Source organism: Hyla sarda, chromosome 1 (genome assembly GCF_029499605.1).
Source record: "Hyla sarda isolate aHylSar1 chromosome 1, aHylSar1.hap1, whole genome shotgun sequence".
In the NCBI taxonomy this organism is placed as follows: domain Eukaryota; kingdom Metazoa; phylum Chordata; class Amphibia; order Anura; family Hylidae; genus Hyla; species Hyla sarda.
The window spans coordinates 136564415-136810084 of record NC_079189.1 but is presented as its reverse complement, the minus strand read 5'-3'; the positions used below and the strand labels follow the sequence as shown (position 1 = coordinate 136810084).

The 245670-nt window shown below is 42.0% G+C and overlaps 1 protein-coding gene across 3 annotated transcripts; it reads left to right on the top strand.

The window, feature by feature from the left end:
- The first annotated feature begins 16751 nt into the window (after positions 1–16751).
- GLRB (glycine receptor beta) lies at positions 16752–130614 on the top strand. 3 transcript variants are annotated; one of them, XM_056561969.1, is made up of 10 exons: positions 16752–16771; positions 55335–55475; positions 66861–66967; positions 77080–77147; positions 100523–100752; positions 103533–103615; positions 105469–105609; positions 120805–120957; positions 128584–128876; positions 129703–130614. In XM_056561969.1, the coding sequence occupies exons 2-10, from the start codon at positions 55354–55356 to the stop codon at positions 129997–129999; spliced, it is 1494 nt and encodes a 497-aa protein (XP_056417944.1). In that variant the 5' UTR covers positions 16752–16771; positions 55335–55353; the 3' UTR covers positions 130000–130614. The 3 variants fall into 3 exon arrangements, with proteins under 3 accessions (XP_056417944.1, XP_056417926.1, XP_056417935.1); XM_056561951.1 differs by lacking the exon at positions 16752–16771 and adding an exon at positions 16816–17178; XM_056561960.1 differs by lacking the exon at positions 16752–16771 and adding an exon at positions 16818–16941.
- Positions 130615–245670: the final 115056 nt, after the last annotated feature.

The following is a 245670-nucleotide window of genomic DNA, read 5'->3' as shown; positions in this document are numbered from 1 at the left end:
TTTCTCTCGAGTAAGGAAATACCTCGTCGGGTTCACCAGAGGGCTCAGAAGTGAAGGAGCGACAATGGGATTTTGGAGAGTGAATTTTGCTGAAATGGTTTTTGGGGGCATGTCACATTTAGAAAGCCCCTATGGTGGCAGAACAGCAGAAAACCCCACATGGCATACCATTTTGGAAACTACATCCCTCAAGGCACATAAGAAGGGGTCCAGTTAGCCTTAATACCCCACAGGTGTTTGACGACTTTTCGTTAAAATCGGATGTTTAAATGAAAAAAATATATATTTTCACTAAAGTGCATTTTTTCCCCAAATATACCATTTTTACAAAGGGTAATGGGAGAAAATGCCCCCCCCCCCCAAATTTGTAACCCCATCTCCTCTGAGTATGAAAATACCCCATGTTAGGACGTAAAATGCTCTGCGGGCAGAGGAGTCACATTTGGCTTTTTGAAAGCAAATTTTGCTGAAATGGTTTTTGGGGGGCATGTCACATTTATGAAGCCCCTGTGGTGCCAGAACAGCAAAATATACCCACATGGCATACTATTTTGGAAACTACACCCCTTAAGGAATGTAACAAGGGATACAGTGAGCCTTAACTACCCACAGGTGTTTGACGACTTTTTGATAAAGTTGGATGTGTAAATGAAAACATTTTTTTTTTTTACTAAAATGCAGTTTTTTCCCTAAATTTTATATTTTTACAAGGGGTAATAGAAGAAAATAACCCCCAAAATTTGTAACCCTATTTCTTCTGAGTATGGAAATACCCCATGTGTGGACGTCAAGTGCTCTGATGGCGAACTACAATGCTCAGAAGAGGAGGACCGGCATTGAGCTTTTAGAAAGAGAATTTGTTTGGAATGTTAGTCAGGGGCCATGTGCATTTAGAATGCCCCCCGTGGTGCCAGAACAATGGACCCCCCCACGTGTGACCCCATTTTGGAAACTACACCCCTCACAGAATTTAATAAGGGGTGCAGTGAGTATTTACACCCCACTTGGGTTTGACAGATCTTTGGAACAGTGGGCTGTGCAAATGAAAAATTACATTTTTCATTTTCATGGACCACTGTTCCAAAAATCTGTCAGACACCTGTGGGGCGTAAATGCTCACTGTACCCCTTATTACATTACATGAGGGGTGTAGTTTCCAAAATGGGGTCACATGTGGGGGGGTGGTCCATTGTTCTGGCACTATGGGGGCTTTGTAAACATACGTGGCCTTCAATTCCGGACAAATTTTCTCTTCAAAATCCCAATGTGCTATTTCTCTTCTGCATACCTGGTAAGACCACTATATGCAGGGTTAAATTTGTTTGCTTATTTCCAATAGATTCCCCTTTGGGAATCCAAAAGAACCCTAATTTCCCATATACTACTTATTGTAAGTAAAAAAAATCATAAGCTTTATTAGTTGCTACACACGTTTATATTAAAATCAAACAGCGCTGTTTGCTCCAATTTTTCTTTAAATATTGGATTCTCAATGCAGACTTCTCTGCTATTTTTGCTTCTTGTTTATGAATGAACTGTCCTGTATGCCTGCAGGTCATACAGGGTTAATGCATAGGAGCAGAAGCGCTGTCATGGTTAAAATATCCACTCTGCCCCCCTCACTTTCTCTTCTGAGCACTGTAGTTCGCCCGCAGAGCACTTTACATCCACATATGGGGTATGGTCTTACTCAGAAGAAATGGGGTTACAAATTTTGGGGGACTTTTTGCTATTTTCCCTTGTGAAAATGAAAAATTTAGGGTAACACCAGCATTTTTAGTGAAATTTTTTTTTTTCATTTTCCCATCCAACTTCGTGAAACACCTGTGGGGTGTTAAGGCTCACTATACCCCTTTTCACGTTCCGTGAGGGGTATAGTTTCCAAAATGGGGTCACATGTGGGTATTTCTTTTTTTGCGTTTATGTCAGAACCGCTGTAAAATCAGCCACCCCTGTGCAAATCACCAATTTAGGCCTCAAATGTACATAGTGCACTCTCACTCCTGAGCCTTGTTGTGCACCCGCAGAGCATTTTATGCCCACATATGGGGTATTTCCGTACTCAGGAGAAATTGCGTCACAAATTTTGAGGGTCTTTTACCGCTTGGGAAAATAAAAAGTATGGGGCAACACCAGCATGTTAGAGTAATTTTTTTTTATTTTTTTACACTAACAGGCTGGTGTAGCCCCCAACTTTTCCTTTTCATAATGGGTAAAAGGAGAAAAAGCCCCCAAAATTTGTAGTGCAATTTCTTCTGAGTATGGAAATACCCCATATGTGGCCCTAAACCGTTTCCTTGAAATACGATAGGGCTCCGAAGTGAGAGAGTGCCATGCACATTTGAGGACTAAATTAGGGATTGCATTGGGGTGGACATAGGGGTATTCTAAGCCAGTGATTCCCAAACAGGGTGCCTCCAGCTGTTGCTAAACTCCCAGCATGCCTGGACAGTCAGTGGCTGCCCAGAAATGCTGGGAGTTGTTGTTTTGCAACAGCTGGAGGCGCCGTTTTGGAAACACTGCTATACAATATGTTTTTCATTTTTATTTGGGGGGGCAGTGTAAAGGGGTGTTTATGTAGGGTTTTACCCTTTATTATGTGTTAGTGTAGTGTAGTGTTGTGTTTTTAGGGTACATTCGCACTGGCGGGTTAGGGTGAGTTTCCCGCTAGGAGTTTGCGCTGCAGCGAAAAACTTGAAGCAGGAAGCTTACTGTAAACCTGCCCGTGTGAATGTACCCTGTACATTCACATGGGGGGGGGGGGGGGGGCAAACCTCCAGCTGTTTCAAACCTACAACTCCCAGCATGCACTGACAGACCGTGCATGCTGGGAGTTGTATTTTTGCAACAGCTGGAGGCACACTGGTTGGAAATCCTTCAGTTAGGTTCTGTTACCTAACTCAGTATTTTCCAACCAGTGTGCCTCGAGCTGTTGCAAAACTACAACTCCCAGCACATACTGATCATCGAAGGGCATGCTGGGAGATGTAGTTATGCAACAGCTGGAGGTACGCAACTACAACTCCCAGCATGCTGAGACAGCTGTTTGGGCATGCTGGGATTTGCAGTTTTGCAACATCTGGAGGGCTACAGTTTAGAAACCACTGTACAGTGATCTCTAAACTGTGACCCTCCAGATGTTGCAAAACTACAAATCCCAGCATGCCCAGACAGCAAACAGCTGTTTGGGCATGCTAGGAGTTGTAGTTTTGCAAGATCTGGAGGGCCAGTTTAGAGACCACTGTATAGTGGTCTCTAACTGTAGCCCTCCAGCTGTTGCAAAACTATATATTCCAGCATGCCCAAACAGCTGTCTGGGCATGCTGGGAGTTGTAGTTTTGCAACATCTGGAGGGCTACAGTGTAGAGACTAGGGATCGTCCGATTATTGGTATCGACCGATTATTATCGGCCGATAATCACGATTTTGGGCATTATCGGTATTGGCAATTATCTTGCCGATAAGCCGATAATGCCCCGTCCCCCGGACCACCCCCAACCACACCGCGATCGCCCCCCACAATCCCCCCCGCCGCACCGCGACCGCCCCCTCGACCCACCGCACCGCACCCCCCACCGTAGTGCTGGGCAGTATACCGGTATGGATTTTTGCCCATACCGCTATACCGGTCGGGCCCCTCCCCCACCCTCCGAGTCAATAAAAAAAAATTAAACTTACCCGTAATGGGGGTGGTCCGGGCCATCCATCCTTCCTGTAGTGTCCGGCGTCATTCCGGGTGGAGGGTGAACCGGTCCGGGCTGTCCTTCTGACGTCACGGCGTAGCGGCGTCTATGCAGCGTACTAGGCCGGAGCCTGCCCGGAGTGGAGAAGAGGACCCCGGAGAAGAAGTACAGCCCGGACCGGTTCACCCTCCACCCGGAATGCTGCCGCACACTACAGGAAGGAAGGCTGGCCCGGACCACCCTGACAGGTAGGGGGAGAGAAGCGGGTGGTGGTGGCGGCGGCCTATGGCACCGCAAAAGCCACTGCAGTGCATTGATTTAAAGCTCCCGCTTTAAATCAATGATCTGCAGCGGTGTCGCAGGGGGATGAATAGCCGATAACTTATACCGGAATATCGGTGTAAGTTATCGGCTATCCGCCCTAACCTCCACCGATTATCGGTATCGGCCCTAAAAAAACGATATCGGTCGATCCCTAGTAGAGACCACTGTATAGTATAGGCTATTAAGGCCGGCCCCCAGCTACAAGAATCAGCTGGGGGCCGGCCGGTATGATGTGGGCTCGATTCGGAAGCCCGCGCCATACAACGGTTGCTGTCTCAGGACAAGCCGGCTTGTCCTTAGACGGCAACCGGTTAATATCTTCACCATCCCTGGGGGCACATATGTCCCCCGGGGATGGTGACGATAATGGGGGAGATTTATCAAAACCTGTCCAGGGGAAAGTTGCTGAGTTGCCCATAGCAACCAATCAGATCACTTCTTTCATTTTTCAAAAATGAAAGAAGCGATCTGATTGGTTGCTATTGGCAACTCAGCAACTTTTCCTCTGGACAGATTTTGATAAGTCTCCCCCAATGATTTTAGAATACATAACACATTGCATTATACAGTATACGCTAAAATATGCTGATTAGTTCCCTTTAAGATGTAAGAAAATTTGAGTTCCAGTGTTTATGGTTTGACATTGTGGTGCTATACTGTTTATGCAACTCCCAATAAATCTATAGGAGTTACATAACTGTGGAAAACAGCCAGAACAAGAGGAACCTCCTTTTACAAATAGATCAAACTAAGATCAAAAACTGCAGTGGCAGGTCTCCAAAAACTGCCAGAAAAAACCTAAATGAAAACCTAGCTTTATAGTGCTGGTCGTGAGTACTTGTATATTGTCCCTGCAATAGGACACACATCTGACCCTTATGGAATATCCTGTGGATACAAAGCTTCAGAGATTTGCTGCACTACAAGTTTCAAACATTTCAATATCACAAAGACACAAAAAAGATAAATAAAATGTGTTGTGTACTTGGACGCCTCCACTACAACACTGCAGCTTCAACTCCAACTGCAGAAAATCTAAAACAACTGTCCTGTTGGGGTTAAGAGCATTGCAGATCTTAGCTCGCCCTAAACACTATCCCCATTTACTAGGACAATCTACCCTAAACGATGGCCCCCAACTGGGTGATGATCCCTACACTGAAATAAGTGCACAGGGCATCAGGAAGGGTCAGACAGGCAAGGTCAGCAACACAGGGGTAAAAAAAAAAAAAATACAGAATAGGCAGACAAAGCAGAGCAAGGAATTCAGAACCAAAAGGGCAGCCCAGTACACAAACAACATCAGGACACGCAGGGGTCAAACCTGTAGAGAGATACAAAATCAGCAGGCAAAAGGCAAGTCACAAGCAGAAGTCAGGTATTCAAAAAGCTGGTAATTACTCACCGGTAATTCTGTTTTCACGAGCCATGACAGCATCACGTGAGAGAGGGACTCCGCCCCTAGGGACAGGAAATCTTGGAGAATAAAAGGAAGTCTCCTCCTCTCCGTTTTCAGTGAGTTACAGAGACCTAGAAGAGCCATCCTACTTAGTTAGTAATAACAGTCATGACAAAAAACAATAATAGCTGAACAAGAGAATATATAAATATATTTTATATGCTACACCCAAGTGATATAAAGACCACTGAAATAAACTATTTAGAAAGAAAAATAGGTGGGAATGCAGTGGTGCTGTCATGGCTTGTGAAAACAGAATTACCGGTGAGTAATTACCGGCTTTTCCCATCGCCATGACAGCACTACCTGAGAGAATACCAGAGACCAATAGGGTGGGATAACAGTTTGGAGCACCTTATAACCAAAGGATAAATCAGAACAGCTCCCCACATCCAAACGATAGTGGCGAAAAAAAGTGTGAGGAGCCGACCAAGTGGCCGCCTTACAGATTTGGTCTATCGAGGGCCCCTGTCCTCTTGGCCCAAGAGGATGCAACTGCACTGGTAGAGCGAGCCTTGAGACCAACAGGAGGAGAAAGGCCAGAAGAGACTTAAGAAAAACAAATAGCTTGCCTAATCCATCTAGCTATGGTGTTTCTTCTAAGGCTTCTTTCACACTTTGAAGTTTACCCGTTATTAAACGTCTGTTTTCTGTGTAGAAAACGGACGTTTAATAACGGATGAAATAACGGGTGCTAACGGCTCAATAAATATTCATCCGTTAAGACCCCCTTATCCCTCATCTATGGCCAAACACCTCTGCCTACAGACTCCCATAGCCAGGACTACTACTACTACCATCATGGAACAGACTTTTTTCCATGATGGGAGTAGTAATTCCCTGGCTGCGGGAGTCTGCAGACAGCTGGGGAGGCTACATTAGTGTTTGTACTTCTACCCCCATCATGGAACAGAGTCTGTTCCATGATGGGGGGGTTGTAGTACAGGGGCTGAGGGATTGATCGCACCGGGATTCATTTATGAGACCTGATGCGATCTGAAGTTATTAAGCAGGGGAGCGTGCGGCAAGCTCCACGACCCTGCGATGTATCAGTGTGTTTTAATTTTTATTTTTGAATCCCCCGCGGGGATCCCTGAATTGCCGGTACTGAGGAGCCAATCAGAGCTCTCAGAGGGAGATTTAAAAATGAACATTATGTCTAGAAGGGCCATATGTATATTAAAAGTGCTGTGGGGGCAAGATATATAGCGCTGCAGGGGGTAGACATATAGCCTATATATCTAGCCCCCAGCAGCGCATTAGATATGACCCCCGCCGTTGCATTAATAAATATTTACCCCCCGCCGACGCATTAAATATATGCCCCTTACAGCACATGTATAATGTAGCCTCGCAGCGCTTCTATATACCTATGCATGTCACCGCAAAAAAAACACTAAAATGTAACTTTTATTAGATAATTATCATAAAATATATCAAAAAACCACCACAGTGTCAATTAGATTAGACTAAAAATATTTGGTACTCAATAGTAGGATCTATGGATGGTGATCCTATAAACGTTTATATGATTCACAGATATGCCGCACACTTGCTCCTCAATATAGGAGACTTACTGATGGAGAGATCCAGATACTTTTTCTAAAGGATAGGCGGGGTGCAGGTATGTGAGGGGGATAGGGAGGAAGGACCTAGGGTGGTGTAAGGCCGAGTGGTATGGTGGCCACTACCTATGTAATACTAGGGCTGGAACCCTGTGCTACCCTTATACCTAGGCGGGTTGGTCTGTCCTAAAAAGGACGGACCCGCACTGGAACCTACTCCTACCCTCCTAGCGTAACCCTATAATGATAGACAGAAAGGAGACTGGCTGTCTCACTAATGATAACTGTCTAACTAGGTGCGGGTAGGAATGGGATAAAGAAGGCCTGTTGCCAAAGACTGCTAAAGATGCAATTCGATAGCACTATTGGCAGTGCTTGATCTGAATAATTACCAAATATAATGGATGATGAATGTTTCATGCACTAATAGCGAGCTATATGATAATATGGTATGACTAGTATAGATAGATATAATTGCCTGCTGATGGACAATAGTGCCATGACAGTACACCAAAAAATGTATGTACTAAGTTGGTCACAAATGGTTGTACAATAACAGTGCAAAATTAATCTCAACACATTGTCAAGCAACTATATATGCAGTATAAATTAATCTTAGCACATAATCAAGCAACCGTAAATATAGTGGTCAATGGATCATGGAGACCGTAACAACGGAAAGTCTGGCAGTATGTGGCAACATGAAAGTCAACAGATGAAACTTATCTGGATCCTAGAGCAATATAGGTGAGTCATAACGTCTCAACGCATTTCCTGCCCCAATCATCAGGAGACGGTAAGGGGCCTGAATGGTATCATATTGATGTATCTGATGGTCGGTCCCGGAAGCTGATGTACACCTGATGTGGGCCGCCATGCTAACTCTCATGGCGTGTTCCTATTTATATAATAGGTGCAACATTTCCACCAATAACAGGGTGTTTACCTTCAACAGTTGGTCCAATTAGCGGCATCGTTCCTTGACGTCTAGCGTATTGGCCAGAAGTCCCAGCTAGCGCTATGTCATATCCGGTGACTGATAACTCAGAGCCGGAGCGTGTAACGGTTACCAAGATACCGGTCACGTGACTGTATGCGTGTGCGTTGCTATGGCTACATATATTCCGGAAGGTAAACTAGAATAGCCAGTCACATGACTGATTGCATCATTCAGTCATGTGACAGTCCTCGTCATCTAAGTAGATTGATGGGGAACGCACAATGACATAGTTGTATGTGAGATACAGCCCGGTCCCATGATCCGGGCTGGATCCCATAATGAATGACAAGGCGCTCCATTGCGCAGCCGCACCTAGAAGCCAGCTGCTCAGAACTACTCAGCCGAGTGGCCGGGATGACTACCCACTGTCACCAATATATACGAGGTGGAAATAAATGTAGATGTATAGTTAGTAAAATTGTTATTAATTGAATGGTAAGTATTCCGGTTGTCTGCCTACACTGGACAAAACGAGACATATAAATATTAAAACAGAAATACAAATAATGAGAAGACTGAAGAGATTATGTGGTACTGATCTAACCTCTATCAGCCATTTATGGTTTGCAGCCCCAATTAGGCTGATAAATGATAAAAATAGGAATAAGCACTCCAGTGCTAATACCAGGTATGCTGGAAAAATAGGACTCGTTGACCACCTGTACACTGGGGTCTATTTTAAATAAAATGCCCCAGCTGGTGGTTGGCCAAACTGGTCATGGACTCATAAAGATTAGATAAAACTAATAAATGATAAGGTCTCATTGAGACCCCGTGAAGCCACAGATTTGAATCTGTGGATCCATCGGGTCTCTTTTTGGATCAGTAATTGGTCAAAGTTGCCCCCTCGCTTGGATGGACGGACCACTTCGACTACAGAAAACTTCAGGCACCTGGCATCGCCTTGATGGCATTTGTGGACATGTCTCGCTATAGGTGTAACTCTAGCGTGTTTAACATCATTAACATGCTTGCATATACGTCTGCGAAACTCTCTTATGGTTTTGCCTATATAATCCATCGGACAGCTGCACTGACATAGATATACCACTCCTTTATATTTACAATTGCCAAAATCCCTAATCATATAGCTGGCCCCCGTCACTGAACACATCACTGTCTTTGTTTTTTGTATAAATGGACAGGCCTTGCAACTGCCGCATTTAAAGTTACCACAAATGCGGTGTTGGAGCCATGATGATTCAGTGGCTGGTCTGGTGTAATGGCTATGGACCAATCGGTCCTGGAGACTCCGTCCCCTCCGATAGGTGACTAATGGGCGTGATGACACTACCCTATCTAAATAGGGATCGGCTTGTAGGATAGACCATTGTTTTGATAGAATATTATACATCTCTTTGGAGTGGTTATCGTAGTTGGCGATGATGCGTGTGATTCCATCACCTGTCGAGCGTGGTCGAGGTGTTAGGCGGTCATTTCGAGGTTGATCTCTTGCTTGATGGAAAGCGGACTTAAGAATTTCATTGGGATAACCTCGTTGTAGGAATCTCTTTTGAAGTTTACTAGCCTCATTGTGAAACTCGATATTAGTAGAACAGTTTTGTTGTACTCTCAGGTACTGTCCTTTCGGGATTCCTTTCCTAAGGGCTAGTGGATGAAAACTCGACCAGTGGAGCAGACTGTTTGTGGCAGTTGTTTTGCGATAGAGAGTGGTAGAGATATTCCCAGCTTGATCCTTCTGTATCAGAACATCAAGGAATGGAAGGGAGTCACGGCCTATCTCATAGGTAAATCTAAGGCCTAATTGATTTTCATTCAGATACCCCATGAAATCAAGAAAATTGTACTTGCCTCCATTCCATAACAGCAGAATATCATCGATATATCTTGCCCACATTACGATATTGGGGGTCCAGATATTATCATCCGGCGGGAAGACCATGGTGTCCTCCCACCAGCCCAGGAGGAGATTTGCGTATGTGGGGGCACAAGGGCTCCCCATCGCGGTCCCCCTGAGCTGGTGGTAGGTCTCCCCGTCGAAGGTGAACACGTTGTGGGTCAAGATAAATTCGACTAGCTTTACAACAAAATCATTACGGGCTCGAAAGAAAATACCTCTAGATGAGAAATAGTATTCTATTGCACTGAGGCCTTGTTCATGTATGATGGAACTATATAAGGCCTCAACGTCAATGCTAATGAGAAGAACTGAGCTGTCTACTGGTACCCCTTCCAAACGTTTCAAAAGGTCCATTGTGTCCCTAACATATGATGGCAATGAGACAACAAAGCTACGCAAGATCTTATCTACGTATGTTCCTGCTGCCCCCGTTAGAGAACCATTACCTGAGACTATAGGTCTCCCTTTCAGTTTTTTTAGGCCTTTATGAATTTTTGGCAGGCAATAAAACGTAGCTAGCCGAGGTTATTTGGGGTACAAGTAGTTAAACTCCTTGGAATCAATGAGTTTATTTTCTTTGGCCCCATTTAGGAGGGTTCTGAGCTCTTCTTGATGACCCATAGTGGGGTCAGAAGGGAGAACTACATAGTTTTCCCTCATGGATAAAATGCCCAAGCACATTTTTTTATAGTTAGTTAGTTATATACCTATGCCACTGCAGCGATTCTATATACCTATGCCGCTGCAGCACTATATGTGAAAAGCATTCTAGCAGCAGCATCGGCCGCCCGATGCTGCTGATAGAAATACTTTTCATACATAGCGCTGCAACGGCATATGTAAATAGAAGCGCTGTGGGGGGGGGGGGGGGGGCAGATAACACTATATGTCTGCCCCCCCCAGTGCTTCTATATACATATACCCCAGCAGCGCTATTAATGAAAAGTATTTCTATTAACAGCGCATAGTGCCGGCAGATGGCTCCTGACACTATGCACTCCTTATAGAAATACTTTTCATTAATAGCACTGCAGGGGTATATGTATATAGAAGCGCTGGGGTGCAGACATACAGCGTTATCTGCCCCCCACAGCGCTTCTATATACATATACCCATGCAGCGCTATTAATGAAAAGTATTTCTATTAGCAGCGCATAGTGCCGGTGGACGGCTGCTGACACTATGCGTAGCTAATAGAAATACTTTTCATTAATAGCGCTGCAGGGGTATATGTATATAGAAGCACTGGGGGGGAGGGGGGCAGATAACGCTATTTGTCTGCCCCCCCAGCGCTTCTATATACATATACCCCTGCAGCTCTATTAATAAAAAGCATTTCTTTAAGGAGTGCATAGTGTCAGGAGAAGTGCTGGGGGGTGCAGACATATAGCGTTATCTGCCCCCCACAGGTCTTCTATATACATATGCCGGCACTGCGCTTTGTATGAAAAGGATCTCTATCAGCAGCAAAGGGCGGCCGATGCTGCTGCTAGAATGCTTTTCACATATAGCGCTGCAGTGGCAAAGGTATATAGAAGCGCTGCGAGGCTACATTATACATGCATTGTGGAGGTATGTATTTAATGCGCTGGTGGGGGGTATATATTTAATGCGCCAGTGGGGGTCATATCTAATGCGCTGCTGGGGGGCTAGATATATAGGCTATATGTCTGCCCCCCCTGCAGCGCTATATATCTTGCCCATCACAGCACTTTTAATATAGATATGGCCCCCTCTGCTACTCACAATGTTCATTTTTAAATCTCCCGCTGAGAGCCCTGAATGGCTCCTCAGTACCGGCCATTCAGGGCTCCCCGCGGGGGATTCAAAAATGAAAGTTAAAACACACTGATACATCGCAGGGTTGAGGAGCTTGCCGCCCGCTCCCCTGCTTAATAACTTCAGATCGCATCGGGTTACAGAAGTGAAACCCAGTGCGATCAATCCCTTAGCCAGTGTACTACAACCCCCATCATGGAACAGACTCTGTTCCATGATGGGGTAGTAGTACAAACACTAATGTAGCCTCCCCAGCTGTCTGCAGACTCCCGCAGCTGGGGATTTACTACTCCCATCATGGAAACAAGTCTGTTCCATGATAGGAGTAGTAGTAGTCCCTCAGCACTGCAGGAGTCTGCTGATGTCACCTCTTCTGAGCATGTTCAGTAAAACTAAGGACGTTATTATAAAGGGCATTTACGGGTGCATTTCCTAACGTATGTCAGCCATAGACTTCAATGTTATAAATAGCGGACGTTAATTTACACGTTTCTTGTGACGGGCAAAAAATTTGTGCATGTCACGTTATTTCTTCAGTCACAAATAACATCCATTATTCATGATGGGCTATAACGGGTCATAACGTGTAATATTAAAACAACATAGACTTGAATGGGGTTGTTTAACGCACGTTTAAAATGGCTTTTCAAATGGGCGTTTATAACGGGTGAACTTCTATAGTGTGAAAAGGAGCCTAACACTGTTACCCTTATATTAGCCAGAGAATTGGACAAAAAGTCAATTTGATTTCCTAAAATCTTTAGTTCTTTCCAAATAAGAAAGAACACACCTTATACATTCAACATATGAAGAGATTCTTCCCTGTTATTTGCCAGATTGCTACAGAAAGAGGGTAAAACTATCTCTTAAGACAAATGAAAACTATATACTTTTGGCAAAAACGCTGGGTCAGCCCATAGAACTATTCTGTCATCTAGGATGTGAGTATATGGTTCAAGACATGAAAAATTTGCGCTCTCTCCTACTCTACGAGCCGAGGTAATGGCTACCAGGAAAGCAGTCTTCAAAGTCAGGTTTCTGATAGAAATAGAAGAAACTGGCTCAAAGGGTTCACTACATAACATGAAAGTTAAATCCCAAGGAGGAGTTTTAAGAATTTTTGGAATCTGGAGTCTTTTGGTTGCCTTAAAGAATCTTATAATCCTATAGACTGAGTGAACAAAGAGCCTAGGGCTGATACTTGTACTTTGAGAGTAGCTAACTTTATTCCTTTTTCTAAACCTTTTTGAAGAAAATCCAGGATTGATGCAATATTGGGTTTATCAAAGTCCACAGAAGATGGATTTACAAAATTTAAGTAAGCCTTCCAGATCTTAAAGTAGATTGCCGAGGTCTCATGCTTCCTACTTGATTGTAACGTTGAGATAACCGAGTCAGACAAACCTTTGTTTTTGAGAACTAACCTTTCAAATTCCATGCAGTTAGGTGTAGACTGTGATTATCTGGATGGAATATAAGACCCTGAAATAAAAGATCACGTTGTTCCGGTAAGACCCAGGGGTCTGTCAGTGACATCTCCTGAAGGCAGGAAAACCATGCCCTGCGGGGCCAGAATGGGGCTATGAGAATAACTCTCGCCCTGTCTTCTCAAATCTTTTTCAGTATGCTCTGTATTAATGCTAGTGGAAGGAATGCATAGCTCCCCTTTCGGGAGATCTTGGAAATAGACACGTCAATTTTTGGTGGGTGATCCCAAGTTTTAGGTTCAGTGTCAGCAAATAGATATTTTCTCTTTAAAGCTTTAGGTATACAAGTATTTTTATCAGGGTTCTCCCACTCCTTAAAAATAACTTTAGAGATAATTTTATGTATAGGAAATACCCTGTATTTTTTACAGTCAAGACCCTCAAACATAATATCTTGAATTTACCTTGGTTCCCTGGGCTCCTCCATATTCAGAGTGGAACATACAGCTTTTACTAACGGATTAGTGTCCTCAAAGGAAAATAATGCTTTTCCTGAGGAGTCTTCTTCTGACTCCTCTCCTGAGTCCGACACATCTGGCACAATAATACCCTCTTCTTCAGAGTCAGACTGAGTTAAAGGGGTATTCCAGGAAAAAACTTATACATATATAAATCAACTGGCTCCAGAAAGTTAAACAGATTTGTAAATTACTTCTATTAAAAAAATCTTAATCCTTTCAGTACTTATGAGCTTCTGAAGTTAAGGTTGTTCTTTTCTGTCTAAGTCCTCTCTGATGACACGTGTCTCGGGAAATGCCCAGTTTAGAAGCAAATCCCCATAGCAAACCTCTTCTAAACTGGGCGTTTCCCGAGAAAGGTGTCATCAGAGAGCACTTAGACAGAAAAGAACAACCTTAACTTCAGAAGCTCATAAGTACTGAAAGGATTAAGATTTTTTAATAGAAGTAATTTACAAATCTGTTTAACTTTCTGGAGCCAGTTGATATATATAAAAACGTTTTTTCCTGGAATACCCCTTTAAGGCCACTGGAGTAGTAATAACATTTGAAGCAGTGGGAAGAGGAGCAGTATCAATGGCTATAGGATTTTAAGTCGCTGTTAAATTCAGAATGGATGACTGGATCTCCTTTCTAATAAGATTCTGCATTTGTGCCAGAACTAAGGCTGGAACCTCTGAATTAATCAGCTTATTAATACAAGACTGACCTGAAGCTTTTTCATATTCAGGAGGCAATTTTTCTTTACGCATGTTACATTCACGATGATTTTTTTGTCTTTTTGGAAGCTTTCCTAGGTGCACCATCACCCTGCTGCAAATAACCAAAAAGACCATAATTTAAAAAAAAAAAAGAGATCTAAAACATAGATAAAATACACTCATTCAGGAACCGCCAGTACCGTCGATGGCGTCTTTGCAGATGAGTCAGATGGAGTACGCTTTGGGTTGTCACCGCTGGTACTCCACCACTTCAATGCTGGACAGGTATGGAATGACTGGCCAGCTCACAACAGGAGGAAGAATGGCAGAAAAAAGCTTCTTTGTAAATCTGCCGCCTCCTGAGCGTCAGAGGCACGGCGTGTGACGTCACATCCACTCTCCTTTGACCTCCGACATCCTCCCGCATCATCACTTACTCTGTAGTGACGATGCTAATCTCCGCCCACTACGCAGGCCACAGCCATCCCGCAGCTATCTGCGCGACCGCACTCAGACACCGGGATCCTCCGCCAGAAGCTCCCCACACACAGTCGACAGTCCGGCCGCAACCCGCCCACATTCCAGCTGCGGCAGATCATAATACTTAGTAAGTCAGCGCAGGCTGCCAACAGAGGGGAGAAAGGGAAGTGGTGGGAGATTTAAACTTGAGGAAAATTGTGAGCCTTTGCTGAGATACCCAACCAGGGCTCATAAAGGGATCCCATAGCCACTACCCTGAGGGGCCCAGCATAATGATGATGGGAAAATACAAGGGTCAGGAACAGTGGTTTAGGAGGATAATCCGCAACTCAGCTAGTGTGCTACCCGTTTAAATATCTCCCCACCTGGAGGTGTCAGCACTGACCCTGCATCTGATTGGCCCACCGATTCCCACCTGCCTGATAGGCCAGCAGAGTCACACATTGACAAACAGCCCTGCAACGCACAGGGTCATCATCAGAATGGTGAAGAACGCTTCTTGCCACACCAAATGAGTATAGGAAATTGTGCTGTTATTCCAACAATCAAAAATACACAACATTTTGGCAGTGCCACATTGCACTTGAAACAGAAACACTTGATAAATCTGTCGGGAAAACTTAAAATATGATTAGAAAAAAAAAGCAATTAAAAAACAGTTTAATAAATCTGGGCCAATCAGTGCTATTGCACAAACATTGACCCCTTAACGACCCAGCCTGACCAGACCCAATTAGATCGCTTCTTTCAACTCCTTAAGGACCAGGCCCATTTTGGCCTTAAAGGGGTACTCCCCTGCCCTGCTTCGGAAGCTCCGCTCCCCAGCGTCCGGAAGTTTATTGTTCCGAACGCTGCGTGCGGGCTTCCGTTTTCAGGGCTGCCCCTCGTGACGTCACGCCCGCCCCCTCAACGAAAGTCTATGGGAAGGGGGCGCGATGGCCATTCTGGTGCTCGCGGTCATGACAGAGCATAAATGTACGTCATGGTACATTGAGTACCACGGCTAAGTACCATTGTTGTTAAGGGGTTAAAAATGCCTCTGAAAAGGAAAGAATCTGGTTGATTTTGATAAACCTCCATGTACCATGTAATGACTTTTTTGGTTTTGTCATATAATGTATGGCAGAACTGACTACATTACTTGTGTGGTGAACGCAGTGCACTGACGTGTTCTCTTTATTCTGTGGTTCAGTACAATTATACAGATATAGCGTTTGTTTTATAATACCACTGTTACATCTGGGGAAGAGAACAATGCAGTCCTGCCACCTGCTTCAACCACTGTCCCCATCTACTTGTATGATCCGCCCCAAATGACAGGCCTCAACTGGGCGACGGTCCCTACGCTGGTCCGAGCAGTGGGCAGGGGCATGTCTGTGTGAACATGCCTTATTGCTTTAGCAAGGAACACTACAGTAGTCAAGGATAGTGTTTCTCAACCTGTGTGCCTCCAGTGATTGCAAGACTACGACTCCCACCATGCCCAGATAGTCAAAGGCTCCAGCTCTTGCAAACCTACAACTCCCAGCAAGCCCAAACAGGCAAATGCTCTCGCTGTTTCAAAACTACAACTTCCAGCATGCCCAGACAGCCAAAGGCAAGTTGGTTTGGAAACACTAGACATGGGCATGGTTGAGGTAAAAAAATAAAAAAGGCCAGTGTGAACAGAGCCCGAGGTAAAAAAAAAAAAAAAAAAAAAAACGCCAGTGTGAACAGAGCATGAGGTAAACAGCCTTAGGTTAAAAAATAAATTCTAAAAAATTAAAAAAAAAGAAGCCAGTGTGAACAGAGCCTGAGGGAAAAAAAATTTATAATAATAATAATAATAAATAAATAAAAAACGCCAGTGTGAACAGAGCCTGACCCAGCAACTCCACATGAAGACCTGGGCTAATGTCATGTAGTGTACACCCGGTGCAGAGAATGGATGCTGCTGTAGTGGAGGAGCATCCTGAGCCCCCACCATATAACAAGGTCTGTGTGTAGTCTCCTCTCCCACCCCCCTCACCGGCAGAGCAGCTGTCCTCCCCAGCCCCTCATGCACACAGTGCAGCACGGCGGCGGGCGGGATGTGAGGCGCGGGCTCCCGGTGGCGGCTGATGATTAATTGCGGCGCTGTGGGGCCTGTACTGCGCATGCTGCAGGTACACAGCTCCTCCATCTTATGCTCCGTACACACAGCAGGCACGGCTCTGCCTCCATACAGCAGCACGGTCATTTCCGCCTGACAGCGGGAAGCACAGCCCTATAGAGCAGACACTATCATCTGGTGACGAGCCCTCCATCACCATGCACATCTAGGGGGACCCTAACGTTCTGCACCGTAGAAAATGGATTCGGCAGCTGCTAGCGTATGAGGAGATCCAGTGTGTGACCGCGGGGTAAGTGATCCCTGCCTGCTATGTGATCTCGGTGACGCCTCTCCGGGAGATCGCTCTGCGGTGTCTATCCCTGGCTAATTAGCCTGCCCGTGCAAATAGCTGCAAGACGCAGGGCACGGGGAGGAAGCCCGCAGGCGGCTGTCATGGGCGCACACTACTCGATAAAGTTTTTCGGGTTTGAAAATGTGCCGCAAGGAGTGCTGGGAGTTGTAGTCCCTTGGATTGCTGAGGCTGCTTGTTTTTTTTTCCAGGCTGATGTCATATACTGATGCTCAGGGTCAGCCACTGATTCCTAGGCTGGGGGTGATAGAATACTGTATGTAATGACAGTAAACCGCGTCATGTATATACAGTCCTGTCAATACATGGATCATATTCTGTAGTATCATGTTCACACAAGGCAATAGGGTGTTGTGTCTAGATGGACCACCTACTGTACTATCATCAGTGCAGATGGACCAGATAATGTATTATCATGTCTATAGGTGATCTACATACCGTACAGTCATGGCTGCAGATGGACCAGATAGTGTATTATTATGTCTATAATACTACCATATACTATATCTGTAGATTAAACATACTGCACCATGTAATGCCACATACAGACCCTATACTGTATTCTCATGTTATGGAAGCAATATGTCTAGAGCAGTGGTCTTCAACCTGTGGACCTCCAGATGTTTCAAAACTACAACTCCCAGCATGCCCGGACAGCCATCGGCTGTCCGGGCATGCTGGGAGTTGTAGTTTTGAAACATCTGGAGGTCCGCGGGTTGAAGACCACTGGTCTAGAGGAACCATGTACTATATCACTATGGCCACAGATGGACCACAAATGCCACATACTGACCTAGACTGTATTATTATGTTCACCCTGGACATCTTAGTGTATAATGTCTGTAGATGCAATATATACTGTACCAAGGCCACATACTGACCCTATTACAGGGCTTGACAAATATCTAGGAGCCAGGATGGACGCATCGTTATGTGACGTCATAGGACCACTCATTACTGTCCCCTGATCATCTCCTGTGTCCCAGTCATTAGTGTCACCTCATCTCTCCCTGTGTCAGTCATGTGTCCCTTCATGCCCCCTGTGTCACGCTCATTAGTGTCCCTTCATCTCCCCGTGTCCTCATCTCCCCCTGTGTCACAGTCATTAGTGTCCCCTTATCTCCCCGTGTGTTAGTCATTAATGTCCCCTCATCTCCCCCTGTGTCAGTTATTAGTGTCCCTTCATCTCCCCGTGTCCCCTCATCTCCCCCTGGGTCACAGTCATTAGTGTCCCCTTATCTCCCTGTGTCACAGTCAATAGTGTGCCCTGATCCCCTCTTGTGTCAGTCATTCGTGTCCCCCATCTTCCCCTGTTAGTCGTTATTGTCCCCTCATCTCCCCGTGTCACAGTCAATAGTGTCCCCTCATCCCCCTCCTGTGTCACAGTCATTACTGTCCCTTCATCTCCCCCTTTTCTGTCCTCTCATCTCTCCCCTGTGTCACAGTCGTTACTGTCCCCTCATCTCCCCCTTGCGTGTCACAGTCATAAGTGTCCTCTTGAAGAGAAAAAAAAAAGTTTTATTACTTACCCCAACACTGTTCCCTCGCTTATCCTACTTTTCTGAGTATGGCGCGTCACCACTGAGGCTTCTGATGTCTGCCGCTCCTGTAACATCGGAGGGACGACCACAGACAGAGGGAACAGAGCCCGAGGTAAGTATAACTGTTAGTTTTTTAAAGGATAGACACTCCTTATTCGAAAGGTGTGACAAACCAAGCCCTGCCTGTGATGTATTATCATGTTCACACTTTAGTGTATTATGTCTGTAGATTGAATATATACTGTACCATTAATGCCACATATTGACCCTTTAATGTGTTATCATGTTCATACTTGGACGTCTTAGTGTATTATGACTGTAGAGGGAATTTTTACTGTAGCATGGCCACAGCTGGACACTATAAGGTATTATGATTACCACACATGGATCCTATACTGTATTAGTTTGTCTGCAGACCCTATACTGTCTCATCATGCCCACAGATGGACCCTATACTGTCTCATCATGCCCACAGATGGACCCCATACTGTCTCATCATGCCCACAGATGGACCCTATACTGTCTCATCATGCCCACAGATGGACCCTATACTGTCTCATCATGCCCACAGATGGACCCTATACTGTCTCATCATGCCCACAGATGGACCCTATACTGTCTCATCATGCCCACAGATGGACCCCATACTGTCTCATCATGCCCACAGATGGACCCTATACTGTCTCATCATGCCCACAGATGGACCCTATACTGTCTCATCATGCCCACAGATGGACCCTATACTGTCTCATCATGCCCACAGATGGACCCTATACTGTCTCATCATGCCCACAGATGGACCCTATACTGTCTCATCATGCCCACAGATGGACCCTATATTGTCTCATCATGCCCACAGATGGACCCCATACTGTCTCATCATGCCCACAGATGGACCCCATACTGTCTCATCATGCCCACAGATGGACCCTATACTGTCTCATCATGCCCACAGATGGACCCTATATTGTCTCATCATGCCCACAGATGGACCCCATACTGTCTCATCATGCCCACAGATGGACCCTATACTGTCTCGCCATGCCCACAGATAGACCCTATACTGTCTCATCATGCCCACATATGGACCCTATATTGTCTCATCATGCCCACATATGGACCCTATATTGTCTCATCATGCCCACATATGGACCCTATATTGTCTCATCATGCCCACAGATGGACCTTATACTGTCTCATCATGCCCACAGATGGACCCTATACTGTCTCATCATGCCCACAGATGGACCCTATACTGTCTCATCATGCCCACAGATGGACCCCATACTGTCTCATCATGCCCACAGATGGACCCTATACTGTCTCGCCATGTCCACAGATGGACCCTATACTGTCTCGCCATGTCCACAGATGGACCCTATACTGTCTCGCCATGTCCACAGATGGACCCTATACTGTCTCGCCATGTCCACAGATGGACCCTATATTGTCTCACCATGTCCACAGATGGACCCTATACTGTCTCGCCATGTCCACAGATGGACCCTTTACTGTCTCACCATGTCCACAGATGGACCCTATATTGTCTCACCATGTCCACAGATGGACCCTATACTGTCTCATGCCTATAGATGGAGCCTATACTGTCCCCTTATGCCTGTAGATGGACCCTTTCCAGAGAGAGCTGTATTTCATTACACGTGACCTTAAGTGAGGTTTCTTTACAATTTATTGCTGCAGAAACGTTGTAAATAATTCAGAATGACGGAAAATCAATGGGATTTATGGAAATTTAGTGGGGAATGAAAGGTCCTTTTAATGGCTGGGATACTATACATAGTAAGTTTTCCTAGGCTTATTTATTAAGAAACTGCATAATCAGTAATTCCACCTAGATACATTTCCGTTATTAGAATTAGGGTGATTTCCATAGTAAAACAATTTAATCCTAGTCTGCATCTGTTGCAAAATAGGCCAAATACAGTCACAGGGGTTCCAACATTTATGGCACCCCTTAATTTTTTTTAGAAAATTAAGTATTTCTCCAGGAAAAGGATTACAGTAACACATGTTTTGCTATACACATGTTTATTCCCTTTTGTGTGTATTGGAACTAAACCAAAAAAGGAAGGAAATTGGACATAATGTCACACCAAACTCCAAAAATGGGCTGGACAAAATAATTGGCACCCTTAACTTAATATTTGGTTGCACACCCTTTGGAAAAAAAATAACTGAGACCAGTCGCTTCCTATAACCATCAATAAGCTTCTTACACCTCTCAGCCGGAATGTTTGACCAGACAGTAAACACCTCTTTGCAATGCTAGAGAAGTTTTCTTGGAGTAAGGAATACACTCGTAGCTGTAAAATTAAATCACTATATACCATTTTTCCTCACCATCCAGCATTGCAGGTAGTGCCTTGAAAGAGTTTTCCTCCTACTCAAGAGTTTTTTCTTGAGAGTAGTGAGTGTCTGCTGCTATCAGTAACCAGACATTCACTGTTCATGGCGGGCAGCTGCGATGCCGCTGCTGCCCGTCAATTAACCCTTTTAGACACTGTGATCAATGCCAATCACAGCATCTAAAGTGAAAGTAAATATCTGCGGTAGCTCAGAGGAGCTAACCAACATGTTCACTGGGTTTCAGTAAGCTAAGGTGGTGGAGGAGGGTACCCTTACCTGCCTCCTACCGCCAATCGCTGACTCCCTGATGTATCGGTGGATTGCCAATCACACTGTGTAAGGCTGGGTTCACACCACGTTTTTGTAATACAGTTCCCATATCAGGTTTTTGGATGAAAATATACGAAAGTATACAGGTTTTCACCCGGACCAATAAAAAACGTGGTAGGCTGCGGATTTGGGTGCGGGAAAATAACAGACAAAACCGTACTAGATGTAAAGCGGACACAACCGGATGCATCTTTTGGCATACGGTTTTCAATGGAGAGTCAATGCATACGGTTTTCAATACGGTTCCATACGGTTTTAAAATTAAAAACGTATACGGGAACTGTATTGCAAAAATGTGGTGTGAACCCACCCTAATGCTATGCCTTAGTCAATTACATATCAAAGACTTAAAAAGTGTCAAATAAAAAAAAAGGTATACCACCACCTCCCCCCCCCCAATAAAAAAATAAAATGACCCCTATTTTCCCATTTTACAATAAAAAATAAAAAATGACATATTTACTTGCACAAATATCTAAACTACTAAAATATAATGTTTCTAATCCTGCATGGTAAATGGGAAAAAAAAAATACCAAACACCAAAAATGCTGAATTAATAAAAAGTTATTTAAAAAGTCCAATAAAAATAAAGAGGGGGGGGGGGGTGTTTGGTAAAGTAGAGAAGGAATGGGGGAAGTGGAGTGTTAGACCTCATCCATAATGCTCGTCTCCATATGTTCCATATGTTGTATGGGTTCTCTTTTTTGAGTATTTTTTATTTTTTTTTCTGGCTATAGGAGGGGGGGGGGGTTATAGGAGTATTTGTTATTGATAGTATTTTATATTTTGTAACATGCAGATTTTGTTTAATAAAAAAAAACTATAAAAAAAAAATAAACATCAAAATAGAAATAATACCGATTAAAAAAAAATACAGATCACGGCGCCAAAAGGAGCCCTTATACATCCCTGTATACGGGGAAAAAAGATAATAAATTATATACCGTAATTAATAACGGACGTTATTTTGTGACCGGCGAAGGAGCGGAAGAAATATTGCATGCACTATTTCGCCAGTCACAAAATAACGACCATTATTAATAACTGGTTAAAACGGCTATTAGAAAACTCCCATAGACTATAATGGGATTTTCTAACGGTCGTTTAACAGCTGATTTTCAAGATTCTTATGACTGACGTTCATTATGGATGAATTTTTATAGTGTGAAAGGGGCCTAAGACCATGCTTCAAATAAACATGTTTTTTATTTTGTTTGATAAAATGACATATATAGTGCACAAATTCCCCATACAGGGCCCTTGCGGGAGGAATAGATTAATTTGCATAGAACACACAAAGTAATGTAAAATCAATATAGTATTAATAAAATATTAATTAAAATCTCAGCCGTAAGGAGTAGTAGATTGTGCTGCTTGTTTAGCCTCTGATAGTCCGGAAAATATTCAGTCTATATAATATAATGGTGATATGATATTGGTTCAATGTCCATATATAATATTGAAAGGGTACTCTTGAAATATAGTTTTGTTAAGCGTTCCTGATGCTGACTCCTACGCTGTAGTGCTTGTGCCCGTGGCTGGCTGGTTTGTGTGCGCTGGCAAGTGCTGAGTGCGGCTGGTCCAGGCTGCGCTGGACCCAATTGATGTCGCACAGTGGTAAGTCCTTGTGGCGGCAGCGGCGTCTGACGTCAGCCGGGAGAAGGTATCAGCGGTAGATGGATCGCAGGAGCGGCAGTGACAGCGGGAGGTCGAGATAGCACGGCAAGTGGATCTCTAAGTAGATGGATCTCAGGAACGGCAAGTTGGTAGATGGATAGTAAGTGATTGGAGGTATCAGGCTAAATTCATATCAGGGTGCTCAGGCAATTAGCACTCGACCCCCTTCTTCAGTTGCTATGTCAGCAAATGGAGAATCCATCATAAATATAGCAGCACGGTCTTGATTCACAGATGTTATTAATATCATCATTAAAGGGGTACTCCCGTGGAAAACTTTTTTTTTAAATCAACTGGTGCCAGAAAGTTAAACAGATTTGTATATCACTTCTATTAAAAAATCTTAATCCTTCCAGTTCTTTTTAGGGGCTGTATAAAATGGACAGCAGAGGTCAGCAGAGAGCACTGTAGTCATGACATCAGAGGAAATGCAGTTCTTTTTTGGGCTTCTCTTTAGTTTACAGCCCCTAAAAAGTACTGGAAGGATTCAGATTTTTTAATAGAAGTGATATACAAACCTGTTTAACTTTCTGGCACCAGTTGATTTAAAAAAAAAAAAAGTACCCCTTTAAGAGAAGGCTATGGATTGTAGGGATGGGTTAGAGAGGGCAAACATTGTTAGTAATCAGCATTCATTCACAGTGGTCGGTGGAAACCGCATATACACAGCGAATATGACATATACATTGAAGCATATATGTAATTCTGAATTTCATCAGGAACGGGTAACAAGTTTAAACTATATTTCAAGAGTACCATTTCAATATTATATATGGACATTGAACCAATATCATATCACCATTATAATATATAGACTGAATACTTTCCGGACTATCAGAAGGTTAAACAAGCAGCACAATCCACTACTCCCTGTGTCATTTTATCAAACAAAATAAAAAACATGTTTATTTGAAGCACGGTCTTAGAGATATATGAATCTAAAAGTATATTTAGTTCTCTACTTTCCTTGAGCTTTGGGCTATTTTTTCATACAATTCCAGAATTATTTAATCCACCTTGGGTATAGGTGTTTGCCCGGTTTACCTCGGATTGTTGTCATTTACAAATCTGTTTAACTTTCTGGCGCCAGTTGATTAAACAAAAAAAAAATGTTTTCCCCTGGAGTACCCCTTTTAGGGGTTAACCGAAGTGGCAGAGTTGTTTTTGGTTTGTACTTGCCTTATGATGTGTTTCCAAGTGAGCTGATTGCTACATTTTGCTTCTTCAAAGTTTGGAGCAACGCTAAAGGGTTTATCCTAGGAGATATATTTGGAGGGAATTTATGACCATCTGGCTTCAGGCTTAAAAAAAGCTGCACATTTTTGTTCAAACCTGTGGTCAACACACACACCTTGTACAAAGGATCAATGGAGCAGTAGCCCAGAGCAACCAATCAAATAGCTTCTTTCATTTTTAAATAGAAACTGGAATCTGGTTACTATGGACAACTTCTCCTCTTTTCTTCTGCATAATGTTAGATAAGTCTTCCCTAAGTTTCTTCTCTTCAGGTGCTCCGCATTGATACCTGCACACTTTATGCACTTCCATAAGCATGTATATGTAACAAGAGGACTAGCACTGTGTTAGGGTACATTCACACTGCGGAACTCATTTGGAATTCTGAGAAATTTTGCACAGTGAACAGTACCATCAGTGTGAATGGGTCTTCCGCGAGACCCGTTCACACTGCGGAAATACAGCGCAATGATAGAACATGTTCATTCTTTGCACGGAATTCCACTAGTACTGCATAGCCGTCAATGGTGTTGGCGCAGTGCCCTGCGGTCCTATTGCTGAAGTGTTTTCGGCGGCCGCCAACTGACGGAATTCCGTGAGCGGAGATTCGGCAGTGTGAACATACCCTAATAGCAGTTCTTCTCTATTTAGAGAAAGAATGGCCGGGATGTGGAAATCCTATCGCCCTACATCCGGGACATGCAGTTCCAGGAGCCGGGCAGGTGAATTTTTCAGGCCTTTAGCCCTGCTTCGGGCAAGTAGGGCCGGACCTGAAATTCCCCAACGAGTATAGCGGCGCTCAGGGTGTATTACGAAGTACAATTGGTGCCGCAAAAACAAGCCCTCATATGGGTCTGTAGATGGGAAAAATAAGAGTTATGACTATTAAAGGGCGAGGAGGGACTACTTTCTATGCGCTGCAGTGGAGGCTACTTTCTAGTCATATGATCACACTGGTGCCGCCCACAGAAAGGGTAAAGTCTAGAGCTGGGAATGCCTGCAAAAAATGGGAAATGTATTTTTTCTGGAAAAACTGAAACAAAGTTGAATATTTTGTTAGCAAGTATACTTCACTCCACTTAGAGGGCAGAGAATCGTATTTGTATTGCATTGATAATTCCAGGTCCTGTCTCTTTTAATGTGCACTATATGGACAAAAGTAATAGGAAACCTACCGTACATAATGTACCTACAGGAGTTTTAGTACATCCCATTCTAAATCCCTAGGCAATGATATGGAGTTGGCGCACCCTTTATCAGTTATAAAGGCTTTCCCTTTTCTCAGGAGAATTTCTACAAGATTTTGGACTGTGGTTAGCACTGAGATCTTAGGTTCATATCCCACCAAGGACAACATATGCAAAGAGTTAGTATGTTCTCCCTGTTGCAGCATTTCAAACAAATCCTGAGACCTGTAACCTGTAAAGGATTCTATTTATTTGGATTCTGTCCCTGTTCATTAGTAGTGTTATTTTTCTTCCAACTTCTGCAGACGTCACTTATCAAGTGAATTGAGATCCTTGGGCCGGGAAGCAGCTGACATACAATGCATTCACATCCCCAGTAATTGCTTTTTCTCACATTTTCTTCAAAGGATAGGGGATAAGATGTCTGAATGTGGGGGTCCTGCTGCTGGGACCCCCGCGTTCTCCATGCAGCACCCGGCATTCTGAACCCTTTGGATAGGGGATAAGAGTACACCTTTAACCCGATAACGACCATGGACGTCTATACTCATCCAATGGCCATTAACTGGGTATGACGCGGGCTCCCGACCCGAGCCCGCGTCATACGGCCAGCCCCCAGCTGATTCCTGTAGCAGGGGGCCGGTGTTAATAGCCGACATGCGGTGATCGCCGTGGCCGGCTATTAACCCTTTAGATCGCCGCTGTTTAAGTTGACAACGGCATCTATAGGTTCCTGTATCCTGTCCCTGGTGGTCCAGCGGGGGGGGGGGGGGGGGGGGGGGGGGGTGATCCACTACCGAGGTAGCCTGAGGGCTTACCTCTCCTGCTGCGGCGGCTCCGATGCTCTGAATGATACAGCCTGACAGGGCCAGGCTTTATCAATCGAGCGCAGAGCACACAGATCAATATGGTTATCAATATGATTAAAACTTCAGATCACGGCACAAAAAATGAGCCCTCATACCGCCCCGTACACGGAAAAATAAGTTATAGGGGTCAGAAGATGACAATTTTAAATGTATTAATTTTCCTGCATGTAGTTATGATTTTTTCCAGAAGTCCGACAAAATCAAACCTATATAAGTAGGGTATCATTTTTATCGTATGGACCTACAGAACAAAGATGGTGTCATTTTTACTGAAAAATGTACTGTGTAGAAACGGAAGCCCCCAAAATTTACAAAATGGTGTTTTTTCTTCAATTTTGTCGCACAATGTTTTTTTTTTTTTTTTTGCCTGTTTCGCATTAGATTTTTGGGTAAAATTACTGATGTCATTACAAATTAAAATTGGTGGCACAAAAAAATAAGCCATGATATGTAATTTTAGGTGCAAAATAAAAGGGGTTATGATTTTTAAAAGGTAAGGTGGAAAAAATAAAAGTGCAAAAACAGAAAAATGCTTGGTCCTTAAGGGGTTAAGCTAAAATAAAAATGTTTCCCCCATTATTGTACTCGGTACCCCATAATGACAATGTGAAAACAAATTGATCGAAATCTTTTTTTTTTTTTTTTTAAAGGTAAAACTAAAGCTTTCTGTGAACAGAAGTATTGAGACCCTTTGCTATGACACTGAAGTTAGCTCTGGGGACCTCCCTTTTCTCTTGATCATCTCTGAGAGGTTTCTACTTTAGTCACTTGTGGTAAATTAGGTTTATTGTACATAATTTGGAAAGACACAGCCCTGTCTATATAAATTATCACAACTGACAATGCATATCAGCAAAAAACAAGTCATGAGGAGGAAAGAACTGCCTGTTGAGGTGTATTTTATTATTTCTTGTTCAACTTCTTTATAGGAAGTAAAATACTGGGCCTTAGCATAGGACAATGTTGTCCGGGTTGCACATTGAATGTCAATCTGCCTGCTGTATTTCGCATACAGCTCAATTATGTCAGGATCATGTCCACTGCTCATACCAGTTTGGAACATGTGGCGCCTTATGTCCACTTGCCCAGCAGCATAATATTCTTGGAAGCTACATTTACATTTGGCAAAACAGTATTAACATTACAAGCTCTGATGTCTGCTAAATTTGTATTGTGGAATTCTGGGTATAACAGTTGCCATGGACTTACTAAGACTGAAGGACTTCTAGACTGTCTGCTTCTTAAAGGGGTACTCCCCTGGAAAACATTTTTTTTTTTTTTTTTTATCAACTGGTGCCAGAAAGTTAAACAGACTTGTAAATTACTTCTATTAAACAATTGCAATCCTTCTAGTACTTATCAGCTGCTATATGCTTCAAGTTCTTTTCTTTTTTAATTTCCTTTCTGTCTGACCACAGTGCTCTCTGCTGACACTCCTGTCCATTTTAGGAACTGTCCTGAGCAGGATAGGTTTTCTATGTGAATTTTCTCCTGCTCTAGACAGTTCCTGAAATGGACAGAGGTGTCAGCAGAGAGCACTGTGGTCAGACTGAAAAGAAATTCTAAAATAAAAGAACTTCCTGTGGATCATACAGCAGCTGATAAGAACTGGAAGGATTACGATTTTTAAATAGAAGTAATTTACAAATCTGTTTAATTTTCTGGCACCAGTTGATTTAAAAAAATAATGTTTTACAGTGGAGTACCCCTTTTAATGCTTGTAAATTTTTCCCAGTTTGGAGTCTTGGCTAAAGGTAAATATATGACTCAAGTCTTCCTTAATATGATGTGCAAAATGGAATTAGATTGAGGCTGTTTACAAAAATTTCATGTCGTGAAAGAGATTTTTTTTTTTTTTTTTTTTTAGAGCTTTAAACAGCTTTGTATCTTACCTTTTTTATTCTTGCTCAAATAGTGCAATCTCCCAGCAGGAGAAAGTGGGCGTTTCCCAGCAGGCATGACATCACTGAAGCCTGCTGGGGGACCACGTCTGCCCTCACATCGTTTAAGAGCTGTGATAAATAGAAGACCTCAAGCTCTGTGCATCTTTCAGTGAGGCTCTTTACAGCTTTCAGTGAGGCTCTTTTCAGCTGTCAATCAAGCTCAGTGCAGAGAAACACTTCTTGAGTTTGGTCTCCTGCCCAGCTGGCAGGAGACCAACTCACTGTATTAATTGCAGAAGGGAACAGAACAGAGCCAGCTAGTGGACATTTTTTCATTACATTTTAAACATATTTATGTTGATCATTTTAACTGCTCTTTAAAGGTTTATGTTAATTCTGGTATTTAAAAAAAAAATACTAATAAAAATATAACAAAATAAAAACAATACTCCTATGTTTGCATGTAAAGTTGCTTTAAGGGGTACTCCGCCCCTAGACATCTTATCCCCTATCCAAAGGATAGGGGACAACATGTCTGATCGCGGGGGTCCCACCGCTGGGGACCCTCGGGATCTCGGCTGCAGCACCCCTCTGTCATCACTGTACAGAGCAAACACGCTCTGTGCGTAATGACGGGGCTGGAGCATCGTGACGTCACAGCTCCACCCCCTCAATACAAGTCTATGGGAGGGGGCGTGGCGGCCGTCACACCCCCTCCCATAGACTTGCATTAAGGGAGTGGGCCGTGAAGTCACGATGCTCCGGCCCCTGTATTGCCTGTCATTACGCACAGAGCGGGTTTGCTCTGTGCAGTAATGACATTGCGGTGCTGCAGGCGAGATCCCGGGGGTCCCCAGGAGATGGACCCCCACGATCAGACATCTTATCCCCTATCCTTTGAATAGGGGATAAGATGTCTAGGGGCAGAGTACCCCTTTAACTTATTTCAAAACAGAGCAGGAAAAGATGTTTGAAAGGTGGACATATGTTAATATCATGGTCTATTGGTTGTTATAAAGGGCACACACAAGGTTGTCTCTATGTATTGTCACATTGGTTTGTATTCATAAACCACAGATGACTTCATGAGCTTGTGTCTAGAACAACTTGACTGGGGGTACCAGACTAGGTTTCCATAAGTTGTTCTTTATTACAACAAACCCTCAAACTGTTTCACAAAATACAAGGGGCTGGTATCTGTTGGTGTATGGGTCATATTTACCATATGATACTATAATGCAGTGGCTCATGACCCTTTGCACTGTCGCTCTTCATGGGAGTCCTGGATTAAGATTACATTATTGCAGACATATCATAACCACCAAATTTCACACTGAAATTATTGAGTTTAATATGGCTCCCAACCATCACCAAGGTCGGTTGTGGCTCACAAGACCCTCACTATAATGAGAAGGAAAAGTAGTTATGGAGGACAGTTTTCTCCAATCAGTTCTGTGATGTCCTTATTACACAGGCTAATATTAGAAGTGCCTCCTCATACATAAAATCACTTTCCCACTCCCTTGACATATTTATGATATTGCCTGCATGGTATATTGAATTTCATGCCTCTGGTCTCCTCTTTATTACCATTGGGATGTACAGATCCAGAGCTGAGCTGAGTAACATCTGGTTGGTATCAGGTGGATATATATATATATATATATATATATATATATATATATATATATAAAGCCGTCACGCCCCCTCCCATAGACATGAATGGAGGGCGCGTGGCGTGACATCACGTCCCTAGTCCCGGAAACTGAAGACGCAGCCCCGCATAGAATGCGGGTGCTGCTGGGAGATCGCGGGGGGTCCCAGCAGCGGGCCCCCCCACGATCGGGGATAAGATATTTTTGCCCAGAATACCCCTTTTAAGTCTATGCACATATGAAGACTAGAATTAATTTCAGAGGTCTTCAAGTGCGGTAATGTGAATTCAAATAAAGAAAAAAAACAAACATGGTCACACATCTACAATTTGCACAGTGAGCTAAAGCTTCTTAGAAAAATGTATCAAACTAACAGGTTGTTATTGTACTTAAAGGGGTTATCCAGAGGTTACTTTTTTTTATATATATATCAACTGGCTCCAGAAAGTTAAACAGATTTGTAAATTACTTCTATTAAAAAATCTTAATTCTTTCAGTACTTATGAGCTTCTGAAGTTAAGGTTGTTCTTTTCTGGGAACCGCCCAGTTTAGAAGAGGTTTGCTATGGGGATTTGTTCTAAACTGGGCAGTTCCCGAGACACGTGTCATCAGAGAGCACTTAGACAGAAAAGAACAACCTTTACTTTAGAAGCTCATAAGTACTGAAAGGATTAAGATTTTTTAATGATCATGAAATGCAAAACCGCTAGCCAGCGGCGCTGTGTCTGTGGGGAGGCACGGCCCAGGGTCTGGTTGTGCACCACTGGGGCTTCTCTGTCAGTGTGTAGTTCCCCCTATGGGCACTGTTGTTGTGGTGGTGGTCGCCGCTCAGCGCAATGCCATTTTATGCTAGGGATGTTAGGGACCCACTACCTCCAGGTAGTGAGCCTGCACTTCATTATCCTGAAGTACACTAATGACCTGTTATTTTAATACATTTTACTGAGCAGCCTTTAGATCACTGTGCATGTTGTAGATGTGCAACCATGTCTTTTTTTTTTCTCTCTATTTGAATTCATAGTGTAATAATGTGTTGTCACTTGCTGTGTTGTCACACATCTAGTCTTCAGTTGTGTGCAGGGAAAGTATTCAGAACAAATCTCCCTGTATATACAGTTTGGATGGTGCTTTTCAGTCTGTGTATACAGTATAAAAGACTTACTGCAGTGAGGTCAATATCTGTGTGCCAAGATGCTCGTACACGGTCAGGATAGTTCAGTTTTATCTGTGGTGCTCGCTCATTGCATCAAGGAAATTATTTATGGCTATTGTTATTAGGAGCAGAAAACCAAGCTCTTCTCTTATAATGTGTAGTTATATTTACTGCACCCTTGAAGAAATGTGAAAGATCCACTGAACTTGCTGAATTGTCAAAATTTTAAATGGGCATTCTCATTAAAACAAATTTTTGCTATTGCACTCCTTATGGTAAATAAAAAATCATTCTAATGTACTTTTTTTTTTTTTTTTTTTTTTTAAACAAAGTTTTGTGTTTTAAAAAGCTGCCACTAGGTGTCTCCCTACTTGTCCAGAGCACATTTCCCCCATCTCTTGCACAGACTCTGGACTCCTGCTGGCCTGGCAGAAGTCCAAAATCAGGAAATGCAGTCGGGAGTGCTGGAGGGGGGGGGGGGAGTTGCAGCCTTAGCCAATCATTGCTCATCTCTGACTGAACTGCTCTGGGCTGTGTGTAGCAAAGTGAGGGAGGAATTTCTCCCCTGTATGGCTTCAGATGATGTCACATCTGCTGGGGAACACCCCTTCCCAGTCTGTCAATCTGAGATTGAGCAGAAAATACAAAGCAATATCAAGGCAGTGAACTAAAAATAAAAGCAGCGAGTGGTTTATCATGATGGGGGCGTGAACTGTGAGGATTATAAAATTTCATGACTGGTACTCTTTAACCCCTTAAGGACTCAGCCCATTTTGGCCTTAAGGACTCAGACAATTAAATTTTTACGTTTTTATTTTTTCCTCCTCGCCTTCTAAAAATCATAACTCTTTTATATTTTCATCCACAGACTAGTATGAGGGCTTGTTTTTTGCGTGACCAGTTGTCCTTTGTAATGACATCACTCATTATATCATAAAATGTATGGCGCAACCAAAAAACACTATTTTTGTGGGGAAATTAAAACGGAAAACGCAATTTTGCTAATTTTGGAAGGTTTTGTTTTCACGCCGTACAATTTCTGGTAAAAATGACATGTGTTCTTTATTCTGAGGGTCAATATGATTAAAATGATACCCATTATTATATACTTTTATATTATTGTTGCGCTTAAAAAAAATCACAAACTTTTTAACCAAATTAGTACGTTTATAATCCCTTTATTTTGATGACCTATAACTTTTTTATTTTTACGTATAAGCGGCGGTATGGGGGCTCATTTTTTGCGCCATGATCTGTACTTTTTTTTTTGATACCACATTTGCATATAAAAAACTTTTAATACATTTTTTATATATTTTTTTTTAATAAAATGTATTAAAAAAGTAGGAATTTTGGACTTTTTTAAATTTTTTTTCGTTCACGCCGTTCACCGTACGGGATCATTAACATTTTATTTTAATAGTTCGGACATTTACGCACGCGGCGATACCAAATATGTCTATAAAAAATGTTTTTTTACGCTTTTTGGGGGTAAAATAGGAAAAAACGGACGTTTTACTTTTTTATTGGGGGAGGGGATTTTTCACTTTTTTTTTACTTTTACATTTTTTTACTTTTTTTTTTACACTTGAATAGTCCCCATAGGGGACTATTCATAGCAATACCATGATTGCTAATACTGATCTGTTCTATGTATAGGACATAGAACAGATCAGTATTATCGGTCATCTCCTGCTCTGGTCTGCTCGATCACAGACCAGAGCAGGAGACGCCGGGAGCCGCACGGAGGAAGGAGAGGGGACCTCCGTGCGGCGTTATGAATGATCGGATCCCCGCAGCAGCGCTGCGGGCGATCCGATCGTTCATTTTAATCGCGAACTGCCGCAGATGCCGGGATCTGTATTGATCCCGGCACCTGAGGGGTTAATGGCGGACGCCCGCGAGATCGCGGGCGTCGGCCATTGCCGGCAGGTCCCTGGCTGCGATCAGCAGCCGGGATCAGCCGCGCATGACACGGGCATCGCTTCGATGCCCGCGGTTATGCTTAGGACGTAAATGTACGTCCTGGTGCGTTAAGTACCACCTCACCAGGACGTACATTTACGTCCTGCGTCCTTAAGGGGTTAAAGTTCCCTTTGCAATTCCTAATTGTGACATGATCACTATATGGGTGCCAGTTTTTATACTATCAAAGCAGTAGGACTGTTGTAAGTTGATAGACATCACAGTTCACAAGTAAGTGTAGACGTGTAAATAGTTAATCAATAAGAGAGTTTTATCAATTAACAAAATGGATGCAAAGTGAACAAACTGAAGAAAAATGTAGATCAAATCTATATTTGATGAGACCACCCTATTCTTCAAAGGGCATCAATTCTTCTAGGTACACGTGTACACCGTTTCTGAAGGACTTTGGCAGGAAGGCTGTTGCAACCATCTTGTTGGACTAGCCACAGATTTTCTGCAGATGTAGACTTACTAAACCCGGTCTCTCCATGTTATACCAGACATATTCAATGATGAGGAGACCAGGGCACCATACCATCACTTCCAGAGCTCCTTGTTATTCTTTATGCTGAAGATAGTGACATTTGGGGAGATTTATCAAAACTTGTGAAGAGGAAAAGCTGACCAATTGCCCATAGCAACCAATCAGATTGCTTCTTTCATTTTTGAAAAGGCCTCTGAAAAATAAAAGATGTGATTGGTTGCTATGGGAAACTCATCAACTTTTCTTCTGCACAAGTTTTGATAAATCTCCCCCATTGGTCCAAATTTATCAAACTGAGAGATTTCCCCACAGCAACCAATCACAGCTCAGGTTTCACTTTACCACAGTTTAACTGAGCTGTGATTGGTTGCTGTGGGAAAAATGCCCTGATAAATCTGGTGCATTGGCTGTGTGCTTTGGGTTATTGTCCTGCCTCCGTGATGGGAGACATCTTACTTTGCGGCATATTTTTGTCACACCTGCCTAAATATTTTGTGCAGTACTTTATCATTTGCCTGTATATTCCTTTCATATGTATTAGACTGTCTAAAATATTTTTGTCCCTAAAGGGGTCTGTCTAATGACATTTATCTAATCCAGGGCTTCACAAATTGTATGAATCTAGGAGCCAGCTAAAGGGAGGAGTCAGGGGGCCACATGTCATGTAACATCATACAATGGGACCTTCCCTGAATTTTCAGACAAACTATAAACCCTAATATCTCAGAAAGGGAAGGGTGTATCAAGAAACTGTAAAAAGGTGTGTGATCAGAACCCCCTAAGCCACAGGTCCACTTTAATGGTATTTAAAGGGGTACTCCACCCCTAGACATCTTATCCCCTATCCAAAGGATAGGGGATAAGATGTCTGATCGCGGGGGTCCCGCCGCTGGGGACCCCTGCATTATAGCATGCAGCACCCACCCGTATCTGCTTCCGGCAATGCTGGAGGTTCTGGCTCCAGACCACGGGAACAGAAGATTGTGACATCACGACTCCACCCCCGTGTGACGTCACGTTCCGCCCTCTCAATGCAAGTCTATGGGAGGGGGCGTGACGGCTGTCACTTGATATTTTAACTGTGTGATAGAATGACCCTTTTCCTTAAAGTAGTAGTTTCTCCAACATATAGCAGACCGCATGGACATTTTATTAGAAAGATGACATTGCGAGACTGACATGTGTAGAAACCCGCAATTGGATATCTCTTTCCACTGTGTGGGTGCTTAAAGGAATCACCTCTGATGACATTGCTGCATTGAGCACACACCACATTTTTTAATACTCAGGAATGTTTGGTGGCTCTTTTGTTTAGTACCCACATCTGCCCTAACAAGACTATTTTCAAATTCTGCGATCGTTTGTTGCAGATGCGTGGATGATTTTTAAATTCTTCTATAGCTGGGTAAGATCTTTCTAAAATTCTCCAGTGTTCTCTCACTATCTGGTATATTTTTCTGGTGAGGGGATGAAATGGGATTACCTTTTTATCCTTCTCTCTTATTTGTCTCTCTTGACTAACCCGATCAGGGGATAAGATTTTCTGGGGGTAACCTCTTTCCCTGAACTTCTCGTCCAGCTCCTTTAGTCTCACATCTCTGTTATCAGGGTCCGTTACAATTCTTTGGATCCACTGTCTTTATGAGTTAGGAATTGCCCATTTTGTGGATGGAGGGTGGGCACTGGTATAGTGTAAGAGACTGTGTTTTTATCAGTTGGCTTTCTAAACAAGTCTGTACAGAGGTCCTCCTTAATGTCTTTTTCAATCATAGTATCCAGGAAACTCGCCCTTGTCTGGTCTGCTGTTATGGTGAATTTCAACTCTTCCTGGAGTTCATATACTCAAAAAAAAGTATTGTAAGGACGAAGGTGGCCCCTCTCATATGCACAATATGTCGTCTATAAACCTCCGACAAATTTTGTCATGTTGCTGAAAGAGGTTATGATGGAAAATATACTGCTCCTCATGTAAGTATTAGCATACGGGGGGGGGCTCGTTCGCCCCCATTGACGAACCTCGGCACAGCAGGTAATAGGTGTCCTCGAATAGGAAATAATTCTCATGCAACATAACGATAAAATTGACACCTGTCCATGTCAGGAACTGTCCAGAGCAGGAGAGGTTTTCTATGGGGATTTGCTTCTACTCTGGATAGTTCCTAAAATGAACAGAGGTGTCAGCAGAGAGCACTGTGGTCAGGCAGAAAGGAAATTCAAAAAGAAAAGAACTTCCTGTGGAGCATACAACAGCTTATAAGTACTGGAAGGATTAAGATTTTTTTAATAGAAGTAATTTACAAATGTGTTTTAACTTTCTGGCACTAGTTGTTTTAAAAAATATGTTTTCCAGTGGAGTACCCCTTTTTAAGTTATTTGGTAGGGATGCACCGAAAGGAAAATTTTGAGCCGAAACCGAAAATTAAGGCTGTGCTTGGCCAAAAAAAAAAAACATTGCCTTGCCCACTTTTTTTTATATAGTTTTTGTAAACTTATATTATCAGAATTTTTTTAGTTAAATTCATTTGTCAATTTACATAATCTGAAATTAAAAACTCCAGTCTAATAATAATAAAATAAACATCATGCCCTGTACGCTAAACCATCCCCAGCCTCCGTAAAAACTATGGCAATGGGGGAAAATGCAGCAAGGAATATGTACTAGCCCTGTTTTAGATGTGCCGATCCAGGGGGAGATGTTGTGATCATGCCGGTACTTGGCGCCAACTGCGCTTCTTCTGCTGAAACTACCTAAAAGCCATGCCCCTACTTTAACCCTTTAAGGACACAATTTATTTTTTTTTGCGTTTTTTTGTTTTTTCCTTTTCGCCTTCTAAGAGCCGTAACTTTTTTAAAAAATTTTCCTTCTACAGACCCATATGAGGGCTTGTTTTTGCGTGACCAACTGTTCTTTGTAATGACACCTTTTCATTTTAACATTAAATTTATGGCAGAACAAAATAAAGTATTATTTGTAAGGGAAAATTGAAGAGAAAACCACAATTTTGTAACTGTTAGGGGTTTTGTTTTTACGCATTGCACTTTATGGTAAAAATTATACATTTTCTTTATTCTGTAGCTCAGTGATTAAAATTATACCAAATTTATATAGTTTTTCTAATATTGCTCTACTTCTAATAGAACTCAAACTTTATTGAACAAAATGAGTATATTTAAAATTGTCCTCTTCTGACCCCTATAACTTTTTTCTTATTCCGTATACAGGGATGTTTGTGCCATGATCTGTAGTTTTTATCGGTACCATTCTTGTTTTGACAGTTTCTTTTGATTTATTTTTTGATAAATTTTTCTGATATGATGTGATTAAAAATCAATATTTTTGTACTTTGGTGTTTTTTTTTTTTTTATGTTTATGGTGTTCACCGTACGGGATAATTAACATGTTTTTATAGATCGAATTTTTCCGATACAAAATATATTGATCAACTTCCTTTTTTTTTTTTTTTTTTATAGGAAAAGAGGGTAATTTTATTTATTTTTTTTTTATTGGGAAGGTTTTATTCACTTTTATTTTAACTTTTTTTATGCCGCATTTGATCAGATCAGCCACCGGAACTGCTGCAGAAGCCATGATCAATATTGATCACTGCATCTGAGGGATTGATAGCGGACATCAGTGTGATCGCTGATGTCTGCCATTACCGGCGGGTCCCTGGCTGCTGATAGCAGAATAACAGAGCTATTGTTCATTGATTTCAATATGATCATGTGTAGAACAAAAAAACTATCAAAATGTTTAAATAGTCCTTCAACAGACAGTTCCAAATAAAGAGACCCTCAGCACTGCTGCCTTAGGCTGCTTTCACACTATAAAAATACTTGCGTTATAACTGTCCGTTATAGAAACCCTGGAAATTGTCCGTTAGAAAATCCCATTATAGTCTATGGGATTTTTCCAATAGCCGTTTTAACCCGTTTTAACCATTATTAACCCCTTAAGGACTCAGCGTTTTTCCATTTTTGCATTTTCATTTTTCCTCATCACCTTCTAAAAATCATAACACTTTCAGTTTTGCAGTGACATTTTACCCAAAAATCCACGGCGAAACGGAAAAAAAATTAATTGTGCGACAAAATTGAAGAAAAAATTTCATTTTGTAAATTTTGGGGGCTTCGGTTTCTATGCAGTGCATTTTTCGGTAAAAATGACACCTTATCTTTATTCTGTAGGTCAATATGGTTAAAATGATACCCTACTTATATAGGTTTGATTTTGTCGTACTTCTGAAAAAAAATCATAACTACATGCAGGAAAATGTATACGTTAAAAATTCTCATCTTCTGACCCCTATAACCTTTTTATTCCGCGTACGGGACGGTATGAGGCCTTTTTTGCGCTATGTTCTGAAATTTTTATCGGTACCATTTTTGTATTGATAGGACTTTTTGATCGCTTTTTATTCATTTTTTCAGAAAGTGACCAAAAATACCCTATTTTGGACTTTGGAATTTTGTGGCGCATACGCCATTGACCTTGCGGTTTAATTAATTATATATTTTTATAGTTCGGACATTTCCGCACGCGGCAATACCATATATGTTTATTTTTATTTACAGAGTTTTTGTTTTAATGGGAAAAGGGGGGTGATTCAAACTTTTATTAGGGAAGGTTCAATGAGCTTTATTAACTTTTTTTTTTGCAGTGTTATAGCTCCCATAGGGGCTATAACACTGCTCACACTGATCTTTTACACTGATCCCTGCAAAGCCATAGCTTTGCATGGATCAGCGTTATGTGGGGTTGATTGCTCAAGCCTGTAGCTCAGGCTTGGAGCAATCAAACGCCGATCGGATGCGACAGAGCAAAGTAAGGGGACCTCCACTTGTGTCCTAGCTGATCGGGAAGTTGTGATTTTATCGCGATAGTCCCGATTACCCCGACTGAGCTGCCGGGAAGCTTTTACTTTAATTTTAGATGCGGCAATCAGGGTCCCGGCAATCATTAGCAGCTGGGACTGACCCAGCATGATGCAGGGTCACGGCGTGACCCCGTTTTAAATACCGGGACCGGGCGCAGGTCGTACAGGTACGCCCTGCATCCTTAAGAGGTTAATAACGGCCATTATTTTGTGATGGGCGATAGTAACGGGAGAAATAGTGCATGCACTATTTATTCCGTTCATTCGCCTGTCACAAAACAACGGCCGTTATTAATAACTGGTGATAACGGGTTAAAACGGCTATTGGAAAAAATCCCATAGACTATAATGGGATTTTCTAACGGACGTTTAATGGCTGATTTCCAGGGTTTTTATAATGGACGTTTATATTGGAGGTAATTTTATAGTGTGAAAGCAGCCTTATATGCTGCTCTCTTTGTATCAAACTGTCTGTCCATTTCAACCAAGTCCTCTTGTCCGCCTGCACCCATTTGCCTGATATTTGATTGTTTTCACACGTTAGGAAAAATCGGTATTGTATTTTATTTTACATGGGGATTTTCAGAAGTAATCGAGGGGGGAAGGAGTTTGGAACAGGCGTTTTTATTTTTATTTTTTTATTTTTTTACCGATTTCTGATGTAACTAGCACAAACATTCATATTTCTAGAAAAAGCCTAGTCATTGTAATACAAAGTTATGTCACTGGTAGCTAATGATTGTTCACCAAGATTACATGGAATATGTTTGCACTGGGAGACGGGTAAAGGTTACTGGAGCGCTATAACCCTGTCTTTCAGCTTATTAACTGTCCCGGACTTAAACTCTCATTGGTCAGATACCTATAGTCTAGTCTTGGCACTAGGCCACCACTGTTACTCTGTTGGTTAATTTTTGTATGGGGTACTTTAAATATTGAGTGCCAGATGTGACATTGTTTCCCATAAGTGAGTACACCCTTAGACATTAATAGCTATGTGTTAAATTATTTTGAGGGGACACAACATTAAACACTGTTATACAGGCTGTGCACTCACTACTTTACATTTCCTTAGTGTGTTCACATGAAAAGATATAATAAAATATTTACAGAAATGTGAGGGGTGTAGTCACTTATGTCAGATAATGTATATGGAGGGGAAAGTGTAAGGTTTGTTATAGAAACTGATGACACTTGTTAGGAGACAAACCTGATGAGGTCTGACTGCTTGTACTTGGCGACATAACCTTTTCTACCTGATAAGGTGTGACTGCTTGTACTTGGCGACATAACCTTTTCTACCTGATAAGGTGTGACTGCTTGTACTTGGTGATATAACCTTTTCTACCTGATGAGGTGTGACTGCTTGTACTTGGCGACATAACCTTTTCTACCTGATAAGGTGTGACTGCTTGTACTTGGTGATATAACCTTTTCTACCCGATAAGGTGTGACTGCTTGTACTTGGCGACATAACCTTTTCTACCTGATAAGGTGTGACTGCTTGTACTTGGCGACATAACCTTTTCTACCCGATAAGGTGTGACTGCTTGTACTTGGCGACATAACCTTTTCTACCTGATAAGGTGTGACTGCTGTACTTGGCGACATAACCTTTTCTACCTGATGAGGTGTGACTGCTTGTACTTGGCGACATAACCTTTTCTACCTGATAAGGTGTGACTGCTGTACTTGGCGACATAACCTTTTCTACCTGATAAGGTGTGACTGCTTGTACTTGGCGACATAACCTTTTCTACCTGATAAGGTGTGACTGCTGTACTTGGCGACATAACCTTTTCTACCTGATGAGGTGTGACTGCTTGTACTTGGCGACATAACCTTTTCTACCTGATAAGGTGTGACTGCTTGTACTTGGTGATATAACCTTTTCTACCTGATGAGGTCTGACTGCTTGTACTTGGCGACATAACCTTTTCTACCTGATAAGGTGTGACTGCTTGTACTTGGCGACATAACCTTTTCTACCTGATAAGGTGTGACTGCTTGTACTTGGTGATATAACCTTTTCTACCTGATGAGGTGTGACTGCTTGTACTTGGCGACATAACCTTTTCTACCTGATAAGGTGTGACTGCTTGTACTTGGTGATATAACCTTTTCTACCTGATGAGGTGTGACTGCTTGTACTTGGCGACATAACCTTTTCTACCTGATAAGGTGTGACTGCTTGTACTTGGCGACATAACCTTTTCTACCTGATAAGGTGTGACTGCTTGTACTTGGCGACATAACCTTTTCTACCTGATAAGGTGTGACTGCTTGTACTTGGCGACATAACCTTTTCTACCTGATAAGGTGTGACTGCTTGTACTTGGCGACATAACCTTTTCTACCTGATGAGGTGTGACTGCTTGAACTTGGCGACATAACCTTTTCTGACGCTAGTGTAGACTCAGCTGTATAGTACTTGGCATAGCAGCGTGTAGTGCTGTCCTGATTTAATATGCTGTTTATATTCAATACAAGGAGCTAATTAATCATATTTCTGCAGATTTGCTGTACGGGTATGATGTTTTATTTTAGTTTTTTCTTATTATTATATTTTTTTTTACATTTTCTGGCAGTCAGTCCTTACAAACTCCTAAAGTGTACCTGTCATTTTAAGAAACTTGTGACATGTCATGGGGACATGTCAAAAGTCTTTATCAGTCAGGGTTTAAGTGTTCACTATAACTACTGGGGAGAGAAGCGTGTGGCATTATAGACTTAGTAAATTCAGCTACCTGCAGTATATAACCCTACTCTGTGGGGGGAGATGTATCAAAACCTGTGCAGAGGAAGTGTTGCATAGCAACCAGAGTGCTTCTATTACTTTTAAAGAGGCCTATGAAATAGTAATAGTCAGTGGTTCTTCTCTGAAAAGGGCTACCCAAATATGAGGCTGGGTTTACAATTTAAAGGAGAACTCCAGAATATAAAAATTGTCCCCCATACTGCCGGCAGTAAAAAAAATAAAGATGTGCATACCTTCCTTCGCTCCCCCGGGGCCTCCAGTAACTGGCTCCAGTCTCTGCCACGATCCTCTTCCTGGTTGCCGGTGGTCGGCGAGTCATACTGCGCTCAGCCAATCACTGGCTGCAGTGAAGTCCCGACTCGGCCGGCTATAGGCTAAGCGGCAGTGTGAGAATGCTTCAAGACACTAAATTCTTCACTACACCGGCACCTGCTGCCTGGGCCAAAAATGTCACACTGCCGCTCAGCCTATCGCCGGCCAAGTCTATGACTCGCCGACCACCGGCAACCAGGAAGAGGATCTCGGCGGAGACCAGAGACGGTTACCGGAGGCCCAGGGGGAGCGAAGGAAGGTATGTACATCTTTATTTTTTTACTCCTGGCAGTATGAGGGACAATTTTAATATTCTGGAGTTCTCCTTCAAAGGGGTACCCTGGTGGATTATTATTTTTTTTTTTATCAACTGGTACCAGAAAGTTAAACGGACGTGTAACTTATTTCTAATTAAAAATCATAATCCTTCCAGTACTTATCAACTGCTGTATACTCCAGAGGAAATTATTTTCTTTTTAACCCCTAAAGGACTCAGCCCATTTTGGCCTTAAGGACTCAGACAATTACATTTTTACGTTTTCATTTTTTCCTCCTCGCCTTCTAAAAATCATAACTCTTTTATATTTTCATCCACAGACTAGTATGAGGGCTTGTTTTTTGCGCGACCAATTGTCCTTTGTAATGACATCACTCATATCATAAAATGTATGGCGCAACCAAAAAAACACTATTTTTGTGGGGAAATTAAAACGAAAAACGCAATTTTGCTAATTTTGGAAGGTTTCGTTTTCACGCCGTACAATTTATGGTAAAAATTACATGTGTTCTTTATTCTGAGGGTCAATACGATTAAAATGATACCCATTATTACATTTATATTATTGTTGCGCTTAAAAAAAATCACAAACTTTTTAACCAAATTAGTACGTTTATAATCCCTTTATTTTGATGACCTCTAACTTTTTTATTTTTCCGTATAAGCGGCGGTATGGGGGCTCATTTTTTGCGCCATGATCTGTACTTTTTTTTGATACCACATTTGCATATAAAAAAACTTTAAATTAATTTTTTATAATTTTTTTTTATAAAATGTATTAAAAAAGTAGGAATTTTTGACTTTTTTTTTTTTTTTTCGTTCACGCCGTTCACCGTACGGGATCATTAACATTTTATTTTAATAGTTCGGACATTTACGCACGCGGCGATACCAAATATGTGTATAAAAAAAAATGTTTACGCTTTTTGGGGGTAAAATAGGAAAAAAACTGACGTTTTACTTTTTTATTGGGGGAGGGGATTTTTCACTTTTTTTTTACTTTTACATTTAAAACAAAAATGTTTTTACACTTGAATAGTCCCCATAGGGGACTATTCATAGCAATACCTTGATTGCTAATACTGATCTGTTCTATGTATAGGACATAGAACAGATCAGTGTTTTCGGTCATCTTCTGCTCTGGTCTGCTCGATCACAGACCAGAGCAGGAGACGCCGGGAGCCGGACGGAGGAAGGAGAGGGGACCTCAGTGCGGCGTTATGAATGATCGGATCCCCGGAGCAGCGCTGCGGGCGATCCGATCATTCATTCAAATCGCGCACTGCCGCAGATGCCGGGATCTGTATTGATCCCGGCACCTGAGGGGTTAATGGTGGACGCCCGCGAGATCGCGGGCGTCGGCCATTCCCGGCGGGTCCCTGGCTGCGATCAGCAGCTGGGATCAGCCGCGCATGACACGGGCATCGCTCCGATGCCCGCGGTTATGCACAGGACGTAAATGTACGTCCTGGTGTGTTAAGTACCACCTCACCAGGACGTACATTTACGTCCTGCGTCCTTAAGGGGTTAAATTACTTTTCTGTCTGACCACAGTGCTCTATGCGAACACCTCTTTCCATGTCAGGGAATGTCCAGAGCAGGAACAAATCGCCATAGAAAACCTATCCTGCTCTGGACAGTTCCTGACATGGACAGAGGTATCAGCAGAAAGCACTGTGGTCAGACTGAAAAGAAATTCAAAAAGAAAAGAACTTGCTCTAGAGCATACAGCAGCTGAAAAGTTCTGGAAGGATTAAGATTTTAAAATAGAAGTAATTTACAAATCTGTTTAACTTTCTGGCACCAGTTAAAAAAAAAAAATATATATATATAGTTTTCCTCTGGTGTACCTTTTTTTTAAGGCACTATTTTAAGGCACTATGCCTCATAACTGAAATTCACAAGAGAGCCAGATTCATTTTACAGTGCATTGGAGTATATTGGTTTAAATTTTTAGTATGTTTCACCTGTAAAAACCAGGTAAAAACGGAGCACAATCTACTTGCCACTCATGAAAATCCACTTGTTTATTTGTTATTTTTTGCACTTTAGTTTTTTCCTCCCTAACTTTATGCTCCGAAACAAAAAAAAATTGTAGTGAAATTGGGGGGGAAAAAAGCAATTTTCAAATTTGGGGTTTTTCTTTTTTATGCCATTCACCTTGTGGTCACACTTACATTTATTTTAAAACTTTAGCTAGGACTGATTACAGCAATACCAAATTTGTTTAGTTTCAGTCATGTTTTATGCATTTAAAAAATTGTAAACTTTAAAAACCTTTTTTTTTTCTTCTGACCTCTATAACAAATGTTTATTTTTTCTGTTTACTGGGCTGTATGAGGGCAAATTTTTTTTGCTCCGTAATCTGCTGTTTGTACTGGTACCACCGGTACCATTTTGGTATTGATCAGGATCTGATGTTTTAAAAAAAAAAAACGCAATTCTGTGGTTTGGTATTTTTTTATTTTTTTATGTCAACACCGTTGACCATACGGGATAATGTTATATTTTTATAATTCTGACAATTACACACGTGCCAATACCAAATACATTTTTCTTATTATGTTTGCATTTTATGGAAAATGAAAAAAAAAAAAAGTGGGGGGGGGGGGGGTGTATGTGAACTTTTAATATGGGCGGGGTTAATGTGTGTTTTGTTAACTTTTATGAAACCTCCTTTTTTTTTTTTTTTTTTTTTTTTTTACACTCTATTAGGAAGGAATCATTAGATTCCTCATACAGATCAATGAAGTTCCATAGAATTTGATCTGTGTGATCTGTGCTCCTTTGGTTGAGCCTGCTCCAGGCAGGTTCAATCAAATGCAAATCTATGACAGCCATGGGATGAGAGGTAAGTGGAGGGCTACCTCTACAGAGAATCGATCAACGCCGCTGTCAGCTTTGACAGCGGCGATCTAAAAGGTTAATAGCTGTCCGCAGTGATCGCCGCATGCCGGCTATTAGTGGCAGCCCCCAGCTACAACAATTAGCTGTGGGCCACCAGGTATGGAACGGCTTGAGTCAGGAGCCCAATCCATACAACGTGAGCGCTGCTGTAATAATATCAGAGTGGGAAGTCGGCCAGCAGAAGGGCTAGATGCATAAAAGATTCACCTACCTGGCGCCCAGAACTGCATGTCCCGGGCATCGGGTGATAGGATTTCCACACCCCTGATAACATAACCATGGCACTTCTTGGAATTCATCTTTTTTTTGGCTGATATAGGGCAGCATAGGCTGTTAAAGGATAATTTCAAGGTTCTTGTGAATGACTTGCTCTTACCTATTTTAGCTGATGGCACGCATGGGGGTTTCAGCCATTTTGGATGTAAATCCATCTCTTAAATGTTTCTGTAATGCTGCCTACATTGCCCTTGAATCCTATAATGATGCCTACATTTCAAATGTAGAGAGATTGGGTGTGGAGTTTGATCACTGAACCTGGTCATCTAATCAGGCTGCTGGTGTGGAGTCAGGTGAATTCATTGGACTGCTATCATAAGTGGGTTGAGTTCAGTTCACACTAGGGATGTCCCCGATACTGGTATCGATATCGGGACCTATACTGGACATTTGTCCCCAAAACCTGCATTCTCTGCTCCCGAGCTATGTAGTGCGCTCAGCAGCTGAGCGCACATCATAGCCGGGACCCACATTAACCCTTTAGACGCCACGATCAAAGTTGATCACGGTGTCTAAAAGTCCTGAGAGTCCTGCCGGTTAGGTCAGGGATGCTGATCTGAAACACCAAATCGTGGTGTCCTGATCTGCTGAGAGGATGGCCAGAGGTTCCTTACCCTGCTCCATGAGTTCGATCCTCACTCCTTTACTGCTGCCAGCCATGGCAGGCATTAGTAAAGGAGCACCGATAATAATGATCACTGCTATGCCATGGCATAGCATTGATCAGTGTATGCAATCTACAGAAAAATGATAAATAATAATAAATGTGAATTAACCTCTTCCCAATAAAAAAAATGTAATCACCCCCCCTTTTCAAAAAGTTTAAATAAAATAAAAAATATTTTTTTTTTATTTTAAAAAAATCCCTTTCTCTTATATAAAAAAAACTTTTTCCCATTGAGAAAAAAAAAAACAGTATGGGTAATTGGTATCGGCGAGTACTTTGAAAAAAAGTATCAGTACTCATACTTGGTCTTAAAAAAAAAATGGTATCAGGACATCCCTAGTTCACACCATGTGCAGTTTTAATGCGATTATTTTTTAGGAAAATATTGCCATGGGGTGTAAGTGATTTTGACTTTTAGTCACAACTGGGGTGTTTTTTTTTTTTTTTTTAAGATTTTAAGTCTTTAGGTTGTGTTTACATATTGTATTTTTACTGCATTTTGTCTGTTTCTACTGCATTTTTCCCCAAAAAATATTCAAAATCGCACTTTATTTTACCCTGAATTGCACAATTGCAATAAAGTAGCACCTTTTAAAGAGTGATTTTGGGAAATCACTGCAAAAACAGAAAAAGTAGAAGAAAATACAATATGTTAACATATCAGAAGTGGTGTGTATTTCTATGTATCCTAATCCCATAACAGATAGAGCTGAAATGGATCTGTGAGCTAGTGGGAGCCATCAAATTAGGTGATGACTTTATCCTGTAGTTCACATAGAGTCAGCTGACCCAGAGCTGACTTCCTGTTGACACATTAAAAATGCTGATTTTCTATGGAGATACTGGTGATCACATGACCAAATGGAGTAATTTAATTCTTAGATGCAGATGTTCTGGAATGCAATGATGATGTACAACTAGTGATAGTGAGTGTGTATGAGTATGATTTGGAAAACCAACACAAAAAAACTGTGTGTTTTTTAACATTCTCTACTTTTGTGGCATACAAGTGCGCAGGAAGAATGCCACAATACTAAATGTTATACTAAAATATTTGTTCATTTACGGTCTTTTCACATATACAAGATTTGAAGCAGTGTTCAGTGTTTAGTTTGCATTAAAATCTACAGCATAAAATGTGCAGCTTCATATCCTGCAAGTCAGATACTATAACTGTGATTGCACCCAATGGTCTATTCACACGTACAGTATTCTACGCAGATTTGATGCGCAGGATTTTCTGCTGCAGACACAGGGATGTGGGAATCCTATCGCCCGACGCCCGGGACAAGTAGTTTTGGGCGCCGGGCAGGTGAATTTTTCATAGATTTAGCCCTGTATCGGGCTAGCAGGGCCGGACTGACTTCGAAAATCTCACCTCACACCGGTGCTCGGGGTGTATGGAGGGGGCGGCGGCCCCCAGCTGATTTCAGTAGCCGGGGGCTGCTGCTCAAAGAACCCACCCCGTGCCCCAGTCTGTCCTCCTTCACACACACAAATCCTCCCCGTGCAGTGCAGTCTGTCGTCCTCACACACAGCAGTCATTATGGAGGTGAAGGGGCTCTGCACGGACGGATGTCTGTGTATGTATGATGTGTGTATGTAATGTATGATGGGGAAGCAGCGGCGGGTGTATGTATGATGTATGTATGTATGTAATGTATAATATTAGGGGGCAGTGGCCGGTGTATGTATATGTATGCTGTATGTAATGTATAATATAGAGGCAGTGGCCGGTGTATGTATATGTATGATGTATGCTGTGTGTGTGTGTTATGTATAAAATAGGGGCAGTGGCCGGTGTATGTATGTATGTATGTATGTATGATGTGTCTATGTATGTATATACTGTATAATATAGGGGGCAGTGGCCGGTTTATGTATGTTTTGTACAAGGGCGGACTGACAAGTGCTGCTGCCAGTTGTGCTATCTAATTTTTTATTTTTTAGTGGCTTCTGGTCACCCGCACTAAATTGCACCCCCAGAATCCCGCCCCCTTTATACTCACCCGCCAACCAAGAGCCCCACGGATGCACGCAAACACGCCCGAACCAAAACTACCACTTCCAGCATGTTGCACCATAACCTGAACTGTAGAACTATAAAGTGTAACATGCTGGGAGTTGTAGTTTTGGTTCGGGTCAGCTGCAGAGCCATAGGCTGTATCAGGCCATGCTGGGTGTTGTAGTTACTAACTGTAATTCCCAGTATTCCTTAACACAGACTATGGCTCTACAGCTGACACAAACCAAAACTACAACTCCCAGCATGTTACACAATAACCTTAACTGTACTATACAGTGCAACACCCACAGAACCATAGGCTGTATCAGGGCATGCTGGGTGTTGTAGTTATCTACTAACTAAATGCAACCTAGAGCATTTTCTGACACATAAATTAGAGTAAATAAAATGCACCACATAAACTGGAGAAGCACAACACCCCACCCCCTGCCCCGTAACACAGCGGCGTTGACTGTTATCCAATCAAAAGACTCCGTGTATAAGTCCCTATAAGGACTGAAAAATAGTGATTAAAATATTTTAAAAAGTGCGTATATATGAGAATAAGCCCCTTTCCTAATAAAACTTCTGATAATAAATGGTTCCGATAAAAACTACAGATCCCGACACATAAGATTGCCCTCATACATCCTTCTATATCGAAAAATTGGCGTTATAGGGGTCAGATGGGGGGCTTGCCTCGGGTGTAAAAGGAGCTAGCTACAGCTCTCCCGCCGCTCATATCCTGGCATGCTGCGATCGCCGTGGCCGCTATTAAACCATTAGATCACCGCTGTCTAAATTGACAGCAGTGTCTAAAGGGATCTTATATCCATCCCTGGTGGTCTAGTGGGGTGAATCGTACTATTTTGGTTGAAATTATTATATCTACCAGGACAAGTGGATTTTCTTGAAGGACAAGTAGATTGTGTTCCGCTTTAGTCCCTTGGACAAGTAGTTTTTTTTTTTTTCAAATTTCCACACCCCTGCAGACATCAATGTAAACTGACTGAATACAGCTTGAAATCCTGCACATAAAATCTGTGCATCAAATCTGCGCAGATCCACAGACCCATATGAGGGCTTGTTTTTTGCGTCACCAATTGTACTTTGTAATTACATCACTTATTTTACCATAAAATGTATGGCGCAACCAAACAAATATTATTTATGTGGGAAAATTGAAAAGAAAACCGCAATTTAGCAAATTTTGGAAGGTTTTGCTTTCACGCTGTACACTTTCCGGTAAAAATTACATGTTTTCTTTATTCTGTGGGTCAATATGATTATAATGATGCCCATGACTATATGCTTTTCTATAATTGAACCGCTTAAAAAAAATCTCAAACCATTTTAACAAAATTAGTATGTTTGAAATTGCCCTATTTGACTACCTATAACTTTCTCATTTTTCCGTATATGGGGTGATATGAGGGCTCATTTTTTGCACCATGATCTGTAGTTTTTATCAGTATCACTTTTGCTTAGGTTTTACTTTTTGTGATTTTTTTTATACATTTTTTTGGGAATAAAAGGTGACAAAAAAAGCAGCAATTTTGGACTTTTTTTTACGTTTACGCCGTTCACCGTACGGGATGATTAACAATATATTTTAATAGTTCAGACTTTTACGCACGCGGCGATACCAAATATGTGTATTAATTATTTTTTTTACTCTTTTTTGGGGGGGTAAAATGGGAAAAATGGACGTTTTACTTTTTTTTTTTATTGGGGGAGGGGATTTTTCACATTTTTTTAAACTTTTTTATTTTACACTTTTTATGTACCCATAGGGGACTATTCATTGCAATCAGTTGATTGCTAATACTGTGCAGTGCTATGTATAGGACACAGCACTGCTCAGTATTATCGGTGATCTTCTGCTCTGGTCTGCTCGATCTCAGACCAGAGCAGAAGACCCCGGGAGACGGCCGGAGCAAGGTGAGGGGACCTCCGGCCGCCATGCAGGATGATCTGATCCCTGCGGCAGCGCCGCGGGCGATCCAATCATCTGTTCAAAGTACCTCACTGCCGCAGATGCCGTGATCTGTATTGATCACGGCATTGGAGGGGTTAATGGCGGACATCCGCGGGATTGCGGATGTCCGCCATTACCAGCGAGTCCCTGGCTGCTGATAGCAGCCGGGACCTGCCGGGCATGACGCGAGCACTGCTCCAGTGCTCGCGATCATGTCGGCGCGTAAATGTACGTCATGGTGCGTTAAGTACCACGTCACCATGACGTACATTTACGTCCATTGTCATTAAGGGGTTTACCCCCCCCCCCCCAGACTACTACTATATTACTGTTAAAAACAAATTCAATGCAGCCATACCTTTTAGCTGAGCTTTTCCATACTTTATCAGCCCGAAAATCCTATTTTTATCCCTGTCAACATCAGTCGGATAGGCGTGGCTGGGGTTCATAATTCCCTGCCGCCATGCTTCATTCCATACTGAAAAAGCCAGTCAAAGTACTGCCCCCCCTGTCTGCTTGGACACATACTAGTCCTGCTGTGTTCATGCATCATCATTTACATCATGGACACATTTCCTTGATTGACATCTGTGAGCACAGGGCTCAGAGCTGGAGGAAAAATCCTCCCCCTGACAGCTTGTGTCCCGCTACTGTCAGTGAGGACAAGCTGGGAGTTGTAGTTTTGCTAATGCTAGGGGAGATGTGAACAGACAGCATACGGAGGGAGGGAGGGGGCGGAGACCTGCACAGTGAGGCCACTCCCCCTCCTTTTGAGAGGAATTCAGACTAGTGAGCTAAATTTAAAGTGTAATAAAAAAAGTGAATAAATAAAGGTGCTAGACACACAAAAATTAGATGTACATGGTCAGGATTAGGTACTGAGTGATATATTAAAAACAATGTTTTTTGTTGGATCTGACGGGTACGCTTTAAACAACTACTATAGCCTGTGATTTTCTGGTTACCTAGACATGTTCTGTTTTAAGCATACACTTTCTTTATTATCCAGTAGTAGGTTAGAAAGGGGTCCCCCATGAGTAATCCATGTCCATTGCATTTATCTCTTGTAAGCAATGCTTCATGCTGTATTTTTTTATTTTTATATATGTGGTGTCCCATATGTGGTGTCCCGGTACCACATCCTATACGGTACCTGTTAATAGGTCCCCATAGCCAGAGTCCCTAGGACGTCAGGGTCCTTTTGTATAGTCCATCCCTAGTCACCTCTCACCCCTATAGTCATTGCTCTAGTCATATGCTCTTTATTTGTGGAAGTATAACTGTATAAAATGTATATAAATAGTTAATTACCTGTGAGAAGCGTAGCAGGACCTTCGGGTCACGTGATCAGGTAAACTCTATGGTATTTCTGCTTGAGGACCTTTGGAGGTCCTTGTGACGTAATGCACTCATTTCCTTTGACGGTGAGTGACAGATGGCTGGACCATTCAAAACGGCCCCGCCCCTGCCCATATAAGGCCGCGGCAGCCATTAATCTCTCTCTTGGTTCCTGGCTGTTGACGAGAAAGGATCTGCGCTGCTGTCATCAGTGAGTCTAGGCCTTAGCCTTGCGGCGGCGGCTGTTTTATTCCAAATTGTGTATCAATCCCTAAACACTCTGCAAGACCACCGGACCTTATCTATCCCCTAAATCCGAACGGATCTTCACAATATACCCTGAATTCTGAGACTATTGTCTAAAGTCAAGGTCCGCAACATCTGTCAGTCATTGAAGTATATAGAGACTGTTTAATTGAGACTGTTACTACTCTGTGGATGTACCGCAAGCCGTTAAGTAAAGTTTATGCAAGCTCAAATTCAACTACCTTGTGGACCTTCAGTCTTTATTCTTATGCACCTATCGTTACTGGGAAGGGCGACGATAGGCCGGAGAATCATCTCAGCATTCTAGCCCTCAGCCTGGCGTCACGAACTATAGGGTTAACATTAACCCCTGATATACCAAAGCAAATCCCTGACTGTACTACCCCTACCCCCTGAGGCCTACCACATATATACTAGCTGAGTCCCCGGCGTTGCCCGGTTTTTCCTTCCTAATCCTTGTTGGGGAGGAAAATAAACAAAGGAGAAAGCTTTTGACTTCATATCCCGTCCTTATATATTGTTGTCATATCCTGACCTCCTATCCTGACCTCCTGTCCCGTCCTCCTGTCCCGTCCTCCTGTCCCATCTATCTATCCCCACCTCCTATCTCGACCTCCTATCCCATCTTCCTATCCTGTTCTCATATCTCGACCTCCTATCTCAACCTCCTACCTCGACCTCCCATCCCGACCTCCCATCCCGTCCTGTAATATGTGTACCAGGTATTATTGAAATATCTCCAGCCGTACGGAAGTTATGTGGGAACATACATTTTCCATTGATTTCCATTGACCTCCTATCTCGACCTCCTATCTCGACATCCTATCTCGACCTCCCATCCCGACCTGTAATATGTGTACCAGGTATTATTGAAATATCTCCAGCCGTACGGAAGTTATGTGTGAACATACATTTTCCATTGATTTGCATGGGACTTTAAACAAAAACCCCGACCCTCACAAATGGGGGTAGTTAAAGGAGAACTCCAGACCATAAAAATTGTCCCCCATAGTGCCGTCAGTAAAAAAAATTATTATGTACATACCTTCCTCTGCTCCCCCGGGGACTCCGGTAACCGTCTCCGATCTCCGCCACAATCCACTTCCTGGTTGCCGGTGGTCGGATGAATCAGCCAATCACCAGCCGCAGCGCAGTCCGACTCGGGCGGTGATAGGCTGAGCGGCAGTGTGAAAACGCTTCAGGACACAAAATTCTTCACTACACCGCCACCTGCGGCCGGGGCCGAAAACGTCACACTGCCGCTCAGCCTATCGCCACCGAGTGCGGCTGGTGATTGGCTGATTCATCCAACCACCGGCAACCAGGAAGTGGATTGCGGTTACAGGAGGCCCCGGGGGAGCGGAGGAAGGTATGTACATAATTTTTTTTTTTTACTGCCGGCACTATGGGGGAAATTTTTATGGTCTGGAGTTCTCCTTTAAGGGTGAAATTAACTATCCTATATTTTAAGTGGACATATAAGTAACATGTGACCAAGTATTATGGAAATATCTCCAGCCGTTTGGAAGTTATGCAGTAACATATATTTCCCATAGACTTGTATGGGACTTTAAGCATAAATCCCGCCCCTGGCAAATGGGGGTGGGTAAAGGTTCAATCACCTATCCTATGTTTGTTGTTGGCATATAAGTAGGGATGTCCCGATACCATTTTTTAAGACTGAGTAAGGATACTTTAATTCTAGTACTCGCCGATACCAAGTATGAGTACTTTTATTTTAAAGGGAATCTGACACCAGGGTGACCCGGTTTCTGGCACTGCTTACCGTGCTGATATGTGGGTTCCTTGTTGTGTACAATGGAGGCGGCTGCTGTAGTATGAGCCAAGATTTCTCTCTTCTCCATTCGGCAGAACTGGGAATTTGCATTGGCGGCGAGCAGCGGTAGAAACCAGGTCACCTGCTGTAAGATTGCCTTTAATAGTAGGTAGTAGCCCCTAGTAGGTAGTATAGATAAATGCAGACATTAGTAGCAGCCCCCCTGTAGACCGCAGCCACGCCCCCTTGTAAACAGCAGCCCCCCCTTGTAGACAGTGCCCCCTTGTAAACAGCAGCAGACCCCCCCCCTTGTAGACAGTGCCCCCTTGTAAACAGCAGCAGCCCCCCCTTGTAGACAGTGCCTCCTTGTAAACAGCAGCAGCCCCCTTGTAGACAGTGCCCCCTTGTAAACAGCAGCTGACCCCCCCCCCCCCTTGTAGACGGTGCCCCCTTGTAAACAGCAGCCCCCCCTTGTAGACAGTGCCCCCGTGTAAACAGCACCAGCCCCCCATTGTAGACAGTGCCCCTTGTAATCAGCAGCAGCCCCCCCTTGTAGACAGTGCCCCCTTGTAAACAGCAGCAGCCCCCCTTGTAGACAGTGCCCCCTTGTAAACAGCAGCAGCCCCCCCCCTTGTAGACAGTGCCCCCTTGTAAACAGCAGCACCCCCCCCCCTTTTTAGACAGTGCCCCCTGGTAAACTGCAGCAGCCCCCCCCCCCTTGTAGACAGTGTCCCCTTGTAAACAGCAGCAGCCCCCCCTTGTAGGCACAGTGCCCCCTTGTAAACAGCAGCAGCCCCCCCTTGTAGGCACAGTGCCCCCTTGTAAACAGCAGCAGCCCCCCCTTGTAGACAGTGCCCCCTTGTAAACAGAGCAGGAGCCCCCCCTTATAGACACAGTGCCCCCTTGTAAACAGCAGCCCCCCCTTGTAGACAGTGCCCCCTTGTAAACAGCAGCAGCCCACCCTTGTAGACAGTGCCCCCTTGTAAACAGCAGCAGCCCCCCCCCCTGTAGACAGTGTCCCTTTGTAAACAACAGCTCACCTGCAGTTGCCGCCCCGCATCCCTGTTCTGCCGTCCGTATCATAGCCTCCTATGGAGGAGCATGTGACATATATGTCACTCCTTCCTCTGTAGCATTATGCTGGGCGCAGGGGAGGAGGTGGAGTGACGTGAGTGTCACATGTTCCTCCATAGAAGCCATGATGCGGATGTCAGAATGGGGATGCGGATGGCAGAACGGGGCAGCAGCCGCCGTGCAGCAGGTATCGGCCTTGGTATCTGGGACATAAAATGAGTCCCCGATACCATGAAAATGCCGGGTATCGGCCCTGATACCGATACTAGTATCAGTATCGGGACATCCCTACATATAAGTAACATGTGTGCCAAGTTTCATGTTAATATCTTTAGCCGTTTGGACGTGATGCTGGAACATACACACATACATACATACACACATTGAGTTTTATATATATAGATATACTAGCTGAGTACCCGGCGTTGCCCGGTTTTTCCTTCCTCATCCTTGTTGGGGAGGAAAATCAACAGAGGAGGAAGCTTTTGACTTCATATCCCATCCCCATATATTCTTGTCATATCCCGTCCTCATACCCCGACCTCCTGTCCCGACCTCCTGTCCCGACCTCCTGTCCCGACCTCCTATCTCCACCTCATATCCTGACCTCCTAACTCGACCTCCTATCCCAGCCGCCTATCCCGAGCGCCTATCTCGACCTCATATCCCGTCCTCATATCACAACCTCCTAACTCAACCTCCTATCCCAACCTCATATCCCGACCCGTAATATGTGCACCAGGTATTGAAATATCTCCAGCCGTACGGAAGTTATGTGAGAACATACATTTCCCATCGATTTTCATGGGACTTTAAACAAATTCCCCGGCCCCCACAAATGGGGGTGGCTAAGGGTCAAATTAACTATCCTATATTTTAAGTGGACATATAAGTAACATGTGACCAAGTATGATCGAATTATCTCCAGCCGTTTGAAAGTTATGCAGTAACATATATTTCCCATAGAGTTGTATGGGACTTTAAACAAACCCCGCCCCTGGCAAATGGGGGTGAGTAAGGGTTAAATCACCTATCCTATGTTTGTTGTTGACATATAAGTAACATGTGTGCCAAGTATCATGTTAATATCTTTAGCCGTTTGGACGTTTATGTGGAACATACACACATACGTACATGCACACATACATACATACATATATACATACATACACACACACACAAATTGAGTTATATATAGAGAATATAAAATAACATACTATTTTATTTTACAGGTGAAGTTAATGTATCGAGATGAAGTTCATACTGGGGATTTTGGCTTTTCTCATATTTTCCTTATGGCTGGATGAAGTGCATTCTAAAGAGAAGTCTTCAAAGAAAGGAAAGGGGAAAAAGAAGCAGTATCTCTGCCCATCGTATGTCACATTTATTCTGTATTAATAATAAACACGTGTCTTTGATTACTGTCGCTAAAGTTTGAATGTGTTCGGCTGTATTCACACAGCAGAATTTCCGTATGGATTTCCGCATTGAAATCTGCATGGAAATACTGCATGTGTTTAAAGCCTAGTTAGTTCAATGGTATTCCGCATTCCCATGCACACGTCATGTCATGTTTTATATTTTTTGTAAAAATTTGGCTGTGGAAGCCCATTGAAGTGAAATGAAGTCAAATGAATAAAGACACTTTTTTTTCCATGCACTGTAGATTCATGCATAGATTCCGCATATTATTAAAAGATGCTGTATTCTGGCAAAATTATTGTGGCCGCGGAATTCACAAATCTATGCTGAATTTCTGCCATGTGAACATACCCTTATACATACTACAAAAAAGATTAATATTTTGTCAAAAGCTTTCATTTAGCAAACTTGCCTCTTTCTCCTTATGTTCCTGCTCCTTTCATCCCCTTGTTGACAGCTCATTGCCTAGGCTACAGACCACCACTCCACTCTAGAGGAGGTGTGTTATGGTCGAGCTGGTGTGTCTATATACACTGTTTCCATTACAGTATGTTTAATCATGCTTTATGTAAAAACTTAATCAACTACAGTATATACTCGAGTATAAGCCGAGTTTTTCAGCACGATGACAGGTGGTGATGATGAAAGGGGGTGTGGGATGATGAAGGGGTGTGTGTGGGATGATGACAGGGGGATGATGACAGGCGGTGATGATGACAGGCGGTGATGATGAGGGTGTTAATGACGGGGGTCTGGATGATGATAGGGGGGAGGATGTATTTCCCACCCTAGGCTTATAGTCGAGTCAATAGCTTTTCCTGGGTTTTAGGGGTGAAATTAGGGGCCTCTGCTTATATTCAGGTCGGCTTATACTCTAGTATATACGCGTATGCTATTATTTAAGTAAAAATAAATTTCCCCTTTTTTTTTTTTTACCCAAGTTTATAAAACATATGCGTTAAATAGAAACGAAAATGCAGTGTGAACCTAATATTGTTAATGCAAGTGTATTGTTTACGAATGCCAGTAAACATGTGTCCTCTTCAATCTGCAATTTCCCCATGGATGACATGAGTTGATACAATAATGTGTAACACTCAAGGAACCATAACTGGATTCATGATGATCCTTTTTAACCCGGCTTGCAATGTCAACAAGATTAGCATTTTTCCATACTTATGTGCAACAGTAGAGAGAGAGAGGTTATTATACACCATACTGACAAGATGAGATTCCATTGTGTAGAAGCTGCATGACTCAAGACTTGATTTAAAGCACAAAGGTGGCCATATACAGTATAACCAATGTGCAGGGGTCATCCTGGCTCTCCCCTAATGACAGATGTTGGGGAATAGCAGTGTCAGGCACTTTTTATTTTCACATTTCTAACCATTTGTTTCCACAATGAGTCTGGCACTATATATTTTCCCTTGTTTTGGCCAAATAGCTGTCTGCCATCAACTGTTAAAGGTTTATGGTCACCTCTTAGAGTTGGATTCCAGCTTTAGACAGCTGGATTGCTACTGGGAGGGTAAGAAGGAGAGTAAAGCTTCAGAAGCTCTTTCAAATGGCCAGGACCTAAGAATCTTCTTTTTTTATTTTTTATTTAAATTAAGATATTTCATTTAGAAGTTGTGTAAACCTGATGGTTTCAAACATGGCTCCTTTTCCAATTTTTTAACTACACTGCTCAAAAAAAATAAAGGGAACACTTAAACAACCCAATGTAACTCCAAGTCAATCACACTTCTGTGAAATCACACTGTCCACTCAGGAAGCAACACTGATTGACAATCAATTTCACATGCTGTTGTGCAAATGGAACAGACAACAGGTGGAAATTATAGGCAATTAGCAAGACACCCCCAATTAAGAAGTGGTTCGGCAGGTGGTGACATCAGACCACTTCTCAGTTCCTATGCTTCCTGGCTGATGTTTTGGTCACTTTTGAATGCTGGTGGTTCACTCTAGTGGTTGCATGAGACTGAGTCTACAACCCACAGAAGTGGCTCAGGTAGTGCAGCTCATCCAGGATGGCACATCATTGCGAGCTGTGGCAAGAAGGTTTGCTGTGTCTGTCAGCGTAGTATCCATAGCATGGAAGCGCTACCAGGAGACAGGCCAGTACATCAGGAGACGTGGAGGAAGCCGTAGGAGGGCAACAACCCAGCAGCAGGGCCGCCTTTGTGCAAAGAGGAGCAGGAGGAGCACTGCCAGAGCCCTGCAAAATGACCTCCAGCAGGCCACAGATGTGCATGTGTCCACTCAAACGGTCAGAAACAGACTCAATGAGGGTGGTATGAGGGCCGACATCCACAGGTGAGGGTTGTGCTTACAGCCAAACACCGTGCAGGACGTCAGGCATTTGCCAGAGAACACCAAGATTGGCAAATTCACCACTGGAGCCCTGTGCTCTTCACAGATTAAAGCAAATTCACACTGAGCACATGTGACAGACGTGGCAGAGTCTGGAAATGCCGTGGAGAACGTTCTGCTGCCTGCAACATCCTCCAGCATGACCGGTTTGGTGGTGGGTCAGTAATGGTGTGGGGTGGCATTTCTTTGGGGTGCCACACAGCCCTCCATGTGCTTGCCAGAGGTAGCCTGACTGCCATTAGGTACCGACATGAGATCCTCAGACCCCTTGTTGAGACCATATGCTGGTGCGGTTGGCCCTGGGTTCCTACTAATGCAAGAGAATGCTAGACCTCATGTGGCTGGAGTGTGTCCGCAGTTTCTGCAAGAGGAAGGTATTGATGCTATGGACTGGCCCGCCCGTTCCCCAGACCTGAATCAGATTGAGCACATATATTCCATTGATCATTTTTGTGTGATTTTGTTTTCAGCACATTTAAATATGTAAAGACAAAAGTATTTCATACGATTTAGTTCATTCATTCAGATCTAGGGTCCTGCAGGAACGCATAGGAACAGAGTTCCTGCACTTTTTCCACAGCAGGAACCCTGTTCCCATTAGCAGGAGTCCTGCAGGACCAGCCCTTAAGTGGAAATCTTGAGTGAGTTCCCACACTTTTTTTTTCCCCAGGACATGACCCCTGTCTAGGATGTGTTATCTTAGTGTTCATTTATTTTTTTGAGCAGTGTATATCATATTAACTGTGATGTCACTCACTCAGCTGGGTTGTGATATTACAGTCCACCTAGCGTTGGGCTTAGAAGTACAGCCCTGTACACGGAACACCACTGGTAACATTTCAGTACAGGGTGTAGGTCAAGGCAGGGTGTACCCATGCTGCTGTCTGAAGTTGTCTTTGGGGAAAGCTCTGTACATGGACCCGGTGATGTTCTGATACAGGGCGAGGTTCAAGACAGTGGGGATCACCACCTTCCTGCAGTTGTCTCCAGAATTAGACACTGAACCCTGTACCAATAACTCCACCAGTTACAGTTTTCTGATGCAGGGCATGAATCAAGATAGTGGGGAAGACAGGACACAGGCAGCCTCCTCACTGTGAAGAGTAGGGATCGACCGATTATTGGCCAATATTCACGATTTTGGACGTTATCGGTATCGGCAATTACCTGGACTCAGGACCGGCAGGGGGAGAGAAGCGGGCGGCGGCGGTCTCTGGCCAGAGGATAGGCAGGGGGGGGGGGTGCAGTGGCGGTGGTGGTTGGACTCAGGAGGACCCCAGGACAGGCAGGGGGAGAGAAGCGGGTGGCAGCGGCAGTCTCTGGCCCCCGCAAATGCCGCTGCAGTTCATTGATTTAAAGCGTCCGCTTTACATCATTGATCTGCAGCGGCCTCTCCGGGGGTGGGGTGGGGTGGAGAAATAGCCGATAACATACTGGAATATCGGTATAAATTCGGCTATCGGCCTGAAAGTTTTCGCATTATCGGTATCTGCCCTAAAAAATCAATATCAGTTGATCCCTAGTCAAGAGTAATAGCCAAAACTGCTATCATATATCTGGCCCCATAGCTCTGATTGTTGTTGTAGGCATTACAGCCCAGTGAATGCTTGTTTTTTTATTTTATTTTTTTTTAAGTAGGAGATAAGGCCTCTAATGTATGCCTCATTGTCCAGTACCTACAGGAACAGGGACTTCTGTCTTTTGACAGACGTCTCTGCTCCTGAAGGTAATTTTTGTGGTATCCTATTCCGATATTGTAACACACCTTGGGAAAGATGTAGTGTGCTGCCAATTAAATTGGCAGTGGCTACATCTTTAGTCTACATGCTCGACTAGAGAAATAGTACTATGCAGGGACTATAATATAGAATAACAGCAGATACAGGTTATCATCCCAAAAGGGGATGAAAACCAACTACACTCTGCACACAGCTAGCAGGGAGCTCCACATGAAGCAGTATAAGCACACCGCAAGACATAAACTCATAGAGGCAGATTTATCTAAAAGGCAAGCATTTTACATGCAGATCTTCTGCTTTTAGTTTATTTTGAGGTGTAGGCCTTCTAATAAATTAGTTGCTTCTGGAAATGCTCTTGCGCCTGACGGAAAATATTCACTAGATATTTGCTGGTATAGATTTTGGTTACAATTCACACCTTCAAGTGGGTGAAAAGGGCTAGCTGATCTCACTTCTGGTCCATTCATGGGGCCATACACTTTTAAGGCAGTGATTGCGCCACAAAATAGCGCACTTCAACCTGTGAAAAACCTTAGTTGTCACTTCCCGCAGATTATTGCACCTTTGCTCTGCTTTACAAATACACATGTATTGTGCTAACTCTTCCGTGCTGCACAGCAACACTTTGTGCTGATGCTGTGCCAAGAGCAGAATAAATGGACACAAATGAAAGACGTGTAATTAAAATGTTTTTTTTTTTTTTTAAATGTCTTTTGCAGTACAGCACTATTTTTCCCTACTGTTCTGCTAAACAAAGCCTCAGAGTGCGTATTGATTCTTGAGGAATGGCCCTTTCTTACTGCACAGCTCAGGCTTGTCCTGCAACAATGCAGCTCTGTGGTTTTCCTGTGTTTGAGCCAACTCTATAGAACCAGTCATGTTTGCTTTGTACAAGAAACCTGCTGTGCATGAAGAAATGACCTGCAGGTGACTATATCTCCATGGATCAGTGATCTGGCAATGTTTCTGAAGCGTGCAAATCTAATTAGAGCGCAGGAAACTAATTGGCTGCCAACTCAGCCTCCTTAATATGACAGTGTATTTCCAGCTCTTGTTATGGATTATAGAAAGATGAAGACACAACATGCACTACAAGCTCGCTGGTTCTTTTTGACATTTCTTTTCTGGGCAAATAATAGAATATGTAATACAGTCCTAACCTATAAGGAAAAGGATTTAGGGAGTCATCATTTTAGTACACTTTTAACCTCTAGGGGTACTCCACCCCTAGACATCTCATCCCCTATCCATTACTTATCATGGTAAGGCTAGGTTCACACCATGTTTTTGTCTACATTTCATGGTTTCCATTAAAGCCAAGTCAATTTAGCAAAAATGGGATCAACCACAGTATTGTGTACACTACAAACAAATCAATTATGATCAGTTTTGTTTATAATGAATGTCAATGACAAATGGATTATGCTGTACGGCATCAGTTTTTAGCATCTGTTGACCATAGATGGTTGAGTACTATAGATGGCATGTAGGGGGGAGAAGGGGATTACTGATGCACTAGGTTTGCAAGGTGCTATGTGAGCTGACCTGAAAGTAACAACACCACAGCAAGGAGGGGGTTATACCAGTGCCGAATTAGTAATGATCAGGACAAGCCTGCAGACTGAAGGGAGGGGTAGAGTACATTACGTAGGCAGCACACTGTGCATACAGCTGTCCAGAACTTTATTTGTAATCAGAGAGAGATGACCGGGGAGCCTTGATTAACCCTTTATACACATTATGGACCGCCTGGAGAAGGCAGACAGGCTCACAGATTGCAGGGGCAGTAAAAAAGTTAAACCAAATTATGTAAAGATAAATGTAGGTATAGATCCCTTTAAATATGTTATTAATTTCTGTACCTATCATAAGTACATTTGTATTGTACAAAAGATGATTGCAATGTTATATTATGCTAAAATAAAGCAATTTTCCCTAAACAAAAGAAAAAACCTAATTAGCACCATAAGCATGTAATTTTTTTTTTTTTTTATCTCCTTTATAATTCTGTCAGACTTATTGGGAAACATTGCTACATGTGAACCCAGCTTCATCATTTACTTAGCCGCCATCTTATTTGGAAGCTGTGCCAGTTATTTCTTGGCTGCTGAGCCACATGACATGTGTGTGACCTGCAATATTTCTAGTTTACTGGACGGGTCAAGAATAATTTTTTTTATTAGATTTCACATCAAGGCAAAATACATTAATATATGACTTTTGTTTGCTTTCAGTTTGGCGCCATTGTTCTTCTGTAATGACTAAGACTTTGTTTATCTCCACCACACAGTCAGTGTTTTCTCATAATTTACTTTTAACATATTTCTATAGCCACTTGTTTTTGTCTTTTGCCAGATGCAGTCACTTTTTATTAAGTTTTTAAGTTTTATAGCCTGAGTTTTTTTTTATTAATTTTTTTTTATTGCAGCTCATATTTTGGAACATACCCGAAAGCAACCAGCAATGTAACTGTCTAAATCCCAGAATTACTGGATATGATTATACTTTCAAGTTTTTCATTAAATGCAAATACTAATTGACGTGATAAGGTGAACCTTATAAAACTATTATTGTCCTCAAAATGTGTTGACAAGAGGCCAGTAATTCCCTTTTTTTTCTTTTTTTTTTATGTCACAATCTGGGTATACAATTACTCATAGACCACCAGGGGGGATTCAACAAAACCCTAATTTCCCATATACCAAAAAAAGCAAAACAACTTTATTGAATTATCACACAAAAAGAGCTAAAGGAGATGTCCAGCGCAGGCTTTTTCTATTCCGTCCTGCAAAAAAAGACAAAACAAACTTTCACTTACCTCCATATGTTGCCCCAGAGCTCCACAACAGCTGATCGGTCGGCCGGGCTGTTTGCTTCCTACTTCCTTTAGCCCGGTAGGTCACACAGCACTTCAGCCTATCACCGGCCGCAGCGATGTCCCGCCTTGGCCGGTGATAGGCTGAAGCGCCGTGTGACATACCGAGCTAAAGGAAGTAGGAAGTAAACAGCCCGGCCGACTGATCCGTTGTTGTGGAGGTCCGGGGCAACATATGGAGGTAAGTGAAAGTTTTTGTTTTGTCTTTTTTTTTTTTTTTTTTTGCAGCCCGGGCAGGACGGAATAGAAAAAGTCTGCGCTGGACATCACCTTTAAAAAACTGTGCATATATTCCTCCTGATATCATTTTCAATTATATGGCATCTATATGGTCTCCATATCTTGTGTTGTAGTCTAACTCCGTATGTATATGCAGTGTACAGCCGGATAATGGAGTGTGCACTATGTTAAAATCTTTTTACATCTCAGCCCCCCCCCCCATCAACATGTTTCCCTACAACTGTAGCTTTGCCAAGAGGAAAGCAGGGCACTGAGTGTGAAAACACCAAAACAGGGTGTTTTTAAAACCTCCTATCGTGACATCAGCAAAAGGGAGGTACTTAATTCTAATTGGCCCGAATGAAATCCGACCATACACATTGTCGAACATTGAGATTGATATACATGTCCTCAAATCAGGGTGATATGTATTGTCCAATATGCTACCCTTGATTAGGATACAATCCTTGTTTAGACATGCTTTTGATGTTCTGCGCGATGACCGCTGTGCAGTACGTCACGGAACTCCAGCCAATTGTATCAGGTAAGTTCTGCGCAGATGTCACGGTGCAGTTACCGTATATACTCGAGTATAAGCCGACCCGAGTATAAGCCGAGACCCCTAATTTCAACCCAAAATCCCAGGAAAAGTTATTGACTCGAGTATAAGCCTAGGGTGGGAAATACCTCATCCCCCCCCTGTCATCATCCAGACCCGTCATTAACATCCTCATCATCATCCCCTTGTCATCATCCCACACATCCCCCCTTCATCATCCCCTTATCATCCCACACATCCCCCCTTCATCATCCCCTTATCATCCCACACATCCCCCCTTCATCATCCCCTTATCATCCCACACATCCCCCCTTCATCATCCCCTTGTCATCATCCCACACATCCCCCCTTCATCATCCCCTTATCATCCCGCACATCCCCCCTTCATCATCCCCTTATCATCCCACACATCCCCCCTTCATCATCCCCTTATCATCCCACACCCCCCCCCCTTCATCATCCCCACACCCCCCCCTTCATCATCCTCTTCTCATCATTCGCCCTCAGTGGTCTTCAACCTGCGGACCTCCAGAGGTTTCAAAACTACAACTCCCAGCAAGCCCGGGCAGCCATCGGCTGTCCGGGCTTGCTGGGAGTTGTAGTTTTGAAACCTCCGGAGGTCCGCAGGTTGAAGACCACTGCGGCCTTCAACATCATCCAGCCCCCCTCTCACCCCCTTTAGTTCTGAGTACTCACCTCCGCTCGGCGCTGGTCCGGTCCTGCAGGGCTGTCCGGAGAGGAGGTGGTCCGGTGGGGAGGTGGTCCGGGCTGCTATCTTCACCGGGGGCGCCTCTTCTCCGCGCTTCCGGCCCGGAATAGAGCCGTTGCCTTGACAATGACGCAGAATTACGTTGGCAATGAACGCACCTCTGCGTCGTTGTCACGGCAACGTGACTATTCTGAGGCCGGGCCCGAAGCGCTTAGAAGAGGCCTCCCCGGTGAAGATAGCAGCCCGGAACCAGTATCCCACCGGACCACCTCCTCACCGGACAGTCCTGCAGGACCGGACCAGCGCCGAGCGGAGGTGAGTACTCAGAACTAAAGGGGGTGAGAGGGGGCTGGATGATGTTGAAGGCCGCAGTGGTCTTCAACCTGCGGACCTCCGGAGGTTTCAAAACTACAACTCCCAGCAAGCCCGGACAGCCGATGGCTGCCCGGGCTTGCTGGGAGTTGTAGCTTTGAAACCTCTGGAGGTCCGCAGGTTGAAGACCACTGCGGGTGGGGGAGTTCACTCGAGTATAAGCCGAGGGGGGTGTTTTCAGCACGAAAAATCGTGCTGAAAAACTCGGCCTATACTCGAGTATATACGGTACTTGCTTTCCAAATGCTTCAGAAACAGTCTTATCTGCTTCCCGATCGAAGTGCCGGAGCAGAAGTAATCGCTCAGAACATCAAAAGCATGTCTAACCAATGATTGTATTCTAATTTAGAGAGTAGTGGACAATACATATCACCCTGATTTGAGTACGTGTATGTCAATCTCAATGTTAGACGATGTGTATGGTCGGATGTCATCTGGGCCAATAAGAATTGAGTACCTCCCTTTGCTGATGTCACGATAGTAGGTTTTAACATAGTGCATACTCCATTATCCGGCTGTACAATGCAGGTACATACGGAGTTAGACTACAACACAAGATATGGAGACCGTATAGATCCACTATAATTGCAAATTACATCAGGAGGAATATATGCACTAATTTTTAACTCTTTGTGTGTGATAATTCAGTAAAGTTATTTAGCTTTTTTGGTAAATGGAAAATTAGGGTTTTGTTGGATCACCCCTGTGGTCTATGAGTGATTGTTGGAAATTACCCTCCATATATTAGTCTACAATTGGTGTATTACAATCTGGGTATAAACACTTTATTTTACACCTTTCCCTACACCCACCTTCAATACATATTCCATGCACGAATATACAGTGTAGTATGAAGCCAATAAACATCCTTACCAAACCAGTCAATGCTCACTTTTTCCACACATTAGGACACATCACTCCCTAATCAACTTGAGTATGTACCAGTTAATAGACACTTATCCCCTATCCACAGGGGTGGCCGACCTCTGGAACCCCCGCGATCTCCCGTATGGGGTCCGGCACTGCCGCGGCTAATGCTCTTGTCGTCGACCTCACTAAGAGGTGGGGGGTCCAATTTCTGAGACCTCTTACAATCCCAAAATATTCACTCTTAGGCTGGGTTTACACTACGGAATTTACGTTCAGATTTCCGCTCAGGAACTTGGATCGGAAATTCTGCTGCATGAAGGTTAACATGCAGGTGAATGGGTTTTCTGAAAGAAAATGCAGATCATATTCTGCCTGAACATTGAACCTGCTCAATGTTCTGGCAGCATCCACTGTGCAGACATTGCCTTTATGGGAATGTCTGTACATGCTTAGTGCCGACTGATTCAGTTGAAGCTCCCTTCTCTCGGAATCTCGGGCTGAATTTTGTCCGTCCGGAGATTACACAGTGGGAATCCGGCCTTAGGCCAGGTTCACTCTACGGAATTTACGACCGGAATTCCGCTTAGGAATTTCGGTTGGAAATTCTGTTGCATGAAGGTTAATATGCAGGTGAGTGGGTTTTCCGTGAACCCCTTCACTGTGGAATTTTCTGGTCGGAATTCCAGACAGAAAATTACAATCAAATAATTCCACCAGAACATTTAACCTGCTCAATGTTCTGGTAGAATCCGCTGAGCAGACATTGCCATCTATAGGGATTGCAATGCCCATGCGGTCCTAGCGCCAACTGATTCAGTCGGCGTTGCCCACATTTGGAATCTCCTGCTGGATTTCGTCCAGAGGTTATGCAGTGTTAACCCCGCCTTAGGGTGAAGATTGCTGGGTGCTAAACTTGGTAACATATAGAAGTCGAATACACAGTGATCGAGGAAGTGGCAGACTATGCATGCTGCCGCTATATTCTCTTGGGAGACATATGACCTCCGTTCTTGCGATCAATTAGGGTTCCAGTGGCCAGACCCCACCCATCAGCTAGTTATCCCCATACTGTGAATCTGTATTGTTCTATTGTGGCTTAAAAGGAATCTAAGAAAAGGATTTAAAGCAGAAGATTATTAGGGAGAGTTACGAAAAAGGTTATGTTAGGCACATTGATCGGGAAGTGTCCCAGTGGTCAGACCCACACCAGTTGGAGGGTATTTTGCAGATCAGTGGTACAATTTGATTATGGGAAAACTGTAAGTGTGAACTTTGCCTGTGACGACTGATAAGGACCAAGCTCTCGCAAGTTTCAGAGACCTCTGAGAATGATTTTTATGCATTGCTGAGAACCATCTGATGCATCCTGTGTTTACCACTATGTGTTCTGGAACCCATTAATTGTCTGAATACATCAATCTCACTCTGCTTTTCAATATATAATCTATAAAATGGTAACTTCCTTTGAAAGTTGTGTTTAATTGACAGCCAAATGTCCTGCCAAAGACTACTGTTGCTTTGTGCTTACAATGGTAGTGATTTATTGTGTATTTTATATAATATGTAAATATATAACCTTCATGTAGGCTAATGTGTTTTAATTTTTTCCTCCTACAGTCAGCAATCTGCAGAAGATCTTGCAAGAGTTCCTGTAAACTCCACTAGCAACATATTAAACAGACTGCTGGTTAGCTATGATCCAAGAATAAGACCAAACTTTAAAGGTTTGTTGTATTATATAATATGAAGTTTTTTGATTTGAGGTTTATATTTGTTAAGAATTTACAATGTTGGTCCTTTTGGTTTCAGAGAATAATGTCCGTGATGCTGGGTACAAAGGCACGCAACTAAACTAATAAAGGGCATTATTTAGTCTTGAGAGGAGATATGATTATCTTATTTAAGTATATAAATGTCTGGTCCATAAAAATGGTGGGGGGGGGGGGGCGTTTCAGGTTAAACCTCCTCAAAAGACAGAGAAAGAGAAAAAAAGTTTTAGGCTACATTCAAACTATGGAACTCCCGAGCATACCGTTTATACTCGAGTATAAGCCGTCCCGAATATAAGCCGAGGCCCCTAATTTCACCCCAAAACCCCAGGAAGACCTATTGACTCGAGTATAAGCCTAGGGTGGGAAATACATCATCCCCCACCCCCATCATCATTCCCTCCCCCCTGTCATCCCGACTCCCACTGTCATCACCCAGACCCCCCTCATCCCCCCATCATACAGATCCCCCTTGCCCCCCCCTATCATTATCCAGACCCCCCTCTCTTGTTCTCTACTCACCTCGCCAATTGCAGCTCTGTTGGTCCTTCCCTAGCAGCCGTCCAACGTCGCTGCATGGACCGTCCATCTTCCAGTGGGGAGGGTGAACCGGTTCGGGCCATCCATCTTGACTGAGAGGCCCTCTTCTCCGCTGCGGGCTGGCCCCAGACTAGTGACGCTGCATTGACGACGACGCGTAGGGACGCCCCTGACGTCATGGACGTCTGCTACGCACAGATGTCCGTGCACTATGGCGTCAATGCAGCGTCACTAGTCCAGGGCCGGCCCGGAGCTGAGAAGAGGGCCTCCTGGTCAAGATGGACGGCCCGGCTCACCCTCCCCACTGGAAGTCGGACGGTCCCTGCAGCGTAGATGGGCGACGATGGACGGCCTGGCCCATCCCCTCGCCACCCCCACCGGTATGCCTGCGATTTTTATTTTTCCCATCACTTGAGTATAAGCCGAGGGGGACGTTTTCGGCACGAAAAATGGTGCTGAAAAACTTGGCTTATACTCGAGTATATACGGTAATTCCACTCAGAAATTCTGGTGCAGCAGAATCCTGTTGCTGTCAATGGGATTCCGCTGCACAGAACACACTTTGGAATTTCGGCCGCAGAGCTTTTGCCAACGAAATTCCATTGTCTAAAGAATGATTTTGCTCATTCTATTGGCCGAATACCACACAGAATACATTGTGGTCTATGGGGACCAGCAATGTGCCTGTGGCCCTTATGCCAACTAATTTTGGTGCAGGCCACCCTCAGAATCTCCGGATGAAAACCTCAGTCTCGCCCACCTTTAGTCTCCAGGCGTGACAAACCTCCTTTACCATAAGAACTGTGAATTTATGGAACAGTCTACCTGAGGAACTGGTCACAGCAAAAACAGTGCAAGGCTTCAAAACAGACTTAGATACATTCTTAGAGCAATATAACATCGAGGCATATGTAGAAATATAGAATTACATTCCCTTCTCTTCATCTACCTGTATCTCTTCCCTTCACCTGCTTGGTTGAACTTTATGGACCTGTGTCTGTTTTCAACCATACTTACTATTTAACTATGATAATATCTGTATAGTGTTGTAGAATAAGTTGATGCTATATAAGAGATAGGTGTTAAAAGAAAAAAATACCATTGAGCAATATTTTATGTCATTATAATCTATGATTATATTTGACCATTAATCGCTTGGTCTATTAGGTGGTCAGCCAGTTTCCAAAGTTCACATATACATAGCAATTGTCATTTTTGTATTTTTACATCTGTGTAGCCAAGAGGGGGCCCAGCACACATGATCTTCTGCATCCTTTCCTCTGCAACTATCAGGAGTCCCTGGCTTTCAGACTCGCAACAGTTGCAGAGAGAAAGTGGAAGATCATGGTGATGGGCCCCCTCTTTAGTAAACAGGCTGCTGGGGGCACGTAGGATGCCACTGGACAGCTAAATGTGCTATCCCTTCTTTCAGGCCACAGGTAAGAAACAGGGAGAGGGGAATAGACCTTTTAAAGAAAGAACAAATAAAATTATATTAACCTCATTGAAATGGTTATTCATGAGTAGAAAAACAGATACAGTGACCCCCCGACCTACGATGGCCCCGACATACGATCATTTCAAGATACGATGGCCTCTCAGAGGCCATCGCATGTTGAAGGTAGCATCAACTTACGATGTTTTTTTATGTTGGGGCCATTGCATAAACGGCTATCCGGCAGCGCAGACTGCTTCAGCTGCCGCCGGATAGCCGTTTACGGTGCCCCGTGTGGTCCGCTGACGATCACTTACCTGTCCTCGGGGCTCTGGCGCGTCCTCTTCGGGATCCCCCGCATCGTCAGCGCTCTCCATCGTCGTCATCACGTCGCTGCGCACGCCGTCCCGTCATCCAATAGGAGCGGCGTGCGTAGCGACGTGATGGCGGCGACGGAGAGCGAGGGGGCCCGGCGACAGCGGTGGAAGGCGACATCCCGGGCAGCGGTGACGGTCCGGGGCGGCGGGGACAGGTGAGTAACTTCCTCTACCAGTGGTCTTCAACCTGCGGACCTCCCGATGTTGCAAAACTACAACTCCAAGCAGGTCCGCAGCTTGTAGACCACTGTCCTATACTTTACAGTGCACGGATCGCTCAACATACGATGGTTTCAACAAACGATGGTCCATTTGGAACGGATTACCATCGTATGTTGAGGGACCACTGTAATTTGTTCCACAAACAACACCACACCTATCGCCAGTTTGTGTGTGGTATTACAACTTGGCTTTATTCACTTCAATAGAACTGATCTGCATTACCACACACAACCATGTACAAAATTCTGCAGCAGATTAAATAAGCATTGGAGTTTTTCCACACAGAGGGCAGTTCTTTAAAGGGACTTTTGTCATTGGGACCCCAACAGATGCTTTCTGAAATGTAGATGTAAAAGCTGAATGTTAGTTCCATTTTGGAATTATGCACTATGGAATTTACCAATAGTTATTGTCAGATACTTGTGATTATACTATGTTATAAACTTTGGCTTTATTAGTGGATTGTTAGGGACAATTTGGAAATATAAAGCACAGTGTTTTGTGTTCTCTAAGTATCCCAAAATGGATTATTCCATAAAAAAACAGAGACCCCCCCACCAGTCACTAAAGCAGGGTTCCTGAGTACACCTATTCCTCCTCTCTCCAGTGAGAAGGAATTTGAATGGAGCATATACCGGTACTCCATATACTCCAACCATCAGTATATTATTTATTTTTTTATGTATAGTTGCATATAAGACAATTAACACAATTATAAAACATATCAAAGCAAGTGACCAAAAGATACCAGTGATATTTAAAGGGGTACTCCAGTGGAATTTTTTTATTTTTATTTAAATCAACTGGTGCCAGTACTTATTAGCAGCTGTATACTATAGAGGAAATTATTTTCTTTTTGGATTTCTTTTCTGTCACGACTACAGTGCTCTCTGCTGATACCTCTGTCCATGTCCGAAACTGTCCAGAGCAGGAGGAAATCCCCATAGCAAATGTATGCTGCTCTGGACAGTTCCTGACATGGACAGAGGTGTCAGCAGAGAGCACTGTGGTTCAGACAGAAAAGAAATCCCAAAAGAAAAGAATTTCCTGTGTAGTATATAGCCGTTAATAAGTAATGGAAGGATTAAGAATTTTTTAATAGAAGTAATTTATAAATCTGTTTAACTTTCTGGCACCAGTTGATATAAAAAAAAAAAAGTTTTCCACTGGAGTATCCCTTTAATGCAGCTTCTTAATACATTGGAAACATTTAGGTGGCAGATGCTCTGTAGTAAATGGTTACTGACCCAAAAAAGACAATCTGTGATGCCTGTACTTTCCAATATAGAGAAATATTGCTGCAGGTGGGCAGTTGTACTGTAATTGGACATATGTACCCTTGTGTCTAGTTAATAATTTACACGTTAAAACATTATTGCAGCATTTCAATACAAAACATTTTATTCCCTGATATATTTTTTAACGTAAGCTTCATATTTATATATTTATTTATTAAGTCTAAAGAAATTTGCTAAATATTTATATTGAAATTTGTTTTCAAAACACTTGACAATGATGTAGAAAATGTCAAAGCCAAGGCTGGGTTCACACTACGTTTTTAAACTACGGTTCCCGCATACGTTTTCTATGTTTTCTACGTTTTTAAAAGTGCATACTGTTCCGTCCGTTTTTATTAAAAAAAACATACTTTTTTGAAAATTCTGTCCATTTTTAATGGGAGCGGTCTTGGGTGGGGACTTTAGGATGCAAACGCGCATGTGCAAAGAAAAAACACATACGGTTTTGCCGTATGGAACCGTATATATGTGCATTTCCCATTGACTTCCATGTTAAAAAAAGGTATGCGGTTGCAATACGGTTTTAAAACTGGAGTCAAAACCGTGGTCAAACACTGTTTGGAGTACTGTTTAAAAAACGTATTGCAAGCAAACCGTACGCAACTGTATGCATCAGGGTGCATACGGTTTGCAATGCTTTGCCTATGTATACCGTTTTCAATACCGTTCCATATGTTTTCACTAATGAAAACGTATGCGGGAACCGTAGTTGAAAACCGTAGTGTGAACCCAGCCTAATGGCATTTACCAAAGCACCCAGTAAAGCCCATTGGCACAAACTGTACATATGTTTACCTCAGTTTTCAAATACATACAGAGGATTTTCTGACCGTTTAATAAAACTACCTCTATGGAAAATCACAACTTCATGAATGATAACTGGATTATACGTGCGGCCCTTCAATTTCATTGACCGCACTGTTTACACGGGGCAGTTTGTGGCTAAAAACAATAATTTTAATGCTCGCACAAAAGTTCTGATCAGCAGACAAACTAGTTCATCTGTTGGTCATCTGCTGATCGCTGGCCCTTTGACAAAGGTGATTTATCAAGAATGAGTATTCCTATGACGCAGGAGCATTAAAAACTATAAGGAATCAACACACAATGTTTATTAGAATATTGCTTACGTTTTTTTAATGCATTTTATTTGCTACACAATTGAGAATTATTAAAATAGTTAATCATCTCATAGTGATTGCTTATTGTATGTTTTATAAATAAAACTATTGAGTTTTTAGGACATAGGAACATCATAGTGGTAGAGCAAGAATGAAGGGCTAGTGCAAAGCGCAGTGGAAGAGGACTCCTTGCCGCCATGCTTTATATGATTGGTGAATTCTGTAACTTCACTGAATCCCTGGATCTTTTAGGGTCCATGCACACTCCAGGCAGAGATCCCACAGGTGGCTGGCATCGCCAGTGCCCATAGCCGACACTGCATCCTGTTCTGCATTCCACCGAAAGAATGAACATGTGCCCTATTTTGTGCTTCACACACCAATAATACCTCCGTTGTGCCCCCATACAGTAATAATACTGACTTTGTATACCCCACAAAGTGATATTTCCCTTTTGTACTCCCATAGGGTGATACTGCTCCATTCGATCCCCCGCAGGGATGGCTGCCCCCTTTTGCCCACACAAGATAATAATGTCATTCTTTTGGCTCCAGTTTGTCCCCTTTCGTAATTCCATCCCTTTTGCCCCCTAAAAGATTTTAGTGCCCCCTCTATGGGCTACAAAGTAATAATACCTTGTACACTTGTATTTCTTGACAGTAGTCTTTAAAGAACCATTCCGATGATTATTATTTTTTTGCTTATAAAGTGCAGCATAGGCTATTTCCCATGAATTCTCTGGCTTTGGCTGTAGCATTTGATCATTGTACCTGATCATCTTATCAGGCTGCTAGTAGGGATCGACCACCGATATTGATTTTTTTTAGGGCTGATAAAAATAAAAAATATATACATATATGTTTTCCACCGGACTACCCCTTTTTAAGTCCCTGCTTTGTTTTTTCTTCCTGCTGCGTCTCATGATCCCACATATCCCACCTGAGATGCAGAAGCTGAGGGGGATGAGCCAAATGAAGATTTACGATTCCGAATTGTGACGCATTGAAAAGCTCAATAATCGAATGACTTCCATGAAGCACACAGGCCTTTATAGGACAAGCTTCTTTATTTAATGCAATGTGGGAAATCGAGCCAGTCCTTTGTTAATAGTATTAGGATTACTGTAGATGGTTTTTCTCCAGTGTTGGCAGCATATATGAGCCTGGTCAGCAATCGCCCCACGTAAATACACCTGTGAGGGCGATGAAGGACCCAGGCATGAGGTAAATTATACAGAACAGCAGTATATTTGCTCTGTAAGTGTACTTGATGTTAGTGCGTGGACTGCAATCCACTGACAGTAATGTTCTAGTACAAATCGAGGTTGCTGTGGCAACCAGTTTGAGCACTACAGTAAAAAAATATATTTCTCTGAATCATACCATTTTCTGCATTGGCTTATTTGTCTCTATATACAGTAACTACAACCCTTTTCTGTACTGGATTTTTTGTCTCTACATACAGTACCTACAAAGATTTCTGTTTCTTGTGCTATATTCTGGATGTCACGGTTTTATGTACTGATGCAAGTTTAACAGCAAAATAAGAAAGTTCATGTATCTAAACCAGTAGTCTCAAAATGTGGCCCTCCAGATGTTGCAAAACTTCAACTCCCAGCATGCTGGGAGTTGAAGTTTTGCAACATCTGAAGGGCCACAGTTTGAGACTTCTGATCTAAACTAATGGTTTTCTCTGTAAACTCATGTTATTCCATGTAAAATGCACAAAGGGGTTTAGTAGCTATAAATACTGTATATAACCTTTTATATTTTCTCATTTTCATCCTTCCTGGTGCCAGAAAGTCAAACAGATTAGTAAATTACTTCTATTAAGAAATCTTAATCCTTTCAGTACTTATCAGCTGCTGTTATGATCCACAGGAAGTTCTTTTCTTTTAGAATTTCTTCCTTTCTGCCTGACCACAGTGCTCTCTGCTGACACCTCTGTCCATTTTAGAAACTGTCCAGAGTAGGAGCAAATCCCCATAGAAAACCTATCCTGCTCTGGACAGTTCCTAAAATGGACAGAGGTGTCAGCAGAGAGCACTGTGGTCAGACAGACAGAAAGGAAATTCAAAAAGAAAAGAACTTCATGTTTAACCCCCTTAACGACCACGGACGTAAATGTACATCCTGGTTTGGCGGGACTTCCCGCACCAGGACATACATTTACGTCCTGTGTATGACCGCAAGCATCGGAACGGTGCTTGCGTCATACACAGCAGGTTCCAGCTGTTAGTTCCGCGATCGTGCGGATGTCCGCCATTAACCCCTCAGATGCCGTGATCAGTACAGATTGCGGCAGTGCGGTACTTTGAATGGATGATCGGATAGCCCGCAGCGATGCCGTGGTGATCAGATCATCCAGCATGGCAGCCGGAGGTTCCCTCATCTGGCTCCTGCCGTTTCCCGGGGTCTTCTGCTCTGGTCTGAGATCGAGCAGACCAGAGCAGAAGATCACCGATAATACTGAGCAGTGCTGTGTCCTATGCATAGCACTGCACAGTATTAACAATCAAAGGATTGCTATAGATAGTCCCCTATGGGGACATAAAAAGTGTAAAATAAAAGTTGAAAAATTTAAAAAGAAAAAGTGAAGAAAAAGAGAAAAATCCCTTCCCCCAATAAAAATGAAAATTGTCCGTTTTTCCCATTTTACCCCCAAAAAGCATATTTTTTTTTTTTTATAAACATATTTGGTATTGCCGGGTGTCCATGCTATCAAAATATAATGTTACTTATCCTGTACGGTGAATAATGTAAACCTAAAAAAAATTTTAAGTCCAAAAATGCTGCTTTTTTGTCACATTTTATAAAAAAAAAAATTATAAAAAATGATCTAAAAGTTTTATATATGCAAATGTGGTATCGATAAAAAGTACAGATGACGGCGCAAAAAATAAGCCCTCATACCGCCCTATATATGGAAAAATGAAAAAGTTGCAGGTGGTCAAAATCGGGTGATTTTAGATTACTGATTTTGTACAAAAAGTTTTAGATTTTTTTTTTTTTAAGCGATACAAAAATATAAAAGTATCTAACCATGGGTGTCATTTTAATCGTATTGACCCATAGAATAAAGAACACATGTCATTTTTACCGTAAAGTGTATAGTGTGAAAACAAAACCCTCCAAAATGCGCAAAATTGTAGTTGTCATTTAAATTTCCTCCCTAAAAATTTTTTTGGGGGGTTTCGCCGTACATTTTATGGTAACATGAGAGATTTCATTGCAAAGTACAATTGGTCACGCAAAAAACAAGCCCTTATATGGGTCTGTAGATGAAAATATAAAAGAGTTATGGATTTTAGAAGGCGAGGAGGAAAAAACAAAAACGCAAAAAATTAAATTGGCCTGGTCCTTAGGGTGAAAATGGGCTTGTCCTTAAGGGGTTACATTTCTGGCACCATGTTTTCCAGTGGAGTACCCCTTGAAGGTAAACTGCTATTGGTTTTATGCTGCCTGGATCAAGGGCAGCATGAAACAGACAGACTCCTTTATTACAAAAGTCTGTTATAATTTCTGGAACACTGCAACGTTGTAGAGAAATGACCAGGAACGGGGCTCCAGAAAATCGATCTATCAATTAAGCCTGATAGGTAGAAGCGGACTGAGACCACCCCACTGACTAGAAGTCCTATTCCTGGGTGTTTTTTAAAACGTTGCTTTCCAGAGGGAATCATAATAAGCACGTCTGTCCCTTTTTCATGCTAACCGTGGTATGGGCAGCATGAAACAAATAACAGATTCCCTTTAAAATAGCTCAGACAGGTCTTCTATACTAGTATACCTAATGACAGTATGCTGTAGGATAGACTGGCAGATGCTCTGGAATATATAGATTTTTATTATTTAAATGGTCACTAAATAGAGGTGGGAGAAATGCGCACTAAAGAAGTTCTTTCCTGGCTCTAAACCATATGACCAAGAAGATAACTTGAAGGAAAACTGTCAGCCAGTTCACCCACACTAAACCAAATACACTGGGTTATAGTGTGGGTAAACAGGAGTCCATACAGAGGTCACTTACTTTTTTTTGCCCACTAAAAGCAGAGTTATGCCCCTGTAAAGTTCCTTTCTTCCAGTTCCGTTCCAGTGACGTGGAGACACATGTCCCCTGAGCACAGTGCTCTGTCTGCAGAGCGCATGCGCATGAAGATTTTACCCAGCTGCTGGATGCTGTGAATGGACTAGTACCTCTTTCTGAAGCCTTGCTACTTCCGACTTCCGGGTTGTAACGAGGGACTGGCGCATGCGCAATGGCACTGCGCTGAGTGAGAACAGTATGCAGAGCTCTTGCGTCATCAGGACATGTGAGCTGGGTAAAATCTTGATGCACATGCGCTCTGCAGACAGAGCGCTGCACTCAGGGGACATATGACCCCACGTCACTAGAACGCAGAGTTGAAGATAATGAATATGCAAACAACGGGGGCGGGCTTAGAAACTTCAGTGCGGGAGGTAGAGGCAGACAGCCAATGGGGGCCCCGTCTTGAAAGCGTGATTCATAGAAGTAATAAAGGAACTTTACAGGGACATAACTCGGCGGCCAGGGGTTGAAAAAAGTAAGTGACCCCTGTATGGAGTTCACCCACACTATAACCCAGTGTATTGGGTTTAGTGTGTGTGAACTGGCTGAACGTTTTCCTTTAATGCAATACTATGGCACTGTCTCAGTCCCATAGGCAAATAGCAGGGAGAGAAGTGCCAATCAAACCTTTTGATATTTATTTCCCATAACAGTGCCCTTTTATTATAACTATAGAAACTTATTCAACTTGCCCCTACCTTGGCATCCTGTCTTGGCTGCACCCCCGGATTGTGTAACCGTCCTTGCATAAAGAAAAGCTGCTAGTTGCATTCTGCAATATCTTGTGAAACCTTTTCATGTGGTGTTCCTTTTTTTTCACTTATTTCCATTCTGTTGCCGACTGCATAGAAGTGGATTGTGGACTGCATAAGAGAGGAGTGTGGAATCATATATGGAAAGGACATATTTGGGTTATATAATGTTATTTTATTTTTCACCCTTGTTTTTTTCTGTGTGTTTCCCTAAAGCTTTTCTCTACTTGTAGGTATTCCAGTCGATGTTGTAGTCAACATATTTATTAACAGCTTTGGGTCAATCCAAGAAACAACTATGGTAAGTATATGTTTTTAAATAATATTGCACATCACTAATATGTACGGTAATGATTTCTGTTTCTTCCACTGTAACAATAGAACCTATCATCCACAAACATCCAGAATATAGACAACAATTCCAAACTTTTGTTTTGATGTGTAAACTGGGATATATAATATATATATAATTTTTTATTTTTTTTAAAGCTATCCCGGAGAAAGAGAATATACAAACCCACGTGTGGGCTATATCCTAGACAGTTAAAGTGGGATACCTATGATAGAATAGTACTGGTAGAGAGAGTCATGCCCACTCGAAAATGAAAAAACTGCAAATAAAGGGTATATTTAACTGCAGGGTGATAGCTGGGAAAATAACTGATAAAATCCATAGCTATAGGACACAAAAAGATCAGGGAATTTCTTCAGTTTCTCATGTAAGCTTTAATTGGAAAAAACACAGTAAGTTAAACTCAAGCATCAAAGTTTTAGGCACGTTAGATACCTAGCTTTTGGGATTTACCCAAATCTGGGCACAGGTCTATTGTAGGAGGGTTGATTTTAAAGTGTACCTGTCGGGAACAAAAACTTTTCATATAATGTAGATAATACCATTATATGTATATTTGTAATATGCATTGGTTAAAACATTTGTACATTTTTGTCCCTACAGCTATTGCCTGTATGACTCTGTGAGGAGTCCAAATACAGGAAGTGTGGCTGGGCTCTGTACACTGAGGACAAGCAGGGCTCTGTGCACTGAGGACAAGCAGGGCTCTGTGCACTGAGGACAAGCAGGGCTCTGTGCACTGAGGACAAGCAGGGCTCTGTGCACTGAGGACAAGCAGGGCTCTGGGCACTGAGGACAAGCAGGGCTCTGGGCACTGAGGACAAGCAGGGCTCTGGGCACTGAGGACAAGCAGGGCTCTGGGCACTGAGGACAAGCAGGGCTCTGGGCACTGAGGACAAGCAGGGCTCTGGGCACTGAGGACAAGCAGGGCTCTGGGCACTGAGGACAAGCAGGGCTCTGGGCACTGAGGACAAGCAGGGCTCTGGGCACTGAGGACAAGCAGGGCTCTGGGCACTGAGGACAAGCAGGGCTCTGGGCACTGAGGACAAGCAGGGCTCTGGGCACTGAGGACAAGCAGGGCTCTGGGCACTGAGGACAAGCAGGGCTCTGGGCACTGAGGACAAGCAGGGCTCTGGGCACTGAGGACAAGCAGGGCTCTGGGCACTGAGGACAAGCAGGGCTCTGGGCACTGAGGCTCTTTGACATACTCCTAGCGCACCCAGCAGGATGACTGACAAGCCAGGAGCCTGCACAGAGCTTCCTGTATTTGGACTCCTCATAGAGATACACAGGCAATAGCTGCAGGTACAGCATTTTTTCACCCAAAAATATATAAAGTTTTTAATGTATATTACAAATATATATATAATAGTATTATGTACAATATATTAAAAGTTTTTTGTTAACAACAGGTACACTTTAAATTATTAGGAGGAACAAAAGCTTGCCTTGAAGTTATGGTTGGGAAAACATCTAATTTTAGAAAACCATAGCACTTAGAAAAAATTGCAAAGATGTGTGTCAATGCAATAATATTTTGGGCTCTTTTAAATGGGGCAGATTTATCTATTAACCCCTTCCAGCAAATGGATGTAAATATATACGTCCATTTTTCCTGTGACTTAATTAATGCAAATGGACCTATATAAACGTCCATTCCCGATCCCAGCGCAGCGAGCGTGCGGGCAGTGACCGGTGGCTGAGCGGAGCTCCGATCCTGACAGTTAACCCCTTCAGTGCTGCGGTCAATGTGACCGCAGCTCTGATCGCCGGTGACAGAGGGAGGGAGCTCCCCCTGTTCACCAACGGCGATGTTGCGATTACGGGTCGCCATTGGTTGCTATGACAGCAGGAGGTCAGATGATGACCTCCTGTCTGCCTGCTATGGAAGCCTGTGAGATCCAGGCTGGATTGCACAGGCTATACTGTGTGCAGCTGATCAGGTCATACTGTGCTGCAGTACAAATGTATTGCAACATAGTATAGCCTGTAAAAAGTGAAAAAAAATAATAAAAGTTCTTCAATAAAAGTATGATGGAATTAAAAAAGTGTCCCTTTCCCAATAAAAGCCATGTATTATCATAAAAAAAAGAACTACATAACTCATATACATACTAGATATTGCCACGCCCGTAATGATGTGTACAACAAAGCTGTAATGTAAATTATCCCGCATGGTGAACGCCATAAAAAAACAACAAAAAAGCACATAATTTGCCAATTTTAATACAAATAGCAGAATAAAAAAGATAGCATGTATCGCAAAAATGATACCAATAAAAGTACAGCTTGTCCCACGAAAACAATAGCCCTCAATCAATGGCATCGGAAAAAAAATTAAAAGTTACGGCTGTCGGAACCTAACACAAAAAAGCGAAAAAAATAATTTTGCTCATAAAAAGGAAAAAGAACATTAAAAGCTATATAAAATGGGTATCACTATAATCGTACCAACCCACATAATAAATATAACATCACTTTTACTGCACAGTGAACACTATAAAAGAAATAATAATAAAAAAAAAATAAAAAAAAATGCTTGATGTGTCGACAAAATGCAACACTTATATAAAGTACAATATATCACAAAAAAAATAACAATCTCCGAATTGCTCTGCTCAGGAAAAGAGTTCTAAAGTTATTACCATTTAAAGAGACACATGTCAAATTTGAAAAAAAAAAAGAACCTGGTCATTTAGGTAAAAAATGGGTCCGTCCTTAAGGGGGTTAAAATGCTATACCTGCATATTGTTTTTTTTTTTTTTTTTTTTTACCTTTTTAGTGGCATTATTTGCTTGCCAGATTTTTGTAAATCGGTTAAGGGGTCCATGAGCGCTCGCTCCCCCTGTCCAATACAGCACGTCAGATGACAGGGGGTGCTGCAGGAGAGACAGTGGGGGGTGACCAGCGGCGGGACCCCTGTGATCAGACATCTTATCCCCTATCCTTTGGATAGGGGATAAGTTGTCTAGGGGCGGAGTACCCCTTTAAGCCTGGATAGGCCAATGGCATAGAATTGATTTAGTACTATCGGCAAACTACTTTTACAGGAGGTAAGGAGAAGCCCACGGCTGCCATGTTAGCTCATCTTGTCCACCACAGCGCACTACGAAGGTTCCATTATGACCCTTAACAGCCTCAGCAGCTGTCATGCCCACTTTTAGGTGCCGTGATCGACAATAATCGCTGATGGCAAGCTTTAATGATCTAGCAGAGTATGAAGCTGAGCTTGTTTCATACATTGCTGATGTACTTCCTTTCCCTCGCACACAGCCACCATTCTGAATATGTATGGTGTTCTGTGTGAAGAGGTTAATATTAGTTGACAACAGAATTTCCATAAATCCAGTATTAAAGATTTAAGAAGATGGAGGAATAAAATAAATGTCCTTTCAATTCTAGTATCCTTGCCATCAGCATATATTGAATAATTCTCTAATGTAGATCATAGCCAGAATAAAGATTTAATAATTTGACCTATATGGGCAGGTATTATTTTCTTTTATTTTTTCACCAGTCCCAGCAATATAACAATAATTGTCACCATTTATTAACTTTATATTAAACTGTAGTAATGAATGAGGGACTAACTCTTTAAAGGGGTACTCCGGTGGTTAATTTTTTCGACTATATGGCATCTTTTTTGCAATATACATGTGTTATATGTTTTGGCAGCATGTTTGTGTTTTGCTTACCTGTTTGTTAGGCAGGAAGTTCTGTAGTTGAGAGTGTTTTCTTTTAATGTTGTCCACATTCGGCCATGTTCTGAGTCTGTTGTGGAAAAGATGTCACAGCTTTTTTTTTTCTCGGTCTGCATGAGAGGAATAAGCCAAGCCCCCTCATCTCATCCAGCTGAGTACACAGCTCCTCACCTCCCCTCCCCCTGCTCTGTATTCTAAGGACGCAGGTCTGCACAGGAGAAGGACCTCACAGAGAAGATAAGTGTTATCTGAAGGGGAGGATGAGAAGGGGATGTATGGACTGCAGGGGAATAAATCTCATACTGGGAATGATCTCTATATGTGAAGGGGGAGGGGGGGACTCCTGAATGACACAGCATGGGAGTTGTAGTCCCTGTTGTGTGTGTGTGTGTGTGTGTGTGTGTGTATATATGCTAGAGTTTACAAACCAGTGTGCCTCCAGCTGTTACAAAACTACAACTCCCAGCAGTGTTTCTGGGAATGATCTCTATATGTGAAGGGGGAGGGGGGGACTCCTGAATGACACAGCATGGGAGTTGTAGTCCCTGTTGTGTGTGTGTGTGTGTGTGTGTGTGTGTATATATATGCTAGAGTTTACAAACCAGTGTGCCTCCAGCTGTTACAAAACTACAACTCCCAGCAGTGTTTCTGGGAATGATCTCTATATGTGAAGGGGGAGGGGGGGACTCCTGAATGACACAGCATGGGAGTTGTAGTCCCTGTTGTGTGTGTGTGTGTGTGTGTGTGTGTATATATATGCTAGAGTTTACAAACCATTGTGCCTCCAGCTGTTGCAAAACTACAACTCCTAGCATGCCCAAAGGCTATCAGGGCATGCTGAGAGTTATAGTTTTGCAACACCTGGAGGCACCCTGGTTGGGGAACACTGGTGTATGCCCTATAGACGTGTGGTGAACTACAACCCCCAGGAGACTACAGAGGCAGCATGCTGGTGTTATACCACAGACTGAAGACTCCTGAATGACACATGCTGGGAGTTGTAGTTCCTTTTGTGTGTGTGTATGCCAGTGTATCCCAACCAGGGCTGAGTTATATTAGTGTGCTATGTATAAGGGGGCTGACCCGGGAAAATAGTAAGATGGGTAAAGGGCGGAACAAACAAACCAAAAAAAAAGAGCCGCCCCAAACCAGCAAGGCATGTGGCATGCTGGGATTTGTAGTTTTCAGCACAGCAAAAAACAGGAAATAGAAGCAAAGATAAGAAAAAAAAGTGTGGGGGGGACAACAAAGAGCGGAAATAGAGTCGCCTAAACAACAAGAATAGAAAGGAAATAAAACAAATAGGGTAAGTCACAAACGGAAAAGCACGTTGACAACCGGAGTACCCCTTTAATAAGCAGGGTGACACTTACAGTGGGGCAAAAAAGTATTTAGTCAGCCACCAATTGTGCAAGTTCTCCCACTTAAAAAGATGAGAGAGGCCTGTAATTTTCATCATAGGTATTCCTCAACTATGAGAAACATAGGCCTGCATTTATCATTGTAGGTGTAAGTGAAGAATTTTTTTACACCTTTTTTTGTGTGTGCTGGTAATGTGTAGGAGCACCAAATGTATTTAATGGTCACAGGGCATTTGATAAATTTTGTGCCGGTCACAATTTCTGATATTTCTCACTTCACATACACCAAAGTCTGGGCTAGTGTAGTTTTAGAGACTTTTCTGTGGCTTTGCGCCTTTTCTCAAAAAAGAAACAGTTCATAAAACCCTTCCATATCATGTGTATTGCCAAAATCAGTGGATTGCAACTCAAAATCAGCAGAAATGTGTAAACCAAAAGGCGCAAATAAACCCTGCTTGCGCCTTTTTTGCACCTTTTCTAGACACAACAAACTGTCTAAAGGCAATGATAGAAAAAAAACATAAAATCACATTGTCTGATTTTTAAAGAATTTATTTGCAAATTATGGTGGATAAATATTTGGTCAATAACAAAAGTTCATCTCAATACTTTGTTGGCAATGACAGAGGTCAAACGTTTTCTGTAAGTCTCCACAAGGTTTTCACACACTGTTGCTGGTATTTTGGCCCATTCCTCCATGCAGATCTCATCTAGAGCAGTGATGTTTTGGGGCTGTTGCTGGGTAACAGACTTTCAACTCCCTCCAAAGGTTTTCTATGGGGTTGAGATATGGAGACTGGCTAGGCCAATCAAGGACCTTGAAATGCTTATTACGCAGCCACTCCTTCATTTCCCCTTGAAAAATTTGGGGTTGCACCAGCATTTAAGTGGAAAAAAAAAAATAACATTTTTCATTTTCAAGTCCAACTTAAGTGAAAATTCGTCAAACACCTGTGGGGTGTTAAGGCTCACTGTACCCCTTGTACACTGTACCTCTACGTTCCTTGAGGGGTGTAGTTTCCCAAATAGTGTGCCATGTCTTTTTTTTTTTTTGTTCTGGAACCATGGGAGCTTCCTAAATGAGACATGCCCCCCAAAAGCAAAATTCGCTCTCCAAAATTCCTTTGTTGCTCCTTCCCTTCTGAGCCCTCTACTGCGCCCGCAGAACACTTTACATCCACATATGAGGTGTTTCCTTACTCGAGAGAAATATAGTTACAAATTTTGGGGGACATTTACCTATTACCACTTATAAAAATGAAAAAAAAAATGGGTCTAGAAGAACATGTTAGTGTAAAAAATAAAGATTTAGAATTTTCTCCTCCACATTGCTGCTATTCCTTTGAAACACCTAAAGGGTTAACACACTTTCTGAATGGCATTTTGAATACTTTAAGGGGTGCAGTTTTCATAATGCGGTTCATTATAGGGTATTTCTAACATAAAGACCCTCAAATTCACTCCGAAACTTAACTGGTCCCTGAAAAATTCAGATTTTTGAAATGTTCATGAAAAATGTCTTCAAAAAGTAAAAACATGTCAACTTTATGAGGCAAACACAAACTAGACATATTGTATATGTGAATCAGCATATAATTTATTTGGAATGTCCACCATCCTTACAAGCAGAGAGCTTCAAAGTTCGAAAAATGCAAAATGTTCGAATTTTTCATGAAATTTTTGCACCAAGAAATGAGGCAAGTATCGACAAAAATTTACCACTAACATAAAGTAGAATATGTCACTAATAAACGATCTCTGAATCAAATTCATAAGATAAAGCTTCCCAGATGTATTAATGATTAAAGGGTAGCTCCCACCAGCTTTTTTTTTTTTTCTGTCCCTGCCTATTGCCCATCTATCCCTAACCCCCTCCCAGCTTTAATTTTTTTTTTTACTATATTAAAAATACCTTTTTGTCTGCCAGGCAGACTTCCCCAGAAGGCACCACGTCACTGATGCCTGCTGGGGGGGGACTTCCGCCCTTACTTCATCTATACAGGGTGCCTCCAGCTGTTTCACCACTACAACTCCCAGCTTGCCCTGACATCTATTGGCTGTCCGGGCATGCTGGGAGTTGCAGTGGTAAAACAGCTGGAGGCACCCCGTGTAGAAAACAATAAATGCTGGCGAACTACCCCGTTCCCTCCCCCCCACCCCACCCCCGTTGTTAAAACCCCGAGCCCCGCTCTCCCCCCAACCCCCGTTGTTTACGATCATGATTCCCGCTCTATTATTCCATACTTACATACTGCAGAGTCCGGCAGGGGCGGTAGCAGCAGCGGCTTCATGTGCGGGAGGCGGGGTCGGCGTGTCAGGCCAGGGAGCCAATGCGCTTGCTCCCACCTGTCTGATTGACAGGCAGGGAGCGAGCGCAGGCTGAATGAAAAAGGACCGATGCCAGGCCGCATCAGTCCTTTTTCAGGCGTGACATCACGCCAGCCTGCAGCTGGCCACTAGGAGGGAGACTCCTAGTGGCCGGTTTTCAAACATAAATTAGAACATGTTAATAAAAAAAAAAAATTATTAAAATTTATTAGAGATATGTTGTAGTACATATGTACTACAACATATCAAAAAATAATGTTGATGACAGTGCCCATTTAAAGTGACAGTGGTCAGATTTGCAAAAGACTGCTGCATCCTTAAGGTCAAAATGGGCTGCGTCTTTAACCCCTTAAGGACCATGGGTTTTTCCATTTTTGCACTTTCGTTTTTTTCTTCCTCACCTTTTAAAAATCATAAGCCTTTCAATTTTGCACCTAAAAATCCATATGATGGCTTATTTTTTGCGCCAACAATTCTACTTTGCAGTGACATCAGTCATTTTACCATAAAAATCATTCTGCGACGGAATTGAAGAAAAAAAGCCATTTTGTTACTTTTGGGGGCTTCCGTTTCTACACAGTACATTTTTTTGTAAAATTGACACCTTATCTTTATTCTGTAGGTCCATAGGATTAAAATAATACCCTACTTATATAGGTTTGATTTTGTCGTACTACATGCAGGAAAATGTATACGTTTAAAATTGTCATCTTCTGACCCCTATAGCTTTTATATTTTACCACGTATGGGGCGGTTTGAGGGCTCATTTTTTGTGCCGTGATCTGAAATTTTTAGCGTTTTTGTATTGATCGGACTTTTTTGATCGCGTTTTTATAAATTTTTTTCATGATATAAAAATTTACCAAAAATACGTTATTTTGGACTTTGGAATTTTTTTTGCGTGTACACCATTGACCGTGCGGTTTTATTAATGATATATTTTGTATAGTTCTGACATTTACGCATGCAGCGATACCACATATGTTTATTTTTCAGTGCATAAGAAAACAAAGAAAGGTCGGCACTCACCGGATTTCCAATTCAGCAGATTTTATTGCACATTACTCACAGCCGTAGTACAGTTCTAGGGGAGACGACGGATGGTACAAGGGGGATACCACAGAGAGGTGCCCCCCCCTTGTACCCCCCCTTGTACCATCCGTCGTCTCCCCTAGAACTGTACTACGGCTGTGAGTAATGTGCACTAAAATCTGCTGAATTGGAAATCCTGTGAGTGCCGACCTTTCTTTGTTTTCTTATGCACTGATGTCATATTCTACGTGAGTCCGAGCACCACCGTATCCTCTCTCCGCAACAGCGACTTAGTGTCCATCCAGGTACAGAAGTTAGCAGTGCCGAACTACTCCTCTATACGTATATGTTTATTTATTTATTTTAATGGGGAAAAGGGGGATGATTTGGACTTTTATTAGTGAAAGGGTTAAATCACATTTATTAACTTTTTTTACCTTTTTTTTTTACTTTTTTTTTTTCAGTTTTATAGCTCCCATAGGGGGCTATAACACTGCACACACTGATCCTGCAAAGCCATAGCTTTGAATTGATCAGTGTTATCGGCGGTCGTTTGCTTAAGCCTGCATCTCAGGCTTGGAGCAATCAATCGCCATTCGGACGCGTCGGAGGAAGGTAAGAGGACCTCCACTCACTTCCTAGCTGAACGGGACACCGCATTTTCACTGGGTGGTCCCGATCAGTCCCACTGAGCAGCCGGGAAGCTTTTACTTTCATTTTAGACGCGGCTTTCTACTTTGAACACCGCATCTAAAGGGTTAATAGCGCGCAGCACCGCGATCGCTGCCGCACACTATGAGCCCCGGGTCCCGGCTTCAGTTACATGCCAGGACCGACCCGATATGACACAGGGTCACTTTTTTTTATTTATTTATATATTTTTTTTATTTCTAAATTACTTCTATTAAAAAAAATCTTAATCCTTCCAGTACTTATTAGCTGCTGAATACCACAGTGGAAATTCTTTTCTTTTTGGAACACACTTCTCTCTGCTGAATCACAAGCACAGTGCTCTCTGCTGATATCTCTGTCCATTTTAGGAACTGACCAGAGGTGCGGATGTGGATCCTACTAACCTGTGTGGCAACGACTCGGACCGTATTGGGTAGTGGAGTCTAAGGTGCCACTGGTCTTCACCAGAGCCCGCTGCAAGGCAGGATGGGCTTGCTGCAGTAGGTGACACCCAGGTCGCTACCCCCGACACGGCTCGACCACACAGGTAGCTGGGCAAGACGAGGTACCAAAGGATAAGGCAGAAGCATAGTCAGACTTAGAAGGAGGTCAGAGCAGGTGGCAAAGGTGCGTAGTCAAATAACGTAGCAGGAAGGTCTGGATACACAGGAAGAGGCAAACAGGCAAAAGAAAGACTTCATCTCAGGCTAGGGGCACTGAAGATCCGGCAGTGAAGTGGGGGAGGAGCTGGCATGAATAACATTTGGGATGGACCGGGCACCAATTAGTGGGTTCGCTGGCCCTTTAAATCTAGAGAAGGTGCCGCGCGCTCCCTAGGAGGTGGGGGCATGCACGCTGAGAAGCAGAGAGCCGGGCAGCAGAAGGAAAGCAACGGGCCGCGATTCGCGTGCGGCCACATGCCGCCAGGCAAATTGCGGTCCCAGCGGGAGACTGCGGGCGCTCGTGGTCTGGGTGCGGGACCAGAGCGCTCACCGTGACAGTCACCAAGTAAACTTTTCTAAACTACCTCGGGCTATGTTCCCTAACTACTCCTAACACCCCTCCCACCCTTAAGAAAAATTTAAGTGCTTTAAAAAGCTCTGTATCATACCTTTATTCTTGCTCACATAGTGCAATCTCCCAGCAGGAGAAAGTGGGCGTTTCCCAGCAGGCATGACATCACTTAATCCATAGACAAAAGTCGAGAAAAAAATAGATAATTGGTTTTCTCAACCCAAAGACTGATAAAAATATCCCTTGGTGAAAGTAAATAATATGTATCACGAGCGAAAATCGCCAATAAGGCCTGGATATCGAACAATGCTTTACTTGGATATAAAAAATTACAAAAAGTGTTGACTAACGATGGGAAGGGGATAAGGGTACAGGTGAGTGCCTACACTAGGAAACCTACCTATCTAGAGGGGCTTCTAAACTAAGTGTGGGTAGGGGCAGGGAACATAGAGACGATACACAAAATATATACAGATAAGTTAGCCTCTTTTATCAACGCGTTTCGCCTAATGTGGATACATAGGCTCATCAGGGGACAAGAGGACAACAAATATATACAGCGATAAGAAGGTTTAGTACATTAGAGCGATAAGAAGGTTTAGTACATTAGAGCGAAAAGAAGGTTTAGTACATTAGAACGTTAGTGGGCTAACACTTAGATAGTACACAGTTAACATCAAAAGGATGTATTCAGATAAACAGAGATAGATCTAAGTCGGTCTCAGTGGTCAGGGACAGTCACAATAGAATATATGTCGTCATGATGCCAGTATCTAGATGTCAAAGTATAGATGAACAAAGACACTAGAGGTATAGGAAGAGTAAGAAGAAAAGGGACCAGCAGATTCCAGGCGCTGCTTGCTCAAACACCATAAGCAGATGTGTACACTGTATTTAAACATGTGATGTACCCACAGTCTGTTATACTGATCTGATGAAGAGGGGGTTACCCTCGAAACGTGTCATCTGTAATTTTATTTTTTTATTATTATTAAATATGATCCCTGCAAGGATCTTTTACTATTAATCTCTGCTTATGGTGTTTGAGCAAGCAGCGCCTGGAATCTGCTGGTCCCTTTTCTTCTATACTCTTCGCATACTACTACAGGACAGGATCTCCTGACTCCTGAGGACCCTCCGGCCGAGCAGCCTGCTCCACCTCTATACCTCTATCAGAGGTGATATGCTATATATATCTTCTACTTCAAGGTGAGCGGCCACCTATAAGGTGCTACACTATTCTTTATTTATCCCAAGGGTAATACACGAGGCGCCGTTTGCGGTCTTCTCTTTTTCTCTATATTACCACTAGAGGTATAGGATATACAGTAGAATATAAAACATATTAGGTATATAGTAAGATATCATGCACAGGCCAATTTGGTAACAATTTGGTAACAACAAGAAATGGTCTTCCAAAATGTTATTTCTTGGTTCACTCCATGGAACATAGTTCATGCACATAGTTCATGTCTCTATATCAGGACTAAATTTTGCTCTGTGGCCTCTCATCGCCTATTACCTGCTATGGCGCTTGCCACAATCCAATAACTGTGCATGAACTATGTTCCATGGAGTGAACCAAGAAATACAATTTTGAAAGACCATTTCTTTGTTACCAAATTGGCCTGTGCATGATATCTTACTATATACCTAATATGTTTGATATTCTACTGTATATCCTATACCTCTAGTGTCTTTGTTCATCTATTCTTTGACATCTAGATACTGACATCACGACATATATTCTATTGTGACTGTCCCTGACCACAGAGACCGACTTATATCTCTCTGTTTATCTGAATACATCCTTTTGATGTTAACTGTGTACTATCTAAGTGTTAACCCACTAATGCTCTAATGTACTAAACCTTCTTATCGCTGTATATATTTGTTGTCCTCTTGTCCCCTGATGAGCCTATGTATCCACATTAGGCGAAACGCGTTGGTAAAACAGGCTAACTTATCTGTATATATTTTGTGTATTGTCTCCTTGTCCCCTGCCCCTACCCACACTTAGTTTAGGAGCCCCTCTAGATAGGTAGGGTTCCTAGTGTAGGCACTCACCTGTACCCTTATCTCCTTCCCATCGTTAGTCAACACTTTTTGTAATTTTTTTATATCCAAGTAAAGCATTGTTCGATATCCAGGCCTTATTGGTGATTTTCGCTCGTGATACATGACATCACTGAAGCCTGCTGGGGGACCATTTCTGCCTTCACATGGTTGCAGCGCTGTGATGAATAGAAGACCTCAGGCTCTATGTGGCATTCAATGAGGCTCTGTGCAGCCATCAATCGAGCTCAGTGCAGAGAAGTCCTGCCTGAGTTCTGTCTCCTGCCAGGCTGGGAGCAGACCAAACTTACTGTACTTTATTGTGGCCATTTTTCTATTAAATTGTAAACATATTTGTTGATAATTTTAAAAGCAAGTGAATAGGAAAGTGTCTGCTAATTACACAAGGAACACTATAATAAAAAGTTTTATTTGGTGACAGGTACTCTTTAAGTAAATGTGAAATACAAGTGGACACTTCAGGAAAGCACATGTCATTTAAGGTCATTATGAAGATATAGGGGAGCTAGCATCATATGAGAAGTAACGGTGGAGCAAAAGGGCAAGCTTTTATAAATGGACTTGTGAAGGGAGAGGAATGTAGATGGTAATATAGAATACATGCTTTTTTTTATTTTTCACTCTAGCTAATCTGCCTGTAGGAAGCAACTAGAACAATGTGTGATTGATTTAGTTTACGTTCAAGCGACTATGAAAAAACATTTTTTTGATTGATGTCAGAAATTTCATAGAGCATTAGGAACACGATATTAACTCAGTGCACAGGTTCATGTATTTGGCCAATGAAAACAGTGGCAGTGGCATAAAGCAAGTACTCAGAGGAAGACCTTTTGATCTTGATTCCTCTCTTCTCAATTGGGTTGTGCTCTTAACCGCACATTCCTTATACTTAATATTTCCTTTTTCTTGGCTGGGAATCCTACATCAAGCATCACTCAGCACCGCTAACTGGACCCATACACATTTCTTGTGACTTAGAATACTAAGCACAGAATTCAACTAAAGCTAGAAGCCTGCCATTTGTTAGCTATCTTGGCTCTATTTCTGATTTATTTTTAATTTTTCTGCTTCCTTTCTATATTTAATACACTGTTGCTGACTTTTGTAGTTTGTCATTGCCAGCTTCTGATCCTTGCGGATTAGCATGATTAAATGCCATTCGCATAAAAAGCAGATCTCTTATGGTGCAATATTCCCGAATTCTGTGTACTGTATATTAACGGACATGAGATCTGTGGTTCCGTCAAGGTGTAGTTAAAGTAAATTATCACCTTGCTACAAGCTCTGAGTCATGGAAAGGATATTACCAAGATTACCCGCTATGGCAGACAAATCTGCTTTAAATAATAATTTACATTATAATCTCTAATTTTAGTTGATCAAAATGATAGAATATTTGCTGTGTCTGATAAAGAGCATAATCTGAAGTACCGTAGTTATTGGAAATTTATAGATATTATTGGTAAGGGAGAAGCATTATGTGAAGCTTCATCCTGTTTTCTGCTTTGCAGCATGCAGTCTCTACAATGCAAACATTTTTGCTAAATCCATCTGACAGGCTGCTTCTTCAGGCACATTGGCAGGAGATATTTGGAAAAGATATCGGGGAAAAAGGGTTAGAAGTAGCCCCTAGCAATCATTAGTAAAGCATCAGTTAATGTATGTAAAGCCAAATTAAGTGCCGCTTCAATAGACTATCAAGATTCTCCTATCTTTTATTGATGTTTCCAGCCCTCTTCATGAAGAGCATTCAACTGACCATGGTCTGTGTAGATTGATGTTCAAGACTCTAATTCCCTTTATAGAGACATTTTTGGGGTACACACGAACTCTAATCACGTTGAAGGATCTCCCCATGCCTCATAAGAACTTATGAGAACAGTCTTGGCTGTAATCTTATTTTAGCACATTTTTATATGTAAGAAAGGTGTTAAAGAATGAGACAAAGATAAATCATGTCAGAACTTTTTCCACCTTTTAAAGGGGTTATCCACCATAAGGTGATTTTATTATGTACCTGGCAGACCGTAATGACTATGCTTGGGAAGGATCTGCGCTTGTCTTGGGGCTAAATGGCTATGTTGTAAGATTACCATTACACTGTGTCTAGCTTTTTTGTGATCTGGTATTTCCTGTTTGAGTTTTCTTCTTTTACCTACAAATCCCATAATTCCATTTTATTCCCTCCCAGATATCAGCCACCCCACCCATTGAAACATAAATGAGCTGCATGCATTCAAAAGACCTGTGGTTTTCAATCAGGGTGCCTACAGCTGTTTCATTAGTTGTAGATTGATCTCCCACCAAGTGATCGCTCCACCCATTTCTGATCACCTGACGAGTGAGTCAGGACTCATCCGCATTGCAACCTGGGAAAAATCTTAAACAACAGTCCTTTTGTATGCTGTTAAAAATAAAAATTGGGGTGAAAATCGCATAAGAATTGTGAGAAAACCGTCACACACTGGTACAGACACTAAATATTATGAACTACACTAACTTTACAGCCCCTGTAGCATACATAGTCAAATAAAAAAAAAATCCTGGAATACCCCTTTAATGTGACCTATAACGTAAACAATTCAATTGGAAAACAAATGCCATGGCCTGCATCGAGCATTTTCAAAGCATCAGACACACCATTAAACACAGTGAAGGCAGTCATAATGTTCAAGTAGAGAAATTATGGCACAACAGAGACATAACCAAGGACTGGATGTCCTTTCATAATTGATGAAAAGATGAGAAGACAACTAGTCAGGGAAGCTTCCAAGAAGCCTACTGCAACATAAATGAAACTGCATGAATCTCTGGGAAGTACTGACTGGGTGCTTTATGTGACAACAATCTCCGGTATTCTTCATATGAATGGTGTAGAGTGGCAAGGGGGAAGCTTTTTGTTTACCAAGAAAAACATCCAAGCCCGGCTGAAGTTTGCAAACAAAAACAAAGTCCCCCAAAGTTTAGGCCTGATGAAGCCAAGGTTGATATTTTTGACCAGAATTCCAAAAAGTATGTTTAATGCAAAAACAACACTGCGCATCATCCAAAGAACACAATACCCACAGTCAAGCATGGTGTTGGCAGCATCATGCTTTGGAAATGTTTTTCTTCAGTCGGAACCCGGGCCTTAGTCAGAGGTGGAGGGAATTATGAACAGTTACAAATACTAGGCAATTTTGGCATAACATTTTTAGATGTCTCTGAGAAAGATGAAGAGGAAGTTCACCTTTCAGCACGACAACGACTAAACAAACATCCATATCCACAAAACATGGCTTCACCAGAAGAAGATTAACATTCTGAGTGGCCCAGCCAGAGCCCAGACCTTAAAGGGGTACTCCAATGGAAAACTTTTTTTGTTTTTAAATTAACTGGTGCCAGAAAGTTAAACAGATTTGTAAATTACTTCTATTAAAATCTCAATCCTTCCATTACTTATTAGCTGCTGAATACTACACAGGAAATGGCTTTCTTTTTGGAACACAGAGCTCTCTGCTGACATCTCTCTCCATTTTAAGAACTGTACAGAGTAGGAGAAAATCCCCATAGCAAAAATATGCTGCTCTAAACAGTTTCTAAAATGAACAGAGATGCAAGCAGAGAGCACTGTGTTCCAAAAAGAAAACCATTTCCTCTGTAATATTCAGCAGCAAATAAGTACTGGAAGGATTAAGATTTTTTAATAGAAATAATTTACACATCTCTTTAACTTTCTGGCATCAGTTGATTTAAAAAAAAAAAAAAAAGGTTTCCACGGGAGTACCCATTTAATCCACTTGAACGGACTGTAGACAGGAGATGTCCCAATTTAACATATATAGAGTGCTTTTTCAAGGAAGAGTGGGCAAATACTGTGACGTCAAGATGTGCCATGCTAATAGACTCTTACTCAAAAAGACTAATTTCTGTAATAAAGTCAAAAGGTATTTCAAAATCGTATTTGTTAAATGGTATGCACACTTATGTATGCATACATATACAACCAGGTTATAGTGTGTTATCCCCCCCCTTAAAGATTTCAGTTTGTTTTACAATTGAATTGTTCACCTTATAGGTCACATTCAGGCTGGAATTCCACTTATTTTTTTGTGGGGGAAAAACAGGGAAAAAAACGCCAATTCTGCCGCATGGCGTTTTTTCAGCCAAACAATGCTGCGGCCAGATGTTATCTGTAAATCAATGAGAAATCGCAAAATTCTTTTTTCACTTGCCGTTTTTCATTTGGCGTTTTTTTTTTTTTTTTTTTTTTATCCTTTTGCCGTTTTTTCACTCTTTTTTTGGCGTTTTTCAGCTCCTTGGTGGTTTTGCAAAATCGCAGCATGTTGAGCCTATGGCGTTTTTTTCCCTGAAATCGTGGCGTTTTTCTCCCGTAGAAGTCTATGGGAGTAAAAAAAAAAATGTCATGTGGGTTTTAACCTTTGCATTTTTGCAGGAGATTTTTATTCTTTTTTGGACATATGGATGATGGATGTACCTTTTTTTAATAAAATTGCGTAGGGTACCATTAAAAAAAAATTATAAAAAATACAGTATTGATGGAAAAATTGTATTTAACAAAATGTATCTTTTTTATAACAACATTTTTATAAATTTTTAAACAGGGATCAATTTATGTGGGCGGGCATGGAACACACTGTTCCATGATGGGAGTAGTAGTACCTGTACTAATTGACAGATTGCCCCGGGTCCATTGCGATCCTTCTGTATAATTTATAGATGCGGCCGGCCGCTCTTCTATGGTCCCCTGCACTGCCGTATATATATACACCTATTCATATTACCCGCAGGGAGCTGTGATTGGCCAGATGGTTCCAGCCAATCACAACTCTCTGTGGGAAGTATGAATAGGTGTGTATATATATACGTCAGTACAGGGGACCATAGAAGAGCGGCCGATCGCATCTATACATTATACCGGAGGATCATAGCAGTTGTCAGGAGTAATATCCGCTGTGATCTTTCTTTAACTGCAGGTACTACAGCTCCCAACATGGAGCAGAGTGTGCTCCATGTTGGGAGCAGTAGTACCTGCAGTTAAGGAGAGATCACAGAAAGTGTCACTCCTGAAACCCCTGTGATCATCCTTTCTATTGCAGAGATGCGGAACGGCTTTTTCCCGCACTCCGCATCTCTGCCAGTGATATGAATAGAACATCACTCATGTATAGAGCGGCTCCACATCTCTGCCAAATTATGTACAATCGCATTGAGTGTCAGGATTGACACCTGAGACGATATGTCTATTAGTACATGTACTACTACTCCCATCATGGAACAGTCTGTTTCATGCTGGGAGTAGTAGTACTACGGTACCTAAAAAAATTTACAACCAAAAAAAAAAAAAAAAAAATTTGAGAAAGAAAAGTGAAACACACATACACACTTTATTAAAAAGTAATTAAACGTTTATTATAAAAATAATAATTTCCTTAAATAATTTTTTTTTTTCCATCCCTACTGCATCCTTTTTTTCATTTTATTATTATTTTTTATTTATTTATTTTTTGGGTACCCAACACACTTTGAAAAGCACTCTGGATCAGGTTTTCATCAAGAATATCTCTTTACTTTGCCCTATTCATCTTTCTCTTAATCTGGACCAGTCTCTCTGTCTTGTTCACTAAAAAGCACCCCCCACAGCATGATGCTGCCACCCTTATTCTTCACTGTAAGGATAGTATTGGGCAGGTGATGAACAATGCTTAGAATTGAGGCTAGAAAGTTCAATCTTGATTTAATCAGACAAAATATTCTTGTTCTTTACAGACCTTAAGGTGCTTTAGAAAAAAAAACAAAAAAAAACTCTAAGCTTTCATGTGTCTTTTACTGGTCACTTTCTGGAAGTTTCTCCTATCTGCACACAGGATGTTTGGAGCTCAGCCACAATGACCATTGTGTTCTTTATCACATTTCATACTAAAGCCCTTCTTCAGTCTGTGATTAATTAGTCTGGTGGAGTGGGGAATGGTAGGAAAATCCAGAAACCCTTTACCCTTTTGTGCACCAGATCTGTGCCTCCACAAAATCCTGTCTCTGAGCTCTACAGGCATTTCCTTCAACCTCTTGGCTTGATTTTTGTTCTGATATGCGTTGACAGCTGTGAAACCTTATATAGACATTTTACCACAGGGGATTTCAGTCAAGGTGCAGAAATATCTCAAAGATGATAAAGAGCTAAATTCCAAGTGTCATAGCAAAGGGTCTAAAAACCAATATTCATGTAAAATTTTAGTTTTTGCTTTTTTAATAATTTTTCAAAATTCTATTTTCACATAATCATTATAGAGTATTGAATGCAGATCTATTGGAAGATAACAAAATGTAAAAAAGTTAAAGGGTCTGAAGAAAATTCCGACCTTTCACTTTAGATGGTCAAAAACAGATAAACTCAATTTTTTTTGCGTCTGGCTCTCCCATCTGTTCTTGTTACAATGATCTATGGAAAATATATTCAAGGCAAATTCAATGCAAATTCATTTTTGTGAAAATGTCCGGACACGCCCCTTTTCCAGGCGGCTACGCCCCTTTTCCAAGTCAGGGAGAGTTAGTCAGGGTTTTTTCAATTCTGGCGCAAAATCTGGCACAGACAGAATTTCTGGCGCAATGCAACAGAATCTGGCGCACAACCCGACAAAACATGTCGGGTTTGCAATAGTAAATGAGGGACAATGTCTTGTCTCTGCATTAACTATACCAACACGTCTTAGATCAGACTATGAATGAAGATGATCTGTTTGCTAAACAGTTCTTTTAAATTTACATTTCAACTATGTAATAGATCCTTTGCATCAACTATATAACTAAACTGTTTAACCTATGTCTGTAAAGGATGCACCATATTTTGGCCTTTTAGACACATGGGGGAGATTTATCAAAACCTGTGGAATGGCAAAGTTTACCAGCTGCCCATAGCAACCAATCAGATTGCTTCTTTAATTTTTCAGAGACCTTTTTAAAAATGAAAGAAGCTATATGATTGGTTGCTATGGGCAACTGGTCAACTTCTCCTCTGCACAGGTTTTGATAAATTTCCCTGTTTCCAGAAAGTTAAACAGATTTGTAAATTACTTCTATTAAAAAATCTTAATTCTTTCAGTACTTTTGAGCTTCTGAAGTTAAGGTTGTTTTTTTCTGTCTAAGTGCTCTCTGATGACACGTGTCTCGGGAACCGCCCAGTTTAGATGAGGTTTGCTATGGGGATTTGCTTCTAAACTGGGCGGTTCCCGAGACACGTGTCATCAGAGAGCACTTAGACAGAAAAGAACAACCTTAACTTCAGAAGCTCATAAGTCCTGAAAGGATTAAGATTTTTTAATAGAAGTAATTTACAAATCTGTTTATCTTTCTGGAGCCAGTCGATATATATATAAAGAAAGTTTTTTCCTGGATAACCCCTTTAACATTAGTGTGAACGGGTCTCCGCGAGACCCGTTCACACTGCGGAATTTTAGTGGGGGACTATTTCGCCACTGAAATGGTTTTGCGGAAAGAAAGAACATGTTCATTCTTTGCGCGGATTCCGTGAGCACTGCACAGCCGCCAGACTGAATTCTGCGAGTGAAGAATCCGCAGTGGGAACGCACCCTTACCCTTTTTTAATAGAAGAAAAGATATATATATAAGCAAAATATGGTTTCTGGGGAATGAAGCCACTGACAGTTTGCAGGCTATTGAAACTGGAAGTACAGTGCTATTTTCAGGGAGAATAGCAGGAGAAAGACAGTGCAAGCACTATTTTTTCCTCCCTCTATTCTCTCCGGCGGTCCTGACGGCCATCACACTACCGGGTCATAACGGTAGTGTGAAAGGGGCCTGAGTTATATGAAACAATAATAAAATTTAAAAATGTAAGTAAATGGAAAAGGGATTATGCTGTATAGCAGCATACAACAGTGTCCATTATCGCATACCTTTTTATCCTCTTCAAGAGTATAAAACGTATACATTAAATGTAAACAAATACTCAGTATGAACCGGTCTTAGTGTAATTTATCCAGTAACAAAAATGTATAATTTAACAAATGGTTAATTTTCCCTGCACAGTACGTTCATGTCCTTGTGTTGAGGCGGTATTAAGGTATTGTATGAATTGAATGTGGAGTTAGGGGGTGTTCTTCCTTACTGTACAATTTACTTTTCTGCTGGGTTGTATAATCTTTTCTGCTCAGAGATGCAGGGAAGTCACAATCTTCTTCTTATATAGCTTCTCAGAAAGTGTGACGGTGATGCCTTTGTTTCTATAGAAACAGTTAATTCTTATTTTTTTTCTTACCATTGTGACAGTGACCTCAATATGTTATGCCATGTCTCCCATGTATATGGCAACATGCCCATAGGAAATAATAGGCTTATAATAGGAAATAATATTCTGCTTTATTAAGAGGAAATAAGGAAAGAAAAAATACTGGGTAGAAAGTGCCCCACTATGTATGTGGCATGACCTGAAAGTCATAGGTGAGAATTAGGCTAGGTTCAGACTACGGAATCTCCGGGCAGAAAATTTCCGCCCGGAGATTCTGAGTTCCGCCTGCGCCGACTGAATAAGTCAGCGCTAGGACCGCGCGGACAATGCAGTCTCCCATAGACTGCAATGTGTTCCCCGAGGAATTCCGCCTGAAGAAAAAGCACCGCCTTTCTTCAGGCGGAAATTTCTAAGCGGATTTACTAAGCGGAATTTTTGAAGCGGAAAATCCGAAGTGTGAATTTGTGAACGGAAAACCATTCACTACACTAGACATTTTAGCAAGCGGAATTTCTGACGGAAATTTTACGACTGAATTTCTGTCGGAAATTCCGTAGTCTGAACCTAGCCTTAATGTGTTAGGCTCACTGACATTTTTGGCTGTTTCTCAAAGAAAGACAAACGTACAACTTAAAACTGAAGTAAGAACTGTTGTTTCTATAGACCGTCATTTCTTTCCTCCTTCCAGACTTCTGAAGTTTTAAACCAACCTTATTTTAGTAATAGACGTAAACTGACATAGAACCTGGTATAATTCTTAAACGGGTTGAAGAAAAGAACAAATAGAACGCACATTTTTTCATCCCTAAGAGTAGAGATTTAATCTCACAATGTACAAATCTATGCTATCTGTATTATAATCAATAAATATTTTTGATCAATTTAGAATAAATTGATTTATATTGATAGATTCTATTTTCTGTTGTAAGTAATAAACCTAAGGTTAGAGATCAATAAAAATCAGATAAATAAAATTCATAACATAGGCAATATAATAACCACTAACTGTATAGCGTGAATAATAGAAGAGATGTAATTATTTATGTTTAAATTTTATCACCTGTCAATAAGAGCACATTTATAATGTCAATTGGCCAAACCACAAGGCACTTTTGACTGGCTCTTCATGAGACAAAATAAAATACAATATGTCGATCACAAATATATATTTTTTTTATATTGCATCCTTATCACCTCTTAGTCACTGAATGATAAAGCTGCTTATGATGCAAGATCAGCATAAAATAATGTAATATATAGTCCCCAATATCATGCACCAAAAAGCCAAAGGAGAGTCCGTTGTGTAGGATAAGCACAATAGAAGATGGCAATCCTGTATATAATTACAGTGCCATGTATGGAAATGTCAGTACTATATACCACTGACTGTGGCTGAAATATAGTAAGTTAGAAGGGAGAGAAGATGGTGCTAGACATGTTGTAGTCCCTGTTGCATGCAGAAGTTTGTTTGGTACAGTCCTGGTGCCATGCACTGTTGTTCCAGACTGTGTGATCCTACCGTAAAAGCACAGTTGGTCCTATACCTAGCAACCTATAGAAGAAAGAGTTGGTACTTTGTACCACTCACGGTTGGGTGACCCTGGCTTGAGATGGTACTTGTTAAATGAAAAATATAACTGACCATGGAAATTTAGACACGCAACAAGTTGAGCAATGAACTGAATTTAGAAAGGACATGCAGGGCAATGGAGAATACTAATCTTGGCATTCCATTTAGCATGTGTTCAAATATGAAGCTGATAACACCAATTATAACGTGTAATTATCTCCTGTGAGGTGGTGAGTTATAAAGTGGATCTCCGCAAAGCTAATGAAGTATTTCATGACCGGCTATGAACATGACTTGGAAATTGGTTTGTGAATAGAAGACCTAGTGATTATTAATTGAACTTGTAATTACCATAGACTAATGTTGTTAGGATAAGACCACAACAGTCAGTGCTGGAATCTGTCATGTTATTTTTAATTTCTAGAATTGTATTCCTGAGGATTCACTCAGACCAGAGTAACCATAGCCATGTTTCTTTTCTGTGGCAGCCAGATTTTGGGATTTTTTCTCCATTTACAATTATATATTGGCCCTCATTTACTTAGAAAATCGGGTTGTAAGTCTATCTTGCTTTTTTCCCCTGGTATTTATTATTATGTTGCACCCTGTTTGTCGCACGTGGGTTTTGTTGGTTTTGGTTTCCAACTCCTCTGAGTTGTCGGGAAAAAATCCACAACAATTCAACAAATTCGGGTTGGAAACCTTTATAAATACGTGGGAAAGCTCAGAAATGTCGGGTTACGCCCCTTTTTCGGGTTTGGGAGAATCCATATCGGGTCCGTCGGGGAAAAAATGTTGCATCGTTTCGCAGACTGCCGCACGATGTCTGCGACATGTCGCAGACAAAGATGCGCCAAAAAACCCTGACAAAACAAGTCGGGTTTAGAATAGTAAATTAGGGCCATTGTCTTTCATTGTGTTAGTCCTTGCAGATTCATGGCAGTTCATGGCATTGGTGTATTATTAAGACAAAATAGAAAACAATGTTGAAAGGTCATATTTTGCATGTACAGAACTGACAACATTGTTAAATACAGTGGCTGCTGTGTTTTTTAGACCACACACTTAATATCATCCACAAATAAGATTATTTTAGATTTTCTGTCAGTAAATGAGAAGGATTTATACTCTTGAGGAAGGTTCAGTTCAAAAGAAATACAAGATGGAAAAGCTACTTTTTACATGTAATAAATCCTGATTTATTTGAACAGGTGTGGATAGGTGACATCAATAAATGTACTGTAATTCATGATGAGGAGATGATGATGTGACCTGTCCATCCAAGCCTTTTTCCACCCATATTTACGACTGTAAAATTTTTGCAGGACTACAGGGTCAATATCTTTCTAAGGCAGAGGTGGAATGACCCTCGACTAAAACTTCCCAGTGATTTCAGAGGCTCCGATGCGCTCACAGTAGATCCGACAATGTTTAAGTGTCTGTGGAAGCCAGATTTATTTTTTGCAAATGAAAAAAATGCCAACTTTCATGATGTCACTCAAGAAAACATCCTCTTGTTTATTTTTCGTGATGGAGATGTCTTACTTAGCATGAGGTAAGTTTCCTTTAGTTTTTAATTGCCCTTTTTTTTAAAAGGTAGATATATTTATAAGTGGAAAGTTTTTACAGCGTAAGAAGTAGTACACTTTAAAGGCATTGAAAGATTATACAGTTAAATACTTGCCTAAACGTCACTCATACACCAATTTTGGTCTGTCAAATTGGCAGGCTAGATACACAGTAAATAAAGGAGCCGGGTGCTGTGTATAAACGCTTGCTAAAATGAATTAACAATTAACTAAGGCAAACAGATATACTGATGCCCATGTGAACAGTTTAGCCCTTGTCTGTAGAATGTAATATGATAGCGATCACACTATAGACTTAACTGTTTTCCTTCTCTCTCTTGACCATGGCTGTTTTTTATGCATGTGCCAAACTCCATCTTCCTGGGCGTGGTGCATATACAAACACATCTTGCGTTGTCAGCTACTCAGTATCTAGACATCTTCACATCTGATGAAATTATTTCTGAAACTCAGAATGACCTGACAGTAGGAAAATAAAAGCATTCAATACAGTTTGTCATGTTTTAGGAAACATTTTTAAAATATATATATTTTTTTTTTCAGTAACTGCACTACTCTAATTGTGGTGTTTTTGGTTTTGGATCTCACCATCCTTTCATTGAAGTGAAGATGAGGCACAGGCCATAGGAAAAAATGGCCCTGTTTCTGATGAAAGAAAGAAAATCAGATACATTTTTTAATAACTTTTTTATAAACTTGGATGACCCAATAAGTCACCCTGATAAAACAGACACCTTCTTTGGATTTTTTAAATGACAAAATGTATAAGATTCATAGATAGTTAGCTTTAAAGTGTACCCGTCAGATCCAACAAAAAAAAATTTTTTTTTACTATATAACACTTTTAATTTAGCTCACTAGTCTGAATTCCTCTCAAAGGGAGGGGGCGTGGCCTCACTGTTCAGGTCTCCGCCCCCTCCCTCAGTATGCTGTCTGCTCACATCTCCCCTAGCATTAGCAAAACTACAACTCCCACCTTTTCCTCACTGACAGTAGCGAGACACAAGTTGACAGTGGGAGGATTTTTCTTCTAGCTGTAAGCCCTGCGCTCACAGCTGTCAATCAAGGAATTGTGTCCATGACATAGGTGATGATGCATGGACACAGCAGGACTAGTATGTGTCCAAGCAGGCAGGGGGGCAGTTGTTTGACTGACTTTTTCAGGCCAGTCTTGCTATTCGTTTTGCATGCTTTACAACATATCAAAAGTTTTTGTGTCTGACAGTGCCCATATAAGGAGCTTGGCCCTCACCCTCTTGTTTGAATTGATAATAATTTTTTTACTATGTAATATCTGATTTCTGTCTGTAAATGTATTTTTGGAATTGTAATATGCTGCGGCATATGTTCGTGCTAAAAAAATATTTTTTTTTATTATTAGGGATGTCCCAAGAACGATACTTAAAATTTGATCAAAGTTTGTTCGGGATCACCGTGGTGAAATTGCGGTGTCCCAGTCAGCTGAGAGGACTGACTAAGGTCCCTTACCATGCTCTTTGCCGTCCGATGATCGCCCCTATACTGCAGCCATCCATGGCAGGCAATAGTAAAGGAGTGCCGGTAACACTGATCAATGCTATGCTAAGGCATAGCATTGATCTGTGTATACAATCTACAGATTGCATGTAATAGTCCCCTATGGGGAAAAAAAAAGTATAAAAAAAAAAAAGTGTAAAAAATAAGTGTATTAATTCCTTCCATAATAAAAGTTTGAATGACCCCCTTTTCAAAAAGTTTTAATTAAAAAAATATATTTTATATTAAAAATACCCCTTTTTCTCTTAAAAAAAATGGCACATGACATTGATAAAAAGTTATGGTAATTGGTATCGGTAAGTACTTAAAAAAAAAAAAGTATTGGTACTCGTACTCAGTCTTAAGGAAATGGTATCAGGACATCCCTATTTATTATAAAAAATATAGTAGCATGCTATTTCCTTTAGAATTGCATTGATAAAATAGCAAACCATATGTATACTGGCATGCAGTATGTGGAATTAAATGACTAGGGGAATCTTTGAAGCCTCCCTGCATGTTGTGTTATTACAGATCCCTCTAGTGGTGGATGAAAGTGGCAAGAGTGGCAACTTTTTTTTTAATTTGTGCGTTTTAGGATTTGAAATTTAAGAAAAAAAACAGAACTCTGATCGATAAGAAGAAATACTAGGAAATTAATAATCACAGACATTGGGCCATACTTAGAGTAGAAATAAACTGTCATGCCCAAGAGTAGACATTCATTTTAAGAGGATTAGTATTGTTGACCATACAAGTAACATAGATATCAGCCAAACACTTATTCAACTAACAGCTACAGTTAAAGCAGTCGCCAAGTCGATCTTCTGCATAATACACCATAAGGGTACGTTCACACATACAGGATTCTGTGCAGATTTGATGCGCAGGATTTGTAACTGCCGATTAGAAGCTGTGCTCAGTCATTTAGTTTACATTGAAATCTGCAGCAGAAAATCCTTTGCATCAAATCCTTCACATCAAATCTGCGTACGTGTGAATGTACCCTTATTGTTTCAAGCCACGGAACACAACACAACTTACTTCTAAGTGTGTATTATTTGTTTAATGGCTGCCATTATATATTTATAATACCCAAAATCTTAACATGCAGTTGACCATTTTACGTAAATTTTTCCACTTTATAACACTGCATGCAGTGTGCATATTCTCCCTGTATTAGGTTGAATTCATTATCCATTATTTATACTATACTTTTATGTTTTCTCAGGTTGTCAATTACATTGTCCTGTCCCTTGGATTTAACGTTATTCCCAATGGATACTCAACGTTGCAAGATGCAGCTGGAAAGTTGTATGTAACGAAAATGTTTTTTTATTTTATTTGATATCTTCAGTTAGAACCGTTTATATTTCACATCATTATATATTGTAATATAATTCTGTATCTGTCACAGGTCATTACTTCACCAGCCTTCCAATATCTTTTAAAAATAATATACAGTATTAACCATATACAGTATGTCATTTTTCAAAATGTTAATTTTGTCTTTATAAAAGCCCAAATCTTGACATGCATTTGACTATTATATCTAGACTATTTACATATTAAGCAGTATGTGTATTTTTCCTATTTTAGTTAGTTTCCCCTGGACACCCTGGGGGAAATTTATCAAAACCTGCATAGAGGAAAAGCTGACCCATCGTCCTTGGCAACCAATCAGATTGCTTCTTTTATTTTTGAGGCCTTATTAAATATTAACCCCTTAAGGACCAAGGGCATACATGTACGCCCTGAGTCCGCACCCTTTCTATAATGCGGGGTCACGCCATGATCCCGTATCATAGCGGGTCGGGTCTGGCCTCTAACAACGGCCGGTTCCCGTGGCTAATAGCGCGTCTCACCAATCACGGTGCCGCGTGCTATTAACTCTTTAGACGCAGCATTCAAAGTTGAACACCTCGTCTAAAGTTGTAAAAAGTCACTCCCGGCTGCTCAGTCTTGCTAACCGGAGAACCCGCGGTGTCCCGATCAGCTAGGACGCATTAGAAGGGTCCCGTACCTGCCTCCTGTGCGTCCGATTGCTGAATGACTGCTCCGTGCCTGAGATCCAGGCAGGACCATTTAAGCCTCAGAATCACTGATTATTGCTATGCTCAGGTGGGCTATAACGCTGCATAAAAAAAGTAATAAAAAAAAAAAAAAAGTTAATAAAGATCATTTAACCCCTCCCTTAATAAAAGTTCAAATCATCCCCTTTTTCCCATTTAAATTTTTTTTTTTTAAACTTTGTAAATAAAAATAAACGTGGTATTGGAAATGTGGAAATGTCTGAACTATAAAAATATATTGTTAATTAAACCGCACGGTCAATGGTGTATGCTCAAAACAATTCTAATAGTGTATTTTGGGGCACTTTTTATACCATAAAAAAAAATTATAGTGGTCAGAAGATGACAATTTTAAACATATTAATTTCCGTACATGCAGTTATGTTTTTTTTCCAGAAGTAAAACAAAGTCAAACCTATATTTGTAGGGTATCATTTTAATCGTATGGAACTACAGAGTAAAGATAAGGTGTCCTTTTTACCGAAAAATGGACTGCGTAGAAACGGAAGCCCTCATAAGTTACAAAATGGTGTTTTTTTTTCTTCAATTTTGTTGCACAATGATTTTTTTTTCCCCATTTCGCCGTAGATTTTTGGGTAAAATGACTGATTTCATTACAATGTAGAATTGGTGGCACAAAAAGTAAGCCATCATATGGACTTTTAGGTGCAAAATTGAAAGGGTTATGATTTTTAAAAGATAAGGAGGAAAAAACGAAAGTGCAAAAACTAAAAAACGCTCGGTCTTTAAGGGGTTAAAGAAGAAATCTGTTTGGTTGCCATGGGCAACGGCTTCACAGGTTTTGATAAATCGCCCCCTCTTCTCCATCTTCTCTGAAAACACATTAAGGGTGGGTGGCTGTGTGTGTGGTTTTGGCTATGCTCTCCACTGGTGGCAGGGGCTTATGTGAACAGTTGTGCTGCACTGTAGAATATGTTAGTTCTGAGTGAGTAACGGAAGATAAAAGAAAAATAATAAAATAGGACTCTGATAATATTTGCTTTTAGCCTTATTTATGCATTCAGCAAACATAATTGCGGCTTTGAGAAAGCTAAATGTGCTTATATCTTTGAAATATTTTCCATTCTCATATAGTTGGATACACAACGGATGATTTGCGGTTTATCTGGCAGTCAGGAGACCCTGTTCAAATGGAAAAGATTGCTTTGCCACAGTTTGATATTAAAACAGAAGATATTGAATATGGTAATTGTACAAAGTTTTACAAAGGCACCGGTAAGTAATATGGAGGCGGCATGTTCAGTACATTGAAAATATAAGTAGCTAACTTACTAAAAAAACTGTCATCTGAGTCGTGTTTAAGATTTCTATTGCAAATTTAGCCTGAAGATCGGTTGCAATATAAAAATAATTTGTCCATTTTTATTGTCCAATTTGGTTAATTGACTCTGAATATCTGGCTCTACTACTAAAGAGAGGATTTTGTAGGTTACCGTATTTTTCACCCTATAAGATGCACTTTTTCTTCCCCAAAACTGGGGGGGAAAAGTTGGTGCGTCTTATACTGTAAATACACATTTTGCCTGCATTAAAACCCTGTCATATCACGGTGGTCCTGCGGCCATCAATGGCTGGGACCCGCGGCTAATACAGGACATCACCGATCGTGGTGATGTCCTGTATTAACCCTTCAGACGCGGCGATCAAAGCTGACCGCCACGTCTGTAGCGAAAGTGAAACTAAACCGGCTGCTCAGTCGAGCTGTTCGGGACCGCTGCGGTGAAATCACAGCATCCTGAACAGCTTACAGGACACCGGGACACCTGCCTCCTCGGTGTCTGATCGGCGAATGACTGCTCCGTGCCGGGATCCCCTGCATGGCCGGCACTCTCCTTCGTCATCATCACGTCGTCACACACACCGTCCCGTCATCCAATAGGAGTGACGTGCATAGCGGCATGTGTAGCGACGTGATGGCGGCGACAGAAAGCAAGGATCCCGGGTAGCAGAGACGTTCCCGAACGACGGGAAAACCCCGGGAACGCGGCGACAGCGATGGAGGGTGACATGCAGGGCAGCGGTGACACGTCCGGAGCGTCAGGGACACGTGAGTATTACCTCCTATACTAGTGGTCTTCAACCTGCGGACCTCCAGATGTTGCAAAACTACAACTCCCGGCATGCCCGGACAGCCAACAGCTGTCCGGGCATGCTGGGAGTTGTAGTTTTGCAACATCTGGAGGTCTGCAGGTTGAAGATCACTGTCCTATACTTTACATTGTATTTGGTTCATAATCTTTTTTTTCTAGATTTTCCTCCTTTAAAATTGGGTGTGTCTTATATGCCGGAGCGTCTTATACGGCGAAAAATACAGTATTTTAGTGGTTAGTCCATTCTATTACATTAGAGAATATTATCTTTGATGTTACAAGCCTATTCACACATTTCCATTCCACTTGATTATAATATGTGCATTATACATCCTTATGAAGATTTTATACAAAATTGATAATCCACTAAAAAAAGCGTGAACAAGGCCTGATACACCCCTGAGCCTCTGCTGAACCTGATTAACAAGATTTTGGGGAGCTGTGGGAAATGGAACAGAACACTTCCCCTTCCTTATCACTAACAGGCCCTACATAAGAAAAGGTATTAAGAATTGCCACAGAATGTCTTTCTTATAAAAGTAAAAGGAGGATCAAAGCTCATCTAGGAAGAGGCAGACACACTTTACAAAATCGGTAATTTACAAGAATTCCCCTTTCTGCTGTGATAAGCACGTGTCTTATAAAGTAAAATATACCCCTAACAATTTGTTGGGTGTATGGGAATTTGCATTGTGTTGTAGCTACAGAACTTGGCTAATAAAATATGTATTATTACAAGATCAAAATATTTATGCGTGATCGTGATAAGCATTTCAGCTCTTTTCTCATGGACATGATATGATTTTTTACTAATATATGTGTAAGTTATGAGTCCTGTAGTTCACCAGCAGCTGCATTGCCGACATCAGCTCACATTCCCCTCTAACTTAAAAAAAAAAAAAAAGGTTAACAATTTGCTAAAATGATCAAATTGATGTACAGGATACCAAGGCCTCTTTCTGTTCACATCCTCCTAAAAATTCCACTTGTTAAATATACTCTTCATAAAATATTTACAGTAATGATTTCTCCCAGCTACAGCCAGATTTATTAATACCTGACTATCCTTAGCGGGACCTTTATTACACATTTTCATGAATGCATGCTATTGCAGCCACTTATTGCAGTAAAATGTGTCTATATGCAAACATTAAGATGTCTGCACACCTAGCGTCATCTGGACTTGGAACGTGCCAACTCAAAGCAAAGTAGAAAAGAAAAACCTAAGTACAGTCCGTGCAGGGGGTGATGTGGGTCGAACCTCCCTGTATGATCTTTAGAAACCTGAGCATTGATCCTAACCAGCGTGTGTTTGGTTGTATTGCATTTCCAAAAGGTCAGATGAAGTTGTACAGTTTAAAAAAATAAAATAAAATAGATTTTCTGTGTCGGGCGGGGGGGGGGGGGGGGGGTTGTTAGTGTAGTTTACTTTCTGTGGTAGATTACTGCATATGAGCACCAATATTAAAATGTTTAGGGGGTTTTCTCATCCTAGACATAGATATGCCAAAAAGTTATATAGTTTATTAGTTGGGTATTACTGTTGTCTTGTAGTCTTAGTGTTAAGTTATTTGTGAAAAAAAAAGTTCCTTCCAGTTAACCAGCCCAGTATGACATACATGTACAGTACAGACCAAAAGTTTGGTTCTTCAAAGTAGCCACCTTTTGCTTTGATTACTGCTTTGCACGCTCTAGGCATTCTCTTGTTGAGCTTCAAGAGGTAGTCACCTGAAATGGTTTTCACTTCACAGGTGTGCTGGTGTGGAGGAGGAGGTGTAATGGTGTGGGGGTGCTTTGCTGGTGACACTGTTGGGGATTTATTCAAAATTGAAGGCATACTGAACCAGCATGGCTACCACAGCATCTTGCAGCGGCATGCTATTCCATCCGGTTTGCGTTTAGTTGGACCATCATTTATTTTTCAACAGGACAATGACCCCAAACACACCTCCAGGCTGTGTAAGGGCTATTTGACCAAGAAGGAGAGTGATGGGGTGCTGCGCCAGATGACCTGGCCTCCACAGTCACCGGCCCTGAACCCAATCGAGATGGTTTGGGGTGAGCTGGACCGCAGAGTGAAGGCAAAAAGGGCCAACAAGTGCTAAGCATCTCTGGGAACTCCTTCAAGACTGTTGGAAGACCATTTCAGGTCACTACCTCTTGAAGCTCATCAAGAGAATGAGTGGGCAAAGCAGTAATCAAAGCAAAAGGTGGCTAGAACCTAGAATGACTTATTTTCACACTTTATGTATATAATTCCACATGTGTTAATTCATAGTTTTGATGTCTTAAGTGTGAATCTACAGTTTTCATAGTCATGAAAATAAAGAAAACTCTGAATGAGAAGGTGTTTCCAAACTTTTGGTCTGTTCTGTACATGATCGGGATTTTGTGTAGCACAGGAGCTGTAGCCAAACATTCCCCTGCACCCTTTCAGGATTGGAAAAAAAACTCTGATCCTAGCATTTTAACACTTTCTGCACTGTAGAAAACACTTGCTAGAGCTGACTACTTTACACTAAAAAAAGGTCCACAGAGCAATCCAGTAGAGGCATTAATGTAATTTATGCTGAAATGTGCTATTACGGTACATTATAGTAATAATCCAAAAAAAGAAGGATTTAGTCAGCTCACTTCCTGCATAACTGTGTCTTACTTTAATTTGTGTACATACAAATATCAGTGTGATTCGGGTAATTGAACACGTTTCTGGTCCAAATGCAGATTTTTTTTTTTTTAGGATTCTCATACTGTGGAATGATTAGGTTAAAGTACAACTCCAATATGTTTGACACAGAGACGCCCTTCTCCTCATTCTCCGCCACTCTGTGTAGCTCGCAGCTGTGTTAGACCAATCGTCAGCACGAGACCAAGTGCCATAGAATTACATTATGCTAGGTCTTGCGCTGAAGAGGGGTTTTGCACTGCTATGAGCAGCAGGAAAAATGGTATCTAGGTGCCAAATTTGAAATGGAGATAATTTTAGTTACACAATTTGTGTAACTCTCCTTGATTTTAATAGGACTTACGCAAACGACATAGTCCAGCGAGCTACACTGTTTTCATAACACCATGGGTTACAGAAACAGAGTAGCCCACAGGGCTATGTGGTTTGCGCAACTCCCATTAAAATCAATAGGAGTTGCTCAATTTTTTGGGGCTTTCCTAACCACCTTCGGCAGCCACAAACAGGCTGGAGAGGGCCGTAAAAATCCAATTGACAAGGTGGGACACCCCTTTAAAGTGTACCTTCAACAATGGTCCAGCTGCAGGATATCTGTTTAAAATTCTGAGCATCTATTTAGCCCAAGACTTGCCCCAAGATTAAAGAGATCAGGAAGAGTCCACGTGGAAACACCAGCTCTCCAATCCCCTGTAATGTGCCCGGATCGGTGTCCAGCCAACACCAGCAACGAAAATGAAAGGCAGATGATCCAGCACTATTTCTATGCAGCTTTATTGAAAACACGGCACACAGGTAAAACCAGCCTGAACTCAGACGCGTTTCGAGCGCATGCGCTCTTTCTCGGTGATGTCACAGGTACTGCCAGGTGAGGTTAAATACCTTTTGTATGGGGGAGGGGAGGGAAGAATCCCATATCCCCACCTCTCTCTGGAGACCTGTGACACAGTTCACATTAGTAAGAACAAACAACATTAAAAAATATGTATAAAATCCAAAGATAGAACATACATGCAATAATATTACATAATTGTTCATACATTTATAAGATTTAAATGTCACGAAAGGGGGTTCGTGAAATTAGTACTTAAGCTTTTAGTAGTGAAACAGCAGTTCATGACGGACATTGAGACCCATCGGAGAACGGGTCCCCAGTGTGAACTGCCAATATGCTTCACGATCTGCCAATTTTTTCCTAATGCAACCCCCTCTCGTGCCCATTTTGACATGCTCAATAGCAAAAATTTGAAAAGTGTTTAATTTACCGGCATGTGCAAAGTGAAAATGTGCAGATGCAGCAGATCTCTGTCTTGCTGCTGTCAGTGTGCTGTCATTTAGATGTTCCAGTGCTCTAATTTTCAATTTTCTTGTTGTGTATCCCACATATTTTAAATTGAAATCTGTGCATTCTATCATATAAATTACATTACTGTAATTACAGTTTATGTAATTATTGATAGGGTACCTTTTAGTACCATCCGAGCTCTCAAACTGGGTCGTCTGTTCGACATACTGACAAGTTCGACACACTTTATGTCCGCACTTGAAGAATCCTTTCCTTTCTAACCAGCTGCTATTTCTTCTGTCCTGCGAAACGACCACACTTGGGGATAATTTGTCCCCAAGTGTGGGGGCCCGTTTGGACACTATTCTGCAGCCTTCTTCCAAGATGCCAGCCAGCGTTTGATCCTGTTTTAAATAATGTATATGTCTCTGTACTATGCTTTTAACCTGATTGAAGTAAGATGAATAGGTGATAGCCAGAACTTGTTTTTCGAATCTAGTTGGTAATTTATTGGCATTATTTGGGTTCAATAGATTATCTCTTTCTTTTTTAGCTACTTTTTGTTCGGCTTTTTTAAGAGTATAATTGGAATATCCTCTAGATTTTAGTCTTTGTTTTAATTCACTAGCTTGTGTGTTATATACATTTATGTTTGTACAATTCCTTTTTAGTCTGGTTAATTCCCCAACCGGGATCGCTTAGACCGTATGTGTGGGGTGATTGCTATCTGCTCTCAGGACCGTATTGCCCGATATGGGCTTTCTATACGTGGAGGTCTCAATAGTTTGGTTCTGAGATCCTCTCAACATTAAATCCAAAAAAGTTATACTAGTAGGATCCACATGATAGGTAAATTTTAAATTAAACATGTTATTGTTTAAGTAGTCCACGAACAGTGGCACGGTCGCGATGTCCCCCCTCCAAATAAGGAGGAGGTCATCAATGAATCGACCGTACCACTGTATGCTGGCCTTAAAGGGATTTTCATCTGTGTAAATAAATTGTGATTCCCAAAAAGACATGGTTAAGTTAGCAAGCGAGGGTGAATGTCTGGCCCCCATAGAAACGCCGCTTACTTGGACAAAAAAAGACCTGTCAAAAACGAAGTAATTACGGGACATGAGAAAACAGACAACCATTTTAATGTATTCACACAAATCAAGAGAGTAGTTGCTATAAGTAACAAGATGATGATCCAGGGTCCGCATGGCAACCGTCCATGGAATGCTGGTGTATAATGACACCACATCACAGGAGAGCCATGCGAACCCTGGGTCCCACGCCGTATTTGGCAGATCGTGAATCATATTGGCAGTTCACACTGGGGACCCGTTCTCCGATGGGTCTCAATGTCTGTCATGAACTGCTGTTTCACTACTAAAAGCATAAATACTAATTTCACGAACCCCCTTTCGTGACATTTAAATCTTAAATCTTGCATGTATGTTCTATCTTTGGATTTTATACATATTTTTTAATGTTGGTTGTTCTTACTAATGTGAACTGTGTCACAGGTCTCCAGAGAGAGGTGGGGATATGGGATTCTTCCCTCCCCTCCCCCATGCAAAAGGTATTTAACCTCACCTGGCAGTACCTGTGACATCACCGAGAAAGAGCACATGCGCTCAAAACGCGTCTGAGTTCAGGCTGGTTTTACCTGTGTGCCGTGTTTTCAATAAAGCTGCATAGAAATAGTGCTGGTTCATCTGCCTTTCATTAAAGAGATCAGGAGACTTATTTGGTGGGGATCTCATAGACTTGCATGTGACTTTAGGCTAACACATCTCCTGATCGCTTTAGTCTCTGGTTCTACAGATGCTGGGGACAGATTTCCTGCAGCTGGACCATCGTTTGCGGTACACTTTAATTTAGGATGTTGTATTTCAGTACTTGGTAAGGATAAAGTATCAATTGTTTCTTAATTCAGTCTGTAGTAATATTACCTAAAGTGTTTGTCATTTTTTTATTTTATTTATAATATTTCATATGTCATATACATGTCCTATACAAAAAAAAAAAAAAGTGTATCATAAAGTGATCCTGTATGTGTAAATAATCTTTATTCTGAGTGTTCTTAAAGGAGTACTCCGGTGGAAAACATTTTTTTTAACAACTGGTGCCAGAAAGTTAAACAGAATTGTAAATGAGTTTTATTAAAAAATCTTTACCCTTCCAATACTTTTTAGCAGCTGTATGCTACAGAGGAAATTATTTTATTTTTTGTCTTGTCCACAGTGCTCTCTGCTGACACCTCTGTCTGTGTCAGGAACTGTCCAGAGCAGCATAGGTTTGTAATGGGGATTTTCTTCTGCTCTGGACAGTTCCTGATACGGGCATCAGGTGTCAGCGGAGAGCATTGTGGACAAGACAATTTTATTTTTTTTTTTAAGAAAATAATTTCCTCTGTAGCATACAGCTGCTAAAAAGTACTAGAAGGGTAAAGATTTTTTAATAGAAGTCACTTACAAATCTGTTTAACTTTCTGGCACCAGTTGATAAAAAAAAAAAAAAAGTTTTCCACCAGAGTACCTTTTTTAATGCGTGTGCAAATTGATAATACCTAAAATATAGATTTTTATTAATCCTATGCAACCTTTGCATAGTTTCAAAACTGTAAATGTTACCCTCATCTACTATTTGTGAAACATATTTTATACCTTGAGAAATCCACCAATTTGCATCTGGGACAGTGCCAAATTCTGATAATCTTGTGTTATTCCATATAGGAGTGAAGATAGTGTTTCCCTTGATATTAATTGACCTCTTAAAATAGTCCCACCCCTTACTCACCACTTTGCCATATGAGAAGGATACTACAATTTGGTTTGATTCTAATGCTTCCAGCAATGCTATGCTTTCCATCCCCTGCTGAATACAATGAGGACCCACTATCGAATTCCTACCTTGGGCAATAGTCCTGATAATCTTAGCCAGAAAATACAGCTTAAAGGGTTACTCATGTGGGAAACTTTTTTTTTTTTTTTTTTAAATCAACTGGTGCCAGAAAGTTAAACAGATTTGTAAATTGCTTCTATTAAAAAATCGTAATCCTTCCAGTTCTTATTAGCTGCTGAATACTAGAGAGGAAATTATTTTCTTTTTGGAACACAGAGCTCTCTGCTGACATCTCCGTCCATTTTAAGAACTGTCCAGAGTAGGAGAAAATCCCCATAGCAAACAACGTATGCTGCGCTGGACAGTTCCTAAAATGGACAGATATGTCAGCAGAGAGCACTGTTCTCGTGATGTCAGCAGAGAGCACTGTGTTCCAAAAAGAAAATAATTTCTTCTGTAGTTTTCAGCAACTAATAAGTACAGGAAGGATTAAGATTTTTTAATAGAAGTAATTTACATATGTTTCACTTTCTGGCACCAGTTGATTTAAAAAAAAAAAAGTTTTCCATTGGAGTACCCCTTTAAAATTCGGTAAGGCCAGCCCGCCTTCCTCCTGAGGGGCAAACCAGTTTTCATATTTCATCCTTGCACGTTTTCTCCTCCATATAAACTTATTCAGGATTTTATGTAATCTCTTAAACCATCCCAAGGGAATCCACCCCGGGGAGGCATTGATATAGAGAAGAATCTGGTGTAAAACAACCATTTTTAGAAATGACAGATGATCGGCCATTGCCAAAGTAATCCTAGCCCATATTCCTATTTTCTTCTCTATTATTTTTACTAAGGGTTTGAGACTAAATTCTAGGTATTTATTGGGGTCTGTGGTGATAGTTACTTTAAAGTATTCCAACCCCTTCCCCTCACTGATCATTTTAAATGGGGTTTCCTCCTCTGCCAGCTGAGACGTTTGGGGGAGGATAAAATATTTAACCCGGAGTGATGCCCAAAGTCCTTAAGGCCTTAATTATTAGAGGGGCAGTTAACCGGGTCATGTACAAAAATGAGCAGATCATCTGCTTTTAGTAGCATCCGGGTCTCTTTCTCGCCCAGGGAGAACCCCCTAATTCCCTCTAACCCTCTGATCAAAATCGACAATTGATCTATATATAGAGCAAAAAGCAGAGGAGATTGGGGGCACCCCGGCCGAGTACCTCTTGACTAGGGATCGACCGATTATTGGTATGGCCGATATTATCGGCCGATAATCACGATTTTGGGCATTATCAGTATCGGCAATTACCTTGCCGATAAGCCGATAATGCTCCGCCCCCCGCACCGCCCCCACCGCACTGCGACCGCCCCACCCGCCGCACCGCGACCGCCCCCCTGACCCACCGCACCACGTCGCACCCCCCACCGTAGTGCTGCCCGGTATACCGGTATGGATTTTTGCCCATACCGCTATACCAGTCGGGCCCCTCCCCCACCCTCCTAGTCAATAAAAAAAATTAAACTTACCCGTAATGGGGGTGGTCCGGGCCATCCATCGTTCCTGTAGTGTCCGGGGGCGTTCCGGGTGAACCGAATCGGGCTGTCCTTCTTCTCCGGCGGTCATCTTCTCCACTCCGGGCAGGCTCCGGCCTAGTATTTGCATAGACGCCGCTACGCCGTGACGTCAGGTGCGTCGCTGCGCACGGGCGTCACTGCGCAGCGGTGTCTATTCAGCGGCGTCTATGCAGCGTACTAGGCCGGAGCCTGCCCGGAGTGGAGAAGATGACCGCCGGAGAAGGACAGCCCGGACCGGTAAACCCTTCACCCGGAACGCCCCCGAACACTACAGGAAGGATGGATGGCCCGGACCACCCTGATAGGTGAAGCGGGTGGTGGTGGCGGCGGCGGCCTATGGCACCGCAAAAGTCACTGCAGTGCATTGATTTAAAGCGCCCACTTTAAATCAATGATCTGTAGCGGTGTCGCGGGGGGATAAATAGCCGATAACTTATACCGGAATATCTGTATAAGTTATCGGCTATCGGCCCTAACCTCCACCGATTATCGGTATCGACCCTAAAAAAACGATATCGGTCGATCCCTACTCTTGACCTTACAACCAGTCCATACGGGTACTACCAAATGAGACACACGCCTTAGGGGCCTGATATAAGAGTTGGATCCAACTAATAAATGTCTCCCCCCAACCCAAAAGCCCTAAGGGCAGACCATGCATCAAGTGTCAGGATGTAGCGGAGGTCGCCCTCCCCCTTCTGTATTCCCAGGAATGCCCTCTCAATATTTGAAAACAATGATCTATGGGGGATTAAACCAGTCTGATCTTCTGCCACCATCCATCTATCACTTTACCCAACCTTTTCGCCAGAATTTTTTCAAAGATCTAGACATCTGAGTACAGATGGGATATCAGTCAAAATGAACCCACTTTAAAGAGGGTCTTTGTTTATTTATTTTTTTATTATTTTTTTTTTTTAAGATTAACACTATATAGGCCTCTGGGATAATAAATAATACACCTAGGCGCTTGTCAAATGGAGAGTGCTTTGCTCACTTAGCTGCTCTATCCTGTATGTTTCCCCGAAAAACATACAGTATTAAGTGATAGAAAAATTCCCCACTTATAAAACACTTAGAAGTACAGTATGGATGAGCACTTTAGTGAGACTATGTGATGTTGTGTTGTATCTGAATATTGCAACAATATATAACTTGTTATTGGCAGCAAAGTTACTAAGTATCCTCTGTGTTTAACTCACATTGATACCGGTATCTTCATGAATGGAATTGTTGAAGGGACGGCAAGCTGGGTGCGAATCTGGCCCTCTGGAAAAGGTTTATAGACAATATAATTTTTATCTGGGAAGGGGGGGAATCCTCTTTAGTTTAATTTTTAAAGGACATCAATGAAAATGAATTTTATTTGGATTTTACGGCTTCATACAGTTTTACCCAGGTAAATTTTTTAGATTTGAACATTCAGATTAAAGACAATAAAATTATTACCTACACATTTCATAAGCCCACGGATAGCAACAGCTATATCCAGCGAGATAGCTGCCATTTGCCCCTATAGCTGGACAATATCCCCAGAAGCCAATTTTTGCGACTGCGGCGAAATTGTACAGAGCTTGAGGACTACAAGAAGGAGGCAGGAGTACTATGCATCAAATTTGAGAATAAAGGGTATGATAAACAAATATTAACATCTACCAGTGAACAGATCGAAACTATAGATAGGGGAAAATTATTACTGATATAGAATAAAGAGAGAGCAATAAAAAAGGAGAATGAGGAGAAACAAATCTTGCATATACCGTTAATTACTACATACTCTAAACAAAGTAAAATGTGGAAATGCATAGTATTAAAACACTGGGACCTTCTGAAACAGGATAAGGTGATTGGAGATCGGGTGTCCAGTAAACCAGCATTTGTATTTAGGAAGGCTCGGAATTTGGCAGGCACAGTAGCACCAGCAATAAAAAATAAAAATACCATCCTGAAAAAAAGATTTAACTTTAGCACCCAAACCAGGATTTTATCCATGTAGAAAGTGCAAAGTGACAAAGAATAAAAACACCATTTTGTTCATACCAAATGAGGAAAACTCAGAAGTAAACCATCAGATCAAAATCCAAATGGGCTAATATACGGGATAAAATGCCCATGCAATAAAATTTATGTGGGACGTACCAAGAGACTATTGTTTAAACGTATTGGGGGAACATGACAATAGCAATATAACATAGAAAAAGGTTATGATGGACATCCTCTGTCAAAACATTACAAAGAACAGCATAACTCAAGTTTTGAGAATTCCATCTTTTTCGGCATAGAGACAGTGACCCCAAACTGGAGAGGGGGTGATTATATAGCACTTATGTCACGAATGGAAGGAAAATGGATCTTTCAGCTGAATACTGTGGTACCTAATGGATTGAATACAGACTTTGAAATGTTCGGATTTTTATGAGCAGAATACCAGCTTGTGGGAAATAATGTGCCGGTATTTGGAATATGTAGCTCTTGTAGCGTTTTTTGCAGCAATGTCACTTACCGTTAGTGCATAAATAGAAGGACAGGACAGAGGAGGGTATCCCTGACGAAGGAAGCCGCTAGCTTCCGAAAAGCTTCGGAGATACTCCCTTGTCCCTCATCGTGCCCACTAGTGACGTCACTCCACCAGGCACTCACGGATCTGCACACACCGGCGGGAACCAGTGAGGTAGAGGCGCCACCGACCTGTCTCCCTATTTTCTCTGGGTCCCCCCTTGCAATCCATCCATCCATCGGCATTTCCACAAGTTGGACTATACTGCATCACCATCCTACCAGACTACTGTACTATCATCCTCCCGGACTTCTGCAGAACGTTGCACCCGGACACTGCAGAGCAGTGAATCTTGCAGAAAAACCCTAAGAAACATCAGCAGAGCCGCGGATTTCAACAATTCCATTCATGAAGATACCGTTATCAATGTGAGTTAAACACAGAGGATACTTAGTAACTTTGTTGCCAATAATAAGTTATATATTGTTGCAATATTCTGATACAACACAACATCACATAGTCTCACTAAAGCGCTCATCCATACTGTACTTCTAACTATATAGGCCTCCATCATGGAATTCGGAAGTCATTCTGGCTCCAGAAAGTTAAACAGATTTGTAAATTGTGAATTCAGGTAGAAGAAACAGGCATGGTCGCACATCTACATATTGCATTTTGATCTAAAGGTACAAGCCTACTCGCCACGTCAAGGCCACCTAATTTGAGTGGGTCCCTAACCTCCCTAGCATAAAATGGCGTAGCACTGGGCGGTGACCACCACCGCCGCGACACCAGTGCCCACAGGGGGGGCGACCCACTGTCAGAGCAGCCCCAATGCTGCTCAAACTAGTCCATGGATCGCACCTCCCCACAGACACGGCGCCACGGCAGCAACGGATGCCGCACAGCACCACACTAGTGTGAACAAGGTGTTAAAGCTCACTTACCATGCGCTCCCAGTCAGACTGGGAGGCTGCTAGATTTGTAAATTACTTCTATTAAAAAATCTTAATCCTTTCAGTACTTATGAGCTTCTGAAGTTAAGGTTGTTCTTTTCTGTCTAAATCCTCTCTGATGACACCTGTCTCGGGAAATGCCCAGTTTAGAAACAAATCCTCATAGCAAACCTCTTCTAAACTGGGCGTTTCCCGAGACAGGTGTCATCAGAGAGCACTTAGACAGAAAAGAACAACCTTAACTTCAGAACCTCATAAGTACTGAAAGGATTAAGATTTACAAGTAATTTACAAATCTGTTTAACTTTCTGGAGCCAGTTGATATATGTAAAAAAGTTTTTGCCTTTAAGCCTAGGCAATCCCAGCCGCTCCAGAAAAGAGACCATCTCCACCTTATCTACCTGATGATCTCAGGCATACAACCTAGGAAAAAATTTGAGGAAGACCTTCGCCACCTCTTCCGTGTCATGTGTCAGAAGCCCCCGATCATCCTGAATCGAGCAAATCGGTCTTTTATTCTCTTGTACCTTAACTAGCCTTGTTAGTAGGTAGTTAGGTTCCCCCCCAAAAAAAATGTTTTATAACCTGCAAAAAATAGTTTATTTTGAGCCTTCCCTAGCAGTTTTTTTTTTTTTCAAAATTCTCTTGCGCTAATTTGACTTTTGATACATTTTCAGAGTTTGAGTTTTCCATAAGGGAACACTCCACCTCCTCTACTTTTTTTAAACTGTTAAGGACCCATACGTCATGAGTCCGCTCCCGTTCTATAACGCAGAGCCACGGCGTGTCGGGCCCGGCCGTTGGGACCCGTGGCTAATAGCTCGTGGCACTGATCACGGTGCCGCATGCTATTAACCCTTTAGACGCGGCGTTCAAAGTTGATCGCTGGTCTATAGTGAAACTAAAACGTTGCAGGTTAGCTCAGGGAGCAGTTCGGGCTCGCCATGGTGAAATTGCGGCAATTCGAACAGCTTACAGGACAGTCGGAGGGTCCCTACCTGCCTCCTTGCTGTCCGATCGCCGAATGACTGCTCAGTGCCTGAGATCCAGGCATGAGCAGTCAAGCAGCAGAATCATCGATCAATGGTTTCCTATGGGAAACCATTGAACGATGTAAAAGATCTGTGTGTGCAGTGTTATAGCCCCCTATGGGAGCTATAACACTACAAAAAAAAGTGAAGAAAAGTGAATAAAGATTATTTAACCCCTTCCCTAATAAAAGTTTGAATCGCCCCCCTTTTCCCATTTAAAAAAAAAAAAACTGTGTAAATAAAAATAAACATGTGGTATTGCCGCGTGTGAAAATGTCCGAATTATAAAAATATTTCATTAATTAAACCGCACGGTCAATGGTGTATGCGCAAAAAAATTCAAAAGTCCAAAATAGTGTATTTTTGGTCACTCTTCATACCATGAAAAAATGAATAAAAAGCGATCAAAAAGTCAGATCAATACAAAAATGGTACCAATAAAAACTTCAGATCACAGCACAAAAAGTTAGCCCTTATCCCGCCCCATACGCGGGAAAATAAAAAAGTTATAGGGGTCAGAAGATGACAATTTTAAACAATACATTTTCCTGCATGTAGTTATGATTTTTTCCAGAAGTACGACAAAATCAAACCTACATAAGTAGGGTATCATTTTAATCGTATGGACCTACAGAATAAAGAGAAGGTGTCAGTTTTTACTGAAAAATGTACTGTATAGAAACGGAAGCCCCCAAAAGTTACAAAATGGCGTTTTTGTTTTTTTTTCAATTTTGTCTCACAATGATTTTTTTTTTCGTTTCGCCTCAGATTTTTGGGTAAAATGACTGACATAATTACAAAGTAGAATTGGTTGCGCAAAAAATAAGCCATCATATGGATTTTTAGGTGCAAAATTGAGAGTTATGATTTTTAAAGGTAAGGAGGAAAAAATGAAAATGCAAAAACGTAAAAACCCCGAGTCCTTAAGGCGTTAATTAGCTAATTTTCCTCTTGCTTAAACCCCCTTTTCTTCTTTATAATTTCTCTCAATAGCAAACCCCTCAAAAACGCCTTCATTGTGTCCCATATTACATTCAGGCCCGCTGATCCCCTATTAATCTCCCCCAAATTTTTTATCTCCTGAAAAAAAAATTCATCACAATTCAACACTTGCAACCAAGCTAGCTCTTGAATTATGCCCCAAACTAATTTTAACTGCTAGTAGCGAATGGTCTGATATAGATCTGGGTTGACACACTATGCCCTTAAATTGTCCTGCTATCCGGTGGTTCCCCAAGAAAAGATCAAAGTGTTTCTGTCATTTACCGGTAGTTAAACTTTTGACTTGTCGTCCAGAAGTGAGACCAGGGGCATAATATATATTGTACATAAATTGTATAGTTCACATGTATAAAAACTGGTTTACAGATGCTCTGAAACGAACAATTGGTCATTTTTCCTCTAAAATAAGTTTGTCAAAATAGTTAAACTATACTAAGCACATTTATGTTGTTTTTTTTAAAGGCTATTACACCTGCGTAGAGGTCATCTTTACCTTGAGGAGACAGGTTGGATTCTATATGATGGGTGTCTATGCACCTACCCTGCTTATAGTTGTCCTTTCTTGGCTTTCTTTCTGGATCAACCCTGATGCTAGTGCTGCACGTGTACCTCTAGGTAATCTATATTAAAATGTATTGATATCCACCATCTGACTATTCATTCAGCAGTGTGTGTGTGTGTATATTTAACAAGAAGGCAAAGCTGTACTAGTTTATTTTTGGACATTGGTAAATATATTTTAGCATTTGTATATTTGTTTTGCCCACTTTACCATTATAGTAGTGGGAGTGAATAAAAGTTTCGTGCATAACTAAAAAATAGCACATCCTTATATCGGCGAGCTACCAAACCCTTCCTGTGCTTGCCTTCATTGCAATGTATAGTGAAATTCTGATTTCCAATTTTCTACTGACTTCCTAAAATCTACACTAGATCTTTATCTTTGGTTGGCCTATCTAAAAGTCATGGACTGTACAACATACCCATAGTAAAATGTTGCCATATTCTAGTTTATGAGATATGCATTAATTGGTATTGAGAATTGGTATTGAGAATTTTGCAGTACATTAATAACTCTGTTCATGTAAAACCTCTAACTTTCCTCTTACCGATGAAACATGACATGATGTAAGTAGAAAAAACATACTGTATAACATGTTGTTTTAAGGGACAGTGGTAATCCTTTCATCACGTTTTTATGACTATATTTTTCATTCTCAGATCATTCCATATGTTAAAAATTCCCATCTGTGTGTCTGACATAAGCTCTGTACATGTGTTACATCAATGTGCCACGGAAATCCATCACATGACCATCACTTATCATTAAGGAGTGCCAACCAATAGTAAGATTTGTATTATCCCTTATTTGAGTGAAATGTCACGCATTGTTTTTGTGTGTGGATTGTCATTTCCTAATTTACCAAATAAAATTTAAGACTACTCTTTCAGAATGGGGTTTGTTCACAGACCGCTGAACTACAGTTTAAAGAGAAGAACCAAAAGTGTGGCAAAGGATGGAGCCTAAGTGCTTTCAGTAATATAAATAAATACAGCCTTGGCCGTAAATGTTGGCACCCCTGAAATTTTTCAAGAAAATTAAGTATTTCTCAGAGAAAAGGACTGCAGCAAGACATGTTTTGCTATACACATGGTTATTCCCTTTGTGTGTTTTGGAACTAAACCAAAAGAGGGAGGAAGAAAGCAAATTGGACATAATGTCACAGCTAACTCCAAAAAATGGGCTGGACAAAATTATTGCCACCCTTTCAAAATTTTGGAAAATAAGATTGTTTCAAGCATTTGATACTCCTTTACTCACCTGGGGCGAGGTGTGGGCAATATAAAAATCACCTGAAAGCAGATAAAAAGGAGAGAAGTTCACTTAGTCTTTGCATTGTGTGTCTGTGTGTGCCACACTAAGCATGGACAACAGAAAGAGGAGAAGAGAACTGACTGAAGACTTGAGAACCAAAATTGTGGAAAACTATCAACAATCTCAAGGTTACAAGTCTATCTCCAGAGATCTAGATTTGCCTTTGTCCACAGTGCGCAACATTATCAAGAAGTTTGCATTCCATGGCACTGTAGCTAATCTCCCTGGGCGTGGACGGAAAAGAAAAATTTATGAAAGATGTCAACGCAGGATAGTCCAGATGGTGGATAAGCAGCCCCAAACAAGTTCAAAAGATATTCAAGCTGTCCTGCAGGCTCAGGGAGCATCAGTGTCAGCGCAAACAGTGTCGATATTTAAATGAAATTAAACGTTATGGCAGGAGACCCCCACTGCTGCCACAGAGACATAAAAAAGCAATACTACATTTTGCCAAAATGAACTTGAATAAGCCAAAATCCTTCTGGGAAAACATCTTGTGGACAGATGAGACAAAGATAGAGCTTTTTGGTAAAGCACATCTTTCCACTGTTTACCGAAAACGGAATGAGGCCTACAAAGAAAAGAACACAGTACCTACAGTAAAATATTGTGGAGGTTCAATGATGTTTTGGGGTTGTTTTGCTGCTTCTGACATTGGGTGCCTTGAATGTGTGCAAGGCATCATGAAATCTGAGGATTACCTATGGATTTTGGGTCACACTGAACAGCCCAGTGTCAGAAAGCTGGGTTTGTGTCCGAGATCTTGGGTCTTCCAGCAGGACAATGACCCCAAACATATGTCAAAAAGCACCCAGAAATGGATGGCAACAAAGCGCTGGAGAGTTCTGAAGTGTCCAGCCAGGATTCCAGATCTAAATCCCATTGAACACCTGTGGAGAGATCTTAAAATTGCTGTTGGTAAAAGGCGCCCTTCCAGTAATAGAGACCTGGAGCAGTTTGCAAAGGAAGAGTGGTCCAACATTCCGGCTGAGAGGTGTAAGAAGCTTATTGATGATTATAGGAAGCGACTGATTTCAGTTATTTTTTCCAAAGGGTGTGCAACCAAATATTAAGTTAAGGGTACCAACAATTTTGTCCAGCCCATTTTTGGAGTTTGGTGTGACATTATGTCCAATTTGCTTTTTTTTCCTCCCTTTTTTGGTTTAGTTCCAATACACACAAAGGGAATAAACATGTGTATAGCAAAACAGGTCTTACTGCAATCCTTTTCTGTGAGAAATACTTCATTTTCTTGAAAATTTTCAGGGGTGCCAGCATTTATGGCAATGACTGTATGTGTGTGTATGTATGTATGTGTGTGTGTGTGTGTGTGTATGTATATATATATATATATATATATATATATATATATATACTCATATGGATGCATTAACCATTTACTTTCAGATACATAACTTTAATTTTTTAAATATTTTTTTCACTGCCTCAAATTTAGTTTCATATCCTCTGTCCAAGCCTCCCTCTTTAGATGATTATCCATTAAAGCAGTAACCACTCTTCATTTTTTAATGCACAGTCACACAGGGTACATCCGCAGCGTATCTGACACTGCAGATGCGCTATCGGCAGTCACAGAGGATGTGTCCGGTGTGACCGTGCCCGTGATTATTTTAGCTTTCACCAGAGTTTGCATTCCAGGTGTCATTTATACTGTATAATATAAATCCACTTGCTTTTTGATATATGAAAATAACCTTTAAAATGTTAACACGTTTTAAAGATGTTATGCATTTAATGGTTTAAGAGCCCCAACCTTTATCTATGTGCCATCATAATTACTTTTGTGCTTTGTAACATGACATATTGCATGCCCCAAAATATACATGTCACCAAGACAACCCTGTAAGGAGGAGGTTGGCTTTTTTATGTTCTTATTTGCCCACTTGTTTTTTTATTATAAAATTGTCCATAGAATTTTCCTGAGGAATTTTCCAATAATTGAAATGAATATTAGATTGGTCACATAGTGACATATAGTTCATAAGGTTGACTAAAGACCAGAGTCCATCAAGTTCAACCTATATGCCTATTGAGTCCCTGCTGAGTTGATCCAGAGGAAGGCAAAAAAAAACTCATACTAGAGGTAAAAATTCCTTTCCAACTCCAGAATAAATCCCTGGATCAACTATCTGTCCCTATAAATCTAGTATACATAACCTGTAATGTTATTACTCTCCAGAATCCAGGCTGATCATTTGTGATCATGAGTTATTAGCCAATAGTCCTGTAACCACACAGGACGGGCATCCCAAGTTCAACCAATGCAATTCAACCAATGGCACATCTTCAAAAAGTCTGTATGTTCTTTGTGTAGATATCAGCTGGATTTATCTTTCACTTTGATACTTAAAAAAAAAACATAGGGTGATGCCATAGTCTGTGTGTGAAAGATTATATGCAGTAAATCTATAGGGGACCATGACATACACTACTCAAAAAAATAAAGGGAATACTAAGATAACACATCCGAGATATGAATGAATGATCTAAGCATATGAAACTTTCATCTTTACATTGAATGAATGTGCTGACAACAAAATGACTGAAAAATTATCAATGGAAATCAAATTTATCAACCCATGGAGGTCTGGATATTGAGTCACACTCAAAATCTAAGTGGAAAACCACACTACTGGCTGATCCAACTTTGATGTAATGACTTAAAACAAGTCAAAATGAGGCTCAGTAGTGTGTGTGGCCTCCATGTGCCCGTATGACCTCCCCACAATGCCTGGGTATGCTCCTGATGAGGTGGTGGATGGTCTTCTGAGGGATGTCCTCCCAGACCTGGACTAAAGCATCCACCAACTCCTGGACAGTCTGTGGTGCAACGTGGTGGATGGAGCTAGACATGATGTCGGCTCATTCGGATTCAGGACTGGAGAACGGGTAGGCCAGTCCATAGCATCAATGCCTTCCTCTTGCAGGAATTGCTGACACACTCCAGCCACATGAGGTCTAGCATTGTCTTGCATTAGGAGGAACCCAGGGCCAACCGCACCAGTATATGGTCTCACAAGTGCTCTGAGGCTCTCATCTCGGTACCTAATGGCAGTCAGGCTACCTCTGGCAAGCACATAGAGGGCTGTGTGGCCCCCCAAAGAAATGCCACCCCACACCAATACCAACCAACCGCCAAACCGGTGTAATGCGGTAGTAACTTAATTATGAATTATGGTCATAAAAATATTAATTATGAAAAAAATTTAAATTATTAAAAATATCAAAATTATGACCTTGTGAATTGTAGACAAAGCCAATCAATACAATTCACATCTGAGTCCGACAATTTCCTCAGATATCAACAAGTTCTTTTCATGACAGGATGACATTAACGCTTAAGGATGTAGTTTTACAATATACAAATAATATACAGATATTATAAAAGTATGCAGATTGGTTATAAGGTTATAAACGTAAATGAGCAATAAACACAATGATATATGCAAATGAATATCAATTAGATATTAGTAAACAGTTCTACTTTTACTGTATGATGTGTTTAATCATCTCTCCGGACCACCGCATGCCTCTTATTTATGGTTGCTGAGGAGAGGACACTGGGGAGGGGGGAGGGAGTTTGTCTCTTTTTGGGTGGGTGGGGGAGGGGGGTTTTAGGGGAATGTTGGATTGTTTTATATGTTTTTTTATTATAAAATTTGTTCAATAAAAATTTTCTGATTTAAAAAAAAAAAGATATATTAGTAAACATTATAAGCTTGTTTGACTACATATAGTAGAACAATACATGTGAGTAGTGAGTAACTTGTTACAATAAAACAAAAGCTACTAGGTTCGGAATATCATATAAGAAAAAGGTTTCATATCACACTGTCCATAGGAACCTCATGATATCAAGATGGGCAATATCTAGCCATAGACATATCAATATGGAATGCTAAATACACTCCACCCCCCTTCTAACCAACTACATATCACATGACTCCATGAATGGGCAAATCTATCTAAGGATATAAACATGGAAGAACTATGATATACTTCCACCCCATTCTGGACTTTTTTTCTTAACATGACTTTGGTAAGATTATTAAGACAATTAAATAGCAATGATAAATGATCTTGCTAGACTATATTTTAGGAGGAAGAACTTGAAGCAAGTTTCCTATGTGGGAAATATACTCCTAGCAACGAAAGGAGTTCTATCAATATTTATAAGTAGTAATGTAATGCCTTGATAGATTATGTCTTGATTATTCTGCAGTTTGAAGGAAGTCTCACAATATCCTAAAACTATAATCTCAATATGGAGATAGTTAATTATTTTATTTTATTAATGTATTTGCCAATCAATCTAAATGGTATAATTCCATCCACATTATCCAAATTAGTCTTAATTAAATGGAATACCATTTTTGCGTCTCTTACCAAGTCTATGTAAGAACCTCGCTTTGGCTCTTAGGAAAGCTGAACGGTCTATCTCATTGTCATGGATAGCCATTGGTCTGGTACAGTGTGATCAGTCCGGCTTGCTGGGATCTCACATGGCTTTTCCACCTTGTTGGACCTCTTTCCTTTGTGTGGGAGAGAGTTCTTTGTCTTTCTTTTTCCCTTGTCTCTCTTCCTTTGTATCTTTTTGTTCTCTACAGTCTCTGACATCTGGTTTAACAGACTTTTCAATTTGTTAGAGACTCCTCTCCAAATTGGAATTCCCCAATGAATGTAGGTAGGGCGTGTACATATGGTAATGACTGTGACATCACTATATTACCCAGAATGCATTTATGGTTCGTGTAATGACAACCCATCTGCTATACTATTGTATAGGCAATTAGCATCATTACCATTAAGGATTAACTGTCAATAACTGGTCTTAAAACCACATTCCACACTTGAAATATGGAGCCCTAAATTATAAATTCAGGGATTATTTATGACATATATAAGTAATTAAAACCGGCATTCTCATAGACATCTTGGGGCCTACCTAGACATCCAAATTTATTGGAGAGATAAGAATACCATGGAGGTCTCTTTCACACAGATGTGTGAAAATCTCTGTGTCTAGTCAAATGGGTAATTAATTGTCAGTCAGAATATTATTCACAAGACTGGCTAACTAGCCTTGTACAAAGATTATCAAAGTCTATACTTGAGACCTTCCCACCAGGTCTTAGGAATGCAAACACTGAGCAATGCTCCCTGTGAGAATCATATATAAGATAATAAAGATATATATATATATATATATATATATATATATATATATATATATATATATATATATATTTAAAGAACTAATGTTCATTCGGATATGACATAATTATTTCAGTTTCTTTTACCTTGGGTGAATTGTAGTAGTGTCATCTAGAGAGTGTAACAAGCCCCCTTATCTGTCTTATAACAGCCATAAATATCTAAGGAGACAAGAAATATTCTTCTCCCAGACTGGCACTTGTAGAGAAGAACTTTAGAATACACTGTGGTCTATTTAGAACATACAACATGGCGGACACATCATGCTATTATTCTATTAAACATAGTGATTTATGTTTGGGGCCTACAATAAGTATGACACCGGTCATGCGGGAGGATGTTGCAGGCAGCAGAACGTTCTCCACAGCATCTCAAGACTCTGTCATGTCTGTCACATGTGCTCAGTGTGAACCTGCTTCATCTGTGAAGAGCACAGGGCACCAGTGCCGAATTTGGCAATCTTCGTGTTCTCTGTGGATGTGGGGCCCTCATACCACCCTCATGGAGTGTTTCTGACCATTCGAGTGGACACATGCACATTTGTGGCCTGCTGGAGGTCATTTTGCAGGGCTCTTACAATGCTCCTCCTACTCCTCCTTGCACAAAGGTGAAGGTAGCGGTCCTGCTAAAATGTGACAAGGGAGGGGGGAATGTGACAAGGGAGGGGGGAATGTGACAAGGGGGGGGAGAATGTGACGGGGGGGTGACAAGGGGGAGGAGAATGTGACAAGGGGAGGAGAATGTGACAAGGGGGAGTGTGACAAGGGGGGGGATATGACGGGAGGAGAATGTGACTGGGGAGGAGAATGTGAAATAGGCGGTGGGCATAAAATGGGTGGATAGATGTGAAATGGAGGCGATTGGACATGACATGGGGGGATTTCACCATTTTTTTTTATTATAGCGCATCCCATATCACAATCGCAATATTTAGGCCCAAAATTGCAATCGCACATTTTCCCCATATCGTGCAGCCCTAACTTAGAGTTACATTGTGTTGTTTAAGTGTTCCCTTTATTTTTTTGAGCAGTGTATTGGAGTCTATTGGTTTATCATACAGCATTACAGAAGCGATCACAATGTACATAACTGGAAATAAATTACTTCACCTTTTTGCATTTACTTTTCAGGTATATTTTCAGTTCTGAGCTTGGCGTCAGAGTGTACCACCCTGGCACAGGAACTGCCGAAGGTGTCCTATGTAAAGGCCATTGATGTGTGGCTTATTACTTGTCTTCTTTTTGGCTTTGCCTCTCTTGTTGAATACGCTGTAGTCCAGGTCTTCCTGAACAGCCCAAAAAGGATCGAAGCTGAAAAAGCCAAAATTGCCAAGGCAGACCAAGCAGAAGGAAAGGGGCCCAATGCTGCAAAAAAGAATACAGTGAATGGAACTGGTACACCAGTTCACATCAGCACACTGCAAGTATGTATCAGTGTGAAATAAATGACATTACCATTTAGACAACTGTAATCGATTTTTACAGATTGCATGGTGTATATTATCAATATATTTAATGTTAAAATCTTGATTTAGTTTATCATGTTTCACAATCAAAGTATTGTAAGTACCTGTAATAACATTTATGACTTATACAGTGTTGCAAAATGCTTTCTATTATAAATGATAAAAATGTAAATATATTTAAGTAGGTATAGAACAACAAGATTAGAATCCAGCAAAATATTTTCCTCCAAATCTGTGTGCCAGAAATATTTTCTTCATAATTTATTATGCACCTAACAGATTCTCTTAGTGGGGACCCGAAGTTTTATTCATTGATTGATATGTTGGGTACTAAAAGTAATGGAACCAATTAGAAAATAAAAAACCTGGGACCACTATAAAGGTATGCTATCAGTTGTAGTTTTTTAAGAAACTTGATGGGTTCTGTAATGTAGATACCGAAGAAATTTAGAAAAAAAATTTATAAAAAAAAAATATTTACTAAAATTATATTCTGGCTCATCAGGAATGTAAGAGGTTCACTGATTTCTAGAGATGATTTAGTAGTCACCCCTTTGGACACTGCTTGGAGAAGAATTGTTTACCCGTATAGGACTATTATTTATTTAAGACATTGTTTATATTGTATATTCCATACAGATTTATGTAGAATGTTTCTATTCACAATGTTCCCAGCTGCCATAGTCTGAATGTCAATGTACTGAGACATCTTAGAAAATTCAGTCCTTTTTTCCCAGCATAATTCTTGCTGTTTGATGTTTAACTTGCTGCTTATTATTCCCAGGTTGCAGAAACAAGATGCAAAAAAGTATGCACGTCTAAATCCGATCTGAGATCCAATGACTTCAGCATTGTTGGAAGCTTGCCCAGAGATTTTGAATTGTCCAATTATGATTGTTATGGAAAACCAATTGAAGTCAACAACGGTCTGGGAAAATCTCAAGCAAAGGCCAACAAAAAGCCGCCTCCTGCCAAACCAGTCATTCCATCTGAAGCCAAACGGATTGACCTCTACTCAAGGGCGCTGTTTCCTTTCTGCTTCTTGTTCTTTAATGTCATATATTGGCTAGTATATTTATGATGACTCTGATTCTCACTTTGAGTTCACAAAACAAGTCCCATTACTCGCACACACTCTTTAAAGCCAACCTGTGATCTTGTCTACATTTGCCAAGCAATATCTTACATTGTAGATGCCATGCAGTTGTCATGAAAATTGGCTTTTTTAAATGGAAGCATGACATCGCAATGTCTGAGCTTAAAATGATGTATATAAGTGTAAGGTTTCTGCTATAAACACAGTTATGAGTAATGCATACATAAACCCCAACCTCTACTGTTTTAACATGAAAAGTTATGAGATGCTTTAAAAAGAGATTTTTGCACGTTAAGCCTCATTCAGACCATAGATCAATATATGTAGTATTTAAGGTCAATCCATATTATTTTTAAAGAAAATTATATGCGTTTGGACTGCACTGTGTCCAGACTAAATGTACAGTTCTTCATATCATATATATAAATAATATAATTAATTCATAATTAAATGATTATAAGGCTCCTGTCAAGGTGTAAGATAATTGATCAAAGACTATTTTTTTGTAAAATAATCTATTTAAGAAACTGCGCTGTATCCTTTGCGTGAACTAAAAGTTAATGTGTAAAAAAAAAAGTCTATTAAAAACTGTAAATCGAATGTGTCTCAGCTGTAAGTATTGTAAGCTAAACAAATATAACCTGTATAGAATATATAAAATCTTTGTGAGCATAACCATAACACAAACTAGGGGCTCTTGCACAAGGAAAACTCATGTGCAGGATCTCGAGTCACCATATGCCTCAGTAATACAGCGCCCAATATAGCGTGCCACAGTTTTATTTCTCACTGATTCATACAAAGTCTGTGAAGACAGAATTATGTATGCCTCTATATAAAATATGCAGAGGTACAAAATGGGTTCATGGCTGTCTGTGAACACTATATTACAGAATTAAGTAAAAGATGGGTTACGGCAGTGTACCATAAGAAAGATGTAAGGAAGGATATATTGTGATAAAAATAAATAAATAATAATATATATATATATATATATATATATATATATATATATGTGTGTATGTATGTATATATATATATATATATATATATATATATATATATATATATATATATATATATATAAAAATGGCTGCATCTAGCCACTTTGTATGAACTTTAATTCCTTTATTACAATGTTGCATTTGCCTTTTGAAAAGCTACCACATGGCCTAAGTGCAATAGAAAACTGCACTTATCACTGCATTAGAATTACAGTGGTCCCTCAACATACGATGGTAACCCGTTCCAAATGAACCATCATTTGTTGAAACCATCGTATGTTGAGGGATCCGTGCAATGTAAAGTATAGGAAGTTATACTCACCTGTCCCCGCCGCTCCAGACCGTCATCGCTAGCCACCGCTGCCCTGGATGTCACCCTCCATTGCTGTCGCCGCGTCCCCGTGGTGTCCCCCGACGCTCCAGACGTCTCTGCTTCTCCGGGATCGTCGCTCTCACGTCGCCACCATCATGTCACTACACACACCGCTCCTATTGGATGACGGGATGGCGTGCGCGGTGACGTGATGACGACGATTGAGAGGGCCGGCGATGCAGGGAATCCCGAAGAGGAGCTCCGGAGCCCCGAGGACAGGTAGGAGACTATCACCGGAGCACACGGGGCACCGCAAACTGCTATCCGGAGGCGTCTGAAGCAGTCTGCGCTGCCGAATAGCCGTTTATGAGATGGCCCCGACATACAAAAGCATCGTAGGTTGATGCTGCCTTCAACATGCGATGGCCTCTGAGAGGCCATCGCATGTTGAAATTATGGTATGTCGGGGGGTCAATGTATAAAGGTTTCCAATCTAAACATTCAGACTTTCTGAGCATGATCATGTGAAAAAGGTGTATAAGCTTAGAATGAGTAAGTAAAGATTTGTCTTTTTTTATAACCAGTGCAATGACTAAGGCTAGATAACCCCTTTAAAGGGGTTCTCCGGTGCTTACACATCTTATCCCCTATCCAAAGGATAGGGGATAAGATGCCTGATCGCGGGAGTCCTGCCGCTGGGGATGCCCGTGATCCCGTAGGCTTGCATTGAGGGGCGGAGCGTGACGTCACATGACGCCGGCCTGGTGGTCACCTGTAATCAGACCCGGAGCGAACACGCTCCGGGGACTGATTACAAACAGGGTGCCGCGTGCAAGATCACGGGCGTCCCCAGCGGCGGGACTCCCGCGATCAGGCAACTTATCCCCTATCCTTTGGATAGGGGATAAGATGTGTAAGCACTGGAGAGCCCCTTTAACTTGAACACACTTACTATCTATCAAAGTTTTATCTATACACTACAAATGTTCAAAATGATTTCCACCAGTGACACGGCAGATGTCTTGGCAGTAGTCCAGTTCTGTCCAGACACTTACCAGCATTTCCTCGGATATGGTCTTCACTGTTTCAGTGATGAGTTGTCTCAAGTCATTCACATCATGTGCCTGGGGACAGATACAGACACCTTGATGTAGCCCCCCAGAAAGAAGTCTCAGGATGTTAGATCAGGCATTTGTAGAATCTAGGGCAACGTTATTGTTTCCATTTGGATGATAGCCAATGCCCGTGCAGGAGAAAAATAATTCAGCAATGTAACACTGTCCTTGCACCCTGCAACTTTTTTTCTGTCTGGCTACATTAAGGACTCGGTGTATCTGTCCTCCTACCACAGGATCTCAAGGATCTCAACAAGCTGTTGCTTAGATCTTTTGGCTTAGGGGACAGATACACAGAGACAATACATGACTGAAACATTGGAGTCCATACCTGAGGATATGCTGCAACATGTCTGGTTAGGACTGGACATATGTGGTTTCACCAATAGTAATCACTATGAACATTTGTAGTGTATAGATGGAACCTGGATAGTTAGTGCATACAATTTTGTACCATCTTTTCAGAATCGCACTGTATACAGTATATACAAAGATATTAGTGGTATCCTTGCAAACTGGCAGAAATGTTAATCTATAGACAGGCTGCAAACCACTATGAATAGCTGTTTATGGTATGCCAGGATTTGTGGACATCGTCTGTCGTCTGTGATGCAAAATGGAGCATTAATAGCAATGCTACCTAACAGTCAACCTTCTCTTGTTGTGAAGAACTCTTTCTGCAATAGTTGCTTTGGCAAGAATATAGGCACTAGATCTTGGTATCCCTAAAATCTTAGCTTTATACTGATACTAGGTTGAATGTTGAGGAGGAAACATTTGTCAGAAGATGGGGAGCAGCGTAAAGTTTTACTTTTTGGTTCTGTTTGTGTTTAATGGAGGAATGGAAAGAGGGGAGCTGCAGGTGATAGCAGCAAGAAAGCCTGTTACCTTTCTCACCAACGAGTGCCATCTGATATGTCATATGTGAGGAGTGTCACGTGTTCTCTTCTGGAGCTAACTGGGACTATTAATTTGATGATTCAAATGCTTACTGTAATCTGGACTGTTTGGTCTCTATTGTTTTAGGACGATGTGCGCATGTATTAATGCTGACCACTTAGAATTTTTATTTGTAGGCGGTTTTGCATCTTGGGTTCTGCTTGTTTTAGACTTCACAAACATGATTGATGTTTTGTGTTTTTTTTTTATTTATTTATTTATTTACTCATTGATTTATTTTATGATTCATGTATAATTTGTTTGTCGAAAGTATGACATTTTTACTGCCAGAAAAAGCTTTGAAAGGTCATGTATTTACGGTACAGTATATAAGATTGACTAGCTTATAATTAAAAATCACCAACCTTTTCATAAATAGTAGTTATTGTTGTCCCATTCTTATATCTCATAAAGCAAGAATTTTGTGTTAGAGAGTTTGAAGAATTTCATAACCTGGTTAACGTGGTAAATTTAAAATGTAAAAATGCTGATCTATAGTATTATCAGTTGGAGTTATAGGACCAAAGCCTGAACCAGCAACAATGAGAGATTCTGTGGACACTGTTCAGATGCAGTGCTGCAGTAAGACATAGGGAAGATTCTCAAAAACTACCGTAATTTCTGTTCCAGCGATATTATTCCCACCTTTTTCTTCCTCACGTTTCAAAGGTCTTTTGTGCTGCTTTGAAAATACATGAAAATTCATTTTCGCGCATTTTTCTTTTGCGCCAAATTTTACATCCCAGAAAATACTGGCAGAAACATCGCACAAATTATTCCATTGTTACTATTGCCCAGACAAGCGATAACTGTATAAATAAAAAATGTCAGAGCTTAAATGTGAGTGCAGGTACAGTGACCAAGGGTGCAGTGACCAAGAAAAAAAAAAAAATATATATATTTTATTTTTTTTTTTTAATAACATTTTTTAAATAATAATTTCTTTTTTTTTAAAATAATTACTTGAATAACATCTTTTCCAAAAAAACTAAGAAAAAAACAAGAAAACTACAACCATTTCTGTGATTTCTACACTGATGTGAAGTTTTTGATGTAAACCGGACTTTCACCCCTTTGAAAATATCATGTAAAGCAGACAATATACGTGGACACGCCCACTTTTACAAAACTGACGTGTACAGTGTAAACTGCTCCACAAAGCTCTTTGAAAATGTGGTTGAAATAGATTTTTTTTTTTTTTTACGCAAAATTCTTTGAGAATCTCCCCCTTTTGTGTCTGGGTGGATTCATTTTGCCATTAACAACAATATTGACATCCTAATTAAGTAATATTTATAAACATTCATGTTGTTTTTTGTGTGACCAATTGTACTTTGTAATGAATCCTCTCATTTTACAATAAAATGTACAGCGAACCCAAAAAAGATTTTTTTTAAGGGAGGAAATTTTAATGAAAACCACAATTTTGCACATTTTGGAGGGTTTCGTTTTCACACTATTCACTTTACGGGAAAAATGACATGTGTTCTTTATTCTGTGGGTCAATATGATTAAAATGATACCCATGTCTAGATACTTTTATAATTTTGTACGGCTTAAAAAAAATCTAAAACTTTTTGTACAAAATCAGTAATGTATTTTGACCACCTATAACTTTTACATTTTTTCTGTATATAGGGTGGTATGAGGGCTAATTTTTTTGCACCGTCATCTATACTTTTTATAGATACCACACTTGCATATATAAATCTTTTAGATCATTTGTTATACATTTTTTGGGGGAATAAAATGTGACTAAAAAGCAGCATTTTTGGACTTTTTTTAAAACTTTTTTTTATTTTTTGCGTTTACACTGTTCACCGTACACCGTTCATCTAACAAAATCATGCAGATTAAAAAAATAAATAAAAAAACGATACACCAGGTATGCTTTATCATTTGTTAGGGCTTAGTGTTTCCAGCTCTAAGACCCGCACCTGGAGATCGCGGGCCCTCCTGTGGCCTGCAGAGGTGGTCACTGAGCTGAAAACAACTGAGCAGATTGTTGTACTCAGTTTACTTAAAGGGGTACTCCACCCCTAGACATCTTATCCCCCAAGGATTGGGGATAAGATTTCTGATCGCGGGGATCCCTGTTCGACATGTCACTGCTGGCAGCCACGCCCCCTCCCATAGACTTGCATTAAGGGGGCGGGCTTGACGTCACAAACCGCTGGCCCCTGCATCATGAGTCATCAGGCATGGAGCAAACTTCGGCTCCAGGCTGCAAATGACTAGGAGCTGCATGAAAGATCGTGGGGGACCCCAGTGGTGGGACCCCCACGATCAGACATATTGGCCCTTATTTACTAAGAGTGTTGTGTAGGTTTCTTTGTGGGTTTTAAATGCCTAAAATTTATTTTCCACGGTATTTACAAAGGTTTCCTTACATTTTCCACTTTCCCTACACTTTGCTTTTTTCACACATGCTCTGATCTGTCGGGTTTTTCTCAGCTCAAATCCACCACATTTAATGTGGAAACCTTAGTAAATATGTTGGGTTTTTCTGAAAATGTCGGAATCACGCCCCTTTTCAGACACCACGCCCCCTTTTCCTGGAGGCCGCGCCCCCCTTTTCGGGTTTTCTTAACTAAATGGAGAGTTAGTCAGGGTTTTTTCAATTCTGGCACAAATTCTGGCGCAGCCCCCAACTTTTCCTTTTCATAAGGGGTAAAAGGAGAAAAAGCCCCCCAAAATTTGTAGTGCAATTTCTCCCGAGTACAGAAATACGTCAGGGCTCCGAAGTGAGAGAGCGCCATGCGCATTTGAGGACTTAATTAGGGATTGCATAAGGGTGGACATAGGGGTATTCTACGCCAGTGATTCCCAAACAGGGTGCCTTCAGCTGTTGCTAAACTTCCACCATGCCTGGACTGTCAGTGGCTGTCTGGAAATGCTGGGAGTTGTTGTTTTGCAACAGCTGGAGGCTCCATTTTGGAAACCCTGCCATACGATAAGTTTTTCATTTTTATTGGGGGGGGGGGGGGGGGAGTGTAAGGTGGGTGTATATGTTGTGTTTTACCCTTTATTATGTGTTAGTGTAGTGTTTTTAGGGTACATTCGTACTGGCGGGTTACGGTGAGTTTCCTGCTAGGAGTTTGTGCTGCGGCGAAAAATTTGCCGCAGCTCAAACTTCAAGCAGAAAACTTACTGTAAACTACCCTGTACATTCATATGGGGGGGGGGGGCAAACCTCCAGCTGACAGACTGTGCATGCTGGGAGTTGTACTTTTGCAACTGCTGGAGGCAAACTGGTTGGAAAACCTTCAGTTAGGTTCAGTTACCTAACTCAGTATTTTCCAACCAGTGTGCCTCCAACTGTTGCGAAACTACAACTCCTAGCATGTACTGATCGCCAAAAGGTATGCTGGGAGATGTAGTTATGCAACAGCTGGAGGTACGCAACTACAACTCCCAGCATGCCTAGACAGCTGATTGTTGTTTGGGCATGCTGGGATTTGCAGTTTTGCAACACCTGGAGGGCTAGAGTTTAGAGACCACTGCACAGTGATCTCCAAATTGTGGCCCTCCAGATGTTTCAAAACTACAAATCCCAGCATGTCCAGACAGAAAACTGCTGTGTCTGCATGCTAGGAGTTGTAGTTTTGCAAGATCTAGAGGGCTACAGTTTGGAGATCACTGTATAGTGGTCTCAAACTGTAGCCCTCCAGATGTTGCTAGGCAACTCACCGGCTTCCGTAGGATCCAGGGCGCCAGCCGCACGATATCGCCTCCCGCCGATCACAGCAGCCGATTGCCGCCCTCAGCCTCTGCCGATGGGTAAGTGGACTTCGGCGCCGGTCCCTGACTGTTTCCCAGTTCTGCCCTGCCTATTGTGGGTGGGCAGAATGGGGAAACCGAAAGTTAACCCCCCCCCCGCCCCCGTTCTGCTATTGGTCGTCACATCTATACGACTAATAGCAGGGATAGGAGGGGTGTCACCCCTGCCACGTCACTCCTATCCCTTCAAGGGGATCGTGGTTGTCTGATGACCCCCTCCTGGGCATTTGTGCAGGGTGCCTGCTGATAGATATAGGTGCGCGGCGGGGACCGAAATTCCCATGGGTGTACAGGTACGTCCTGGGTCCTTAAATAAAAGGGTGTCCGGATGTACCCGTACACCCAGGGTCCTTAACAGGTTGAAGTCCCATGCAAATCAATGGAAAATGTATCTTCCCACATAACTTCCGTACAGCTGGAGATATTTCAATAATACCTGGTACACATATTACTTATATCTCAAATAAAAAAAAAGATATGATAGTTAAATTAACCCATACCTAAACCCTTATATAAAAGATGGGTTTTTGTTTCACGTCCCATGCAAGTATATGGGACTTCCAGTACCTTACTCACAAGCTCCGCTCTGCATCTCCTGGTGAATGTGTCAATCCGGCTTGCAAGCCACACCCCATGTCACAAAGAGAGGAGGTCCGGATAGGAGGTTGAGATATGAGGATGGGGTACGAGGTCGAGATAGGAAGACAGGGATGGGATACGAAGTCAAAAGCTTCCTCCTTTGTTGATTTTCCTCCCCAACAAGGATGAGGAAGGAAAAACTGGGTAATGCTGGGTACTCAGCTAATGTTTATATATATATATATATATATATATATATATATATATATATATATATATAATCACACTCAATGTGTGTATGGGTGTGTGTATGTTCCAGCATCACATCCAAATGGCTAAAGATATTAACATGAAACGTGGCACACGTTACTAATATGTTAGCAACAAACATAGGATCGGTCATTTACCCTTTACCAACCCCCATTTGCCAGGGTCAGGGTTTTTGTTTAAAGTCCCATACAAGTCAATGGGAAATATATGTTACTGCATAACTTCCAAACGGCTGGAGATATTTCGATAATACTTGGTCCCATGTTACATATATGTTAATTATGCCCATTTGTGAGGGTCGGGGTTTTTGTTTAAAGTCCCGTGCAAAACTATGGGAAATGTATGTAAATTACAGGATATGAGGATGGGACATAAGGACAGGAAATGAGGACGGGATATGAGGTTGGAATATGAGGACAAGATAGGATGGGATAGGAGGACGGGATATTGGGTCGGGCTATGAGGACAGGATGTGAGGTCTAGATAGGAGGTCGAGAAATGGGGACAGGATATGGGGTTGGGATATGACAACAATATATGAGGATGGGATATGAAGCCAAAAGCATCCTGCTTTGTTGATTTTCCTCCCCAACAAGGATTAGGAAGGAAAAACCGGGCAACGCCGGTTACTCAGCTAGTATATATATATATAACCTATGAGATAGAGAAATATACAGTTTATCCATTGTATTAAGTGGGTTCTGAAGGTTTGACCTCCATCACTGGCATCTTTTCATATGTATACATTTATAAAAAACATCCTAAAAGCTACTGCTAAACTTGCTGCCCATTATTTACAACACGGTCTGTCTACAAGTGGGTTGTGATGGAGGCCAATCGGACATCAGTCTTCTAATGTGCATCAACACCATAGGATCTAAGATGTTCATTGAGATTCACCATGTGTGTTGGAAATTTACAAAGATATAAAATGAGATTCTGAAACCTAGTGCTCCTTTTTGTTAGTTTTTTGTAGTCTTTTACTCAAAGCATCTCATTACCTCAAAATGTCCTTCTTCTATGATCAAAAATACAGAACTACAGAGATCTTTCCTTAATAAATGTTCAGGGTTGTGACACATCTGAAACGCTTCCCTTTAAATAAATGTGTTCATATCTAGCTCACTTTACAATGACACTCATGATGTCCTAGTTTCATATTTCACATCCTTTCATTGGGAGTTTGGTGAAAAATATCTTTGAAGACATGAAAGTATATATATAAAACTTTTTTTTTTAGACTTGGACAGATGAGTCAGCTAGTCATTCCTAATCTTCCTCATACCCAACGTAAAGAAGAATTAAGAAGTAAAATTTTACAACATATCAAAAACCTTTGTGCAGACATTTGAAGCAAACCACTTTATCAGGGAGGCTATAAACGATACAATTTATAGCTTACAAATGGGCTTGAAACGATTATCCATTACAGCTCCGGCAAATTGTCAGTGTTCTAACCTATCCAAACACTATAAATTTGGAACATTCCACTTTTGACTTGGAGGGTACATCACTTGTAACAATAATAAGGGAAATGAGAATAGACAGTATAGGATGTGCTCCTAACAGATTGCTGAGTCCAAGGTAGAAATTGAAATTTTGCACCAGGCACAACCAAAGTATATTCACATGTAGCATATTTGGCACAGGAGTTTCTGACATATAGGTTCATTTATCTGAATGAGTTTGTTTTTGAAGCAAGGGCATAGATTTCTGCACAACTCATTCACATGAATGGGACAGTCCTAGCAGTTATTGCAACAAACCTCCTGCAAGTGTATTAAAGGCTACCAATAGCCTATATAATAAGATTACATAGAATATATAGCGCCAGTATCGGCTGCAGTGCTGGGAAAATTTGTACACATATAAAGAACACGATATTACATAGTAAACAATTCAAATGAGAGGAAATAAGGGTAACACAAGGGTTTTGTTTCTTTTTTTAAGAAATAAATAAAATGCAATTAAAAAACAGTGAAGATCTGTTTTATTCGAATGAATGCTTCTGAGCTAAAATACCAAACACAGACAAAAGTGGCACTGTTTCGAAAAGAAAGCCACTGTTCTGTGCTCATACAACCCCTTTTTGCACCATGGTTACAAATGTTGCTAAGGAACACTGCATATTCAGTGCATACTTATTTAGTGTCTATGACACCTCTAGCTGCTGCTGTACATTGAAGTGACCGTGTCATTTTATTTTACATCCCTACGCTTTGTACGTTTGTTTAGATACCTTTTAACAATTAAAAATGAGCAGGGGCTGTACCTTGTGTATTCTTCATAACAACATTGAACTGTAAATATAAACGGAGGGATATATTCTTCATACCATAACATTATTTCAATGCCTGTTCCGCGGTTTCTTGTTTTGCAGTTCACATCTGGTTTCCACATGGTACATCAGCGCCCTCTAGTTGCCAGTAGCAAAGACAGATCAGTGTTATAGATGTTACGATAGAAAGACAGCTTTGCTTTGTAATTTCAGGTATCATTAGTTGGAAAAAATGCATTCAGGCTGGTTAAAGAATTTGGAGTTTTACGGTGTCAATAAGGTGATTATTTTATTTCAATTCCTCTAATATCTTTTAACGTAACTATAGGGTAGTAGTTATGACACTTAAATGGGTTCTATTTTGTTTTTTGTTTGTTTTTTTTTATACAAAAAGTGGATTTATCAGCTCTACTTCCTCTCTCCTTCGCTAGCAGTGTTTTAGTAAATACATAATATAGTGTGTCTGCTTGAGGGAACCCCCTAGCTGGCATAGAGAATCTGAATTCAGGCAATGGTTTCTATCTATTCTATTTTTTATTATATAGTGTTCTAGTAAATATACTTTTAATAGAAATCATTAAAAAAAAAAAATAATCCTTCATTATCATTCATAAAACTAGTGGAGAAAATAGTGGCAGATGTTTCATATAGTAGCCAGAGCTCATTTTATTTGTTTTTTATCAGCTTTTCAATTTCAACTTTGTTTAAACTAGTTTCTCACATTTATTGGCTCAGATTTACTATTGTAGATTTTTTTTCCTGGCAGGTTTTTTCACCAGATTTACTAATTTGGCATGTCTCTTATAAAAATTGTGGCCCACCGATAAAAAAGTGCTGCATTGCACTCCAGTCAGATTTAAACAATTAACAGAAAAAGTTATAACTCAGAAAAATATCCCTGCTTACACAATTCAGTTGAATTTTTCCAACAACTTTAAAAATAGCACAAAAAAACACAATAATACATTTGTAAGATTTTGAGAAATACCTGTGGACATGTCCACTTCAGTGGGTTAAAAATGCAATGTGTGTAGTTGTTCAGTGTAGACTATGCCCCTTACTGCACTAGTATACTGCAAATGTTTATACCCAACTCTTAGGCCATGGTCCCCAATGCCAAATTTGCATGTGTTACAACTGAAATTTTAATAAGTCTACAGCAAATGTTCCAGGAGGGATAGGGCCCATGTTGTATCTGCTGAATGTGGAGGCACACAATATTGTCAGTAATGCAAAATTGTATAGGCATTGCTCATGTGCATGGTTTGAATGCAGCATCTGCAACATTCAACTGCACCTACTCAGATCCACAACACACAGATGTTGCAGATTGCAACTCACATTGTAAAAACTATGTTCTACACTAAAATAGTGTAGGCTTTCATTTTACTTATGATAAAAAAAATACATTTTTTTTTATACATGTTATTATGCTCCTAGACAACCCCAATAATACCCATAGTTGTCTTGCCTTTGGCCATAAATAATTACCAGCAAAATGCTGCCATTTAAGAACTGTTACATCAGTTTAGTAGAGTGCATACCTACAACATATGGCTGTGCATACCCCTAAGAAGTGAACATTGGTCTGGATGGTGATATCTCATGTTGAGGCAGAATAAGGGCCAGAGCACCAACAGTACAGGTCATGAGACCATGGCAGGTTGGCACACTCTGGCTTTGGTTATGTTGATTAAATTTGTTGACACTTATCAAGGTATTTAGAATCTTTATTTTGGGTGCACAAAACGTCGCACTTTTTTTGGGTGCACAAAACGTCACACTTTTTTTGTGCAACTTTTGTGGGTAAAGCAAACAGCCTTACCTAAGCAATTTTCAGTTTTTACTGTGCAATGGTCACATATTTATGATGCACGAATGTCGCACATAGTTAAAAAGAAAACCACTTTAAAAAGTTGCAAGGTCTGACCTGGAGTACAAAATATCTGTACGTGAGCAAATTTTAAAAGTCTCACAAAAGTCTCAACTGCAACTTTTGTGTTTTGCTTGTGCTCCAAATTTATCAACCCCCCCGTGATAGTATGATACATATGTGGCACATAAGCAAAAGAAAAGCAAAAAAAAAGACTTCAGAACTTGCTTACCAAAGCAAACAATGATAAATGCCGCCCCATGGTCTTCTCTATGAAGTTGCCAAGACTTATTTGAACTGCTCAACAGAGGTCAGAGAAGCATACTTATCCTGCTAGCTGGAGGTTGCGCTATCTTTACTGTACATGCTTTCCCTGCACAGACAGGCCCTTTGGCTTTCTGTTGGCAATGCTAAGCCACAGTCAGGCATACACAGAAGAATGCTGCACTAAATCATCAATGTAAAATAATCTACAAAAATAAATGGGTTTAACAGTGCGATAAGTCTAAAGGTGCTTGTGGAAATGGTTAGTTCACATGGTCAGCGCTCTCATTTCACAATGTGTGCCAAGGATGAGGAACTGTTAAACTGGATTAAGTAACACGAGATAGAATACATTTATTATGCAAAGTTAGGCATCTTTACCGATGGAAATAGGTTACAGGGCTTTTTGGAAAAAAAAAGGGTAGAATCTAGGATAATCCCCTTTAGTAGTTTTCAGTAGGTTTAAAAAAGCAGACCTTTTCACATTGACTTGCTTTTAAAATTATCAACATCAATATGTTTAAAATGTAATATATATGTTCTGTTCCCTGCCACAATTAATACAGTGAGTTTGGTCTCCTCCCGGCCTGGCAGAAGTCCAAACTAAGAAAGTGTTTCTCTGCACTGAGCTTGATTGACAGCTGCACAGATTCTCACAGAAACTTCAGAGACTGAAACCTGCAGGAGAGCCTCACTGATAGCAACACAAACTGAAACATGCACAGAGCATGAGGTCTTCTATTCATCACAGCACTGCAACCATTTGAGGGCAGAAGTGGTTCCCAGCAGGCTTTAGTGATGTCATGCCTGCTGGGAAATGCCCACTTTCTGCTGCCAGGAGATTGCACTATGTGAGCAAGAAGAAATGTATGATACAGAGCTTTTTAAAGCTCTGATTTTTTTTTTTTTTTTAAGGGTGGGAGGAGTGTTAGGAGTAGTCAAGCAACATAGCCTGAGTTAGTTTAGAAAAGTTTATTTGGTGACAGGTACTTTTTAAACAAATTACATTGGAGCAATCCCCCTTTAACAAAATTTTAATGGTGGTCAGTCTGGCTTATATTAGAGCAGTTGGCAGGAACAGTAAGTGTTGGATAAATCAATTACATAATTTCTAAATATCTTTTAAACAACAAATAGGAAGTTTTGTTGACTATACATAGGCCTACTGAATGGACCATGTTGCTTTTGTTACATATTTCAATTATATTATAATGTTACTAGTTTTATTAAAATTATTTACCTTGTTCTGTTAGACACATGCTTAAAACTAACCTAAAATTGCAATGCCTGGGGTGTAGAAGTATTTCTAAAACTGACCACAATGACATTTTCTGCACTAGATGTTGTTAACAATATTTCTAATTAAATGTAATTTAAATCTAATTCATGTATTGACATTTTGTTCTAACAAAGGCATTTATCAGAGTACATCCACAGTAAATTAAAGATGAAATATTGGAACAGTTCAGCCGTTGTTTGACTAGATTAAATATTTGCCAAATTGCAGAAGCATTAACATTTTATCTGATGTTGGAAAAAATGTTGTATGGTAAGAATTTGTGAAAGATTAAAAGCAAAAAATTTATTCTTTTCAGCTCTGTTATATGAAACTAATAAGAAAGGGCCATCTGTAATCTATAAAGGGCGCATTGACAATACACATATCACTGATATTATTACTTTCACTCCTCTAATAAGTCACAAAAACCAACAGATGGACACATAGGGAATGTAGACAGTGATGCACTGATGAGGTTTTGTTCTTAAGATATCTCACTGATCATACAAAGAACAGCCAGAATATATGATGAGCCAACAGTTATCTTAAAGATGCTACCTTGTTTGGACCAAATCTATCCATGAGTAAGATTGAGAATACACTTTCATTGTCAGGATCCCTGATTAAGTCAGGACGCCCTGATGAAATCAGCTGGACACAGGGACTATGGTGATTAATATGCCTTTATCCAAGAGACAGTTCCTGTGAGGGCAATAAATAAACAACACCCTGTGGAGTTTATAAACTATACCATGCAATGCTTTTGTGTTTAAGTTTTGATGGGTATTTTTGGGATATGTATTTATTGAGCTTGTTTATTCTAATAAAATTAATTAATGGGTTGCATTTTTTTTCAAGACATTTCTTCAGTCAGTTGTTTGGGTGCTTCAGTTTGATTGTATGGCTGATGTTTGTACATTTTGAGTTTTTTTTTCTCCTATTCATATTGGTTGTTTTTGTTCACTTGACCAGAAAGACAGAGGTAGAGTCAATTGATGGAACAGGTTTTGTACACATTTCTATGAGTGCAGGACTACACACTCATATCGCTGCAGCACTAGTTTAGTCCAACTTGTCTTTATCAGCCAGTAAAACACACAGGCAAAAATTGTTTCGCTATTTACATAGCTTTTTCACACCTTTACCCTAACTCTACTCCCTACCCCTTAAATACATAATCCTAAAATAAATTTATTAACAAATTTACAAACAGACATCATTTTCAATATTATGTCATAGAAACACTTATAGGTATGAAAAGTCATGAGTGATGAACAAACAAGCACCCTATGTAAACCACTCTATATAGAGAGAGGATATCATAATAAAAGTAGCTCTGAAAACTGTGTCACTCCTCATGTTTAAGCCCAATATGCTCCTAATTGTAAATTTTCCTGACCACATCTCCCACTGGTACCAGGGTTGTTGCTCTGAGGGTGGGGGGTTCAAAGGTTGCATTGTTTTTATTGTGTTTCATCCTTTAAGCCACATAAGATACCAATATTAAAATTGAAATATTATAGGTATGAGGCCTTGTTTGCACTGTCTTCAGTCAAGAATTGTGAGGAATATTCTATAACACAGAAGTACACAGGAGTATTCCAGACAGACATTCTGCTGCAGCAGAGTCCCATTGATTTCAATGTGATTTTGCTGCACTGTGCACATGGCGGAATTTCCATGGCAGATGTTTCTGCTGCGGAAATACAGATTCCAGTGTCTGCAGAAATAGACTCTCTCCAGATTCCAATTGGAAATGTATTGCCGCCAGATCATTTAATTGTGCGCATATTTTAGACTGTGTGAACCTATAAACGAAATATAAACGATTAAAACTAAATCCTACATGGCTGACAAATGAGGTTAAAAGAGCAATAAACAACAAAAAAATAGCCTTCAAAAAATTCAAATCTGATGGGTCAGCTATAACATTTAAACAGTACAAGGAGCTTAATAAAATCTGTAAAAATGTAATAAAAACAGCTAAAATTCTAAATGAGAGACAGGTGGCCAAAGAAAGCAAAACTAATCCTAAATATTTTTTTAGATATATAAATACAAAAAAAACAAGGACAGAGCATGTAGGACCCCTTAATAATGATAATGGGGAGGTTGTCACGGGCGATCAAGAGAAGGCGGAGCTACTGAATGGGTTCTTTAGTTCTGTATACACTATGGAAAAAGGAGCTGACATTGGCCAGGTCAGTGCTGGTAACACATCATATAATGTACTGAACTGGCTTAATGTAGAGATGGTACAAGGTAAGTTAAGTAAAGTAAATGTAAGCAAATCTCCAGGGCCGGATGGACTACACCCAAGAGTTCTTAGAGAGGTAAGTTCAGTAATATCTGTACCCTTGTTCATGATATTTAGAGATTCTCTGGTGTCTGGTATTGTGCCAAGGGACTGGTGCAAGGCGAATGTGGTACCAATCTTCAAGAAGGGCTCTAGGTCTTCACCAGGCAATTATAGACCGGTAAGTCTAACGTTCATTGTGGGTAAATTGTTTGAAGGACTTATAAGGGATTACATACAGGAATACATAGGGGATAATAGTATTATAAGTGATAGCCAGCATGGGTTTACTAAGGATAGAAGTTGTCAAACCAATCTAATTTGCTTTTATGAAGAGGTGAGTAGAAGCCTTGACAGAGGAATGGCTGTGGATATAGTGTTTCTGGATTTTTCCAAAGCGTTTGATACTGTCCCTCACAGACGTCTGATAGGTAAGTTAAGGTCCTTGGGCTTGGAAACTTTAGTTTGTAACCGGATTGAACACTGGCTCATGGATCGTACCCAGAGAGTGGTGGTCAATGATTCGTACTCTGATTGGTCCCCGGTTATTAGTGGTGTACCCCAAGGATCAGTACTGGGCCCGCTGCTGTTTAATTTATTTATCAATGATATAGAGGATGGTATTAACAGCTCTGTTTCTATCTTTGCAGATGACACCAAGCTTTGTAGCACGGTACAGTCTATAGAGGATGTGCATAAGTTACAAGATGACTTGGATAGACTTAGTGTCTGGGCATCCACTTGGCAAATGAGGTTCAATGTGGATAAATGTAAAGTTATGCATCTGGGTACTAATAACATGCATGCATCGTATGTCTTAGGGGGGATTAAACTGGCAGAGTCACTGGTAGAGAAGGATCTGGGTGTACTTGTAGATCACAGACTACAGAATAGCATGCAATGTCAGGCTGCTGCTTCCAAAGCCGGCAGGATATTGTCATGTATCAAAAGAGGCATGGACTCAAGGGACAGGGACATAATACTCCCCCTTTATAAAGCATTGGTACGGCCTCACCTGGAATATGCTGTTCAGTTTTGGTCGCCTGTTCATAAAAGGGACACTGCGGAGTTGGAAAGGGTGCAGAGACGCGCGACTAAACTAATATGGGGCATGGAACATCTTAGCTATGAGGAGCGATTAAAGGAGTTACAATTGTTTAGCCTTGAGAAGAGACATTTAAGGGGGGATATGATAAACATATATAAGTATATAAATGGCCCTTACAAAAAATATGGAGAAAAACTGTTCCAGGTTAAACCCCCCCAAAGGACGAGGGGGCACTCCCTCCGTCTGGAGAAGAAAAAGTTTAGTCTAAAGAGGCGACACGCCTTCTTTACCGTGAGGACTGTGAATTTATGGAACGGTCTACCTCAGGAACTGGTCACAGCAGGAACAATTAACAGCTTTAAAACAGGGTTAGATACATTCCTGGAACAAAAAAACATTAATGCTTATGCAGAATTATAAAACTACATCACTTTCCCTTATCCCCTTACACCCTTCCCTTCAATTCCCTGGTTGGACTTGATGGACGTATGTCTTTTTTCAACCATACTAACTATGTAACCTGGCTTAAGGATGAGTTTACACACAATGGCCCTGATTTACTATTGTAAACCTGACATGTTTTGTTGCGTTGTGTGCCAGATTTTGGCGCATTGCCCCAAAAATTCTGTCTGTGCCAAAATTTGCGCCAGAATTTTAAAAAACCCGACTAACGCTCCATTTTACTGAGAAAACCAGAAAAAAGGGGCGTGACTGCCGGGGAAAGTGGGTATGGCCACCCAAAAGGGGTGTGGCCCTGACATTTTCACAAAACCCCAAAATATTTACTAAGGTTTCCACAGAATATGTAGTCGATTTGAGCTGAGGAAAACCCTACAGATCAGAGCATGTGTATAAAAAAAGCAAAATGTAGGGAAAAGTGCAAAATTTAGGGAAACCTTAGTAAATACCGTAGAAAAAAATTGTAGGGAATTAAAACCCACAAAGAGAACTACACTCCACTCTTAGTAAATCAGGGCCAATATGTTGGTCAGTGTTTTTTGCTGAAACCAGGAATGGAACTTATACAGAGAAACCTGTACTGGAAAGATTTGCACCTTTTTCTTTGTTTTGGACCCACTCCTGGTTTTGGCTAAAATACTGACCAAAGTACTGTGTGAACCTAGCGTAAGACAAAACAGCCCTGAGTGAACAGCATAAATTTAAAGGAAATTTTGTATGTTAGTGGAGAGTAAGGCATGATATAACTCCTAATCTATTTACTAAACATTGCATACTGTGAAATGTTGGTAAAAGTGCACTTTTTTATGGCTATAAACTATGAAATGTAGAGTCAAACTGTTAATATATATATATATATATATATATATATATATATATATATATATATATATATATATGTGTGTAGGCTGCTACTCTGAAACAAAAAAAGGAAAAAACAGCAAATCTAGAATTTTTGGAAAAGTCAATATATGCATCCTGCTAAAAATTATATACTGCTTTTCTGTATGGTACATTATGTAACTGTGTGTAATACACACATAGCAGAAGGTCTGTTCAGTGAATTGTCTGTTCTACAGTTTTATGCCTTTTGATATTAAAATGCAGTGTTGTCGTCATTCATCTTTCCCACTTGTAAGAATAACATTCTGCATTAGCTTAAATATAGCCAGCATGTAACTATGCTCCTGATTCATTATGGAAGGAACATATTTAAATGCTACTGAGATTATTCTGAGAGTGTTCAAAAGACTGTCTTGTGTTTCTCTTTTGCAGACACTTTGTATCATCTAAAATGTCTCCTGCAAAGAAAATAATGTGTTGCTGAGATTATATTGCCAGTATGCTGGTTTACAATGTTCCTTTGAGGACACTGTCAGATGTCAATGTCAAATATCTGCCACATATTGTGTAAGAGTAATGCTCCAAACTCAGTACATTAGTTTAGATTAACTCTGGCTCTGTCAATCATCATTGTTGGCATCACCAAATTTTCTGCTCCTGATCATTTATAAAATCTGCCTGACACTGACATACGTCGCCATTAGTACCATCATGAGTCAGCATCATATTAATGTTAAATAAAACCTTACATTATCTCTATTAGTATGTTTAAATAAGAAGAGAGCAGTCACCATGAACTGGATTAAGAGCTGCTGTCAATACCTGCTCTTGATTTAGTTATAGTTGTTTTGTTTATGTTTAGCACACCATTATATTTTAGAATCACAATTAAAGGCACTTGTCTGCAAGTATAGTGAAATAAGTTGTGTGGAGTGAATGTAACAACACTGACTGGTCATTATAGTGTGGAACCCGGCTAGCAGTCATTTTCCTGGGTCGTAACAATGGCTACCAGTACTCATTAGTGTTGAGCGCAAATATTCGAATAGCAAATTATTTTCACGAATATCGTCACTTTGCGATTTCTCGAATATTTAGAATATCGCAAATTATATTCATTATGATAAATATTGTTTTTTTTCACAGTACACATCACAATGATTTGTACTGTGTAAATAAAAAGTGATCATCCCTTCCTGCTTCCAGCGTATGGTCCAAAGAAGGCAAATATGCAAATGCAAATTTAATGCGAAAATTATGCAAACATCGTCACTTCCAGAGGACACTGATCCCTCCCTTCTTTTAGCTTGTGGGCCAATGAGAAGGATGCAAATAGAGTTGTCAGATTTAGCAACATCCCTAGCAACCAATAGGAAAGTAGTTAGTTGAAAGATATAATCGCGCATGCACATTTTGCAAATTTTATTAGGAAAAAAAGTGAACAAATATCCGAAATTCGCGCATATAGGACGAATATTGGTCAACATTTTCGTGAACTGTCGCAAATTCGAATATTGCCTATGTCGCTCATCACTAGTAATCATATGGTAGAGCAGAATAGCTGGATCAATCAGCAAAAAAAAAAGAAATTTATAAAAGCTTGTATTAAATGTCAGAACTGAAAAAAAATGGCAACTCATCAGTAGATGTCAGTGGCAAATGGGGGTAGTAGTCTTCCAGGATGACTTAAATGAAGTGCAAACAACAAGAACACCCACTAAAGGAAATATCTGCCAACAAAAGTAACAGAAAACAGAATAGGCAGAATTTTGCAATACAGAGAAAATTCCAAAATCTACAAAACCTAAAACTTACATAGACAGACTGGCTAAGACATACAGTGGGGATCAAAAGTTTGGGCACCCCAGGTAAAAATTTTTATTAACCCCTTAACGACGCAGGACGTATATTTACATCCTGCGCCGGCTCCCGCGATATGAAGCGGGATCGCGCCGCGATCCCGCATCATATCGCGTCGGTCCCGGCGCTAATCAACGGCCGGGACCCGCGGCTAATACCACACATCGTCGATAGCGGCGATGTGCGGTATTAACCCTTTAGACCGCCGCTTCGAAAGTGAAAGTGACCCGGCTGCTCAGTCGGGCTGTTCGGGACCGCCGCGGTGAAATCGCGGCGTCCCGAACAGCTGACCGGACACCGGGAGGGCCCTTACCTGCCTCCCTGGTGTCCGATCGGCGAATGACTGCTCCGTGCCTGAGATCCAGGCAGGAGCAGTCAAGCGCCGATAATGCTGATCACAGGCGTGTTAATACACGCCTGTGATCAGGATGAGAGATCAGTGTGTGCAGTGTTATAGGTCCCTATGGGACCTATAACACTGCAAAAAAAATGTGAAAAAAAAGTGTTAATAAAGGTCATTTAACCCCTTCCCTAATAAAAGTTTGAATCACCCCCCTTTTCCCATAAAAAAAATAAAACAGTGTAAAAAAATAAATAAATAAACATATGTGGTATCGCCGCGTGCGTAAATGTCCGAACTATAAAAATATATCATTAATTAAGCCGTACGGTCAATGGCGTACGCGCAAAAAATTCAAAAGTCCAAAAAAGCGTATTTTGGTCACTTTTTATAACATTAAAAAATTAATAAAAAGTGATCAAAAAGTCCGATCAAAACAAAAATCATACCGATAAAAACTTCAGATCACGGCGCAAAAAATGAGTCCTCATACTGCCCCGTACGTGGAAAAATAAAAAAGTTATAGGGGTCAGAAGATGACATTTTTAAACGTATAAATTTTTCTGCATGTAGTTATGATTTTTTCCAGAAGTGCGACAAAATCAAACCTATATAAGTAGGGTATCATTTTAACCATATGGACCTACAGAATAATGATAAGGTGTAATTTTTACCGAAATATGCACTGCGTAGAAACGGAAGCCCCCAAAAGTTACAAAATTGCGTTTTTTTTCAAATTTTGTCGTACAATGATTTTTTTTCCGTTTCGCCCTGCATTTTTGGGTAAAATGACTAATGTCACTGCAAAGTAGAATTGGCGATGCAAAAAATAAGCCATAATATGGATTTTTAGGTGGAAAATTGAAAGGGTTATGATTTTTAAAAGGTAAGGAGGAAAAAACGAAAGTGCAAAAACGGAAAAACCCTGAGTCCTTAAGGGGTTAATGTGCATAAAGATGCCAAGGAAATATGGAAAAATCTCCAAAAGGCATCAAATTACAGATTAGACATTCTTATAATATGTCAACAAAAGTTAGATTTTATTTCCATCATTTACACTTTCAAAATAACAGAAAACAAAAAAATGGCATCTGCAAAAGTTTGGTCATCCTGCAGAGTTAATATCTTGTACTGCCCCCTTTGGCAAGTATCACAGCTTGTAAACACTTTTTGTAGCCAGACAATTCTTGTTTGAGGTATCTTTGCCCATTCTTCCTTACAAAAGTCTTCCAGTTCTTTGAGATTTCTGGGCTGTCTGTAATGCTCTGCTCTTTTAAGGTCTATCCATAGATTTTCAATTATGTTGAGGTCAGGAGATTGTAAAGGCCATGGCAAAACCTTGATGTAATCCCCTGTGGATTTCGAGGTATGTTTACGATCATTATCCATTTGTAGAAGCCATCCTCTCTTTAACTTCAGCTTTTTCACAGATGGCATCAAGTTAGCATCCAAAATTTGCTGAAATTTTATTGAATCAATTTTTCCTTCTACTCGTGAGATGTTCCCTGTGCCACTGGCTGCAATACAACCCCAAAGCATGATTGATCCACCCCCATGCTTAACAGTTGGACAGAGGTTCTTATAATTAAATTATCTTCCCCTTCTTCTCCAAACGTACCTTTACTCGTTCTGGCCAAAAAGTAAAATTTTAACCTCATCAGTCCACAGAACTTGTTTCCAAAATTCATCAGGCTTGCCTATATGTTCATTTGCAAAGTTCAAACGCTGATTTTTAGCCCAACATTTGTAGCCTATACCAGGCATAAAGTACATAGATAAAATGTCCATTATATATGCAAACATCAGAGTGGTTCCATGTCATCCATACATGTAACTCAACCGAAAAAATAGATTAATGAATGCAACATATCCACAATCATAAAAAGCACATATATCCAAATAAAAAGTTTAAAGTTGATAAACTTAAAAACAATGACGTTATAACCACCTCCATAGAGAGGAGGGAAATGTATACATGTAAATCTTTAAATGATATAACAAAGTATTCTAAAATCTTGTGGGTCTGAGACCAATGGATCTTGATGATTAAATTGGCACTGTCACCAAACTTTTTTTTTGATATGTTGTAGTACTTATGTACTACAACATATCTCTAACATACTTTCATATTTTTTTAAATCATTAAAATAGTGTAATTTACATTTAAAAACCGGCCACTAGGGGTCTCCCTCCTAGTGGCCGGCTGCAGTCTGACATGACGTCACTAGTGAATTAGGACCGATGCCGGCCGGGCAATTGGTCCTAATTCAGTCAGCCTGTGCTGGCTCCCTGCCTGTCAATCATAAAGGTGGGAGCGAGTGCTGAGAACAGAGGATGCGCGCATTGGCTCCCTGGCCTCACACGCCATTCCCGCCTCCCGGCATAGACGCCGCTACTGCTGCTGTCCTGCACTTCGGTATGAGAGCGGGGTTCGGAGGACTGAGAGTGGGGAGTGTGGTTCGGGGGGGACAGAGACTGAGAGCGGGATTCGGGGGGACAGAGACTGAGAGCGGGGTTCGGGGGGATGGAGACTTAGAGCGGCATTTGGGGGGGACGGGTACTGAGAGCGGGGTTTGGGAGAGGACTGAGAGTGGGGTTCTGGGGGGACTGAGAGCTGGGTTCGGAGGGGACTGAGAGCAGGGTTTGGGGTAGCGCCATTTTTTTGTTTTCTGTTATTTTGAAAGTGTACATGATGGAAATAAAATCTAACTTTTGTTGACATATTATAAGAATGTCTAATCTGTAATTTGATGCCTTTTGGAGATTTGTCCATCTTTCCTTGGCTTCTTTATGCAGATTAATTCAAATTTTTACCTGGGGTGCCAAAACTTTTGATCCCCACTGTAGCATGGACAGGAACGCTGGCAAGTAAGATAATGATCTTGACTAAAATGTACTGACGTTAGCATAGCCCTAAAGCATGGACAGTAACTATGGTGACCGCTTGGGTGTGCAATGAATTGATGTTAGGAAAGCAATTATTGTTATGGCTGACCGTTATATCCATACCGTGATAGGGCAAAAGACGTTCAGAATATCAGGAGCATTCAGCAAAAGGCACAGTGAAACCAAGTAATCCAAAGAGCACCACATGGAGAGATGAAAAAATCTGTTCATGGCAGGTTAAGAAGAAGAAACCATCTTACCCATGCTGTGTTTGGGCCTAGTGTCCTGGCACAAATATATAGACATCATTTTTTGATCTGGAATAAGTCGGAAGTAGAACTTTCCGATTTCAGCTTCTCTCTAAATACAAACTTTTATAATCTAAAATTTACCCCACACATCAGTTCTAAAGCAGTGCAATTTCTGGATCTACTAATTACAGCAACTCCAACTGGCCCTATTAGTAGCACATATCATGAACCAGTTGCTAAGAATGGTTTTATCTTACATGTGAGCTGCCACCTTCCTAGAGGGCTATTAAATGTTCCCACCAGTCAGTATAGACGGTTAAAATGAAATTGCACATTACAAGATCAATTTGAAAAGGAAGCGGAAGCCTTAACTCAACAGTTTTTAAATAAACAATACCCTAGAGATCTTCTTAAGAATGTTGAGACATCAAAACGTATTCTCCCTTTTAATACACAGTACCAGCAAGTGGAAAGAATCGTAAAGCGATACTGGCCTCTGTTAAGACAGGACAGAGTCCTAGGAGATTAATTACCGGACAGACTTCCTATAATTTACACAAAGGCACCTAATTTAGGCATCAAAATAGCCCCTTCCATCAGGAACCCTGCTGTGACTCAATTAAAAAGTTTTTTTTAAATGCGGTTTCTGGCCAAATTTAAAAAATACATAATTTCCCCAAAAAAACTAATATAGTGACATCTACGAGTAATGTTTTTGAATGGAAAATAACAGAGTTCTTGACTTATTCTATCAAGGGCATTATATATTTATTTGAGTGTCCTTGTCTCAAACAGTACATTGCTAGGATGTCACATTCTTTAAACCTCGTATTTCAGAGCATATGTATAATATTTGGAAGAGAAAAAATTATTCACTTGCCCTTTACTACAGCAAATGCCACTCTAGTGATCCATCAAATGAAATTTGTAGCCTTACAAACGGCCAAAAAAGACTGGCGTGGTAGCAATTTTCTGGCAAAAATGTTATGGGAAAAGACAAGGAAAATCTATGAATTTGAGTCCCTAGTCCCAAAGGGACTCGAAATAGATTTTGAACTTTTTGAGTTTCTCTTACTTATGACTCACTGATGGCAGGCTGTCTTACCAGCGCACCAATCGGCCCTGGGGGCTATTCCCACTGGGTTTTCCCTTCAGATATCAAGTATCAAATTTCTTCTTTAAGGTAATTGTAGGTTTATCATCCCAGTGGTTTATTTTTCTGTTATTTTTCTTTGTCCTTTGTTATCCAGTCCATGTTTTGCAGCCAGGTGTCATTCTTTTATTATGCCAAATAGGCATGTCTAGTAACCAAATACTGATTTTCATGTTTATTATTCTTATATGGGCAGACACAGATCTATCCTCTTGTAAAGACATGTATATATTTTTTTATATTTTTAATATTTATATATTATTACACATATATATGTTGATACTTATTTTTTTCACATTTGTTATACATCTCCATATTTATCTCGATTTTTTATCTCTATATTTATATTTATACATGATTAATTTTTACAGTATATGAACATATTCTATATAGTGTTCCTTACAGATACGGCCTTATGCATATGTGCCAAGTGATCCATGCCATGTTTTGTCCCAAACTTCAAGCTAATACCTGATGAGCCAATCAGAGCTCCTACTGTATATAAGTTGTGATTAGGGATGAGTGAATCGAATCTGATGATTTCAAATTCGTTACAAATTTCAAGAAAAATTCGATTAGCAACGAATGCGAATATCGCATTTAGTCCAGACTCCAGGGAATCTAAAATGGCGGATCCACATGTGAGGACATGGGGCAAGGAATCGCGGGAAGGCGGGTAGGTGGGATGACCCTTAATCACATGCAGCCTGTCAGCAGCCAGCCACCCCTGTGATGTCACAGCCCGATATAATCGGCAGCCATCTTGAGACTAGTCACTTCAGCCTTTTATTGCAGAGAGAGAAAGAGAGGGACAGAGAGCAGTGTGTGTTGCACAGAAAAGCATTTTTACAGCAGTGATTCACCTTCCAGTAACATCAGCGTTCTATTGCAGAGAGGGACAGAGAGCAGTGTGTTGCACAGAAAAGCTTTTTTACAGCAGCAATTCACCTCAAGCCCAAATCCAGCCTAGAGCACTGGTAGGTAAGGAAATGAGATTGAAAGAGAGAGGGCAATTTTGGGTGTGTGCTGCAGCAGTGGTATGTACAACAATTAAAAAGCTAATAGTACCAGCCAGTTAGGGGGAGCAGAGCACTAAAAGAAAATTGTCCTCTATTAAGTGTGACCTGTGGGTACATCTAAGTGGTTTACCATTTTGTTCCTGTTAAAGTCTTAAGAGCCTAGATACTGTGAAAGGCCAGCCAAAAGTACACACCTGCTGGTGTTGTAGACAAATACTGTTTTTAACGTAGTGGAGCATATTGTTCTCCCCTCATATACGCACTAAGTATTTCATGAAGAGAAGTGCCAGGACATGCACAGAGGAGTGGCAGAGGCCTAAATTAATCAAGCAGAGGTCGCAGCAGACTAGGGGCGAGTGTCAGCAGGAGTCGCAGCAAGAGGCCTGAGCTCCCGGTACCAGCTAGCGGTGATGTCCCGACCAGCAACCCTTCTGTCATCATTGACTAGTTAACACGGTCATCCACTTAATCACAAGTGACATCTGACACCCCCAGTCAACAGTCGGTGGATTCCTCAGACACAACCCTCAGTGGGCATGGCCTGGGAGCAGTCCCTGTAAACCCATTGCCTCTGTCTTATGCTGTTCCCTCCCCCACAGAAGTATCTTATGCTGTGGGTTCAGCTCTACTGTTTAACTTTTTAGTGAGGCCGATCTACCAGAGGATAGTCAGCAGCTACTGCCAAGCCAAGAAGTGGAGGAGACATCTGCCGCTTCCTCCACTAGGTGGGCAAGTAGTGATGAGGAGAGTGGCGTGGGAAGATGTGCTGCAAGCGTTCAGGCTCCTGAAGCAGACACTTTTGAGGAACCTGAGGAGGACATCAGCGTGAAGCCGATCACACTTGAGAACCGGGTGCAGAAGGGGCTTCATAATCATCAGGAGAAGAGGGTTGCATGTTACCCATGAGGCAGCAGCTGAGCCAACAAGATGGTAGCATGGTTGGGAGTCAGCATGGTGGCAGAAGTGGAAAGTCTGGAGCATAACGTGCCCGGGGTAGACCACCTGCTTCTCGGCAGCCTACCTTCCTGGGAGGTAATGGATCAGAGGTTCCTGGAGTTGGTGGCAGTAGCAGTCAATCAGTGTGGACTGTTGGTGGGAAAATCAGCTACTCGGCAGTGTGGCAGTTTTTAATCAAGCATCCGGAGGATGTTAACCTTGCCGCATGCAAGATATGTTGGCGAAGGTGAAGCATTGTCAGGGTCCCAATGTTGGCACCATTAAGCGGCCTGGGAGAACCATGGCTCTGATGTGGTGGTCCATCACCCAGTGGCACGCCGCTCCCTGTTTCAGCCAACAAAAGCTCCACCCCCTCAGCCGAAGGGAGCTGTGTGTCATACCAATCTTCTGTCGCTCCAGATGCTCCTGCTCCTCCTACCTCAAGTCAGTCACTCCGCCAGCAATCCATCGGCGAAGCCGTGTCCAAGAGACAACAGTATACGCCCACTCATCCAATGGCACAGAAGCTGAATGTGCTCCTGTCCAAGTTGCTGGTGCTGCAGTCCCTCCCTTTTCATGTAGTGGACTCTGCACCTTTCAGATTAGTGATGGCTTGTGCAGAGCCATGGTGGAGAGTCCCAAGCCGTCATTTCTTTGCAAAGAAGTCAGTACCAGCCCTGCACAATTTTGTGGAACAGAAAGTGGGCCAGTCCTTGAGCCTGTCGTTGTGTACCAAAGTGCACGGCAGCGCCAACGTGTGGAGCTGTAACTACGGTCAGGGACAATACATGTCCTTTAGGGCCCACTGGGAGAATGTGGTTCCTGCACAGCCACAACAGCAACTTGTCACGGATAGGTCACGCGGCTTCCGCCTCCACGCTCTTAGACCATTGGTCCTGCGACAATGTGCGACTCCACCTCCTCATCCTCCACCGTGTCCTCAGCCTCCACTGCATGGGCAAGTCTCAGCGCCCCTACAGCATACCATGTGTGCAGGGCACAGTGGTGTTACGTTGTTCTTCACATGGTTTGCCTTGGCGAACAGAGTCACACATGGGAGGAACTGCTAAAAGTCATTCATAAAGAAATCGAATGATGGCTTACTCCACGAAAACTGGAAATGGGAATCACGGTGACAGACAATGGGAAGAACATCTTGTCTGCACTGCGACAAGGAAGTCTGAGACATGCACCCTGCATGGCACACGTGTTCAATCTGGTTGTCAAGTGGTTCCTCCCATTTGCAAGACATCCTAACAATGGGAAGGAAACTTTGCATGCACTTCAGCCACTCGTACACCACAAAGCACACCCTCCTTGAGCTAAAGCGTCAGAATGGCATCCCCCAACATAGTCTGATTTGTAACGTTTCCACACATTGGAAGTCCACCCTCCATATGTTGGACCGACTATACGAACAGAGAAAAGCCATCACTGATTTTCTGATGATCCAAGCGGATAGGGGGACTCCCCTGTGTAACTTCAATGTCAACCAGTGGCAGCTCATACGTGACACCTGCCGTTTGCTCAGGCCCTTTGAGGAAGCCACATTATTAGTCAGTCGCCAGGATTACCGGATGAACAACGTCATTCCACTGCTTCATCTACTATAACACTTGTTGGAAACAATGGATGGTCAGGGCACTGGAGACATGGCGCCTACATCTCACAGACACATGAGCCCTGTGAGGGCTGAACTGGAGGGGGAGGGGCACAGTGGAGCACAGTTTAGGTTTTGTGAGATGGGCGGCTTTTCTAGTCATCTGACAGGAGAGGAGGAGCAGGAGCAGCTAAAGGAGCTAGAGTGTTATGAGGAAGGTGAGACAGAGGAACCAGACACACCATGGCAGTTTGCAGTAGAGATGGAGGCACGGAGTCCCTCCGAGTCACATGCACAAATGGCACGATGCATGCTCACTTGCTTGCGTAGTGACCGCCGAATTGTCACCATTTGGCAACGGGATAACTTCTGGCTCTCGCACTTATTGGACCCTCTCTACAAGCACAAATTGGGAGCCTTTTTACACCCACGGAGAGGGAGGACAAACTGACTTACTACAGAGACATCCTACATAGTCAGTTGGCTGATGCCTATCTGAGGCATCATCCATCCTCTCGAATGTCTGACTCGGGGGGGGGGGGGGCCCTCTGCGCTCACCTTCCACTGCCATGGCTGCTGGGGAGGGATGGGGTGGTAGGAGCAGTATCAGCTCCATCAGCAGTCTACAGTCACTGATGAGTAGCTTTCTTCACCTGCATAGTGAAGCAACTCATCAGCAGCAGGTAGACCTGGAGCAGGACCAGAACCAGCAGGTGGTGGCATACCTTGACATGAACATGCCAACCCACCTTGAAGATCCGCTGGACTTCTGGGCAGCCAAACTTGATTTGTGTCCGCAACTTGCCCTGGAAAAGCTGTTCTGCCCGGCCAGTAGTGTGCCATCAGAGCAGGTCTTTAGTGCGGCCGGGGATATAGTAAACCGAAGGAGAACTCGTCTGTCATGAAAAACAGACTGACCCTCATGAAGATGAATCAGGCATGGATCAGCCAGGATTTCCACCCACCAATGCCTGATGCATCAGAGTAGATTGACCATGGTGCAACACCAACACTTCACGAATATGGATAGTGCTAAATATATTTAATGCACTGCTTCCCAGTCACAGACATTCCTCCGCATCAGACCACAAGTAAGTATTGAGGATATGCATTACATAAAACGTAACTTTTAATAATATTCTTAGTATAAAATATATGTACCCAAAACACCATGTGCCACCTACACCACCAAGTATTGATGTGATGCAAAGACCTCTAAAAGGTGGAATGGAACAACTTATGGTCCATTGTAACCGGTGGGGGTAAAATCTTTTCCTGTAAGGGCCTACTCTCGCATTATTAATTCCCTTCTTGGCAAGTGTTACTTGCCCTAAAAAGGGCAGCCCCACACAGGAACCTCTCCATATTTCCCACCACAAACACTGGCATTTCCCAGGATTTTTAGGTGGAAATAGAGAGAGTTTCCTGTGTGGGGACGCCCTTTTTAGGGTGAGTGACACTGGCCAAGAAGGGAATTATTAGGGCGAGAGTAGGGCCTTACAGTGGAAGTTTTTACCCCCACCTGCTACAATGGACAATACGTTGTTCCCTTCCACCTTTTCGAGGCAAGTGTTACTCGTCTTAAAAAGGGCAGCCACACACAGGAACCAATCCATATTTCCACCTAAAAACCCTGGGAAATGGCAGTGTTTGTAGGGGGAAATAGGGAAAGGTTCCTGTGTCGGGCCCCCCTTTTTAGGACGAGTAACACTTGCCAAGAAGGGAATTAATAATGTGAGAGAAGGGCCTTACAGGGGAAGTTTTTACCCCCCACTGGTTACAATGGACGGTACGCTGTTCCCTTCCACTTTTTCGAGGTCTTTGCATCACATCAATACTTGGTGGTGTAGGTGGCACATGGTGTTTTTTGCACACCTTTCCTTTTGTTTGATTTTTTTTTCTTTAAATGTCGGTCTATATAATTTATCCCAAGCATATTATTAAAAGTTAACTTTTACGTAATGCATATCCTCAATACTTACTTGTGCACACAAGCACTTTTTACAAAAGAGACCGCTTTCCTCTGCCTACCTGCCTCAGCTATTATTCTGATCCTGCCACCTGCCTGATGCCACACATCTAATGCCAAGTTCTCCTTTTTTCATCCACCTTTGTCACCTGGTACTGGTATTGCCACCCACCACACCACTCTGTCACCAGGTCACTTTCAGGACTCCTGATGCTGCTGCCACCTCCAGGCTGTCTTATTCTGCCACCATATGTTTTCCTCGTGCTGATGCCTCCTCCAGGCTGTCTCATTCTGCTACCGTATGTTCTCCTCATGCTGATGCCAGCTCCAGGCTGTCTCATTCTGCCACCATATGTTCTACTCATGCTGCTGCCACCTCAAGGCTGTGTCATTCAGCCACTCTATGTTCTCCTCATGGTGCCCCCACCTCCACACTGCCGAAAACTCCAGGCTGGGTCATTCAGCCACAATGTGGTCTCCTCATACTGCCGCCAACTCCAGTCTGTGTCATTCAGCCACTATATGGTCTTCTCATGCTTCTGCCACCTCCACACTGTATCATTCAGCCACTAAATGGTCTCCTCATGCTTTAGCCACCTCCAGACTGTGTCATTCAGCCACTATATGTTCTCCTCATGCTGCCGCAAACTCCAGGCTGTGTCATTCAGCCACTATATGCTGCTGCCAACTCAAGGCTGTCTCATTCAGCCACTATGTGGTCTCCAATTGATGCCGCCAAGTCCAGGCTGTGTCATTCAGCCACTATATGTTCTCCTCATGCTGCCGCCACCTCTACGTTTTGTCATTCAGCCATTATATGGTCTCATCATACTGATGCCACCTCCAGGCTCATTGTTCCGCTCTGCGACAGTGATTCTAATAGCGATGCCTCTGATCTGCATGTTATTCAGAATAACAGTATTATTTCACTAACCCAGCACACACCCTATGCGTGTTACAGCAAGGCAAAGTGTTCTACACCCCTATTGAGGCTCACTGTAGGCCAGAAATAGCCATTTTTAATAGCTATTTGCCGCAAATAAATTCGTACCAATACAAATTTTGGGGGGAAATTTGCAGAATCAGCCAAATTGAATCTTTGAAAAAATTTGCTCATCTCTCGTCAGGTTCTCATTCCAATATTGTTCCTACTAAAGAGGGAACCTAAGGCGGTTCCGAAACATGTCCAAACCATCAACATTTTGCCAATTTTGTTAACCTTTTAAAGGGGAACTCCGGTGGAAAAAAATGTTTTCAAATCAACTGGTGCAAGAAAATTTTACAGATTTGTAAATCCCTTCTATTAAAAAATCTGAAACTTTCTATTACTTATTAGCTGCTGTATACTACATATATACTATAGAGAAATTTGTGAAGTTCTTTCCAGCCTGACAACAGTGCTGTCTGCTGTCAGGAACTGTCCAGAGCAGGAGAGGTTTTCTATGGGGATATGATTCTAATCTGGACAGTTCCTGACATGGACAGAGGTGTCAGCAGAGACCACTGTTGTCAGACAGAAAAAAAATCACAAATTTCTCTATTTTATACAGCAGCTAATAGGTACTGGAAGGATTAAGATTTTTTAACCCCTTTTTTCCTCTTCGCCTTTTTGGCACAACCAAAAAATTACTATTTTTGTGGGGAAATTAAAAAGAAAACCGCAATTTTGCCAATTTTGGAAGGTTTCATTTTCACACCGTACAATTTACGTTAATAATGACGTGTTCTTTATTCTTTGGTTCAATATGATTAAAATGATACCCATGATAACATACTTTTCTATTACTGTTGCTCTTAAAAAAAATCGCAAACTGTTTAACCAAATTAGTACGTTTAAAATCCCCCTATTTTGAAGACCTATAACTTTTTCATTTTTCCGTATAAGCGGCGGTATGAGTGCTAATTTTTTGCGCCGTGATCTGTACTTTTTATTGATACCATATTTGCTTATATAACACTTTTAATACTTTTTTAAATTAATTTTTTGGAATAAAATGTTATAAAAAAGCAGCTATTTTGGACTTTTTTTTTTTAACATTCACGCTGTTCACCGTACGGTATCATTAACATTTTTATGGATGCTTATAAATGTCCATATGCTGCAAGGGGTTCAGGACGAAGCCGATTTTGACCTTAAAGCGATACTCCAATGGAAAACATTTTTGTTTTTTTAATCAACTGGTGGCAGAAAGTTAAACAGATTTGTAAATTACTACTATTAAAAAAATCTTAATCCTTCCAGTACTGTGGTCAGGCAGAGAGGAAATTCAAAAAGAAAAGAACTTCCTATGGATCATACAGCAGCTAATAAATACTGGAAGGATTAAGATTTTTTTATAGAAACATTTACAAATCTGCTTAACTAAGGACAAGAGCATTTTTTTGCAAATCTGACCACTGTCATTTTATGCATTAATAACTCTGGGGGGCTTGTACTTATGAATTTGATTCTGAGATAGTTTTTTCGTAACATATTCTACTTTATGTTAGTGATAAATTTATCTCGATACTTACATAATTTCTTGGTGAAAAATTCCAAAATGTTATAAAAATTTTAAACAGTTAGCATTTTTCTAAATTTGAAACTCTCTGCTTGTAAGGAAAATATACATACCAAATAAATGATATATTGATTCACATATACATTGGGTGGGATTTATCACAGTTGTCTATTTCCCGCATCAATATAGTGCGCTTAATTTATCAATAAATTCGGATAAATTCTGCTCACAGACTTCGGGATCTATGGTTTAGACTGTATTTAAACCTGCTCGCTCCAGCATGGTCTGACATTTCAGCACACTTTCGGCCAATGCCACTTTTCGCCAAAAAGTCGCTATTGATAAAGTCAGCACCAACGCATTTTTCCATCTAAAATAGACTTGCATGCATCATGTTCTAAAAATTCTCTAAAGCAAAAGTCGCAAAAAAATCGCACATATTTTGACTGCGACTTTCTGTGCGACAAATGTAGACAGGAAAAACCAGTCTATATCCTTTGATAAATCTCCCCCAATATGTCTACTTTATGTTGACATCATAAAGTTGACATGTTTTTACTTTTGTGAAGTCATTCGAGGCTTTTAAGTATAGCAGCAATTTTCCAATTTTTCCGAAAAAATTTCAAAATCGGAATTTTTCAGGGGCCGGTTCAGTTTTGAAGTGAATTTGAGGGTCTTAATGTTACAAATACCCAATAATTTACCCCATTATGAATGCAACACTCCTTAAGGTATTCAAAATGACATTCAGACAGCTTGTTAACCCTTTAGCTGTTTCACAGGAATAGCAGAAATGTGGAAGAGAAAATTCCAAATCTCCATTTTTTAAACTAACATGTTCTTGTAGCCCCATTTTTTTCACTTTTACCAGAGGTAAAGGAGAAAAGGCCTCACAAAATTTGTAACCAAAGCTTTTCTTGAGTAAGGGAATATCTCCTCATATGTGGATATAAAGTGCTCTGTGGGTGCACTAGAGGGCTCAGAAGGAAAGGAGCGACATTGGGCTTTTGAAGAGCGAATTTTGCTGAAATGGTTTAGGGGCATGTCGCATTTAGGAAGCCCCCATGGTGCCAAAACAGAAAAAAAAAACACATGGCAAACTATTTGGGAAACTACACCCCTCAGGGAACATAACAAGGGGTATAGTGAGCCTTAACACCCCACAGGTGATTGACGAACTTTCGTTAAAGTGGGACGTAAAAATGAAAAAATGCTGGTATTACCCCAAATTTTTTATTTTCATAACGGTTAATAGGAGAAAAAGCACCTAAAAATTTTTAACACCATTTCTTCTGAGTATGGAAATACCTCATATGTGGATGTAAAGTGCTCTGTGGGTGCACTTTAGGGCTCAGAAGGGATGGAGCGACATTGGGCTTTTGGAGAGCGGATTTTGCTGAATTGCTTTTTTTTTGGGGGGGGGGGGGGGACATGTCGCATTTTTGAAGCCCCTATGGTGCCATAACAGCAAAAAAAAACAAAATAAAAAACACATGGCATACTATTTGGGAAACTACACCCCTCAAGAAACGTAACAAGGGGTACAGTGAGCCTTTACACCCTATAGGTGTTTAACAAATTTTCACTAAAGTTGGACTTGAAAATTACAAATTTGATTTTTTTTTCACTAAAATGCAGGTATTATCCCAAATGCTTCCTTTTCAGGGGTAAGAACCCCCCCCCCCCCCAATTTGTAACACCATTTGTTTTGGAAATACCATTTCTTTTGGAAATACCCCATATGTGCATGGCAGCTAAAGTGCATGCTGGGAGTTTTAGTGGTTTCCCTCCTGCTGTTGCATAGCTACAAATCCCAGCTTTCCCTTCTGTGCATGCTGGGAGTTGTAGTTATGCAACAGCAGGAGGCACAGGCATTACTTTCTGCTGCTGCTCTGTCATCCTGCCATCACCGCCAGAGGTCCTGGGGCCCCGATGCCAGGGATCGGGGGCCCCCGCTGTCGGTGGACACTGCCGGCACCCATTCTCGCCCTCCGGACTGGGGGTGGAGGGGGTGCCGTTAGTGACACCGCCCAGGAGGAGTCCTGATTTGGACAGCGCCAATCACCCTTTTTTCCATGTCACCAGAGACCCGTATGACCCGGAATCGCCATAAATCGCCGGTCTGAATTGACTGACCATTTGCGGTCATTGCCTACATGGGGGGGGGGGGGTCAGGACCCCCTAGGCATTTGCACGGGATGCCTGTTCAAAGATATCAGCAGGCATCAGGCATCCCGTTATGTTCACCGCCCATTTACCATTATCTGCACAAGGACGCTTGCACTAGATTGCTTTGACTCCTATCCACCAACGTATCCCTATCAGTACCCTTGTATCTTTTCTATCTGGCATGCATTAACACCACAAGGATGCCACCAAGACGGCAAGGCGCAGACTAATGTTCCCAGGATCAGCGATCTGCCTTTACATCTACCTCTCGGCACATCCATGGAAGGACCATGGGAAGCCATAGTCTGTGGCAGAACCAGATACCAGTAGCAGAATAGTCATTGTGCATTTAGGTGCATTGCACTTTTATGTGTTTCATTCTACTATTTATAATTTATAATTTTGTTCTTACCTATCCAGAAGGACCCTGTGAAAGGAGACACATTGTAACGTGATTTTATCTATATTCCGTTATTAACCCCTTAAGGACCAGGGATTTTTCCGTTTTTGCACTTTCGTTTTTTCCTCCTTACATTTAAAAAATCATAACCCTTTAAATTTTGCACCTAAAAATCCATATGATAGCTTATTTTTTGCGCCACCAATTCTACTTTGTAAAGACATCAGTCATTTTACCCAAAAATCTATGGCGAAACGGAAAGAAAAATTATTGTGAGACAAAATTGGAAAAAAAAACACGCCATTTTGTAACTTTTGGGGGCTTCTGTCTCTACACATTTTTGGTAAAAATGACACCTTCTCTTTATTCTGAAGGTCCGTACGATTAAAATGATACCCTACTTATATAGGTTTGATTTTGTCGTACTTCTGAAAAAAATCATAACTACATACAGGAAAATTTATACGATTAAAATTGTCATCTTCTGACCCCTATTACTTTTTTATTTTTCCGCATATGGGGTGATCTGAAGTTTTTAGTGATACCATTTTTGTATTGATCAGACTTTTTGATCGCTTTTTATTTATTTTTTCATGATATGAAAAGTGACCAAAAAATACGCTATCTTGGACTCTGGAATTTTTTGCGTGTACACCATTGACCGTGCGGTTTAATTAATGATATATTTTTTATAATTCGGACATTTCCGCACGTGGCAATTCCACATATGTTTATTTTTGTTTACACTGTTACGCATTATGGAACGGTAGCGGACTCAGGACGTAACAGTACGTCCTTGGTCCTTAAGAGGTTAATAATTTATTTTTACTTTCTTTATATTTTAAACCAGCTGCATTTATTAGCTATATCCATCGGATCTTGAGCACCAGTTCCTAAATTATACACGCTTGTCATGATTAGGTAAGAATATTTCATAGACACAGTTACCAATACAGTGTCACGTGTAAAAATGAATACTGAAACTAAACTGCAACAAGATAGTTTAAGGTAATGAAAGGCTTGATAAGGCTTATTAAAAAAAAAAAAAAACACATAGCATCCTTATTACAAAAGGAAGGTAGTATATAAGGAATTATTGTCTGCCACAGCTGAACTGGTATAAGCCATATACAGTCATGGCCGTAAATGTTGGCACCCCTGACTTTTTTCAAGAAAATTAAGTATTTCTCACAGAAAAGGATTGCAGTAACAAGTTTTGCTATATACATGTTTTTTATTTTTATTTTTTTAAAGTATAAGTTTTATTCCACATTTTCAAACTCTACAAAAGTACAAACATGGTATGAATGGTAAACTGAATCACAGTAACAAAGTGTTTGCACACAAACAGTAAACAAGAACACATCAGTACACCCCGATCTCCATTATAGGGTTAGGTCAGTAAAGACATTAACCTTTCATGGAACCCAGGTAAGCCCGAGGGCATCAATAAGTCTAATCATTAGATGGGGGAAGCTTATAAGAAAGACACTCTAGGGCATTATGGCTTGACCATGAAGAAGACAGAGAGTTGGGGGAGTCAATGTCATATCTAAAGAGCACATTCGTTGGTGTCAGAGGTGTAAGAGAAAATGGGGAAGTAGGTTTGAAATGGGTGTAGGGTGGGCAGAGGGCTATATACATGTTTATTCCCTTTGTGTGTATTGGAACTAAACTTTAAAAAAAAGGGAGGAAAAAAAGCTAATTGGACATAATGTCACACCAAACTCCAAAAATGGGCTGGACAAAATTATTGGCACCCTATCAAAATTTTAGATAAATAAGACTGTTTCAAGCATGTGATGCTCTTTTAAACTCACCTGGAGAAGTAACCGGTGTGGGCAATATAAAAATTACACCTGAAAACAGATAAAATGGAGAGAAGTTCACTTAGTATTTGCATTGTTTCTGTGTGTGCCACACTAAGCATGGACAACAGAAAGAGGAGAAGAGAACTGTCTGAAGACTTGAGAACCAAAATTGTGGAAAAATATCAATAATCTCAAGGTTACAAGTCCATCTCCAGAGATCTAGATTCGCCTTTGTCCACAGTGCGCAACATTATCAAGAAGTTTGCAACCCATGGCACTGTAGCTAATCTCCCTGGGCGTGGACGGAAGAGAAAAATTGATGAAAGGCGTCAAAGTGTGGTGGTGGATGGATGGTTGAAAGCAGCCCCAAACAAGTTTCAAACTGTCCTGTAGGCTCAGGGAGCATCAGTGTCAAAAGCAAAACTACATATTGCCAAATAATATAGCCAAAAAAAACGATGAGACCAAGATAGAGCTTTTTGGTAAAGCACATCATTCTACTGTTTACCGAAAATGAAATGAGGCCTACAAAGAAAAGAACACAGTACCTACAGTGAAATGTGGTGGAGGTTCAATGATGTTTTGAGTTTGTTTTGCTGCCTCTGACACTGGGTACCTTGAATGTGTGCAAGGCACCATGAAATCTGAGGATTACCAACGGATTTTGGGTCGCACTGTACAGCCCAGTGTCAGAAAGCTGGGTTTGCGTCCAAGATCTTGGGTCTTCCAGCAGGACAATGACCCCAAACATACATCAAAAAGCACCCAGAAATGGATGGGAACAAAGTGCTGGAGAGTTCTGAAGTGGCCAGCAATGAGTCCAGATCTAAATCCCATTGAACACCTGTGGAGAGATCTTAAAATTGCTGTTGGTAAAAGGCGCCCTTCCAATAAGAGAGACCTGGAGCAGTTTGCAAAGGAAGAGTGGTCCAACATTCCGGCTGAGAGGTGTAAGAAGCTTCTTGATGGTTATAGGAAGCGACTGATTTCAGTTATTTTTTCCAAAGGGTGTGCAACCAAATATTAAGTTAAGGATGCCAATAATTTTGTCCAGACCATTTTTGGAGTTTGGTGTGACATTATGTCCAATTTGCTTTTTTTCCTCCCTTTTTTGATTTAGTTCCAATACACACAAAGGGAATAAACATGTGTATAGCAAAACATGTCTTACTGCAATCCTTTTCTGTGAGAAATACTTCATTTTCTAGAAAAATGTCAGGGGTGCCAACATTTATGGCCATGACTGTATGCAATGTAATATTCACAACATATTGAACATTTGGAAGTGGTCATTTTCAACAATTATGAACAGAAAACACAGGATTAGCGGATATCTGGTTTAGATGATCACTTCTGACACTTTGCTAACCCGCTTGGGAAAAGCGTGCCCAGCTCATACTTTCAAAATTCTTCAAGAAATTTTAGCTGTTCAAATCTATTTGTAGTGTTATCTACTACATAATCGATTGGGGTGATCCTAATGGGATCTGGGGTATCAGGATATGCGAGGGCTCATACAGCATAAACGTCTCCAAGTATTTTGGATATTGGTCTCTGCAATTTTCACTAGGTGTGCATCCTTTTTTCCCTGTTTATTTTGCTGAATGGGAAGCAGAGCTCAGAATTTAGAGAGTGATAAGTTTAGAGAGTGATAAGGTATGGGCGAAAAAATATTGTCTGTTTGTCCTATTAGGCCATTTGGACAATATAGAAGGGGTCCCTTTATTGGGTCCCCCCTCGATGAGCCACAACTGAAAGGCATTATGTAAGGGCCACTCCTGGCCTTACAATCTGCTGCTTCCACCAGTGATATCAGCTATTGAGACTGGCCACATTCTCAAACTGGTTGTCCTTAAAGGGGTACTCCCCTGGAAAAAATATTTTTTCAATCAATTGGTGCCAGAAAGTTAAACAGATTTGTTAATTACTTCTATTTAAAAATCTTAATCCTTCAAGTACTTATCAGCTGCTATCAAGTACTTTTTTCATTTTCTTTTCTGTGTGACCACAGTGCTCTCTGTTGACACCTCTGTCCATTTTAGGTATAATCCGGAGCAGGAGAGGTTTGCAATTGCAATTTGTTCCTACTCTGGACAGTTCCTAAAATGGACAAAGGTGTCAGCAGAGAGCACTGTGGTCACACAGAAAAGAAAATTAAAAAAGAAAATAACTTCCTGTGGAGCATACAGCAGCTGATAAGTACTGGAAGGATTAAGATTTAATAAGGTGACCCTCTCAAATAGCCCTATACCAGAGGTACTAGGACTAGTCATCAATTAATACTTCTTTCTAGAGATAAAGATAGCCAATCACATATCCTGAAAGTCTATTTCCATATAACCTTTACATTGGTGACATTATTGTGGATAAATTATGGATTATTATGAATAAAATAAAACTTTCACGTATCTGGAGCAATACTCTTCATAAATGTGAATACGGAGAATCAGCTCACCCACATTTTCCTAGTTACTATATAGCTGTAGTTTTTATTTGGGGTGCATGGATTCCAGTACTTAAAGTATGATTTCAGAAATATCCTGCATGTTCTCATCCCTGGAATAAAACCTCTTTATTGGACTATTGAAGGCAATTATTTGCTTACGTGTTTTCAGTTGTGGTGCTTTTAGTCATTGCATACCATGACTTAGAGCAGTGGTCTCCAAACTGTGGACCTCCAGATGTAAAAAAAAATTTACTGTCTGGTCATGCTAGAACTTGTATTTTTTGCGACATCTGGAGGTCCACAGTTTGGAAACCACTGACTTCAAATGCATACATAAATCATTGCTTGTATATTCTGGAAATGCTATATGGAGCTTTGGCGCTCTTAAAGTGGTGCTGTTCAAAATGCATACGTGACATTCTATTCAAGTAATAAGAGCATGTTACATAATTTTTTTATTTTTTTTTATTGTACTTTGATCTCTGACTAAATCCGACCAGATTCAGTTTGTCTTGGACAAGAAACCCTACATGAAACATACCCCAAGAAACCCACCCCATTCTTTTGTGTCCTTTCCTTTATCCTTTTCCTATGCATCATTACATTATCCTATCAGCTACATTGACTCTTAATAATAAGACATTATCTTGTCTATAGTCATCTGTATTAAAGATGTGTGTATTTTTTGATTAGTGCATTATAATTTATATCTAACATATTTCTCCAAAACCTGCATCTTGATTGTTGATTTATTTGGTACACAATATATACGGGAAATCTGTGTAATTTACACACTTTATTGGGGCATTTTCCATGACTGTTCATTTATGTAGTAGATAGATGGAGTAGTATATCAAGTTGGGCATATAGTCTATTCAGTGTTAGGAATCATGGCAGGTGGACAGCAGGTGGTGGATCCTCTGGGCCTGTGTGGAAGGAGATTTACGCAGGGTCTAAGGTGCCACTGGTTTTTACCAGAGCCTGCTGCAAAGCCGGATGGCCTTGCTGCAGCAGGTGGCACCCAGGTCGCTACCCCTGGCATGACTCGTCCACACAGGTAGCTGGGGGGTGACGTGGCACTGACAGCGACTGGCAGAACGTGGCTGGCAGGATGTGGCGGGATGGCAGAAGAGCAGGGCTGAAACACAGGTACAGGATAGGGCGGAACTAGAAACAGATACACAGACTCTGGGAAACAGGTCTTCACTAAGGCTAGACAACCAAAGATCCAGCAAGGGGAACAGGGAAGAGCAGATAATTATGGACAAGGGACAGATGCAGACACTTTAATTAATTGTTACTGGCCCTTTAAGAAACAGAGCTCGAGCACAAACCCTAGGGGGTGAAAGCATGCACGCTGGAGCTGCGGGGACACCAGGAAGCAGAGACACAAGAAGGTGAGTGACGGGCTGAGACTCGCATGCGGGCGCGTCCCGTGATACAAATCTCAGCCCCACTGGCAGCGGGGACAGGGGCAGGAACACGACAATGATCATGGCAATATTGTCCCCAAGAAGCGATCTCTCTCTTGGCTTTGCAACCATGGAAGACCAAGCAGGAGCTCTGGTGTACACTGTGGTAGAACATAGAATGAAATTTTCTCCTTATGCAGATCTCCTACATGCATGTTGAGGGGTTCTGTGCAAAATTGCACCATACAGTTCAGATTTTGTCCATATACACATGAGATGTGGAAGGGCTTGGCAAGACGAGACACTGGAAGATAAAATTTATGGACCAGGGAGGCACTAATGAAGTTGCCAGTGGAAGCAGAGTCCAAAAGAGCGGAAGCAATGAAAGAGGTCCTGGCAGAGGTGAAGACTCGTCCCGGAATGGAAAAGCGAAGAGAGGAAGAATTCACACCAAGGGACGCTACTCCAACTTGACCAAGATGAGAGCGTTCTCCCGAACGCGCAGGACGTACAGAACAGTCTTTGAGAAAGTGCTCCGGACTGGCACAATACAGGCACAAATTCTCATTGCGTCTATGGGATTTTTCCTTTGGCGTTAAACGAAAACTAGAAACAGATACAAAGACTCTGGGAAACAGGACTTCACTAAGGCTAGACAACAAAAGATCCGGCAAAGGGAACAGGGAAGTGCAGATACTCATGGACAAGGGACAGGTGCAGACACTTTAATTAATTGGTACTGGCCCTTTAAGAAACAGAACTCCGGCGCGCGCACGCCCTAGGGGGCGAAAGTATGCATGCCTGAGCTGCAGGGACACCAGGAAGCAGAGACACAAGAAGGTGAGTGGCGGGCTGAGACTCGCATGCGGGCATGTCCAGCGATGCGAATCTCAGCCCTGCCAGGGCGCCGCTGTAACATTCAGCTTAAAGAAGATGCCCAGCGGTAAGAAATCTATCCCCTATCTGCCAGGACTCCCCGCGTTCTCCCATACAGGGCCCCAGCGCTGCTTAAGGAAATTATGTTTCGCACCCAGCATGTCAGCTGGTGGAAACACCACCCCTCTATTCATCTCTATGGGAAAGGCTGAGAACCAGTGTTCGCGTGTCTCCACCTCTCCCCTAGAGATGAATGGAGGGGGGGGGGGGGGGGGGTTTCGACAAGCTGACATGCTGGGTACAAAACTTGCTAGAGCAGAGTTGGGCCGTGCCAGGGCCCTGTACGGGAGATCTTGGTGGGTCCCAGCGGATAGGGAATAACTTTCTTACTGCTGAACATCTTCTCTAAGTGCTCACTACTTCTAATATTTTGCACTTTATTGGAGGGTTTAAGTCGGGTTATCATTGACATTAGGTAATTGGCCTCCATTTCCTATCCCTGTATACTTTTCCATTACATTTGTAGTGAGACCGAGAGCCTACTAACTGTTATTATTATGGGTAACTGTAGTATCACCAGCAACTGTACAATAGGTTACGGAGCAGGGCCGTCCTTTGCAGGACATCACACTCTGCCAAGGATCAGGGGTAGCGTAGGGACCATCAGTGATAGGGATTTCAGATTGGGGCTGCTACACCTAGGCCCTCCTCCTTCCCCTAGGCCCTCCCCTCATCCTTTTCCTCCCCCCCCTTCCTTCCCTTTAGTATTGTTATGTATCTGTACTTTTTGAATTGTAAGACTCCATATTAGTGGAGCATTTGTTTACATTATTGTATCGCATTAACGCCGTGAGGTTCCACGATTCATTAATGTGGGACTTTTGTCATGGTGTTAATTGTTTTTGGTACATAGTATATATTTTTGTTGTGAAATTTTATGATTTGCCACTTTTTTTGCTTTCGTGATTTTAGTTGATTAATAAAAGTTATATTTTAGTGATTATTTTGTCAAGTGTCCTTACCTTTTGTGTTGCCCTCATCAGAGCCATTACTTTCTTTGCATCCTCTAATCTTCAGGTTGTAAGCTATTTCTTATTGGCTTTCTAGTTTGTTTTTCATTACAAATCCATTTTTATTATTATTGTGATTGTATTCAAGTGTTACAGGTCATGGGCCTACTAATCCAGGCTCAAAAGCTGTGACCCAGACAGTACCCGAAATTTTTACTTTTCACAATCTTATTTTTAAATGGTACAATTTGGCAACGCAGCAACCTCAAACGTCTGTCTTTTGCCTTCCGGGGGAAGAAAAATGACAGCCCCATTCAGCATCATAAAAATAGAGTTCAGAGAGTCTATCACTCTTTTTCGGTAGCCACCCCCTCAGCTGTTCAGACGAGGGGTGGAAGGTTGAGTCTTTCTGTGCTATGATTTTAGAATTGCTCACTGCATGATCTGCACCAACTCATAGGGAATATTGTGCAGTTTGAATTTAACCTGAGGGTTCAATCGCTCTTTAAGGGCTACTTGTTCCATTTTATTTGATCATGTATCAAAGGCTTATGGGAGTGGAGAATTCTAACAGGTATGTGAAACATGCGAGTTATTAAAGGAATATTGTGGAGATAAAAGCATGTCTGTGTGGCTGATACTGTTAAACATGTAAGAAGAAACACTAAAGAGTATGGAAGTTTTAACCTTTTTTTATCTTTTAAAAATAATAAATAGAAAGACAAGGTTATCTACTGTCAACTTCTGTGTTTCCATGGAAACAGGTAGAGACGAAACCATTCTACGCATGAAGTAAAGCACAGGTTGCTCTTTTCTCTTGTACCTTGCTCTGACAGCACTGGGAATCTGTTATAGTATAAGGTCAGAAATGAGGCCTTTTTAGATTTTAGAGACTGTTCCTGAGAAAAAGGGACAGCAAATTAGTTATTACCTAATTAGAAGCCTGAGCATCAGCATCTGAACAGTTATAAGTTGTTACATAGGTGTGTAGGCATTGGGGGAATACAAAATATAGTAAATAAGGCAACCTATCATTCTGGCAAGACCTAAAGATGATGCTTTAGAATATACCGTATTTTTCGTCATATAAGACGCTCCGGCATATAAGACGCACCCAATTTTAAAGCATAAAAATCTAGAAAATAAAGATTCTGAACCAAATACAATGTAAAGTATAGGACAGTGATCTTCAACCTGCAGACCTTCAGATGTTGCAAAACTACAACCCCCAGCAGGCCCGGACAGCCAACGGCCTAACCTATCCTCATATGTGAAGGATGGGGTTTTTGTTTTAAGTCCCATGCAAGTGTCCCCTTAACCTCTTGGGGACGCAGGGAGTATGCATACGCCCTGCTTCTCCGATCCTTGAGGAGTCAGGGTGTACCTGTATGCCATGAGCATTTCCGGTCCCCGACACTCACCGTGCGTCGACTAGACCGGGATGCCTGCTGAAATCATTCAGCAGACATCCCGGCACATCACCGAGAGTGGACCTGAGGACCCCCAATATTGGCGATCGCCGCAAATCGCCGGTCAATTCAGACCGGGGATTTGCTGAAATTCCTTTTCCCGCCGCTCGCTGGGTGGGGATCGGAGCCGGCACGTGCCGAGGGTGATCCTGAGCACCCCCCCATTTCGGCGATCGCTGCAGATTGCAGGTAAATACAAACGGGCGATCTACGGGGGTCACATGTAATGTACACCACCAATCATCATCTGCACTGTACTGGGAGGTGGCAATGTTGCCAACCCCCCAGTACAGATGTGATTGGACAGTCATAGTGACCGCACCAATCACAGTGTATAAGGAGGAAGGTGAAGAGCAGGAGCATATTGCTCCGCTCTTATGAGCACCATTTTATATCTGGTGCTGATCAGGACGGAGCCCCGTGCTGCATCTCCCCCTTAGAGTGTTCTTAGTGCCCTGTGCACTGTTTCTGTGCCCCCTGGCACAGGGGTGATTAGGGAAGGCTTAAGATTAGACAGGGACAGAGTTAAGTGATAAAAAAAAGAAAATTTTTTTTGTTAAAGTGTACCATACTGTGGGTGTCTGCAGCACCTTTTTGCTGCCTGACCCCGGCCCTACTGAGTCGCTCCGATCTGCGCCAGTGTTTTTTTTGATGGGGGCGCAGACCTTTTTTTTTGCTTATCGTGTGGCTGGGCCCTCTTAGCTATAGAAGAGAGGTCTGCCACTGTTAGCCAAAGCCCACCAGCAGCTGATCAGTCCCGTAGTTGTTGATCAGTGTTTTTTTTTTTTTTTCGTGTGTGGTGCAGGCGCTTTTTCGGATTATAGCGGCTTTTTATTTTATTTTTTATTTTATTTTTTTGCACCTATAGGCGGTCCGTGCCACCAGCAGCAGGCCTGTCCTGTGTGGACGGACCGTACCTCTGTTTGCGGCCTGTCCCACCGCTGTCAGGGATTTATCACTGATTAGCGTTTTTTTTGGGTTTCAGGCCAGTGCATTTTTTCGGGGTTAAGCATTTTTTTATTTCCTTTTTCAGGTATTTTATGTGGGGGTCTGTACATTCCAACTGTTCTGGGTTGAGTGGCCTGACCCCCCACTGACTTCTGGGCTCCCTTCCGCCACCAAGCGCTAATCAGTGTGCACACCACTGACTAGGTAAACGCTTTTTTTGAGGCAGGCCTTTTTTTGCGGTAGAAGTTTATTTTTAATTTTTTCTTTTTTCCCTTTTTTAGTTTATATTTTTCTTTTAGGGCGGGTTTAGTTAGGTTAGGGCAGGTAAGGGAGGTAGTCTCGCACCACACCACACACAGCCCATACACAAATAAAGTTTTCTCTCCACACACTCCATCTTCATTAGAGTAGGGAAATCGCCCGCAGGGCGTTTTCAGCAGAGGAGGCATATGCCATACTTGCCTCCAACACTGAAAGTGCCACAGAGGATGAGGAAGACCCCAGCTTCCTTATTTCTTCTGCGTTCTCCTCCTCATCTTCTGATGATAAGCCACCAAGGCGATGTAGATGCCGCCATGCGAGGAAGCAAACGTCCTCTGATCCTGTCCCTGTGCCCCATGCTGGTATAAGTCCCCCTGGTGCTCAAACTAGTCAAGCCCCCCAGCCAAGTTTACTGGTGCCTGGTATCGGTGAACTTGTCTGGACTGAGCCAGCGGACCACAAGCCCATGATTCCTGAGTTTGTTGGTGACTCAGGAATCAAGATTGACATCGTTGGGTTCACTGAAATGGACAATTTTAGTTTTTTTTTCAGCATCGACTTTGTCAATCTGATGGTTGACCAGACGAACCTGTACGCCAAACAGTTCATCATCGCAAACCCGGGCTCCTTTTTAGCTAGGCCCGGTGGCTGGTTCCCAGTCATTGCAGCCGAAATTATGACCTTTTGGGGCCTCATACTGCATATGGGCCTAGTTAAAAAACCAAAGGTCAGGCAGTACTGGAGTGGAGATGTCCTGTACCAAACCCCCCTCTACAGTATGGCCATGACCCGTCCCTGGTTCGAGGCCATTCGGAAATGTTTGTATTATGCTGATGATGCAGCATGTCCACCCCCGAACTGATCCCGCGGATCATCAATCACTTCGGGGCCGAATTTTGGGAGGCCTATGTCCCTGGTAGGGAGGTCGCTATTGAGGATTCTCTCATCAGCTTTAAGGAGAGACTCAGCTTCCGGTAATACATCCCAATCAAGTGAGATGGCGTGAAGATGCATAAACTTTGCGAGTACCTCAGGGTACACCTGCAAGTTTATAGTGTATGAGGGGCGAGATTCCCGTTTTGAACCCCCAGAATGTCCCCCCACTCTGGGTGTTAGCGGGAAAATCGTTTGGGGCCTTTTTCACCTATTGCTAAATAAAGGTTACCACCTTTACGTGGATAACTTTTACACTAGTATCCCTCTCTTCACATCCCTCGCCGCCAGATCCACGGTTGCTTGTGGGACAGTACAGAAGAATCAAAGAGGGCTTCCTTCCTATCCAATGCAGACTGCTATTCCCAGGGGGAGTCCCATGCATTTTCCCATAAGGATGTCCTTATACTCACCACAATTCATGGGAACTGCAGCACCCCTGTCTCTGTGCCAAGGTACCGTGGGTCCGGTCCTCAAGCCTGATTGTATTCTGGACTACAATCGGCATATGGGAGGAGTTGATCTTTCTGATCAAGTTTTCAAGCCATATAATGCCAAGCACAAAACATGGGCATGGTACAAAAAGGTTGCGGTCTACATGGTACAGGTTGCCATGTATAATTCTTTTGTACTGTCCCAGCATGCTGGCAACACAGAGACACCACCACTTAATGCAACACTTGCCCTGATCATCCTGGCCTCTGCATTAAGGATTGCTTCAGGGAGTATCATACTTCCATGGAGCACTAAATTGTAATCCTTTTCCATGATTTTAATGCCCCAGAATTCAACTCCAAAGTAGAGTCAACAGCATTGGGGGTTTGCAATTGCCTCACCTGAGCGGGGTGCGCATTTGAGGTAACAGAATAGGGACGGCCACACATATTACATTCCCAGAATGATTCAGAGCATAGGGTTTGGGGCGGGCATCTTTTTTACTTTTGGCTATACTCTGGGTCATCATTCTGGGAATATAATTGGCATATCAGTATTAAAATAGCAATTTTTATTTTCCCCAAACTAAAACGTCTGTTCCAAATCTCCACTTCACCCCTATACACTTTTCCTAGGGGCTGTACTGTTTGTAATAGGCTCACATGTGGGTGTTCCTTTCTTGTATTTTCCTCTGAATGTATGTAACTGTTAGGTTCCTAAGAAACGTCGGCCTCAAATGTAAAGAGTTCTCGCTCATGAGCTCTGTCGTATTTCCAGGCGACAATTCGGAGTAACATGTTAGTTGTTCCCAGAAAGATGAAGCAGAGCATAGGTTAAAAAATTGCAATTTTGAATAGCTACCCTTCATCCATTCCTGGAAAATAAATTTAGGAAATACCCGTGCATTCAAAATGTCCTATTTACCCCTATACCCTTTTCTCAGGATGAGTACTTTCTGTAATGGTGTCACATGTGGGTGTTTCATTTTTGAATGTATGTAACCGTCAGCTACTGATATGCCATAGGCCTCAAATGCAAACAGACCTCTATGACTTCTGAGCCTTGTTGTGCACCCGCCCAGCACGTTACCCCATATGTGGATGTATTTCCATAGTCCCTCCAAAAATTGTAACCCAATTTCTCCCATTACCCCTTGTGAAAATGTAAAAAATTGGGTAACCCCAGCATTTTAGTGGAAAAAAAATCTAATTTTTCAATTTACAGCCCACTGTTCAAAAAAACTTGTGAGGTGTAAGTACTCACTGTACCCCTTGTTAGGCTGGGTTCACACTACGGTTTGTAACTACGGTTCCCGTATATGGCTGGGAGGAGGGGTGGGCGGGGCTTAATTGCGGCGCCCGCACTCAGCCGTATTCGGGAACCGTAGTTAATGTATGTCTATGAGTCGACCGGAGTGAACCGCAGCCTCCGGTCGGCTGCTTTTTAGGCCGTATGCGGTTTCCCGACCGCAGGCAAAAACATGGTTGACCACGTTTTTGCCTGCGGTCGGGAATCCCCACACGGCCGAAAACGCAGACATTTTGTATGCTGTTAAAAATAAATAGTGGGGTGAAAATCACAGAATAATTGTGAGAAAACCGTCACACACAGGTACAGACACTATATTATGGACTACACTAACTTTACAGCCCCTGTAGCATAGTCAAATAAAAAAAAAAAATCTGGAATACCCCATTGAGGCTCACTATACCACTTGCTTTGTTACTTGAGTGGTGTAATTTCCCAAACAGTGTGCTGTGTTTTTTGTTTTTTTTTGCTGCTGTTCTTGCACCCTGGGGACTTGCTAAATGCAACATGCCCCCCAAAAAACATTTCAGCAAAATTTTCTTTCAAAAAGCCAAATTTTGCTCCTTGTCTTCTGAGCATTGTAGTGCACCAGCAGAGCACTTAATGTCCACATATGGGGCGTTTTCTTAATCGGGAGAAATCGGGCTTAACATTTTGGGGTCAATTTTCTCCTATTACCCCTTGTGAAAAAGAAAAATTTGGGGTAACACCATCATTTTAGTGTTAAAAATCAAATTTTCCATTTTCACTGCTGTTTCTCATTGTCCGACACTACTCTGGGCCATCTGTGCTGTATTCTGCTCCCAGATAGAGACGAGAGCTGTTTTTTTTTTTGCACTTTATGTGCATTTGGTTTGTGTTTATACTTGTAGCACTGAGCTACTCTATGACAGTCCATACTGAAAGAATAAATCTGATAAGTTTTGCACATGGAGTATTTGCCAATATAATTCTCCAATTTTTCAGCAGAAATTTCACTTGGATGCCTGTTTGGCTGGATGTGACGTGTGTAATACTACATCAGCAAGAGGCAAGCTAGTCCAGCCAAGCCTCACTGCTCACTACCTTCCCCCAGTTCAATGGCAATTATGGCCACTTCTACAGTCCTGAATGAGGAGACACAGACTGGTTTGTACCAACAGGCTGCTTGACAACTCCATTTAAAAAGATTAAAGTTTTCAGGCATGGTTTCCTTGGCAACTAGCGTGTCTCACATTCCCCAGCTGTGTAGCTCAGAGCTGGACTGACATTTTGTTCATGGTTAAGAACAGACATGCAGCTTTGGAACAATCAAACAATGTATTTTCTCATATTGGGCTATTAGTGTTACCTTTTCTGAAAAATTCAGTTTAACCCCTTAAGGACACTGTCAGGAAAAAGGAAAACTGTCAGTAAACTCCCCCTGCACTAACCATAGGTACTTGCTGGTAGTGCGGGGGACGCTGATCAATATGCTGCCTACCATGCCCGGATCTGTCCCACCGTTCGCCCGTTATCTTCATTCTTCATATGCAAATGAGCTACTAACTTGCATGGGCGGGGTTACAAGAATTCGGGCATGGTAGGCAGCATATTGATCAGCATCCCCTGCACTACCAGCTAGTACCTCTGGTTAGTGTAGGGGTAGTTTACTGACAGTTTTCCTTTAAGGCCAATTTTATTTTTGTTTTTACCTCCTCACCTTCTAAAAATCATAACTCTTTTATATTTTTATCCACAGACGAGTATGCGGGCTTGTTTTTTCCCCGCGACCAGTTGTCCTTTGTAATGTCACTCATTTTACCAAAAATGTATGGTGCAACCAAATAAAATACTATTTGTGTGGGGAAACTGAAAAGAAAACTCTGTACAATGACATGTTTTCTTTATTCTGTGGGTTAGTACGATTAAAATTATACCCATGACTACATACTTTACTATTATTGTACGGCTTTAAAAAAAATCTCAAACTTTTTAACCCAATTAGTATGTTTAAAATCCTTCTATTTTGACGACCTATAACTTTTTCATTTTTCCGTATAAGCGGCGGAATGAGGGCTCATTTTTGGTGCCATGATCTGTACATTTTATTGATACCACATTTGGGTATATAAAACTTTTATTTAATTTTTTATAATTTTTTTTGCAATATGATGTGACAAAAAAGCAGCAATTTGGGACTTTCTTTTTTTTTTTACAACGTTTACAATGTTCACTATACAGGATCATTAACACAATATTTTTTTGAGCGGATTTTTCAAATTTTTACACTTTTTTTAAACTTTTTTTTTACACTTTTTATGTCCCCATAGATGACTATTTATAGCAATCACTTGATGTTTAATACTGTTCAGTGCTATGCATAGAGCATAGCACTGATCTGTGTTATCGGCGATCTTCTGCTCTGGTCTGCTCAATCTCAGACCAGAGCAGAAGACCCTTGCAGAAAGATGGAGGCAGGTGAGAGGACCTCTGTCTGCCATTATGGATGATCGGATCCCCGCGGCAGCGCTGTGGGCGATCCGATTATTCCTTTTTTTTACCGCACTGACGCAGATGCCGTGATCTGTATTGATCAAGGCACCTGAGGGGTTAATGACAAACATTAGCGAGATTGCTCATGTCCGCCACTACCGGTGGGTCCCTGGCTTTTTGATAGCAGCCGGGACCTGCCTGGTGCTCGTGGTCATGTACAGGACATAAATGTACATCCTGGTGCGGTAAATACCACCGCACCAGGACGTACATTTACGTCCTGCATCGTTAAGGGGTTAAGAGCCTCATGATAGTTCTTGTCAATGGTTCCCTTTGGCCGGAACATTTTAAAATGATTAAAACCAATTAAAATTATTTGTTTTCTAAATTACTGTATTTATCGGGGTATACCACACACCGGCCTATAACACGCACACTCATTTTTCCAAGGAAATTTTGGTAAGAATGTTTTTTTTACCAAATATCCTTGGAAAAATGAGGGTGCGTGTGTGTGCAGGTGTACCTCGATAAACTGTTTCTGGCGGCTTCTGCAGTTCAATGATTTAAAGCAAGCGCTTTAAATCATTGACATGCAGTGGCTTCTGTGCCGCTGCTCTATTCCCTCCCCTTCCCCAGTTTTATAGTTACATGTGCCCTGGGGACTGCGGTCCTTCATGCTCCAGTGGCCTCCTGAGCTGTCAGTGTGTGCCGCACACTGACTGACGAGTGACGTCGTGTTGAGGACGTCACTCGTCATTGCGCAGCGCACAGTGGCAGCTAAGGAGGCCGCCGGAGCATGAAGGACCGCAGTCCCCAGGGCACATGTAACTATAAAACCGGGGACGGGGAGGGAATTGGGCAGTGGCGGCGGCGGGATATTTAACTATAAAACCGGGGACGGGGAGAGAATTGGGCAGTGGCAGCGGCGGGATATTTAACTATAAAACCGGGGACGGGGAGGGAATTGGGCAGTGGCGGCGGCGGGATATTTAAATATAAAACCGGGGACGGGGAGGGTATTGGGCAGTGGCGGCGGGGGGACATATAACTATAAAACCGGGGACGGGGATGGAATCTGGCAGCGGCGGCGGGACATGTAACTATAAAACCGGGGACAGGGATGGAATCTGGCAGCGGCGGCGGGACATGCAACTATAAAACCGGGGACGGGGATGGAATCTGGCAGCGGCGGCGGGACATGCAACTATAAAACCGGGGACGGGGAGGGAATCTGGCAGTGGGACTCTGGCCAGGCAGAAGCTGCTGCAGTTCAATGATTTAAAGCGCCCTCTTTAAATCATTGAACTGTAGCGGCTTTTGAGGGGTCACAAACAGTCTATCGACGTATAACACGCAGATAGACTTTAGGCTAAAAATTGTAGCATAAAAAATGTGTGTTATATGCAGATAAATATGGTATGTTCAGAACGCTGAGTGTCTACACGTATGTCTGATCGCAAGGTTAAGAAGTCTAGCAACAGAGCACCCCTTTAAAATGTTGTTCAAATGGATGGATTTCATTACAGACTTTAGTTGATTATTTAAACATGTTTTATTCACAAATTCTACAAATCTTAGTAGAGCAACACTCACAGAAGCAGCCAATGTTTGTGGTTTTTGAAGTTATAAGATGACGTGCAGCCATATAGGTTACCAATTGTAAATTATCTTCTGGTGGCAAAAATGTATACCATTTTTATTTGTACTTGCTGATACAATGACCGTTTCTTTGAAAATATAGTCATGAAAAAAAAAACAATAAAAAACAACATGACTGCACTTTTTCTTGTCAGAACAGAAAAGTGGCCATATCTCTGTAAGTGAAAACTACACAAAAATACTACTAAACAGACTATTGCTCTCCCGTATACAATTCCATGACAATTTTTATGTTTTGGATGGAAATTTTCTTTGGTGTTCCAACCTCTGAAATTGCTTATTATTGCTCATTATTCTTAGGGACTTGAGACCCAGTTGAACTGGGACTGCATACAAATTCTGCTTACACATCCCTTTTTATCTCTAACATAAAAAATGAGAAGCAGCAATATATCTCCCTCTGCAATCCAACAAAATGTTGCATTTTGTACTAAACATTTTGCCTACGTTTTGGTTTCGGGATATGTTTCGAATGTTCAAAATACAGTTTGATTTGGTCTTTAGAGACAATTTGTGAGGTTTTTAGCTGGAATGTTTGTCAGTTAAGTAAATTGTGCCTACATTTGGAGAGTATTTTAAAAGATTAAAAGTGCCACTTAACAGAAATTACCACTTTACAATGTAGGGTTACATTTACTGAACATATGTTTGTATGTTAAAGTTATGGCACTTAAAGCAATCCACTAATATATCAATTATCAGAACTGCTCCCTTGAGTGGAAGTACTGTAGGAGTTGTTTGATAATAGAAGAAGGCCCATATAAAATAAATTCCACACAATTTCCCAGCAGCTCCATTGCTGCAACACAATTTTTAGCAATAGCATGTATTGTTTGGACCAAAGCGTAAATTTATGTCAACAGAGGGGTAACTTCCAAGGGGTGAGTTCCAGGGGTCCAATGCATATTCTATAAGGATGTATTCACACGTACAGTATCCTCTGCATATTTTATGCTGCAGATTTTATTGTAAACTAAAAGAATGAACACAGCTTCAATTTCTGTATATCAAATATGCGCAGGATACTGTACATGTGAATAAGAAGTTTATGTTACTTCTTAGGCAAACCTCAGGAGAGTGTGATTTATGTTGTTACATAAGGCACATCATACTTCATTGCGATAGGGAACTCTAAGAACCCATTCACATGGCAGAAAAAAATCAGTTGCAGCACACTCTCATTGTTTTAACCCCAGGCCCATTTTGGCCATAAGGACCGGGCCAATTTTATTTTTTTGCTTTTTAAAAATCATGACTCTTTTATATTTCCATCCACAGACCCATATGAGGGCTTTTTTTTTGTGTCACCAATTGTGCTTTGTAATTACATCACTTATTTTACCATAAAATGTATGGTGCAACCAAACAAATATTATTTATGTGAGAAAATTGAAAAGAAAACCCCAATTTAGCAAATTTAGTTTTCACGCTGTACACTTTACAGTAAAAATGACATGTTTTCTTTATTCTGTGGGTCAATACCATTAAAATGTTACCCATGTTATATGATTTTCTATAATTGTACTGCTTAAAAAAAAAATCTCAAACAATTTTAACAAAACTAGTATGTTTGAAATTGCCCTCTTTTGACCACCTATAACTAATTTTTCCATATACAGGGCAGTATGAGGGCTCATTTTTTGCACCATGATCTCTAGTTTTTATTGGTACCACATTTGCTTAGGTTTTACTTTTTGTAATTTTTTTTATTAATTTTCTTTGGAATAAAATGTGACAAAAAAGCAGCAATATTGTACTTTTTTTATTTGTTTACGTTTACGCCGTTCACCGTACGGGATAATTAACAATATATTTTGATAGTTCAGACTTTTACGCACGTGGTGATACCAAATATGTGTATTAATATTTTTTTTTACGCTTTTTTGTGAGTAAAATGGGAAAAACTGACATTTTACCTTTTTATTGGGGGAGGGGATTTTTCACATTTTGTAACTTAAAATATTTTTTTTTAAACTTTTTTTTAACACTTTAACTGTCCCCATAGGGCATAGCATTGATCAGTGTTATCGGCCATCTTCTGCTCTGGTCTGCTCGATCTCAGACCAAAGACCCCGGGAGATGGGCGGAGCCAGGTGAGGGGACCTCCGGCCGCCATGCTGGATGATCGGATCCCCGCAGCCCCGGGTGATCTGATCATCCATTTAAAGTACTGCACTGCCACAGATGCAGTGATCTGTATTTTTCACGCCATCTGAGAGGTTAATGGCAGACATCCGCGCGATTGCGAATGTCCGCCATTACCGGCCTGTCCCTGGCTGCTGATAGCAGCCGGGACCTGCTGTGCATGACGCGAGCACCGGTCCGGTGCTTGTGGTCATGGCGGAGTGTAAATGTACATCATGGTGCATTAAATACCAGGGCACCATGACGTACATTTTCGTCCATTGTCATTAAGGGGTTAAATGGGATTCTGCTGCACCATACAGATGGCAAAGTTTCCATGGCAAAAACATCAGGTATTCAAATTCTGGTCAATTCTTTTTGCAGAATCTGCTTGGAAATGCATTGCTGTTTATAGAGCCGGCTCATTTCTGAGGGGTTCTAGAGCTGGCTTGTTCTTCTAGCATCTGATGCTCTTCTGGTTATTGATGAAATGGTATGAGGATTTCAAGCATTCTGGGGTGCACAGCCGGATTCACAGAAATTGACAATGTTTAGTTGACTTTGTGTGTAGACAGCTGAAGTCAAATGGAGCAGAATGAGTCAGTCAGAGGGAGAACCTTTTATACTTTATGCTACTTATATTGATCAATGCCTGCACACACTGGACTACACATGACATCCCCCTGTTTATTGCAGGAAAAGAGCTGATGTTTAAAGGGAATCTGCCACTAGTGTCAACCTGCAATAACCTGTTGGTACCAACAGGTAGTGCAGGTGACACTGATGACAATGGTACTTACCTTGCCCCGTTCCGTGCAGGAGATCTCCGGAAATCTTCTCTGGTAAGCTTCAGCTCTGGGCACGGCTTGGGGCATGGGCGGAGCTTAGTAACGTCACCGCTGCTGTTCTCTAGCAGCGGGAACCAGCAGAGAACCACAGTGTCTTGGGGCATGGGCGGAGCTTAGTGACATCACCGCTGCTGCTCACTGCTGGGTCCCGCTGCTAGAGAACCGCAGCGGTGATGTCACTAAGCTCCGCCTGTGCCCCAAGCCAGGCCTGGAGCTGAAGCTTACCGGAGAAGATTACCGGATATCCCCTGCACAGAACGGAACAAGGTAAGTACCGTAGTCATCAGTGTCACATGCACTACCTGTCGGTACCGACAGGCAGGGCCATCTTTAACGTTGGGCAAAAGGGGCAGTTGCCCTGAGCCCTGTCATTGCTGGGGGCCCAAAGCAGCTAGCCCTTTAGCCCCACTCTAAAGCAGCTAGTCGCCACCGGTCCAGGCAGGGCCCATGTAGTAGCCAGAGGCAAAAGCTAAAGTCGCTCTGCCTCCGGCTCTCAATCATTGCGCCGACCCGGCATCCCCAGTCTGTTTGCATCAGAGCATGAAATACTTTTCACTGCTGTGCAGACGCTCCTCCCCCAGCTTATGAGAGGTGAGCGACAGTACAGATACGGCAGCCGCGTAATGTCCTTCCCAAAATCACAAGGCCGGTTCGTCACTACGTTCACCATCGTTTCTGTATGTCCGCACACCGCTCGTCATCTAGGGGAGGAGTCTCTGCCCGGCTGCGAAAGGTATCTCTGCTCCAATGCGAACGGACCGGGGAAAGCTGGAGGCAGTACAACTTTAGCTTTTGCCTCCTGCTCATACAGCAACAGCATCATCCTCGATGAAGTGTGGTGCACTGCTGGCTGAAGCCACATGGTAAGTGAAGGGGACTATCTGACTACTATTGGGGTGACCTGCCTACTTAATGGCTAAGTATAATGAAGAAAAACATCCCCTATCCAAAGGAAGGAAGTTTTAGATCATGGAGCGTCCGAGCGCTGGGGTCCTTTGTGATCTCCTGTTTGGAGCCCTAGTTCTCCAGTACAGGGGCACGTAACAACCCCTGCCCGAAGCCGCCACACCCTCTCCATAAAGCTCTATGGGAGAGCCGAAAATTGCTCCCATGGAGCTATATGAAGGGGGTGTGGCAGCCTCCGCTTCAGGCGGGGGTCGTGACATGCCTCTGTGCTGGACAACAGGGTCTCCAAACAGGAGATCGCTCGGGGCCCCAGCGCTAGGACCCCCAGCAATCTAAAACTTGTTCCCTTTGGATAGGGGATACGTTTTTCTTCAGGATACTTATCCTTTAACTCCTTACGTACATACTAGACTACCTAACTTACTTTCTGCCTACCTACGTACCTGGCTACCTACATACCTGGCTACCTAACTACCTACATACCTGGCTGCATAACAACCTATCTACAGTACCTACATAAGTAGTTACATTAGTGTTGTTACAATTTGGAGGACTATAGATTGGGAGATTGTATAGAGAGGGGGTTGAAGTTGGAACATTTCCCCTGGGGCCCATGTGATACTAGTTATACCCCTAGCCGCAAGACTGTAAATTTTTCACTGGCTGGCCTGGTTGGCAGGCAGGGCACAGCATCAAGTCAGCAACATGACGGAATGGAAGCATGAAAATAAAATTCCAGGCTTCCCTCACAGGCTGCAGTGCTTAGAACCTGTGTAGTGAAAGCCTGGTATTTGACTTACCAGGCTTCTGTTATGTATGTTACGCCTGTGCCCTTTGGCCTGTGGGGCTGGTATGGAGTTTTTTCCCGGGCTTTTCCTCCACAGACCCGCGCAGGGGGACGTCAGCGACATCACACATCAGTCCCGGACGCCGCAGGAAAGAAGAAATGGCCAAGTGAGTGTGTCTGTGATAATATCTGCCTGTAGTGTGTGTCCGTAAGTGTATGTCTGTTGTATGTGTCGGTCAGCCAGGCGTGGGGAGGGGGGGGGGGGGCGTAGTGTGCTGGCTAACCTTATGTGGGGAAACTATGCTGTGTACCTAATGTGGGGTACACTGCTGCATATCTAATGTGAGGCAATTATGCTGTCTTCCTAATGTGGGGGAACACTGCTGTATACCTAATGTGAGGAAACTATGCTGTCTACCTAATGCGGGGGAATACTGCTGCACACCTAATGTGAGGTAACTATGCTTTTATATGTCTATATATATATATATATATATATATATATATATATATATATATGTTTTACCGGGGGAGGTGGGGATGAGGTATCGACATGTATGACTGTGCGATCGTGTGTGTGTGTGTGGGGGGGGGGGGGGGGGGGATTGCTTGCCCAGGGTCCAATCAAAATTAAAGATGACCTTGCCGACAGGTTAAAGCTACATTTTCCATGAGTTCAGAGATAGGTTTAGAGTGGTTTTAAAAGTATAACTGTCACTGTTTGTGTAGAAAGAGAAAGGGTGTGGGCAAGGTGGGTAAGCACTGCAGGCTTTGCTGTTCATGTACTTTACTGTCATGCTCACTGGAACAACTCTCACACACCATCCTGGAGACTGTGAGATCAGCAACAATACATCCCATGTTGTATGCATTGCTGTTCATGCACTTAAAAGAATAAACCATGTGATCTTTGAGAGAAGCCTTCCCACAGCACAGTGAGCGTTATGGACTACAATGGGCTACACCAATAGCATTCAGCACCACAGAACCACAGTAATGCATTGCAGGTAATGTTGACAGCCATACACCCCTTATATCTACAGTATATATTTGCACTAAGGAAAAGTAGTAAAAAAGTCAAAAGCTTCACATATAGAGAACTAATTTTGCCTTCTGATAATCAGCATTTATAACCCAGTACACACTGACCTGACTGTTCGTGGAAAAAAATCAGATGTCAACCAGATCGTAAAATCTTTACATTTTGAATAAAATGTATGGTTTGGTAGGGCATAGCAACAAAACAAAAACAGCATTGCAGTCACCACAGGTCCTTTTTATGTTGTTGCATAGGGGTTTTGTAGGCTATTTTTACCTTTTGGCACCCCTGCTGCCATACAGCTGCATATGTCTTAAACAACATAATCCCATTACAATTATATGCAACATACCTTAGTAAATTAGGATATAAAAATGTATATAAAAATATTGTCTGTTGTGTAAAGAAAATCATAGTACATAATGGAGTACAGAAACTGTACATACTGGTCCCAAAATAGTTGTAGACTCGTCTATTCACACGTACAGTATCCTGCACAGATTTGATGCACAGATTTGATGCGCAGGATTTTCTGCAGCAGATTTCAATGTAAACTAAATGACTGAACACAGCTTGAAATCCTGCGCATCAAATCTGCGAACAGACTCTTAAGGAGACTTTTTATTTCAAGATGAGAAGACTTGTTAGAAGCATAACATTGGGCATCTAGAAGTTGTCTTGGTAACCTCACACTACAGAGGGTTCTAGGGAACATCTATTGTAAACGTCCAAATGCAATGGTGTCCGCTCACCTCCGGAGCCAAATCTCCGACACACCTGTGCTGTCACGGACCCGCCGGTCCCGCCCCGGCTTCAACAGCGTATGGAAAGGAAGGATTGTCCGGCACCGGGTATGCTCTAAAAGATTGCTTTTATTCATGCCATAGCAAGGAAACAGACATCACAGGACTGTGGTAATCTGACGCGTTTCGCTCTCTCTTGAGCTTAAACGTAGACTACGTTTAAGCTCAAGAGAGAGCGAAACGCGTCAGATTACCACAGTCCTGTGATGTCTGTTTCCTTGCTATGGCATGAATAAAAGCAATCTTTTAGAGCATACCCGGTGCCGGACAATCCTTCGTTTCCAACATCTATTGTATGGCTGGCCATTTAAGGTCTATTCACGCGTACTATATTCTACGCAGATTTGATGCACACGATTTGAAGCTGTGTTCAGTCATTTAGTTTACATTGAAATCTGCAGCAGAAAATCCTGTGCATAGAAACATAGAATGTGTCGGCAGATAAGAACCATTTGGCCCATCTAGTCTGCCCAATAATCTGAATCCTATCTTCTATGAAGGATAGCCTTATGCTTATCCCATGCATGTTTAAACTCCTTCACTGTATTTGCAGTGACCACTTCTGCAGGAAGGCTATTCCATGCATCCACTACTCTCTCAGTAAAGTAATACTTACTGATATTACTGCATAAACCTTTGCCCCTCTAATTTTAAATGATGTTCTCTTGTTGTAGTTTTTCTTCTTTTAAATATCTTCTCTTCCTTTACCGTGTTGATTCCCTCTATGTATTTAAAAATTTCTATCATATCCCCTCTGTCTCTTCTTTCTTCCAAGCTATACATCCTAAGGTCCTTTAACCTTTCTTGGTAAGTTTTATCCTGCAATCCATTTACTATTTAGTAGCTCTTCTCTGAACTCTCTCTAGAGTATCTATATCCTTCTGGAGATACGGCCTCCAGTACAGCGCACAATACTCCAAGTGAGGCTTCACCAGTGTTCTGTACAGCGGCATGAGCACTTCTCTCTTTCTACTGCTTATACCTCTCCCTATACATCCAAGCATTCTGCTAGCATTCCCTGCTGCTCTATTACAATGTCTACCTTTAACCCCTTAAGGACGCAGGACGTAAATGTACGTCCTGGTGCGGTGGTACTTAACGCACCAGGACGTACATTTACGTCCTAAGCATAACCGCGGGCATCGGAGCGATGCCCTTGTCATGCGCGGCTGATCCCGGCTGCTGAACGCAGCCAGGGATCCGCCGGCAATGGCCGACGCCCGCGATCTCGCGGGCGTCCGCCATTAACCCCTCAGGTGCCGGGATCAATACAGATCCCGGCATCTGCGGCAGTGCGCGATTTGAATGAATGTTTTCGGTCATCTTCTGCTCTGGTCTGCTCGATCACAGACCAGAGCAGGAGACGCCGGGAGCCGCACGGAGGAAGGACAGGGGACCTCCGTGCGGCTCCCAGCGTCTCCTGCTCTGGTCTGTGATCGAGCAGACCAGAGCAGAAGATGACCGAAAACACTGATCTGTTCTATGTCCTATACATAGAACAGATCAGTATTAGCAATCATGGTATTGCTATGAATAGTCCCCTATGGGGACTATTCAAGTGTAAAAAAAAATGTAAAAGTAAAAGTTAAAAAAAAGTGAAAAATCCCCTCCCCAATAAAAAAGTAAAACGTCCGTTTTTTCCTATTTTACCCCCAAAAAGCGTAAATTTTTTTTTATAGACATATTTGGTATCGCCGCGTGCGTAAATGTCCGAACTATTAAAATAAAATGTTAATGATCCCGTACGGTTAACGGCGTGAACGAAAAAAAAATAAAAAGTCCAAAATTCCTACTTTTTTAATACATTTTATTAAAAAAAAATTATAAAAAATGTATTAAAAGTTTTTTATATGAAAATGTGGTATCAAAAAAAAGTAAAGATCATGGCGCAAAAAATGAGCCCCCATACCGCCGCTTATACGGAAAAATAAAAAAGTTATAGGTCATCAAAATAAAGGGATTATAAACGTACTAATTTGGTTAAAAAGTTTGTGATTTTTTTTAAGCGCAACAATAATATAAAAGTATGTAATAATGGGTATCATTTTAATCGTATTGACCCTCAGAATAAAGAACACACATCATTTTTACCATAAATTGTACGGCGGGAAAACGAAACCTTCCAAAATTAGCAAAATTGCGTTTTTCGTTTTAATTTCCCCACAAAAATAGTGTTTTTTGGTTGCGCCACACATTTTATGATATAATGAGTGATGTCATTACAAAGGACAACTGGTCGCGCAAAAAACAAGCCCACATACTAGTCTGTGGATGAAAATATAAAAGAGTTATGATTTTTAGAAGGCGAGGAGGAAAAAATGAAAACGTAAAAATTTTATTGTCTGAGTCCTTAAGGCCAAAATGGGCTGAGTCCTTAAGGGGTTAAATCTTCTGAAATAATTACTCCTAAATCTCTTTCCTCAGATACTGAGGTCAGGACTGTGTCAAATATTCTATATTCTGCCCTTGGGTTTTTATGCCCCAGGTGCATTATCTTGCACTTATCCACATTAAATTTCAGTTGCCAGAGTTGAGATCATTCTTCTAGTTTTCCTAAATCCTTTTCCATTTGGCGTATCCCTCCAGGAACATCAACCCTGTTACATGTATCATCAGCAAAAAGACACACCTTACCATCGAGAACTTTTGCAATCTCACTAATGAATATATTAAAGAAAATTGGTCCCAGTACAGATCCCTGAGGTACCCCACTGGTAACAAGACCTAATCATCCCAAATACCTGGAGTGCCTGAGGGAATTAAGAAATGATTACATTTTGTACTTACCTGAAAATCTCAATTCCAGTAGGCAGCACATTTTAGGGTTAAAGGGGTATTCCAGGCAAAAACTTTTTTTTATATATCAACTTGCTCCGGAAAGTTAAACACATTTGTAAATGACTTCTATTAAAAAATCTTAATCCTTCCAATAGTTATTAGCTTCTGAAGTTTTCTGTCTAACTGCTCAATGATGATGTCACGTCATGGGAGCTGTTCATGATGGGAGAATATCCCTTGCATGATGGGAGAATATCCCCTGCATGATGGGAGAATATCCCCATAGGAGCTGGACAGCTCCCGGGACGTGAGTGATCAGAGAGCAGTTAGACAAAAAACAGCAACTCAACTTCAGAAGCTAATAACTATTGGAAGGATTAAGATTTTTTAATAGAAGTAATTTACAAATCTGTTTAACTTTCCGGAGCCAGTTGATATATAAAAAAAAGTTTTTGCCTGGAATACCCCTTTAAGCTTAGATCCCTCAAACAAGGCAGAAGAAATAAACAGCACTCAAATAAATTAAACAATAAATGAATCAATTAATGGCTGCATAAATACTCCCCAATAACCACAGACAATAAGTTTGTATGCAGCAAACAAATATAACATTTATTAGGGTTGGAACATAGGCATACTCTGCCCATGATGCTGCCATTGCTTTTGTCGAATGGGCCCTAAGGACAGCTGGTTGCTCCAGTCCCTGTAACTTGAAGCAGTGATAGATCGTATACCTAATCCAATTTGAGATTGTTGATCTTACTGCATTATCTCCTTCAGCTTTGTCAGCAAACAGGATGAACAGTCTGTCAGAGATCCTGAATGGCTGAGTGTGTTGGACATAACAAACCACCGATCTTCTTACATTCAAAGGTGAAGGAACAGAAGGGTCTTCCTGTGAGGGTAGTGAAGGAAGAATTAGCTCCTGTTGAATATTACAAGGAAAATTGATCTTAGAAATAAAGCCTGGTACAAGAGAATCCATACAAGAGAATATCCTAAATCTCTCATATACGGTTCTCTACAGGAGAGCACCTGAAGTTTGCTAATACATCTTGCTGAAGCAATTGCCACTAGAAACACAGTTTTCCATGTAGAGAATTTTAATTCATTGGAATCAAAGGGCTCAAATGTGGATTCTCGGTAGTTTCAGAACCATAGCCAGATCCCAAGAAGGTATGGGCTGCTGTACTTTCGGCCGTAAATTCTTTACTCCTTCAAAGAATTTTCAGATCAGATGACTGCCAGAGAAGACTTCATCTGAAAAGTAATTAACTGCAGAAAAATGTACATTCAGTGTCGCCGCCTTCAGACCTTTGTCAAAACCATTTTGTAGAAATTTTAGGACATCAGACACCTTGATGACATCAGAAGGATTCTAGGGTAGGATTTCCGAGTACCTGGCTGGCTGGAGGAAGATAGGGTTTTTAAAACCCTAGCTGACATACCTACAGTACAATCTGGAGTCAGTTTATCTTCCATGCCATTAGACTGAGATGCTCCAAGTCCTGATGGTACATTCCTTAATGCACCCGCAAATCTGGAATTATTGGTAGGCACCAGTAGTTGCTTCTGGACAGAGCCAGGATTAATATCGCCTTTGGTTTGTCAAATTTGATCTTCAGTAGAATCTTCTGAATCAGGCTGGTGGAGGAAAGGCGTACACAAATCTGTTCTTCCATGAAAGGGAGAATCTGTCCATGTGATAAGGGTGATGTGTTTGATTGAGGGAACAAAACCTGGCCTGCTTTGCATTCCCTCTGGTCACAAATACATCCACTTCCAGTTGACCAAACTTCTTGTTGATCTATTGAAAAATCTTGCTGTTGAGTGACCACTCTCCTGGGTGATGGTGTTGATTTGAGAGTCCAATTTTGTCAGATCCCTGTTCCAGACTTTGAGTTCGAATGACTGCAGTGCCTGATATGTGCCATTGACCATGGGACAGCATCTGTTGTAGAAGTTAAGCATTCCAAGACCCTCATGGCTTGCCGAATAGATATAAGGTCTTGATGAATAATCAGATTAACCTCTTTCACCACCCTGGCAATTATCTTTGAAGAAACAAAGAGGTGCATTTTAATTTAATCTATAATGAAGCCCAAAACTACCCTCTGACAAGGGACTAGATGTAACGTCATAAAGTTGATGAAACCTTGGTCCTGTAGAAACTGAATTGTACAATTGATGTGCAGCTGCAGTAATTCCTTCAAGGCGGCCCTCAACCACCAATCATTGAGATATGGTACAATAGGGATTGCCTTCAGACGCAGAGCTGCCGATAGGACCACCAAAACTTTGTAAATACCTTTGGTGCTGGGCATAAGCCAAAAGATACGCATCCGTCATGTCAAGGGTTGCCATAAAGTTCTTACTGAGAATTAGAAGAATCGATCTAATTCATCTGATCCATTTTAAAATGTGGAACCCTGCTAGTTCAAGAAGACAGATCTATCACGAGACTCCACTTGCCATTCTGCTTGGGTACTGTGAATACTCTGGAGTACAGACCCTGGTGATGTTGAGGCTGAGGAACCCATTTCACCGCTCTCTTCTCCAGAAATAAAAGTTGTGGATCCTCCATCTGGTTTAGGTAAGATCTGTCTGAAGGAATCTGGTTGAGTTCCAGTCTGTATCCCTCCTTTACTACAGACAAAACCCAACTGTCCCCCGTTGTATCGGACCAAATTTGAGAAGATTTCTGAAACCTTACCTCAACTTGGAGAATTGGTAAGCTGGCATCATAACTCCTTTTTCTTTTAGGGTTTCTTCTTGGCGGCAAAGTCAGAGGAATATGTACGTCTTTGTCTGAAGTTTCTATTCTTGTCTGGTCTCCATTGTGATCTCTTCTCTGAACTTCTGACAGAACTTGTATGGTTCCCTTTTAGCAGGGGGAGGAAAAACAGCACTTTTTTCCCTATGTAGGTCCTTTAAGATATCCTTTAATTTTGGACCAAACATGGAGTCTGTAGAAAAAGGCAAGGCACAGAAGTTATGTTTTGATGCCACTTCACCTTCCCAAGGCTTAATCCACAATGAATGCAAGTTTGCAAATGCCATACTTCTTGATGAAAGGTTAACCACATGCAAAGGGGAAGAAATCAGAGAAATCAGAGAAGAAATCAGTAGCAGACTTGATGGCAGGCATTCTCTATAAACTATTCTCTTGGGAAACCCCATCCTAAATGTCTTTAGCTGGTTTAGCCACTAAACTGCTCTAGCTACTGGCACAGATGGCACAGATGCCATTCCCACCTTGGTAGCTGCTGCTGCCACAGAGCCTTTCTATCCATAGGTCAGTGATTCCCAACCGGGGTGCCGCGGCACACTGGTGTGTCGTTCGGCACTGCACGGTGTGCCGCAGGATTTTACTGTCAATCTTATTATCTATTTAAAATTTCCCGCCCCGGCCTGCCGCACCTGTGACTCACGGCGCTGAAGGGGGGAAGGGAAGTATGTGTGCGTGCGCACACAGTGTCCCCCAGCGTCCCTCTGCAGCCCCCTGCAGCCCAGTGAGTGAGTTCCCCCGGCAGTGTAGTGACCCATGCCCCGGCAGTGTAGTGACCCGTGCCCCGGCAGTGTAGTGACCCATGCCCCAGCGGTGTAGTGACCCGTGCCCCAAAGTCCCCCTCCCCCCTGCGGCGCAATGAATGAGTGCCCTGGCGGTGCTCTGCTGGATTCCTGAAGCTGCCCTGGATTCCAGAAAAATGGCATGCTTAAGGTAGTGTACCCTTTCCAGCCCTCCCTCTTCTTAACCCTGTCCACCCCCCCTCCTGTCACCCATGTGCACCCCCCCTGTCACCCATGTCCACCTCCCCTGTCACCCATGTCCACCCCCCCATCCCACCCATGTCATCCATGTCCACTCCTGTCATCTTTGGCCACCCCTCTATCACCCCGGTCCATTCCCCTGTTACACATGTTCACCCCCCCTCGTCCACCCCTCTGACCACCCCCCAGTCTACACCTGTCACCCATGTCCACCCCCCTATTCACCTCTTTTCACTCCTGTCAACCGCTCTTTTAACCGCTTGCCCACCCTCCTGTCATCCATGTCCACCCCTCTGGCCCAGTCTCCCATGTCCACCTTGGCCACCCCCCTATCCACCCCTCTGTCATCCCTGTGTCACCCCTGTTCACCCCCCATTGTCCACCCCTCTGACCACATCCGTATCACCCATGTTCACCCCTCTGTCCCTTTGTCACCCCTGTCCACCCCCGTTACCACCTTTTCACTCCTGTCCACCCCTGTCATCCCCGATGCCCCCCTGTCACCCATGTACACTCTTCTACACCCCTCTGTCACCCATGTACACCCCTCTGCCACCCATGTACACCCCTCTATACCCCTGTCTCCCATGTACACCCCTCTGTCTCCCATGTACACTTTTCTACACCCATCTGTCTCCCATGTACACCCCTCTGTCTCCTATGTACACCCCTGTCACCCATGTACACTTCTCTACACCCCTCTGCCACCCATGTACACTCCTCTGCCACCCATGTTCACTCGTCTACATCCCTCTGCCACCCATGTACACCCCTCTGACACCCATGTACACTCTTCTACACCCATGTACACCCCTCTGTCATCCATGTACACCCCTCTACACTCCTGCCACCCATGTACACTCCTGTCCACCCCCAACACCCCTTTGTCACCAATGTACACCCCTCTATAACCCCCTTTGCCCCCTGTCACCCATGCACATTCTTCTACTCTTCTACACCCCTCTGCCACCCATATACACTCTTCTACACCCCTCTGCCACCCACGTACACTCCTCTACACCCCTCTGCCACCCATGTACACTCTCCTACACCCTTCTGCCACCCATGTACACTCTCCTACACCCCTCTGTTACCCATGTACACTCTTCTACACCCCTCTGTTACCCATGTACACTCTTCTACACCCCTCTGCCACCCATGTACACTCTTCTACACCCCTCTGCCACCCATGTACACTCTCTTACACCACTCTGTTACCCATGTAAACTCTTCTACACACCTCTGCCACCCATGTACACTCTTCTACATCCCTCTGTCACCCATGTACACTCCTACACCCCTCTGTCACCCATGTAAAAAAAGTGCAGAGACTAATAGGTTTCTTTTGCAGATTTAACGGTGAAGAATTGTGGCTGGAAGAAATTGTCATGATGGCCGGGCCAGATGGAGAAGAAAAGGGAACGACGCTGATTAGAAAAGACGTCATTTGTGAGTTGGTGTCTAAAAATGTCTGCAACGCTTTTGCCTTTTTTTTTTTTTTTGCTTGTCAACTTCGGTCGGGGTGCCCCGAGCTGAAAAAGGTTGGGAAACACTGCCATAGGTTCTCTAAGCAAAGAAGAATCTTCTGAAGGGAAAACCAATTTTTTTGCCAGCTTGACCACAGCCATATCTAGTTTGGGTGGAGATTGCCAAGAACAAGTAGCCTCCTCATCCAATCCGTATACTGACTTAATCCGTGCCTCAACATCCTTCTTAAGCCATGAGTCAATAATGGGATGGAATAGAAAGCACTTTTTCTCTGACACAGGAAAGTAGTACTTTACAGTGCAGGGACTTACTATCAGAATGTGAGACCAGGCGTGTCAGCAGGCGTGTCACCATTAAAGAAAATTTTGAAAGACAGTATACTGCGATCCGCTCCCGCTTCTCCCTGTGTATCGGCCAAGCGGTTGAGCGCAGGCAGATGTCCTAAGGCTTCCACACTGTAGAGCCTGTGCGGGCAGACGAGTCGTGGGCAGCAGTTTCTGCGCTAAAAGGCAGAAAAGGAAACCTCTGTAGCGCACTGGTGCCGAGTGTCGCCGGAGCCACACTGTCACTCCACGCACCTGACAGGATGTGCAAACCTGCAGATAGAAACAAAAAGAGGTACCTGTAACCTATGCTATAAATTCAAAGAACAGTGTATCAATACTAATGTTAAACTTATCTCATTAACAGCAGTCATACTGGTTATTTCTTCACTGCAGAAGTCTGTGGTTATTGGGAAGTATTTATGCAGTCAATTAAATTAATTTATTAATTGTTACATTTTTTTCATTAAGTGCGGTTAATTTCTTCTGCCTTGTTCGGGGAATCTAAGCTTAACCCATAATATGTTGTTGTAGGACATCCAGGAATACACTTTTCCTGCTACCTGGTCTCTAGTTGCTTTTAGAATGAGTAAAGCAGGAACCTGGTTGAAATAAACACTTTTTTTTTTCCAGAGGGTCTAGTGCAAAACATATCTATTTATTCTCTGATAAAATTGTTGTAGGGAAAGGAAGAGAGTGCTAAGGACCCCAAGAATGATTTGCTCTGGTGGGCCCAAGATACTTCAGTTCAACATGGACTCTGAGACACATACCCTGTCTACTCAATTTTAGGTCAAATCTCTAGGATTATATTGTAAAATCTTCACACTGTCTTCATTGTCATGGCTTCAGGGGTTTAGGCAGAATGCATATAACACTATTTTTATTTCTTTTCTTTTCATACTCTCTCCCGTATTCCTTCCTGCATTGCATTAGTATTCAAGAACATTTTTAAGTGTTATTTGAAGTATTGGTTTACTTACTCCTCTAGAGATATGCAGAACACTGACTTCTTTCAACAACCTACTGGCAAATACATATTAATAGGAAATATACGTTATTTATAAGCTGGGAAGCAGATTTAATTTTTTTATACTTCTGTAAATGTATAATGTCACTTCTTAGCAACTGTTTGTTATATATATATATATATATATATATATATATATTATTCAAAGCACTTGTTCTTCTGAGGAGAATAATATATATTTCTTACTGGTATTGCTATTTCATTGAAACAATTATATAATAAGGGTTTGGTGATATTCTTTCAAAATCCCAGTTTATAATGCATATGACTAAAAATAAACACTTTCTCTGTCACACACTAACAGCGCCGTAGTCCCTCACCATCTTAGAAAACAGATTCTCATTTTGAACTCAATGCATATGAGCTAATTTTAGAACCTTAGAAAAAAAATTACAGAATATTTAAACTTCAAGGATGTTCAAGCTTTTATGTTTCATAGAAAATATGCAAATATATGACACAAAACAATATAAAATATTAGCATAAATATTTGCATAAATTAGAAAAAAACACACAAATATTTGTCATTACGAATTTATATCACTATACTCTAAATACTGGCGAAATCGCTAAGTGCCGTAATTTGCGGTAAAAATTTGAATTTCGAATATTCGCGCTCAACACTGATGGGGAAATGATTACAGATCTTATTGACCTGTGAGACTAGGCTTTTGGACAAAAAGCTTGGCCCTTACAAGAGAGTTATCAATTAAAACAGTAAAAATGATTATGAAACTTCTATGAAGTAAAAATCCAATACAAAGTATGGCAACAAATGTTTACTGCTTTCAGTCAGCTGTGTATAAAATCTAATGCAAGAGTAAACAAAATGGGATGATTATAAAAGGAAAACATATGGGTAGACCAAGGAAGATATCAAAGCAACAGGATAGAAAAGGCAACCTTCTTAAAAAAAAAATAGAAAATGTACAACAAAAGAAATAGGTTGAAACAGGAGTCAATATTTAACTGGAGACAAAACGATAAGACATTGCTAGATGAAATAGGATTTTTACATGGAAAAGCCAAACAGAATGCAAGTCTAACACCTGAAAGTGATATTTAGTGACAAATCCCCAGCCTGGGTTGGCCAAGGCGATGATGCTATAACTTTTGCCTGATGTTGTATGGAAATATATAAACATAAGCTCTCATGGCAAAAATCGCTGTCTGTGATAATGGTGAAACCTTCTTTCCTCTATATGTAGAGGATGTCTCATAGTCATGGCTACAGACAGAGGTGTAACAATAGAGGGTGCAGTTGAATCCAGGTCCAGGATGCTGAGGGGGGTCTATTAGGGGTCTATCTCTTCCCCTATGAGGAGACCAGTACAGGGGACCCTGTTACAGATTTTGCATTGCAGCCCCACATCTTTAAGTACGGTAACACCTCTGGCTATAGACCTATGTATAAAAAGATCTCTGTTCTGTCCAATCTCAGTCTGACTTGGAACTGTAGACCACTCATTGGGTATTTGATTTTTTTAAATAAAGATTCAAGTTCAGGGTCCTGTAAATATGAAAAAAACACCACATACTTACTGTGCTATACTTCCTTGTGTCTGTGTCAGCAGAAGGACCTGCCACCCAATTGGTGACTGAGGTGGGACATGAACCAGCTGTAGAATAGACCCATGTTTTCTTTTATGTTTCCATTTTGTAGGCTTCATCAGCTCATTGGTTAAAAATTATGTGAGCTCTTCCCATTGTAGTAGACCAATGTACCTTAACAAGTGGTTCAATAGCCAAATGTATTGTAGTTCTCAGACAAACTCTCTCTTTCTTCACTGCAGTTGGCAAACTGGGGCAAGCATCATTTAACTCATGTATTGAATATGAATAATTGACTTTTTACCAATTAGTATCTAGTGTGGCACAACACCACCTGTCATATTTGAAAGTGTTGTTTTTTTATTGGGTTTCCTCAAAGCCAGCACAGTTGCAAATACCTATATTTGCCAGTACGCATTGTGGGGTATGGGAAGTGAGAAGTCAATTGCTGTCTGTGCTCATTTTTGCTATTGAATTTTTTTACTGTATGAAACTAAAAAGTGGGCAGTTAATATTGCACAAAGGTATCCAGTCAATGTCAATACAAAACCACATGGGAACCTTTAATCCCTTGCAGTTAAAGACAGATTGGACCTCAATTATGCTATTGTCTATGGTAAATGCCTTTAGGCTGAAGAAAGATTGCATTACTGAAAGTGGGAAAACGTTCCTCTTTAACTACCTTTGGCTTAACATGGAAAAAGGTAGGGTCACATGACTTGCTTAGCACCTAGAATTCTCTGTAGTCATAGTTCAGTAGTACATACTAATCATGTATGGCAGATAAGCATGGCTAATGCTCTTACTTTATATCCTGCAGAACACTCTATATACCACAGATCTCAGCTGTGCCCCTGTCAGGGTCCCCTCTTATTTGTGTTTTGTTTAATAATTTGCACACATGTTTTGTTGTATGACAAACAAAAAACATATTTTTTTTGTTACTTCCATTATTTTCACAGTCAAAAAATAGGTAATTTGATCATGACAAACAATACAAATAATAGTACTCCTCATATGTGACCTCAATCCAGAGTGGAACCAGACTTTATGGTTTAGGAGACATATTTCATACTTAAGTGCCTCCATGATCATTCTTACACATCCATCAGAAGTGGTAGCAGTGGGTGGAAAATCAGAAATCCTGACAAGTTAATCTATAATATATGTGGCACCTGTGAATTAACATCAAAGCGATTAATACAATATACAGTAGGCGGAACAGAGTGTCAAAGCACACTATCACTTACTCAAGATGAAGGGCACTTTACTGATATTCCCCCTGGAACACTTAAAATGTCCTGGAGTGACCTTCAGCATGAATTGCTATCCCTTCTCTACAAGTAAAAGAATAATATAATTTTTTTAAACTCTCAGATGAAGACTATTGTTTTCTAGATCTCTATGAAATTCAAAGATTATGGAAGAAATAATTAGGAAGTTAGGAGATGTCGCAAATACACAGCATAAGAAGAATTGGCAGCTTCTCCTAAAAGTGTTAACATACCTGTGCAGTGAAATGTACAGCCTTTTAACTATATAATTTACATGGTAAAACTATTCTTTTATAGATGCTGTTATGAGATTTGTTTGGTGATAGTTGCCAGGTAAACTAACAAGAGGGAGATAGTAAGCTGATAGATAGTAAGCTGAAACGAAACATGCCTCCTAGATTTTTTTGACTGTCTGAAGCCAAATACTGATGCTTATACTTTTTAGTAGCTGTTTCTGTTGCATAATTGTAATTTGTTTTTCATTTTTTTATATATTATTATGGGGTCAGCCCAGTGAGTTTCTTTAGAATACTCTATTGATTTCTATGGGAGAATTTTCTAAGCATGCTCTGTGACTTATGAAGGGAGAGGGAAACTGAGATGTGACCATTTATGTTACATTCAACTACAAATACTATATGCTTGATTAAACGCAGAATATACATGCAACTTGGCCTAATATGCCTATTCCACATTTACACTTAATGCTTTGGATATGTATTTATCACAGCACTGCATTAGTGGCATTATCAGGGCTGGGGGGGACTTATCAGACCACCTACAGCATAATCTCTGAGGTTCAATATGTCAAAATGCCCACCGGAGGTCCCACTCACCTGCCTTCCTGCGGCTCCGATGATCTCCTCCTAAAAACAAAATTTTTTTATTTAAAATTTTTTTTTTTTTTTACAAGTAGTACAGTAAGATTAAATGTTTACACGGCATCATTTTAAACGTATTGACCCACAAAATAAACACAACATGTCAGTTTTACTGTAAAGTGCACTGCATAAAAACTAAAAGTTGCAAAATTGCGGTTTTCTTTTCAATTTTCCTACAAAATAATATTTTTTGGGGGCTGTGACATTTTAGGGTAAAATGAAAGATGTCATTAAAAAGTACAATTTGTTGTGCAATAAATAAGCTTTCATATGGGTCTTTGGATGGAAAAAAAAGTTATGTTTATATGTTTTGCTTACATTTAGTGGATTGATCACATTGTAATCTGCTTGTGCAATGTGAGATAACAAAAAAACTGCAATTATGGCATTGGGTATTTTTATTTATTTTTTGGTTCATGGCGTTAACCTTGTAGATGTCACTTCTGAGGATAGGGATCAGTGCCCAATAGAAGGCAAGCGAGTGTTCAGCTCAAATCTTCTTCCAACTTCCCTTGCGCACAGACAGACTGGCAGTGCAACCAGCCAGTAGACAGCAGGCAGAAACAAAGAATGTCCAGCAGCAGCGGAAAGGTTGTGGGTACTTCTTTATTAAAATACACAAGCAGATACAGGTGATGACCAGTTTTAGGCCTCAAGGGCCCTTAATCATGGAATCAATGATGCCATATACAATTGTGTTGGTGAAAAAAAATTGGGCTCTCAGAATATTACAATGCACAATTTTTTTTTCAAACTACAGTATTTATTGGCGTATAACACGCACTTTTAAAACTTAAATTTAAGGCAAAAAGCCTGCCTGCATGTTATATGCCGATAAATCTTCAGGTCACTGATTTAAAGCAGCTGCAGCAGCTTGTGAAGTATTAGCAGCACGGCCGCAGCCACTTTAAATGAGTGACCAGCGGCGTCTCCTCCCCGCTCTGCTTTAAATTTTTCTAACCTCCCTAATCATTCCCCCTTTTCCCTGCTTTTTTAAAATTTTTTATATTCCTTACCTGGCTGCGCTTCGGCAGGCCAGGTCAGATGGGCGGTCTTGTGGTCAGTGAAGTAGATGAATGACGTCCTCTGCCGGCTTCTCTGCGTGGCATCAGTGACGTCCCTTTTCATTTCCTGTAGTCGCCGCATTCTGAACTCTGACTCGAGGCAGTTGCAGGAAATGAAAAGTGACGTTCCTGATGCCGCGCAGAGAAGCTGGCAGAGGACGTCATTCATCTGCCGAAGCGCAGCCAGGTAAGGAAAATAAAAAAAACTATGAAAAGCAGGGAAAAAGGGGAATGATGAGGGAGGGGAAGAATAGCATAGGAGGAACATGATGGGGGATGATGAGACAGGGTGGGGGGGATGATGAGACAGGGTGGGGGGATGATGAGACAGGGGGAAATGATGAGGGGAGGAATGATGGGGGGCATGATGAGACAGGGGGAAATTATGGTGGGGGGAGGTACTAAAGGCTTAATGTCTGTATGGCTAGTGGTGGTCTATGACAGGGGGAAATGATGAGACATGGAGGGGATGATGAGACATGGGGGGTGGCAATGAGAGGGGTAAATGTGTTACAGGGACTGATAAAAGGGAAGGAATGATTTGGCACTGGAGGGGACGGGACCAAACTGAGGTGCAGAAGAAAACGAAGTTGGGGGGATGATGTGGCATTTAGTCCAAGTCATTTATTTTACATTTTATTTTTTTAACTTAAATTTCCCTGTTAAAATGGGGGTGCGTGTTATACGCCAGTGCGTGTTATATGCCAATAAATACGGTATATTTATAGTGTATATGTAATAAAATATTATAAAAAGTATATAAATTAGGTGTGCCCATAATTGTACTGACCTGAAAAATAACATTATTTTGTCATTTGTGTCACACAGAGAATAATGCCATAAGCAAAATTAAAACAAATTGCCAAAATGACAATTTTTTTGTTAATACTGCCTTCATAAATATGAAAAAAAAAGTGATCATATGTACCTCAAACTACAAACTTCATCATCTCATCCTGCAAAAAAAAAAAACAAGCCTTCATACATCAGTGTAGAAAATAAATGAAAAAAGTTACAACTCTGAGAATATGGGATTTACAAAAATAGTTTATATGGTATAATAAACCAGAAAAAAGTGCATACATTTGGAATTCCAATTTAAATAAAAAAACAGCCTACTGTTTTACAGAAAAATTGGATTAAAATGGAAGATCTGCAACAAAAAAAAAAATTTTTTTTTAATTCTGCCAACACTTTGCTTAAAGGGGTTCTCCGGTGCTTAGACATCTTATCCCCTATCCAAAGGATAGGGGATAAGATGCCTGCCCGTGGGAGTTATGCCGCTGGGGACCCCCGTGATCTTGCACGCGGCACCCTGTTTGTAATCAGTCCCCAGAGCGGGTTCGCTACGGGACTGATTACCGGCGACCACAGGACTGGCAGCGTGTGATGTCACGCCTCCACCCCGTGTGACCTCCCGCTCCGCCCCTCAATGCAAGTCTATGTGAGGGGGCGTGACAGCTATCACGCCCACTCCCGTAGGCTTGCATTGAGAGGCGGAGCGTGATGTCACACGGGGCGGAGGCGCGATGTCACACGCCATCAGCCCTGTGGTTGCCGGTAATCAGACTCAGAGCGAACACGCTCCGGGGACTGATTACAAACGGGGTGCCGCGTGCAAGATCACAGGGGTCCCCAGCAGCAGGACTCCCGTGATCAGGCATCTGAGCCCCTATCCTTTGGATAGGGGATAAGATGTCTAAGCACAGGAGTACCCCTTTAAATTTCTGTGAAACACCTAAAGGGTAAATACAATTCTTAAATGACATTCTAAATACATTGAGGGGTGCAGTTTCTAAAATGGGGTGTTTTATGGGGGTGTCTAAAGTAAAAGCCTCTTTAACCAATTCAGAATTGAACTGGTTCCTAAAAATGTAAAAGGATGTTTAACAAATGATGCCAGCATAAAGTAGACATATTGTAGATGTGAATTAATACTTCATTTATGTGGGATTACTATTTATTGTACAAGCAAAAGATTTCAAATCTAGAAAGCTTTTTCACACTTTTTTCACATTGTAAAATACGCTGAATATATCAACCAAATTTCCCCTTTAATATAAAGTACAATATGTCACATAAAAAAAAAAAATCTTGGAATCACTTGGATAAGTAAAATGAATTTCAAACAGAGACACGTGTCAGGGTTAAAAAATAGAGCTTGGTTATAAAGGTCAAAACAGGCCATGTCCTTAAGGAGTTAAACATGTTGCAGAATGTCTAATTTTACTGCAGACTACTGCACAATCAGTTATGTAGTTGCTCATTCTCCCTAAATGTACCAATAAAATGATCTAGGCTGTAGGGACTTCTCTGGGACTTGCATCAATCAGGGGGCTAGAGCTCAGAGACAAGATCCAGCCAAGCCCCCTGAGACAGCAAAGTCTAACTGAAAATGAAAGAACTACACAACTTTATGTCAGGTGTGAAATGCAAAAGAACATGCTAAAGCCAGTACAATTTGTGATGCACTATTAACCCCTTAAGGACTGGGTTTTTTTCCGTTTTTGCATTTTCGTTTTTTTTGCTCCTTGCCTTTAAAAAATCATAACTCTTTCAATTTTGCACCAAAAAAATCCATATGATTGCTTATTTTTTGCGCCACCAATTCTACTTTGTAATGACGTCAGTCATGTTGCTCCAAAAAATCTACAGTGAAACGGAAAAAAAAATCATTGTGAGACAAAATGGAAAAAAACAAAACGCCGTTTTGTTATTTTTGGGGGCTTCCATTTCTACGTAGTAAATTTTTCGGTAAAATTGACACCTTGTCTTTATTCTGTAGGTCCATATGATTAAAATGATACCCTACTTATATAGGTTTGATTTTGTCGGACTTCTGGAAAAAATCATAACTACCGTATATACTCGAGTATAAGCCGAGTTTTTCAGCACGATTTTTCGTGCTGAAAACACCCCCCTCGGCTTATACTCGAGTGAACTCCCCCACCCGCAGTGGTCTTCAACCTGCGGACCTCCAGAGGTTTCAAAACTACAACTCCCAGCAAGCCCGGCCAGCCATCGGCTGTCCGGGCTTGCTGGGAGTTGTAGTTTTGAAACCTCCGGAGGTCCGCAGGTTGAAGACCACTGCGGCCTTCGACATCATCCAGCCCCCTCTCACCCCCCTTTAGTTCTGAGTACTCACCTCCGCTCGGCGCTGGTCCGGTCCTGCAGGGCTGTCCGGAGAGGAGGTGGTCCGGTGGGATAGTGGTTCCGGGCTGCTATCTTCACCGGGGAGGCCTCTTCTAAACGCTTTGGGCCCGGCCTCAGAATAGTCACGTTGCCTTGACAACGACGCAGAGGTGCGTTCATTGCCAACGTACTTCTGCGTCGTTGTCAAGGCAACGCCTCTATTCCGGGTCGGAAGCGCGGAGAAGAGGCGCCCCCGGTGAAGATAGCAGCCCGGACCACCTCCTCACCAGACAGCCCTGCAGGACCGGACCAGCGCCGAGCGGAGGTGAGTACTCAGAACTAAAGGGGGGTGAGAGGGGGCTGGATGATGTCGAAGGCCGCAGTGGTCTTCAACCTGCGGACCTCCGGAGGTTTCAAAACTACAACTCCCAGCAAGCCCGGACAGCCGATGGTTGCCCGGGCTTGCTGGGAGTTGTAGTTTTGAAACCTCTGGAGGTCCGCAGGTTGAAGACCACTGAGGGCGAATGATGACAAGGGGATGATGAAGGGGGGATGTGTGGGATGATAAGGGGATGATGAAGGGGGGATGTGCGGGATGATAAGGGGATGATGAAGGGGGGATGTGTGGGATGATAAGGGGATGATGAAGGGGGGATGTGTGGGATGATAAGGGGATGATGAAGGGGGGATGTGTGGGATGATAAGGGGATGATGAAGGGGGGATGTGTGGGATGATAAGGGGATGATGAAGGGGGGATGTGTGGGATGATAAGGGGATGATGAAGGGGGGATGTGTGGGATGATAAGGGGATGATGAAGGGGGGATGTGTGGGATGATGACAAGGGGATGATGATGAGGATGTTAATGACGGGTCTGGATGATGACAGGGGGGGATGATGTATTTCCCACCCTAGGCTTATACTCGAGTCAATAACTTTTCCTGGGATTTTGGGTTGAAATTAGGGGTCTCGGCTTATACTCGGGTCGGCTTATACTCGAGTATATACGGTACATGCAGGAAAATTAATACGTTTAAAATTGTAATTTCTGACCCCTATAACTTTTTTATTTTTCCGCGTATGGGGCGGTATGAGGGCTCATTTTTTGCACCGTGATCTGAAGTTTTTAACAGTACCATTTTTGCATTGATTGGACTTATTGATCATTTTTTCATGATATAAAAAGTGACCAAAAATGCACTATTTTGGTGGAATTTTTTTGCGCGTACGCCATTGACCGTGCGGTTTAATTAACGATATATTTTTATAACTCGGACATTTCCGCACATGGTGATACCATATATGTTTATTTTTATTTTTATTTACACTGTGTTTTTTTTTATGGGAAAAGGGGGGTTATTCAAACTTTTAATAGGGGAGGGGTTAAATGATATTCATTCACATTTTTTTTTCCACTTTCTTTTTGCAGTGTTATAGCTCCCATAGGGACCTATAACACTGCACACACTGATCTTTTACACTGATCACTGGTTTCTCATAAGAAACCAGTTGTCGATGATTCTGCCGCTTGACTGCTCATGCCTGGATCTCAGGCACTGAGCAGTCATTCGGCGATCGGACAGTGAGGAGGCAGGTAGGGGCCCTCCCGCTGTCCTGTAAGCTGTTCGGGATGCCGCGATTTCGCCGCGGCTATCCCGAACAGCCCACTGAGCTAATCGGCATACTTTCACTTTAGACGCGGCGATCAACTTTGAACGCCGTGTCTAAAGGGTTAATAGTGTGCGGCACCGCGATCAATGCCGTGCGCTATTAGCCACGGGTCCCGGCCGTTGTTAGAGGCTGGGCCCGACCGGCTATAACGTTATAGACATTATAGATCGGGTGCGGACACATGACGTTCCAGTACGTCATGTGTCCTTAAGGGTTTAAAGGGGTACTCTGGTGGAAAACACATTTTTTTTTAATCAAATGGCGCCAGAAAGTTAAACAGATTTGTAAATTACTTCTATTTAAAAATCTTAATCCTTCCAGGACTTATTAGCTGCTTTATGCTCCAGAGGAAGTTGTATTTCTTTCTGGAATTCTTTTCAGTATGACCACAGTGCTCTCTGCTGACACCTCTGTCCATGTCAGGAACTGTTCAGAGTACAAGCAAATCCCCATAGCAAACCTCTCCTGCTCTGGACAGTTCCACGACAGAGGGGTCAGCAGAGAGCACTGTGGTCAGACAGAAAATAAATTAAAATAGAAAAGAACTTCCTCTGTAGCATACAACAGCTGATAAGTACTGGAAGGATTAATATTTTTAATAGAAGTAATTAAAGATGAACGAAATTACAGTAATTCGATTCGTCACAAATTTCTCGGCTCGGCAGTTGCTGACTCCCGCCTGCATAAATTAGTTCAGCTTTCAGGTGCTCCAGTGGGCTGGAAAAGGTGGATACAGTCCTAGGAGAGAGTCTCCAGCCCACCGGAGCACCTGAAAGCTGAACTAATTTATGCAGGCTGGAGTCAGCAACTTTCGAGCCGAGAAGTTTGTGACGAATCAAATTACTGTAACTTCGCTCATCTCTAGAAGTAATTTACAAAGCTGTTTAACTTTCTGGCACCAGTTGATGTATAATTTTTTTTTCCACCAGAGTACCCCATTAAGTAAGCTATAACTTTCTAAAGAAAATAGTCTTATTTAAATACAATTTTCTGAAACTGGAATACCACTTTTACCCCAGATCATTTTTGCAAAATGCTGAAAAAGTCCACAGCAATTCATTTTGCAAATAAAGTGTCCACATAGGAAACTAATGAATGTCAAATGAATGCTACTTTAGAAAACATCTACAGCATATCACAGTAACACCCTAATCCTATTGACAAATTAAGTCCTTGTACGATGCTTGAATGGAATCATATCTCAGTATTTTTTCCTATACTGAAGAGCCTCTCAATAAGTACAAAGTACAACTATGTATAAAAGCAAGAGGGCAGAGCTCTGAACATACTGTATGCTCGTAATTGTCTTTACTGATAATTTTTTAAATTGCAGTAAACAAAGCCATCAAAGGAAGCTATTCACACAACGGTGCAGTGTCTAAAAAGGGTTAAAATACACATTTTGTTAAGTAGCAAAAATAATTTTTTTAAATCACTTTGTAAATACATATAAGATTAGACATTTTGCCAGCAGGGTAATTTCTTCAGTACATGCCCCTAGGTACAAATATTAAATTAAGTGAGATGTTATTTTTGTCTTAAAGGGAACCTGTGGTCAACCCCCCCAAAAATAAGATTGCATTATCATTAAATAGCATAGGGTGACCTGATCACACACCTTTTTTATAGTTTCTTTATAAGAACTTTCTTTCCCCAGATATGTGGGTTTATAGTTTGTCTGACAATTCAGGGAATCAGTCAGATGGGCATAAACTTATTTTTAATAATGGGAGTGAATATGAAGTGATGGACGGGATTGTACAGTTATTCCAGTTATTCCTGCCCATCACCTAGTATCCACTCCCATTTTTAAAATTAAGTTCACACCTATCTGACTGATTCCCTGAATGGTCAGAAAAACTACAAACCCACATCTCTCAGAAATGAAAGGGTGTTTCCAGAAACCGTAAAACGGTGTGTGATAAGGTACCCTAAGCTATTTAATAATACTTTTTTTTTTGGGGGGGGGGGGGGGGGGGATTGGCCACAGGTCCACTTTAATCCCTTAAGGAAACATCCCATTTTGGCCTTAAAGGGGCACTCCGGAGGAAAACAAATGTTTATAAATCAACTGATGCCAGAAAGTTAAACAGATTTGTAAATTATTTCTAGTACTCCTCAAACTACACTACACTATACTACAGAGGAAATTGGGAAGTTCTTTTCAGTCTGACAACAATGCTCTCTGCTGACACCTCTGTCCATCTCAGGAACTGTCCTGATAGACACCCTCTCCTGCTCTGAACAGTACCTGGCACGGACAGAGGTGTCAGCAGAGAGCATTGTAATCAGACTGGAAAGAACTACACAACTTCCTTTGTAGAATGCAGTAGCTAATAAGTACACACACAAGTTTTATATCATGGATAAAATTGTAAAATAATCATAGCATCCTTTATTACATACACCATATATTGGCAAACAAGATGCCAATTTGACAACTTAAAGGGGAATTTCGTTACTGAAGTTCTAATCCCCTATCTGCAGGATAGGGGATAAGCGTCTGATCACAGGGGGGTCCAACTACTGGGAAATCTTCTGCCCGGTGCCCCAGCTCTCAAAGGTGGTCAACATGCCCCCTCCATGTATCTCTACGGGAGAACTCTGTATCTCCAGCTGTCCCTTAGAGATGCATGGAGGGGGTGTGATGACCACTGCTTCATACAGTGGTCAACACAGCTCCGTTCATTAAGTGGTGGTTGCTCTGTACATGAGAGCCGGGGTGCAGGCACCTGTCCCCTATATTATCCCTTTAACCCCTTAACAACCACGGACGTAAATGTGCGTCCTGGTTTGGTGGGACTTCCCGCACCAGGACGTACATTTACGTCCTGTGTATGACCGCGAGCATCAGAACGGTGATCATGCGGTTGTCTGCCATTAACCCCTCAGATGCCGTGACCTCAGATTCTGTGATCAATACAGATCATGGCATCTGCGGCAGTGTGGTACTTTGAATGGATGATCGAATCGCCTGCAGCGCTGCCGTGGTGATCCGATCATCAAGCATGGCGGCCGGAGGTCCCCTCACCTGGCTCCGGCCATCTCTCGGGGGCTCTGCTACTGATCAGTGCTGTGTCCTATACATAGCACTGAACAGTATTAGCAATCAAAGGATTGCTATAGATAGTCCCTTATGGGGACATAAAAAGAGTAAAATAAAAGTTGAAAAATGTAAAAATAAAAAGTAAAAAAAATGAAAAAAATCCCCTCCCCCAATAAAAATGAAAATTGTCCGTTTTCCCATTTTACCCCCAAAAAGCGTAAATTTTTTATAAACATATTTGGTATCGCTGTGTGCGTAAATGTCCGTACTATCAAAATACAATGTTAATTATCCCATACGGTGAATGGCCTAAACGTAACAAATTTAAAAAGTCCAAAAATGCAGCTTTTTTTGTCACATTTTATAAAAAATTTTTTTTTTTTAAATGATCTAAAAGTTTTAGATATGCAAATGTTGTATCGATAAAAAGTACAGATGACAGTGCAAAAATGAGCTCTCATACCCCCCTATATATGGAAAAATTTAAAAGTTATAGGTGGTCAAAATAGGGCGATTTTAGATTACTGATTTTGTACAAAAAGTTTTAGATTTTTTTTAAGTGGTAGAAAAATATAAATATATCTAGCCATGGGTATCAATTTATTCGTATTATAAAGAACACATGTCATTTTTACCGTAAAGTGTATAGTGTGAAAACAAAACCCTCCAAAATGCACAAAATTTTATTTTTCATTTAAATTTCCTCCTCTTTTGCGGTTCGCCGTACATTTTATGGTAAAATGAGAGATTTCATTACAAAGTCACTTGGTCACGCAAAAAACAAGCCCTTATATGGGTCTCTAGATGGAAATATAAAGGAGTTATGGATTTTAGAAGGCGAGGAGGAGAAAACGAAAACGCAAAAATAAAATTGGCCTGGTCCTTAAGGTCAAAATGGGCTTGGTCCTTCAGGGGTTAAATGGGATCTTGTGCCTCATTTAAAGTGCTTGCTATGAACTTTATCTCATCCTTTGTTCAATTAATGTTTGTAGCAAAACATTTGCCTTTTCCACATTCATAAAGATTAATAATTGTTGTAGGCAATAATAAATAGTTTATTTACAATTACAGGCTTCACATAAGAGCTTATTAACAATATGCTTACATAAAATTCCAAAAACTTTCATTCTGTCCAAACCTTTTTTCATGGATATTGCCCGATTCATTTTTACAGCATCTTCAGATTATGTAGTTATTCAAAGATATCCTGGATTTTAAATTGAACTCTTACTTTTAATTTATGGGTCTGTATTACTAATGAAATCCCCAAATACTAGGTCAATGCATAAACCAGATAACAATTTATGTTTCCTTATTACCAGTCCGGGAGAGAAGATAGGAAAATAATGCATTTATTCCGAAGTGAAGTGAATCATCCAAAGATCCAGAAATGTACTTTAAAAATATGGCTGCAGTATGTAGATAGCAATTGGAAAATGTCATTACTATGTGCTGTCCGATGCAGAATCGTATTTTTAATGTGAGTTGGGCACTGATAACTAACATTTCTTTTGTAACAAATGCTCATGAAGAATGCGAGCATCCAGGCTATTTAACTCCAGTTTAATCATCATTTATGACTAGCCAATGCCTCTTTCGACAAATTTAAGTGTATTATATCCAGTAATAGCCGTTATATTTTACATCATAGATGACTTTGCTTGCTCTACATGCATTTTACTTTCTCATCAAGAGATTTACACATTCATCAGTACATAATTCGTCTAGACAACCATTATTCCATTTACGATAGGCAACAAAAATCCCCTGTACATTCATGCGCAGATGGTATCCCTTAGAAGCTACGAGCCCATTTGAACATGCCACAAATTCTTATCATAGGTTTGTAGAGGAATAGTGAAGGCTCCATGTACTTCTCTTGGTGTCTTATTTTGCCTTTGTGCCATATGGAGTCATAATATGACTCTGTGCCTTATTATTCTTCCAAGTTTTCCATGGTACAATGTACTAAATGATGTGCAGATTTTTGTAGGACTACCATTCCAATGAAATGAAATAGAATGCTTATCTGTGTTACTCAGTTATGCTAGGTTCACATTGCCGTCAGACTCAATTCCAATTCCGCAATTCCGTCAGTACAACGGAAACTTAGCAGGAAAAAATATTAGTGCATGCATATTTTTTCTTTTCTGCTAAACTCTGTTAAACTACCGGATCCCTGACGGACCCCATTCAAGTGAATGAGTCCGTCGGGACCCAGCAGTTTCCGTTGTGCTTCATCCTGTTTCAGGAGTGTCGAATGGACTCTGAATGAGACGAATGTGAAAGGCAGTGTGAACTTAGCCTAATAGTATAATAATGTTGTTTTAGTATTTGACACTACAAGCTTTGTATGTCTGGATTTAGTGATTCTGTCCAATTCTTTTTTGTTATGTAAAATAAAGATGATTGATCTACATATATTTTCAGGTCTCTACAGAAATGTTTCATGATATTTAGTCTGTGCTTTGGCTGAGACATTTAAGGACATTTACAGACCTGTGGCACAAGGTAACCTAGGACTTAATGATAAGAGGCATCTTCTTATAAGTCATTAACTTATAAGTATTTTTGTATAATACTGTATGTTTAAATAGGTATATTTTAATCTACTATGGTTTTAAGATCACATGATTATCTGTGAAGTCTATGCCTAAAGTGTATTTACCGGCAGTGACACAAGCAGCAGGTGCAGTCTGACGAAGCCAGCGCATGCGGGTGAAAAAGCTGTCAGACAGATCTTAGCGTTTGCAGCGTCCTTCACTCCCGTTCCTGCATTGCTAGCTGCTAATGTTTCCCCTGCTTCCCCAAAGAATAAAGAAGAATTTGTTCACACCTGAAGATGTGGTGAGTGCTTCCTTATACCTGTAGCTAATGTCTTTGCGCCAGACACCACAGGACAGCTATAGAGGTCTTGCGAAGTCTGTGCCTCAATAAATCAGAGCTTTTATTGAGGGCAGAAGAGGCATATGCCAGATATGGACCAGGCCTAAAGATCTTTACAAACTACTGGCAGTTGAAAAGATAGGTATAGTAAAAATAAAATATTTTGCGATGGATTTTTTTTTTTTTACTTGTTGCTTTTCTATGAAATGGCGTAGTATTCTTGTGCTATTTCATATGGCTTATAAAGGTTATCCCCAACATATACCACCCAGAGGCCAAACTGACACTGTTCGGTAATGGGGGTTATAGATAAAATTTACCAGCACATGGGGTATATGGACACTACCGAAACAATGTGAAAATTGTCCTTAGTTCCATTTTAGTAAATTACAAAAGGGTTCATTTAATCTTTCACCTCCTCTTATATGTCAGATATTCCTTTTATATGAAATATTCAATTCTTTATTGAAGGTTACTCGTAGCAATCATTAAACCTTAACTTTTCTATTGCTAAAATTACTGTTCTCTATTAAAAGACATTTAAAAGACATTTGTAATACTAGATTAATATCTCTATTTAATTTGTAACCAGACTTTACAGTATTTCATGCAGTTCACCTTTTGACCAATCTCATGTGTCCTCAAGGTGAGAACTGTTATACAGGGTGATTCAAAAAGGATACTGCATAATAATAGCCTCGGTATTAATGACCGAGGGAACATTACACAAATTTATTAATATGAATAGACTTACTATCTGTCCAAATTTTATCTATACACTACAAATGTTTAAAGGAATTTCCATTGATGTCTAGGTGGTAGTCCAGTCCTTCAGACACGTGCCATCATATACTTGGATATGGTTTTCACAGTTTCTGTAATGTGTGGTCTCAGGTCATTCAGATTTTATGTGTCGGGGGAGCAGATACACTGAATCCTTGATGTAGCCCCACAGAGAGGTGCACCATCCTGCTGATAAGTCATTCCTTTAAAGGGGTACTCCACTGCTCAGCGTTTGGAACAAACTGTTCCAAACGCGGCAGCCGGTGCCGGGAGCTCGTGACATCATAGCCCCGCCCCCACAATGCAAGTCTATAGACTTGCATTGAGGGGGTGGGGCTTTGTCATCACGAGCTCCCAGTGCCAGCTCCATCGTTCGGAACAGTTTGTTCCAAATGCTGAGCAGTGGAGTACCCCTTTAACATGTCCTGATAGTAGTGGCCAGACAATATCCTCGGAATAAAAGAGAGGACTGTAAACATTTTGCCTGCGGATTGCATATAACATGTTTATTTTAGGTGTTTGGGTACGTGTCAGCCGTCTCCTCCCATTATCTCTGCTCTTGCTGCTTCTCAGGAGGTTAATGCTCTGAGATGGGTATACCCACAGAGCATTAACTGCCTTCACGCTATGATGTATATATGTCATATAGCAGGAAGGGGTTAAATGAGCATTGATCTGCTAGATTGGTACTTGTTTTCGGCATAGGTCTGCCCATCTATTATGACCCTTATTTTACACAGATTTGATTATGGTGCTGTAGAAACAAGCCAGCTATAATATGCAATAGATTTTTGCATTTTGTGGTATCTTACTTGTGCAGTGGCTAATCTCTAAAGAGAATGATACTACTCAAAAACTGCCACTACAAGCAGACACAGACTGAACTGAGAGTTGCTTGCGCGCATGCACAGTGTACTCACAGACATAGTAGCCGCTTGACCTAACTAAGGGTGCGACCATGATGTCTGAATACACTGCTTATGCACGCAGATCAGTCTGTGTCTGCTTGTAGCGGCTTATGGCTGCCATGATCAGGCCAACCAGGACACATGAGCAAATTAGGAGGCTGACTCTAGGAGCGCATCCGCATCAGCAAATACGCTGTAGATGCGCTATGTGTGACCTTCCCCTTAGAGTACCTAATTATATTATCTTTTTATTTTGTAGTCATGTAACTCAATAAAACAAGAACCATAAATGCTTCAGGATTGTTGAATTCCGGTGTCCTGCTATTACATGATGCCAATTCACATTTACATAATCTGTAATACAAGTACAAAGATTAAATATTCCAACAGTTAACACACGTTAATGTGCCTTGTTTGCAATTTGCTGGGTTTTCTGTCTAGAGGAATTAAACATCCACAACCAAATGCAAACCAGCTAAAAAGATGTAATCATGTAAATTTAAAATGATGTCTTAGTAGAGTAATCCCTGTTTTGAGGTCACTTGCAGTGTAACAACAAGTAGGTGACAAAAGTAATTGTTACAGGTTAAATAGTACAAATTAAAGAGGTTACATATGGATCTAAAAAAAGTACTCTACAAGGAATGGAAGCTTGATTCTGGTACCATTTACTGCTCTCCGATGCACCGTCCTCCTCTGACAATTGTGCCTCATCCTCTCTGCACCTTCTTACTGCACACCCTATTAAAACTACATTTCCCAACAGTTTTCCCTGCCTAGAGGAGTAGAAAGGGGTCATGGATTACCGTTATGTCAGAAGGGGTGTGGCTTGATGAGCTTTGATAGAAAGGGGTTGTGGTTTGTTGGTATTACATCAGAAAAGGGTTTAAAAAATAGAAAAAGAAAAAAAAAACATCTCACCGCCCTGTAGATGTCTTTAAGGAGAACCTCAGAAGTCCCATAGGAAGCATGGAAAAAAAAAAAAAGCCGCATACTTGGTGTGAATGAATTCAAAAGAAAATTACAAATTCCAGCTCCCAAAAATGGTGTGAAAAATTAAAAGTCCAAAATTTATTTCATATGATTAAAATATAGAAAAAATGAAAACCAATAGGTGGAAGTTTAAAAGCAAAGCAGAAACGCATTTCGAACCATAGGGTTCATTGTGTGCCACCAGCATCCTTATATACTACTGATCCACAGTGAAATGAGCTCTCACAGGTTTGGAAAAGGGGAGGAGGAACGCCCTCTGGCAACTGAAGCTCCAAGAGTATTATATGACGTAATTTTCAGGTGAGTAAAAAGCCTGTAGCTTAAATCTGAAAACAAAAACAAACTAAAGGTGTGTAATATACGTGCATGTTCTTTTAGTTACAAGTGTTTTCAAAATATTTAGTATAACATGACATGCCTATGAAAACATGATATTAACGCACTGTTAGATGAACAATGTGAACAAGCACCTATAGATATATATGTAAAGAAACCAAGATTGCAAAAAATGTGAACACAAGTATTAATATCCTATATAAACAATTTGATGTCAATCATTAACATGTCCCAATTCATGCATTTCATATTTGATGCACAAACTTTAGTTTGTAAACAGTTTTACATTTTGCTGGGTGCACACAACAAAACGAAAGCTTTATGAAGATAAGATGAATTGTAAGACAAACATGCAGGAATGAATATCAAGACATAAAATTTATTCATAGTTAAACGCATACGTATGGAATGAAAGCATGATAATAGTGATCCCAGTAAAAATTAATTATGAATGATTTTGACTGTCATATAAATCATGTGCATATTTTTGTATATACATTATTTGTTGCTTATTTTTGATTTGTGATGAAATAAGGTGTAAATATTGTTTTAAGATTGTGTCACCACAACAAATTATATGTCGATTTCAGTCGATCATTTGTTGAATCCATCGTATGTTGAGGCATTCGTGCAATGTTAAGTATAGGAAGCTGTACTCACCTGTCCCCGCTGCTCCGGACCATGTTCCGCCACTCCCGATGGTTTCCCCGGGCCTCCGCTGGGCTCTCCTGGTCTTATCCGGTCCTCTGCTGGGCTCTCCTGGTCTTCTCCGGTCCTTCGCTGTCTTCTCCGGTCCTCCGATGTCTTCCGCAAGGCCTTACTGGGCCTGTGTAGCGACGCCATTCCTATTGGATGACGGGACGGCGTGCGCAACAGCGTATTGACGTCACCGGAGAGGGCCGAGAAGACACCGGAGGACCAGCGCTGGACCCGGAGGGCACCCCGGAGCATCGTGGAGGGGTAAGTAATACTCACCGCACCACACAGGGAACATAAAGCTGCTATCCGGCAGCAGCTTAAGCATTTTGTGCTGCCGAATAGCACTTAATGCGATGGCCCTGACATAAAAAAGCATTGTATGTCGATGCTGACATCGACATGCGATGGCCTCTGAGAGGCCATCGTATGTCGATTTGATCATATGTCGGGGCCATCGTAGGTCGGGGGGGGGGTCACTGTACTAACTGAGTACCCGGCGTTGCCCGTTTTTTCCTTCCTAATCCCTGTTGGGGAGGAAATTAAACAAAGGAGTAAGCTTTTGAATTCATATCCCGTCCTCATATATTCTTGTCATATCCCAGCCCCGTATCCCAACCTCCTAGCCTGGCCTCCTATCCCGTCCTCCTATCTCGACCTCCTATCCCGACCTCCTGTCCTGACCTCCTATACCGTCCTCCTATCCCATCCTCCTATCCCGTCCTCCTATCCTGATCTTCTATCCCGACCTCCTATCTCAACCTCCTATCCCGATCTCCTATCCCAATCTCCTATCTCGACCTCCTATCCCGACCTCCTATCCCATCCTCCTATCTCGACCTCCTATCCTGATCTCCTATCCCATCCTCCTATCCTGTCCTCTTATCACGTCCTCCTATCCCGACCTCCTATCCCGACCTCCTATCCCGACCTCCTTTTCCTTCCTCATATCTCGACCTCCTATCTCGACTTCCTATCTTAACCTCCTATCCCATCCTCCTCTCTCAACCTCCTATCCCGACCTCCTATCCCGTCCTCCTATCCCGTTCTCCTTTCCCGTCCTCATATTTCGACCTCCTATCCCGACCTCCTATCCCGTCATCCTATCCCGTCGTCCTATCCCATCCTCCTATGCGGACCTGCTATCCCGACCTCATATCTCGTCCTCATATCCCGTCCTCATATCCCGACCTCCTATCCCGACCTCCTATCTCAACTCCCATCCCATCCTCATATCCCGACCCATAATATGTGTACCAGGTATTGAAATATCTCCAGCCGTATGGAAGTTATGTGGGAACATACATTTCTCATTGATTTGCATGGGACTTTAAACAAAAACCCCGACCCTCACAAATGGGGGTAGTTAAGGGTTAAATTAACTGTCCTATATTTTAAGTGGACATATAAGTAATTATACAAGTATTATCGAAATATCTCCAGACGTTTGGAAGTTATGCAGTAACATATATTTCCATTGACTTGTATGGGACTTTAAACATAAACCCCGCCCCTGGCAAATGGGGGTGAGTAAGGGTTAAATTACCTATCCTATGTTTGTTGTTGACATATAAGTAACATGTGTGCCAAGTTTCATGTTAATATCTTTAGCCGTTTGGTAGTTTTTGTGGAACATACACACATACACACACACACACACGTTGAGTTTTATATATATATATATATATATATATATATATATATATATATATATATATATATATATATTAGATTTCTCATGACAATATTAATAATAATCCTAAAGATAATTATTTTACATCTTTATAATTTATTGGTGCAATATATATCGCTTTCAGTCGAAACAGTTGCACCTATGTATATAATAGCATATCAGAACAATAAAATGAAAAATCAATTAATCGGTGCGATGTATATATATAGCGATTTCAATCGAAATGGTTGCACTGATGTTTTTTATGGCAATAATAGATGGTAATAATGCAGAACAATAAATTATATTAGTTAACATCTTTATATTTTTTCAGTACAATAATTTAATACTCATAATAAACAACAGACAAAAATGGAACCATGACTGACAGATTATACTGGGGATGGATGTGTAGATGTTATCGAGAGACATTATACATATTATTTAGATCATGGATATAATCTTAAGTTATAGGAGTAATACATCATCAATGAATTATTGAGAAGCATTATACATCTTATTTTGCTAGTAAATATAATTTAAGTCATGATGATAATTCAGTCTCATTCGATAATGGGATTGTAATCTCAAAGTCTAGAATGCCTCCCTCATTAACGCTTTACGTTGCCAGTCTCCCGGAATACTCTTTTGATGCCCATGATTGAAAGGCTAGCTATCTCCTTGATGGATTTCTTAAATGTGTCTTGATAGTCCTGACATGTTTTTATTATTTATACTTGCTGTATGTAAATGTTCATAGATCCGACGTTTGAATTTTCTTGTTGTGCATCCAATATATTGAAGATTGCAAGTTGTGCAGATAACTGAATAAATGAGATGTGTAGAATTGCAGTTTATGAATGAATGAATTTGGTAGTCCTGATGTGTATTGACTGATTTATATCTGTCCCATTTGAACATATACTGGCATAAATTAAATTTTTGCTGTGCACACTTATAGTTTCCTTTTGTTTGAAGCCACGTGCGATTGTTATCTTTGTGTAATGTAAGATAATCACTTGGACACAATCTATTAGATAAAGTGCATCCTCGTTTCGCCACACATCTTACTCCTGTTTGTAATATTTTTGCCATAATATAATTTTTGTATAAAACTGGTAGGTGCTTTAAAATTATGTTTTTGATGTTGGAAAATTCAGTACTGTACGCTGTTGAAAAAACAATTGAGGAATTTTTTGATGATCCAGAAGTGTTTACTGTTTCTGTACTGTCGGGGATTCTCTCCTTCTGTAAATAATTATTTCTAGATTTGGAAGTTACTTTTCTTTCGTCTTTGTGAAGCACATTTTTGGGTATCCCCATTTTGCAAGTCTTCGTTTGATATCTGTACAAGTGTTAACGAAACCTATTTCTTCGGAAGATGCACGTTTTGCTCTCACAAATTCACAACGTGTTTGGGGTGGCAGCTCTTGTAATGCAGAATATTATTTCCAGATGTAGGTTTTCTATATAATTTAGTTTCAATTGAATTTGTTTGTGTTCTGCCTGTTAATGTTATGTCTAGAAAATTTATGGATTCTCCTCCCCATTCGAGTGTAAACTTGAGTCCCAGATTGTTATTGTTAATTTCAGCCAAAAACAAAAATGCTTCCTCTTTCGATTTTTGCTATATGATGAGAATATCATCTATATATCGGCCATACCAGCCCACTGCATTAAGCAGTGGGCTGGTGGCCGAATACTGGTGTGTCTCCTCCCAGAATGCCATATATAAATTGGCTAGTGTAGGGGAGAAACTGGCTCCCATTGGACAACCTGTAACCTGTAGATAATATTGTTGTTGAAACCGGAAAAAATTATGTTTAAGTAAAAAATCTAATGTTTATATATTGAAGTCATTAAGATCTGAACTGTAGGTACTGTACTTATGTAAATGGTATTCAATAGCTGTGATTGCTGTGTTGTGAGGAATACATGAATATAGTGATGTAACGTCGCAGGACAGAAAAGAATAATGGTTGTACCAAGAAAACTGTTGTATTGTATTAAGTAAGGATTTAGTATCTTTTATGTATCCTGCTGTGCGATATACCAATGGCTGTAAAACTGAATCTATCCAACATCCTAATCTTTCTGTCAATGCACCAATTCCTGCTACGATGGTGCGGAGGGAAGGTGGAAAACAATGTTTATGTGTTTTGGGGAGGGCATGGAAAACCGTTCATATTAGATGGGATGGACATAAAAATTATTTTTGTTGTTTAGAAAAAATGCCTTGTGTGAAGCCCTCCTCTAACAATTTTTCCAATTAAATTTTTATGGAATGTGTCATTGTATGAGAAATTAATATTAGAAATGCTCAATAAGATGTCAAATATAACTACAGAACCCCCCTTGTCCGCATTTTTTATGATGATATTTGAATTATCTTTCAAATTCTTTATTGCAATACGTTCTTGTTTTGTGAGATTGTCCGTTTTAAATTCTTTAGTTTTGCATTCTAATTCCAAGTTCTGTAAATCAGCTTCAACACCTCAGAAGTCCCATAGGAAGCACGGAAAAAAAAAACAAGCCGCATACTTGGTGTGAATGAATCCAAAAGAAAATTACAAATTCCAGCTCCCAAAAATGGTGTGAAAAATTAAAAGTCCAAAATTAATTTCACATGATTAAAATATAGAAACAATGAAAACCAATAGGTGGAAGTTTAAAAGCGTTTTGAACCATATGGTTCTTAGTCATGGCAATACACTGTGTGCCACCAGCATCCTTATATACTACTGATCCACAGTAAAATGAGCTCTCACAGGTTTGGAAAAGGGGAGGAGGAACGCCCTCTGGCAACGGAAGCTCCAAGAGTATTATATGACATAATTTTCTGGTGAGTAAAAAGCCTGTAGCTTAAATCTAAAAACAAAAACAAATTAAGGTGTGTAATATACGTGCATGCTCTTTTAGTTACAAGTGATAATACATGAATCCCGGTAGTTTAGAGGTCCATGTGTATATGTGTTATATATTTTGAAGTGTGTTCAAAATATTTAGTATAACATGACATGCCTATAAAAACGTAGCATTAACGCACTGTTAGATGAACAATGTGAACAAACACCTAAAGATATATATGTAAAGAAACCAAGATTGCAAAAAATGTGAACACAAGTATTAATATCCTGTATAGACAATTGGATGTCAATCATTCACATGTCCCATTTCATATTTGATGCAAAAACTTTAGTTTGTAAACAGTTTTACATTTTGCTGGGTGCACTCAACAAAACGAAAGCTTTATGAAGATAACATGAATTGTCGGACAAACATGCAGGAATGAATATCAAGACATAAAATTGATTCCTCCTCCCCTTTTCCAAACCTGTGAGAACTCATTTCATTGTGGATCAGTAGTATATAAGGATGCTGGTGGCACACAGTGTAGCCAAGAACCATATGGTTTGAAACGCTTCAGTGTTTCTGCTATGCTTTTAAACTTCCATGTATTGGTTTTCATTCTTTCTATATTTTAATCATCAGAAAAGGGTGTTGCTTAGAAGGTGAGGATGCTGAAAGCCAGGACAAAGTGTCACGTGCAGGCAGGGGCGGATCCAGAGTCTAGTCTTAGGAGGGGCACAATCAGAGTATCGTGTGGTGGTTGACACGTCCCCTCCCATAGACTTGCATTGAGGGGGTGTGGTGTGACATCACACCCACACCCCTCTTGACGTCACACCAAACCCTCTCAATGCAAGTTTATGCTAGTGGAAAATGTTCCGAACGCTGGGGCAGTGGACTACCCCTTTAAGTAAGCAGCATAGTTCCCCCCAAATTAGGTTGGCAGTTTAGTTCCCCCAGATTAGGTTGGCAGCATTGTTCCCCCCACATAGTTCCTCTTACATTAGGTTGGCAGCACAGTTCCCCCACATAGTTCCCACCACATAAGGTTGGCATCATAGTTCCCCCCCCCCACATTAGGTTGGCAGCACAGTTCCCCCAAATAGTTCCCCCCCACATAAGATTTGCAGCATAATTCCCACCACATTAGGTTGGCAGCAAAGTACCCTCACATAAGGTTGGCAGCATATTTCCCCCCACATTAGGTTGGCAGCACAGTTCCCCCAAATAGTTCCCCCCCACATTAGGTTGGCAGCATAGTTCCCCCCACATTAGGTTGGCAGCATAGTTTCCCCCACATTAGGTTGGCAGCACATTTCCCCTACATTAGGTTGGCAGTATAGTTCCCCCACATTAGGTTGGCAGTATTGTCCCCCCACATTAGGTTGGCAGTATAGTCCCCCCACATTAGGTTGGCAGTATAGTCCCCCCACATTAGGTTGGCAGTATAGTCCCCCCATATTAGGTTTGCACTATAGTTCCCCCACATTAGATTGGCAGTATATTTCCCCCACATTAGGTTGGCAGTATAGTTCCCCCACATTACATAGGCACTATAGTTCCACCCACATTAGGTTAACAGTATAGTTCCTTCACATTAGGTTGGCAGTATAGTTCCCCCACATTAGGTTGGCAGTATAGTCCCCCCACATTAGGTAGGCAGTGGCCCCCACAGTTATACAGCCTCCAGCCATATACAGTGTGTGGCTGGAGGCTGTATGTCCTATGTGGCTGTGTGTATTGACTCACCTCAGTGCTCCGACCACCGCTCCTCCGGTCCGGGGTCACGATCTACTGCTATAGGCCATAGCAGCAGGTCCGGGGATCAGAGGAGTGGTGGTCAGAGCACCGAAGTTGATGTGCCGCTGGTAACTTACCATGCCGGCCAGCACCCGTCCGCAGAGAGTAAACCAAGGGCCGCAGAGAGTAAACCAAGGCACCCTTGTGTCCCGAAAAGATCTTTCGGGACACAGGGATGTCCTTAATATTGATGGGGGAAATTAATCTGGGGGGGGGGGGGAATGGCCCCATTTCCCCCCGCCCATTGATTTGCCACTGCATGCAGGCAGTCACAGCAGAGCAATTTCACACAGTATACAATATTACATGTCATGCAGAGCTCAATATATCAGTGGCATGAGGAAGGGAGTGAGCGAAAGAATGCTAGTTGCAGTAAAAATAAGAAACATAACCTATAAGGCAGTTTCCTCTGTAAACACATACAAGCTGGAAAATCTGACACCAGTAGGTTTCCCATTACATTTAATGATCTAATATATCAAAATCCTATGGGGCGTAAGAGGTTGTGTCATTGATATTGTAGTCAAGGAAAACAGGTCAGTTCTTATAATCCTTCTTATTTATCAATGGTAATATTAAGCCCAAAGCAAAAAAAGGATTCAGCACACAACATTACATGGGTGACCAAAGCATGATAGAAAAAATTTTAATCAACAACAATGACTTTAAAATGTCATCGCTGCCCATAAGCAGTGGGATACTAAAACCACAATATTTAGACACAAAAACTTCAATGGAAATGGACAGTCTATACAATCAAATATGAAGAGCATTTTCTCCTGTCACTGCCTCCTAAACAGACCATACTACTAACAGTTGCAAACTGATGCAAACGGATGACATTCTGTAGCATCCTTTTGCATCAGTTTTTCATCTGTTAGTATGAAAAGTCAGCCACCTACAGACTCCCGCAGCCAGGACTACTACTACTCCCATCATGGAACAGACTTGTTTACATGATGGGAGTAGTAGTTTCTGGCTGCAGGAGTCTGCAGGCGACTGGGGAGGCTAAATTAGTGCTTGTACTACTACCCCCATCGTGGAACAGAGTCTGTTCCATGATGGGGGTTGTAGTACAGGGGCTGAGGGAATGATTGCACTGGGTCAGAAGTTATAAAGCAGGGGAGCGGGCGGCATGATCAGCAACCCTGCGATGTATCATGTATTTTTACTTTAATTTTTAAATCCCCTCGCCTGGAGCCCTGAATGGTCGGTACCGAGGAGCCATTCAGGGCTCCCAGTGGGGTTTTTAAAATGAACATCATGAGTGGCAGCGAGGGACATGTCTATATTAAAAGCGTTGTGGGGGGCAAGATATATAGCGCTTCAGGGAAGGCCGACATATAACCTTTATATCTAGCCCCCCAGCGCATTAATAAAGATATGACCCCCGCCGGCGCATTTATAAATATATAACCCCCCCCCCGCAGCATATGTATAATGTGCCCCCCGCAGCGCATTTTTCATAATATGCCATCGCATCGCTATATATGAAAAGTATATCTAGCAGCAGCGCATCGGACCAGCAGCCGGCCGGCCTGATGATGCAGATACAATATTTTTCATATATAGCACTGCAGTGGGATATGTACAGTATATAGAAGCGCTGGGTAGCAGACATATAGCGTTATCTGCCACCCCCCCAAGGCTTCGATATACATACGCCCCCGCAGCGCTATATGTGAAAAGTATTCTAGCAGCAGCGCACTGGACCAGCAGTTGGCCGGCCCGATGATGCTGAGAGAATACTTTTCACACATAGCGCTGCGGTGGCATATGTATATAGAAGCCCTGGGGGGGGGGTAGCAGATAACGCTATATGTCTGCCCCCCCCCCGCGCTTCTATATACATATCCCACCGCAGTGCTATATATGAATAGTATTGTATCAGCATCATCAAGCCGGCCTGCTGCTGGCCCGATGCACTGCTGGTAGACATACTTTCACAGATAGCACTGCAGTGGCATATTATGACAAATGCGCTACGGGGGGCACATTATACATACACTGCGGGGGTATATATATTTATAAATGCGCCAGCGGGGGTAATATCTTTATTAATGCGCCTGCGGGGGTCATATCTTTATTAATGCGGTGCGGGGGGCATATTATAAATGCGTGGTGGGGCTAAGTATATAGGCTATATGTCTGCCCCCCACTGCGCTTTTAACCCCTTAACGCATATGGACGTTTATAAACATCCATAAGCGGCTCCCAAGGTAGGACGCTCGCTCAGCAGGTGAGCATGCATCAAACCCGGTGGGTCCCGGTTGCTATAATCGCCGATCGGGGTGATGTCCGGCATTAACTGTTTAAACGAGGAGATCAAAGTCTAAAGTGAAAGTGAAAGCTTCCCGGCAGCTCAGTTGGACTGATCGGGACCATTGTGGTAAAATCACGATGTCCCGATCAGCTAGAACGCAACAGGAGGGTCCCTTCCTGCACGTCCGATCGGCAATTGATTTCTCCAAGCCTGAAATCCAGGCTTAAGCAATCAACCGCCGATAACACTGATCCCTGCCATTGTAATGCAATGGCAGTGATCAGATTATTGAATCAATGTACTGCATTGATTGAAGGAGGGGAAAACAGATTTTGGCAGCGGCTGCCAATTGAAATCTACACTTGCAGAAAGTGGAGTTTTAGATTAAATCATTAACCTGTCTAGGACCAAGGGCGTACCTGTATGCCCTCAAAGTTTCCGTTCATCACCGGTTAACGGGCGGTGAACGGAACGGGATGCCTGGTGAACGGTAGTCCGGGCAGAGCGGGCAACTCTGATGTGAGCGGCGGCAAGGGTCCCTTACTGATTGTGGGCAGCGATCCTCCTCTAGGTGTGGTGGGTGGCAAACGTGCTGTTGACGGGAGCCAGGAGGTGAGTAGTTGCCTAGCAACATCTGGAGGGCCACAGTTTGGAGATCACTGTGCAGTGGTCTCTAAATTGTGGAAATCCAGATCTTGCATAACTACAACTCCCAGCATGCACAAAGAGAAAATGGCTGTCTGGGCATGCTGAGAGTTGTATTTGTGTGCCTCCAGCTGTTACATATCTACAACTTCCAGCATGCCCTTCGACATTTGTAGTTTTGCCACAGCTGGAGGCACGAGGAAACACCCAGTTAGGTAACCGAACCTAACTCAGTGCTTCCCCACCAGCGGCCTCCAGCATTTGAAAAAACTACAACTCCCAGCATGTACGGTCTGTCAGTGCATGCTGGGAGTTGTAGTTATGCAAGATCTGGATGGCCACAATTTAGAGACCACTGCACAGTGATCTCCAAACTGTGGCCCTCCAGATGTTGCTAGGCAACTACTCACCTCCTGGCTCCTGTCAAAAGCACAATTGCCACCCACCACACCTAGAGGAGGATCGCCGCCATGAATCGGTAAGGGACCTCCGCTGACGCTCACATCACAGTTCCCCGCTCTGCCAGGACTACCGTGGGTGGGCAGAGCGGGAAAACTGAACTTTAACCCTCACGCCACCTCCCCGATCTGCTATTGCCACCTCACTCCTATCACTTCTTCCCCTCCTTCTCAATTTCCCCTGGATGAATATTTACATGCTACAGTGTTATTTCTCCTCTACGTCCCTCCTGACATGATTTTCTCTCAAAGCTGCTGTGCAATGAACGCTGACATGAAGGCCTCTGTAAAAGCCCAGTGCATCTCTGCTTCCCTGTATGAACCCCGTGCATCTCTGCTCCCCTGTATGAACCCCGTGCATGTCTGCTCCCCTGTATGAACCCTGTGCATGTCTGCTCCCCTGTATGAACCCCGTGCATCTCTGCTTCCCTGTATGGACCCCGTGCATCTCTGCTTCCCTGTATGAACCCCGTGCATTTCTGCTTCCTTGTATGAACCCCGTGTATTTCTGCTTCCCTGTATGAACCCCATGTATTTCTGCTTCCCTGTATGAACCCCATGTATTTCTGCTTCCCTGTAGGAAACCTGTGCATTTCTGCTTCGCTATATGAACCCTGTGCATTTCTACGTCCCTGTAGGAACACTGTGCATTTCTGCTTCCCTGTATGAGCCCCGTACATTTCTGCTCCCCAGTATGAACACAGTGCATTTCTATGTCCCTGTAGGTACTCCCTGTGCATTTCTACATCCCTGTATGAACCCCGTGCATACTGCTTCCCTGTATGGACCCTGTGCATTTCTTCTCTCTGTATGAACCCCATGCATTTCTATGTCCCTGTATGAACGCTGACATAGAAATGCACAGGGTTCATATAGTGATGTTCAGGTCCTGTTCAAACCCCATGCATTTCCATGTCCTCTTTATGGGGCTAATGAACACCCCATGAAAAAACAGAAACCAGGCCGTGCAGTTCGTCCTCCCCTTTACAGCTTGAGGAAACCTGTGTTATACATAGCACATTAATATAACTCAGCCCTGGTTGGGATACACTGGCATACACACACAAAAGGGACTACAACTCCCAGCATGTGTCATTCAGGAGTCTTCAGTCTGTGGTATTACACCATCATGCTGCCTCTGTAGTCTCCTGGGGGTTGTAGTTCACCACAACTCTACAGGGCATACACAACAGGGACTACAAATCCCAACATGTGTCATTCAGGAATCTTCAGTCTGTGGTATAACACCAGCATGCTGCCTCTGTAGTCTCCTGGGGGTTGTAGTTCACCACAACTCTACAGGGCACACACAACAGGGACTACAACTCCCAGCATGTGTCATTCAGGAGTCTTCAGTCTGTGGTATTACACCATCATGCTGCCTCTGTAGTCTCCTGGGGGTTGTAGTTCACCACAACTCTGCAGGGCATACACAACAGGGACTACAAATCCCAACAGGTATGTCATAGGTCGGGAAGGGGTTAAGCAAAAAAAAAAACATAGAGTTTACCTGATCTCGTGACCCGCAGGTCCTGTTACGCTCCGGACAGGTAATTAACTATTTATATACCTTTATACAATCCTTCACATATAAATCCTAAATAATTACTAGATAACTAATACCTAGATGAGAGGTGACGAGGGGTGGACTAGACAATAAGGACCCGACGTCCTAGGGACTCTGGCTATGGGGACCTATGTACAGAGGTACCAGATAGGATGCGGTACCGGGACACCACAAACCCCCTTACTTAAGATAAGTCGACCTTGACGCCTGTCCCCTAAGACAGAGGGACTAGGACTAGAACAGGATGATCTATAAATTTGCTATACATTCTAAGTAAACATTAAACACATTTACATTCTCTGATACCCTTACTAGTATCTGGACTAGACAATAGAAATCTATCTAGACATTTAAGCTATCTAGACATTTAAGGAAGCTATCTAACCTTTAGTTTCTAGCTTCTTAGACATTTTATTAAACGTATTATACATTCTAAAGCTTACTAGACAATTAGGCAGCTATCTGAAATGTAGTTGCTAGCTCCTAAGACATTTTATTAGCTCTCTACACATTTTTATTAGGCTAAACTGAATACTAGTACAGCTCTCTATACTTTTATTTTCGAGCTGACTAAACAACTTTATTATCTCACACATTTTATTCGCCAACAATAAGTTACCTGTTAGTATACAAAAGTTATACTGGCTAGCCGGAAGCTAGGTCACAGTAAGGATGGCTGCTAGGGTCTATCGGCTACACGCTACTTACCCCTAGAGCAATTTCAATAACTAGAAATACGTGTTTAATTCTATATTCGCAAGAGCACCTACTGGCCAGGCAGAGCATCTTACGCACGCAAAGAAGGAGAAGAAGAAATGTACCTAACAGTGGCAGGAATTGAATTTCAATAGGCTACAATTCCTAAAGTGTTTTCTTAAGTGAGACATATATTTTGATGTATGTACTAGAGAAACTTTAGGTAGTACATTTAAGTCAGTAATCTAGAGTACTGTTAAGTGATAGGCAGAGCATTGAAGTGGGTTATCAAAGGTACTATCTGTGCAGGTACTAAATGTGAGTCCTGGTACCTTACGGGTAGTTTCCCCTGTGTAGTCCTTTGAGACCGCCGCAACACCATCTCCGAGTCATCAGGAATTCCTTCACTTGGGGATTCTTCAAGAACTTCAGTCCCCGAGGGACCAGCTGGAGGGCTGGAAACAGAAGCAATATCTTCGGTTGGACTGGGGGGTTCTCTGAAGACAGGTGGAGTAGTGGCATCAATACCTGAAGCAGTCACTGGAGCAGGACTGATGCTGGGTGTAGCAACCAATGGTGGTTGACAGGGAGCAACAACTACTGGCAACTGATTAGGTGGAACGGCTACCGGCAACTGTTTGGGTGGAGCAACTTCTTTGGTGGAATTCCTTCTCCCGGCACATATTCTCTTACTGGCCTTGTTGGAGGTGGAGTAGAAGTACCAGGAGGAGTAGAAGGAATAGGAGGAATAGCACATCGTCTTTCAGGCACATTTTCCTCCTATTCCTGTGGACCACCTGTGGCTCGAACCCGTCTTTCTGTATCTCGTACACGTCCATTTCAGGATAAAGGACTGCAGTAATGGTGTATGGCTCCGTTTCCCACAAGGAGTCCAATTTATGGGTTCTAGGAAATTTTATGAGCCACACTTTATCTCCAAGCTTTCTGCTGGCGTTCATGAACTTCACCCATTTCCTTTTCAACAATGTCCTTGGCTTCCTCAATTCTTCGTTGATGCTCTGACATCCAACCCTGGGAAACCTGAGGAGAATTATTGAAAGGTGCCTGTAGCCCGAAGGTTCGATCCTTTGGCAATTGGCAGTGTCGGCCCATCATCAGGAAAAAAGGCGTGTACCCCGTAGAGCAGTGGACAGTGTTGTTGTAAATTTCTAGTTCAGGCAACAGCTGAGGCCACTCTTCGTGCTTTGAAACAGAGGCAGCTCTAAGCATTTGGATGAACACTTGATTGATCTTCTCGCAGAGCCCATTCCCTTGGGGATGGTAGGCAGTCGTCCGGAGCTTCTTGCAATGATGCAACCAGCAAAGTTCCTAAAACAACTGGGCTTCAAAGGCGATTCCCCGATCCGTGAGGACCGATTCGGGACACCCCAGAGGTTGGATCCAATGTCGATAGAAGAGTTGAGAAGCAGTCTTGGTGGTTAGATCCTTGACCGGGACCACGACCACCCACTTGGAATGATGATCCACCATGGTTAGAGCATTACCATAGCCAGATCGAGTGGGGGCAAGCTTCACATGATCCAAGGCAACAATTTGATTCGTCCTTTCTGTACAGATGGGATGCAAAGAGGCTCTTGCGTACCTTTGGGAGTTCTTTATCACGTTGCACACGGAGCACTCAGCACACCATTTCTCGATGTCTCCCCGCATCCCAATCCAGTAAAATCTCCTTCTGACTGTGATCTCTGTCTTATGGACTCCGAAGTGCCCTGACTGATCATGATAGGCATTCAGGACCATGGCTGCATCTGTTCTGGGAACCACAATCTGGTGTATGAGGTCTCCGGAAACTGGGTCAAGGGAATTTCGGTAGACCAGCCCCTTGTGCAGGAACAGGCAATTCCTCTGCCGAAAGTACATCCGCATTAACATTGGTTTTTCCGCTGCGATACTTAATGTTGAAATCATAATTGGCCAACCGAGAGGCCCAACGCTGTTCAAGAGCTCCCAACTTAGCAGTGTTCAAATGGGCCAAGGGGTTGTTGTCAGTGTAGACTGAAGGGAGTAACAGCCAGATAGTCCTTAAACTTCTCAGTAATGGCCCAGACCAGGGCCAGGAGCTCCAGCTTGAAGGAGCTATAGTTGGCATCATTCTTCTCAGCACCTCTGAGATGCCGGCTGGCATAGGCAATCACCCTCTCTTTGCCATCTTGCACCAGATAGTGTACTTGTCGCTTTAGCAAGTGACATTTGGAAGGTTTAACCTTGAGTCCATGTTGGATAAGGACTTGGAAAACTTCTTTCAGGTGATCCAGATGTTCCTGATATGTTCGAGAATAGATGATGACATCATTTAAATACAACAGAACACTTTGGAAGTTAAGATGCCCCAAGAATCGCTCCATTAGGCGTTGGAAAGTAGCTGGTGCATTGCACAGTCCAAAGGGCATACTTTTGAACTCGAAGAGGCCCATATGGGTCACAAATGCGGTCTTCTCTCTATCCTCTTCTGCCATTGGCACCTGCCAGTAGCCGCTCGTCAGGTCCAATGTGGAAAAATAGGCAGCCGACCCCAACGCAGTCAAGGATTCTTCGATGCGAGGGTGAGGATAGACATCCTTATGAGTTATGCTGTTCAGCTTCCAGTAATCCTGTTCAGCTTCACCAGGACCAAAAGTGCAGCCCAAGGACTCTGGCTTTCCTGGATGACATCGGCCTCTTTCATCCCAGGAGCCACAGGGCGATGTCTCTCTTTAATGGGGGGATTGTCCTCAGTGAGAATCCTATGTTTGATCATGGTGGTCCTGCCAAAGTCTGTGGGAAACTTGCTGAAAGCTTCCTGATATCTCTTAGCTACCTGGATGACTCCTTCCACCTATTCCTTGGGGGTATCTTCGCCTCCTATTTGCAGTTGGCTCCACCAAGGTTCCGCAGGATTCTGGTCAGGTCCTTGTTGAGCCACTTGTGATTTCGAGACCACATCTCTGACATCCAAATGGTGCAGGGTAGCCACCGGGGTATACTTGGGTAGTTGGACTGCAACTTTAGAGAGGTTAATAAGTCTCACTGGAACCTTCCCATTAGGTACTGTTACCAGGCTTCTAGCTGCTCGCACCAAGGGGCAATCTTCCAGTTGGATGGGTTCCAAGAGCGCCTGATAATCTTGATTTTTCACCCCGGGTTGGGCACGACACCAAATAACCGTCTCCGTCTGTGGCTGTAGACTAATGGCTCGTATATCTTGAATCCTTACTCGACAGATCTCTCCAGGATGATTCACGAACTTCTGTTCTGCTCGGAGGGTTTTTAGGTGGTTTTGGGCAGCTCGCCGGCCTGGGGGTGACAAGTGAGGGAGAGATGCATGCAGTGCACAGACAATATCATCAAAACAGTGCCTCATAATATTCATGCCTAAGATAAAATCAGCTGCTCCTTCATCCCTAACATTAGTGACAATCACAGCCTGCCTTTCCAACACATGCCTTCCCACCTGCACCGTGGGCTTCCAGTAACCATGCCTGGGTAATGGTTTCCCGTTCCCCACAATTACTCTAAACTCTGTTTCCTGAGGTTCATACAACCTTTCTGGGCCCCAATACTTATAGAAACCCCCCTGCAGAATAGTGGACACCTGAGACCCCATATCTATCAGAGCTTGTAACCGGATACCTTCAACTATCACCTGTACATAAGGGCAAGAAGCTACATACATAGACAGTCCTTTCTTGTCGCTGATTGATTCTGGACCTTCAGCTGCTACTCCTGGGGTGCGGTCCTCGACCCCAGGGGACGCCCGTTTAAAGCCCAACATTGGCTCTTCCAGTGTCCATTCTTGTTACCATAACTACAGACATGTCTCTGTCTTCCAGGTGGTCTCACAGGAGGGGTATTAGGTGGACCAGCAGGGCGGGGATCAGGCTTCTTAGGTGGCAGGGTTGCAGATCTAGAAGGGTTTGGTTGTACCGCCATTTCTTTAAAGGCATTGGCTAACTCATCAATGTCCTGTTTAATGTCCTGTAGGTCAGCTGTCCAAGGGCTAGAAGAAGGTGTTGGCGGGGCAGACTGAGAAGGGACAGGTGGCTGGGGCGAGGGCCCCGGAGATTATGTAGCTGAAACACTAGCCTCCTCTGTCTGAGGTCCTGATTCTATCACCTTAACCGCTAGTCTCTTAAAAGCTGGGAAAGCCATGTCGGGATTTTGCACAGCCAGCGTCCTAAGTTGAGCCTTGTCCCAATTGTTCAGTACCCCTTCTATAAAACGGTCCATCAGTACTCGATTGCCCTGATCGGGCGTGATGCCGTCCAACTTCTGTACCGCCTCTAATGCGCTCTGTAAAGCTACTGCATATGCTCGGTGAATCTCACCTGGCTTCTGGCACCGTTCATAGAGCCGGAGGCGTACCTCCGAGGAAGAATGTGATTCAAACACTTGAGAAAGTCCTTCAAAAATCTGTCCCACTGTGGCTTTATCAGCCGCCAGCCAGGTGCAAAGTTCTTCCAAGGCGGGTCCCTGGAGCTGTCCCAGAAGCAGCTGTATCTGTTGATGAGGGGGTAATGCATAAAATCCAAAGAGGCTGTAGAATTTTTCTTTAAAGTCTCTCAATGTAAAAGGGTCACTATTGTAGGTGGGAAGCACAGGATTCCCCAAGAAGACAGGTGTAGCAACAGGGGCTCCCAACACATAGGGAGAGACTGAAGGTGGACTTGCTGGGTCCTGCTCCGCCTGTGAGGGAGGTCTTGCTGGAATCACAGGTAGAGTACGTCTTTGTGAGGTACAAGGTGTTGGTGAAGGCGGCAACACCCTTCTGACTTGGGGTAGAGACCCCATTGGTGGAGCCACTGGAGCATCGCCCCCTTACTGTTCAGATGGGGACTGTGGGGCTGCAGGTTCTGACATCTCTGTATTTGGTATGCTGGCCCTTTAAATAGATCTTGAATTCCTAGGTCCCAAGGAGATACGCAGTTGTTCTCTAATCTGGAACTTGAGAGCGTAGATTTCGAATTTGAGAGCGGTGACTTGAAACTCAACAGCCTTTAATTGAAATTTGAGTGCGTTGATCGGCAGCTGAAGCGACTCTATATAGGACTTCAATTCGGCAATCTGGTGTCTCAAATTCCCGTACTGTTCCGGCTCCTTACAGCTTCCAGCCCGTTGTCGCACTCTGCGCCTTTTCCCGCGCTGAACTGTCTCTCTTTGTTGGTTTCCGGCACTAGACTCCAACAACATGGCCGCCGCGGCACCGAGGGCTTCGGTGGGCGGGGTCTCTAGATAACGTGCGCAGGGAGGTCCCGCGCTAACTTCAGTTCTTCCATTCATAGCTTGTAGCTCTGCTGTACTTTTCGCCTCCCCCCTTACTTTACATGCGCACTTCCTCCACACAGCACCGTGTGCGCAACCCCTTACTCCGGAGTATAAGTCACAGTGCATGAATAAAGTTATTTTTCTGGGGGGGAGTACACTTTCACTAATGTCGACTGTAGTAGGCACACACCCGAATCCTGTTCGTGCAACGCCAAAAAGGCTTTGTGGTAGCCCTTGGGGGGTGTATGGAAGTTGGGGTGTTGTTTAAGTAGATGAGGGCTGAGGGCTAGTATGCTGAATAATTCTCCGGCCTATCGCCGCCCTTCCCAGTAACGATAGGTGCATACATAAAATGACTGAAGGTCCACAAGGTACTTGAACTTGGATAAACTTTACTGAAAGGCTTGCAGTACATCCAATGCACAATAACAGTCTCATGCAAACAGTCTCTATATAGTTCAGTAACTGACAGTTGTTGCGGACCTTGAATAGTAATACAAGTCTCTGAATTTAGGGTAATTTGTGAAGATCCGTCCGGATTTAGGGGATAGATAAGGTCCGGTGCTTAGGGATTGATACACTCACGATTCTGAATAGATCAGCCGTTGCCGCAAGGCTCTGGCCTAACTCACTGCGGAAGATAGCTGCGCAGATCCTGCTCGTTTGAGAGCCCGGGAACAAGAGAGAGAAATCATGGCCGCCACTCCCTTATATGGGCAGGGGCGTTTTTTTTTTCTATTGGTCCGAATAATAATAATGGTAATTAACTATTTATATACATTTATACAATCCTTTACATATAAATCCTAAATAATTACTGGATAACTAATACCTAGATGAGAGGTGACTAGGGGTGGACTAGACAATAAGGACCCGACGTCCTAGGGACTCTGGCTATGGGGACCTATATACACAGGTACCGGATAGGATGCAGTACCGGGAAACCACACTAGCATACACACACATCACAGGGACTACAACTCCCAGCATGTGTCATTCAGGAGTCCTGCCCCCCCTGCCCTTTCACACATAGAAATCCTCCCCAGTCTGAGATTTATTCCCCAGCCCCTGCAGTGTATACATCCCTAGCCCATGCACTTTGTCATCCTCCCCCTGCGCTGTCTTCATCATTCTTTAGTGCAGACCTGCATCCTCCAAAGGCAGAGCAGGGAGAGAGGAGATGCCTGCCGTATGTCCCCCTTCACACATAGAAATCATCCCCAGTCTGTGATGTCCCCCCCCACCCCCCCCTTATCCCCAGCCCATGCAGTATGTCCCCCTTCACACATAGAAATCATTCCCAGTCTGTGATGTCCCCCCCTTATCCACAGCCCATGCAGTATGTCCCCCTTCACACATAGAAATCATCCTCAGTCTGTGATGTCCCCCCCACAGCCCCTGTACTACAACCCCCAATCATGGAACAGACTGTTACATGATGGGGGTAGTAGTACCAGCACTAATATAGTCTCCCCAGCCACTAGCAGACTCCTGCAGCTGGGGGAACTACTACTCCCATCATGGAAACAAGTCTGTTCCATGATGGGGGTAGTAGTAGTCCCACAACACTCCAGGAGTCTGCTGATTTAACCTCTTCTGAGCATGTTCAGAAGTAATAACGGATAGTATAAACCGGGGCAAACGGATGACATTACAGGTTCATCCATTTGCCATAGACTTCAATGTTAAATTTAAAAGACCCGTTTTTCACCCATTATTTTTGCCGGCAAAAAAAATTCTGCATTCAACGTCTTTGCCTATCAAAAATAACGGATTAAAAACAAAATGGGTGCAAACGGGTCATAAAGGACTGTAAAAACATCCCATTGAGATCAATTGGATCCTTTTACAACCCTTTACAACCCGTTTGCAAAAGTAGTAAAGGGATTGTAGAAAGGGCATTTTTTGACGGGAGCAGACGGCTATGTGAACGAGCCCTATTACATTGAAAATATTTATGTGGTCTCCTGGTACCGTATTGCATACTGTACCCTGTATGGTGGTCCCCAAAGTCAGAGTAACTACGTTCAGGTAGGGTCCCCCAGGTGGGACAGCCCCTAGTCGCCTTTCCTCTATGCTAATTTTGTAATGTTTATACATTTATATATTTAATAATAATGTATATTTAATTTAATGTATAGTATGCTTACCTTGCTAGCGTCGCAGGACCTTCGGTCATGTGACCATGTTAAATTCTCTATGGTATTTTAGAGGACCTTTGGAGGTCTTTGGGTCACATGCTACCCATATTCCTATGTAAAGGTGATTGACAGCAGTATTGGACCAATTAGCTCTAGTCCAGCCCCTGCCCATATGAGGGAGCTGTAGCCAATTATCGCTCTCTTGGGTTGCTGCTCTCGAGGATGCCAGACTAGCAGGACGAATCTGCACAACTTTCAAAGACAAGCTAGGCCTGAAAACCTACCTGCCTTAGCTGAACTTAACCGCGAGTTCAGACCTAATCCCCGCAAAAGCTAGCGTCACTAATTGACTGCAACTAAATCCCCTAAATCCAGTGGAACAGCGCATATCAGTTTAAAGACCCAAAATTGCTTAAGGTCCTAACCTTTGTCAATCCCCAAGAGAATTTGCATTTGTAGAGACTTTTCCTGTTGTGAAGTTGCATAAAATTTTCAGTAAAAGCTCCAACTGTTTTCAGCAAGCTCTCTGGTTGTGGACATTCAATTAATCTATACCTCCCTATTGCTTTTGGGAAGGGTGGCGGTAGGACAAGCATTACAGAGGAGCCCTCATCCTGGCGTCACGAATAGCAAGGGTTAGCCAGACACTTTAGTCTTTAGTCATCGGACAGCTACACCCCATATACCCTTCTTCCCCAGGCTATCACATAGCTTTTTTGGCATCCTACGAACAGGATACGGCTGTTGCCACCAATCAAAGTGTACTCCCCCCTATGTAAAGGACTGTATTTATGTACTGTGAATCTCATTCAAGGCAACTGGACTGTGTTTCTGGCGCTGTGTGCAAAAAGTGCGTACGAAAAGTAAGGGGGGAGGCGAAAAGTATAGCGGAGCCGCAATTCGCAGCGCAAGGGGGGTTAAAGGGAGCGCGATCCAGAAACTCCGCCCACCGAGGTCTCCGGAGCCGCGGCGGCCATCTTGGCGGAGCCTCAAACAGAGGACCTACAGAAAAGCACAGTCAGAACAGTAAAGAAACGCAGAGTGTTGCGGAGGACTGGAAGCATTGCAGAGCCAGCGCAGTATAAAACCCTGAAGTACCAGATCGCTAAGTTAAGATCTTGGCTGGACTCACTCCAACTCCCGATCGCCGCACTTAAGTTCCAGCTCAACGCACTCAATTTCCAGATCAGCACTCTCAAGTTTGAGATCTACGCACTTAAGTTCCAGATTAAAGAACAGCTGCGTCTCTTAAAGGGACCGACGTTTCCAAGCTTCATTTATAGGGCCAGCTCCGTTCATCAAAATGTCGGATCCGGCAGCACCAATACCGCTTCCAGGACCTGCTCCATCTCCAGAACCTGCACAAATGCCTGTTCCAGCACCTACGGCACCTGCACCCCCTATTCAGCAAGATGGTGGTACTCCGTTGGTTTCCTCCACAGAACCAGCACAGTCAGCAGGCACAGTTCAGCCTGATTCATCTCCAGCTGCTGCACTCATCTCAAGAACATATGCCGCCGCACCTGTCTTCCTGGGAAATCCCGTTCTTCCAAACTACAACGTTGACCCTTTTACATTGAGGGACTTCAAGGAGAAGATATACTGCCTCTTCGGGTTTTATGCTTCTCCCCCTCATCAACAGGGGCAGTTACTTACAGGGCAGTTGCAAGGGCCTGCGTTGGAGGAGGTACGCACCTGGCCACCGGCCGACAAGGCTACAGTAGAGAGAATTTTTGAGGGGCTCTATCAAGTGTTCGAGTCTCACTCCCCCTCTGAGGTACATCTAAGACTTTATGAGTGACGTCAGAAGCCAGGTGAGACTCTTCGGGCTTATGCTGTAGCCCTACAGAACGCTTTAGAAGTAGTACAAAAGTTAGATGGTATTACACCCGATCAGGGTAAGAGGGTGTTGCTGAACCGTTTCATAGATGGGGCACAGAATAAGTGGGATAAGGCCCAACTTAGGATGCTGGCAGCACAGAACCCCGACATGGGTTTCCCCGCGTTCAAGAGGTTAGCCATCAAAGTCATTGAGTCAGGACCCGAGGCGGAAGAAGTTAGGCCCCCCTCTGCAGACTCATTGGGAGCCCCGGCCCCGAACGTAACCCCGCCTCAGCCTACAGCTGCCTCTACTCCCTCTAGTCCCTGGGCTAATGACTTACAACATGTACGGCAGGACATTGATCAGTTGACTAAAGCTTTTAAAAAGATAGTAGGTAGGACTAACTCACCTTCACTTAAATAGTTGTCAGGTTCCGGACTGGTATGAAGGGGGGACACGGGTGGTGGATCCTCTGTGTCAGTGAGGTGATGGCGTGGACCGTACCAGGGGAACGGAATCTAAGGGGTTACTGGTTTTCACCAGAGCCCGCCGCAAAGCGGGATAGACTTGCTGCGCAGGTAACCCCCAGGTCGTTCCACCCGATAGCGACTCAACCTCACTGACTGCTGAGTCAGGCGCGGTACAGAAGGACTAGGCAAAAGGCAAGGGCAGACGTAGCAGAAGGTCAGGGCAGGAAGCAACGATTCGTAGTCAGGGGCAACGGCAAGGGTCTGGATACACTGGCAATGGAACACACAGAAACGCTTTCACAGGGCACAAGGCAACAAGATCCGGCAGGGACAGGAAGGGGAAGTGGGTTTTTATGGTGTGGGGAGTGCTTGGAACTAATTGGGCCAGGCACCAATTAATGGGCCAGGCACCTTTAAATCTGAGAGACCCGGCGCGCGCGCGCGCCCTAGAGAGCGGGGCCGCGCACGCCGGGACTTAGCAGAAGGACGGGGCCGGTGAGTGACATGGGATGCGACCCACAGGCGGGCACGTCCCGCCACGAGGATCACATCCCCGCCGAGGGACACAGAGCAGCGCTCCCGGTCAGCGAGTCTGACCAGGGCGCTGCAAGCAGGAGAATAATGCCGTGAGCGTTCCGGGGGGGAAGTGGGGCCCGGAGAGCTCGGCATTACAATAGTCTGCCCCTCGCCCTGCCAGACCACCTAGTACTCCTCCTGTGAGGCCACCTGGGACTCAACGACCTGTCTGTAGTCATTGCAAAAAGACTGGACACTGGAAGAGCCAATGTTGGCCTTTAAACGGGCATCCCCTGGGGTCGAGGACCACACCCCAGGAGTAAATAGTGAAGGTCCAGGATCAACCAGCACTAAAATAGGACTATCGATGTATGTTGCCCCCTGCCCCTACGTGCAAATTGTGGTAGAAGGGATTAAACTGCAGGCCCTGATCGACACTGGGTTCCAAGTGTCCACTATTCCTCAAGGGGTGATTTACAAATATTGAAATGTTATGTGAACCTAATGATGTGGACTTTCGGGTGATTGCAGAGAATGGAAACCAGTACCTAGGCATGGTTACTGGGAGCCCACAGTACAAGTAGGGAATCATGTCCTTAGAGGACAAGGTGTTATTGTTACTAGTGTTGGTGATGAACATGCAGCTGAGTTTATTTTAGGAATGAACATCATGAGACACTGTTTTGATGACATAGTTAACTCATTGCATGCCTCTCTTCCCTACATGTCGCCCTCTGGCCGACGAGCTGCGCAACACCACCTCAGGACACTCCAAACTGAACAAAAGTTCATCAACCCTCAAGGAGAGATCTGCTGGGTCAGAATCCAAGACATACGGGCTGTCACCCTGCAGCCGCAGGGGCAGACTATTATTTGGTGCCGTGCCCGACCAGGGGTGAAGAACCAAGATTACCAAGCACACTTGGAACCCATGCAACTGGAGGACTACCCTTTGGTACGTGCAGCTAGAAGCCTTGTGACTGTGAAAAATGGAAGAGTTCCAGTTCGAGTGGTTAACCTCACTCAAGCCTCTACCAGATTGACCAAGTATATTCCCATAGCTCAGCTACATCATCTGGATTCCCGAGATGTGATGTCGAAGCCACAAGTTGCTAGACAGTGGACTGACCAGGCTGCCCAAGGGCCCGACAAGGGTCCGGTGGAACCATGGTGGACTCAGTTGCAGATAGGGAACGAAGATACTCCCCAGGACCAGGTTGGAGGAGTCATTCAAGTGGCTAGACAATTCCAGGAAGCTTTCAGTAAGCACCCCAACGACTTTGGCCGGACCACGATGATCCAGCATTGGATCCTAACTGGAGATAGTCTGCCCATCAAAGAGAGGCACCGTCCAGTCGCGCCGAGGATGTACCAGACCGTGAAGAAAATGCTGCAGGAGATGAGGGAGGCGGATGTCATTCAGGAGAGCCAGAACCCCTGTGCTGCACCTTTAGTGCTTGTTAAAAAGAAAGATGGAACCATTCGATTTTGTGTGAACTACAGGAAGTTGAATGATGTAACCCATAAAGATGCCTACCCTCTTCCTAGGATAGAAGAGTCCCTCACTGCATTGGGATCCGCAGCCTATTTCTCTACACTAGACCTGACCAGTGGATACTGGCAGATCGGGAGAAGACAGGGTTTGTGACCCCGATGGGGCTCTTCGAATTTAAAAGCATGCCCTTTGGACTCTGCAATGCACTGGCTACCTTTCAACATTTAATGGAAAGATGCCTTGGGCACCTGAACTTCCAAAGTGTTCTTCTTTACCTGGATGATGTCATTATCTACTATCTGACATACCAGGAACACCTGGACCATCTCAGGGAAGTCTTCCAAGTCCTGATACAACATGGACTGAAAGTCAATCCCTCCAAGTACCATCTATTGAAGCCCAAAGTCCACTACCTGGGACATGTCGTCAGTGCCGAAGGAGTACAACCTGATCCTGACAAAGTGAGTGCTGTGAAAGAGTGGCCCACGCCCAGAACTGTACGTAACATACAGAGTTTCTTGGGATTTGCGGGCTATTACAGACAGTTCATCCCTCACTTTGCTCAAATTGCTGGGCCTCTTACTGCTCTGCTTGGGGAGTTTCCAAGGAAAACTACAATGGAAGACTCCCGATATAGTGGGGTGAAGATCAAGAAATAGCCTTCCGGGCCCTAAAGCGCCTCCTTACTGAACCCCCCATTCTAGCGTACCCTGACTACAGCCAGCCATTTCTTTGAAGGTTTGGGGGCCATTATTTCGCAGATACAGGATGGTAAAGAGAGAGTTATAGCTTATGCCAGTAGGCACCTTCGGGGCGCAGAAAGAAATGATGCAAACCATAGCTCCTTCAAGTTAGAACTTCTTGCTTTGGTCTGGGTCCCTTAAAAAATTTAAGGACTATTTGACGACTACTCCATTTCCAGTCTACACCGATAACAATCCCTTGGCCCACCTGAACACTGCCCATACGCCCTCAGTCCTTAAGGATTTAAAAACGGGGGCATATGGATTATGGATATGCCCGGCGTCCTTAAGGGGTTAAACACTCCTCCACCCTTCTAACCATTTTCTCCCCAAGCACAGCTGCACCCTCCCCATTGAGAGCAGGCATCCGACAGCAAAGTCGGCCCAGTTCTCCATGAACCAAAACCCCTCCTTCCTACACCAGCTTCTGAGCCACTTGTTTACCTCTCTGATCTCCCGATGCCTCTCTGGTGTGGCTCATGGTACAGGTAATATTTCAGAAAATATTCCACCTACCTCTTACTTTGTCATTGGTCCCAGTGGTCTCCAGCCCCACCCAGCAACCTGTCAACCCGATCCCTGATGTGCCAAATCCGAGCGCCAAGACAACACACTGCTCGGTGATCCCAGTCTTTCTGACAGATCGCCCTGTCTGTCCCCCCCTAATAATTGAGTCCCCCACTACCAGTACCTGCCTGACATGCCCTGCACTGCTCTCTCCCTCCTTACTGGAGCAGACAACCCCCTGGCGGTCAGAGGCAGAGTCCTGCTGCAGTACTGCTAGCTTTAAAATGGCATCCCTCATCTGCCAACCGGGCAAACCTGTTGGGGTGTGCCAGATCAGGACTAGCCTCCCTGACACTTTTCCCTCTACCCCGTTTTCTAACTGTAACCAAGCTAACTGCCAGACTGTCCTGCACCTCCGTCCCACTATCCTCCCCCCACTTCTATCCCAGAGAGTACTTGCTCAGTGAGCAGGAGACTCTTTTCCAGGTTGTCAATGCATCTCAGTGTTGCCAGATGCTCCTCTACATCCAGGATCTGGGCTTCCAAATGAACAACTCGCACATATCTCGCACAACAATATGCACCCTCAAACTACTGTTCAAGGATTACATACATTGTGAAGGTTTCACACTGGACTGCCTTTTCCAAAATGGAGGCTATACTAGATTTGGGGATTGCAAAAATTAACAGTAAAAAAAATATATCAAATATTTCAATTTAAACTCACTTTTATACTTACACTGACTCTTGTATACAGACACAAAATCGTTAGCTCAACAATCGCTTAGTGAACTTGCTGTTATATTTACCACAATCCACCTCTGCCTGGAAGTGAATGTAAATGGCAGATGACAGACATATCCCTATGATTCGACAGGTAGTGCAGAAATATTTGGTGTTTATTGAGGTCCGACCCTAAATATGGCACCTTGTTCCGGGAACTCCCCCTTTTTGTTCATACTAGAGGAAAGACGATTGGTGATAGACTTGTCAGAGGAAACATATCTGTCAAAAAGAAGAATGAACCGAGATTCTTAGCTAGTGTCAAAAAAAGGAACATTTGCATGCCTTTCATGCATGCAATGGGATAATTAAAGGGGAAAATATTCATCACCCCCCAAAAAAAGTCACATAATTCCAGTGAAAGGCTATTTTAGGTGTACCAGTGAAAATGTGATATGCCTATTGAAGTGCCCCTACGGGATGGGGTACGTAGGGAAGACAAGTAGAATGGTGAAAATTTGAATTTCAGAACATAAAAGTGCCGTATGTAAAGCCTTAGAAACAAATTGTTGTCCAGAGCAAGAAAACAGGTTTGGGGAAACATCTGTAGCTAGGCATTTTTTAGAAAAAGGCCATTGTATGAATGAGCTAAGATGGCAGGTGATCGAACAAGTAACGCAAGGTGTGAACAGAGAGAGTAATAAGAAGCTGCTCCTACAAAGGGAAGTATTCTGGATTACTGAACTTGATACTTTACAACTGTCAGGATTAGATGAATTGTGTAGTTTCAGAGCATTTTTGTAATACAAGTTAAATCTGTGAATATTTATATGGTTTTAAAATCTGAAAACTTGTATTTGGAATGTGTCTAATTTAGTTAATTCAATAAAGGTGTGTCAGGACATACGAAGGAAGATCCGTGTGAGGGATCTAGTACGCATGAGTAAGGGGGTGGATCCCGAAACTTTGCACGTCAGATCCTGACTCTTTCTGATGCTTGAGGTGCTTAAGCTCTGTGAAAAATGTTTTAAGTCATTTGTATCCTCTGCATTTTTTGTAAATCTGCAATAAAAATAAAGAAGACCAGATGGTTGTGAACTTCAGAATAATGTGAGTTCTTTTTCACGTATTAGCAAAATTTACCCCTGCTACAGAAGAATTGTTATTTGCCCTGGGATTTTGTATAGTGCAGTGAGCATTTACACCCCACAGATGTCTGACAGATTTTTTGGAACAGTGGTCCGAGAAAATGAAAAGCTTTATTTTTTATTTGCACAGCCCACTGTTTGAAAAATCTGTCAAATGCCAGTGGGGATTAAATGCTCAATGCACCCCTTATTACATTCCGTGAGGAGTGTAGTTTCCAAAATGAGGTCACGTGTGTGTGTGTGTGTGTGTGTGTGTGTGTGGGGGGGGGGGGGGGGGGGGGTCCACTGTTCTGGCACCATGGCACCTTTATTGTTGCACTTGGCCCCTGACTTCAATTCAAGCCAAATTCTCTCCCCAAAAAACTATTTTTTCTCCTTTTATTCTGAATATTGTAGTGCGCCCGCACAGCACTTTACGTCCACATATGGGGTATTTCCATACTCAGAAGAAATGGGGTTACAAATTTTGGGGGTCTTTTTCTCCTATTACCCTTTGTGAAAATGAAAAATTTGTTAACACCAGCATTTTTGTAAAAAAATATAAAATGTTTCATTTTCACATCCAACTTTAATAAAAAGTTGTCAAACACCTGTGGGGTGTTAAGGCTCACTTTACCCCTTGTTCCATTCCTTGAGGGGTTTAGTTTCCCAAATAGTGTGCCATGTGTTTTTTTTATTTTTGCTGTTCTGATACAGTGGGGGCTTCCTAAATGTGACATGCCCCTCAAAAACCATTTCAGCAAAATTCTTTCTCCAAAAGCCAAAGTTTGCTCCTTCTCACTCGAGAACTGTAGTGTGCCAGCAGGGGTTATTAATTTTGGGGGGCCTTTTCCCCTTTGAAAATGAAAAATTTGTGTATAACATCTGCATTTTAGTGAAATTTTTTTTCATGTTCATGTCCAACTTTAAGGTACGTTCACACGGGCGGATTTTCAGCAGATTTTACGCTGCAGATCCACTGGTGAAGGCCCTCTCTATGCTGGCTTTACATGTGCCTGCTGGTAGCGGCAATACGCCGCTACCAGCAGGCACACTGCGATGTGTGAGTCGCAGTATACTCCCACATCGCAGGAGCTTGCTGCCTAGCTCAGAGCAGGGAGAGTGGCCGCCATATGCGAGTATGCCACGCACATCGCTGCAGTGTGTCTGCTCGTAGCGGCGTATTGCCGCTAGCAGTAGGCACATAAAAGCCAGCATAGAGCAGGGCCTTCACCAGCGGATCCACAGCTAAATACGCTGCGAAAATCCAGTGTGCAGATGGGAGATTCTTTCAGAAAGTCAACCATCACTGCAGCACTCCACCAATCTGGGCTT

Coding starts and splice junctions, on each gene's coding strand:
- GLRB (XM_056561969.1), top strand. CDS start 55,354: ATGAAGTTCATACTGGGGATTTTGGCTTTTCTCATATTTTCCTTATGG. Junction 55,476..66,860: donor AAGCAGTATCTCTGCCCATC/GTATGTCACATT, acceptor TTCCTCCTACAG/TCAGCAATCTGCAGAAGATC. Junction 105,610..120,804: donor AAAGTTTTACAAAGGCACCG/GTAAGTAATATG, acceptor TTTTTTTTAAAG/GCTATTACACCTGCGTAGAG.